Below are 234713 nucleotides of genomic sequence, written 5' to 3'. Positions count from 1 at the left end.
AAAAAAGGAGGAGAAGAAAATAATCAAGGAGAAGGAGCGAAGAGAAAAAGAGTTGCTGCTTGAACGCTACATGAACGATCCGAAACCGAAGCACCTGTGGATCAACAAGCACAACCGCAACTACAACTCCTCCTAATGCAGATCATCGTCCCTCTTCACCTTTAAACTGTGTAAATAAAAAAGTGTGCAAACTTAAAGTTGAAAGATCCATGACTTCCTGATAATTGAACAACATATGTAATATGAAGTGAATCAATTTGAACTAATTTGAGTAACTGCAGCAGCAGAAAAATTATTATTCAATGCAGTTCATAACAGTGAAGTTCACAGATCAATATATTTTCTCTGATGTGGATCTTCAATCCATCACCTCTTTTCATGTTTCTTGTCTATTGTTGTTTTTGTTCGTTTTGTGTAGCCTATGTAAAATTGTAAAAGAAAATGTTATTATTATTATTTTCATTGGAATAATACATAGCCTAAATACAGCTATCAAAATTATTAATCTTGGTTATAATATGTTTTCCTTTTCTACATTATTTTCTCCATATCCACCCAAAAAATATTTGTGTACACAATTACAAAAGAGGACAACAGATTATTATTCTGATGAACAAAAATCACAGGAATAATCAATATCTTACACTTTTGGCAGGATAGAGAGAACTTCCACTTCCATTTGCAATGCAAATAAAGTAATTGAGTCCAGACGACCCATTCTCTCAAACAACTTTTATATATCTGTATATATTTAACTATTTCTCCAATACGCTTCAAAAATGTATTTTATAATTTAAAAATTTTTTATAATTCAATATTGTAGCGTTGTTGGATTCTAATACGTCATTCGTAATGCTTCATGGGATGCGTAGTTCATGGCCTCATAAAAGACGTTAGTCTTTTACCTTTCTGTACTTTTCCGATTTTCTAACACTTTTTTGAAAAATAATGTTTGTTATGTTGAGATTAATGTCTGATCTGGTTGCTTTTGGTAATGGTTAAGGACATTTTACAGTGGATTTAAAAAAAAATCCTAATTGAAGAAAAAAAAAATGAATGGGAAAATACTTCCGGAATAAAGGAAAAGTGAGCGGTCACTGTTTCGACAAATCCCGCCTTTGACCTAATCTCTCTTTTCAATGATTGGTTGGCGCTCCTTACAGACAGCCTACAATTGGGCAGTTTAGAAGCCATTCATGCAGATGGACCAATCATCGCAAACATTGATTAGATGAAGGGCGGGACTTATCGGAAAACGGTGTGCTTCTACAGAAGCAGCAGTGTGTGTCTGCAGGTGTCAACAACAAAATATTTATACACTCCCTCATTAGCACAAAACTTTTAAGATTTGATTTTTCATAGTTCTAGCCAGAGAAAGGAGCAGAATGTTAAGACGAATATTACAGATGGTGAGTGAAATACACACAGACACTCATTCAGTTGCATGTGATTTGTAGCTCGTCGGGCCTGACACTGAATGATGGCCTTGCTCCAGATTGTTTAAAATGACTTTTCGCTTGTGGTTTCTTGACGACAGTCTCGAATCGCGACTGGATCAGATCTCTTTTGTTCTTGAGGAGCAGTGAATATTCTGATGATGTCATTCCGCGTGAATGTTGACATGGAGACTGAGCTGTTAGCCGGTTAGCGGGCTACATAGCTTTGTCGAATTGCTTATTCATAAGTCGTTTTATGATTAACGACAAGCAATGACAAGGTGTCAGCTTTGATAATTTTGTCCCAAAGACGTGTCCCGTTGAAATAGCTAGTGTGAATGTATTTTTCAGTAATCTGTCAAGCTGTGACTCGCACTAGATGATTTCCCCATTAAAAGAAATGTCTGATCTGTCATATCCTATTGCTATAACGTTAGTATAGTTATAACGTTACAACCTGATCTTTTGGCAGCAGCTGATAGTCCTTGAGTCTGTCATTTCTGCTTAATAATATTCCTGTAGTGAGGTGTATAAACACCACCTTTCAAAAGATTAAAAAAAATATTATTATTATGTGTTAATATATAAAAATGTAATATTGAATAAGCTGATTTTTCAGTCCTCAGTGTCACATGATCCTTCAGAAATCATTCCAATATGCTGATTCTGTGCTCAAGAAACATTTCTTATTATTTTCTTAACTTAGTGGTGCTGTTTAACATATCTTTTTAAACTGATAATTTTTTTAGGATCCTTTAATGAAGAAAAAGTTGCAAAGAACAGCATTTTTAAAAAATATCAATCTTTTTTTTCCACCTTTGATCTATTTAATGCATCTTTGCTAAATAAAAGTTTAATTTCATTCAACAAGTTATTATAAGTATTTATACATCTTGGTAGCATTTTCTGAACTGCCTTTATTTAAAAGTTAATTTATTTTAAATCATTGCAAAACAGTTGACTGAATTACAGTAAATGACTGCATTGCAGTAATGAGAATTGGAGGATAAAATGTTACTATTTGTCCTAAAAATAAAAAGTTTTAAGGGTCTTAATAGTAGATTCTATCAAAATAAAATTATGCAAAGTAAAGGTTCTTTTTTATTTTGATTTTGGGGTGTTACATGAACATTTCTTGACCCAATTCCCATCTCTAATACAGAGAGTCATTGAGCATTTGAAAGTCCTGTTTATTTAACAGATTTCTTGAACCAAGCCAATGTGTTACATGGTGAGGTGTCAAAGTTATTCTCTTTCAGAAGTGGAAGGGAAGCTGAAAGTAAGGTCTAATTATGACTAAGCCGTAGTTTTCGGCCACTTGTATCCCTGTTGTGACATCTTGTGATCTGACAGTAGGCACATATGAAATGTCAAGGGCGTATCAATGTTAGAGAACAGTATTGTTTGACATCATACTGGTCTCGGTTGCCAAGATCGAGGGAAATGTTAAACGACCCTCTTGCTGAGTATACCGTTTCAGCCCGATGACTGACAGCCATGCCGAGCACATCCCAAGAAGTGAACAAAGCGATCTTTGCCTTTACACCTTGTGAATGACATGAAATGATGTGCACTCATTCTTGATCAGCTGCCGAGATACCTGATCAGCTGTGCCAGACATGAATAGTGTGAAATAATGAGATGAGTTTCATCGCAGCTGACACCTGATTCAAATCCTTCCTTTCTCTACTTTCTCTGCACATATCTTTGTGGAAATAGACTCCTGGGAAAGGAGGCTCCCAGAGCTCGGAGTCTGAGCAGCCGTCTGCTGATATGAATAATGAGTCCTCGGAGGTAAGGCGAATTAAATGTATAACCCTACCATATTACTGCCAAATGCCTCATTGCCTTAATATCTTTTTCTGTCATTTGCTAAAATGATATCAGTGTTGTATTCAAGACTTTAGGGATAGTTGACGCAGAAATTAGCTACTTACTCTTATTAGGATTTTCTTTCAAAATGTTCACTCTACTCTTATGAAAGTGAAAGGTGACCAGGGTTCGTCAAGCTTCTAGGGGTGTGACAATATATCGTGTCACAATATATCGCAATACAAAAATGTAACAATGTGTATTGTGTATAGTTCATCCAAAATAAAAATTACTGTGCGAGAAAAAAAATAAAGTTTACAGAGTTTTAATGTTAGTATTAGTATTAACATTATTATTAGTATTAATGTTAGTATTAAACTATTATATATAATGTTGAATATAATGTATAATAATGAAATGGGGGAATATTTGTGGGTCCTGATAATGCTAAATGTCTTATGTTACCAGTAAAAAGTGGCCTACATTATTTTAAATAGGCCTATATGTAGTCAGTGACAGAGTGCAAGCATATTCATCTAAAATAAATCTGTATTTTTAGCTTCAGAATCATTCATATTTATTCTGGTGTCACCATTGTCCTGTGCATTGGGTTACCAGCACCAAGTCCAAGCCTATTCATTGAAACCCACCATGTAATACTAGATTTAGCATTTTAATCAACTTTGTTTTTTTTGTTAACCTTTTACCACATGTCTTGGGAGTATCGCAATAATATTGTATCGTCTGTTCAGTCTCGTGTTATGTATCGAATCGTGACATGAAGGTATCTTTTCACCCCTACAAGCTTCAGAAATGGCAAAAAAAGCACCATAAAATGAGTCCATATGACTCAACTCTGTTGAAGTCTTTTTTGTGTGTGTGTGTGGTCACACATTTACTTTCCAAGGTGCCGGTCACACAGAACATGTTTTTGCATTTCACTTTCCTGCTTTTCCATAGTTTTTCTATGTAAACATGCTAGATGATCACATTTGACCGTTGCTTTTATGTCTGGCATGTTTTGGTGTCTTGCATTTGAATCAGCATTCAAAATATGCCGCTGAAGTTAAGAGAAGTCTAGCCTCATTCACTAATAATTGCGTGGATTATTTTTTTATTTGTACGCATAGGAGAACATCGCACAAAAAATCTTCACAACACGTGCGTATACACATGAATTTAGTGAATTGATTATTCTAAATAAGCGGCCGCGTGCACGAGGTTTGGATAGGACATAAGGACTTTCCTCACAACCTTCCCTTTACAGCCTTTCGTCACTCATCAAACATATGCCGCTCTCTGCAGACACTCTCTCGCCAGATCCTCGAGCAATGCCAAGTGTGTCATTCTCAAAACCAGTTCAAACTCAATAAACACCTTTTATTCAGACGCAGATTACAGACCTCTCAGTATTCAGCTGTACATACGAGTAAATCTCGAGTAAAGCTATAACGCAGCTTTTCTTACTCTTTCACTGTATGCTATATGATGAAATATATTCAAGATGAAATTAAATTGTAATATTTATTGATATAATATAATATAGCCTAATCGTGTTTTGTTTGTGCAAAAGTTTTTTATGGACAAATTTGTGTGTACGCATGCTTAGTGAATGAGACCCAATTTTTCAGTCCCCTGTGTCTCAATTTTTTAGATGTAAATTCACATTCTGTGTTATTGGCTCCTTAGTATGGTAAATATCTTTAAGTAAGTATCTTGACTTGAACGTCCTGCCTAACATCTACTTTTGTGTTCAATGGAAGAAATAAAATCATATGGTTTTAGAAAAAAATGAGGGTTAATAAATGATGAGAGGATATAAATTCTTTCTTTAACTCTCATTTTAATAACGGATGTATGATGATATTTGCTCTTTCGAATCTCATTGTGGTGTTAATTTGTTTGTCTGCAGGGCTTCATTTGTCCCCAGTGTATGAAGTCACATAACTCTGCTGAGGAGCTCTTCAAACATTATGAGGTGTTCCATGAGCCAGGAGACCAGCCGTCCCCCTTCAGCCCTGGCAGGTGGGCTTCTGTAGTATTAAACCCGTCTTGCTCCCTTTCCTGTCAGGAAAGCTCAGTTGCTCAGTCAGATAATCTTGCCATCCTGAGATTTAGGCTGCATTTAATCTTAATGTGAAATCTGCTATGAAGTAAGGAATACAGAAAAGAAAGAAAGAAATAGTCATTTTGTTTTATTGTTGACCATGTGTATCATGTCCATCATCAAAGAAACATCATGTATTGTGACAAGTTATTCCACAGAAAACTGCATAATATGACAAATTTATTATAAAGGCATGTGTTTTTCTTGTTAAGGGAGGATCTAGTCCTTCGACAGGAAGTCCAAGATTTACAGACTTCACTGAAGGTATTCTGCCTTTGACTCGACCCTTTTTATCAGCCTTAGTATGCCTGAACTGCACACTACTCACCGCACCATTACTCAATGATGTTATTTCCCATTGGATATGTCTTATTGGGTTTGAAATTGCTGATGTGCACTTTGTGGTGTGTTTTCAGGAGGAACGCTGGTATTCTGAGGAACTGAAAAAAGAATTAGACAAAGTACAAGGACAACTAGCAACTAATAAAGTAAATGCTTGGTTTTTCACACAGAGATCAAAGATGGTTTAAGAAAGGTTTACACTTTTAATAATGTCTATTGATTACTGAAGGAATGTTTGCTGTGTTCTCTAATTGAATGGCTGGATGTGTATTGATTTTAGGTCTCACAGAGTGGTGGTACCAGTGGAGAAGAATCAGGTTAGTTGAGTAGTGTTAATTAGTTCTTTAAAGGAATGTAGCAGGTTCAATAAAAGTTAAGCTCAATCAATAAATCTGTGTGATTACATTGATTCATTGATTGCATTCTTAGCAATACCCTGTAGTCATATAATTGTTTAAAATGTGTATACACACGCACGCACACACACACACACACACACACACACACACACACATACATATATACTGTATACACACACAATACATTTTTTTTATCATTAAAAAAGCAAATCACGGTTACCAAAAATAAGAGCTTCACATTTTGGGTTTTAAACCTTTTGGCCTTATACTGTAAGTATGGTGTGGTACAGTAGCAGCAATTAAAAAAAAAAATATTGGAAATAATTTTGTCAACTGAATGTGTCTTGTATTGTATCATTTTGTGAAGCCGCAGTCAGTATTTCTATCTTCTCAGAGCTCGCGGTAAGGCTCAACGAATCTGAGACAGAGAAGTTCAACATCAAACAGATGAAAGACTTATTTGAACAGAAAGCTGCTCAGCTCGCAACTGAGATAGTTGGTAAGTTTGCTGGAAGTTCCTGCCTTTTATATTTATGCAGTTTGTACGGTGGCCGAGAGAGCTCAATGGGCTGAGGAAAACGCCTGCAAATAGAAAAAACACCAGCAAATTAAGAAAACATCATCAGTTTGACAACACATGTGCTGCAAATACTCACAACGCAATCAAATACAGAAACATCCTGCAAATATCACAGACCACATGCATTTCTGGATTTGGTTGCGTTGTGAGTATTTGCAGGCGTTTCGTATTTTGGTTGTCATACTGATGAAGATGCGCAATGAGCTCTCTCAGCCACCGTGAGTTTGTCTCTTTTAATATATATAAATATAGAAGTTAACATAAATATTACATTTCTTATAAATATTTATAAAATAAAATGGCTTTGAAATAAGTATGTGTTTCATATCTCAGACATCAAATCTCGTTATGATGAGGAGAAAAGCATGAGAGAAGTGTTGGAGCAGAGGCTGGCCAATCTAAACCAAGATCTGCAGAGAGAGAAACAGGAGAAGGAGAAACTGGCGGCAGAGCTGGTAACGTCTCCTTTATTGTCTCATGATAATTAATGAGTTCGCATCCTCTCAGCTGCTGCTGCGTATACATCATCAGTCTCTCCCAGCTTAATCCTGTCTGTCATTGGCTCTCCTCCAGCTTCAGAGGCCTGGAGTGGAAGACGTGGAGGTGTTGAAGAAAGAGTTGGTGCAGGTGCAGACGCTCATGGATAACATGACCCGAGAGAGGGAGGAGGAGTCCGAGCGTCTCAGGAGCCAATACGATCTGTTGCAGGCCAACTTCACTACCTCAGAGGTGAGCTCAAACCTGTTATGACCTTGTCTGCACTGTACTGACATAAGGACAGAGTTACCATGATGTTTGCTTTATAAACAATTGATCTCTGTGCTGTTTATTCGGAAAATGTAGGTATTGATAGAATCTGGCAAATATGTAGACTATTGCCAAAATCAATAGCTCGTGAAGGCAGGGATAATAAGAGGTCATTTTGAGACAGAGATAAGCAGCTGACCTTTGAGTGGGTGCACCAGTGACGTCACTTTGCCCTTTGAAGCAAACCGAGACTATAGCCGATTGTAGATTACTGGTAACCCTGTCTAGACAACAACTATGAAGATACACTCTCAAGGGATTTTATACTGTAGGTTACAGTCATAATGTAGAATCCGGACGTGTTTGTTAAATGTCTGAGGGTCACACTGACTGTCCTTTCTAACAGATTCCTGAGGTTAACCATTAACCCCCTGGCAGGCCTCCCACCTCGGAGTGTTTCCTGTTAACATGCCTGTAATTTCCTGCACTTTTGACCTAAATATTGCTTCTCATTATATAAGGTCCATCAAAAGCAGAATAGTCCTGGTTCATAGATCATGACACACAGGTTACTTGAGTGCACTTTTTTTCAGATATTCTGTTTTAACTTTGGTTGGTCTACTCAATTCAAAGCCTGCCATCTAGTGACTGAATAAGGATATGTTAAGGTTGCAAACCTCATTCTTCACAAAATACCTCCATAAATCCATTAGATTATAGTGTCTCTGTTCCAGACTCTTGAGAGCTGTCTAGTATAGCAATAAACTGCAACTTAATAACTGATTTGTTTCTTACATGAATCACACACCCAAAAGTTAGATTAACTATTTCATTTTGAATTTGATGTTTTTTCCCCCAATAATTTTCAGTACTAAACATATTCCAAGACTTCCTTTCAAAAGTGTCAGGAAGATTTCTAAAATATTTTTGAAAGAAGTCTCTTATGCTCAACAAGGCTGCATTTATTTGATCAAAATTACAGTAAAGACAGTAATTGTGAAATATTATTACAATTTAAAATAACTTTTCTAGTTTAATATATTTAATCCCATGATGACAAAGCAAAATTTTCAGCAGCTATTTTTCCCAGTCATCAGTCTCACCTTCAGAAATTATTATAATATGCTGTTTTGGACTTTAGAAATAGTTCTTATTATTCGAATTGTTAAAATTGTTAAATTGTTGTGCTGCTTATATTTTGTGGAAACAGTGATACAACTTTTTCAGTATTCTTAGATGAATTAGAACATTCTAAAGAACAGCATTTATTTGAAATAGAATTTTACAGTTAGGGATCAATTTAAAGGCACAATATGTAAGTTTTTTTGATGTAAATATCTAAAAAAAACACTAGAACAATGTTATATATTTTGTTGACTTGTGTACTTACATTATCCCAAATGTTTCCAACAATGTTTAAATCCAGAGAAATCCGCCATTTTAACCAGTGTAACGTCCCGTGTCATTGCGTCGCCTGTTAGTGACGTCATATCCGCCTTACCCTCGATGTCCGGTTTTACTTCGGTTGAAACCATGGAAACAACAAAGATGCTTTAATGTTTTTTGTTTTATTAGACAAGCGAGCGACAGTTTGGAACCTTTATCGATAGAAAACTAATCATTGCTATATTCCTCAACAAGTTTAATCTTATTGTTTGATTCCAATGTTTTCTTGATTTTCCGCGAATGACATGTTTGTACCATGCATCAGAGACAATGCTATTTTTATTAATATGATATTCTAAACTTGCATACTGTACCTTTAATGCATAAAAATATTAAAATCTTTTTAAAATCCTTACTAACTAAAAATTCCACCTAGGTTGGCAGTTGACTAGGATTTGAAACACAGCCAGTGTTTTGCTCCAATGTACTTGTCATAACCTGTAGGTGCAGTGTATTGGCACCTCTGTCATTGTACTGCGTGTCCTGTCTCACCTCACTGGTTTGTGTATTGAGTTTCCTTCTCCCTTGTTTTCTCTCACCCTTCACTTAACACTGCACCTGCTTTGCATTCTCTTGGAGATTCGTAAACTCGAGGGAACCATTTTCTGTCTTGAAGTAGTCCCTCTTAATATCTTATTTCTGCATCCCATGTCGCCTATTTGTACAATGCCCTAAACGTATGTACTGTTTTTGTTAAAAAAACACATACTTTTTGGATGAACTATCCCTTTAGACGTCATTCTCACATATCTGCCCCTTAGTAGTTTTGTTCTCATCGAGCCCTCGTCCAATGCACAATGGGTTGTTGTGGGCAATATTAGCCGTTAAGAGTGTACATGGATCTGCACTTTGGATTCTTACCGGAAAAAGTATACCATCCGGGTATCTTTGGATTTCAACATACTACTATTTGTGGCACACTAATTCTAATTGACCGTTCGCAAAAGCCACGCCCCCTAGTTATTGTTGCTACGCCCGTCAAACAAATGGTCAAACACGACCAGCGCCACAGATTGCCATGACGGGAAGAGGTGCGTCAGTGACCTTTTTTGGAGCAATACCTCCGCGATATCCTCCAGATCGTGGCAAAAGGGGTTACAGTATGCAGTGGAGGGATATATTCAAAATAAAAATACGCAATGAAGGAGACACGACTACTATCGAGGCTAATAATGCTCTCAAACCGGTCTCAAGCTAAATCTGAGAAACCCCATAACCTGTAACGTTAACTCAAATGCAACCAGCACAGCCTTGAAGAAGATTCTATAAGCTGTTTCAGTGGCTAATTGTTTGGAGTTAGAAATATATAACTCGCGCTGCATATTTAGTCATTTTGCCTCAGATACATTCGCTTTAACAAGCAGGTTGTTCATTACCACGGCAACCGCAACCGCTTGGGTGTAATGCTGAATGCGATTTTCGTGTTTAAAAAGTAACTATACATAATAGACGGAAAGATGCAGATAACCGTACATTATTTCTATTCGTTACGATATTGATATGAACTGATGTTGTCAAGTAAGCTTCATGCGTTCCCCGTTGCGAATGTGCACTCCTCTAGCTAACGTACTAAACTGTAGCAACTTAGTCTACAGGTGCTGCCTGCACTGCTAGTGACTGCTGCTCATTTCCCCCCGAAAATATCATGTTAACAACAACACTTTAGAAAACGTACTTCCTTTGTGGATCCTCTTGATCTGCTTTCTCCATGTGTCTTTGACTAATCTCAGTGTCTCAGTCTCACGCACGCTGCACGCGAGTTAACCATGTTCGACACATTTAACTGGGAGTGGGGCCGTCCACACACTGTTTTTATCCATTGTAGGGACAGCGCACGTTGTGTTTTCGGCTTTTGAAACGGAAAGAACACAACTCCTCCAGACAATCTCTCGGGGTATCTAGTGTCCGATTTACAAACGCCGTGGGCGCACTGCTTCACCATCTTGCTTGGAGTCAATGTTTGACGGACCTGCTCACATAGTAACGGTTGCTATGATGTGTGATTGGACAATAGCCGTTTTGGGGGAGGGGCCTGCGAACGGTCAATTCCGAATACTACCGTATTTAGGACTGATAGCATCCGAAATGTGGACGCACGCAGCATACATTCTTTAATGTTCGGCGTGTCATCAGCTTTTTTTTTACCCACATTCTCCACCATTATGCAATGCTCTTTTTAATTTCTCACTGACTTTTAAAATCCTTTTCTTGTTTTTGACACATGCAAAAATATTAAACAGCGTAGATGACATTAAAATTGATGTGAGCAAAAATGACGACGTGAGGGAAGGTAGTATAGTCTTTAAGTCCTAGGTCATGTCCAGGACATGTCCATGTCCATTCAACACTATCAATAAAGAAGGAAGTCTGTAATATGATGCTAAATTAAGATATGATGTATGAATATTAATTGAGTCATGCAGATGTTGCTTGGTATTCTGTGAGCAGGGCTGTCATCTTAGTAGAATATGTAAATAACAGCAAATAGACATATACACTCAAAAGTTTAGGATCGAAAGAAGTCTCTTTAAAAACAGTACTATTGTGGAATATTATTACAGTTTAAAATAACTATTTTCTATTTTGATCAATTTAAAATGTAATTTATTCCTGTGATGTCAAAGCTGAATTTCCAGAAGCCATTTTGTCCCGTCTTCAGTGTCACATGATCATTTAAAAAATCATTCTAATGCTGATCTGATGCTCAAAAAACATATCTTTTTATTATCAATGTTAAAACCAGGTGTGCTGCTTAATGTTTTTGTGGAAACTGTGATTTCTTTAGAATTTTTGATTGGTACAAAAATCGAAAGAAAAGCATTTATTTGAAATAGAAATCTTTTGTAACATTATAAATGTCTTGAACTTTTGATAAATTTAATGCTGTTACTGGGAAAAAAAGTAAAACAAAACAAAAAACACTTAAATATTCATTTCATCAGCTGAATGCTTGGCACCCAGTTACCCAACAGTGCACCATAACAGACTGTACTTCTGTCCCTCTCAGCTTCTATTTTGTTTGCAAATGAATTACAGGCCATACTACAGGCTAAACTTGATTTCTGTGGCGTTCTCACATTTGTTCGCTTGTTTGTAGACCACGATTGCTCAGTTGAAGGCAGAACTGGAGAAAGGTCCACAGGAGGCAGCGGTCTACACCCAACAGATCCACCAATTACAGAGCAACCTAAACAACTTCCAGCAGCAGACCCAGGTAACACTCACATACACAAACAGATGTAGATATGTTGTGTCTAGAGTTACTGGACCCCCCTAAGCAACAAGGCATGTGCTGTATGCTCACAGCAAATCCAGCTGTATATTTTAATGGCCTACTTTATGGCTTTACAGAACACACGCCAATGTCAGCTATGTTAAGACCTGCCAGCCTCTGCACACACTTCCAAATTTAAGTTTACTGTACCTCTGTTTACCAGCACTACCAGTTGGCTTTCAGGAAACGGCTTGACACATTTCTCAGGAAGCTGCTCGGGCTGCTGGCCCTGTGTATCCAGTCCAAACTGGCCCCATTGACCTGTCAGCACACTGTGTGTTTTGATTGGCCATTAAAGAGTGTTGACATATGCATCACAGATGCTGTGTAATTAAAGCAGCAGGGGATGATTCGTCTCGTGCCTGTTTTGATGGTCAGAGTGATATACGGCCGCAGGTAATGACCTACAACTCTCTAGTCCATTGTTCAAGCTGTCAGGACTGGATTAGGAGATCAGAGTCCAAAGGTCTGCTGACTTCTGAAAAACGTGGACCATGGTACTGATAGGAAGTGAAATAGGGGCGATTAAGGGGTCGTTAATAGAACCATCCCTGTGAAACGTACTGCGGGATAAATATAAACGATAATTTCAAGGTCAAAGGGAAGATACTTTCAAGGACAGGAATAAGAGAGAGAGTGAACTTAAACTTGCTACTCACTTGTTTCATCTCTATAACTTTAATGGCAGCATAACATTAGTAGCAGCATAACATCAGTTGATATTTCACTGGTTTTGGCCATCCTTCTGTTAGACTGTCTCACAAATGAATTATGTTGAATAGCTGTGAGCTGTTAAATTTAAGTACACAATTAGATAATATTAATTTAGGTCAACCAATTACCAAGCAATGCTTAATTTTGTTCAGTATGTGGTGTAAAAAGGTCGCATTAGCAATTAAAGAAAAAACACGGAAGAAAAACATGGTCAGGTCAAAGTGTCTGAATACATTTGTGTCCCAATTTTTATACATTTTACTGGTACTCCACTGTATGAAGAATTCTTGGGTATAATGCCACAGTTTACTTTATTTTGCTATCCTCACTTACATAAATGAACTATAGTCAGGGGTGCACATAAGTTTTTCCGTCAGGTTCTCATAAGAGCACCTGGAGATTCGGGTTGGTGCTCACATTGCACAAAGTGTGACCCATTAAATATAACTATAAAAATCTAATAATTAATAATAGTATTACTGCATTTTATGTAAAAAAAAAATCCCAATAAAATAAACAAAATAATGAATAAAGTGTGATAATAGTATTATATTTTAAAATTATTGAATAAAAATACAATTATTTTATAGTACACTTATAAAAAAGAAAAAAATTAAATATTAGCTTTGTATTTTTTAAGAATTCCCACAATTTTCAAACCTAAAATCAGCAAGCTTTTATTTTGGCGGGTTGACGGTTTTAGCACTGCCGAGTGAAGCGAGTCGGTGAATGTCAGTTTCGCGTTTTACTTATACATCTTATCTTATATTACAGTGTCGATCTAAAATGGTGTTTGTTCATTAACAGCTGTCAACCATGTCAGTATGCAAATTAGCGGTCTGAACTTATTTACCCAGTGCGTTTTTTATTTTGGTCGCGCATGTGCACGTGCGCACCACTTATGTGCACCCCTGACTATAGTGTCCTGCACCCACTAGTAAAAAAATATAAAAATTATATCTGGTGTCTGATTAATTTTTGGTTTGACTGTATATGTATATATTTACAGATATATACATATAAAGTATACCACTGCTCTAAAATACTGGAAAGTGTAACTGGGGAAAAAAGGAAAGTATTTCAAGTTTGAAACAAACCTCATATTGACAAATGTTTAAGTTTTGGGAGAACTATCCCTTTAAGACTCTTTCAGACACTTGGAGGACTAAATAGAAAATGGAATAATGCAGGAAGACACTGTTAACAGCAACACATGACCAAATGAGACTGCAGCCTTTAGCTTACAAAGATGTTGGATGAAAAGAGAAAGGGTATTCAGCTGCTCTCAACCTTGACATTATGTACTGAAGCAAAGCTCATGATATGATGTATTTATCATCTTCGTGTCACCTTTGTGTTAGTCACTGCGCCCTTATCCTCCTTGCCCTTTTAATAGCTGTCACAAGTAAAGGTCAGAACACAATTATCCAGCCCTGCCCTAAAAAAACTCATAAAAGAGGTCTGGGAGATATCTCAGATTTCTCAGACATTTTGTCATCATGCCGCAACACTGTTGTTTGCCATCTTATTGAATCTTGATGTTCTGTACAGTATGCATAGACTGGTCTGATGAATGCTTGTTTTACTGCGTTTTTATAGGTTGTCATTATAAGACAATAAATGTTGTATGAATGAGATGTCACTTTATGCAGTAAGTGTCTAATCTTTCTGCCACTCCTCAGCTTTTGTCAGAGAAGTTATCTCGTAAGGAGAAGGAGAATCAGGAACTTGAGGAGCGTCTGGGTCAGGAACAGACCTCTAAGAAGAGTCTTCAGGCTAGTCTGCATCAGAAAGACCTGGACCTCCAGGAGAGCCAAGCCCGGGTGTCATCGGGGGAGGCAGCTCTGAGTCGGGTCCAGACTGAATCGACCGAACGCAGGGAAGAGGTCGCACGACTCAGACAGGAACTCACTGAGCTGGAGAAGAACCACCAGGAGTTGAAGGTAGTAAGGAAACAACTCCAACAGCAGAGAGACGATAAAGAAAACCAGGGCCTGCAGCAGCAAAGTGAGATTAGCAAGGTGAGAAAGAGAATCCATCCGTCCAGTTAGAATCAAATCCATCCAACTATCCAGAATCGCATCCATCATTTTAGTTCAGAATCAAATCTATCCATTCATCCATGCAATTCTATTTTTTTTATGTACAATCATAATCAACATCAAACCCATTTATTCAGAAATAGTGCCATCCATCCATTACACATTTATACTTGTACAGTAGCAACCTACATTAAGATGATATGAAATCAAGCTGTATCATTGTAATCAGGCTCTCATATTTTCCTCCTCTTCAGCTGCATGCGAAGCTGCTGGACACCGAGCGTCAGTTGGGGGAGCTGCAGGGCCGGCTTAAAGAACAAAGACAGCTGTCAGGAGAGAAACTCAAAGATCGGGAACAGCAGGTGGCAGACCTGCAGCTTAAACTCTCCCGCGTGGATGAACAGGTAAAGACAGAAAATGGCTGATTATTAGAATTTTTTCAGGACTGGACATACAAACTGGAAGAATTGGAGCACATGAATGCAGTGATGCACACTAAGAGTAATTATTAGTTTAGTCAGATTCTTAATTTATAATGTGTGTATTTACATGCACAAGCCAGACAGAATAATTATTACTATGGTGGGCTTGAGTGTCTTGTTTTCACTTTTTTACCACTGCATGTCTCTGCAGTGCTCTCTCTCACCACTGCTCTCTCTCTCTCTCTCTCTCTCTCTCTCTCTCTCTGTATGTCTGGATATATCTGTGACCGTGTTTGTATAGTTAAAGGAGACCTCTGCCAAGTCTACTGACCTACAGCATCAGCTGGACAAATCCAAACAGCAAAACCAAGAACTACAAACCCTTCAACAGGGCACTAATGGCAAACTTAGAGAAGCACAGGTAAACATAACTGTTTCATAACATCTCATAAAGAGCCTTTTCTAGAAAGAAACATGATTTGCTCCACTGTGCATGAAATTATCTTCAGACATATGTAAGGATATTGCTATCATCACAGGCAGGGCTCAACATTAAAGATGACCCATTTCCCATTTATGATATTATAGCCACTGTGCATGAAATTATCTTCAGACATATGTAAGGATATTGCTATCATCACAGGCAGGGCTCAACATTAAAGATGACCCATTTCCCATTTATTCATTTATGATATTATAGCTATGTAATTTCAAGATGTTATTGAGATTAAAACATAATTATTTGTATTTAAAAAATATATATATATATATTAGTGCTGGGCCGTTATCGGCGTTAACGTGCTGCGTTAACGTGAGACTCTTATCGGGCGATAAAAAAAATATCGCCGTTAATCAAAGTTGGGTTGGGATCATAAATAGCTTTTTCGAATATCGTTATATTTTCGCGCAATTCTAATGTGTAACGTTAGTATGACGCCGCGCCTACTGTCACAGATCGCGCAGTAGGGTATTTTCCTGTCAGGGACACAAGGTGTACTTTTACTTTGTTACGTTGGGCGACGTTCCTCTCATTACTTTATTTTAATGCAATACGTTGTTAAATGAGTTTATTCCAAGCGCGCTGTGTCCTTTGTATGGGCATGAGCGATGCTCATTTACAAATGAATCACTCTTTTGAGTCGATTCTGTTCAAAGACTTCATCAAACAAGTTGTCAGATGATCTGTCTAAATCGGTTCGCGAATCAGTTGATCTGTTCAGTTCCTCGCGCACTGAATCGTCTGAAGCGCTTTCAATTCACACTCGGAGTCGAAACAAGAAAGATTTAAGAGCATCAAGAGCGTTGGATGAAGTGGCCGATCTACAGTCTAGTCTAGTGAATGCAAATCTGCAAATGCATCATATTTTTGCCAGCGATGAAGATCTTTATTAGTTGAACATCTTCGTAAGCTGTCTGTGAATGAATGGTTCCACAGGACGATACATTCGATTTAATTTCATTCAGGTAATACATTGTGTGTGTATTGCGCAGTGGCATAATCACACGAATAGTTTACATTGATTGAAACTAATTTGTTTAAAAATGAGGCTATTGCAGTAACAAGGCAGGTTCACATAAAATTCTTATGACATATGATGACATTATTTTTTGATCTAACGAGCATTGGCGATGCAAAAACGGACTGTCGTGCGTATTGTTTTTCTTCTTCTTCCACTTAGCCTACTATGTTAAAAAAAAGGACGAAAACATGTTACTTGTTAAATTAATAAACAGTTTGTTTGATGACAAATCGCTAAAGATGAAATTGGCCTCCCTTTCTGTCATTGCGTTTTTTTTTTTTTGTTTTTTTTTTTAACGATATTCGACTTTTGCTCCTCGATTGTCGAATGGCATTTTTGGCAGAAATGCACATCCCTACGCGAGGCAAACTATTCTCAAAGACTTACTTTTAGTCATTATTTGGGTAGCACACATATTCTGAATGCCTTCGGGAGAATTCAAATGAGCCATTTTAATCTAGATTAATCTAGATTAATTTCAATATTAATCTAGATTAATCTAGATTAAAAAAATTAATCTATGCCCACCTCTAATATATATATATATATATATATATATATATATATATATATATATTAATACCTTTTATTCTTTAGTTATATGGCTTTATCACCATGGCTGCATTTATTTTAGCAGAAATAATATAAATTGTGAAATATTGATACAATTTAAAATATAATTTATCTTTTTAAATATATTTTAAAATGTAATTTATTCCTGTAACGGTAAAACTGAATTTTCAGCATCATTACTCCAGTCTTAAAGGTTGTATCAGCGATTTCAGGCCCAAACATAAATGATCACATTCGTCTAATCTTTCCTAACAATCCGCTAGCTGCCCGCCCCATAAGCAGGCCGTCAAAAAAACGCGTCTCTGTAGGCAGCCTAGGCTCTGAGAACTGCACACAAAAACAATTAGTTTCACCAACCACTCAAAACCAAAATAAATAGTGTTCCAACCAATCACCGAGAGGGGGCGGGTGTTGTGAGGTTTTGCGCTCGTGCACGGCTGCACGCGAAGTCGGAGCTGAAGAAGAAGCCAGCGTCTATCAACGAACCCCTGTCGGTGATTGGTTGAAACACTATTTATTTTGGTTTTGAGTGGTTGGTGAAACCAATTGTTTTTGTGTGCAGATCTCAGAGCCTAGGCTGCCTACAGAGACGCGTTTTTTTGACGGCCTGCTTATGGGGCGGGCAGCTAGCGGATAGTTAGGAAAGATTAGATGAATGTGATCATTTATGTTTGGGTATCGCTGATACAACCTTCAGAAATCTACAGAAGCATTTTGTATTATTATCAACAGTTGTGCTGCTTAATATTTTTTTGGAAACCATGATACATACATGTTTCTTTGACCTTCCCATGCAGAACGACCTGGAGCAGGTGTTGCGTCAGATCGGGGACAAGGACCAGAAGATCCAGAATCTTGAAGCTCTGCTGCAGAAGAGTAAGGACAGCGTGAGCCAGCTGGAGGCCGAGAGAGAGGATCTGTGTGCTAAGATCCAGGCCGGAGAAGGAGAGGCAGCTGTGCTGAACCAACTACAGGAGAAAAATCATTCACTACAGGAACAAGTACTGGACATTGCACTAGTGTTACTAGACAATCCCACTCTATGAACAGGGCAGAATCTGACTCTAGCTTTCCACTCATGTGTTAATTTAGATTACGCAGCTTACTGACAAGCTCAAGAACCAGTCAGAGAGCCACAAACAGGCTCAGGACAACCTTCATGAGCAGGTACAGGAGCAGAAGACCCACCTGCGTTCAGCACAAGACCGGTGCCAGGGCCTAGAGACCACCATCTCTGAACTTAACACTCAGCTCACAGAGAGCAAAGAGAAGATTGTCCAGCTAGACACACAGGTACTTGTGTTGTGTTAGTTGATAAGATCTTGACCAAAAATTGATGCACCTCTTAAAGCTACAATATGTCATTTTTTTCGCCGCTAGGGGTCGCTAATCTCTTACAATAACAAAGGCGTAGATTGATGACGCAGTGATAAGCGTAAATCGTGAAACTTGTCGTCATGCCGATGGATCTAATAATGTTTATGGATGAGTGAAAACATTCATGTTTTTTAACATGACTTTGCTAATTGCTAATGAGAGACAGATATCAGCGCAACACACAAGTCCCGCAGATATAAAGGAATTTTGATATAAAATTCTTACATAGTTAGTTATTTAATGCAAAGTGACTTTAGAGTGCTTTTTATTTTTATTTATCCCAGTCTAATGATGTCTTACGTTAGATGTGTTAAAATATTGGTCATGTTTATTAATATTTAATTATTATCATTGAATAATCTAAAAAAAAACTCATGCCATTTTTTTCTTAGCTGAAAGCCAAGACAGAGATGCTATTGTCTGCTGAAGCAGCAAAAATTGCTCAGCGAGCCGACTTAGAGAACCATCTAGAGACTGCCCAGAATGCACTGCAAGACAAGCAACAAGTATGTACTATTGCTGTGACACCATTTGATCCTATTAAATTTGTAGTAGTCAAATAGAAGAGTGTCACGAGGGTTGTAAGTTCATAGAAGTGGTTTTTTTTGTGTGTTTGCGCAGGAGTTGAGTAAAGTGCAGGCTCAGCTGGAAGAGCAGGACCGCAGGCTGCAGGAGAAGCAGGAGCAGAGCTCTCAGCTGGAGACCGGTCTGAAAGACAGCAGACACAAACTGCTGACTGCAGAGCAGAGGATAGAGACACTGGAGACCCAGACCAAGGTCAGCGTCACTGCAGCACATTTCTGCTTCGTTTAGAAATGTTTCACGCCTGTTGTGTGTTAGATGTCAAACGTCAATAATCAGACAACAATGTTGACAAGAAATTGGTCTTGATTGATTTCTTTGCTGTTTGTTATTGACTTTTTTGCTGTTTGTTATTGACTATTTACTTGCGAATAATTATTTGGAATGTTTACTTGATAGAGAAATACTTTTTTTGTCTGACATAGAAAGCTGAGGTTGAGATAGTTGAGCTTCGCTCTGGAAGGGAACAAGCTCAGAAGGAGCAGCAGATGCTGAAGAAGCAGATCAGTGAGTTGGAGATGAAGACGAAGGAACTGAACCGTCTTTTAGACTCTGAAAAACAAGGGTAGGTACTTCATATTGGAAAATGTGCAATGTTAAAGACTGCAATATCTTTGTTTTGGAACAGTTTTTGTTGCTATGTTTGTGTATTTCCTATTGAAACTGGAAATTAGAGTAGGAGATATCGATGGGTTCATTCTGATTTAAAAACACACATTAACATGCATACATACATACATACATACATACAGTTTATTTAGTTTCCAGGAAGAGAAAGATTATACCTTTTATATGTGTATGTGCTTAATTTTAGGAGTATACTAGCATAACAGTTTGGGATCAGAATTTTAAAATACTTTTATTCAGCAAGGATGCGTTAAATTGATCAAAAGTGTCAGTAAAGACATTTATAATATTACAAATTTCTATTTTAAATAAATGCTGTTCTTTTGAACAGAAAAGTCTCATGGTTTTATTATAATAAATATTTAGCAGCCAACTGTTTTCAACATTGAAAATAAGAAAAAAATTGTTTCTTGAGCACCAAATCAGCATATTAAGATGATTTCTGAAGGATCATGTTACACTAATGACTGGAGTAATGGTGTTGAAAATTCAGCTTTAATGGCATAGGAATGGCTTACTTTAGTTAAATTTCACTATAGTGTATTTGATCAAATAAATGTAGCCTTGGTGATCAAAAGAGACTTCTTTCAAAAACATAAAAAAAACCACCAACCCTCAAACTTTTAATATGAGTATAGATCACAGACGTGACTTGTCAATCTCCCCTTTCCTTTCTGTTTCAGAGCTGCCACCAAGCAAGAGGAGTTGAAGAAGGAAACCTCAACCCTCTCCGAAACAAGACAACAGCTGGAGAAGGCAGAGCAGGAGCGTGTGACCCTGCAGGCCAGCCTGGATAAACTGTCTCAGGAGAGTCAGAAGCGGCAGGCAGAGTTGGACAAGAAAGTTAAGGGTCTGAGTGCAGATCTCCAGAAAGCTCAGGAGGAGAAGGAAGCTCAGACTAAAGAAATGGCAACAGTGAAAGAGGCTCTGAGCAAAGCTTCTAAAGCCCTGAAAGAGAGCCAGACTCAACTGGAGAAAGAAAAGAAGAGCAGCAAGGCCACTTTGGAAGAGAAGGTGGGTCACATGACAGTTTGTCATCAAAAAGTATTTGGAAACTTGTGTATGTATAAAAAAAAAAACTGGAAGTCATGGCATTGTACAACAAATCTCAATACATTTGGCAACAGTTTTCAAGCAAAAGAAGTTTAATTATCAGCTTTTCTCTAATTTTTAGGAGAAGATTTATCAGAAAGCACAGCAAGAACTTCAGAAAATCACAGAGACCACTTCTAAAGAGCTCAGCCATGTTAAAGGTCTGCTTGAAAAATCGATAGAGGTAAGATTGTGAAATATAACTCCTGTTAAAGGAGAACTCCGGCGCAAAATGAACCTTTGGTCTAATTACACATTGTTACCTAGTCAACCGTTATCTGAGATTTGTTTTCATGATTATCGAATGTAAATAGTTTTATCTCTAAAAACAGTTTAGCCTATAAAGCTAGTATAACGCTAGTATATTGGGCATAGTGTAATGACAAATAAAAATCGCTTGTTAATACCACTAACAAGGCTGAAAATAGCCCCACACTAGCACGGTAGCATAATGAGGGTCCCTACCTTCAAACCGATGCATTGAGAACTTTGTCAGTGTTCAGACAGTTTAATAAGAAGATATTTTTTACATACAGTCAACTTCGCGTATACAGGCAGAAGCCATCTTTGAAATACAGTCTTTACCAGTCGATCTACGAACGCCGATCCAAGTGCGCTGGTGAGAATGTGAACGAGCTATAAGTTGTGATAAGGTGAGCGCGAACAGCAGGCTTGGATCGGCGTTCGTAGATCGACTGGTAAAGACTGTATTTCAAAGATGACTTCTGCCTGTATACGCGAAGTTGACTGTATGTTTAAAATATCTTCTTATTAAACTGTCTGGACACTGACAAAGTTCTCAATGCTTCGGTTTGAAGGTAGGGACCCTCATTATGCTACCGTGTTAGTGTGGGGCTATTTTGAGCCTTGTTAGTGGTATTAACAAGCGATTTTTATTTGTCATTACACTATGCCCAATATACTAGCGTTATACTAGCTTTATAGGCTAAACTGTTTGTAGAGATAAAACTATTTACATTCGATAATCATGAAAACAAATCTCAGATAACGGTTGACTAGGTAACAATGTGTAATTAGACCAAAGGTTCATTTTGCGCCGGAGTTCTCCTTTAAGTTTCAAGGAAACATTAATCCCATGTTAGATGAATCATGATATTTCGCAATTGTTGAATTTTCTAGGCAGAAAAGGGTCTACAATCTCAGCTGACCTTACTGAACACTCAGCTGAAACAATCTCAAGATACACTGGGAGAGAAAGAAAAGAGTGCACTGCAGCTACAGGCAGAGCTGAAGACTACGCAGGGGTCCTTGAGCCAGGAAGTGAAGAAACATAAGGCGCAAGTGTCTGAGTTGCAGGCTTTCCTCGCTAAGAAGGCACGTACAGTCTTCTTACGCACTAATGTGTCATAGAGTGCAGATAAATGTACTCTTGACTCACCCAAATCAACTGGTTTTTAAAGGATAGTCCACCCAAAAGTGAAAATTATGTCATTATTTACTCACCATCATGTGTCGTTCCAAATCTGTATAACTTTCTTTCTTCTGTTGAACATGCCAGAAGATATTTTGAAGAATGCTGGGAACCAAAACTGGTTACCAACATTATTCAAGATATCTTCTTTTGTGTTCTGCAGAAGAAAGAAAGACATATGGGTTCAGAAAAACATGAGGGTGAGTAAATGATGGCAGAATAAAAATTTTTGGGTAGACTATGCCTTTTAATCTGACACGTTGTTGGACATTATGACTGAACTACTTCAAATAACATTGAATTGTGTTTCAGGCCGAAGAGGAGGCCAAGCTGAAGGAGCAGGTGACGGCGCTGTCTAAAGATTTAACCTCTGAAACGAATCGCTGTGCAGAGCTGCAGAAGACCAGCGACAGCACCAAAGAGAGTCTCGCCACCATTCAGTCGGATTACTACGGCAAAGAGTCCGAGCTCTCTGCTGTACGCCAGGACCTCAAGGTCTGTTTGTACAAGAACAAGTACAAGAACATCCTAATATGTGCTAATTATGTGCAGTATCTGATTATTATCTGTTATTTGCCATGTAGGTGTGTGAGGAGAAGCTGGTTCTAGCTCAGGAAGAGCTGGTGGCCAATAGGAACCAGCTTAGTGCTCACGAAACCCAGATCAAGGAGCTGAAGACGGGCCGCACAACACTAGAGAAAGACCTCGGCAAGAGAGACGAGAAGATCAAACAGCAGGTGGAGGCTCTACAGAAACTACAGAAACAACAGGTAACAAAATATGCTACAGGTTTTTAAGATATAACCAGTGTGCCCTCAGGCAAGGCCTTGAAACACAGGTTTTTCTGTGGTGGGAAAGTTACGGGAATAAATGCCACCGGGCTCGATTGTGTGGCGATACTCTGTTCTGTTTTATTCCAGACACAGTGAAACAACACAACCTTCTGTTCTAGCCAGGAATAGTCATCATTTTAATTTGCTTATCAACACAGACATGGAGAATGTAATTTCAGAATGTTTATGGAAATGTCGAGTTGTTCGGCTGACTGTGTGTCTTTGTGTCTTTTACAGGAACAAACGGAGGAGCAGCTAAAGAAGGAGAAAGCTCAATGCGAGGAGCTGAGAGAGTGCCAGAGTGCTCTGGAACAGGACAAAAACAAACTGTCTGCTGATCTCAAAGCTCTGGCCGAGAAGAATGAGAAGGTCAGTCTGTTGACCTCTTACCCCACTTTATATACACTTTTATGAATCAAAGCAACTTGTTTTAAGGTGCACTGTTTTTTCATTGTAAAAAAGTTACTATTATTATTAAATTTTTCCCCTAAGATAATTTAATTATGAGTCATAAAAAAGTGTGCATGTGCACGCTATCAGTGTTCTCACAGGTTCGCGTTTTTAAAGTTTGCGTAGAGAGAACTTAAGAGTTCTCTGTTAAAACGGTGTCGTGTTAGCGGCCCCTAAGTTAATAACTAATGATCGTTGCGACGGAAGAGAATCAATCAAAACTAACTTTAACTGGAAAATAACTTTATTCTAGAGCTGCCATGAAGCCATAACAATCTGTTACTTAAATTTATTATTTACCTATTATCACTGTAAAGCCGCTTTGGAACTATCTACATTGTTAAAAGCGCTATATAAATGAAGATGACTTGACTTGACTTGACATTCTTGGTTACTGAATAAATGAATCATGACAGATGGGTACTTCTATAATGGCATCTCTGGAATGGTACACTAGTGTTCAAAGCTTTGGGATTTAAAACATTTTTTGTAAATGAAATCTCTTATCAATGCTTATCAAGGCTGCTCACCAAGGCTACATTCATTTGATCAAAAAATACAGTAAAAACAATACAATTGTAAAATATTATTATTTAAGAGACCTGTTTTATATTTTAAAATGTAATTTATTCCTGCGATGGCAAAGCTGAATTTTCAGCATCATTACTCCAGTCATCAGTCTCACATGATCCTTCAGAAATCATTCTAATATGCTGATTTGGAGCTCAGGAAACTTTTTTTTATTATCAATGTTGAAAACAGTCATGCTGCTTAATATTTTTGTGGAAACCAGGACACAATTTATTAAAGGATTTATAGAAAGTTCAAAAGAATAGCATTTATTTGAAATGGAACTATTTTGTAACATTGTAAATGGCCTTACTGTCACTTTCAATTAATTGAATGTGTCCTTGCTGAATGTCCTTGCTTTTCCCAAACCTTTGAATAGTAATGTATCTATCCTGATACATTTGAGTGTAAAGTACAAGACCACCGTTGAATCAGCCCACGAAACATGCACGTAAATGCACCTTAGAATGACATACAGCATCATTGTCTATTTTTCTATCTTAAGTTTTTTTTTTTTGATGACTTTGGAATTCTTGTGCATTATATAGCATGGTTTGATGATCTGGGCTTGTAACCAAAAACAGTGCAGATTCAAATCCCACTGTTTGTTTATAACTGGTATAATGGTTTGTATGTCGCAGGAGCTGAAGGAGCTTCAGGCAGTGAAGCAGCTGTTGATCCAGCAGAAGATGGAGCAGCAGGGGAAAGTGGAAGCAGCTCAAGCATCTCTGGAGCAGGAGCAGAGAGAGCATCAGAAGACCAGAGACTCAATCAAACAAAAACAGCAGCTGCTCAAAGCTGAGACCGACAAACTACACCAGCAATTGGTACGTATTATATTATATTATATTATATTATATTATATTATATTATATTATATTATATTATATTATATTATATTATATTATATTATATTATATTATATTATATTATATTATATTTAGGGCTGTCAGTTAAACGCGCTATTAACGGCGTTAACGCAAACCCATTTTAACGGCGTTAATTTTTTTATCGCGCGATTAATGGTCTTTTGGGGCTAGCAAACTTTGTAGTTTTTTTTCACATGCTTTTGCAACAGGACGCGGCATGGACGTTTTGAAAGCGCAAGCGGATCTAGCTAGACCGGAATCAAAACAACAGGCACGCCGCACACACTTGTTTGGGCTTGCGAGCCGGATCTCTCTGCTCGAGTCGCGCGCTCTCAGATACACGCTGCTCTTGTAAGAATTTTCTCTGGGCTCGCTCAGAGAATATGCCTGCACTTAAAACGTGTTCAGTGCAATCGCGAATCTCTCCTCTTCCCCAGCTAACAATTTTAGGTTATAAGAACGTTTTCATAACGTTCCCATTAAGTTATAAAAACGTTATTTCTGAATGTTATAGGAACGTTCAAAACGTCCAGTTTTGAGTGGATGACGAGCGCGAGACACCGAAATGGATGCCAATAAGATTCTGAATGGAAAGTTTACTTTTTAAAAAGTTGCCAAATGGTTTCATTGACGAGACCAAAGTGATCTGTGTGTTTTGTCGTTGTGAACTGAGCTATCATCATCGCAGCACGTCCAGTCTGAAATACCACTTGATGATGGCCACACACACACACACACACACACACAGCTGATGCGAATTCTCCACACCCTCGTCAATATCAGGACCTCGTCAGTATTTCTTTCACCCTTTTATTGATGGACAGTGTTACATTGTGTGAGAGATTATTTGCTCCAAGTAAGAATGTTTTAGTGTGAAATTGAACACAGTATATGCCAATGTTGTTTTAAATAAAAAACATTTGCACAAAGCAAGCCGATCCACTTTTCCATGTTGATAAGAGCATTAAAATGAGAAAAAATTATGGGACAAAAAGAAATCAAGAGACATTTAGAATAGATAAAAATGTGTGATTAAATGCGATTAATCGCGAGTTAACTATGACATTAATGCGATTAATCGCGATTAAATATTTTAATCGTTTGACAGCACTAATTATATTATATTATATTATATTATATTATATTATATTATATTATCGGTATATGTTATATTATATTACCGGTATATATTATATTATATTACCGGTATATATTTTATTATATTAACACTTTACAATAAGGTTCATTAGTTAACATGAACTAAGAATGAACAATACTTCTTCAGCATTTATTAATCTTATTAATTTCAACTTTTACTAATATGTTTTAAAATCAAACGTTGTATTTGTTAACATTAGTTAATTCACTGTGAACTAACATGAACAAACAATGAACAGCTTTTTTAATTTTTATTTATTTGTATTCACTAACACAGGGTACCCGCGGGTCTTAAAAGCCTTGAAAAAGTCTTGAATTTGATCATCTCAAATTAAGGCCTTAAAAGCCTTGAATTTAGTATACAAAGTCTTGGATTTCGTTACAAAGGTCTTATATATTTATTTATTTTGCCTTTGCTAGGATTAAGTTCATACCGTAACAAAATTAACTGTTACTAATGTAGGCTAATTCAAAATGTATGCAGCGTTGAGTGCACCTCGTGCTCCACGTCATAGCAGAAAAAGCGATCGCGTGCGCACCCGTTACTATGGTTACTAGGCAAGTGAGAACATACAAGGCAAAAAGAACATATTTTCTACCCGTCTTTTCAATAGTATCTGGCAACCATGCGCGACCTCTCTCTCTACATTGCTGAAGAAGCGCGGATGATTTGAAAACACAGACAAGCTGGAGTTCAGCGATCTTTATTTAAAATGTTGTACTTAAATTAAAGTGTCATTCAGTCGGTCTGTGTTCTGTCACGAGCCGCTTGCGCTGTTTGTGCGACTAAATCTGCGATCAAAATGCAGGCTGATAGTGATATATCCACCAGTGTTCATACGAGCAAGAATGCAATGTTTCCCGAATATCCACACGATTTCAAATGTGACATTGATTTTATACAACAGTAAATAAGAAAAGAAAAAAGGGTAACATTAAGTGATGTACTAACTTATATTGAAAACAGCATTGTCAGGCTTGCTCTATTTTGCAACGAAATATGTGGCTTTGAACGAATCGTGAGATTCAATGAATGAATGACTCAAAGACTCACTCATAAAGATAGTGAGGTACTGCCACCTACTGGCGATTTTAATGTTTTTTATCTGCAAATTTAATAAAAAAATGAAATGGAAAAATGTATTAAAGGGGGCAAATCTTTTCCCTTAATGGAAAGGGTGTGACTGCAGTCTAAGTGGAAGAGAGGAGGTTCAGGGGGAAGGGCACTCTAAAAAATTGGAGAACCACAGGACTTAGGAAAAGGGATCATTATGTAGAACTGCACAAGTGCTACTGCTAAAGAGTGCAATGTCAATAATTTCTCATAAGCTTAATTGAATATGACATTTTCTGTCTAAAGACTACATATAAAATAACTACCAAAAGTAAAGTAACTGCATTTTTTGTCAACTTTTAGTCAAACTGCAAAGACTTTTCGTCAACTACAACTATAAAAAACAGGATGACTCAAATGTGATTAAGACCAATAAGCATGTTCGTCTGAAGACTAAGACTAAATAAAAAATGGCTGCCAAAATTAACACTGGCCTACACACACATGCGCGCTACAATGCTGTTGCATATTAAATATGACTGATAATTTAAGTAAAATGTTTTATTTAATTCAAGTAGCCTCCTTGTACATAATTATTTTCTAGGGTTTAAAATGTATACAGATTTGACATTTTTCCCTCATACTTCTGTCGGAATGGGTACGAAGTTGGCATTGAATTTCAGTTGAAATGGTATTAAAAAGGTCTTAAAAAGCCTTGAATTTAAGTTGGAGGATCCTGGGGGTACCCTGTAACACTAACAAAGATGATCAAATAATGTAAAAAATTTATTGCTCATTGTTAGTTAATACATAACGAATGAACCTTATTCAAAAGTGTTACCATATTATATTAAATTAATTATATTATATATTTATAATAGTTTTTATTGTTGTTAATATTAATATTTATTATAATGTACGATTAGTAAGTAACCTCTATTGCTGACTTATTTAGCAAAACTGCTTTCTAAATTTTCCACAGAAAAGTTTTAATTGCTTAATTTTAGGCATCTGAAGTGAAGGCTAAAGAGGAGGTGGAGAAGCAGAGGGAAGAGGCTGAGGTGAAGATTAAGCTGCAGGTGACGGCACTAAATGAGAATGTGGCCACGCTGAAGCGCGAGTGGCAGAGCAGCCAGAGGCGGGTGGGTGAGCTGGAGAAACAGACGGATGAGCTGAGAGGGGAGATCGCTGTGCTGGAGGCCACCGTCCAGAACAACCAGGACGAGAGACGTGCTCTGCTCGAGAGGTTTGATGGCTCTAGACATTTTTTAGGCCTAAATAAACAAACAAAGTGACCATTCAATTCATTAACCATTAAGTCCAGTCATATTTTTTCATTCACCCATTTTCATGAACTTTAATTGGTGCTCATGCTGTTGCTCCTGTTCCAGGTGTGTCCAGGGTGAGGGTGAGATTGAGAAGCTTCAGGCTAAGATGGTGGAGATGCGCAGGAAACTGGATGACACCACGGCCGCCATGCAGGAGCTTGGCCGTGAAAACCAGTCTTTACAGGTCAGACTGACCCCAACACCAGACACACTGAATTTACTGACCTTACAATGTTGTTTGGGATCCCTAGCTATGGAAACTTTAGTGTTTAGTTGTATGTGACTCCTTTTTCCTGTTCCAGATAAAACAGTCGCAGTCCCTCACACGGAAGTGGGCGGAAGATCACGAGGTGCAGAACTGTATGGCTTGTGGGAAAGGCTTCTCTCTTGCTGTCAGAAAGGTTAGCACCATGCATTCACACACACAGAATGAGATCAATACAGTGTTAATGATCAATCCCTGTGTATCTCAACCGGTGGGTCACGACCCAAAAGTGGGTCACGGAGTGTGTAGTCAATGAAACAACAACAATAAAAAACTTAATCCTAAATGTTTTTCTGATGCAAAGATTTTATTTTGAAAGACGTGCATTTTCTTAAAGGTGCTCTACGTAACTTTTAGCGGCCTCTAGTGGTGATGTTTCAGATTGCAACCAAATTTTACAAGAGCGCTCGTGCTCAAACTCATAGACAATACCGTCTATTACGCAAATATCTCGGCGAATACTTGACGGATTCGGCGAGCACCGAGCTCGTTGGGACCATCTAGTCGAGCTGAAAAGAACCATATAAGTTCCATAGTTTTTGGTGGTGTTTTCGCGGAGATATTAGCAGAAAACCATCGGGCGCGCTGCAAAATTGCGGACGCCAGTGACGTCACGATCTCAGAAGAAAATCGCTCGTATCTCTGGAACGCAAAGACCCAGAGAGCTCAAATTCGGGGGAGGAGGTCCCAGGGGAACCCTTGCCCAAACGCTAGAGTGGCGGGCCTCGGGGATGCCCCCTACCGGATCGCCGTTCGCTGGGACCCCCGATTTCGAACGGCTATAACTCGGGGAGCCGGGCGACTTGGACCTCGGGGGTGGGCTCGTTTGAAAGGCCCCGTCCAGCACTACGAACGATTAGAGTCTTGGGAATATTGATCAAAGATTGACTGAGATTTAAGCCGAAAAACGTGCGCCTTTAACCGGACGTAACTCCCTGACCGTCTAGGAGAGACGCATGCACATCACATCCGTTGGATTTCGCGGTAAATCCGACCCGGAGACTTCACATAGAAATAGGAATACTGGCCTTCAGAGGTAATAGCAAAACTCGACAAGTGGATCATTTTAATGTGTGATTACAACCCCTTCACACACAGGCAATAAAAAAAGGATTCATTTTAGTAGAAAAGTTCCATATAGCACCTTTAACTTGTTGCGAAATAAAAATTCTCTCACCTCAGAAAAACGAACTTTCCTATCTTGTCAGACCTTATTCTGTGCCTGATGGACATAAATACGGAGACGCACACTGTATAAAGAGCAAATGAAATTATTAGCATGCTACGATGCTTTTTAAAGTACCTATTAAAAATAATTAGTTACTGTAGTTTCCAAAATACCACTTTATTTTCACTTAGTTTGTTATTTTCTATATTTGATTGACTGTGGGTTATACCAACTAGCCAACTTTATTGTATTATCAAAAACTAGTTCGGGTCTAATATTTAACAGCCTTACCTTATACTGTTTATTCATCAGTGATAGTGATATTCTTACAATTTATGTGTATGTTAAAGGTGCATTGTGTAATATTTAGGAGGATCTGTTGACAGAAATGCAATATCATATACATAACTATGTTTTCAGTGGTGTATAAAGACCTTACATAATGAACCGTTATGTTTTTATTACCTTAGAATGAGCAATTTCTGTCTACATACACGGTGGGTCTCCTTGCATTGAAATAGCCATTTTGCGCCAACATATTTCTACAGTAGCCCTAAACGGACAAACGCGTTTCGTCACGATGTTGTTCTTCATGCAAAGAAGCTAGCTAAAGTCAGTAAATATAAAACACTGACACATTGATGAACAAGTAACAATAAAATTCGCAACAGCATTGTTTTACTGAATAATTAAGTAAATATAATTTCTTTATCTTTGTAAAGAAACCTCATTGCTTAACTGGCTACTCTGCTGTCTCAGACACCATCATATATATATATATATATATATATATATATATAAATACATTTTTATGAATTTGGTCAGATTTGGGTCATGGTAATAATAATTGGGAAAATATGGGTCCCATGGCCAAACCAGTTAAGGACCACTGATTTATTACGTTTATTGAATTATCTGATATAAATTTTCCTAAAATCCCATCATCAATAGTTTAATCTATGCCTTTTTACAGTTGTATAATAATAATAATAGTATAATTTATTAGAATTTATTCACATAAACACCTCACCTGCAGGATGGGGAGGTATGCTAGAAATAATGCTTTACATATAATAGAATCATTATATTATATTATATTATAAAAAAAAAAAATCAAGCATTATTTGAAGTGCGCCTCCCATCCTGTAGGTCAGACATTTATGTCCCATGTCTTACTGAATAAAATATTTCACTTTTTACAAAAAGCATTTTGTATTTTGGAAAAACAATTCACATTTTGGTGACCTGTATGGAAACCGTATAAATATATGAATTGTAACACCAAGATGCTAATAAAAGTTCCAAAATGTGCATCAGAAAGAAATATCTGAATAACTCAAATATCTCTAAATGAATCGGTACCCAAATCAGATTGTGAATAAAATCTTTTGAGTCACATAAATTCTGATACCTAGCCCTAACAATCACAGCATCTAACTTTTATCACTTCCATTCTATTAATCAGTCACGTTAAACCTAAACCTAACTTAACCACCTGACTTGAATCATGACCTCTCTCTCTCTCTATTCCCCCAGCACCACTGTCGACACTGCGGCAACATCTTCTGCGCAGAATGCTCTGCCCGCAACGTCCTGACGCCCTCCTCCAAGAAGCCCGTCCGAGTGTGTGACGGTTGCTTTGATGAGCTCCAGGGCTGATGGCCCCCCTCCCCCACACCACACAAACCCGTCCCCTGCAGCCCTCGGCGTCCCGCTCACCCTGACCTCTCCCCAGGAAAGATGAGCAACCAGGAAAGGCCACCTGAGGGCTGCAGGGACCACTGAGGAACAGCATGTTGCGGTGGTCACATGATGCTGAAAATCAGATCAAAATTAGACTGGCCAGAATGGCTGTCCTCATCTGTCCAGTGCCTTTGCCACTTACGGGGCCACTTTCAGACCCAGAGGAATTAAAAGGGAGGGACCGCTTGAGCAGATGGATTACTTGTAATATAAAGATCAGCTCCTGACAGATGTTTTATGCTGAAGTACAGCAGCTTTGGCACTCAGGATTGAGGTTTACATTGATATCGTCTTTTAGAAAGATTTAACTATAAGAGGCCGAGGGCGTACACAGAGGGGTTCTGAGTAGAACCAAAGCTGTCCGCAGGGTCCTAGTTTGATGTATCGTATTTGTAAGTAAATGTACAGACAAAAGAGGCACATGTGAATAATTCAGATATAATTGTCACTCTATGGAGACTGTAACATTTGTCATTCAGTGTGGGCATGTTAACATAAGGTATGTGGGTGTAATGTACATGCTTGCTTTGCTGCTCTTATGTCTGTTGAAATGAAACACTTGATGTTTGTTTTGCATTCATAATATCACCAGTAGAAGTTGGTGATTCTTTGAAAGATTTACACACGAAAATTTCTTTTTTGTTTCCTTTGCTTTTATCAAATTCTACACGTCAGATATACGTGCCCTGCTTTTAAGCAATAACTGTGCATTGGTGTGATTGTGTGCCTGCTAGTATATTGAAAAAGAATGACAGACCGCTGATTGTTTTTAAAATCTCAGCTGCTACATTTTTTCCTCAACCTGAGCGGGTTTTCCTCATTCATGGCATCTACGTGTGAGATGGAAGCTAACATTTTCGACTTAAAGGTATAGTTCACCTAAAATTCAGTCAAAGTTTGTCATTTCAATTGTATGACTTTAATTGTATGGACAAAACAAAAAACTGTCATTTTTTAAAATATCTTCTATTGTGTTCCTGTCATAGAGGTTTGAAACGAAATGACGAGACAATTTTAATTTTTGTAAACAATTCTTTTATTAGAAGACGTAAGTGTGGCGAGGTGGTCCGAGCGTCGTTGTACCCAGCTTATAAAAATAAGTTCAAGGAATGTTTTGCTAACTTTGCCATGTTGCTAATTATTTCTGAAGGTTTTCTAAACGTTCAAAATGTCACTTTTTGGGGGAAAAACAACTGGGTAAACGCTTCGTGTAGATCTGAGTGTGAGCGAGTGCACTGCAACGAACTGCTGTAAAGTACGCTTCACTGTAAGTGGTTTGTCCAGTAGCCACGTTCTCGCTTAATAGGTTGCACATCGACTTTCAGCATCAATGGCACTGTTTGTTGTCAGTGTGATTCTGATGTATTGATTACTTGCTTTTTGTGTCGGTAGATGGATTCAGGAGCATAATGCATAATGATTTTTATGTGTTTTAGGAAAAATCAAAAGTGTCTCAGGATGTTTTGCGCACATCACCAGCTCAGTCAAGTAACGTGACTTCAGAAAATGGAATATTATATGCCCTTTAACTTGATTTTGAATGGAATGTGTGTTGCAGTCAACAACAGTATCATATCACTCAGTGCCAACTGGTCAAAACCCTCCATATGACATCACGTCCTGTTTTTTCTAACCATTAACAATGCTGTAATTATTAGCAGTGTTTGTAGCACATTCAGAAGAAAAAACAGGTTGTGCAGCTTGCAAATAAAGCTAAGTTGTGACCGCATATGCAAAGTGCATCACTTGTATCAGCACTACACACTAACAGTATCTGTTATATGGTTGTTTATTATTACTGATTGACACATTTTAATTTGCTGAACAGCAGGGTGTTCACATTCATGTTGTGTTGGTGTAGGTGTGTGCCTTATGTCAAGCTTTGTTTGTGTCATCTTTGTGTATTTCTGAATGCAGAAAAGTCCCACCTGGCAAAAACCATCAAATATATGTTGATTCATTTTGCAGGTTTCTACATATTTGTGATTTGAAAGCAGTATCAGACATAGATGAAAAATCAATCAGAATATTATTTTAAAAAGCATAAAAATAGTGCAAAAATATCAAAATCCGAAGGTAAATTCAGGTTAACTGGGGTCATGACTCGAATGAAGAATGGGTGAATTACCCGTTTGTTGTTATTGATGTTTTCTAATTTTCCATCATGTTTAAAAGTAAATAATAAACTAGTTGTTTCTATTTTCTTTCAGTGTCATGCAGTGTTATTTTACTATTATAGTCTTTATTAATATTTTGAATGAGCTTTTATTCCTTTTTAAATTTAGTAATTTTGTCATGTGCTTTTATCAGTTTAATTTTTTTTTCTATATAGCTTTAATTGTTTTATTTTAATTTAGTAATTTTAGTAGGCTACTTAAACCCAGATAACACACTGTACGTATGTCTCGGAGACGTCTATTCGATGTGCTTGTTTACATCTTGATGTATTTTTTAGAGTGTTTGCTCATCTGCAATACGTCTATAGGACGTTTCCTGTCAGATGTCAAATAGACATTTATACAATGTCTTTAAGATGATTGTTTTATAATGTATGTAAAACCGTAGGTAATACTGGTAAATGAAATACTTTGTTCACAATGTATAAAAACAACTTGACAATATTTTATTTTTCATGGTCAAACATGGAAATGATTTCCAACACAATGTAGAGCATAATTTTTTGAAGAAAATTTTAATTTAAACAAATGTGAACAACTGCAAACTTACAAACACTGTACTACAATCTACATGGGCTCTTTATCTAAGCATTTAACTTTCCCACAATACCACATGTCCATGTGACAAAAACAAAATCATCATCTTTATTTGCGACAGGAACATGTAACATTGTTCGTTCTCCAAAAATTTTAAAAAGGGAATTGAAAAATGGTTCCTCTTGTGAAACTTCAAACTGCTCAGGGTCACCACAGTTACAGCTGTGCTGTTTATCCATTTTTAGCACACAAAAAAAGATTAAATTAATGTTGCTTTAAAATCGACCCTAATTGTCAAATATTGTTGTTCCAAACGTCTATGACTTTCTTTCTGGGATATAAAAGGAGATGTTTAGCACAATGTGAGCCATATGGAGGACTTTCATAATACTCAAAGGTGATTTCTGTCCTTTTAGAAGCTTCCCACTGTACTGTTCTGTTAAACGTCTGTTCCACAGAAGGTTCGGAACGTGAGTAAAGATGACAGAATTTTCATTTATGGGTGAATTTCTCCTTAAAGTAAATGAGATGCATTGTGCAATGCAGTGGTCTTTTGGCACTCTGGAGGAGGTTCTACAGAAAGTCTCTGTATAAATTAGATCTGTGAAGACTCCAGATAAAGAAAAGAGTTCTTGACCCGCGGCTGCTGACGGTCCTGCTTCAGCAGAGAATTGATGGCATCCTCAATCACAGACACCCACGCTTTCTGAAACATACATAACATACAGCCTGAATAAGATTTTTAGCATGATTGATAATACCATTGTTGTAAGATTTCATTGCTAATTTTAAATGTTATTGAAATGTAACCTTGACATTTTTGCTGCATTTATTTAAACAAAAACACAGTAAACAGTAATATTGTGAAATACTATTACAATTTAAAATAAAATTTGTTCTATTGTAATATATTTTAAAATTCCTGTGACGGCAAAGCTGAATTTTCAGCAGCCATTACTAGTCTTCAATATGGTTGCTGAGTAAACTAACTTATCTTAAAAGTATAGTTCACCCAAAAATGACAATTTTGTCATCATTTACTCACCCTCAAGTTGTTCCAAACCCGTATGAATTTTTTTCTTATGTTGAACACAAAAGAACCCCCCCCCCAAAAACAAACATATTTTGAAGAATGTTGGTAATCAAACAGTTGACAGTAGCCATTGACTTTTTTAGTCAATAATAAAAAAAATACCGGTACTATGGAAGTCATTGGCTACTGTCAACTGTTTGATTACCAAGATTCTTCAAAATATGTTTGACTTTCTTAGTCAATAATAATAATAAAAAATATACCGGTACTATGGAAGTCAATGGCTACCATCAACTGCGGTTATATTCAGAGATTTGATAATGTACCTTGTTTGTTTGTGTTGTTGAAGCATAATAATAGTAATTTTTTTTAAATCTTCAAAATATCTTCTTTTATGTTCAACAGAAGAAAGAAACTCATACAGGTTTGGAACAGCTTGAGGGTGAGTAAATGATGACACAATGGCAAGTGATTAAAACGGTTGTAATTTCGAAGAAAGCATCTGCATCTACATTCAATGTAATGTCATTTAAATATGACATTAATATTGAGTAACCTGATGATGTTTGGCATGTCAGCACTAGTTGATCTTGCGAATTAGGAGTGTTGGGTGGAAATCAAAGCCTGGGTCTGTTGAAATTCAACATAAAAAAGCAGAATCTTCTATTCACCTTCATTGATTCAGTCTGGGCTTGTAAAATGAAGACTCCAATGCATTGCTGGTAACGATTCTGGTGCATTATTATGAATGAATTAGGAAGACCAGAGGCTGAAACATTCAAAATACAACAGTGAACACTTTCAGTGTTTGTATCGACATCATTATCAGTGCTGATCACATGGATTCATCCTCAATGGAAATGCATGCATTGCTAAGCGATTACATAACTGCACTAAACAACTGCAACATGACCTTAATTCAGAGAACGTGTCATGGTATGTGTGTGTTTCTGTCATCAACACCTGTGGCATTGATCTGGTCTATGTTCTTTAACTGCAGGCGGTCCAGAGAGATGGGCTGGTCCAGGACAGTGAAACTACAGCCCTCCTGCAATAAGAGCTCAAGCTCTTGGCCCGCAGCCGGACGCAGGGGGTTCGACTCCACTACGCCAGACTTCTACAACATAAAACACACAAGCCTGTGATAATAGCTGTTTTGGCCATTCTCAAATAGACAAATGTTAACTTGTGCTTAAAGGCAACATAAAAATACTTGTTAATCCATTTTACTTCTGTATTGTGCTGTATTTCCAAAAAAAAGTTCACATAAATGTGGGATGGAATTGGACTTTTCTTTTTTTTTCTTTCTTTTTTTTTACTGGTAATTGGTTGGATTGTGAAAAGTGGCCTTTCCGCACCAAACCAGGAAGCTGCATTATTTAAATTAACGTTAACTGATATTACATGTAAATAAAATCATGCAAAATATATAACTATTGGTAAGATTTTAGAAAAAAACAAAATGTATTACATTTACAGTATAATGAAACTATTATTATTCATTTTATTTCAGTAAAAGCCCCAAAAAACTCCAAGGAAATGTACACTAATACTGTTCAAAAGGTTTGGGTTTGTAAGATTTTTTAAACGTTTTTGAAAGAAGTCTCTTATGCTCACCAAGACACCAAAAATACAGTAATATTGTGGAATATAATTACAATTTAAAAGAAATGTTTTCTTTATATATTTTAAAATGTAATTTATTCATGTAAAGGCAAAGCTGAATTTTCAGTTTAATGCATCATTGCTGAATAAAAATATTAATTTCTTAAAAAAAAAAAAGAATCTTACTAACCACAAACCTTTAAGCGGTAGTGTATATATGTATGATGCAAAATACGCTTTTAAGATTTTTTTTGTATCATTGTGATACATCTCATAAAAAAGATAAAATACATTTATATAAATATATTTTAATCTCAATTTACATTAGTCAGTATAATAATATGATCTGTCACAATCCATTGATCTCTATTCAACCTTAGTGTGTAAAAGGGAGTAATGGCTTGAATCAATAATCACTCCCAGACAGAATCAACAAATCTATTTTCACATTACCGTCACACGCTCGTACGCATCACCCATGCTTTGATTTATGTCAATAGAGGCATGGCTGCCAGGCATTTTACAGTAATAACACCAAACAGTCACGCTTAAGAATCATACATAACCGCACCTTTTTGCTCCGCTTGATCTTCGTGATTAGAAGGAATTCGTCAAAGAGAAGTAGGTAGACCTCATGCAACTTTGCATTTTCTATGTGCAAAAGAATAAATAATGTAAGTAAGTTCACACCACACAACCATCCTAAATGCATAAGTGGACCAATGAGAAAAACTCAGCCATCCGACCTATGAGAACGAGCTTCCCATCGTGCAGAAGACTACGGTGAGACACCAGGTTCTCCAGGGTTACAGATTTTAGCAAGTGCTTCAGATTCTGTGAAGGATCAAACATGCACAGCCGTTAAATCGCTTTGAAAGCAGGCATTATTAAAGGCACAATATGTACGATTTTTGGACTAAAATATCCAAAAACCACTAGAACAATGTTATTTTGTAAAATATATTTTGTTGACTTGAGGACTTGCATTATTCCAAATGTATCCAGCAATGTTTAAATCCAGAGAAATTAGCAATTTAAACCAGTGGAACATCCCATGTCATTGCGTCGCCTGTCAATGACGTCTTCTTGATTTACCGTGAATAACATGTTTGTCCCATACCTCAGAGACAACACTATTTTGTCAAGTGGCTAACATAGCATAATCAGAAAGAGCTTTATCTGTAGTAACATAATACAGCATTTTCTCCACCATACAATGTTTTAATATTATTTGCATGCCACAAGTCATCTACTGTAGCTTTTATTAATATGATATTCTAATATCAATCTAGCTTACTGCAATGTGCAACAAGTGTCTCATACCAGCGACCGAACGAACGCACAGAGTAATGTTATAACATAACTTTCAAAACATTCAAATGTAATTTTAGTAGGATTATTTTTACTAAGTAAAACAACGCTGCGTTACCCCACAATTTTATTTCATCAAATAAAGTGACCTGTATGAGCAATAATTCAGCACTTGTGGCTGTTGCATTAGAATTAAATACAATAATGTGAATTTAAGTGATCAAACGTAACTGTAACAAAGTTCAAATTCAGGGAAGGAGGCGGACGTTAAACGAAACTTTAATCGTAAAATATACAACGAAAGGAGCGGCAGCGACCAACTGCAGCATGTAAGCATAATAAAAACAGCAATGTAAAATTTCCCGGGCTCTCTGCCCCACCCTGCTTCATACCACAATAACGTTAATAAAACTCGAATACATTTGCTCATCCATGAACATGATTTATGCCTGAGTCCTGTCGGATTCCTTTCCATCTGCCGTGGAGGTGAAGACGACAACTCCCACGATTCCACGCTCATTCACGGCGTCATCAAACTACGCCTTTGTTATTGTTTTAAACAAGCGACCTCTAGCAGCGAAACTTACAAACTGTGCCTTTAAGTATAATGTGTGTTTATAGAGACTTTTATGAGAGAGATTTTGACACAGACCTCAGGAACATGCGCCCTCTTGTCTCGCTCCCACACAGGAAGCCACACTAGAGATTCCTTCAGCTGCTTCACCTTCTGGTAGTTGTCCAACCACTTTACTTTTCCTTCAAGATCATCTGTACAGAGACAGAAGAGAGAGATTTGGGTGGGTAACTTATTGTCTCATCAGCCCACACAAAGGTGGTTGGCTTTGAAAGATTCAGTTCATTAATCCACACCTCCCCAAACAAACATTACTGCTTTTATACAACCACAGATCCTGTTTTTGTTTGTTCAGTTGGAGATAATCGACTTTATTTGAATTCTAGATTCTTCCCATTGCGTTCCAAGTAAAGACTCTTTCATCAACAATGACGAACATTCATGTTGTTTGAACCCCACACACCCATCAGCCAACTGAAAGTCACCAGGAAGAGTTGAACACACACCCTTATATTGGTTAAACTGTGTCATTAAGTGTGTTGAAATGAGCTGCTGCCATCTTGGGACGTTGTTGTATAGAAGATTAACCTATTATTCATTTCATGCTTGTCTAGCCATAAATCAGCCCTGGAGCAGGACAACAAGTCAAATGCAATCATTACCATAACAACAAACATCGTAGAGAATATTACTGAAATCATAACAAAAAGGTAATTGCGACTTTTTAACTCACAATTCAGACTGTTTTCTCCCAATTGCGAGTTTATATTTCACAATTCTCAGAAAAGTCAGAATAGTGAGTTATAAGTCATAAAATACAAAATGCAAGATATAAACGTACAATTCTGAGAAAAAAAGTCAGAACTGTGAGATATAAACTCACAATTGCAAGAAAAAAAGTCAGAATTGTGAGATATAAACTCACAATTGCAAGAAAAAGTGAGAAAATTATGAGATAAAAAGTTGCAATTACCTTTTTTATTTTTTTATTCTGTGACAGAAACAAGCTTCCACAAATGTCACTGCATTTTTATGTTAAAAGTGAAATACATATATCATCACACATAGTTAGTTAGTGGGTTATTTGTTTCAAAATAAGAAAAGTTTTGTCTTTTAAAATGACTAAATATAGGACCAGCCTTTGTTGTGTGTCAACAGCAAAATCTTGTATCTAACACATGGTCATACCATCATAACGGCATTTTAGATTAACAAGTTTGTCTTAGTAAATTATATTTTTAAATAAATCTATTTTATAAAAACAAAAAAAACTTTTTTTTAAACTTATTAAAAAAACATTAAAATACAAATATTTTAACAGATGGAAGGGCAAACATGAATGCATGAAAACACAGAGGGTGTATTATTCATCCCATTTCCTTATCAAAACAGGGTACTTGATAAAACATAATGGATTTATGACAAGGTGTGTAATGATTCAGAAAAGATAACTGGGCATGTCAGGTTTTCATGACTAACTAAAACATGGCATACTTTCAACTGTTTTGGCTCACATCTTCCAGTCAAAAATAGCTCTGTCTTTCACAATGATTTTGCAGCTGTCACTCTGCATATATTTTCTCACAGCGGCTGTCACAACACACCACACAAACAGCTTCTCTATGAGAACAGGAAAAGTCACCTTTCACTGCTTCTAATGACTGGTTTGACAAGAGCATTTTACACAAACGAGATCAAAGCATCTGCATATGAGAAACAAAGAAAACTATTTTTTCCCCCCCCCACATAAGTATTACTCAAAAAAAGTTTTTTTATTGGTTCGGGTTGATAATGGATATTTAATAATGCATGCTCACTTCCTTTGCGGTCATTTTAAATGTTCACACATTTTTTTCCTGTAGTACATTATAATTTTGTGATTGCTACATTTTTTTATTTATTATTATCTAGTGCTTTATTTTTAATTTATTCAGACAAAATAGTATAACATTTAAATATCACTTAAAAGTACATTTTTTAAAAACACTAATTTAACAACTTCTAAAACTAATATTTATTTATTAAATCTCAAACGTAAATCGTAAATATTTCACGTAACTAAATTAACTTTTATTCACTTAATTTCAGCATTTAAAACAATTTATTTTAGTTCTAAGTGTTTTATTTTTAATTTTTTTAGACAAAATAGTATACTTTTTTAAAATATCCGCCATTTATCAGTTATCAGCCATAACACAAAAATAATTTTCAGCTTATTGGTATTGGCATGAATTTTCATATCGTGCATTCGTACTTTCGACTGTCACATTAATACCGTTGACTTACAGATGGCGCTGTCGACAAGATCCACGATGCTCTGTATGGTGTTCTCCTCGGCCTCCGAGCAACTCCTCTTCCCAATGTTCTTCAACAGAAGAGGGTACCGTGTAAACCTCTGCAGAGGAATCACCAGAAGATCCTTCAACTGCAGTCTGCGGCACTGCTCGTTACGTTCACACCACTGGAGGAGAGAGAGAGTGAAGGATGGGAAGAAAGATGTAGTATTAAAGTGCCCCTATTATGTAGTTTTTTTAAGACTCCTAATTTTGTTTTGGAGGTCTCCTACAATAAGCTTACAAGCATCCAAGGTAAAATAACACTTTATTCTTCTCATAATATACATTGCAGCATCAGGTTTTTTCTCACAGTGTCTGAAACGGGTCAATAAAGGATTCGGCCTCTCTAATGGATGTTTTTAGTGTAATAAAGAGGAACACAGATCAGTTCACGTGCCACTTGAACTGAGGCGCTACAATGATCGGTCACGTTACATTTAAGAGTGCCAGAAAGTTTAAATTTCGTAATAAAAGTGACAGAATTTGAAAGCTTAGACTTTGTTTCATATCAAAAGTAACCTGCTCTGTCTTGTCTTTCGGTGTCCTCTTTGCGTCACGATTTTTCAATGCATTAGAAAATGGATGTGTGGCGTGAGAGAGTGAGAACAGTGTCAATTGCGTGAGAGTTGGCAGCCCTGTCAGTAGATGTGGTTGTCAGGTAAACGTACATACTGTAGGTTCATGCAGGAAGTAAGACTGGAATTATTGATGACACGATTCAGGCAGATTAGAATCGATTCTTTCTTTTGGGAAAAAATGGCTGCATACGAAAACTTGGACAATGACTTCGCAGGCAGCGTTTGCGCATGAAGGTACCTTAAAGGCACACTATGCAGGAATTCCGTTTTTGTCAAACAGCGACCCCTAGAGTCGCTGTGGAGTACTTGTATTTAACGTTAACTGTCGTAAATACCACTCACGCAGAGCGTCTCTGTCATAGACTGGTCTCTGCACTCACGGCCTGATACCCCTTTGAAGCTGTTATATTAAGGTACAAATCTTGCATAGTGTGCATTTTTGCATTAAATAAGAGATATAGCGCTAAAATGTGTTTTTGAACTCAAGCTGAGCGCTCGTGTCCGCTGCTATCAGTGTCATGGATACAGTGTTCTCTGTGGCGTGCAGTCTTCACTTGGACGCGCTCTTCAATCTATCGCCGTTGCGGAGACTCTCTATTCATTCTGGTGAAATCACAAAATAAAATGCACAAAAACGTGTCCCTGCTTGATATAGACTGTAACCACTGATGAACATATTCAGTTTTGATAAAAGAGAAAAAACTTAGAACCTGTAACCTCTGACACGCTTGGCAAAAGATTTACCACTAGACCATTAAAGAACTCAAACAAAACTTGCGGATTGATGCATTTATTTACGGGTTGAGCAGAGAGGCTCATTCTCTTTTCCTAGTTTCTTCCGACCGCGTTTTCTTTGGTTTTTCCATCGTCGAGTATCACGTCTGAAATGCGCGCAAGTGTCTTCGTGCTTCATATGTTGTTGTTGATGTGTGTGACGCCGTTGCCGTAAAGCATGTTGTGATTCTCGCGAGATTTGTCGAGGGCGCTCCTCTCAAACTTGCATTGCTGTTTTTTCCAGCGGCGTCCCCCCCCAAGCTTTACTACCAGGATGATTCGCCCTACTATGAGTTTGTTTACCACCGAAATGACTTTGAAGCTGTTATATTAAGGTACAATTCTTGCATAGTGTGCCTTTAAGAAACTGATTTCAGACAGACTACTGAGGCAGCGTAAAAGTTTAATGATCTACAGCAAAATAGAGAGAGCTTTGGTGAGAACTAAACAAATATTTACATTTACATTTATTCATTTAGCTGACGCTTTTATCCAAAGCGACTTACAATTGCTATATATGTCAGAGGTCGCACGCCTCTGGAGCAACTAGGGGTTAAGTGTCTTGCTCAGGGACACATTGGTGTCTCACAGTGGATTCGAACCCAGGTCTCTCACACCAAAGGCATGTGTCTTATCCACTGCGCCATCACCACCCAATTTAATTACTACAGTAGTAATTTCTCGCTAGAAATGACATCAGAAGTGGAAACTTTGGTCAAAAACGTACATTTACACACAAACTGACCAGCAACCGCAACTTTCAGTTGCCATCTTTCTTTTTCTAGCACAACTGTCACCAAATGGAACGCATAGGATTGCGGGATATCAAAAGCAGTGAAGAATACATTTATGCTTCCCTAAAAAATCAATCAGATGAAGATATCTCAGGAGAAGTGAAGCTAACATTGGGATTCAGAAGTGCCTTGATGCCTTTCCTACCCTGGAATAGAGCATTTTTAAGTTTTCGGATGCAGCCAATAACTCTGCTTGTCGTCCACTTTGATCTTTGCAGACCTTTATCATTCTTAAACAGCTATATTAAACATTACATAAAAGGTCATATCTAAAAAAGCACAATAGGGGCACATTTTTGATAATACTGTAGCCTACTTCTTGTCATGAATATAATACTGACAAAATCAAAACTGACAAATCAGATCCCCTATGTGCAAGTGGAAAAGCAAAAAGCGACAGGCCAAAATTGATGTGGAGACAGCTGATGATGTAAGAGAGGGAAAGTAGCAGAGTCAACAGTTTTTCACCAGCGACCTGGTCACCATGTTCCTGAGTGAGAACTAAGTAACGGTCCCTGACAACCACCCTGCAGTGGCCTAAACCTCGTGTGGTAAACATTTGCCCTGTTCCCTAGATCTTGTCTGTACATTGAGACCAAGCCCTGATTTACCATATCAAATCTTGCCTGCCACGGTTACCTTCACGAAAGAGCCAAAGTCCTCCCTGAGCTTCAGGCTGTCCAGATAAAAGATGGCCGTACTGTAATTCAGGCAGTATTTCTGTAGACAATGGCAAATGCTCTCACCAAACGCCTGTAAAGTCAACATTCAATAAGGGAGAGTGATCAGAAGAGAGCAATAGAGAAAAAGTTGTTATCTTTTAGCAAACAGGGAACAAAAGATTAGCGGTGTTCAGTTTTTTTGTTTTCTAAAACAATCATTTGCTTAATGTCTAACGTAACAATACATTATGTAAGCACAACATTGCTAAGGGGTTGGATCTCATGTTTGCTTTTGGGCAGTTATACATTATGTTTAAAGGTCACTGACCGTGACTTTCCATTTCTATGAGCATTTTTTTATTTTAGATTGTATGAGTTATTTTGTATGTAAAGACTTTTACATTGTTAAAGATTTCGGTCACACTTTAGTTTAGGGTCCAATTCTCACTATTAACTAGTTGCTTATTAGCATCCATATTACTAGGATATTGGCTGTTTATTAGTACTTAAAAAGCACATATTAATGCCTTGTTCTGCATGGCCATTTCTACATCCCTTAATCCTACCCCATACCTAAACTTAACAACTACCTTACTAACCTTCAATAAGCAGTATAAGGAGTTTATTGAGGCAAATGTCATAGTTAATAGTTAGTCACTAGTGAGAATTGGACCCTAAACTAAAGTGTGACCAAGATTTCTGCTTCAAATATATGCTCTTCTTTAGAACGTTAAATTTATCAAGAAATCCACAAACATATCAGCATATTAGAATGATTTCTGAAGGATCATGTGACACTGAAAACTCAAGTAATGATGCCGAAAATTCAGTTTTGCCAACACAGGAATAAATTACATTTTATTTATTTATTTGTTTATTTGACAGGGACATTGTACAACAAATGTGTTACACAATACAGAGATAGCTTTAAGCTAATTTTCATCTGTAGTCCCTGGGCAGAGCCAAAATGACAGCAGGTGTAATATATTTATATTTGAAAAAGATATTAAATATAAAACAGTTTAAATTTCAATAATATTTCACAGTATCACTGTTTTTATTGTATTTTTGATCAAATAAATCATAAGAGACTTCTTTCAAAAAATACCCTTGAATGGTAGCACACACACACACACACACACACACACACACACTGTGCATACATACATACATACATATCAACCTATGGTAGCCTACCTTTCTAAGGAGTTCAAGAAGAGATTGAGTACTATTGCTGTCTGGACTGGCCCACATTTCCTTAATGGCACGCAAGAGACTAGTAAGGAAGCCGAAGCTAACCTGAAATATAGTAAGAAACAAAAGAGAACTAAGAACAATATTTTATATTATAAACCAAACTAGTCTCAAAACTGCAGTTGATACATTTCCTGTTACAATTTTCCACCAAACTCATTGAAGTCTTACCAGACAGAGCTCATTGAGATTCGCAAAGAGCCTCCAGGAGTCAATGTCCAGTAGACACTCTCTCATCTGCAGGTCTGTTAGTGTGGTCAGAAACACCTATATGCAGAATAAAGGCAAGCACATTTAAGCTCTATTTCTACAGAGTGACGAAATGGTTGGTTAGCACCAGACTATTTGTGTTAGCTTGTAGTTCACTAGTAAATTCCAGTTACTGTAAACATGCAATTTAAAGTATGATTAAAACTGTATTTGTCTCTTTCACTGGAGGACATGCCATTCCATAATACTGAAGGCATCATGTTCACACCTCTTTTAAAACCATAAGCTGATCAAGGAAGTAGACACATTCACTGGTGAAAAGCTCCCAAATGGCCTCCTGTTTTCGGTAGGTTTTTGGATTCTCCGCTGCTTCCAGTTCAGAGCGACCCCTCAAAAAGTCCTCCAAAGACATATCCTGAAAGAAGAGAGAGAAATTTGACTCCTTAAGGCCTTATTTTTCATGAAGAAATAAAGATATAAAGTGAGAATTGAAAGATATAAAGTAGCAATTTTGTCTTTTTTTCCACAGAATTGTGAGATATAAACTCGCACTTGCGAGTTAAAAAGTCTGAATCACAATTTTATATCCTGCAACTCTGACTTTATAACTTGCAATTGCAAGGTTATATCTCACAATTCTCAGAAAAAAGTCAGAATTGTAAGATAAAAAGTCAATATTGCCTTTATTATTTTTTTATTCCGCTGCAGAAAAAAGCCTCCATAATTTTCTGATTTATGGAGTGATAAAAAGAGAACTCATAACATTTTTACACATGGGTGTCTTGACTTAATAATAACAAAAATAGGACTTCTAGGGTGCCATGCATAAAAACGAAGGTGCTCTAAAGCTCATCTCAGGTGGTCAAAATCAACTGATTTTTTTTACCTTAAATAACTGAAAGTCTGTGTCTCTCCATTCCTGGACCCGAACGCCAGCCAGACACTTGTCAATGTCGGCTACGCTGCAAGTCTTTCCTTTTGTCTGTTGGAAAACACCACTCACATTTACTCAACATCACACTGCCCTGCCCTCAACAGGTCTCTTTGTGTTTGAGCACAAACTGTGGAGCAGATTGGATAGCAGGACATGTTCGAGCTCTGTTAGACAGGCCCGTTTTGTTGTTGTTTACTGTTAATTGAATTGATTGGGGGAAGGTGAGCATGCATTCAAATCTGATGTAGCTCAAAATGGGTCAGTGAACACTATGTGCTAGACATCATCCGAACGACACGAAGCATCTGAAAAATTACAATAGAGTATCTGCAGATGGCACCAACCACAGAACTGGCACTAGATCAAAACTTCATGGGAGAGATGTCTGCATGATGGTATTGAAACGTTAAAATACGGGAACTTACTGTGCTACGCCTTGAGAAGGGCCACTTTGATTTCTTAGTGTCTGTAAAAAATGCAATAATAAAATGCTGGTAACACTTTACAATAAGGTTCATTAGGTAACATTAGTTAAATGTATTAACTAACATGAACTAACAATGAGCAATACATTTGATACTGTATTTATTAATATTTGTTAATAAAAATACAGCTGTTCATTGTTTGTTCATGTTACTCATACTGCATTAACTAATGTAAACAAATAAACCTTTGATGTTAATAATGTATTAGTAAATTTTGAAATTAATATTAACTAAGGTTAATAAATGATGTAGAAGTATTGTTCATTCTTAGTTCCTGTTAACTAAGGTAGTTAACAAATGTTAACTAATGAACCTTATTGTAAAGTGTTACCAAAATGCTTAACTTTATACAAAGCAAAACATTCAAGTATTGCAATTTGGAGAATGTGCTATAAAGCTACTTATTCTTTCTTTAAGATTTAATTATGTGAATGTAAATATAGGTTAGTAAATGTTAGCAATTCATATCAAACCCTGAGTCATGAGATTGACTGAGGCATGATGACTAACCTGAATAGGCTGATTTATTTAAAATATCAGCAGCGCCATTGGACACAAACAAATCTCCAGGAGAAACATCCAATCCAGGAAGACTCACAACGACAGAGCTCCGCCTCCTCTCCTGCAGCCTGAGTAAAAGCCAACCAGATGAGAACAGGTGAGTATGAAGAACATTCCAGCCCCTGAGGCAGCCAGTCTTTCAAAGTATGCATGATGGATGTGTACTGAAATAATGTTGGTTAACCACAGAGCATCACATTCAACATTTATTTGCTTTGCATTTGTATAACGACACTTTCTACAAGTTCACCACAAGCTTAGAGGGTAGATTTGAATGTGAAATGTAATTCTGCCAAATTAATTTAACCTCTATCCAGTCCAGAATGCACAATAGCTCCTTAGACCTCAGAAAACAATTATTTCACTAAATGAATCTGAGAAGGTTTGATAAACCTTGGCCAATGCGCTGTAGTAATCTCTATGCAGAGCCAAGCCGTGCTAAACTTGAAATTTCAAACCAGATTTGCTTTAGCAGGAAATCAAAGAATTCCATGTTCACATTTCTAACATGCCTTGCTAGTATTAGGTGTCCGGAACTGCGTTTGCAAAGATGACTAACGAAACCATTCCATGTAACAGCTGTACCTGCAAACAATTGAATGGTGGATTTATAGGTCTGTCAACGGACAACTGAGCAGTGTGATATATCGGAAGATACAGATTATTATATTCACTGGTTAAGAACAAAGAGCAGCAGCAGGGGTGGGAAGTCAGCACCCTGATTTTTGTAATAAGTTCATTTATATGGTGGACTGCAAACAATGTAGAGAAGGACACATTTCTGCTCTTGTGCAGTTCCCTACTGTTTAATCATCATTATAGTTTATAATCACTATATTAAACATGAATATAGTTCTGTAAAGTGAATTTCTGTTTTTTTTAATGTTCTGCTTCAGTTTCCCTGTTACATTTTGACATAAAATCCTAAGGGCTTTTAGGCAGTGCTATGACTGTTTTCACACACAACTCGATAGTCTGGTTTTTGTTTGAGTCACTCTCAGCTTTGTGCCTATCCATCTGTACAGAGACTCAATGATGTGCCACTATGTGGTGTGTGTCAATAAACAGTTTACAGGGGCTTACTTAGATCTTCAAATGCAGGTATGGGGGAGCAATAAGAGCTTGGAAGTAAGAGAAAATCATACCTTCCATCCATGTAATAAATACTAATCTGTTTTACTACAACATTAAAGTAAAAAAACAAAGGTTGATCAGGGCAAACTTTGACTGTAGGCTTTACAAATCTTTAACTGAAATGTGAAGGCCTAGAAATTTGAAAGTCATATATAGTATAGGGTAGCAGACAGAGAGATATGGATGGATGGATGGATGGATGGATTCTAAAGAGGGGCATTTTAATAAATAGGTGCACTATATTACATATTCATTATATTTTTTACTTAACCTATTGTCTTCCTTATTTAATGTATATTTAAATAAATCTATCATGAAAAAATTTAGTACACCATTGTTTGGATGGATAGATGGATGGATGCCTAGATTGGTGTCAATAGCTTGAGTTTGCCAAACCAATTGAACCCCAACTGAAGAACTGAATACAATAACAACTGCAGAAACTATATCAGTCTTTCCGTGTTCATCACAGTGAATATGGGATCATATACCAATAAACACTTGACTCACTTGCTATGAGATATGAATTCTTCAGCATTATAAAGTGAACACCCATTTCCACGATACCTGGCACAATGAACCCATCAAATACTTCCTTTTTGACTTTATACTTTGTTAAAACCCCTTAAAAAAACCTATGTGTTCACTTTTTACACTTCCAACTTCTCCCTTGCAAGTGCAAACAGAAACACAGATGCCAGTACATTGAACCCTACCAGTAAAAAGTCACTCATTGCATCTCCTATTTACCGACATTAAAAACAGGTCACTGCTAATGGCTTGTTATCTAGAGGCAATCCTAGAATGAAGCAGCCCTCTATGCCGACTATCCCTGCCCCAGCATGACCACAAAGAAGGGAGCATTGTCCTCGCACCTCCACGGAATAAAGATGCCCCCTTAACATAACTGTCCCGTCCAATCGCAGTCCAGGGATGAGCACTGCAATCAGACGGTGCCATACTGTAATTAAGGCCACAATAGCTGCCTAATTATCCACCGCTGAAAAGACGACCGTGGTCCAAGCAGAGTGGGCCCGACAGGGGGAAAAGCGTCACTAATGAGAGTTTGTCTGGCCCGTACAGGGCCGAAAGATGGAACTCTAATAACTCTCCATTAAAAGTTCATGTGCAGCTAACAAAGCGGCAATACAATGAACAAAGAACTTCCCTCTATCCCAACACCCCCTGCACCAGCATGGTGGCGCTCTACTGAAAAAGTGTCCTGCTTTAGCCTCATTACCCCAAACGGTATGTTTCCACACAAACAAATTCCTGGATTAACGAAACAACTTTTCAAATGAGAGATGTTGAGCAACAAGTAGTTTAAGTGAACAAGAAAATGCTGGTTTGACACAGAACAAAGTGACCATGTACACTAAGGGCAAAATGACGGTTCACATGCAAATATGACTCGGGTGGGGACGGTTTATGCAAAACATTAGATAGAAACAGCTCACCTACCTTTTATGACAGGGATCCTTGACCTGTAATCAAAAGCAGATACAACAAAACGTGAGTGAGCAAAGTACTTTAAGAAGAAAAAACACTAGTCATTTCTACTATCAATTTCAATCATACAACTGGTGCGAGTTAAAGAACCCTAAAGTCCTCACATCTACAGATATCTCACTCCATTGTAAAAAAAAAGCTTGGATGAATATGTGAGAGGAGTGAATGGGGCTTCCCTTTTATACTTTTGATTCTTCACTGACCCTTCCATTATTTGATGATTGCTGAATGGAGCTTCATCAGAGGAGAGGTCTGAAGCTGACAATGTGAAACTACTGATTCAATTGCTGTCAAAAGCTCTTATTGTGAACTACTACCTCAGGAGGTCGAAGAAGAATGAGACAAGAGGCTTTCTGTGATAAGAGCGGACAGACTCTTGCAATTTGATTTACAGGCATGAAAAAAGACTGTTTCATCACATATCATATGAAACTTATTATCATCAATTTAGAAAAGTATAATGTACAGCCAGAAAATCAAATAAAGTCTGACAGGGTGATCAGGACCAGGGTTATTATCATTAACTAAAACTAAGAATATTAAAAACATATTGTTAATTGAAATAAATCTAAAAGTTAAATGAAAATCTAAATGATAAAAATTAGAAGTAACTGAAATAAGTTTAAGTTGATGCACTAAAACTACAAAAACTGAGATAAAAATAAATGAAATAACTTAACTAGTAATATTTTTTTTTTTACTAAAAATAAAAACTAAAATTACAATGAAAATCAAAAATATTAAATAAAAACTAATTAAAAATATTACTAAAATCTATAATCGACACCTATCTTTTTTACGCGGTTACTTAGCAAATAAATACATTTGAGATTAAATAAGTGTATAATTGATCATTTTACCTTTATATTACCTTAATGCTTTTGCTAAAAAACTAAACAAATGGCCCTAAAACACTGACTGCAACAATATTACAGTAATACCAAGCATGAAAGTAACAGTGTTTTTTATCTGAATAAGAAGTCTGATACAGAGTTGTTATGGACGATGGGATATATTAGGAAATATCAGAACACTAGCGCTATTGACCAATCAGAAGTAAGCATTCTAGAGTGCCATGTTTCAGTTAAGTCTCTCATAATTACTGTTCAGATATATGGTTAGAAATGTAAAGCCTGTAGAATCTTAAAGACATATACCTCATTGTCATCGATGAGGCTCTCATTGTCATCAGAAACAGGCTCTTTTGAATCACAAGACTCTTTGCTCTTGCAAATGACACCATTGTCAAGGGTCTTTGATCTGTGTGATCTGATTTTCCCATGAATCATTGAAGATTCAAAGTTCCCGCTCTCTCCATCCAACTGAACAGCCAGTGGAGATGACTGCCGGAAAAACTGAGAAAGGGGACTCGTCGGAGTGGGAGCCTCCTCTCCTAAAGGACTGTCCAACTTGCTTGGTTCTCGGTAGGAGATTCTCGTACTCCTCATCCTCCTCAGAGTGGGGGACGTGGAGATGCGGGCCGGGGCTTGTCTATCAAACTGGAATAAATGTGCGGGCACGCCGTCAGACTCCGTGAGGGAACCATACCTCAGTCTGGATGACGTCCTTCCTAAATCTATTCGCATTATGAAAGGACTAGCTGTTTGTATGTCTTTGTCCTCGCTTTGCACACATTGGGTTTGAGTCTGTGCATCCGTCCCTTTTACAGTTTTCCTCGCATGCCAGTCTATACAACTCCAGTCCAAAGTTTTATCCGCTTCCTTCCCGTTTTCGCTTATGAAAGCATAATTCAACTCAGTCATCTTGAGTAATCCAGCATTATATCCCACAACAGAAGACTGATTAAGAATCAGATGCAGGTTTGGCTTGAGTCATTCCCACAAAAATGTGTGCAATCCTTAAACCCATGTCTCTGGAGCTTCTGAAAAGCAAGAAAGGATTAGAAAAGCCACCCACTATGTTTATTGCAACTCTTGTAGAACTAGCCATGTACAGTGTGCCCATTTAATCCCAAAATTTTCCCAGCACAAGTGTTTGCCTCCTTAGATAACCCAATGAAACAAACTGCATGCGTTGTCTTAAAAAGTTACTCAATAAGAATTGGAATTCCAATAGAACTTAAATAAAGTAAAATATTGAATTTGAAATAAATTCAAGAAACCCTGCAGTTTCATTTGTAGTTTATAACTGTGTATAATACATCAACAACTCTTTTTTAGAACCTTCAAACTCTACAACATAATTTTTGGTCACAAATGGGATTAAATGGGTTAATCTGCATTCACCCATACTTATGAAGTTAAGCGCCCAGACATTGAAAGCCCCTATAAACATTATGCAATTTTCAAGCAAACAATTCAGAAGGATTTCTTTCTTTTTTTACCACATTCTCAACAGGCAGTCTGTAGTTTATCATATAGCATGTTTAAAGTGATATTCCTTATGTTGTAGTAGCCAACAGTCCATGTTGAAGTCCATCATGATATGATATCGTAGCCTATATACTTGTATTTATTTATATATATCCTGTATGGATTTATAACCATTATGCAAGTGCTACAACCTGGTGAAATGCATCTCTCCTTTCTAAGGTTAATGTATATTTTACATTGTCCCTGTCCAAAAATAAATAAATGAAAAATGAAATGAAATAACTTTTAACTCTTATCTTATATCTGTGATTTTATCTCTGTATTCTTCTGTGGAGCCTTCAAAACTGGGTTATTACATGAAATGGGTGCCTTTTGTGATTTTAGAAAGTATATTTAACTTATATACATTAATAAAACAACCAATTGTGCAATCAGCAACATTAAAAAACTAACAGGGTTGATAGTTTTACAGCTAATATAGTCATTACCAAATATCCATCAAATATCCAGTTTTCAATAATCAATTGTTTATACAAAAATTATGGTTTAAGGGGGTGACTATATAAGAAATCAAACAGAATATAGGATAAAGTGATAAAAAAAAGATATATAACATTTTAGTAAGGATGGGTTGTGATGGTAACCTGGACACACAACACAAAGAAATCTTTTGTTGTTGTTGTGTTAGGAAATATCATGCGTGGTCATTGTTTACATGCGAGACACAAAAAGGAACCTTTTATGAGGAATGACCCAAATACATTTCCAACATTTAATAACGCATGCGTTATCATTGTGCACTTGATGAAGAAAATTGACTTGCACCGTACATCACTGTGACAGAGTAGCGTGGGAAAAGGCACCTGATCCTGCTCTGGCAACTAGTGTAGGTTTACAGGGATGATGCTAATAATAAACACACTTTATTTATGAATAAACCACAGTAAAATGCAGGATGTTGTATAATGCACTCGTATAAAAAAACAGACAGTAAAATACCTTAGCTTAGTTCTTTGTTTCTGTAAACAAGAAACAAAGAACTAAACGTTTATTGTTGCGGACGAATCGCAAATGTATCTTTTCAGGCAATGAAAAAAAGTTAAAGGCTATTTGATAACTATAAGTGTCGATTATTTAGGTCTGTGCCACTTACCGCTTAGTTGTTCCCGGGTGATCGGGCTGCTGGGGGGGAAAAGAGTTGGACAAAATGTGCAAGTCTCTACTACAGATTCAAACCGGCTATTTGTCCTCAAAAAGATACACGCAACAACATAATCCTGCTCCGTTTAAAGTGAAATAAGCGTATGATAAAATACTGCATGCACGGGCTCTGTGGCACCGTAGGTATTGTGTGAGGGAGGTTTTCTCTGCTGCTTTGTCGCCTAAGGTCAATGGAGGTGGAGCATAGCTGTATTGTGTTGATATATATGTGTGTGTGTGTGTGTGTGTGTGTGTGTGTGTGTGTGTGTGTGTGTGTGTGTGTGGTGTAATCTCGTACTGCGTGTGTTCATGTTTCTTTAGACAGATAGGTTAGTAAATGACAGGTACCGTACCGGGCAGGCAGGTTAGATGTCGTAGTCAATCACACATGAGCTTTAACCTCATGGAAACTGTGAGCAAATGTCAAGCATCTTAGTTTTCCTTCCAGTGACCACGTGATAGAGTTGATGCTGAGATCAGCCAGGTTGTTATTCTCAACTTTTATTTATTTATTGGACCGTGTATTATTGTCATTGACAAATTAGGAATGATATTATAAATTGTAAAATCTAGTTTAAAAAAACATACCAATCTGTTAGAAATGTCCTTGTAATTCATGATGGTTTATGTTTTGATAAATCTAAAAAGTTGATTCATTAATTATTTAAATATTAATTCAGTAACCTACTTAAAAAGTTGATCGTAGAAGAGTTATTCAAGTCATTATTTGTATGAATGTCATTTTAATTTTTTTCTTGTTTTTAAGAACTTCACAGAATTCTAAGCAATGATAGAGGTAATGGAAAAAGATATTTGTCAGTAAAGAACCCAGCTATATAATTAATTAAATACAATTATTACACATATACATTTATTTGAAAATATGGGGAATTTAGTTATAATCTCATCTAGGTCACAATTCAAAGTTCCACACGTACAATTTTAACAATAGACTTTTTTTTTGTAAACGATTACATTATGTGGCTGTGGAGTTGTATTAATTAGATTATAAAACCAAAATTCAGTAAAAAACAAAGAAAACATGTGACCATGTGGCTTTATTTTGTTTATTTCATCCCAAATGACACTAGATGGCAGTGCAGGCGAGTTTAACCAAACCAGAGGTCGGACAAATTCATGTTCAAGAGATCTAGAGCGAGCATACAATGTAAGGTATGCTGTTATATAGAAACATATAATATATAAATATTTTAAAAATCTCATAATGGAAAAAGATAGAACATTTTGTCATCTATTCACTTTGTTCAACAAATTACACCTGAATAAATATTAAATAGAACCATTAGGCTAATAATAAATATTATTTTACTGAGTTACAAATGAAGACTTTGCACATGTCTGATAAGCACACAGTGGGTACTGTGATTATGCAAAGATTGCCTATAGATTATTCAAAGAAACTTTAACACTTTATCTGACACTTTATCTGACTAAGAGTGACTCCTTTAGATAGGTTACAAAGCTATCTCATTTAATATATTCAGAAGTATTTTACCAATATTCATGTGCTATATCTGGTAAGGAACTTTTCTCTTTTTTCCCCAAATAGCACGAAAAGGCGTCAAATAAACAATCAAACATCTAAAACATCTAAATTTTAATGGCAAAAACAAAATGGTTTATAAAGTAATATTATGATTTTTTTTTTGTTGCTAAATGTTGCATGCTTGCATATACATGTATAATTAAAAACAAAACAAATAATGCCTTTTCATTTATCTACCGATATTATATTAAATATAAATGCTCAAATAGGCTTTTTCGCGAATACATAAGCATTACAGAGTTATTTGAAGTTATTAATAAAATGAAAAAGTTTGAGGAGAAACTTTAATAATTTTGCACCACCTCACCGACACATAATGCATGCACGACTGCGCAAACACACAAGTTGCATTCTCAGTTTTGTTAGTGAGTTGCATAGTGCATACCACAGCAAAATACAGACAGCATCACTTCCTTGATTTCACGGGACGGAGCGTGAGTCTCCTCCCACTCGAGTGGCATATTGGTGAGAAAAAGCCTCGTTTGTTTCACAGGAAGAAGTTGAAAACATGAAGAAACGCGACAGTTAGAGGAATCAAAACTCAAAAGTCGCCTCTCTTGTCTGGGCGGCTGGATTAAAATGTGTTACTGTCAAAGCACAGGAACAAGTGGATTGAGACATTGAGTCGACTGGACACAACGCGCTGGATCAGAGTAGTAGTTAAAGTATCAGAAAATCTTCTGAAACATTTACAGATATGTCGGAACACATTTTCCTTCACATTGGGGATATTGTGTCTCTGTACGCGGAGGGAACTGTCAATGGATTTATCAGCACTTTAGGGTAAGTTGCCTCCCAATGATCATTATATATTAGTCTTAAAAATGACTAAAAATGGCAGTTATACATTTTATTCAGATATAGCCACTGGTGTGATTATTTTGCCCAAACATGCAATAGTAAAATATTAAAAACATCCAATACAATTTCAAAGATATTTCATATGTCAGATGAAGTTTGTTGAGTGGAAGTAGGAAGTGATTTGAGTACATACTGAAGGCCAGAGGTGCTGTTACAGCATTGCTTCAAAAGCAATCATGCAAATCATGAACAGGAATGCAAAGTTTGCTGTTAGTTTACACACCAATACTGATACAACTATGTTGGCCTAATTTAAAAATGTAATGCAAGTCATTTTTTAATTGAAAAATCCCATTTTACACATGGGAAAATGAACAGCACATTTGAGAGAAATATCATTGTAGTTATGCACACAACATGCATGAAGACTCCAGCCATATCTTTTTTTCTAGAAAAAGCTGTTTTATTTTACATGGAGCGGGTCACCACCTCATGGGTGCCGCCATTTTTCATACCATGTGACCTGCTTTCATGCAATTGGCCTACTAATAATCATGATTATAATAATTGTTCACTTTATCGAAACTCTTTCAGTTAGTGCTCTTTACAAAGTATAGCAAATAAAACAATATGACATCATCAAACACATTATACTGCAGACATGGCGTCTTAGTCAACATCATAGTTCAGAGTAAAGATTTTAATTAGGATGTGCGCAATTTACCCACCCAGACAGAATTAGTATACGTGATAATAGTCAATTTAAATCCCAAAACACTGGAACTCTTGGAATGAATAAGACTGAGCTAAACGCAGATAGAAACTTAGTGAGTGCACCTTTAATTATTAATGTCGTCAAATTTAATTTTACAGTTTCTGAGACTACACTGTATAAGAAGAATTTCATTCGATTTTCACGTGGTCATGTAGGAACACATCGGCTTGTGTCTTATGAAAGATTATGAATGTATAACCACATGCCGTTGAAACGCCCAGCTCCATTTCAAGTTGTGTGGAATCACTTTTGCATTGTTGTGCAATGACTCATCAAGCAATTAAGGTGCAGAGCATTGCATCAGATGGATTGCAGCAACTGTCACTTCTCTGTCACTTTTCGCAATTCATGACAGAGCTGTTTAGTTGTTTTGGAGTATCAATGTTTGTAAAACTTCACGTGTAGTTTTTCAATTTCCTGCTATGATTCAAATGAAACCACAGTGGTTTTGTTTGAGAGCATAAATTCTGAAATGCACATAGTTGTAGTAATGAGCACTTGCATTGAAAGAGTGACATGAGTGGACTTTGTGTGAAAGCAAGCTGTCAGACTGGACTGCATGTTTCCAGTGTTGTAGTGCATAGTTGACATTCCAGTTTTTGTTAGGTCTTTTGTAACACTTGCAGTATTTTTATCCTGTCTTATTGTTCCATATTTAGAGACAGACAGCGTTTGTTGAGGATAGGATATTAACATACTTACTGTCTCTGCAATTTATCTATACTGTGCACAGTACAATATGTAGAATTTGTGCATAGACCTCAGATAACCTACTACATCTGCTAAAATGTACTGTACAGAACACTGCAATAGAGTTCAACAATCGGGTTCTAGAAATAAAAAAAATCCCATTAATTTTCTCCATAAAAGGGGAGTTGATTTTTGACTTATAAACCTTTAAAGACAGACCTAGCACCCACTCCCTCCCATGAAGCACTGCGAATGATTTAGTCAGACTCAGTGTCTCTAAGCACTCAAACTGCTTAAGGGGATAGTTCACCCTAAAACGAAAAACGTCATAATTTACTCACCCTGGTGTTGTTCTAATGACGTGCCCTTCTTTCTTTTTCTGACCACAAAAGTTTTAAATTTTTTTAAAAAGGCGTGACATATACTTTCTTCTCCGAGGTTAATATAGTCTTAGTATTCTTTGCAAAAAGAAAGTTATCACGTTCACAACGTGGCACAAAAACCTAATCTGTAAACTGTTTACATGCGCGTCGGTGGCAACTTTTTACGGTTTACCTCATCAAATTGCATTTGTAGAGATGTGTGCTTGTCGCCATTCACTGCCATTATGGATGTGCGAGCGGGACATTTAACAAAAAATTCTCCTCTTGTGGTCTAAAAAAGAAAGAAATGCATTCTGGCATTAGAACTACACCAAGATGAGTAAATGATGACTTAGTTTTCATTTTAGGGTGAACTATCCCTTTAAATATTTACATGCATAATAGGTATATTTTGCAATAAACGTGAAATATTTTGTTTTTCTACATATAAGATCACCATCTTTAATTCAATAATGTCATTCACAATGCTTCATGGGATTGTAGTTCTATCCTTTATTAAAGCCATGAAGTACACAGTCTTGTACCTTTTGTCTTTTTGTCTGATTTTCAAGTACTTTTTTTGCTTCAAATCAAAGTTTGTCATGTTGTGATTCACCTCATAGCTTGTTGGTTTACTTTGGTTCATGACTTATAACTCTTAAACAAAAAGACTTTTATGAAAAGTAAAACCATATGGGAAAAATACTTTAGAAACCAAGGCCGCTGAAAATGTAGGTGGCCACTTTTGCACTCTATAGGAGTACTTCTACCCAGAATGCAATGTGTTTTACTTAACTTTATATTTCCAGTGTGTGAATGGAACGTTATTTGAGTAAAATGGATCATTATTTGATCAGACTGCCAAAAGACATGTTTTACAAATTAAGCAAACTACTGTTTTTCTCTTTGCATATCGCCTATTGTTTTTCGAACTATTTTGCAAACTTGATAGTTGTATAAACTGTGTAGTATTCAGTAGTGAATAGTTTGGCTATGTCCATGCTGAACATAGCCAAAGCCTTCGTTCTGAATCTGATCGTAAACAAGGCGATCTTGGATTATTTCCCAGGCTGTCATGGGTTTGTAGAGATATAATGGAAGTTAAATAGACTTCAATTAAGAAAGGCTTGTCTTTGTTTAGGTACCAAGGACTCGTTGTGATGTACTAGAAACCTAGAGGAAATACTGATAAGAGGCTTCATTGGTTGAAATTCTACATAATAAACATTTATGGCCATAATTTAAAAGTAGTTTGGTTAAAAGGACAATAATGTGGGTGGTTTAGTTCTGTATACTGTATCAGTTCAAGGTTGTAAAAGCAAATGTAGTTGATTTTAGTCTCAATTTCTTACATCCGAAATACACACAGCTTCTCTTTTAAGTAAAATAATAGGATTTGTTATAACATGCTTCACTTGTAGCAAGCTAAGAATGATCATTTTGCTTAGACAAAGTCTAACTCCTTCACTCATGTCATCAAGTAATGGAGCTATAATTAGAATGTTTGAACACTGCCGACCAGGCTTGCATTTGGTTCATGTTTAACTTGCTGTACTTTGTTGTGTCTTTTGAAGACTGCTGGCTGTCAAACAGTTTAAAGAGAACTAGCACTCTGTTACTCATTTATGAGCATGTAAAACTGTTTGCACCTTTCCTGTTTTCTACCCCATTTCTATAACACATCATATTAATGTACTTAATGTCTTTGTTTAATACACCTATACAGATATACAGGAAGATGAGGAAGTGTGCAGGCATAGCCAATAAAACAATTTGTCACTATAAAAATATCCATTTGCAGCACTTATTTGGCTTAGTCATCATTCGGTGGAGTGGCTCTTTCTGTGGTTGGTAGCTCTGTGTTTTTTTTAGATGTATTTAGATGTGTTTTTTAAAAATATATAATTATTAATTATAAGGAATTGTTATTAAATGCAGACATACCTAAAGGTTAATGTGAGGATAGACAGACTTTAATAAAGCATTTTTGATAAATTGCATAAAATTCCTCTGAGGTTTTTCATAATCCTTATTAGAGGTGCACTCATAAGAAAAATGGTTCTAAAACAGTACCAAATTAGGGTCCTTCGGCTTATAGCAATAGAAGAACCATAAAGAACCAGTTTCCATAAAGAACCATGCTTTAAAAGTGATATAACCTAGTGTTATAAATAACCTTTTCAATTATATTTATTTGAATTCATATTAGTATATTAGTATCTTCATATTATTAATATTATTATTTTATATATTATAAATTATTTATTAATATTGCCCCCCCCCCCCCTCCCCCCTCTATCTGCCTGGTCTTATATCTTGTTGCCTCTATTTTGGTTTTACATTTAAAAAAAAAACAGCATGTTGGTTCAATTTAAGTGCTTTTATTCTTTATTGACATTGCAAAAATTACAGTGCTCTAACAACAGAGGATAGCTGAATACATTAATATAACAATTGACATTGAACACGATATAGATGTAATTAAGACCAAGTTCCAGTGAAATATCTTCACAATCCCCTATGATGTCTTTACGTCCTTCATTATGTGTGTATTCTGAGTGCCAGTTTCTCTCTGCAGATGATGAGGTTATGATACCTGACAGCATCTGAAATACACAATTGAGTTTAGCATTGCATTGTGTCTCTTCATTATGTAAAAACAATTATGTTCGTGAAGGCCAAAATGAGCAAAAATGGACAGAATTAGCCCTTTAGCATGTTAACAGGAAAAAGTGATATAAAGTCATGGTATAGCTTTAAAGTTTCTTTTGTGAATGGTTATGTTTAGGCATAAAGTCATAATTAAAAAAAAATATATCTGTTACTACTTTGTAGCAGGGGCGTAGGGACGCTAGGGACGTGTCCCTACCAATATCCAGTGACACTGATATATCCCTAGCAATAATTTCGATCAACTTAAAATATATTTATATATTGATGTCCCCGTTCCCACCAATTTCAAAATTAAACCTACGCCACTCCATCAGCGTGATAATAGTACAAGATGAGTATCCTTAACTCAACATAGCTGCTCACACTTAAATGTTCTGTTAAACTAAAAAGAGAAAAAGACATGATTGTTAGGAAATTGTTACAATTTTTAACTCATAGACATTTTAAGAAATAAATTATTTACCTGTTGAGAGTATGTTGACAATATGTGTATAGTTGTATAGCTGAGCTCCAGAAAATCAGTAATGAGGAGGCTTTGACAGTTACGGATTTGAAACACAAAAAGGCGGGAATAAAGAACCCTAAACTCTAACACAAAAAACTTTCAGCATATAAAGGGTTCTTCAGGACGATTCGGTACTAAATAGAACTGTTACTACGTGTAAAGAACCTTTAAATAACCATCTTTTGGGTGATATACCGGTAGACATGATTAACAGGTAGAAATTTGTCGGAGATTTTGGACTATTTTCTCTAACGCGGTTACGCTCACGTGAAGTTGCCATTATGTGATGTCTTGAAAGCTTATCGTTTAAATACATTTTTATGTTTTGCGGTTTAAAAACAAGTGATTTTAAGCCATTCAAGCGCAATAAGCAGCGAAAGAGGACTCATTGTGGTATATGCACCCGCTGTCTGAGAGACTGTTTTTGAACGCACACACCTGCTCATACAGCGCGTGAGTAGTAGAACTTGGCGCCTAGAATTCTTTTTAGCGCCTTACTGGGCTTGAACTGTCAAATACACAAACTTGTATGTCAAAATGCCTGCCTTTGCGAGTATTCTCATAAACACGGGTGTTTATGTCTTAAGTGAACATACATGTTTGAGAAAGAAAGCACATGTGTATCAATATATGAGATCAGTGCATTCACTCTTAAAGTTCTATTGTAGTCTTTTATTTCTAGTGCTTAAAGTTTTTCAGGTAGGTCTATTTCATTTGTGTCTTTGTTCTATTGTAGTTTTTTTGTCCTGTTGCTTGTAATTATTTTCTTTGTTCCTATTTTATCACTGAGTTTTTACTTGTATTCAGTTTTTGTTTTTTGTATTTTACTTACATTAGTTAGGCTAGTATAAGTTTTTTAATGTGATTTTTGAAATTTTAATAAAATGTTTATATCATAACTTTATTTAAAACAAAAATAACTATCGTGATATATACTGTATATCGTTATTGTAAATTACAATTATTCATATTGTGATGTGATATTAGATTTTGGTCATATCGCCCACACCTAATTCTTATTTTAATGACCTTGAAGTAATGATGAAGCATTGTGGAAAAAAAAATATATGCTCTAAAATTCTGGGAGAAACACTTAGCTGTCAGAGAGCAACTTGCTGTTACTTGATGTTATAGACCTGAAAATCAGGTCTTTGCAACTCTCATTCAAGAGAATTTAACTTCTTACTAGAAGGAAATTCATACATTGAGTTGAATGGTCTTCTTTCTTTTTCACAATGCTAAATTGTTCAGTGCTCTTTATTCTGTCTCAAAGCACAGAAACTAATAATAATTAAATTAAGTTTTTTTTTTAATAAGTAAAGAAAACATTTCAAAACGTTTTTACGTGCATCAATGCTTTTAAAATATGAATGATGCACTCTTTGTATACCTGCGATAATTAAATAGAACAGATTTTCCCACACTTCATGGGCTTATTGTAAATATTTTACCAATATGCTGGCCTGCCACATAGTTTCACAGACAAGGCTTAAAGGGATAGTTCACCCAAAAATGAAAATTATCCCATGGTTTACTCACCCTCAAGACATCCTTGGTGTATATGATCTTCTTTCAGACGAACACAATCGGAGATGTATAAAAAAATATTGTGGCTCTTCCAAGCTTTATATTGGTAGTGAATGGGACCCAATATTTTGAATATATTTCATTCCAGCGCGTAGGACGTCGGCGAAGCGTAAGCTCCGGTGAGAAGTGATCAACACGGAAGCGCAGAGAGGAGAGAGCAAAACCAAGCGAGAAGTCCAAAATGAGGATTTTAAAGGAAAAATGTCAGAGTATTTCGATATAAGAGGAGCTTGAATTTGTTGCCCAGCCCTATTTGTTTGAACCGAGAGGCATTTAAGTTGTCATACATTGCGTCAGAAGTTACTCTTTTGGCGTAAGTTGACTTGCGTAGGCCGTCTGCTGGAAGTTATTTTAGTTAATAAAGTTATAAATATGGATATTTTTCTTACAAAAGCTCATCGCTTTGCTTCAGAAGTACTTTATTCACCCCCTGGAGTCGTATGGATAACTTTTATGATGAATGCATGCACTTTTTTTTGGCTTCAAAATATTGAGTCCCATTCAGCTTGGAAGAGCCAGGATATTTGTTAATATAACTCTGATTGTGTCCGTCTGAAAGAAGATAGTCATACACCTAGGATGGTGGAGGGTGAGTAAATCATGGGATAATTTTTATTTTCGGGTGAACTTTCCTTTTAAGCCTAGTCCCAGACTAAAATGCATGTTTGAGCTGTTTTAACTGAAAGCAACTTGCACTGACGTATCCTAAAATATGTCAGTGCCATTGTTTTGTCTCAAGATGCACACCTGTTTTTTTCCTAAGGTACGTTTATAATAGCTAATTAAATGCACTAATTGAAGCCCTCTCTGTAAAACGGGCCATATTCTTTAATATCATTATCATATCGTATCATTAACATAAATGATGAGTTTCACTTGATGATTAATACTTGTTATCAGTTTAAAGGAGCACATTTCTGATTTGTTGTTGATGAAAGGCACACAATTACACCAAGTTTGGGGAAAAACTGCTGTCGCCCAGCTCTTGGTTATAAGCTTGAGAGAGTAACCGGTGAAAAGTAATGCAACTGCTCCGATAACTAGCCTTTCTGTCATACGCTGTGTGGCACTTCCTTAAAATGTTCTGTTTTGCAGTGTATGTGTGGTATGACCTCACACTATTCATCCCTTTTTTGTGTCTTCCATTGTAAGCAAGGAAGATTAGCTTGATGTTGCTGGTTTGATTCCCTTCATGAAGCGTTTAGCATATTCATAAATTCAGATTAAACGGCAAATGAAGTCAATAAGCAACTTGATTTTACTGTGCTCAACACATGTAACCTTTAAGAGTCTATACACACCCATGTTCCTCCGGTCAGTTCAGCGCAGTGGAGTGAACTTCTACATTTTTTTAATCGCTGAAGTATTTATTTACAGATCTGTGTTCACAAGATAGCCGAGCTGAGTCAAGGGCTATCATTAAGAAAACCTTAAGCTGCCGTTGATAAGTTATTGCCTATTTTTAGTTTTAACTAACAGTGGGGGAAGCCTGGGTGTAACAGTACGTTTATCAGGCCTACTAAGAACACTGCAGCTTCCTTCTTTATCTAAAGTTGGTCCGAGCTTTCACAAAAAGCCTTTAAGGAGAGGCACGCCAGTTAAATTGCCCCTCAAAATCTCAGGCAAATTATTGATGATAAACTAAATAAAATCATATTCTGAAAGATTTCAACATTTCTGTAACCTTATTCTGTTGAGCGCCTGTGACGGAGGATGTAATTAAATTAGACTGTATGGGTTTGCATTGACAATAGAGTGGGCAAATATGCTCTGCATTCAAAGAGAGTGGAATAGTTTGTTGATTTAGGATTATAGAAGCATTTTCAATTGAGTCCTCTTGAGAGGAAACTGTTTGCTTTGATATACTACCTTTTACCTTTTAGTATACTAATTAGCCTTAGTCTAATTTTTTTATAATAAAACCTGAATTGTTGAAGTTTTGACACTTTATCAATATCAGGGGTCTTTTAAAATTCTCAAGTTGCTCATTTTGCTTCTACCATGTACTTTCTGAAGTGCTTCAGTCTTGTTGTGAATCCATTCCCCAGAGTATTTTACTAACTTCCACTCTTTGATTTGATGCATGGCAGTTGCACTCATAAGCATTGAAACATTTTTGAAAATCTCTTTTAGACCAGTCAGTGTCCACAGCGAGACTTCAGTAAATTATGCTGGACTTATTGACTTTGTTTGAAGTTTGAACCGACTTAAAGCAAATCTGACTTTGTTTTGATTCTGATCTTCAGGACTGATTTTTTCTACACTTTCATTTTTACAAGTAATGTAATCTGATCCACTTGTTTAATATCTGATGGAATTTTTGCTTCATCTCTAACATAAATTGGGGAAAGGTGCCTAAGGCTGCATTTACACTGCAGGTCTTGATGCCCAAATCCGATTTTCTGACTATATCCGATTTTTTTTGACGACCCGCTTACATCATCTTTTAAAAGTGACCCGTATCCGATTTTTGCATTTACACTGTACACTGCTGAAACTTCCAAATGTAGACAGTCTGACCCGGAAAAGGAAGTAAAACAGCACGAAATACAATGGATGCAGATGCGAATAAAATTATCCAGTGTTTTGCTTTCCACAATATTTTTAAAAGTCATTAAGCTTTTTATCTTACGGTGGCACTGTAGCCACGAGCGCTTAAAACCGTGTCTCCCCATATCTCGTGAAATGTCTTCAAACACGGATTTATTTCTGTAACAACCCTGCATTTTTGCCTGCACTGTCTCTTCGCCCCAAACACTCAAAAGACATGAAACCTCCGCATTACTCCACTGTGTGTATCCTTCGTCCTCCATCGCGCCTATAATAAGTGGCGAGTACTCTTTTTAAAAAAGAGGGAGCGAGTCTACTCAATATATACACTTCAGGCAGATCCATTGACCACAATGCAACACGGCTTGTGAAGTCACAGCAGATCGCACTTAATCTGCCCCCACCGACGCAACTTATGCTATTGGAGTTATTTTGACATGTAACTGCATAATATTTGTACTATAGCTACCTTAAGCTGACTGTTTTACTCCGTTATCTTATTGTTGTTTTCGTTTTGTGTAAATTTTTTTATATTTTCTCCAACAGCCCAAGCATACATATACAATGGTGTGTAAAACAAACTCATAAGGGAAAAAATGGTAATAAATCAACTCCATTGAGGATTACAAGTGATCAAGGGCAATGGCGTACATCCGAGTGAACGAGACTGGAAATTAGGGCTGGGCGATAAAACGATAACGATAATTATCGCGATATTATTTTTCTCGATAAAACGATATCAAGAGTTCGATAAATGTTCGATAATGTGTATGCGCCAAAAGCGGAACGAAACTCATTTGAACCGCGCGCGCCTCACGGACTGTTTATCCGCTCGGCTCAAAGTCCAAACGGCAGCGCGCGCGAGCTCACTAGACTAGCAGACGCGTTTACTCTGATCGTCTCGCTCACTAGATCCAGTGAGAAGCGCTTGAATTCAGCGAAGAACACAAACGTCTCAGTGATTTAAACCAGTTTAAAGGCAGATGAAACAGCTCTGACAAACAGGAGAAACACTGTGTCCAACGATACAGTCAGAATCTGATTTGAAATCCATTTACCATGGATTTACTGTAACGTTGGCCTAGTAATATTAACTGCACCATGAAATGTGGGATATACATATTGAATTGTATAATATTATTAATGTAGAGAATGTATTAAATGACTAATGGAATATAATTACAGTATTTAATAATGTATTTAGGCTACCGTTTTTTACAAATACCATAGAAACCATAAAGTAAAATGTTGCCATGCTAGTGAGCTGTTATAGGCTATGCCTGGTTTTATCTGTGGTTATCATGATCTAAATGCATGATATTGGATGACCAATGGTTAATTTTAACAAAACTCAAACAGTCAGAATAATACATTTTACCAAATAAAAATGGGGTCGTTACATTTTTTTAACAGATGTTACTGTTTTTGTTAACGAACATAAATTTAACATAGTAGTATTAGCTTGAGTTAGGATGCAGATTTACTATCAACTCACTGTTAAATATGCGCTTCGAGACAAAAAATGTAATATTAATATTGCAAACTGTACTGAAGATACGTGCCTTGAAACAAGATACAAGACTTGAAACAATATCCCTCATTAGCACATGCAGAAACTAAGAAATATATTTTTCTATTCAGATATTTATTTTGTTAAGGAACAATGACAAATGTTTGAATGTTCTAACGTTACCTCAGATTTGTGAGTAGTTTAAAACCACAATTAACGCTCTGGTTTCTACAACTTTCACTTAGGAGCAAAAATCTGTCTTTAAACTCGAAAGAAATAAAGATTTGACATTTATCGTGATAATTATCGATATCGACTGATATAAAAAAATTATCGTGATAATTTTTTTTGCCCATATCGCCCAGCCCTACTGGAAATTGTTGACATTGAATCATTCAATGAATGAATACTAATGAGTTGTCATATTTTTCCTCTCAGTTTGGTGGATGACAGATGTGTGGTGCAGCCTGAGGCTGGGGATCTTATAAACCCACCGAAAAAATTTAGAGGTGAGTCAGTTCGACAACAATCACACTAAATGGCCCAATGCTAACATATTAGCGCCATTATAAGCCAATGAACTGTTGTTATGGATAAATCTATCAATCATTTGTTTATTTATAAGTTAGGGTCGCTATTTTGCTTAGTTCCACTGCAGTGTATTCATAAAAGTGGCAGGCAAAAGAAATCCCAACACCAAACAATATAAATATGTAGCTGTAGCTTCCTGTGTGTGTGTGTTTCTTAACACCTGCTCAGCCACTGATTAATTACTCGGCCCTTGAGCGATAACAGCCTCCTACACACTGAATCTTTGCTCTTGCCAAGGCCACGCAGTCTGTCTGCACCCTACGTCTTCAGCTTTATAGTGAGATCTCAGTAGGGTGCCTGGCTGTTGCTTAATGACTACAATTTTAAACTGAGGTGGGTAAACAGTGTTTTTCCTCAAGTGCAATTTGGTAGACTTTACACAAATCAGAATAGCACAAACTGTAAACTCTTATTTTCCTCTTGTGCTGGAGGGCTTTGTTGAAACAAGAGGCTCAGTACAAGTCAATACAAGCATACTGTGCTTTTGAACGTAACAGCCTTGTTATAATAACTTGCGCTTTTTTTAAACTACTGATGAATTTTCTAAGTAATGGTTTAATGATAATTGAGGGTAAAATATGCTTTTAATGACTTTCATATAACAAAAATGTCAAATTTGTATTTTTAAAGAAAAATCAACCCCTCGGATATTAAAGTACCCGTAAGTTTAATTTCAGGTCTATTGTCAATAGTGTAGCGATGTGTAAAGCTCACTTTATGTGTAAGTCACATTCAAACTAAGCAGTTTTCTGGTGGTCAATGCGCTAAAACTCGTCAACCCGTTAGAAAACGTGTTGGGAAATCTTTTGCCCTTTTGCGAAATTTCTGATTGTGTGGATTCCTATTACAATGACCAACGATAAATGTGGTTTATGTGGTGATTCATCTAGTCTCAATGTCAATGAGCATGTATATAAATCCAAGTGAGAGGTCTTATTCTGTATAAATTGTTTCCGTAAGTCTTTTTAAAATCAGACTTTACCCTTTATATTTTACTTATACCTTTTTTGGAATAGACACAAATTTGGTGGCTCCCTAAATGTCTATCTGACATTCTGCACTGCTCCCTCTATAATATATGTTATTTACTCTATTAGCAAATACAGGTTGACTCTATTGGATTTACTCAGTTGTCACTTTGCCAAATAGGACATTTGACTAAGTGTATTTGAGTTTGTCTTCACTGAACTATTTTGTTTGCCTCAAAAGGAAATCATATCTGTTTGGTTTGCTGGAGTAAAATGACAGCGATACAGTCGCTTGGATTTAGTTCTACACCGAAACCAGTTTACAATTTCTCTTATTCACAGTATTATTATAAATATTAAAAAAATATAAATAGCACAATTTTAATAGTTTTTAAATATGTATATTATTTATAAAACAAATATAATATTGCGTGTTTGTCTAATGTATCAATCATTATTTTTTATACATGATATAAAGATCAAATTATTTATATTAACAATGTACACTATAATTACAAATAATCAAATGTTTTTATATACAGTATGTGTATATATATATATATATATATGTGTGTGTGTGTGTGTATAAATATAAATTAATATATATGTGTGTGTGTATACCTATATATAACTATATAAATATTATATAACTATATAAATGCCTCCATTCATTTATATATATATATATATTAGGAACTACAGGATATTTAGAGCTGGATAAACGCACTTTGGTGGTGGGTAAACGCTATTTCCGAATATTGGGAGGTGCATAAACGGCGTTTACGTGCGTTTAGCCTCCACTACATCCCTGCTCTAGAGCCTCAGAAAAAGCTTTTGCAAAAAACATGAGATTTTCAGATTATCATTATCATCTCCATGTAAACTTCAAAAACGTGAATCTGTGAAAACGGTGACGATAGGCATTACGATTCTCCAAATCTTCGATTCGATTGAATTTTCGATTCTAAGGTCACGGTTCGATTCGATTCTCGATTTTTAAAGCACAGGTTGCTATGCCATTTTTGGAATATACTTCTATATATATATATATATATATATATATATACACACACACACACTGTGTATCCAGAAATCATCAGCAGCTAGTACAATAATTGTTCTTTCTGTTGTCTAGATTGTCTCTTCAAGGTGTGTCCTATGAATAGGTACTCTGCACAGAGACAGTTCTGGAAAGCAAAACAAGGAAAACATGGGAACAACTCACATAGAGATCTATTCAAGAAATTACAGGTAGAACAGGCTGCAGACAGTAGATATGCATCTTAGTTCTTTAAAATCACTGATTGTGCAATAGAATGGCATTTTGACATTGCTAATTATAGTTTGCTGTCCTTTCTACTACATTTTGCAGCATGCTGCGGAACTGGAACAGAAACAAAATGACACTGAGAACAAGAAATTGCTGGGAGAGGTTGTCAAATACAGTCGGGTTATACAGGTACAGTCAAGCTTCTTTCTTATCAACAAATGTTTTTTTTTTTTACACTTTTGGCTGGACATCGAGAACGTTCTGTTTGTTTTCACACTGTTGCCAAGGCTGCTAGTGCACTGCTCAAGGGCCAAATATGCGCTTGACAGCGTGGGTGATATACAGATCCCGAACCAATAGAAAGAAAGGCCTGTTTGATTTGGTCACTTTAATCTAAATGTTTCTATGAGCTTTCACCAAAGTCATAGTTTCAGACATTTTACCAAACTTATTTGACCCCAAAGAGCCCCTGCTTTGAGAGGCTACTCACTGCAGAGCCATGGGTGAAGCGTGATGTCCAGCTCCCCCTTTCTGGATGTAATTTGGGGCGTAATGGGTGGTCCAACCACACCACAACCCTACCCATAACTCTATCCCTCCACCCATTAGATCCACAGAGGAGGAGCTGGACTAGGTCAGGCTCAACCCATGACATCATTTGGCTCTGCATTGAGCACCGCTTGCCTTGTTTTGACTTCCGCTGTTGCTTTCAAAGCTAATGATTTATGAAGTCATGATTATGGAGCTAAATTCATGTGCCAGTGGCCTTGTGTTTCACTTTGAGTTTATTGTCAGATTATAGTCTCACATAGCCAGAGTTCTTACTGCTGAATAATATCTGGTCTATGTTGCAGCTTATTTTAGTCTCCCACTTACATTGTTTCTACATCCATATCATGCCCACTTACACTTTCTAAATCCATACTGTATTAATTTATATGACTGTTCATAAGTGTGGGGTTGGAACATTTCAGGGTTTATTTTCATGTTTTTAAAAGTCGTTTCTTATGCTCACCAAGGCTGCATTTATTTGATCAAAAATACAAAACGGTAATATTATAAAATATTAATACGATTTAAAATAATTAAAATATTCCTGTGATGGCAAAGTTGAATTTTCAGCATCATTACTCCTGTCTTCAGTGTCACATGATCCTTCAGAAATCATTATAATTTGCTGGTTTGATGCTCAAGAAACATTTATTATTATTAGCAAAGTTGAAATCCGTTGTGCTGTTTGTGCTGACCCTAAACTTTTGAATGGTAATCTATTGCTGCGTCCCAATTCGCATACTACCCGTCCTAAATAGTATTCGAAAATGGAATTAGTACGTCCCAAATCGTGCTATGTTGAAATGAGTGTTCCAAAGAGACCCGGATGGTCTACTATATCCGGTCAGAATCCGAAGTGCAGATCGTTGCACACTCTAACGGCTGATATTGCCCACAACCCATCGCGCGTTGGACGAGGATTCGGTTAGAACTACAAACACGAGTGAAAAGTGTTAAAAAAACTACAGACATGGAGGACGCGCGAGTCCGGCGGTTATGTACAGAGGTTTAGATAAAGGGCTTTAAGTGATTAATTATCAGTATCTAACCTGACGAAAATGATTTATTCAATGTTGTCTACATTATTATATTGCATCTGCAGCAGCATTGTGAACTTTTGTAAAGATACATTTATAGCCATTAACTTTTAAATGCATCATTACATTCAAATTGCAAACACATGAGGAGAGTCTCCGCATGAAAGACCCACGACTGGCAGATGAACGTGCTACAACATTTCTCTCCGAAATGGTAAGAAATTAAATTAGATTGAATGGAGGATTTTAACTGTGACGAGATGATTGACAGGGCAGTTTACGGTGATAGGATGCACGCGACAGAGCTGTCCGTTAAAGATGACGAAGTAGTATGTCCCAAAGCTTGCCTATTCTTTTGCTACACACTCAAAAGTATGTACTTTTTCTTCACAAAAAGAGTACATACTTTTAGGGTGTAGTATAAGTAGGCGAATTGGGACGCAGCCTATGTGTTCCAGTATTTTTAATACACTATCCTTGCATTTTCAGCTGCTCCATATTAAGAGTAATAAGTACCTGACGGTGAATAAGTGTCTGCCGGCCCTGCTGGAGAAGAACGCCATGCGTGTTTCTCTGGACACTTCGGGAAATGAGGGATCCTGGTTCTACATCCATCCTTTCTGGAAGCTACGCAGTGAAGGAGACAATGTAGGCACACAAACACATCTGAAACACTCACTGTTTAGTTTCTGATGTTTATCATGTTTTTCTTTCTTTTTTAAACATTGAAATAGTGTGCAGCAGTGGTTTATGGGTATTTTACCCATTTTAAAAAGCTAATCGCCTCATCATAACATTTAACATCTTATTGTCTTAACTCATCTGGTTTCTCTTCTTGTTTTCATCTCAGCAACTGAATCATGAAGGTATATAATCTGTTTGCAGCATGCATGTATGTGAGTGTGTGTGTACACAAGTTTGCAGCATGCTAACGTGCATGTAACATGCAACCCTAACAGCCTGTTACAGAACCATGTTCGCACAAAGTTGTGGTTGATTTTTGTCTTGATTACTTTTCCTTTCAAGCCTGAATTATTAAATAGTATCCAAATACTATTAGATCTAGTTTGCAACTGGTATCCAAATCTGAAGAGAATTATTAAATAGTATTCAACAGTTTCAGATCATCACAGTGACTCTTGACATTGACAGGTTGAGGTTTGAATGACATGGTTGTCTATGATGTTATGTTGTGTATAGAGAGGAGGAGAGTGTTAAACGACCCACTTCACTCACGTTCTTTACAAATTGTGTTTACTACCAATTGCAGCATGCTATGGGTATTATATTTGTGTGTGTGTGTGTAAACAAGTTCTCTTTTCTGTTGAATATTTAGTGCTCTCATTTTACATTTACATTTACTATCTGCTCTTTAAAGACCCCACAAAATGGCTTGACAAATGTAGTTTTCTTTCCCATGTGACATAATTTATTTTCTTTCTTAATAGCCAATGTCCCTTTAGTTAGTTTGTTTTACAGCCATGAATCATTACATGGATCTTACTTATCATGTTACTGTAGATGTTGGCTAATGGTTAGGGAGAAGGATATTCTTATTCTAGAGAATTTATTGGACAACATTTTTTGGATACTTGTTCATACAGGAGTCATCAATATTATTGATCTGAGACCTAATCCTGGCTTTGAAACCAGGCCTCAGAGTATCTGATTTCAACAGTACTTGAATATTTTACTCATACTGAATGTAGGCTCAAAGATGCCCTAGTCCTCAACACCTAAGAGACATGCCAGTGAAAAACATGAAACAGTTGATTTGTGAGGAGAGCAGTCACGTGTTTATTTTCTAAAATCAAAATATTGTAATATTGCAACACCTCAATATTGTAATAAATCAAGGTCGACACAATGTCTACAAACACTCAAGTCACAGTTGAGCTCAAGTGCTCAAAAAGGGGAAAAGAAAACCAATATCCTTCAAAAAGTTATTATTAAAACAATGGATACATAAAATAATGTTAAGTAAAATGAAAAAGCCTTCTTGCAATGGACACTGGTTTCGGCCTCATCACCGGCTGCAATCATATCCTCATCTCAAATATGAATCACCTGTGATTCAGCATCTACCTGCTAATGCACTCGCATTCGTGTAAAGTAACCTTGTTGACAAATTACTGGGTAAGGGCAAAACTCACAAGATACAGTACCTTCAATGCCCTGTAGATGGTGATATTGATTCTTTATAGCAGAAATAAACTGCTGCAGAAAAAGTTAAGTGCCATGCAAAATGTAACAAGTAATTGCATTACTCATCACAAATGTATTGGATTAAAGAGTACATATACTTATTCAAAAACGTAGAGAGTAAAAGTTGCTAATATCTTCGATACTCTGTAAAACTACAAAGTAAACAAAAAGATACTTAAGTAGTAACTAATTACATTTACTCAAATACTTTACACCACTGACTGAAAGCCACAGAATTCCAGTTTAGATTCCATGGGGTTAAGAAGGTCTCTAAAACACCAATTTCCAAACTATGCATGTCACATGATGTAATGTCATTTTGTTTCCTTTATTGTTGAAATGGAGCAACAGCAGAAACCGTTGATGTGGAATGCAGTGTTACTTGAGTGTGTATGTTTGTAGGTGGTGGTTGGAGATAAAGTGGTTCTAATGCCTGTGAACGCAGGGCATCCTCTCCATGCCAGCGACATCGAACTCCTGGATAACCGTGGCTGCAAAGAGGTCAGGCACCAGATGTGTTCTCAACAGCGCTGTTAATGAAATCACATGATGAGGCACAGGTTCTGATGCGTTGAGTTAGTTACCTGGGAAACCTGAAAACATCAGGGAAGTTTAGGATTCCAGGCTTGGAAAAGTCATGGAAGTTGATAAAATGTTATACAGTATATCTTGAAAATGTCATGGGAATTTCTTATTAGAGAATATACTGATGTATATTTGAAAAAGAGTACTTGTACTAAAAAAAAAAGTCAACCGAATGTTTTTTTTTTAAGGAATGCATTTTTTTAATGTCTTGTATAGTTTTTGGTTAATTGTATGACTTTTGTTGTTTATTTTGTTCTTGCCATTAAGATAGACCTGCTGTTGACATGACTGTCACCGTCCCGTATACGGGACGCCCAACTTTACTTCGCTATATTACTATTAAATCCTAATCTAATTATGACAAACTATATATGGTTGGAAAGGTCTAAGACTCCTAAATAGATATTTGACTGCTGTGTTTTGCTACAAATTATGTAGGAAGAGTAACTGATGAATTTTTGACTAGAGTGCACGTCAAAAAAATCTGCATCATAACAGGAGTTCTGACCTTTGTCACAAAAAGTTGATGCACACACCTTTAATAATTGAAACTTTGGTTTTCATGCTAAAAGTTCATAATAAAACATATAATCTAGTATTTTTCAATAAAAAATTATAATGTAATATTATCCTCTAAATTATAATATTATCTTTTTTTATTACATCACATATTTTAGTAGTTATCATAAATTAGGTATCATTTGAAAGCTTACAAACTCAGAATTCATCCGGTGAAAACCATTTTGAAATTGAACGTTGCGTTACCATAGAAACGGTACTCTAAATTATTTTATCAGGCTCCTCCCCTTTTGGGCATCATTATATTTCATATTTTATGATCAAAACCTTTTCTAATCTTGACAAAACACATATTGTCAGAAAGGTCTAAGTCTCAAGGTTCCAAATTTTGTGACAGAATTGATATTTGGACAGAAATGTATTAATTTGTTAAGGCAGAATGTATACAACTAAATTCAATGGAATGTATGTTGCCCGGTGGCTATTTTTGGTACTACGCCTAAACAAAATCTCATGGGAACTTCAATTTTTGTGATATCAACTTCAAATTTGGAACACAACTTGGTTAGATATATGGCTGATTTTATAGTAATTTTATAGTAAAAAATATTTTGTAAAATATATATTTTATATAAAATGAAAAAAAATATAGTACAGTATATTTGATTTACTGTAAATTTAAACTTCCATAACTTTTTCATACTTTCATTTTTTGAAGGGTTTTCACTTCAGAAATAATCTGCTGAGTGTTTCCTTTAAAACAAGACCAAACTTGGGTCTATATTCCAAAGCATTCTTGAATTACAACCATTTAAGTTTGAATAGCCCATTTTAACCCCCATTCTCAAAAAGGGGGGTGAGAGCGAAGGGGTTAAAATATTTAAAACATATATTAAAAAATAATAATATATACTGTATGAAGAGTAACACTTGCTTGGAAGCCATACAAATATATGATTTATGAGTGAATTGTTCTTTTGAGTCAATGAATCAGTCATACCAGTTTACAAAATCTGAATCAATGATTTTATCCAGTAACCACAAACGAAAGGTCATGAAAAAGTAATGGAAATTCAGTAATGATGTGTGTTTTATATTCCGTTGTGACAGGTTAATGCTGTGAACTGCACCACCAGTTGGAAAATCGCTCTCTTCATGAAATTTAGTGAATACAGAGATGATGTCTTAAAAGGGGTGAGTCTGGTGTTTGCTGGTTGTTAGTTATGTGGGGATTGATTTTTAGGTTTGTTTTGTGGTTTATGATCTCTCTTTAACCATGTGGGTCTCTCATTTTGCTTCACTCAGGGGGATGTGGTGAGGTTGTTTCATGCAGAGCAAGAGAAGTTTCTTACTTGTGATGACTACAAGAAGCAGCAGTATGTCTTCTTACGGACTACTCTCCGCCAATCAGCAACCTCCGCCACCAGTTCAAAAGCACTCTGGGAAGTGGAGGTAAAGTTCTGTATGATGAAATAAAAGTATTTTCCTTGTAGTTCTTCAGTTTAGTTTTTACAAACTAAAAGTTCTCTGTATGTAATGAAGTAAAATGTATCATAATAACATTTTATGGTTTATGAATGTGGTATACGCTACCGTGGGGTCAGAAAAATGTTTTTTGAAAGAAATTCAATCTAATCCTGTCCCGTGTGCTTCAGGTTATCCACGGTGACGCCTGGAGAGGAGGAGCCGGTCAGTGGAACAGCCTGTTTCGTTTCAAACACCTCGCCACAGGAAACTACCTTGCGGCGGAGGTACACATTCCATCTTCTTTGTCTGGTCCTTCCCTGAAACTGATCCTGTTTTCCTTTTTAAAGAGCTGTGTAGTATATAGTTTGACCCGGTGTGGTTTGTGTGAATGCCTGTGGTTTACATTTATTTGCATGCTGCACATGAAGCTTGCAAAAAGAGGCAATTTAGCTGTATTTACTCCGCTGACCCTGACGTAACAGTATCTTCAGGGGGTGGTATGAGACTCATTCCAGATGAAACTAGACAAGTGTAAATGCATCTGGTTGTTGGAGCCTCATGTGTAAATTTTTCTCCTCCTAAACTGGTTTAAAAAAAATAAACGTGTGAGAGCATGTTACCCTATTACTGGGGCAACTCAATAGGCTATAGGCTACTCAAACATTTCTCATCAAATTCTCCCAAGACAAATCTGAGATATAATAATATTTAAATTAATTGTATAGCTATGTATTTTTACTGTATGTCAAAATTAGTCTCATTTGTGGCTTTTTTTTTCTGTTAAGGGATTTTGGAGTAAATACCTGAGAAACATATTAAGAACCATGCTAATTATTTGATGTGACTTTTGTTCAATTTATGTTTTAATGTTCAAAAGTTTGGTATCAGTAAGTTTTTCTGAAAAAGAACTTGTATTCAGTAAAGAATAAAAGAATAAAATCTTTTTATGAAAGATTACTTTTATTCAGTAAAGAGAAAAAGAACTTGTATTCAGTAAAGATAGAATAAACTTATCAAAAGTGGCAGTAACGACATTTATAATGTTACAAAATATTTCTATTTCAAATAAATGCCGTTCTTTTGAACTTTCTATTTACCAAGTAACCTTGGTTTCCACAAAAATATGAAGCAGCACAACTGTTTACAACATTGATAATAATAGAATACGTTTCTTGAGCATCAATTCAGATTTGTATTATTTCTGAAGGATCTTGTGGCAATGGAAATTCAGCTTTGCCATCGCAGGAATGAATTACATTTTTAAATATATTAAAATAGAAAGCAGTTTTAATCAATATTAAACAATATTACTATATTAATAATATTAATACTATAAATATTGTAGAAGAAGATACTTTTTGTGTAAATATATGAAGAACAAAATAAAATAATAATAATCTTACCAACTCAAACATTTGAACGGTAGTGTATACGTAATTGTGAACTTCATTAAATTCTCCTAATGATCTCTTAAACTATGAAGGACTAACCTCTGAGCAACAAAATGTTCTTCTGGAGGGGTGTATTAGTATATTTTATGGTTTTGAGAGTGCAGAAGATGGGCTGCAGGTGGCAGTCTTCACAATGCTATTGTCACAGTGGTATAGAACCATTCGCAGCCATCCACTGTGCACAGGCCAGACAGAGGGCTTATTGTCTGAGCTAAAAATGCTGAAAGAACCTGTCTTTGTCTCTGTGTGAATGTCGTAGGGCTTTCATAAACACTTCTGGTTCTGTTTCAGATGAATCCTGAATTTCGATCAGAAGATGAGGTAAGTCAGACCTCACATGGATGCCAGCCTACACAATAGAACTTAAATGTCATAACTAGGACTTCAAGGAGACTTCAAGAGTTCCATGGAAGTTGTGTTTCCCATTCACTAGAATTCCACACTTTTTTTCCTCACAATCACCACAGAAATGTAACACAAGTTCGCAGATTCTATCTGGGCACGTCCTGGACCTAGCAATCGAAAAAACATTAATGCAAGGCTTTAAAGTATCAAAGCTAAAACCAGCCCAAACAAATAGATAGTGTATGAAAGAATCACATTTGTTGGTTGTGTTAAACTTTAGATGAAGTTTTGCATCTGACTCGCTCTGCTTAAAGGGATAGTTCACCCAAAAATGAAAATTAGTACATGATTTACTCACCCTCAAGTCATCCTAGTTGTATATGACTTTCTTCTTTCAGATGAATATAATCGGAGTTATATTAAAAAATGTCCTGGCCTAAAAATGTCCTGGCTTTTACGGACTTAAAAAAGTCCGTAAAAGTCCATCTATCCATCATAAAAGTACTCAACACGGCTCCGGGGGGTTAATAAAGGCATTCTAAAGTCCTGTCGTTCGCGAGAGACTGGCGTTCCAGCATATGCGGTAAGTTCTGGTGACGAACGCGGAAGCGCAGAGCCTCACAGAGGCGCACATTTTGTAAAGTTTTAAATATGGATATTTTTCTTACACAAACGCTTCGCTTCAGAAGTCCTTTATTAACCCCCGGAGCCGTGTGGAGCACTTTTATGATGGATAGATGCACTTTTATGATGGATACATGCACTTTTATGATGGATACATGCACTTTTATGGACTTCAAAATAGAAACAGCCATTCACTGCCATTATAAAGCTTGGAAGAGCCAGGACATTTTTTTATATAACTCCGATTGTATTCGTCTGAAAGAAGAATGTCATGTACACCTAGGGTGACTTGAGGGTGAGTAAATCATGAGCTGATTAAATTTTTTGGGTGAACTATCCCTTTAAGTGAACAGTACCCCGTTCTGTCTCGGCTACACAGCATTGCAGCTCAGCCCAACTCTCCTGCACAACTTCACTATTACGTAATCCGTTTCTCTCCCTTCCTTCACACTGCAACAGACAGACTCGCACAACTCTCGTCCTCCTACTCTCCGGAGATGTTTTTTTTTTCTTCAGCCTGCATCACGCACTGCACCTTTCCGCTGTATTAGCATTCTGCTTCAGCAGCCTCACAGACAAACACACTCGCACACACGCAGAGGGGGCTCCTTACATAATGTCTGAATCTGGGGGTGCCCCGTGAGAGTCAGGCAGACGTGCTGTCTGTGTCTGCTTCCGTGGAGGAGTGAGTCAGAGGAGCTGCAGAGAGTCAGAGCAGAGGAGAATGTATAATGCCGCTCTCCAAATAGCCCTCCATCAAAAAAGCTCTGGTGAAAATAGTCTGTGCCACAGAGGCAGTCCTGCATAATGCCCTCACTGTAGATGACCTCTGGGTTTGTCTCTGCTCTGTATTTTTTTTGCTGGAGCTGTGTCCATTATAGTAATTCCTGGTTCAATGCTGTCAATTAATACTGAACATTATTCTCACTCATTTCCTCAGTTTTTAAAAACAAGGCAAATATTTTGCACCAGAAAAACACTAATGGAAATATACCCACAAGACATAATCATTGTACATTTTAACATGAGATTAGTGTTATCAAATTGCTTGCAATCATGTCAAGCTTTGAATCCTGTCTTGATTGAACAAAAATAAGAGTTGCACAGTTCTGTTTTTAAATGCTTAGCCACATATACTTCCATTGGAATTGCATCACTGTAAATGGATTTATTTTATTTTATTATTTTATTTGTTTTACTTTATTAATTGTTTATTTTAGTTAACTATAATAACCCTGGTTTGAGGTCCGTCACCCTGATTTTCTTTTAATGTAAAAATAATGAAAACATTGTAGAAAAGAAAAACTCAGGAGAAAAAAAAATACATATAGTTACCTATAAGTGCAGATTCAGTGAACTTGCATTGTCTTATGTGAGTCTTTATACAGCAATGTGACCTTCCCCTTTCTCTCTGTGCAAAAATCAGAACAACACAGACTCTTTTTACTCTAAAAAGAAGTGGCAGGCTGACAAGATCCCCTTCATCCTTGTTGCAGTGCCCGACTGCAATAGCATCGCCTCTATCTTTGAAATGGATGCCACCACCTTACAGCGGGAAGACTGCCTGGTTCCCAGGTTAGTTCCTCTTCACCAAAATAATTTTCATCCATGACAACCCTATTAGAATGGAAAACAGTTTTACATTTAGATTTGCAATTTATTTGTTTAGCAAACACTTTTATCCAAAATAAGGAACTGTACAAGGAATCACCCTTACAGAGGCAGTGCGAACATCCAAAATTGGATAGAAGTGCAAGCTAAGAGATGTAGGTGTGAAAAAGTAGCAGTATGGGTTTTGAAAGGGAGTATAGTGTGTTAATGATTGTAGAACAAGTGATCTCAATGCATTCAAGTGCTCACAAAGCCTTTTTAGAGCAACCTTTTGGATTTTAAAAATGTACTTACAAAACCATTTGTCCAGGTTAGTTTTTATTCAAGTGCTATCGATGGGATACTAGTCCATACTATGTCGCATATACTGTTGGATATTTCCTGTAGCTCAAACATCAGAGAATGATGCTAACAACTGCAAGTTCTTTGGTTCGATCCCTTGAAAATATGTACCTTCTTTTTTCAGGAACTCGTATGTGAGACTCAGGAACTTGTCCACAAGCACCTGGGTGACCAGTACTTACGTTCCTATTGATTATGAGGAAGAACGACCCGTTATGCTCAAGGTTGTTTATTTCAATTTTTATTTGAAGAAAAATTAGCCTTGTCAATGAAAGCTCATGTCATTTCTCTCTTTATTTGTGCAGATCGGCTCCCGCCACATAAAGGAGGACAAGGAGGCGTTCTCCATTAATTCTGTCCCCATGTCCGAGGTCAGAGACTTGGACTTTGCCAACGATGCCAACAAGGTCCTAGAGTCATTTGTGCGTATATTGGGCATGAGCAATCTCGCAGCAGTAAATGAACGCAGGTAATGTCCTACTTACTGGAGGCCTTTTAATGCGTTAAGTTGTGGTCACATTGGCCTTCATGGTGCGGTCACAATGGACCTTTTCGTTGCACTTTAGCTAAAACATGTCCATGTCAATAGCATGCACTCTTAAAAATAAAGATTCTTTATTGGAATCTATGTTTCCATGAAGAACGTTTAACATTCATGAAACCTTTCCACTGCCCTGAAGGTTCTTTTATAGTGGAAAAATATTCTTTAGATTATTAAAATGGTCTTCACACTAAGAAAAAAAATTGGTTCTTTTAAGAACTATTCACTAAAATGTTCTTTGGTGAACCCAGAATGGTTCATCTATTGCATCACAGCAAAAAACTTGTATTTTTAAAGTGGTAGAGATGTACTGTTTGTGTCTAACCAAGTAGCCTTTTCTGTTGGTCAGCACGCGAATTCAACTGACCAACGTGAACATGAGTGAAAACTGCACACGAAACTTCCAATATACACTCACCTAAAGGATTATTAGGAACACCTGTTCAATTTCTCATTAATGCAATTATCTAATCAACCAATCACATGGCAGTTGCTTCAATGCATTTAGGGGTGTAGTCCTGGTCAATACAATCTCCTGAACTCCAAACTGAATGTCAGAATGGGAAAGAAAGGTGATTTAAGCAATTTTGAGCGTGGCATGGTTGCTGGTGCCAGACGGGCCGGTCTGAGTATTTCACAATCTGCTTAGTTACTGGGATTTTCACGCACAAACATTTCTAGGGTTTACAAAGAATGGTGTGAAAAGGGAAAAACATCCAGTATGCGGCAGTCCTGTGGGCGAAAATTCCTTGTTGGTGCTGGAGGTCAGAGGAGAATGGGCCAGCTGATTCAAGCTGATAGAAGAGCAACTTTGACTGGAATAACCAATCGTTACAACCGAGGTATGCAGCAAAGCATTTGTGAAGCCACAACACGCACAACCTTGAGGCGGACGGGCTACAACAGCAGAAGACCCCACCGGGTACCACTCCTCTCCACTACAAATAGGAAAAAGAGGCTACAATTTGCAAGAGCTCACCAAAATTGGACAGTTGAAGACTGGAAAAATGTTGCCTGGTCTGATGAGTCTCGATTTCTGTTGAGACATTCAGATTGTAGAGTCAGAATTTGGCGTAAACAGAATGAGAACATGGATCCATCATGCCTTGTTACCACTGTGCAGGCTGGTGGTGGTGGTGTAATGGTGTGGGGGATGTTTTCTTGGCACACTTTAGGCCCTTTAGTGCCAATTGGGCATCGTTTAAATGCCACGGCCTACCTGAGCATTGTTTCTGACCATGTCCATCCCTTTATGGCCACCATACACCCATCCTCTGATGGCTACTTCCAGCAGAATAATGCACCATGTCACAAAGCTCGAATCATTTCAAATTGGTTTCTTGAACATGACAATGAGTTTACTGTACTAAAATGGCCCCCACAGTCACCAGATCTCAACCCAATAGAGCATCTTTGGGATGTGGTGGAACGGGAGCTTTGTGCCCTGGATGTGCATCCCACAAATCTCCATCAACTGCAAGATGCTATCCTATCAATATGGGCCAACATTTCTAAAGAATGCTTTCAGCACCTTGTTGAATCAATGCCACGTAGAATTAAGGCAGTTCTGAAGGCGAAAGGGGGTCAAACACAGTATTAGTATGGTGTTCCTAATAATCCTTTAGGTGAGTGTATATATTAGGTTACATTTCCATAAGCAAAGGATTCTTATGAAGTAGATGAGATCACTACTATACATTTATAGTTTTAAAAACATACTTGCTCTTACGTTTTTATGTTCAGGTTTACTATTAAGCTGTTGGAGGATCTGATCTTCTTTGTTTGCGAGGTGCCAAACAACGGGCAAGACGTGCTGGCTGTTGTCATCTCGAACCCCAACAGAGAGAGGCAGAAACTCATGAGAGAGCAAAACATCCTGGCACAGGTTTGCTCAAACAGTGTACTTGCAGTAAACTGATTCTTTAAAGTCCACCTGTAGTCAATAGTTTTATCCCTTAAAATTCATATTTGATCACCAAAATGACATATTGAAACTTTTTTCTCCTGTAAAAAAGTTCTTTATGCCTTAAAATAGCTTGAATTCAACTCTACACCCTTCCTTCATTTAGTATACATGGACTCATGAATATGCAAATTTGCTACGCCTTCACTCAATCACATGAGCTCAGAATACCTGATCCACTCACTCAACTTTACTGTAGTAAACGCTGCAAGTGAAAATACTGGTTTAATTCGACCATATATGTTTGAACCGGAAACTGATTCAGAAGAAGAAGTGAAAGAGCGAATTATACAGGCTTGTATACAAGTCGATTTTTTTTTTGAGACTGTCTTTGGTTCACTGCAGTTTTAAGGAGAAAATACTCAGCAATGGTGTTGACTTATGAATTTGCACATGGTTTGTCTCAAAGCATATGAAAAACACCACATAGACATATAAACAACATTGAAAACTTTTCACCAGAGGGGGACTTTAAAAACCATCGTTTCCATGGCAGATTTCTGACTGTAATTTTACGTTTGCAGATCTTTGGAATTCTTAAAGCCCCATTTTCGGAGATTAAAGACTCGCCAATGCCGAAGCTTGAAGATATTGGCGAGCAACGCAACTCTTTATTTAAGTACATGCTACAGCTGTGTTACAGAATCCTGCGCCATTCCCAACAAGACTACCGCAAGAATCAGGCAAGGAACATCTTCAATTATCAACTCCAATTAATCAATCAATGTATGAGACTAATACATGTGTCCTCTTTATCACAGGAGTACATAGCCAAGAATTTTTCCATCATGCAGGCTCAGATCGGCTATGAGATCCTGGCCGAAGACACAATCACTGCGCTTCTGCACAACAACCGCAAGCTGTTAGAGAAGCACATCACCGCACGTGAGATCGAGACCTTTGTCAAACTTCTGCGCAGGAACCGAGAGCCCAGGTCTGACCCAGAGATTTTGACATCCACTTAATTGTCTGGTACTAACCACTACTTGCAGAAAGTATGAAAGGAAATGTAATGGAATCTTTAAGGAAAACTAATTAGGATCATTTAGGATTGGTTCCAAATTATTATTTAATTACATAGGCATAAGGTTTCCTTTTTTTTTTTTTTTTTGACTGGTTGGTTGGGGTTTCTTTCTGGCCAGGTATTTGAAGATGGTCCTCACTGCAGAACATGAAATCCACGGGGAGGAGTCGGATCCAGATCCAACTCCTCCCACCTTACATATACCTAAACCTACCCATCTCCGCCCCCTGATCCCTAATCCCTAACCCCACCCCTAATCCTACCCATCTCCACCCCTTGGATCTTGATCCGACTCCTCCCCGTGGATCTCATGTACTGCATTGAGGTGCTACTGGGTATTTGCAGCGTTTTTTCTGTAGAACCATGTTTTTTGTTTGTTGTTTTTTGTTTTGTTTTTGTCGAGTTTACACTACCATTCAAAAGTCTGGTCAGTAAGATTTGTTGATGTTTTTGGAAGAAGTCTCTTATGCTCACCAAGGCTGCTTTTTTTATCAAAAAAGTAAAACAGTAATATTGTAATGTTATCACAGTTGAAAACAATTGTGATGCTTAATATTTTTGTGGAAACAATGATACATAAAAAAAAACAGTATTTATTTGAAATCTTTTGTAACAATGTAAAGGTCGTTATTGTCACTTTTATTTAATTTAATGCATCCTTGCTGAATAAAAGTATTAATTTCTTTCAAATAAAATGCTAACCCCAAACTTCTGAACAGTAGTAAACATTCAGATGTGATTCTTGCATTTGATACAAGTACCATTTTCACATTGGTTAGCAGTGGTTTCAAAGTTCTTGTGCATTTTCCCCCAGGTTTCTGGATTATTTGTCTGACCTGTGTGTCTCCAACAAAACAGCCATTCCTGTCACTCAGGAGCTCATTTGCAAATTCATGCTGAACCCCATCAACGCAGACATCCTCGTCCAGACCAAGTGAGAGCTGCTCTGTGCTGCCTCCTGAGATTATCTATATAACAAACAATGACTCAGAATAATTGGATTAATCTGTAATAACTGTATACAGCTATTGACAAGGTAATTTTGCTTTTTATGTTAAGATATATGACAATGGCTTGTGTTTCTTTAGACTGATCTTACACACAGAGACCTCTTTGGAGTCATCTTTAATCCAGGAGGATGGTGAAGACGATGAAGAAGTGTGGCTATACTGGATTGATAACGATAAAGAGCCTCATGGGAAGTCAATCCGCCACCTGGCTCAGGATGCCAAGGATAGACAAAAGATGGATGTTGACATCATTACATATTATAGGTGAGAGTTTAACCACATTTATTTTTTTTTATTCTAGGCAGGTTGCTTTTCACTTTGAATCGGAGTACTTATGATTGTTTAAACAGCTGTGTTATCAAGTGCCCTATTCATTCTCTTGCAGGTGCCAACTCAATCTCTTTGCTAAAATGTGCCTGGACCGGCAGTATCTGGCCATCAATCAGATTTCCAGTCAGCTGCCGGTGGATCTAATCCTGCGCTGCATGTTTGATGACTGCCTGCCTTACAACCTGCGTGCCTCGTTTTGTCGTCTAATGCTGCACATGCACGTGGACCGCGACCCGCAGGAGGCCGTGGTGCCCGTTCGCTATGCACGTCTGTGGACCGAGATACCCTCCAAGATCTCCGTCAATGAGTAAGATGGAAGCCACTTTTTTGCCAGTGTTGCTTCTAGCATCACATTGCTTTATTTATAGGACTGTTTTGTGTTGTTTGGTTTGTCTGAATGTATATTTGGTGCACAGGTATGACTATGAGTTCAGAGACACGTCCAGAGAGGAGATGAAGAAAAAGTTTGCCCCCACAATGCATTTTGTGGATGAATATCTCAAAGATGTTGTCAGTCAGCCTGATCCATTTGGAAACATTGAAAAGAATGAACTGACCCTTGAGGTGAGATTATGGTTGGTTCCTATAACAGTTTTCTCACAATTTTCCATAAATGTGGACCGAAAACAATGCAAAAATGCTATGACATTGTTTCCTGGTCTATTCAGCAACACCACTTCTGAATCTACAGTGCAAAACATACAGCCTGACGATTCCTGAATTAATGACTCTCTAAGTTGATTTTTTTGTTGTTGTATTGAATCATAACCATACAGTACAAACAGTGTAGTCCAATTCCTGAACTGAGCACTCTTATAAGCTGCTTTATTTAGTGATTCAGATTTAAAGGGTTAGTTCACCCAAAAAATGAAAATTCTGTCAGTAATTACTCACCCTCATGTTGTTCCAACCCTGTAAGACTTTCCTTCATCTTCGGAACACAAAGAAAGATATTTTTGATTAAATCTGAGAGCTAGATCACTCCTCCATAGGCTTCTTAAGGGATCGAAACTGACCGGCCCAAAAGTTATGAAAGACATCGTTAAAATAGTCCGAGTGACTACAGTGGCTCAATCTTAAGTTTATCAAGCGACGAGAATACTTTTTGTGCGCAAAAAAACAAACAAAAATAACGACTTTATTCAACTAATCATTTCCTTCTCTGTGGGCCGTGATACTTTTGTGCAAAGCTTCCAGGTTGCACGTCACACGTAGGCTCACTATTGGCCGACGCTGGTCATGTGTGTGAATGATGCGTGAAGTACAACCTAGAAGCTTTGCGTAGTTTCACTACGTGAAATATCACGGTTGGTTCTATTTAGTGAATCATAAGCATACAGCGTGATCAGTATAGTCCGATTCCCAAATTAATGACCCTTATGATGTTTTTTTTTTGATAATTCAAATCTGTCCATCTGTTAAAAACTCCTAAACAAATGACTCTAATGAGTTGGTTCTTTGTAGTGAATCAGAATCATACAGCACAAACAGTATAGTTCAGTTCACAAACTAATGATTCTTATAAGCTGCTTGTTTTAAGTGAATCAAATCCACCCATATAGAATGACTGGTGTAGTCCAGAGATTCCTGATCAAATAAAAAAAAAGGAGTTTGTACTATTTAGTGAATCAAAAACAAAAAGAGTGACCAGCGTAGTCCGATTCCCTAATTAATGACCTTAATGAGCTGTTTTGTTAGTAAATCAAATGTATTCGTACAGTGCAATCAGTGTAGTCCAGTTCGTAATCCAACTGATTTACGAACGTTTGACTCAAGTGAGTTGGATGTAGTGAATCAGAACCATACAGTCCAAACAGTGTCCACTTCTTGAAGTATTTACTATTATAAGCTGCTTTTGTTAGTGAATCAAATCCATTCATAGAGCATGACTGGTGTAATGACTCTAAAGAGTTGGTTTTGATTCCTAAATGAATGACCTTATGAGCAATTTTTTTTTGTAAATAAAATCTATCCGTATACAGTGGAACAATGTACATGTAGTCCAACGGATTCCCAAACAAATGACTCTGAGTTGGTTCTTGTAGAGAATCAAAAAAACACAGCATGACCATTGTAGTCCTTTTTTAGTGAATCACATCATGTTGTACTTGATGCTTGTGACATCTAAATTGGTGTAGTTAGTGACAATGTTTATATCTGTTATTTGTGTGTCAGGTCTGAGGTTTTTCCTGAGCGTATTATGTGATGTGTCCAGAGGACAGAGCAGATTGGCTGCATTAGCTCTAACAGAATACTAATGATTCACTCTCTAACACTTTGAATTTTAATGGCTTTGCATCTGTCTGTCTCTCTCACAGGTGGTCCACCTGGCACGTAACCTGGTCTACTTTGGCTTCTACAGCTTTAATGAGCTTTTGTGCCTCACACGCACCCTGCTGGCCATCCTGGACATTGTCCAACCCACGTTCACATTCATGTCCAAACTCAACAAGAGCCCTGAGGGAGGTGAGGGAGGTGAGAGATGTTTTCAAGTTGTCTGTTCTCACTCAAGTAATGCGTCTTTGTTTAACAAGATAATAGCTGCTTGTACTTGAGGCGGTGTAACACTTCAGGCTGTGTTTGTGTAGGTAATAATGTCATACGTACCATCCACGGTGTGGGTGAGATGGTGACTCAGATGGTTCTGAGCAGAGGCTTGATGATGCCCCACTGTCTCCCCGATGCTCAGCCAATCCACGGAAAGCAAATCTGTCTCCCTGACAACGATAACGTCATGGTGATGGACACCAAGCTCAGGATTATTGAGATTCTGCAGGTGATGCCCTCATAGATTGCTGTAAATCTATTGCAATAAACTAAATGCATTAGTTACACTGCACAAAGCTCAAGTCTTCCACACTATGTAAAAGAAAGGTTTTGGAAATTATATTAAAGGGTTAGTTCACCTTCGAAACAAATAAAGATATTTTTAATAAAATTTGAGAGATTTTTGTCCCTCCATTAAATTGTATTCACTCAAAATTCTGATGCTTCAAAATATTCACAAAGAGATGGAATCCATATTAATTGAACGGTTTAACATTTTGATGAACAAATTTAATTTGGGCTTTTATTCACATATAAGCATTGATCAAATAACATCAGATTTGGTAAATGGAAGCTCAAGGCTTGGATTAAAGCGTCTGAGTTTGGGTGGACTATCCCTTTAAATGTTGGCATCATTTTACATTTCATCGTTTCCTTTTATAGTTCATTCTGAATGTGCGTCTCGATTACCGCATCACCTATCTGCTGTCTATCTATAAAAAAGAGTTTGCCGAGCGGACTTTGGACACTTCTGCCTCTGTGACGGAATTTCCTGTCATGGCTGGTGAGAGACATTTCATGACATACAGTAAACATTCATTTTCAGATACCAGTTGAGGAGTTTATTCTTGTTTTAAGGGTCTGTTTGTGTATGTTTTAATATTCCCATTGAATATTCCAGAGCCAAACATTGAGGAAATTGCAGAGAAAGCAGAGAATATGTTTTCGGGAAGGTGAGGGAGTGATTATTTGCCTTGTGTTATGTTTATTTGGGTTGTGTTTGGTGCTTAAGAATGAACTATTGAAAAGCTGGATTGATATCGGTACTAATGCTGACTTTTTATTAAAATGGGTTAGTTATCAGTCAGACATAACCAAATTAAAATTGATACTGTGTATTAATTGCTGTCAAGCTTCAAAACAACCAAAAACAGACTTAAATGTACACTATTGTTTGTTTGGGGTTGGTAAGATTAAAATAATAATAATATATATATATATATATATATATATATATAAAGCTCACCAGGGCTTAATTAAAGGGTTAATTCACACAAAAAAAAAAATTCTGTCATTCATTAATCACCCTCATGTTGTTCCAAACCCGTAGAACCAAAAAAAAAAAAACCGCCCAAAATAAAGCCTTTATTCAACAATTTCTTCTCTTCCGTGTCAGTCTCTGACGCTGTTCACATTGTAAACAGTGCAGTGCTTCCAGGTTCTACGTCAGAACGCCGGCGCGTGCGTCCTCCTGGTGCTCACGTGAACCACGTTTGAGACTGGCATGGAAGTGAAGAAATTCTTAAAGTCTTAATTTTAGTTTTTTTTTTTTTTTTTCACTTCATAGCATTAAGGTTGAACCATTGTAGTCACATGGACTATTTTAACAATGCCTTTACCCCCTTTCTGGGCCTTGAAAGTGGTAATTAAATTGCTGTCAATGGAGGGACAGAAAGCCCTCGGATTTCATCAAAAATATCTTAATTTGTGTTCGGAAGATGATCGAAGGTCTTACTGGTTTGGAACGACATGAGGGTGAGTAATTAATGACATCATTTTTATTTTGGGGTGAACTAACCCTTCAATTTGATTAAAATACAGTAAAAACAGTAATGTTGTAAAATATGAGTAAATAATGAGTCTTCAGTGTCACATGATCCTTCAGATATCTTTGTAATGTGCTGATTTGCTGCTCAAGAAAGTTTTGTTTTATATTCTCAATGTTGAAAAGAGTTGTGCTGCTTAATATTTTTGTGGAAACTGTGATGCATTTTTTCCAGGATTAATAAAAAAGATCAACAGAAATATTGATCATAGAAAGATGAATAGAAAGTTCAAAAGAACAGTATTTATTTGAAATATATTTTTTGTAATAATTGATCAGTTTGATGCATCTTTGCTGAATAAAAGTATTAATTTCTTTTAATCAAATAAAGGAAATCTTAATGAAACCCAAACTTTTAAACAGCTGTAACTTTTTTCTTGTTTTCATTTTCAGGAGGATTTGTGAGGGCATATTTTTTAACCATAAAAAAACAAACAAACATGTGAACCATTTATGTCAAATACTTGAATTAATTGAAACAAACAACAAATATGAACACATATGGCTGTTAAATATAGAATCAACATCAAATATTAAGGAAATGTAAAAATAAAAATAGAAATGCTCACGATATCAAAACACAATACTCATTCTTCTACATTACATTTCAATAATTTGCAGGCCCATATGTATGTCATTTTTGCCCCATTTCTAGTTAATTTCTGACCCTGTACATTACTTTTTCCATCCTCTCAGACACTTAATTTAATTTCCCATTTCTTGCTGCTGTCTTTAAAACTTCTATTTAAGAAAAACACACTCTCTGATTGGCTTCAATTCTCAATCAGGTCTTGTGTTTTTGTGTTCACAGTTCTAAGGACAGAAGCCCAGTGGACCTCGATGATGAAGGTGGGCAGACGTTTCTGCGTGTGCTCATTCACCTCATCATGCAGGACTACCCTCCACTGGTCTCCGGCTCCCTTCAGCTCATCTTTAAACACTTCAGCCAGAGAGCCGAAGTTCTGCAGGCCTTCAAACAGGTTTCACTCTCACTCATACTCCTGTCGTCTTATCAGTGTATGGAGACTGGCAAGCTTTTAAATGGTCGGTTTTATTGATAGACCCACATATTTCCCAATTAATGTTTTTTGTTCTGCAGGTCCAGTTACTGGTTTCTGAGGAGGATGTGGAGAATTATAAGAAGATTAAGGCGAGCCTGGACCAGCTGCGTCTGACAGTGGAGAAGTCTGAGCTGTGGGTTGAGAAGAGTGGAGGTTACAGTGGTGAAGATATTGCTGAGAATCAAAACAAAGAGCAAAATTTAGAGGTGTGCACCTACTGGCATGAGAAACATATTTTGTTACAAAAATGACAAAAGCGCATAACAAAAATGACTAAAATTTCATTTTAAATTTAGTTTTTTTATTTTTAGTCATTTTGTTATTCGCTTTTGTCATTTTTGTTAGTTTTTTTATTTTTATTTTTTATTTAGCTTTGTTTTATTTCAGATTAGTTTTAGTAGATTTAATATTTCAACAAACAAAATGAGAAATCTCGCTTTGCCAACTAACTGAAATAAAATTCATTTTTTAAATTTAGTTGTATTTTTACATTGAATTAAGTTTATTTCAGTTAGTTGGCAAGGAAACATTTCTGTTTATTATTTAAGTTGAAATACTTAAACTGCTAAATATACAATATGAATAAATATATAAGATATAAAATATTAATAAAGATAAATGAAAGCTTAGAAATATAAAAAAACTAATAAAAAGTGGCAAAAGCACAAAATTACTAAAACTTAAACTAAATTTAAAATGAAAACTGAAAATATAGTTAATGAACACTAATTTAAAATATGAATAAATACTCTAGTAGTATATAAATAATACTTAAATGACACTGAAGCAGAAATAAGAGTTAAATAGTTCTGCATATCTGTTATGTGAATACAGTAACGTATGAGAATAATCTGTAACAGTATCGGTCATAGAAAATCATTATGGGCGATGTCACCTGACTGTGTGTAAATTCTGGTTTACAGGAAGCAGGTATCTTGAGCCCAGTGCAGGATGGGATCAATAAACCTCAAATAGACAGCAACAAAGCCAACAACTACAAAATTGTGAAAGAGGTGGGAACTTTTTCACTCAATGTTTCCTCCGCTCCAAAGAGTACAAGTCTTATATATTACATAACGGCAATGCTAATAGCCGCATACACAGCAGAATTCTTTCTAAAATGCCGATCAAAAGATATTTCTGTAATGCCGGTCTCATGGTTTTGTGTCTGGTGTGACATAGATCCTGCTGAGTCTCAGTAAACTCTGCTCTCCTGCTAAGAAGATTCGCGTGCAGCAGCAGAGGCTGCTGAAGAACATGGGAGCTCACACTGTGGTGCTGGACCTGCTCCAGATCCCGTATGGGAATGTGAGTGGACATTCCTTGAATCATGCGACCAGTTCAGTTTTTGATGGATTCCACAACCATGCACTAACGAAATGAATTCAGAAAGGGGTTTAACCTCATTACATGCTACAGTAAAATTACTCTATATTTGGAGATTATCATTTCGGGATCCTTATGCTGCCAAATTCTTGCTGCTCCATCTTCAGGTGGATGAAAAGATGGACGAGATCATGACTCTAGCCCACACTTTCCTTCAGTACTTCTGCAGAGACAACCCTCAGAACCAGGCACTGCTGCACAAACACCTCAACCTCTTCCTCACACCCGGGGTGCGTTCCACCAGGGAGTTATTCACCCAAAATATGAAAATTCGGTCATCATTTACTCACCCTCGAATTGTTCGAAACCTGTATGAATTTCTTTCTTCTGCTGAACACGAAAGAAGATATTTTGAAGAATGTTCACAACCAAACAGTTGTGGCGCACCATTGACTTCCATAGTATTTTTTTCCCCATACTATGGAAGTCAATGGGGACCATCAACTGTTTGGTTATCGATATTCTTCAAAATATCTTCTTTCGTGTTCTGCAGAAGAAAGGACAGGTTTGGAACAACTTGAGGGTGAGTAAATGATGACTGAATTTTCATTTTTGGGTGAACTATCCCTTTAATGAGCATTACATGTCCTTGCAATTAATAATAGATGATTTGGTGTTGAAAGGGAATTCTGAGAATATTTTATTTGATTCTGTCTTTGCTTCCCTCAGCTTCAGGAGGTCAAGACAATGTGCTACATCTTCAGGAACAACTACCACCTGTGCAATGAAATCAGCGACCGCGTGGTGAATCACTTTGTGCACTGGATTGAGATCCACGGCCGTCACGTGGAGTACCTGCGCTTCCTCCAAACCATCGTCAAAGCTGATGGCAAATACGTGAAGGAATGTCAGTGCAAAATCATGAATGAGGTGAGATGGACTTTGAATTTAATTCTCCATGGAGATAACTCAAAGCACACATTAATCATGGTCATAATACACATTAATATTAAAACAATATATTTGGTCATAATACACATTAATATTAAAACAATATATTTGGCACATATTTTTAAAGTAATAATAATTAATACTATTTTTAAAATGTTTGTATTTATAATTTTTTTATCAAATGTTTTTGTTTTTAAAAAAATTTCAGTATGTTTTGAATAACTTTTCTTAAAAAAAATATTTTGTGGTAGTTATCCATACATTTTGAGAATATTTTCATATTCATGCTTGTATTTCTCTCCACTTAATATAAAAAAAAAATGCTTCCATTCACATGAAAGTGAATTTAAATGGTGCTCTTGGTGTTAATCAGACAATGTGTTTGTTTTGGACGGTAGCTGGTGAACGGAGGAGAAGACGTGTTGGCCTTCTATAATGACCGTGCCTCTTTTCCGGCACTGCAAAAGATGATGTCTTCTGAGCGGGATGAGAACGGGCTTCTGGCGTACCACATCACTCTGGTTGAGCTGCTGGCAGCCTGCACCGAGGGCAAGAATGTTGATACCGAGCTCAAGTGCAACACACTTCTGCCACTTGATGATATTGTCAAAGTGGTCACGCATGACAGCTGCATTGCAGAGGTAACAGAACATTATCCCTATCTGAATGTTCTCTTGAAAAGTGACGGAGCTGTTGTACATGTTGTTGTTTATGCACTTTATAAATTATCTAATGATATTTGTCTAATTATGGAAACTATTACAGTCCATCTCAAATTAGCTAAAAGTTAAACACTCTTAAGAACATGTACAGTAGGAAGTTGACATTTAGAAAAAAGGCACAGTGATGGTATAAGATGGAAATACCACAATGTGTTGATATATAGAAGTAAAAAAAAAAAAAAAAAAAAACTACAGTTTACCAGTTCGGTAACACTTTACTTGAAGGGGTGTGCATAAGACTAACATGACACCTCATTATCATGACATGACACATGTTATGAATATGAAGGAAGTTTTATGCATGTTTGTGACAACTGTCATTAAGTGTCATTCGCTCAATTATGACATTTTTAATGCAAATATGACATTGTTTGAGATGTCTTTGTTATGACAACCTTGAAACCAATACATCATAACCTGTCAGTGTCTTTGTCATGACAACTTGACATTACTAAGACAACACAACCTGTCATAAACATGACATAGCAGATTAATTATCAAACTTAAGAAACCACTTAGCTTTATTGGTTAACATTACATTAAACTGTCAGGTGATTGGTTTTGACATTGGCTGTCATGAAGCCATTATAACTGTGTCATGACAAATTCAATTTGTACCACTGTAGTTGAGGTCACAAAAAATATTCATGACACAGTTATAATGGCCTTATGACAGCCAATGTCAAAACCAACCACATGACAGTTTAACTTAATTTAATGTCAAGTTGTCATGACAAAGACACTGACAGGTTATGATGTTATGGTTTATGTCAAGGTGTGATAACAAAGACATCTTAAACAATGTCATATTTGCATTCAAAATGTCATTATTGAGCGAAAGACACTTAATGACAGTTGTCATAAACATGCATAAACCCTACTTCATATTCATGACATATGTCATGTCATGGTTATGAAGGTGTCATGTCAGTCTTATGTACACCCCTTCAAGTAAAGTGTTACCAAAATGTTTTCTACTTTGTTTTCAAATAATCCACAACATTTTAAGCAGCACAACTGTTTTCAGCATTGATGATAATAATAAGAAACGTTTCATGGACACCGAATCAGCATATTAGAATGATTTCTGAAGTATCATGTGGCATGATATATTACAATAGAAAAAATACTACTGTTTTTACTTTATTTATGATCAAATGAATGCAGCTTTGGTGAACATAAGAGACTTCTTTCAAAAACATTAAAATCTTACCAACCCCAAACTTTTAAACAGCAGTGTGTGTATATTTTTGTCCACACATTTAAAATGTATGAATGCTGTTGAATAATATAAAATAACAGGCAATAAAATAATTATCAAAAATGTAGTTTAAAATGAAAAATATGTTTATTTACATTGTAATCTTTCAGTACCATGGTATCCAATGGCCCCAAAACACTTTTTCAGAGTACATATACATATACAGAGTAAGTATTCCAAGCAGTGTTTCCCCTACCATTGTTTTGGGGGGCTGGAAGCGTCATTCCTTATAAAATAGCACCCAGCGGGGCTATCATATGACAATAAAACGCGCAGCCAGGGTGAAACCTTTCAGCCTGATCTGGGTGGCCATACGTGTGTCAACACTCATGGGGCTGCAGTAAACTCAGCATCTGGGCCGCACAGCGGGGCAGATAGCACTGAATTTTAGACCGCCAAAAGCTTAGCTTGTAAGGCGGGTACCTCCAGGTTATAGTATTTTATAAATGTAGACGGCGAGGCCCAGCCCGCGGCCGTACAGATATCTTGCAGGGAAACCCCGCTAGACCATGCCCACGAAGAGGCCACGCCTCTCGTGGAGTGCGCTCTGACACCCAAGGGGCACTGCAGGCCCTTTGCAGTGTAAGCGAGCGCAATGGCATCCACTATCCATCTGGATAGGCTCTGTTTGAGGCGGCAAGTCCCTTGGAGCGCCCGCCAAACAAAACGAAAAGCTGCTCAGTCTGTCTGAAAACAGACGAGCGCGACACATAAGCTCTTAATGCCCTGACGGGGCAAAGGAGACTCGCGTCCTCCTCCTCATTGAGAACCGGAAGGGCGGACAGGGAAATTACCTGGGCCCTAAACGGTGTATTGAGGGATTTCGGCACATACCCGTGCTTAGGTTTGAGAATGACCTTCGAGTCATTAGGCCCAAACTCCATACATGACGCGCTTACTGAAAGCGCCTGCAAGTCCCCTATGCGCTTCACTGAAGCGAGAGCCATGAGAAACACTGTTTTGAACGACAGGTGTTTCATGTCCACCAGCTGGATTGGCTCGAACAGGGCGCCTTTCATGGCCTCCAGGACCGTGGAAAGGTCCCACGTCGGGACTGAAGGGGGCCTGGGAGGGTTTAGCCTCCGAGCTCCCCTAAGGAAACGCACGACTAAGTCGTTCTTCCCCAGCGACTGGCCAGACACCGGTTTTGCAAACGTTGCTATACTTTGAGCGTGGATGGGGTCCTGCCCTTATCCAGTAGCTCTTGAAGGAAGGAAAGCACTTCCGAAACCCCACATTCCACAGGTGAAAAGCTCTGGGCTTGACACCATGCAGAGAAAACAGACCATTTCGAGGAGTAGAGCCGCCTGGTAGACGGAGCTCTAGCCTGCGCGATCGTGTTTAACACTCCTTCTGGGAGGCTAGCGGGTACCCGTTGATGGCCCATGCGTGCAGGGACCACAGCTCCGGGCGAGGGTGCCAAATCGAGCCCTCCGCCTGAGAGAGGAGGTCTCTCCTCAATGGTACAGGTCATGGGGCAGTGCTGGTCAGCTGCATCAGGGCAGGGAACCACGTCTGGTTTGTCCAGAGCGGAGCTACGAGCAGCACTGGGCATCCGTTTTCCCTGATTCGTTCCAACACCTGAGGCAGGAGCGAGACAGGAGGAAAAGCATATAGGGGGCAGCGGGGCCAAACATGAGCCAGCGCGTCCTTGCTTTTCGAGAAAAACTTCGGGCAATGAGCGTTTTCGTGGGACGCGAATAGGTCCACCTGTGCTCTGCCGAACGTTTTCCACAGCAGCTGGACCGTCTGCAGGTGCAGCGACCACTCCCCTGCTGGAACATTGTTCCTGGACAGTCTGTCTGGTCCCACATTCAGGTGACCAGGCACGTGCGCTGCTCTCAGTGAGAGCAGGTTGTGCTGAGCCCAGACCAGGAGGCGTTCCGTCAGCCTGTGAAGGTTTCGTGACCTGACGCCGCCCTGGCGATTTATGTATGCCACCACTGACATGTTGTCCGACCGGACCAAGACGTGGTGGCCTGTTACCTGGGGACAAAAACGCCGTAGCGCTTTGTCGACTGCTATCATCTCCAAGCAGTTTATGTGAAGGAGCTTTTCCCGTTCTGACCACAGGCCAGCTAGCGGTCTGCCCTCGAGCAGCGCTCCCCACCCCGAGGTGGAGGCGTCCGTAGACACCACCTTCACACTCGAAGCGGTCCCCAGACTCACACCTGACTGATACCAGTCGGTTATTTTCCAAGGTTCCAGAGCTGAAACACACTGTAGGTCGACCCTGAGGCGAAACAGACCCGCTGTCCATGCCCTGGGTGGAACCCGCGCTTTCAGCCACATCTGCAGTGGGCGCATGCGAAGCAAGCCCAACTGGAGTACAGAGGCTGCTGAGGCCATCAGCCCCAGCATTTTCTGAAACCTTTTGAGCGGAACTATCGAGCCGTGGCGGAAGGATTTCGCGACGCGCTGCATATTTAGTCCGCGCTCTGGTGACAGGCGTGCCGTCATGGATAGCGAGTCTAACACTGTTCCCAGAAAGGAAATTTTCTGACTGGGAGACAGTGAGCTCTTCGCCCAATTGACTGTGAGGCCCAGCTCCTCGAGGTGCTCGAGTAATGCGGCCCTGTGTTCTATGAGCTCCGATCGTGATCGAGCTAGAATCAGCCAATCGTCCAAGTAGTTCAGGACTCGCATGCCCTGAAGTCTCAGGGGTGCGAGCGCCGCGTCCATGCACTTCGTGAATGTACGAGGTGCTAGGGACAGGCCGAACGGCAGGACTGTGTATTGATATGCCTGGCCCTCGAAAGCGAATCTCAAGAATCGCCTGTGATGGGACGCTATTTGTATTTGCAAATAGGCGTCTTTCAGATCTATTGACATAAACCAGTCCCCGTGGCGCACTTGCGCGAGGAGTTTCACAAGCGCTCTGTTCAGCTGTCGCAGATCTAAAATGGGTCTGAGACCTCCATCTTTTTTCGGTACCAGAAAATATCTGCTGTGTAGGCCCCCTTTGCTCTGAGCTTGAGATAAAGGTTCTATAGCACCTTTGCTCAGTAGTTTCGCTATCTCGGCTCGAAGTAGATGAGATACTTCGTTTTTTCACCGTCGTCTCGACGCGCGCCGTATAACGGCGGGGATGTCGAGCGAACTGTAGCGAATAGCCTCTTTTTATAGTGTTCAGCACCCATTCTGATACCCCAGGAAGCTGTGCCCACACTTTCGCGTGAATAGCTAGGGGTAGAATGAGATCTGGGCTCTGGCCGAGACATAGTGACGGCAAGGGAGCTCCGGCGTGCTGTAACGCAGACACTGTGTTTACAGTGTGTGAGCCGGGGGGTGCGCCGATCGCGGCGGGCAGCCTGGCCGCGCTCAAAACCTTTATAGCAGTTTGCTGAGGGAGAGAGAGCGGGGCGAGCCCCGTGGGGCTTAACATGTCTGTGAGTGAATGTGGGCGCAGGACAGCGGGCACATTTACTGCACTGAAAAAAACCATCGGCCTGAGCTGACTGAATGCGTGTTGGTTTCGTTTTTACAGAACCCATGGGACATGTGGTGTGTAGTGTTTGTGGACACTGAGACGTAGGCACATTCACTACATTTAGTGCACAATCGACATGAGGCGATTTTGTTTGTGCGAGCCCTGCATTTTTGCGGGCTGTGTTTGTGTGTAGAAATGAGCCCTGGGTTGTGGGCATTTTCAATACACTCATAACACCATCGGCTGTGGCCGGAATACCAGAAAATACACCGTTTATGTGATTTATCTGGGTCGCCGTGGGAACAGCATTTGTGTGCAGGCAAGCGGGCATGGTACTGGCTTGTTTACTGCAAAATACACTGGAACAGTCGCATTTTCTGGAACTGAACGAGCGAAAAGTTTCGGTGGAAGTCTGGCCGCGGCGAGACTAAATTTGTATCTGCTGCGAGAGCCGGGATCGAACACGGGTCTCTAGCGCGAAGGCTTCGGGTTCCGCCACTGGGCCACAGGGAGAACTACACTAGCGCAAGCAGATAAGAGAGCGTCATCACAGTTTTGTGTGTGTCGGCGTTTGTATGCAGGTGTGCGTGTTATACAACAGGCTCATTGCTGCAATAATGACATTTTCAGCCGCTCAAACTAGGAGTTGAGAAATGTTTGAGAAATGGAGATTAGTCCGGCCTCGGCGGGGACTAAAACACACTCTTTTCTCATTTGCCGGTGACGCACGCCCATGAGGGGCGGGGTAGATTTCTTATAACGTAAAGAAAGCTAGCCGCGGTTTTAGGGCTCGCGGTCTTGATGCTGGCCCGTTTCCCTGACGACTCGCGGACAGAAGGGGGAGGTCCATAGAGCTCGCCTGTTGCGCGGCGGTTGCGCGGGCGCCTCCCAGTCGAGGCCGATGCTTTCCACGGCCTGAGAGAGCAGACGCATCAGCTCAGTCTCAATGCCGGCTCTCTTACCAGTGGTTTGGCGGGAAACGCTAGCGGAGGGGAGGTCCACGGAGCTCGCCCAATCCTCGCTATCAGATGCCAGAAGAGAACACGCCTCGGTGGGTTCGTCGAACTCGTGGACGGACGCGGCGGCAGGTGGCGGCCGTTGTCCGTCAGTGAGCCATACGAGCGAAGCCGGCGAAGCTGGCGGGCGAACCGGCGAGCTTTGGCGGGCTGGAGAAAGCTCGGGAGCGCGCTGGGCGGGCTGTGGTGAAGGCTCGGAGAATGATGCCAGGCGAGTCCTCAGAGTCACCATAGGCAAAAGCTCGCAATGAGGGCATCCGCCGTCAGCGAGCGCGATGGCCGCGTGATCCTCACCCAGGCAGGACACACAGATGACGTGACGGTCTCCGTCGCTGAGCGGGGCGCGGCACGAGCCACAGGATGGCATCTTTAAAAAGACGCAGCTCTTTTGTGATGAGAAGTGTGAGTCGCGTCAAGTAAGCGAGCAAACACTCTCAGCAGAGTAAGGATACAAAGTGATATAAAAGGATATAGAACGCCGGAAAGCGCAGCAGGTACGGCAGTTGAAGGCGGCGAGGCCAGCGACTCCAGAGCTCGTCCCGCTGAAAAGCTTGCTTCGACGGCGCGGCTTCTCACTCCGGATCCAGCGATGCGTGTGCTTCGCTGAAGAGATGAAAATCAGCTTGTACCAGCCTAACGAGCATATTTATGGAGTGAGACCACGCCCTTTCTGGCGGGACGTGACGATTTGGGCGCGAGTTGCCCCCATTGGTCATTACGTCACGCAGAGTCTCTCTCGATAGGCTGCTGCATTTGCCGCAAGAGCAGCCAATAGGCGCGCGAGCTGTCTCGCCTGTGTCTGCTTGCTGCTGCAAAGCGTTTTACATTAATAAAAAATTAAGGATAATTTTTGGCTTCAATATCTCGTGGAAAAGAGGTTTTCCCCTAGCGTAAGCTATTACGCAGTACGAGAGATACTCTCGTAAGAGAACTCAAAAGGTCTTCACGGCAACCCGTCAAAATAAAAGTTCGGTTTAACTTGACAGAAATATATTACTGTTGTACATTAGAATTTAGATTTGTCCCAATGTAATAATACACTAACACTAATCCAAATAAATTATCATCAAAACTGAAATTTTTAAGGAATAATCCATGTTTTAATTTTAACAGTAAGTTATTTGACAAAAAGTTTATTTAATTTCATATGATTAAAATTGATGATAAATGATACAATTTGTGTTTTATGTCTTCATTTTATTACCAGAAAAAACACAACACAGAATTAGTGTGACATTTTTTTTCATATATTTAAAAAAAAAAATGTATTGTTTAATGATTCATAATACATGATTTCAATTAATTAGACATGATCCTAGGGGAAAAAAATCCTAGGGGAAACACTGCCAAGATACTTCAAAGAAAACCATGCCCCCCCCCCCCCCCCCCCCCCCCCCAATAATAAAACCACGTTTGTATGGATGATAATACTATTTAAAACCATTGTTTTGTAAGTGACATCAGCTAGCCTTTTTGAGCATTGTTTTTTCCTCTTTTGCAGGTGAAAATAGCATATGTAAATTTCGTGAACCACTGCTATGTGGACACTGAGGTGGAGATGAAGGAGATCTACACCAGCAATCACATTTGGAAACTCTTCGACAGTTTCCTTGTAGACATGGCCAGGGTAGGTTAAATGACACCAACTCTCTCTTTCTCTTTCCCTCCCTCGCAATTTGTGAGGCACGATATATTACATACTGGGTTGAAGAGCTGGTTAGATCATCTGTGACTGATTTGTGACTGCTATGTGGGTGATAAGCATCCTGAACTGTGATGATGTTGTTGTAGGTGTCTAACAGCCCCACAGACAGGAAGCATGCTGACACATACCTCGAAAAATACGTGACTGACACCATCATGGCCATCGTCAAGGGCTTCTTCGGCTCCCAGTTCTCTGTCAGCAATTCAAACCTTCAGGTAGAGCGAGAAAGTTTAATCCATGAGTTTGACCACAACATGTCTCATTCGTCTGACGCATTTCTCCTCTATGAATCAGTCATATTAATGTGGTGTTACTTATGCTGTTTGACTGGGAAATCATACTGGATCTCTTCGTCAGGCCTATCAAGCAACTTTCATTAAACTGCTGCAGTCCGCCTGCAGACTCTACAACTGCGCCTGGCTTAACTCCCTGCAGAAGACTAACATTGAGGGTTGCATTAAAACCCTTAATGATGTCGGTAAGTTTCATTTCTTTCAGACACGTGTCTTTTAACTCAAATATAAGGCCGCCATGTGACGGGTTTTTGGTTTGCCCGTAAAATGCTATTTTTAATGTACGGTCAAACCTGGTATCTTCAACATAACTAATTAATCTTTTTGACATGTTTTTAAATATTGACAATCCTTCATTAGATTTCAAAATTGCTAAAATAGGATTTAATATTTTATGGAAAAACTATTTAAAATATTAAACTTTGAGAATTTAGTAAAGATTTAGTGAAGATAAATACATAAACAAATAAATATGACATAAATCAAGGTCAATAAATTACGTCAAATAGACTTTTCACACTAACAGTTGTTAAGCCAGTTTAGTTTTAAACCCTAGGTTAAGAAATCTTGGGTTATCCTGTTCCCATTTTACTTTGCATACTTCATCTTGGGTTGAGTAGTTAATTCTGGATAGTTAAGTCTAACTATTTCACTTGCTATATTTCTAAACCTTTTCTTCACATACTCATTTTCGTACAGTATTTGTGAGGATAATAACATTTAATTTTAATTTAAAATTTCACAAAAAGCATGCAACCTGCAAAATAAATAAATAATGTATGAATAAGAAATGTATCTGTGGAAATATTGTCACAAAATTGTACTCTTGCCTTAAATAATCTAAAAACATTTTTAAACATATGTTTCCCTCAGATAATGCATAAAGGTTTTTTCATTAATTTGTAATGAGGTTACAAATGTATTGTAGTCTGGAAATGTGTACATTTGTAAACACTGTCCTCCTCCTATCCCTTCCCAGCCAAGAATCGGGCCATCCCCATTCCAGTGGACCTGGACGGTCAAGTCAACGCCCTGTCGCTGAAGACACACACCAGCATGGTGCAGCGTGCAGTGAAGGACTGGAAGCTGTCAGCTCGCGGCCGTCCCCGCAAGGAGCCCTTTGGGGCCCATGATTACAAGATCATTGAGAAACTACAGGTAACGTCACCTTCACATCAAAACCGGTCACCGGTTAAACACCCTCATCTGTAGTTTTCTAAAGGCAACTGACCAATCGGAATCATGCACCCGAATACAAGTGGCATAATTTTACAATCTGAAACGTGCTGCGATTTATATTCCAAAGCAACTTAATGTAATTAAAGAGCAAGCACGCAAAACATTCTAAGTACACACATTTGAGAAATGTATTTGTATAATGCATTTCCCAAATGCCAATAGTTTTTTTTTTTTTTGGCTTAAATAAATTAGTTTAGGCTTTGCGTTTATAATAAAGCTACATTCACATTACATTACGCTGTACACCGCAGCACCGCCTCCACTGTTTTGCTGTTTATAAAAATAAAAACCATTGTAAACTATTGTAAATGTCTACTCTGCTCGTCCAGCACGAGTTGCAGTCGCACACAGACTGTGACAGTGCAGGAATCACAGTTCACTTCACAAATCACAGGATTTGTTGTGCAACAGAGCGTCGATCTGATATATGTCTTAGGGCGGTTCACACAGAACGCGTTTTTCCATTCCAATGCGGTACTTTTCGATTATTTTTCTATGTAAACACGCGCTAGACGGATGTATAACATTGCGCTCGCGTCTTGCATCTTTTGCAGCATCTCGCGCATGACGCAGCATTCTAAAACTGGCGCTCAAGTTAAACTCAATTCCCCCATTCCACTGCCAGCGTCTCGCGTTTTACAAAGCAAAAACTAGTTCTGTGTGAATGGCCACTTATCTTGTAGAACTCGCGCGCTCAGCACCGCCACTACGGAGTATGCGCGATCACGAATTTAAAAGTGAAATTAAAACACGAGCTCCCTGGTGTCCTTAGACTGCATACAATAGCCCGTCTCCCAATATCAAACCTATCTATGGACGGTGTAGTTGTGGCTCTGGTCTCTGATTTGGTCTCTGTTTCCACTTTGAATACTGAGAGAGTTGACCTACTTTGTTTATGGTTGCACTTGCACTTAATTATTGTTTACACTAATAAGACTAAGAAAAATTCCATTAGGAGGTCGCACACAGCCTCAATCAAAAGTTCTGCAAGCTCTTAATTCATGTACAGTAAGGTTTGAAGAGACTCTTGTGAAATCATACTTGAGAGAAGCCAGTCAGTTGAGTTTGTGGTAAAACCTTTTACAGTGCTTGTATATTGTTGTATTTCAATGTATTTGATAATTCATATTAATAAAGTAGAACTGAAATGACATTCATTACAAGATGATTTAGTTAAAACATTTCAAAATGCACGTGCAGACTATTTTTCCAGTCATGAATTTTGTCATTGAGGATTTCTATAAAATATTGTGCAAAAATCTCGTCTCGTTCTTGTGAACCCAATCTCATGTCTCGTCTTGTCTCGTGAGATAAGGGTCTCGTCACACTTTAGTTTGCGGAACACATATTCACTATTAACTATGACTTTTACCTCAATAAACTCCTAATTTCCTGCGTATTAACAGTTAGTAAGGTGGTTGTTATAATGCTCAAGGTTAGGTGTGGGGTAGGGAAAAGGGATATAGAATATGGTCACTCAGAATGAGGCATTATTAAGTGCTAATAAACAACTAGTTAATAGTTAGATTTGTTCCCCAAAGTAAATCGTTATCAAATAAAAAAATAAAAAATAAGATTAAACAAGTAAATGGAATAAAATAAAACATTGAGTAAAATAAATACATTACAGTAATTTCATATTTAGGGGTCCATGGCATCCAAAAGATTGAAAACCCCTGTGCTAACCTGCTTATTATAACAGTAATAGTAGTTGTGTTAAAAGCCTTGTATTGTCTATGTGAAAAAAGAGGCTTTTGTCTTAAATTGATTACTACTTTTGATTTGATTTATGTGTTTCAGGGAGTCGTTGCATTTCTGGAGGAGCAGTTTAGTCCACTGGTACAAGCAGAGTTCTCTGTATTAGTAGACGTGCTGCACAGCCCAGAGATGCTGTTTCCAGAGCTCCGCAGTGAGGATGGAGCCTTCATGTCGAAGTGAGACACACACCCACATCAAACAAATTAAAGCTGTGCGTCATCCACAATGAATATATTAAACGGGTCCAGTGACAGTGTTAAAAATAGCCGTAGGTATAGGTATGACATTATAGGTCCATGAGAATTTCTGCTATATTTCCAAACATTATATCAGCAACATCCTAAATAACTGATTGTTTGTTGAATGTTTTGCCTGTAAAAATGGGATTAAGTATTGGAGACTAGACTAGACTAGTATTAAGTAGAATTGAAAACATTCTTATGTTTGTATATATGTGTCAGACCTGCATCTGCTGTGAATGGTATACCAGCAACATCATATATAAGCTATGAAATGTATTTGTTGTGAATGTGCCTGGGGTTCTGAGTGCCTTATATAAGCAATTATCTGCGTCTGAGCAAGATATACCTCTAAAATCACAGTAGGTCTGTGTTTGAGGTGCGCTTATATATGTCTACACGGCTAAGACATGATAAAACATATTTCCTGTTTCCTGATTTTTTTGGGCATTATATTCATTGAAATTACGTGACTTATGGAAATTTGTTGTGCACAAACAATTGAAATACTTGAATGCAGTCCCTGATGTGATAGTCACAGGTAGGTTTCTTCAAGCATCTTGGAGACGTTGCAGCAGTTCTCGTTTTTTCTGTTTCTTCATGTAATCACAGACAGATTGGATAAGATCTTTGTGTGGAGCACCGGCTGTTGTCAGACTCTTTGTGCTTACAGAAATCTCACTAGATTATTACAATTAATGGCAAAAGGAATGTTTGAAAATGTAAACTGATATTTACTACTGGCACACTACAACAAAATATATAAATAACTGGCTTAAAACTAATTTGTGCGTGCGCGTGCGGGACATTGTTTTTAATGGTGAGACTTTTGTTTTTGTAATCAGGCTCTCAAAAATTATATAATAATTTGGATTTAGATTTATTGGCCAATAAATCGATTATCGGCTTTCAAATATAAATAATTATCGGTATCGGGCAAAATTTTCATATTGGTGCATCCCTATATGCTCCTAAAGTGTTCATTGTTTTTCCTCAAATCTGGCTTGCAAATCAATTGATTTTTTTATTTGATTGATTGACAGATACCAAATATGTGGATTGATGTACACTATGTAAACTACTGTTCAAAATTAAGGGGTCTGTAAGATTTCATCATATCTTTTAAAGATATTAACATTTTATTTTCAGCAAGGATGCATTAGATTGCTAAAAAATTATAGTAAAAACTTCTACATTGTTACAAAAAAAAAAAAAAATTCCACAAAACTATCAAGCAGCACAACTGTTTTCAACATTGATAATAATAATAAAAAAGTTTCTTACATTTATTTACATTTTCTTACAATTTTTTATTTTTTATTTTTTATCAAATAAATGCTGCTTTGGTGAGAATAAGAGACTTATTTCAAAAACATTACAAAATCTTACCAACCCAAAACTTTTAAACAGTAGTGTACTTTCAGTCCATGCACATATAAATAATGTCTGACCATTATATAAAATCCAGTTTGTGATGTTTTTAGTTATTTAATGGGGCTATTACATGCCAAATTTACGAATCCTAGCCATTATTACTCCACTAAACATGAAGAATAATATGCTAGGTGTATTATTACAGTTAAATTCATAAACATTTGTAGTTGATGGTCAGGTGGGCAGTTTGGTATTCCTGATTTATTGTTAAATATGATACTATATTTTCTCGCAGGCTTATCAAACACACCAAGAAACTGATGGAGAAAGAGGAGAAGTTGTGCATTAAGATCCTGCAGACTCTGCGAGAGATGCTGGATAGGAAGGAGACACTCGAGGAGAAGGTAAGTGTGATGAGAACATTTCCATAACCTAATTTCAGCCTTTTTTATTCCCTCTTTTAGCCTACTTCATGAATGAATAAGTTATCTTAGTCTTGAACCAAAGTTACGACTCATCTTGTTCACAGATTGTATAAAATGCACACTGCCGAAGTCTAAGAAGTCTCTTATGCTCACCAAGGCATTTATTTGATGAAAAATACAGTAAAATTGGGAAATATTATTACAATTTAAAAATGACTGTTTTCTATTTTAATACATTTTAAAATGTAGTTTATTCATGTGATGGCAAAGCTGAATTTTCAGCAGTCTTCAGTGTCATATGATCCTTCAGAAAACATTCTAATATGTTGATTTACTGCTCAAGAAAGTTCTTAAAAATAAAAAATAAAAACTTTTGTTCAGCAAGGACACGTGAAAGACATTTAGAATAGACTTCTTTCAAAAATGAAAAAAACTTTTGACTAATAGTGTAGAAATGGGTTTCTAATGCAACCTAACACTAACAATAACAAGCAGCGGATCAGCTCGGGTTGTGTAGCACACATCAAATATGCACCTGCCACCTGTGATGTCATAATGCCTCTAGGGATTGTTGATGCCATACCAACAACCACCAGAAGAGGGCGCTAGTGCCAAAAACAAGAACTGTGAACCTGATGACCCCTCCCAGAGCACGAGAGAGTGTGTGTGCACGCATATGCCGGCGAGTGAAGTGAAGCACAGCTCTCGGGCCTCTGCAGTGTCGTTGGCATCTGTGGCAGGGTGAATGCTGGGAGTCCTAAAGCTCCAGACAGTAATCAGCATTCAGCGGAGAAAGAATCCCGCGCTGTTACATAAGCAAAGGCACATGAGGACACGCTCAAAGTGTTAGAGCAGGTAGCCAATTCACCCAGCATCACAAATCAATACTGCAGAGAGCTGACTTCAGCCTTGCACATGGGGAAAGAGAGAGCCAGAGAAAAATCAGGAAGAGGACAGAATAAAGGACAGGAAAAGCAGATTTATTCCCTGCTGTTGCATCATAAACATTATGAGATCACAGTTATTTGTCGAATGTCTTTAATGTAACATTTCAGCTGATTCAACTGTTTCATAAACTGAACTAAATCCGCATTGAACTGGCTTGAGCTGAATACTGACACTGTTGTCCTTTTTTGAGCTGTTTTATAGCAGATTTCTTTTCCAGGTCTTAAATATTGCCATGACATGCTGTAATCTTGCAATTAAGTTGCAGCATTTCCGACAGATTCGAGATGAACAAAGAGCTGTGTTTAACAGAACTAATCCTAACTTTGACAGTTGGCTGCAAATATGTTTTTGTTTCTCTCTACTGTCAAATATCAGTTTAGAGGCCCTGATTGTACCGTGGATGCGTAGATTAACTCCGCATAATCTGCAAAAGTCGTTTACAGCCACGTTCACTCCGGTATATTATGGAGTACTTGTACTGTCGTGAATAGCACTCACGTAGAGATGGCTCACACTCACGGCCGGATCCCCTCCCCCTGTACACCGGTTCCTGTTCAGTAGGATGGACGCTGTAACGAGTTGAAATAAGGTATGGTCCCTTTAAGAGCTGCGCGCGCTCTGTTTAACTGTCGGCAGTCTGTATTGTATGTGCCCCTCGAGCACCACATGTATACGGCGCCGGGTTATTTCTGTTTTATGCTCATTTGATCAGATCTGTTTTTTGCCGTAAAGCAATTCGTTACCTCGCGAGACCTGATATCACACGATACTTCCTATCACTGAGGCCGGCCCGCCGGCCCAAAGTTGCAAGGTGGTTTTGCGGCTCACAGGCACCAGGGGGGTGCGAGACGACCACCATTCAACACGAAATCAGTAATATAAACATTACACTGACTCTAAAACTGTTCGGTTAAGGTGAAAAAGTTACTTAGTTCACCTTTAAACTTCAGACAAGCGCCCCCTAGCGAGAGAGAAAACACTTCTCTATTATGCCATTCCAGACTCTGTCTACGAAGCAAAGTGAAGTAGCAGAGTCTGGTATTACCAGGCTACTGGAAAGCAGCTTAAAAAGACAATAGTATCATTATTCAGCTCAAGACGGTTCTGTGTTGGTTCAGTTCAGTTCAATAACTGAAAAGTTCATTAATTATGAAACAAGTTCAGTTCAGCTATAAGCAGCTCTACAGAAGACAATAGTGTCGTTATTCAGCTAGAGTTAGTTCAATGTTGCCTCAGTTCTAGGCCGCATTTCCCAAAAGTATTGTAAGCTAAGAGAACATTGGTGAGCAATGGTCTTCACATTTAACTTGGGCTCACAATGCTTTTGTGAAACAGCCCAGTTCAGTAGTTGATGTTGCAAAAATGTGTCAATTATGAAACTTTTTCGTCGCCATAAAGCAGCTCTACAGAACACAATAGTGCCGTCAACCAGCTCAACTCAAAACTTGTGACAAGCAACTCATGTTTGTTCCATCTCTCCAGCACAAAAACGATAGTGTGCATAATTCCACGTCAGTATGTGTTTGTTTATTTTGGAGCGCTCGTTCTCCACAGGCGGTTGTGCTGTTTTGCCGTGTTCTTCCCGCCCTGAGAGTGGTGCTGCAGTTTCACGCAGGCCTGCTCGGCACAGACCGCCGGCTCCCCGGGGAGAGAGAGAGTAGGAGGGTGAGCGAGGGGAAAGAAGAAGGGAGGGAGCGAGCATGTGAGAAGCCATGTGAGGGAAGAGAAAAAGCGTGGCGCAGCAGCAGGCGGAGGGATTGGAGAGGTGCGGTGTCTGCTGAGTCCATGAGGCGACAGAGTGGGGGGTGTTTACGTAACCGGCCTGCAGTGTCTGAGCCAAACTCACGTGGCTCATCATGTTCTCGCTCTTGCTCACTCCCCCTGTCTCTCCCTTCATTTACCACTTGTTTATCTCAGTGTTTTTCTTTAAGTCTTTCTTTTTTGGTTGAATTTTGCTTGTATTAGCTAGAAACCATTCTCTTTTTATCTCTTTCTATCACTCTCACCAATGACTTAGTGATTTGGTTGCTGAGCAGCAGGTCATGACTCATGAACATATAATTGGCCTTTCTTGCTCTCTCTCTCTCTCTCTCTCTCTCTCTCTCTCTCTCTCAAATGATCACTTGTCAACGTGGTGAGGTGAACGTGAACGTGAGCATGTGGCAGCACACAATGTTCAAAATGTCAAGCAGGTGCTGTTGTTTTCTGCTGTTGTTTTAGATATGTGGTAATGGCCAAACGGTCAAAGCAGAGAAGGCTGACAACAAAGCTTCAAATCGCAGTGTATCTATACTGTTTTTGACACTATAGAATGATTGTGTGTAGTTGCATTCAGACTTGTGGTTCCAGAGAGAGGGCATGGTTTCTGTGATGAATTAAAGTCCCCATGAAATCAAAAGCGAAAGTTCTTTTTTGATGGAATATTTCAGTGTTTATTTATTTTTTTCAAGTGCCCTCGTACACGTTATAAAAAACGTTAACTTACACTCCCCTCACAATGATAATTAAAGCTAGGATAGGCAATGTTTTTCATAAACACTTTTTTGATAGCAATCAATATTAGAAGTCGTCTAAGTATTAAATACAGTTCTGTATATCTTCTTTGGAAGTATTAGGGCCAAAGACATTTTATCCAATCATTACATTTGGTCCGAATGCAAAGATAGGATGTCCAACCTGCTTGTCAACATATATTTCCATACCTTCGCTCACGCAGACATCACACACCATTAGCGTGTTCCATGAGGCTGTGCAGATTTGTAGACACACAGTCACAGAGTGTTTCAAACAAACAGCTTTTACAGTTCCTCCTGAACCATAACAACAAGCTTATGTTTCATTCACGCTATGTCATAATTACCATAGTTTTGAGATGACAACCCGTGACGTTCAACTCAGAGCTGTTAATGTCCTTGGACTCAGATTTATGTTTTTCTGGCAACACTATCAACGCCGTCTATCTTGACGCTTTGCAGACTCAGCTCTGAATAAGAGTTGCACTTTTGGTGTTCAAACAAGCAAGTTCTCAAAACAAAGATAGATGTACTGTACTATGTTGCACTGGCAGGTTGTGTTCTAACAGTCAGTTACGTCAATGAAAACGCAGGCCTGTTCATAAATCCCTCTGGACGAACTCGAGCACGAGCAGCAGGACCATTTCCATGGAAAAGGCGGTAATAGAGGGACCACACAGGGTTCATGTTTTTGCAGAAATTGATAAATGTGTGAGTGTTCGTGGCTCGGGGTACATGTAAAAACCCCTCTTTAAGACATCCAGGCCAGTTATATTCTTTAGCGCATACTTTTCCCTCTTTTCCAAGACTTTGTGTCCAGCTCTTGTTACAAAACATTAACCGCGGCCTGTTCTGGAGTGTTTGTATAGAGTAATACCTCACGTCTCACGAGTCAGGCGTGCCCTTGAAGTAAACTCTCTCATGCCAGTATTTGGTGACTAACTTTGTGTGTGTGTGTACAGGTTTCTCCTGTTTGTTGACAAAGGAAAGAAAAGCCCTGTTACATAACAGCCCATGCCTCTCTCTCTCTCTCTCTCTCTCTCTCTCTCTCTCTCTCTCTCTCTCTCTCTCTCTCTCTCTCTCTCTCTCTCTCTCTCTCTCATCCTGCCTGTATCTCTCTCCAGCCAAGTTTCACACTACCGCCCGGAGGCAAAGCAGCTTTTCAGATTACCAACCTCACACGGTTAAACCCCTCACACACATGCAGATGCACACACACACACACACCACTGGACTGGGGGTGGGACACGTAGATGCTCTAAAACGCCGCTCATACACTAGGTCCGTGCTAGCAGGTCTCCCTGATGACTGCAATGAAATACGACTGTTTCAGCCCACACACAAATCCCACCAGAGCATTCAGAGCTCTTAGACCAAAGCCTACACAGACACACACACACGTTTAACCCCAGGGTCTCGCCAATGCCATATGCCAGCAGACCTGTTCTCACAGTTCTTAAAATGAAATAAAGCAGGATGCAGCGTTTCTGCTGCTACAGTTGGCATTTAAAATCTATATGGAACGTGTTCGCAACACTTTTAACTTCTGTACTGGGACCTACAGTTGGGGACATTTAAGATTGAGACCATATTGAAAGTCTGGAATTCAAAATTTGGAAATAAGCTAAACTGTTTTAGAAAAATGTAGAATAAAGAAACTTTGGTAACACTTTAGTTTAGGGTCCAATTTTCACTATAAACTATTCTCACTATAAACAATTATTAACAACATTATCTTAATCAGTGCAAGTTTACATTTTATTTGATACTTGATCTAAATTCATTTAAATAAACTAAAAGGAATAAAATAAAATAAATGTAAAAAATGTCTAGCTTACAGCGGAAACCCACCAGTAGTCATTGAATCATTCAAATCAATTCATTCAGAAACGTTGATTCATTCAGGAACGAAACATGGTGCTCGAAGACGCGCAACGTGATGTGGCTTTTGGAACTATTTTCGTTGAAGGAACAAAAACAGACTACTGTGTCTAAAATATAAGTTACTTAATAAATACTAATTGTTTGTTGAACTTTTCTATAATCTCAATATCACATTTGCAATAAATTCAGGGATATATCAGCACTCCTGCTGTTGTTTAACTATCATTATAAATGTAAAAACCAGGAACTGATTATTGGGGCATTTTTTGCCCTTATAACTTGAATTTTGGGGACATTTTTGTTCATTTTGATGCCATTTTTTGCGACAAGCCCCCATTAATTTCAGACCCTGGTGTGCGTCAATCCAGATCCAAGAGGATTCAAACCATACTATCCCGTTTCGAGAAAGAAAACAATGTAGAATTAAAACAATTTAATAAGAGGAAAGGTTTGTAGCACACTTACAATTTAAAGTTAAATTCATTACTGAAGGTATACTGATTTAAAAATGACTGATTTCTTTATAAATATTGCGTTGTGTTTATAAACCTGTGAAAATAGTTCCCGTGCCCCTGGCCAAATTAGAAGAGATCAACAAGCATTCTTTTAGCAGTTATCAAGCTAACGTTATCGATCAAATCCGTGCCAATTAAATTAGATCTGGAAAACGTACTCGGTTACTAACGTAGCCTCGGTTCTCTCTAGAGAGGGAACGAGTACTGCGTAATAGCTTTACGCTAGGGGAAAAACTCTTTTCCGCGAGATATTGAAGCCAAAAATTATCCTTAATTTTTTATTAATGTAAAACGCTTTGCAGCAGCAAGCAGACATAGGCGAAACAGCTCGCGCGCCTATTGGTTGCTCTGCAGCAAATGCAGCAGCCTATCGAGAGAGACTCTGCGTGACGTAATGACCAATGGGGGCAATTCGCGCCCATATCGTCACGTCCCGCCAGAAGGGGCGTGGTCTCACCCTATAAATATGCTCGTTAGGCTGATACAAGCTGGTTTTTATCGCTGAAGCGAACCAGAGCGTATTCCAAGCACGGCAAGATACGCAGTACTCGTTCCCTCTCTAGAGAGAACCGAGGTTACGTTAGTAACCGAGTACGTTCTCTTACGAGAGTATCTCTCGTACTGCGTAATAGCTTTACGCTAGGGGAACACAATGCAACACGCCGTGCGTACAGGGATCCAACACCAAAGTCCCGAGGGCCGAAGCCCAGGGCTCATGTAGTGCATAATCACCATAAACTCACATAGAGTGGAGGAAGAGAGGCTGGAAGCATCATTCCCTATAAAAAAGCACCCAGCGGGGCTATCATATGACAATAAAACGCGCAGCCAGGGTGAAAGCTTTCAGCCTGATCTGGGTGGCCATACGTGTGTCAACACTCATGGGGCTGCAGTAAACTCAGCATCTGGGCCGCACAGCGGGGCAGATAGCACTGAATTTTAGACCGCCAAAAGCTTAGCTTGTAAGGCGGGTACCTCCAGGTTATAGTATTTTATAAATGTAGACGGCGAGGCCCAGCCCGCGGCCGTACAGATATCTTGCAGGGAAACCCCGCTCGACCATGCCCACGAAGAGGCCACGCCTCTCGTGGAGTGCGCCCTGACACCCAAAGGGCACTGTAGGCCCTTTGCAGAGTAAGCGAGCGCAATGGCATCCACTATCCATCTGGATAGGCTCTGTTTTGAGGCGGCGAGTCCCTTGGAACGCCCGCCAAACAAAACAAAAAGCTGCTCCGTCTGTCTGAAAACAGACGAGCGTGACACATAAGCTCTCAATGCCCTGACGGGGCAAAGGAGACTCGCATCCTCCTCCTCACTGAGAACCGGAAGGGCGGACAGGGAAATTACCTGGGCCCTGAACGGTGTATTGAGGGATTTCGGGATATACCCGTGCTTTGGTTTGAGAATGACCTTCGAGTCATTAGGCCCAAACTCCATACACGACGCGCTTACTGAAAGCGCCTGCAAGTCCCCTATGCGCTTCACTGAAGCGAGAGCCATGAGAAACACTGTTTTGAACGACAGGTGTTTCATGTCCACCAGCTGGATTGGCTCGAACGGGGCGCCTTTCATGGCCTCCAGGACCGTGGAAAGGTCCCACGTCGGGACTGAAGGGGGCCTGGGAGGGTTCAGCCTCCGAGCTCCCCTAAGGAAACGCACGACTAAGTAGTTTTTCCCCAGCGACTGGCCAGACACCGGTTTTGCAAACGTTGCTATGGCCGCCACATATACTTTGAGCGTGGATGGGGTCCTGCCCTTATCCAGTAGCTCTTGAAGGAAGGAAAGTACTTCCGAAACCCCGCATTCCACAGGTGAAAAGCTCTGGGCTTGACACCATGCAGAGAAACAGACCATTTCGAGGAGTAGAGCCGCCTGGTAGACGGAGCTCTAGCCTGCGTGATCGTGTTTAACACTCCTTCTGGGAGGCTAGCGGGTACCCGTTGATGGCCCATGCGTGCAGGGACCACAACTCCGGGCGAGGGTGCCAAATCGAGCCCTCCGCCTGAGAGAGGAGGTCTCTCCTCAATGGTACAGGCCATGGGGCAGTGCTGGTCAGCTGCATCAGGGCAGGGAACCACGTCTGGTTTGTCCAGAGCGGAGCTACGAGCAGCACTGGGCATCCGTTCTCCCTGATTCGTTCCAACACCTGAGGCAGGAGCGAGACAGGAGGAAAAGCATATAGGGGGCAGCGGGGCCAAACATGAGCCAGCGCGTCCTTGCTTTTCGAGAAAAACTCCGGGCAATGAGCGTTTTCGTGGGACGCGAATAGGTCCACCTGTGCTCTGCCGAACGTTTTCCACAGCAGCTGGACCGTCTGCGGGTGCAACGACCATTCCCCTGCTGGAACATTGTTCCTGGACAGTCTGTCTGGTCCCACATTCAGGTGACCAGGCACGTGCGCTGCTCTCAGTGAGAGCAGGTTGTGCTGAGCCCAGACCAGGAGGCGTTCCGTCAGCCTGTGAAGGTTTCGTGAGCCGTAGCGCTTTGTCGACTGCTATCATCTCCAAGCAGTTTATGTGAAGGAGCTTTTCCCGTTCTGACCACAGGCCAGCTAGCGGTCTGCCCTCGAGCAGCGCTCCCCACCCCGAGGTGGAGGCGTCCGTAGACACCACCTTCACACTCGAAGCGGTCCCCAGACTCACACCTGACTGATACCAGTCGGTTATTTTCCAAGGTTCCAGAGCTGAAACACACTGAAGGTCGACCCTGAGGCGAAACAGACCCGCTGTCCATGCCCTGGGTGGAACCCGCGCTTTCAGCCACATCTGCAGTGGGCGCATGCGGAGCAAGCCCAACTGGAGTACAGAGGCTGCTGAGGCCATCAGCCCCAGCATTTTCTGAAACCTTTTGAGCGTAACTATCGCGCCGTGGCGGAAGGATTTCGCGCCGCGCTGAATATTTAGCCCGCGCTCTGGTGACAGGCGTGCTCTCATGGACAGCGAGTCCAACACGGTTCCCAGAAAGGAAATTTTCTGACTGGGAGACAGTGAGCTCTTCGCCCAATTGACTGTGAGGCCCAGCTCCTCGAGGTGCTCGAGTAATGCGGCCCTGTGTTCTATGAGCTCCGATCGTGATCGAGCTAGAATCAGCCAATCGTCCAAGTAGTTCAGGACTCGCATGCCCTGAAGTCTCAGGGGTGCGAGCGCCGCGTCCATGCACTTCGTGAATGTACGAGGTGCTAGGGACAGGCCGAACGGCAGGACTGTGTATTGATATGCCTGGCCCTCGAAGGCGAATCTCAAGAATCGCCTGTGATGGGACGCTATTTGTATTTAGAAATAGGCGTCTTTCAGATCTATCGACATAAACCAGTCCCCGTGGCGCACTTGCGCGAGGATTTTCCTGGTCGTAAGCATTCTGAACTGGCGTTTCACAAGCACTCTGTTCAGCTGTCGTAGATCTAAAATGGGTCTGAGACCCCCATCCTTTTACGGTACCAGAAAATATCTGCTGTATAGGCCCCCTTCGCTCTGAGCCTGAGATAAAGGTTCTATAGCCCCTTTGCTCAGTAGTTTCGCTATCTCGGCACGAAGTAGATGAGACACTTCGTTTTTCACCGTAGTTTCGACACGCGCCGTATAACGGCGCGGGCGTTGAGCGAATTGTAGCGAATAGCCTCTCTTTATAGTGTTCAGCACCCATTCTGATACCCCGGGAAGCTTTGACCACGCATCTGCGTGAATAGCTAGAGGCAGAATGAAATCCGGGCTCCGGCCGCAACAAAACGGCAGCTCGAGAGCCCGGGCATACTGGGAACACAACACCGTGTTTACAGCGTTCGAGGCGGGGGGCGCGCTGATCACAGCGGGCGGCCTGGCCGCGCTCAGCTTTTTTATGGCAGATTGTGCAGAAAAAGCGAGCGGGGGAGATCCCGTAGGAATCGGCGTGTCTGTGAGAAAATGTGGGCGCGGGGCTGCGGGCACATTTATTACACTGAAAACATTGTCGGTCATGGCCGACTGAATGTGTGTTGGTTTCGTTTTTACAGAAACCAAGGGACACGCAGCATGTAGTGTGAGCGGGCATGGTGACATGGGCGCGTTTACTACATTGTTTGCACAATCGACCTGAGTCGATTTTATTTGTGCTAGCCCTGCACCGTGGCGGGCTGTGTCTGGGTGTGGGAATGGGCACTGGGTGGGCATTCTTACAACACTCATAACACCATCGGCCGTGGCCGGATTGTTTGTGCGAGCCCAGCATTTTTGCGGGCTGTGTTTGTGTGTAGAAATGAGCCCTGGGTTGTAGGCATTTTCAATACACTCATAACACCATCGGCTGTGGCCGGAATACCAGAAAATACACCATTTATGTGATTTATCTGGGTCGCCGTGGGAACAGCATTTGTGTGCAGGCAAGCGGGCATGGTACTGGCTTGCTTACTGCAAAATACACTGGAACAGTCACATTTTCTGGAACTGAACGAGCGAAAATTTCAGTGGAAGTCTGGCCACGGCGAGACTGAAATACCGTCGATTTCCTAGGAGGCTAGGAAGACTTGTGTTGGTTTCGTTTTACAGAAACCGTGGTAGTGTTTGTGGGCACTGGGTTGTGGGCACATTCACTACATTTAATGCACAATTGACATGCGTCGATTTCATTTGTGCGAGCCCTGTACCGTGGCGGGCTGTGTTTGTGTGTAGAAATGAACACTGGGCTGTGAGCATTTTATTACACTTATAACACCATCGGCTGTGGCCGGAAAACCAGAAATACAATGATTACATGATTTTTCTGGGTCGCCATGGAAACGGCCTTTATGTGCAGGCAAGCGGGCCGTGGTACCAGCTTGTTTACTGCAAAATACACTGGAACAGTCGCATTTTCTGGAACTGAACGAGCGAAAAGTTTCGGTGGAAGTCTGGCCGCGGCGAGACTAAATTTTTATCTGCTGCGAGAGCCGGGATCGAACACGGGTCTCTTGCGTGAAAGCTTCAGGTTCTGCCACTGGGCCACAGGGAGAACTACACTAGCGCAAGCAGATAAGAGAGCGTCATCACAGTTTTGTGTGTGTCGGCGTTTGTATGCAGGTGTGCGTGTTATACAACAGGCTCATTGCTGCAATAATGACATTTTCAGCCGCTCAAACTAGGAGCTGAGAAATGTTTGAGAAATGGAGATTAGTCCGGCCTCGGCGGGGACTAAAACACACTCTTTTCTCATTTGCCGGTGACGCACGCCCATGGGGGGCGGGGTAGATTTCTTATAACGTAAAGAAAGCTAGCCGCGGTTTTTAGGGCTCGCGGTCTTGATGCTGGCCCGTTTCCTTGACGACTCGCGGACAGAAGGCGGAGGTCCACAGAGCTCGCCTGTTGCGCGGCGGTTGCGCGGGCGCTTCCCAATCGAGGCCGATGCTTCCCACGGCCTGAGAGAGCAGACGCATCAGCTCAGTCTCAATGCCGGCTCTCTTACCAGTGGTCTGGCGGGAAACGCTAGCGGAGGGGAGATCCACGGAGCTCGCCCAATCCTCACTATCGGATGCCAGAAGAGAACACGCCTCGGTGGGTTCGTCAAACTCGTGGATGGACGCGGCGGCAGGCGGCGGCCGTTGTCCGTCAGTGAGCGACTCGAGCGAAGCCGGCGAAGCTGGCGGGCGAACCGGCGAGCTTTGGCGGGCTGGAGAAAGCTCGGGAGCGCGCTGGGCGCGGCGCTTCTTGCGGCGCGGCACCACGGCGGGCTGCGGTGAAGGCTCGGAGAATGATGCCAGGCGAGTCCTCAGAGTCACCATGGGCAAAAACTCGCAATGAGGGCATCCGCCGTCAGCGAGCGCGAGAGCCGCGTGATCCTCACCCAGGCAGGAAACACAGATGACGTGCCGGTCTCCATCGCTGAGCGGGGCGCGGCACGAGCCACAGGAAGGCATCTTTAAAAAGACGCAGCTCTTTTGTGAGAGAAGTGTGAGTCGCGTCAAGTAAGCGAGCAAACACTCTCAACAGAGTAAATACACACAGAGTATAAAAGGATATAGAACGCCGGAAAGCGCAGCAGGTACGGCAGTTGAAGGCGGCGAGGCCAGCGACTCCAGAGCTCGTCCCGCTGAAAGGCTTGCTTCGACGGCGCGGCTTCTCACTCCGGATCCAGCGATGCGTGTGCTTCGCTGAAGAGGTAAAAATCAGCTTGTATCAGCCTAACGAGCATATTTATAGGGTGAGACCACGCCCCTTCTGGCGGGACGTGACGATATGGGCGCGAATTGCCCCCATTGGTCATTACGTCACGCAGAGTCTCTCTCGATAGGCTGCTGCATTTGGTGCAGAGCAACCAATAGGCGCACGAGCTGTTTCGCCTATGTCTGCTTGCTGCTGCAAAGCGTTTTACATTAATAAAAAATTAAGGATAATTTTTGGCTTCAATATCTCGCGGAAAAGAGTTTTTCCCCTAGCGTAAAGCTATTACGCAGTACGAGAGATACTCTCGTAAGAGAACGGGATTCGCACACTATTCATTAACACAGCGATACCTCTTTTTAGCTGCAATGTCGTATCGTCGGAATGCAAGTCGAGGATACCAAAGCGAAATGTGGAAGGCTCGTGCCCGAGTAAAAAGGGTCAATGCCCCTGCCTTAATCCTACCAAATACCTAAACTTAACGACTACCTTACTAACTATTAATAAGCAGTAATTAGGAGTTTGAGGCAAAAGCCATAGTTAATAGTTAGTCAATAGTGAGAATTGGACCCTAAACTAAAGTGTGACAATGAGTAAGAAATTACATTTTCTATTCAACTTTTCACTAACATTTAATTAGAAAAATACTAAGAATTTTAACTAGTGTTCTTCTCCCATATTTTTATATTCAGAGCTGAGTGTATCTTTAATATATTATCTCTTGTTGAACAATTTTCAATCTGTTTGCAAGTTTGTGTTCTGTATTCATGAGAATGCCCGCTTAAATAAGTCATCAAGGATGGTGCATGAGGTGTGTGGTCGCCATGGAAATAAGCCAGCACATGCTGTACAGCTCCTTTTCCTTTAAGAGTCAGAAAAACACACCTATAGATGATCCACATGGGGTCCACAGAATGCAGCAGCAGTGAGCTTCAGTGAAAGGACTAACTGTAGGAGCAGCCTGTACTCAGCAGTTTACAGTAGATCTTGTTCTTTATTGATATGTATCTATGTTAGTTTGTGCTGCATAGTCAAAAAACACCGTAGTTGTTACTCAGACGATTTTATTCAAAAATATATTCCTATAAGAAGAAATGGAAAATTTATCAGAGCAAGGCCAGTGGAATTTGCTTAGGACACAATGTCTGAACCTACTTGCCATACCATTATTACAGTATTTACCTACAGGACATTAACTGATTACTTATTAGACTACATATAGGCTGAATTTATATGATTGAAAATGTAGTAAAATATTCTGATTTAAAGGTGCAAAACGGAAGTCTCTGAGTTTTTGCAGAACTACGCCCCCTCTGGCGACAAGTGAAACTGCAACCAGAGTTTTGCACGCTCATGGACCATTCACGGGAACAATTTACTATTTTTACCGAAAAAGACAATATAGCCAATGCAACGGCGTTCTTCCTTGTTGGTCAATGACATGAACACCTTAGCATGTTAGCAATGGACACAAGGCTAACGTTACCGGTAGGCCATACACAAAAATATAGTTAGCATCTTTTATTGGATATGTTTTATGTTTCATGTACTATTCTTCCGAACACAATTCCTAGTTTATGAAACTGTTCACTAACAATGGTAGTAAAACCAATTCTGATTGTACATGTATCTAGCTTACGCTAAAGCATTACACATTTTACGCATCGTCATTTGTTGTCATACATAGATTGGCCGTATCAAACATTAGAGACTGGGCTATATCTTACCGTTTTATCAAGAAAAAAGCCAACTGAGGACCCCGTTTGAGACCAAGAGCAGACCGGAGATCTCTCCATTTGTTGAATGCCTTCCCGAGGTTGACTCTCATCTTACTCCGACGCCTGTCTGACTCCAATTTGGACCTTTTGGTGGCACTAGACAAAATGTTTATTTTCTTTACTTTACGTGGAGTTTGCGTTGGGGTTTTGAATGGACTACAAGCCGGTCTCTTTGAATCCATCTTCTACCTTTGACGCACGAGTTGTCTTCGCTGATGCGGAGAATGGCGGCGCCGGCGAATACACAAACCTGCGAGACATAGCCTGGTGAGCGTGAATGCGCATGACGTCACGCCCAGTCTCAAATTCGAGCCCGAATCCCTCTTATATATTTTACTGTACAGGATTATAGAGGCAATCTCAGTGCGCAGAGAAGGGCTCATTCAGCCCATCAGGCAGTTCTTTAAGCATGTATAGGATAGAAAAACAGGTATTTTTAACATGAAAAGTTGCGCAATGCACCTTTAAAATAACTGTTTTTTCACATTTTAAATTGTCATTTATTCCTGTGATGCAAAGCTGAATTTCCAGCATCATTACTCCAGGTTTCAGTGTCACATGATCCTTCAGAAATAATTTCTGCTCAAGAAACATTTCTTATTATTATCAATGTTAAAAACAGTTTTTTTTTTTTTTTTTTTTTTTTTTTGCTACCATGAAACATTTTTTCAGGATTTTTTTTGATGAATAGAAAGTTCAAAAGAGAAACATTTTTGGAACAGAAATCTTGTAACATTATAAATGTCTTTACTGTCACTTTAGATCAACTGAACGCAAAATCTGTACGTTTTAAAGGTCATCTGTTTGTTATCAAACTTTTGTGAATTAATGTAAATTAGAAATGAAAAAGACTACAAAAAAAGTATTTTTGAATTGATCAAAAATACTTGGGGGTTCAATCTTTATTTAGGGATTCACACCCTAGTAAAGTGCTACTGTGGTTTGTGCTCATTTGTACCCAAAACAAATTGATATCTCCATCCTACATGCTTTTATAACTGCCTGAATCTAAGGCTGTGCAACAGATGTTTTTAATGTTGGCAGTTTGTCAGTCCTTTGCTTATAAATTTGAAGTGGATTCATCATGCAGTTTAATTGTGCATGAGACTAAGCATCTGTGAATGTGAGTACTGTTTGTGTAACGTGCCGTGTTAATATGTGCGTAAAGGTTCCGAGGGTTCGGGTGTGTCCGAAAACAAGGCCCCAGCTTCCACGGGTTATTCACTGACGGCATACAGTGCGTCTCACAAACACGTCCTGTGCCCCTAATGATGTTAGCCGATCACATGCCCCACTTCCGAACGACACCAGGGTCGGTCATCTTCAGGAATGGTTGTTTACGTCCCTGCTGTTTGTCTTGGCCCTGCCTGCAAATCAACAATCTCTCCAATTGCTCTCACATGCAAGACTAATTTGTTTTGCTCCTAGTGGCACTGTTTATGAGGAGAGCCACATTGAACACTGCTGCCACTGACAGCGGGTCATAAGAGATGTCTGGACCAATCGCAGAGGGGTCAGGCCACTAGCCTGGGCGGATGCTTACAGGAACCCTGAGTTAAGAGTCTTCACTGTGAGAAGATTAAATGCAATGGGAGATTGATATTAGAGAGTAGCGTTGGGTTTTATGGCCAGAACCAAAGCCAGTTATGATCAAGATGCAGCAAGGTCTTGAAATGTTCTTAAAGTGAAACAATTGTGAACGGATCTTTCAGATCAGTTTTGTGAACCAAATAAACTCTTTCAAAGAAAAGATACGGCTCAAAAGAGTGATTCGTTCCACTCGAATGAACAGAGCTATTAAATGAATAATGACTTACATTTTGGCTTCAGAAGACTTGGTGTAATTATGTGAAATAGTGCATGAGTCATGTGGACCACTTTCATATAAGGCTCAGAAATGAACTTTTCCATTAAAGGGGCAGCATTTGCTTCCTGGAATTGATTTCTTAGGGCATTTTTTACCTTTATGATTTATATATACCTATATATATACTTATAAATATCCATCTAATTCGAGTTATACATACGTTACATTTATTGTATCTGGACTTTGTTGTTTATGATAATAGAATTTAACCAGTGAGCATGTCCACTGAACAGCGGTGACTCTGATTGGCCTTTGCATTCATAAGCTCAACAGTAACAACTGTGCACAATGATGCAAAAACACAAAAGTAAATCTGATGCAAGGTGAACAGATCTAAATGTAATGCTGCAGTCGACACTCTTCATCCATTTTCACATTTTACTTAAATAGCAGTTTTTTTTTTGTTTTTTTTTTTTTACCCCCTTATTTTGAATTTGGGGGGCTTTTTGTTCATTTTAGTGGCATTTTTGTCTCAAGCCCTTGTCAATTTCCGACCCTACTTTCATGTGCATACTTGAAAGCTTTCAAGCTTCAAAAAGGATGCAAAGGGACCATAAAACTAGTATCTTTTTCTCACTCATTCTTTCCCACTTCCCCGGTTTCTGTTATACCAGTTCTTAACTCTGAAAAGATGTAGCCATGGTGTTCATGTCTAGACTGCCCGATGAGATTTTAGGTGTATGGATTTTTCTCTCTCACTCTTTCTCTTCCATAAATCTGTTCCATCCAAAGTCATAGTCCTCCTTCCGCCCTTAATTGAGAGTGCAAGGTTTCAGTCTATTAACTTTACAGTGCCAATGAAGTTTTCTGAAGGCCTTTTGTGTTGTGGGCGATGTTTACAGAACTGCTTTAATGGTTAAAACATAAAATGACTTCCTTGGCTTAAATTAGCAGGGAATTTTTGGTTGTAATACAACTCACCTGCCACAGACTTTTATTATAACTTTAGCACCCTCTAAAAAATGTTATATTATTATACTTAAACAGCAAATTAAGCTGCATTTATTTGATCAAAAAAATTTAGTAAAAACAGTAATAATGTGAAATATACAAATATTGTTGAAAACAGTTTTCTATTTGAATATAGTATTTGAATATATTTTTACATTTTTAAATTTTCACCAGTCTTCAGTGTCACATGACCCTTAATACAACATTGTGTGTGTATACATATATATATATATAATTTAATATTTATTTATATATAATTTTGTTATCATTATTTTTTACTGTATACTGTAAAATACATTTTTTAACATGTCCAAAACTTGTAAAAGGAAGTGTGGCAGCTGTAAGTTTAGAGCAGAGCTCCATGTGTCGTAATGGGAGGTGGAATGACCCTGGGTGTGCTGTGAGGCACATAGCTCCCTTTCTCTTTCTCTCCCTCTTCCTCTCTCTCTCTCTATCTCTCGTTCTTTTGATCCCTCCATCCGAAGTTCGCAGTTACCTGCAAGACAGCAGCGGAGGGCTTTTTTTTTAAGCTTGCTGAAGCATCCCAGGCTTAGCCAAGCCAGCCGCAGTGTGGCGTGCCCGTGCACATTTAAAAAAAATTCAGCCTGTCTGTTTCTTACTCCCCACTGCTTTATCTATCCCTCCATCTTTCCCTCAGCCTCATTCTCTCTCTCTCTCTCTCTCTCTCTCTCTTTCTTTCTCTATCCCCTATCTTCCTTTTTTTCTTGCTCTCTGTCTCTCTCTCTCTCTCTCTCTCTCTCTCTCTCTCTCTCTCTCTCTCTCTTGTTCTCACTTCACCTGCGCAGGGTTTTTTTTTACATGCAGCAGCAGACGGATGAGTCAGGCTGGCACTGCTACCTTCATCTCTCACTTTCCTCCTCTGTCTTCCTATCAAGTCCTCTGCAGAAGTGCAAGAAAGACTGCAGCATCAGGAGACTCTAAACTCCCCCTTACAGCTGATTTTGTTGGAAAGAAAGCAGCTTCTAGGAAAGCATGTCCAATTACAGTGAACAGGAGCAGGACATGACACGAAGAGGCCCTGCATTGACATATATGGTTAATTATGGCTTATGTCTGAAACCTAAAGGGATGATTCACCCAGGAATTTTGTCATCGTTTACTCTCACATTGTTATCCTCACATCGTTTCCAAACCTGTATGACTTTGTTTCTTCTGTGAAACACAAAAGAAGATATTGTGAGAAATGTCTCACCAAAGTCAGTTGTCACCAAAACTGTTTGGTTACCAACATTATTTTGTGTTCTGCAGAAGAAAGTAAGTTTGAAACCAACATATGGGGTGAATATATGATGACAGAACTTTAATTTTTGGATTAACTATTGCTTAAATAGTGTGTGTGTGTGTGTGCGTGTGTTTGTGTGTGTGTGTGTATCCATCTGTGTCTTCACAAGGGAAATGGATTAATAAACATACTAAATGATGTTTTCTTGAAAATGTACAAATGCAGAAATGTACAAATGCATTTTCTGTGATGGGTATGGGGTTAGCGTTAGGGGATAGAATATACAGTTCGTACAGTATAAAAATCTTTACGCCTATGGAGAGTCCCCACAAAGATAGCGAAACCGAATGTGTGTGTGTGTGTGTGTGTGATGGTTTGTCCAGACAGTTGAAGCAGACACAGTCTGTGCTGACTGCTGATGGGTGTTTACTGAGAGAGTGGGAACAGCAACCGCACGTGCTTGTCAGAGTGAGAGAGAAAAGTGTCTTCTCTCTGTGGCAGTTTGTCAGTCTTGTGTCAGCACATGCATGGCCACACAGCCACCCTGGGTTTCATTATCCTCCTGTGCAACAGTGTAGAAGGGTGAAGTGAGTAAAATGTCATGGCTTGTCTGCCACATTACTTGTTTCTTGGTGCCCACAGGGGATTCAAGAACCATGATTTGCTGTTAGCTAGTTGGCTGCAGGTGGTGTTTGTGGGAGGGACATTGTCATTCTGGGATTTAAATCGACAAAATGTGTAGAATTTGTTCACAATATCTTTAGTAGATTATCCCGAAAAGTGAAATACTGTATGATTTAAAAGTAAACTAACATATTGATGACCTGAAATATATATATTTATTTATTTATTATTACTATTATTTATTTATATTTATATATATATATATATATAGTGTGTGTATATATATATATATATATATATATATATAATTTATTACATTTTTCATTGTTTTTGTTGTTTTATTTTACTGTTTCATTGTTTTTTTTATTGTTGAATTGTTTTATTTAATTTATATATATTTTTAATTGTTTTAGTTTTATTTAATTTGTTTTTATTTTTTATATTATTGTTTTTGTTCTTTAATATTTTTATTTCTTTTCATAATTTCATTGTTTTATTTATTTATTTATTTTATTTTATTTTTTTGGACTCCTTTCTGAAATGTCATGTAAATTATGAATTTCTGGTGTAATGAAAGTGGTCATCTTTGATATTTCATACTACTTTCATACAATTTATATTTGAGCCACTCCACTCTTACAAGCTGTCGAATGATCAGGACACACCGAGTCACACCTGTTGATAATTAAATTAATTAAACAGTGACCATGTGAACACAGTCTTTCTCTCTCCAAACTCAAAAACACAGAAAAATTGCTGCAACCATTCCCAACCAGATGTATAAAAGCGAGAGAATGAGACAGGCAGGAAGGATACAAAGAAAATAAAAAGCATTCGGCCAGGATTTAAAGGAAGGGAGAGACAATCAGTACCCACCATCCCGCTCTTTCCGCCGTGTCTTCCTCGTGATCTCTCAGCAAGCCGCCACCAGGTGTTACATAACTCTCTCTCTCTCTCTCTCTCTCTCTCTCTCTCTCTCTCTCTCTCTCTCTCTCTCTCTCTCTCTCTCTCTCTCTCTCTCTCTCTCGCTGAGTTGATCTATCTATCTCTCTCACTTGCTCTTGGTCTCTATGCCAGCCACTCTCCCCCCCACCCTCTGTCTTTTTCACACGTTCAGTTTCTCTCCCACTGGGAAACAGATTTTCAAGGCAGCCGTCTGCTCTCTACCTTCAGCACTCGCTGTCTACCCTCTGCCTCCCTGAGGTTTCGCTACACTTCTGGCATAATTACAGCAATTACAACAGTTTACACTAGTTATGTAAAAGTTCCCCCATGTGAGTGTGTGTTTTTATCCAACACAGTTGGGAGGAAAACACGTGAAAGTGTGAATGGAATCAAAACGGACAGGAAATGAAGCACTCCCTCCTTCACACTCTCAGAAAAACTGAGTTTGCTATGAATATTTGTAGTAGGTTGTCAAAAAATGTTTTTTTATTAATAAAAATACTTAAAGGAATGTTCAGGGTTCAGTACAGATTAAGATCCATTTAGTTCTATCTCTAATAAGTCTCTTATGTGCTCCACGGCTGTGTTTATTTGATCAAACCATTTTTTAAAACTTTAAATAACTGTTTTCTATTTGAATACATTTTTAAATTTAAATTCATGAATTTTCAGCATCATTTCTCCAGTTTTAAGTGTCACATGATCCTTCAGAGAGCTTTCTAATATGCTGATTTGGTGCTCAACATTTCTTATTATTAGTAAGAAATAATTCAACGGACTAGTCAATTATTTGCTTATTCTACAGTTACACCACACCTCAAGACATTGTTCAGATGATGTATTTCAAGACATTTGTCAGGTTTTTGTTCTTAAAAAGCCTTACCCTAATTTCTTACGCATCTAATCCCACACCTCCATTGCTAAATCCAAAATGTAATTTTAAAGCTAGTAACGGAAGCTTCAGCCACTGATAGCAGACTAATGCAGTTATTAATGCAATTATTAGAGAGAGAGAGAGAGAGAGAGAGAGAGAGAGAGAGAGAGAGAGAGAGAGAGAGAGAGAGAGAGAGAGAGAGAAAGGGAAAGAGAGAGAGAGATTAAGCTTGTGAATTACAATAGTGTTCGGCAGCAGCGTCTCTACTAGTAGCGAAACTGTAAGTTAATCTGCTTCAAGAACAGGTCTGTTATTTTGTGACAAAAACATGGAAATAATTTGTTGTTTTATTCTATTGTTTACTATATTTATTTGCTTGGTCAGTATCGTTGTGGGTTTTGGTTCTTTTGCTGTTGTAGGCTGCAAGGACCTTAGAAATAAATGAAATAATTTGGTGATGTGAAAGGAGCATGTAATGCGGTCAAGACCTGCCTGGAAATACTTTAGCCGTGCATTTCCTGAAAATAATAGTGTGCAACAGTTGGGTTCCGGAAGTAAAAACTCCATTCATTTTTGCCATAGGCAAATTGATTTTAAACGGTAACTTATAAACCTTTAAAGACAGACCTACTGTGAGCTACGAGGTTTTCAATCCATGGTATTTGCTTATGCCGAGGCCGTCGGCCAGCATTATTTCAGCTAATTTTTTTTAATAATAGTGTTTAACAGTTGAATTTCTGGTTAAAAACTACATTACCCATGATGCTGGACAGAAATTTACACCAGAGAGTCGAAAAAGCAACACACTCCAAAATAGTTATTAAAAGTTTTAATAATTTGATAATACAAGTTATAGAATGATACTTCTGTCTATCTATATATGGGGTTTCTTGAACATTTAGAATAATTTTCATGACTGAAAAATCTTAAGACTTGTAACATGCCAAATTTTTAGGATGACTCAACTGCCTTTCTCTGTTGTTTCCTCAGGGTACCACACTGAGGAAGAGTCTCCTTGCACACTACTTTGGCAACCAGCGGCCCCAAATCAAAGCCCTGGATTACAGCGGCGGGAGCAGTTCTTCCTCTGGAGGTCTGGTACACAGATGACCATTAGAAGAAGCACTGTCCGCTCACCGTATACATCCTGACTCAACAATGTGTTTCTGTGTGTACATGTGTGTATAGGTGGCTCACCCGGTCAGGACTCTGATAAGCCAGGCACTAGTGTAGCAGACATCCAGTGTTCACTGGATAATGTGGGAGCATCCGAGCTGGTCATTGACCTCATCGTCAGCACTAAGAATGACCGTATATTTGAGGAAAGCATTCTGCTGGGCATTGCACTGCTGAGAGGAGGGAATACACAGATTCAGGTATGTAAATATAATGTTACACATTCACAACATGGCATCCACAAGATCCAGATGATGTAATTTCCTTCATGTCTCCCTGCAGAACTCTTTCTACCTTCAACTGCACAAGCAGAAGAAGTCTGAGAAGTTCTTCAAGGTCTTCTATGACCGGATGGAGCGGGCTCAGAAAGAGATCCGCTCTAGTGTGTCAGTCAACATGTTTGAGCTCAGCTGCAGGAAGAGAGAAGAGGAAGGAGAAGGCTCTGGAATCAGATATAAGAAAGGTGTACTTCCACTTTCTTTCATTAGAAAAACCATGGAAGGTGAATATGATGAAAAGTATGAAGAAATGTTGGGTCGTATTTTACCCCAAAATCAACAGAACAGTATAATAATATTTTGCTTTAAGGAAATCAAGCAAGTTATTTATTTATACATTTTTTTTCTTTTTTTTCTTATTATATATATTTTTCTTTTTTTTCTTCTATTTTCATTTTAAGATTGACTCGGGAATGTTTATTTGTATGTTTTCAGAAGTTCATGCTTCATATTAAAATACTGTAAATGAGATCAGAGATAATACAGTATATCTAAAGATTTGCCATGGATAACAGGTTTATTTATTTCAATACAAGGTTGATAAATGGTCTGAATGAAAATTCTGGGTGCACTTGGCTGAAAACTGAAAATGGTTTTTAAAAAGGATTTATTTCTGATTTTAAATTTGCTGTATTAATATTATACTTTTTAATGATACTAAATAAAAAAAAATACACCGCACTTTTTTTGAAAGTAACACTAAAATTGGACAGAAAACATATTAATATAAAATATAATTTTCTTATTCTATATTCGGTTCTACGCAACAGAATCAGATTTAACAGATTCATTTTTTTGACCAATTATTTAAATAATCTATAGTCCTACAAAGCTATTATTATCAGAGCATGTGAGGAGATCAGTGAATGAGAGGCTAACGTCGTTTTCCCAGTGTTTCCCAGCATGGCTATACCACACCATGTTACAGCACATTAGGGCTATTGCAGCCGGAAACAATTATAGATCTACTACTTCATAGAAATTTCATAGGTGCATCCCTATTTTAAACAGCTGTGGGCTATGGACATATTTTGTATATACTCATTAAGATGCTGCATTTAAACATCAAGCTCTCTCTCTCTCGGGTTGAAGTAAAATAACTGAAAATAATTTTTTTTGCTGTTTTTCTAACTCTGGTGCCTTGATGGAAATGTATTTCCAACAAAGGAAGGCCCCAAAAGACCACAAACCAGGTGTGATGTCTAAAAGCCTAAAAATAAACCTTTAGAAATCACTTTTAGTCTCTTGCTGAAAATAGAGATGTGTCCTAATTGCAGTGTTCTGCTTTATCATGTTTAGACCTAAAAAGAATGGCCTAGACTCTCTAAATGATGTGCTATGTCTGAACTAGAAGTATGTCATTGGTCCTGTGAATAGCCTGTTTATCACAAACAAGTGTGCTTTAATGCATAGCTAATCATGTGATTGCAGTTGCAGCCTGAAGCAGCGTAAATGAAGGGACAATCAGGCATATGAATAGTATCTGTCCCCATTTCAACTGCTGTGCTCCATATCCTGTCACATGAGGTCATGTGAGGGGTAGCTGGCACTTTATCAAAGGCCTGCTGTTAAAAAGCTGGGTTTTATTTAACACTTCTCATCGAGAGAGGAAAGATGTCAAATTCGCCTAGTCAAACAGTGTAGTGCACAAGACATGATTGTTTGATAAGGAGAAATGTTGTTGACAGTTACATGGCAATTAAGTTTTGAATAATAATATTCAAATGTGCCTTAATGTATATCCAAAAACAACACAAAATTTCTTTCAAAAGGAGTACCTATGACTTACTATGGATGACTTTGAATTGGTATATCAATTCTCTAGCATGCTGAAGAGAACTTAATCAATATATTGTGCAAGAACTTGTCATTTATTGAAGATATATACAGTATTTACATTGTTGGCTGTTTCTTACCACTTAAGTCTATCAATATCGGGTTTTCAGTTTAAGCTTAAATTTAACAATTCACATTTGCACGTAAAGTTTTTACATTTAAAGATTTGCTTTTAGTTTTGGGGCTTAAAATTCATTGTTATGGACTAGGTCAACAAGAGACTGTCAACAAGAGAAGTCAATTCCTCAAACGATTTGTTTGAAAACACTGATTCACTCAGGATTGAATCACTCACAGTGATTAATTTGCTTAACCAAATTGTTCAGTTCTGCTGATTCATCAGAGTGTGTCTGGTTTTATTGAAAATATTATTGTTATACCTTTTAATATTGTCTCTAAGTTTTTGTTAAATATTCTATAACAACCTGTTTATTGAACTATATTATAAAAGTAATACCAATAAATATAAGCCTGTGGCTTTATGCTTATGACCGAATCACAGCTCTTGATTGTGTGATACTGTATATTGCTTGATATTGTGATATTAATGAATATATTTTATCAATGGATGATAGATTTTAAATTTGAATTGACTTTTGAATAATGTTTTGCAAATGTTCATTAATATTACATCTTGTACAATGTTGTTATAGTTAACTAAAACGAAATTTATTCAAAATAATTTTCAGTTATTGAAATACAGCTGAAATAAAATATAAATATTTAATGAAATACTTAACTTAAACCTAAAAAACCTAAACGAAAGTTAGAAATGTTTCCTTGGCTAATAACTGAAACAAAATAATCTACAAAAATGATTAAAAAATACAACTGAAACCAATTTAAATGGAAGCTAAATAGAAATATATTTTTAAAAATACCTAAAAGTAATAAAACTAATAAAAATCACTTAAATTTTGTTTAAAAACTACTAAAATAACACTGATTCCATAACAATTTAATAATCTGAAGTTCATTCTTTCTTGTCTTATGAAGTTCGAGACTCCTTGCACCTCAGAGAAGAGATGCGGGGTCAGCTTAAAGATGCCTCCTCGGTCACCTCAAAGGCCTACAGCATCTATCGCCGGGATTTGGACCCCGAGATGGAGTCGGGAGTGGACGGGGTGGAGGAGGTGGTGGAGGAGACCCAGATGAGCCAGGCCATCATCATCATGAAACCCATCCTTCGCTTCCTTCAGCTGCTCTGTGAGAATCATAACAGGGACTTGCAGGTAGGTGATGCAAATCTTTTATAATTTTTATTTGTCCAATTTTTCTCAGCTTTAATTTGTTTGACTGAAAACCATTCCAGTGTGCTTAGAAGTGAAAACCAGCGACGCTGCCTTCACAGTGTCAAAAATCATAGGGCTTTAAATTAGTGCTTTTCCATTGTGAGAACAAAAAGCACCTTGACGTTTGAAAAGTAACATTTTTTTGTTGTGCAGATAAACATCTCAAGGGACCCCTGACCTAGTTATGGACGAGTCTGACTGAATTGAGATACTAATTACTGCCACTCAGGACTCGACTTGAGTTATTAGTCCAAATCTTTCTGTTCTCTTGTATACAGAACTTTCTGCGAGATCAGAGCAACAAAACCAATTATAACCTGGTGTGTGAGACGTTGCAGTTTCTTGACTGTATCTGTGGCAGCACAACGGGAGGACTGGGGCTGCTCGGGCTCTACATTAATGAGAGGAACGTAGACCTGGTCATACAGACGCTTGAGACCATCACAGAGTACTGCCAGGGTCCTTGCCATGAAAACCAGGTATTGATTGAAACATCATCCTCATTGGAAAATGGAGAGAAATCCGTTTCCACATTGAGTCCAAGTGTTAGATTTGGTACCAAAATTAATTTATTTCTAGCTTTATTAAAGATGCAAAAATAAGTCTTTTCTACATGTCTAAGACTTGATAAATAATCGTTTGGTATCATAGATTGTGTATTTCCTCCTCCACAGTCATGCATAGCAAGGCATGAGTCAAACGGCATTGACATCATCATCGCGCTCATTGTGAATCCAATTGATCCGTTGGGAAAGAACCGACTTGACCTTGTACTGGAGCTGAAGGTACTTGTTTGTTTGCAGTTAATCACGTGGTTTGAATAAGGAGGCAATTGATGTATAATACAATTTTACAGATAACAAGCATTGCAAATTTTTGATTTGCCATGTAAAAACATCTGCGCTTTTAGCACCAGGAGAAAAATGTGTGAATATTCTTAACTTCACAGTAATTTATTTTAAAAAGGCTCTTTTCTTTACAATTAACAATCAGAACAATGCATCTAAACTTCTCTTGGCCATCATGGAGAGTCGTCATGACAGTGAGAATGCGGAGAAGATCCTGTACAAGATGAGACCCAATGAATTGGTGAGCGAATCAGTATCATACAATATTGCTGCTGTTGGATGAGACTGTATATCAGCATTCTTAGTACCTGAACGAACTGTTGTGCAATCAATAAATATGGTTTAGATCATCTGTTATCAGCCAAAACATGTCTGTTCTGTGCCATAAATGCAGTAATGTTCTGATGTCACATCAACAGGTTGATGTGATGAAGGAGGCTTACGTTCAAGGAGAAGAGAGTGAGATTTATCAAGAGACATCAGATCAGATCAAACCTAAAGATGTTGGCCACAACATCTTCATCCTTGCCCATCAGGTAAGATTTAGATGTTTAATGTGAGCTAACCAAGCAGGTCTGTGTTTACATCAGGGGTACTTAGAAAGACTTACATTTTGCTTTGTTAAACCTTTCAAATGGAATATTTAGCAGGCTATGATAACTAATCAGCGTTAATGGCATTGATTGGTGCAGATTAAGGGTACTTGAGCATAATGAAAAGGTTGGGAAACGCTTTCGTATGTGACACAATATAACATTTAGTGATAGAACACATTGCAATATCTGTTAAAAGCACAAACCTACTGAAACCTACTTGAGCAGGTGGGATCTTTTAAATACCTGGGTACAGAGATTGACTCCCAGTTTAAATTTGATAAGCACTCAGAAAATGTTTTTAAGAAGACGTATCAACGTCTAGGTTTATTGAGGAAATTGAGGAGTTTTAATGTTGAAAAGGACATTCTGATAGTGGTGTATAAATCACTTATCGAATCTGTGCTTACTTTCAACATTGTATCCTGGTTTAACTCTCTTTCTGTCAAAAGTAAAAATAGACTGTTAAGGATTGTAATTATGGCTGGTAAAATTATTGGTGAGAAACAAGTAACTCTGTCTGATCTTTACACTGCGGCAGTGAAAAGGAAAGCGTCTGTTATTGTGACAGACTCTACTCATCCCCTGCATAGTTCATTTAATGTACTTCCATCTGGTAGACGATATAAAGTACCTTTGGTGAAAAAGGCCAAGTATAAGAAGACTTTTATTCCGACTGCCATTGATATTTTAAATAGGAAATAGGGGAGCGGAGGGGAGGGGAGGGGAGGAGGGGGGAGGCGTGTCTTAAATAGTGTGGTTGTCTTTTGTATTGTACTGTTTGTTGAGCCCTTGTCTAAAGACAATTTTCTACCCCCCTGTGGGGATAGACAATAAAGCTTTTTTTTTTGAATTTGAAGATAACGGAGGATTAGATAGTCATATTGAAAGTTTGCGAGTAGTTCATGGCCATCAACATGCTTTTCGCCATTTAAAAAATCCCTCTGAAGAAGGGTTAAAGGGATAGTTCACTCAAAAATTCTTTCATTAATTACTCACCTTCATGTCGTTCCAATCCCGTAAGACTTTCGTTCATCTTTGGAACACAAATGAGGATCTTTTTGATGAAATCTGAGAGCTTTCTGTCCCTCCATTGACAGCTACGCAACTACCACTTATATGTGAATAAAAGCCTAAATTCAATCTGTTCATCATATAAAGGGATCGAGTCTCTTCAGAAAATTTGGACTAAACCGCTCAATTCATATGGATTAGTTTTACGATCTCTTTATGAACTTTTTGAAGTGTCAAAATGGTAGTTGCGAAGCTGCCAGTGGAGGGACAGAAAGCTCTCAGATTTTATTAAAAATACCTTAAAGAATTTTAATTTTTGGGTGAACTAACCCTTTAAGGCCTCTTGTGAGTAAATTCTCAATCAAGTTGTGCATTTCTCAGTTTCAATCTTCTCTTTCACTTCCACAGTCTCAGCCATCTGCCAGACAGTTTATATCTGTCTAACTGGCTGCTTTCATAATGACATAACTTCAGGTGTCTCTGTTTTTTCAAACACAAATCACATCACACAGGCGACTGCGAGAGAACTCCAGTGCAAGTATGCATAGTTCTTTCACTGTTAGCTTTTCTGGAATAATATATGTTATGACTCTTGCCATAGTTTTCAGTGATATTTTTGTTTAAAATTCAGGACTTTTACGCAGACCCTGTGGCTATTTTAGATGGACAATGGTTTGAGAAACACTGGCCTATGGCTATATGATCTAGTTGGGGAGATTCTGCTCCACAGAAAACAAGCAGGGCCTGAGGACATGAGAGTCGAGCAGAGAAAGAAGGAGAGGGAGTCAAAGGAAAGGAATAATCCCTTATTTTCTTATTTCACTGACACTGAGAAATAAATAAACAGAAATTACTTTAAAGGGGACCTAATATGCTACATTCACTTTTACATGGTGTTTGAACATTAATGTGTGTCGACAGTGTTTGTACACAACCACCCTATAATGGTGAAAATCCTCCTTTTTTTATATTCCCCATAAATCATAAACAGTGTATTAAAATGAGTTGTTCGCATTTTCTACACATTGTGACGTCAAGACTGGTGGCCCCAAGACTGGTGACAGAATCTAACCTATTAGCTTAGATCCTCCCCTGAGTGAGCTGTACACCATCCACCATGTTTATCTCCTCACTAGAGCAGCTAGTGGAAACACAAGAATGTCTCAACTACACGATAAATCGAAATGATCCGTTGTCGGCTGTATCAATGAACACCGAACGCGTTTTTCCATTCCACTGCCCTACTTTTCCATTGCTTTTCTATGTAAACTCACTATGTGTTTGACCATTGCGCTTGTGTCTCGAATCTTCACAGTGTCTCGTCTCTCGTGCAGGAAACAGCATTCTTAAAATGCAGCACTAAAGTTCAAAGTTTAACTTCTAAAAAGTGTGCCTCAACAATGCAAAGTCTGTATAGTGCATTTTAACATCGGAAATAATGGAAAAGCAGCTGTGTGGAAACGGCCCCGCGCTGTTTCTCCTGTTTTGTTGTTGCCGGAGTATCTGAGGCACGATTTGTAAAGGCACAGCCCTCTTCTGGAAAGGGGGGCGGGGAGAAGCAGCTCTTTTGCATTTAAAGATAGACACACGAAAACAGCATTTTTTTGATTCCATTAAAAAAGGGGTGTTTTGGGCATGCTATAATAAATGATCTTTGGGGTATTTTGAGTTGAAACTTCACATGACACATACAAACTGACACATACTGGGGATACCTGAGACTTATATTACATCTTATATTTATAGGTCTTCGGCTTAAACATTGATTAAACATGTACATTTATTAATGATTACTTACATTTATTTTTAATTAGTGGTGTTTGCTAAGGCAAGTGTCACTATTGCAATTGTTCATACTTAGAATTTACAGTTTTTTTTCTATCAAGTAACCACCCAGAAACAGCTTAACAACATGCTAAAAACCATCCATTACACCCTAGCACCTTGGACCAAGAACCGAGTCCGGGTCACAATTACTTCAGATTTTTCAAAACAATTGTTTTCATGTAGTTGCATAATGCGGATGGTTTGAAATGTCAGTTTTGGCACAATTAAATGTTCTATTTAAAAATGGAAATTTTGAAAACGTTTATTCAACAAGGCAATTGTTTGAATTGATGTGAACTTATGTTCATGAGAGAACGCTCTGTAAAAATGCTTTGACTGTCACAGAAATGTGAGTAAATTTACTTTGTACCTCAGGAAGTTAAATTGAATAGTGATACTGTAAACGGTTTTGACAAAGAACATTCCCATGTCCTTTTTTCCATTGTGGTTTCAATTTCTTTTTGTTTGCTCAGCATTGTTGGCGTGGTTTTTTGTTAGCTACAGTGCTGAAAAACAACTGCCAAATACAAGATCCTCCTTTGTTTACTGGGTACATGACAAAAGTAAATGGCATTATTTGGTGTCAGTTTAGCTCTCTATTGCGTGTCTTGCTCTCTTCCAGCTCTTATAAACAGATTCCTGATGTTACTTTGATCTGAAATGAAAAGAACACTGTAAACTTTTTTGGCTTAGACCTCAGTGAGGAGACAAAGTGTTTTCACCTTCTTAGTGTCTCAATGATGCGCACATCTTTTGTGTTCTTTCAGCGTGTACGAAAACAAGCATGTAAATCCCTCGCTCCTATTTACCGTGTTAAGGCCATTATGCGATGAAGGAAAGCTGAGGGTGTGGAATGATTGCTTGTTTGTCTCAGTGACTTGTCCTTGTTTGAGGTTACAGAGTCTTTTTTAGAAAGACTGGTTACTAAATAGAAAAGTAAGTAGTTTGATTCAATACACTGAGCAGCCTTCTTTATGTATAAACTGCCTTGTTTTTTTAAGGAGATGGTTCTTTACTTAAATGAATTGAGTGGATCTTGCAGAGCGATATTGATCGTTCGTTGCCCTTTGATCCCGTCATCTGTTGGAAATGATTTTCAGAGCGCTGTTTTTGATTAGGTTGTCTCTGGATGCTGTTGTCTCACTGAGAAATCTTGGCCACATCACTGTGGGTATTCAGTCATTGAGATAAACATCAGAGTTTCTCTGCGTGGGCTGATCTTAAAATGTTTTGATTTTGAAGTAATCCGGTTGATCAGTCCTGACCTCTTATGAATTGACTCATCCAGGGGTTGCATAGGCATTATGAAACTTCTAAATCGCTAATGTGATTTGTGTTAGCCAAATCACCAATGTGTCACTAATAGATTAATGGTGTTCCTGCAACTTCAAGCACTTTGTCTCAGAGGGTGACTTTTATTAAAACTAACAAATTGTAGCTTTTTTTCTCTTATTTTTTGTTGCTATTTTTCAAATGTGTAGATTTTGTTGATGTACCATTGTCTCAAAGTCAGACTTTAAATATTATACTAAGAAAATCCAATATAAAATTGAATTATTACATCTAAATCTAGATCTACATAAAATAAACCATTTCAATGCTAATTTTGTGAAAACTATATATATATATATTTATATATACAAATGTATAGCCCATATATATATATATATATATATATATTAATCTATATTTTATCTATATTTTAATTTGTGTTTTAAATTTATATATATATATATTTTATTTATTTTTTTACACAAATTATGACTCCCTCAGTTGTAGCATTATTTCCACCACATAAAAAAAAAGTTAAACTTTTTTAGGTAATACATTTTTATCAAAAGTTAGTGTACTTATTTACCAAGAGATATGAGAAAAAAATTAAATACGAAAATAAAGAAAAAAAGATATCACTTGAAAACACTCTTCTTCTTTTTTTTGACTGTCCATCATTTTCAATCATGTTGGAATTTTTATTTAGTTATGCAAAAAGTTTTTAAAAATATGCATTTTTTAAATCATGAAAATTACACTTAGTTAAATTCAATTAGTTGCATAATCATTATTTATAGGGCTAGTTCACCACAAAATGTTGTTATTCACAATGTTTGGATTCACAATTTTGTTTTATATGCTGGGTATCTTGCCACCGTTCTTGTCCATTTTGCTTTAACTTAATAATTGTGTATTAGCATACATAAAATTCTAGCTATGAAATTAAATTTAGCAAGACAAAATAGAGGCCATTTTATTACAAAAATGTAATTTCCACATTCGTCATTTTCATTAAACAATTTTATCAAATTTAACACATAATTTGAGGTAAGTTGAAAATGAAACTGTGGTGGAATGTTTATGTTTTTAAGCAAAAATTACAGAATTCACCTGTACAGGATGTATGTCCACTGATGGACATTATTAGTAGAATAGTCCACAGGGCCAGAAGTGACCATATTTGAAGAATCAACCTGATATGGAACTGTTGTTTCTGAATCTGTTGTGTTGACTGAAGTTTTTTTTTGTTTTTATGATCAGTTGGCACGCCACAATAAACTCCTCCAGCAGAGTTTGAAACCTAGCCTAGACCCCAGCATCGAGGGAGAGACAGCGCTCCGATACTACGCCAACCACACTGCTCAGATAGAGGTACGTCAATTTGAGAGTTCAAGATAACTGCTTAATTTAACTTAATTTCTGTAACTTTATTATGACACATTTGATGACCTATTTACATATCGTTGCTTTTATCAGAAATTTAAGTCAAAGTGTATTATTTAAACATGATTTATTACTGATCTTCCAAAAAAAAATATTTGTATACTTTTTTTTAATTACATTTTTAGATTGTTCGTCATGATCGCACAATGGAGCAGATCGTGTTTCCTGTGCCCAACATCTGTGAGTACTTAACAGAAGAATCAAAAGTGCGTGTATTCACCACCACAGAGCGAGACGACCAGGGCAGCAAGGTCAACGACTTCTTCCAGCAGTTTGATGACCTCTACAATGAGATGAGGTGGCAGAAGAAAATAAGAAGTGGGTTGTTTTTACTTTACTCAAATGTAACAATTTATCACAAGTTTGAGTCTCTGCCAGAGTTATTATACTGATGTATTGGTGTGTGTTTGCAGATAATGCACCACTTTTCTGGGTGTCAAAACATATATCTCTATGGGGTAGTATCTCCTTTAACTTGGCTGTGTTAATCAACTTGGCTGTGGCTCTTTTCTACCCATTTGGAGATGATGGAGATGAAGGTACGGCTTTGATTCTTGACATCTAAAAAGTTGCATAATTATGGCCCTATCATTTCCGTGGCACGAAACACAAACTGAATTTAGCAAAAATTGGAGGAATTAATCAAAAGTCCACATCAAATCGTATATGGACTAGTGTCTGTGAATATTAAATTTAGATATGAAGTTTGCATGTTCTGTGTGAATTAGCGGCACAGTTTCATCTGCTACACTTACTCAGGTACACACGTAGTGTTTTTGTGAAGTTTCATATAAACTTCTCTAGAGCTGCTCTGAGAGTCACTTAATCCAGCATTGCACCTTTTCATTTAATAAAAACTAAGCACGACTTTAATACAAACTGCTAAAATAAAGGTTTGCTCTAACTTGATCAAATTATGACAGAATTATATATTGTACAGTATAATGTACTTCTTAAAGTAATAATGACAATAATAATAATTAAAATAAAGTTTTTAAAACATTATTTTAAAGGTGTATCACTGTTTTTCATCCATGTTTTAAATAAACCTCTTTAATTGCAAACCTCTGTTGTGGCCACATTTCATATCGCATTCTTGTTGTTAAAATTGTAATAAATTATTCAATTATCCTTTAAACCATTAAAATGGGATCCAGAAAAATTTTAATGGAAAACACTGAAATATTTATTTTTTATTTTTACAAATTCTAAAGGTCATTACATCATAATGATATTAATTCAAGGGGTAGTTCACCCAAAAATCTTCATGCAGTTCTTTGTTTTGTCTGTTAGGTATCTTGCCTCCATTCTTGTCGGTATTGCTTTGGGTGGCAGTGGTCGTGAGCACCTTCACATTGTTTGTTCTTCCCCGGCGTGGAGGTATCCTGGCGTTCCTGGTCACTGTCATCTTCCGCTCTATTTACACACTGGGCTTAGGACCCACACTGCTGCTTCTGGGGGCCGCCAACGTAAGGCAAATTCATTACTAACCATTCACGCTTCATTTAGCCCGTCAGTATTCAGCGTCCGTGAACTGATTAAGTGTCAAAGTGTATTTTACATTTATAAACCAACCGAACTTCTATTAGAAAAGACCATCCACTAACACCTCATGTCCTCATTAATCGTTAATACCTATTAATTACAAAAAAGCCGCTCGATATCTGGCTAAATATGAAAGATGGCAGCAGAGGATCTAGCGTTGCCATTTTGCATCAGTGTCAGTTACATGTATGATGACAGAAGCGGCTGATGTGCTTGATGTGCGTTCAGATAAAAAATGAGAGTGATTTCATGCCTCCCTCTCAGCCAAATGGAGCTCCAGTCCAGCCTTCAAACTGCTGACACGTCCCTCTGTTGTGTCAGTCTGTTTGCGTCTGTTCAAGCTGGCGTCTCCTCAGCCATTATGGCACCACATGAAGGACCAACAGAGACATGTGCTGAAACAGATTCTAGAAGTCTGGGATCTGTTATACTAGATGCCACTCGCCACATCTTCTAGTAGTCGCCACAAACCATGTTTATCCTCGCTGCAAGTGCAGACGGTATATACTTTCTTTCACCTTGCTCATGGTTTTGAGTAAGTACTAGCTGACACATGAATTTGCACTAAATTCAAGGCTTACGGCCATGTCACTTCATGCATGTTTACTGATCAGATTGACTGTAGCCTATAACACGCTCAAAAATTGGGAGGAGTAACATTTATATATGTGGCTCCCAATAACCAGATGCATTTACACTTGTCCAGTTTCGTCTTTTGTCTCATACCTCCCCCTGAAGTGGTTTGAGTGATCGGATATATATTATGGGTGTATTCACACCTGCCTTTTTTGGTTCGATTGAATCGAACTCTAGTTCTTTTCCCCCCTTGGTGCGGACCTTTTGGGCAGGTGTGAATACAGCAATCGAACTCGGGTGCGGACCAAACAACCGAACCGAGACCCAGCTGAGGAGGTGGTCTCGGTACGGTTCCAAGCGAACTCTGGTACAGTTCGTTTACGGTGTGAACATGAACCGACCCAATTGCAAGAAAGCACTGCGCCTTTGAGTTAACAGGCTTCCGTAGTCGGAGATTTTGGCATAATGGTTTGTGTTATTGTTGTTCAAGTGCGAAAGAGAATTCCATTCCGGCGCGCTGTCTGGCCACACGATACTGTTGCGCGTCTTTCTGCGCATCGTGTGTGCATCAATGGAATGAATGAATGAATGAGTGTGTGCATCAGGACATTCACATATAGAGCGTTCTCTTTAGTCTAATCGCGCATAGATGCAAAAAAAGCTTTTGCAGTTCATATAATGTAACGATAGTTACAATACAAGGATGATGCTGCGTTAAACTGGACAAACTTAATCGCAAGCGTTAACATTGACAGCTTGTTAGCAGTATATACAATAAGAATATCATTATTTGAATGTGTGAACATAGCCCCTCTCTATGAATGAAAACTTTATACCTTATCCGTCTTCTGCGAAGTTTATTCATATTGCGTTTGTACAGAATAACACAAAATTAGTAAAATAACAAATATTGCAGTACAAAATATCTCCATGCTGAGCCTTTTTTGCACTTCCTGATTTCCCTACTTGAGAATCCTTGTCCAATGAATGGACGACCTTAGCACACGTGTGGTTTTGTTTACAAATTTTGGTTCACTTGCAAAAAGAGCAGTGTGAAAGCGAACCGTACAAAAAAAAAAAAAAAAAAAATTATTTGGTCCGGACCAAAGCAAGTGAACTATCGGACTTTCCTGGTGTGAATACACCCTATATCCACCTCGAAAGCGTTTCGGAGGGCATTTACAACTGGTCTCCTCACGATTTATCAGGGAAAAAAACGCATGACCAGGTATAAACAGGCCCATATTTACTTGCTTTGAAGATAACAACAAAGGATATGGAAACATTTTCCTTTCATTTAAAAGCCTATTTTTCCCCAACTATTCATGATTTATATGGTTTAGGTGCATTATATTATTTGCATTTATCGTTGTTTTTTCTTTGCTATTAGTGAAAAGTGTTTGTATTGAAGGATATTTTAATGTGATTGTAAGGATCTATTGTATTATCTTCTAATGTCTTCTCACAGCTGCTGAATAAAATCGTGTTCCTGGTTAGTTTTCTGGGGAACCAGGGCACGTTCACACGAGGGTACAAAGCAGTTATCATGGACATCTTCTTCCTTCTGCACGTCGGTTACGTCATTGTGTGCATGCTGGGTCTGTTCGTGCATGAGTTCTTCTACAGTATCCTGGTACGATTTCACACTTTTTGCAATATATATATTTTATTAAAAATATTAATGATTTAATTCTGTTTTTTGGGGGTTTTTTTTAAGTGGGGTCCAGGGATGCTTGCTTTGAGAGAAAGAAAAATCTCAATGTATTTTTATGGCTGTCAAAGTTGTTAGCTTAGGATATTATTTACCGGTAAATAGATGATACAATCATTTAACACATTTACTGATTTTTTTACTATTACAGTTTCTTTCTGGCTTCTAAAAACTGAACAGAAATTATGAGATTAGTTCGAATTAATTTTATTCTATTGACAGCGCTAGTTTTAACATTAAGAAATAAAAAACGAATGTTTTTGTGCACATATTTTTTTTATGTTTATAAATGTTTCTTATAATCACTAAGGCTGCATTTATTTTATCAAAATACAGTAAAAACAGTAACAGTGTAAAATAATAATATTTGAAATAAACGTTTTATTTTTTAATATATTTTAAAATGTAAATTATTCCTGTGATGGCAAAGCAAATGGTCAGTATCATTACTCCAGTCTTTAGTGTCACATGATCCTTCAGAAATCATTTTAATATGCTGATTTGGTGCTAATGAAATTATTATCATTATTAACAGTTGTGCTGCTTAATATTTTTGTGGAAACCGTGATACTTTTTTTTCAGGATTCTTTGATTAATAGAAAGTGCAAAAGAACAGCGTTTTAAATAATAAATTATTTTGCATTGCTACAAAATATTGTCACTTTTGATTAATTTAATGCAAATGTAATAATTTATTTTGGCTTTAGAACAATGATAATTTAAATAATTTAATGTTTTTGTAAACATCTTAGTATAATATTCCTTTTTCTTTCCTTCTTCTCTAGTTGTTTGATCTTGTACGTAGAGAGGAAACACTCCTAAACGTGATGAGGAGTGTGACAAAGAACGGCCGCTCCATCTTCCTCACAGCTGTTCTGGCTATCATCCTGGTCTACCTCTTTTCCATTGTGGCCTTCCTCTTTTTTAAAGATGACTTCCTTATGGAAGTAGACCGCCTCCCTTCTTTAAGTAAGCATGAAGTGTACATGATGTCCCCGTCACGCTCTTTGCTGTAATGGCCTCCTATCTCTCCAGCTGCACATTGCATAGAACATGTGGTTTTGGTCTTTCGTTTCATATTTCCCAAATGTTCTGCACGGATGAAGTCATTATCATGTGCTAATGTGCAACCCTGCGTATCGCATATGTAAATGACTTGGTATGAATGGCAGTAAAATGTCTCTTTTAGAGAGAGTAGCACATCTGCGATGAATTCAGTATGTACATGTGGATGCGTGACGGTGAAGACATTCCGTGTATGTGTGTTTATATGAACACATGGCCATGTAGCGTTGTTGAGATAGGAGAGGACCTGCCAGCACATGGCACCTGTTGCATAACCCAGCAGTGGCCACACTCCCTTATGTAATCACTTCCTCTGTGCACTGCAGCACTGCACAAGCACTGGGGACAGAAAGGGCACACGCATACACTGGAACACAACAAACATGATTTAATAAAGCTTTTCTATTGTGAAAAAACTAGTGCTGTCAAATCGATTTAATCGCGATTAATCACATATAACATAAATGTTTTTCTTTACATAATATATGTGTGTATATATATTTAAATATATATATATATATATATATATACACTCACCTAAAGGATTATTAGGAACACCATATTAATACTGTGTTTGACCCCCTTTCGCCTTCAGAACTGCCTTAATTCTACGTGGCATTGATTCAACAAGGTGCTGAAAGCATTCTTTAGAAATGTTGGCCCATATTGATAGGATAGCATCATGTAGTTGATGGAGATTTGTGGGATGCACATCCAGGGCACGAAGCTCCCGTTCAACCACATCCCAAAGATGCTCTATTGGGTTGAGATCTGGTGACTGTGGGGGCCATTTTAGTACAGTGAACTCGTTGTCATGTTCAAGAAACCAATTTGAAATGATTCGAGCTTTGTGACATGGTGCATTATCCTGCTGGAAGTAGCCATCAGAGGATGGGTACATGGTGGCCATAAAGGGATGGACATGGTCAGAAACAATGCTCAGGTAGGCCGTGGCATTTAAACGATGCCCAATTGGCACTAAGGGGCCTAAAGTGTGCCAAGAAAACATCCCCCACATTATTACACCACCACCACCAGCCTGCACAGTGGTAACAAGGCATGATGGATCCATGTTCTCATTCTGTTTACGCCAAATTCTGACTCTACCATCTGAATGTCTCAACAGAAATCGAGACTCATCAGACCAGGCAACATTTTTCCAGTCTTCAACTGTCCCATTTTGAAGAGCTCTTGCCAATTGTAGCCTCTTTTTCCTATTTGTAGTGGAGATGAGTGGTGGCCGGTGGGGTCTTCTGCTGTTGTAGTCCATCCGCCTCAAGGTTGTGCGTGTTGTGGCTTCACAAATGCTTTGCTGCATACCTCGGTTGTAACGAGTGGTTATTTCAGTCAAAGTTGCTCTTCTATCAGCTTGAATCAGCTGGTCCATTCTCCTCTGACCTCCAGCATCAACAAGGCATTTTCGCCCACAGGACTGCCGCATACTGGATGTTTTTCCCTTTTCACACCATTCTTTGTAAACCCTAGAAATGGTTGTGCGTGAAAATCCCAGTAACTGAGCAGATTGTGAAATACTCAGACCGGCCCGTCTGGCACCAACAACCATGCCACGCTCAAAATTGCTTAAATCACCTTTCTTTCCCATTCTGACATTCAGTTTGGAGTTCAGGAGATTGTCTTGACCAGGACTACACCCCTAAATGCATTGAAGCAACTGCCATGTGATTGGTTGATTAGATAATTGCATTAATGAGAAATTGAACAGGTGTTCCTAATAATCCTTTTGGTGAGTGTATATATATACATACATGTATACAGTATGTGTGCCTATGTATATATATACAGACACGTACACACACATAGACAGATACACTCACCGGCCACTTTATTAGGTACACCTGTCCAACTGCTCGTTAACACTTAATTTCTAAGCAGCCAATCACATGGCGGCAACTCAGTGCATTTAGGCATGTAGACATGGTCAAGACAATCTCCTGCAGTTCAAACCGAGCATCAGTATGGGGAAGAAAGTTGATTTGAGTGACTTTGAACGTGGCATGATTGTTGGTGCCAGAAGGGCTGGTCTGAGTATTTCAGAAACTGCTAATCTACTGGGATTTTCACGCACAACCATCTCTAGGGTTTACAGAGAATGGTCCGAAAAAGAAAAAACATCCAGTGAGCGGCAGTTCTGTGGGCGGAAATGCCTTGTTGATGCCAGAGGTCAGAGGAGAATGGCCAGACTGGTTCGAGCTGATAGAAGGGCAACAGTGACTGAAATAACCACTCGTTACAACCGAGGTATGCAGCAAAGCATTTGTGAAGCCACAACACGCACAACCTTGAGGCGGATGGGCTACAACAGCAGAAGACTCCACCGGGTACCACTCATCTCCACTACAAATAGGAAAAAGAGGCTACAATTTGCAAGAGCTCACCAAATTTGAACAGTTGAAGACTGGAAAAATGTTGCCTGGTCTGATGAGTCTCGATTTCTGTTGAGACATTCAGATGGTAGAGTCAGAATTTGGCGTAAACAGAATGAGAACATGGATCCATCATGCCTTGTTACCACTGTGCAGGCTGGTGGTGGTGGTGTAATGGTGTGGGGGATGTTTTCTTGGCACACTTTAGGCCCCTTAGTGCCAATTGGGCATCGTTTAAATGCCACGGCCTACCTGAGCATTGTTTCTGACCATGTCCATCCCTTTATGGCCATCATGTACCCATCCTCTGATGGCTACTTCCAGCAGGATAATGCACCATGTCACAAAGCTCGAATCATTTCAAATTGGTTTCTTGAACATGACAACGAGTTCACTGTACTAAAATGGCCCCCACAGTCACCAGATCTCAACCCAATAGAGCATCTTTGGGATGTGGTTGAACGGGAGATTCGCATCATGGATGTGCAGCCGACAAATCTGTGGCAACTGTGTGATGCCATCATGTCAATATGGACCAAACTCCCTGAGGAATGCTTCCAGCACCTTGTTGAATCTATGCCACGAAGAATTGAGGCAGTTCTGAAGGCAAAAGGGGGTCCAACCCGTTACTAGCATGGGGTACCTAATAAAGTGGCCGGTGAGTGTATATGTATAAATATATTTGTGGGTATACAGTATACACCCACAGACACATATATACAATATATATATAAATATAATATATATATATACACACACATTATGTAAACAAAAGCTTTTATGTTAGATGTGATTAATCGCGATTAAACATTATTTGACAGCACTAGAAAAAACACTTTCAACTTCTTCAACTGAAATAATTATGACAAATTAGCTAAATCAAACTTTTGAATTCACAAACGCATGCAATGAATGCAGATTTTAACAGTTTTACCAAAAAACTCAACTGATGAGTATTTGTTTGGTTTATTTTTTAGAGAGGCCAACGGTGAAGGAGTCGATGAGCTGTCTGACTGAGTCCTGTTCCAACTCTGCCTTTAGTTCTAACCACGGTAAGTCAGCTCTGTATTTGTTTTTACAGTGGCAGCACCCCTTAACTTTCTGGACAGGTAGGCCACACATAAAATGTATGAATGTCCTTGAAATAGACAGTAAAATGCCAAACCAAGTGGCATTTAGTTCAAGAAATGGCACACAAGCACACTTTTCAGGCAAAACATTTCACAAATAGAAGCTTTTAAATGATAAAACACTAATAGTGAGAAATTTAAATGTATTTGGACACTTTGTTTTTTAGATGTTCTTAGAAATATTTTTGCAGATGCCACTTGATCTGGTATATTTTTTGGCTAATGTAATGACATTCATGCATTTTTAAAAGTTATTTAGGTGTTACCTAAATGATACTTTTTAGAACCACAGTTTGCCATAGTGATGTCCCATCAAATGGGACTTCCATTGCACAGCTATGCTTGTGTATTGTTAGACTGTAAAATCCTGGACTCATGGATTTAATTGTGTAGTTTGAATGTCGCATTGAGAAAGACATCAAGAATAATTCAGCATTTACTGTGCAGCACTGCAGTTTCTCTTTTGATTTAACCTCTGTCTCACCCTTCAGCTGAATGTTCTAGCATAATCTGCGTTAGTGGTGGCATGTCGTGTGACTTGTGTGTGCGTGTGTGTTTATGGTTTTTTGAAGTGTATGTTTGTAAAAGGTTGGTCCTGTGTATTTATTATAGAGGTTAAGGTGTTGAGATGACCCGTGTGTGTGTGTTGAGATGACTCATGTGCTGCTTTGTTCTGCTTTGCCCTGGGAGTCTTTAAAGATCACCTGTGCTTCTAGATATCAACACGTGCGCACTTTCTCTCACACGCTCACCCTCTTTCTTTCTTTCTTTGACCTCTCCCTCACTGTCTCCCATCTCTCTCTCTCTGTGTCCCTAACTTATTCCTTACTTACCTTTCCATGCTCGTTTCTTCAATCTTCCTGTCTTTTTTACTTTGTTGATGTGTCTTTTCTTAGTCTCTGCTCCTGCAAAATGTCTTTTAAAAGTCTAATGGCCTTCTCAAACTGTATACACTACAGTGGGGTCCAAAAGTAGAGTACTAGTAGAGACCACTAGTAAAAATCCCTGTTATTTGCATGTGGTGGATAGATGAATAAATGTAATGATTGATTGGTGGATTATTATTTATTAATATTAATTATTCTAAAAAAATGGGATCAATTAAAAAAATTTAAATGCATAATTAAAAATGTAAATATTTCAAGAAATATATCTTAAAAATAATAAAAATTCTGGATAATTATACATCTAAATAAATAATAAAATATAGGTAAAAATATAGTTATAAAACTGAATTATATAAATAAGTAAGATCCTCAATATAAAGTAATTAATCTAAATATATAATTAGAAGTCTAAATATATAAATAAAAATGTAAGTAAAAATCCTGAATATATAGTTATAAACCTGAATAAATATTTATGAACCTGCAGAAATACTTAAAATATTAAATATATAAATAAGTAAAAATATATATATATTCTTGAATATATAATTACAAATGTGTCTGAATGTGTTACTATGTCTGTATATTTGTGTGTGTGTGTTCATCCCAGTGGAAGAAGCGGATAAAGAGCGTGTGTGTGACACCCTGCTGATGTGCATCATTACGGTTCTGAACCATGGGCTGAGAAACGGAGGAGGAATTGCAGATGTTCTGCGCAAGCTCTCCAAAGAGGTGAACAGAATATCATCAACGCAACACATTCAGACATCAGATACGCCAATAAATCCTTTGTGGCGTCTCTAATACTGTCAGTATAATCCATGTTTTAAGCAGTGGAATCTGCAGGCATCTGTACATCATGCTTTTAAAGACCCCTGCATTCATTTACACTCTCTCTGAGCATCTGTCTATATTCTTTGAAGCGTTGCAAAATCAGTCATGGCTGCTTCAAAGGATCTGTCAGGAGTCTTTTTTTTTGTGGATGATTTTTTTTTGTGGATGATTGAAAACTGCTGATCAATAATTTGATAAAAAACTGCATTTAGGTCTTATTTAGTAATGTTTCACTTTTCCATATATAAATATATAAAGTAAAATCTTCATTTATAACCCCCTCGCTGTTGCTCCTCAGGAGCCCATGTTCCCGGCACGTGTCGTGTTCGACCTCTTGTTCTTCTTCATTGTCATCATCATTGTATTGAACCTCATCTTTGGTGTGATCATTGACACCTTCGCTGACCTGAGGAGTGAGAAACAGAGAAAGGAAGAAATTCTGAAGACCACCTGCTTCATTTGTGGTATGTCTTTCTTAAAGGGAACATATTATGAAAAACAGGGTAACAGGAAACTAACAGAGGTTGGCTAATCATAAGTGTTTGTTTCTATATTTTGTAGAATTTCTGAGCTAAAATGAAAATGAATAGCAGGGTTCATGTTGTCATTAAAAACGTGAAAATGTTTGTCTTTTTATTTAATCTTTTCACAAAATCACTGAATCTTTCAGTAAAATTGATATGAATTGTTCTTTATACCTCAAAGTGGAAATCCTGGGATAAATTGAGTGCTGTGATGGAGCTTAAAGAGGACCCATTATGCTTATTTTTTTTACATTTTCAACTTTCTTTAGTGTGTAATGTTGCTGTTTGAGCATGAAAAAGGTCTACAAACCTACAAAGCACAAAGTCTAATTCAAAGGGACATCAAATCTTCCAGGAACGTATACGTTCACAGTATTCCACATTTAAATAATTCCCGCCCAAGGCATACACACAAAAAAACAAACAGGTGCGCGGCCTAGTTGAGTTGCGTTAGTAGTGTGTTGAAACTTGCAGTTATGGTAAAAGGCGTGACATTTACGAAACACACTCTAAGCAGTTGGCCAATAACAACACGCTGGTCCAGCAGACCAATCAGAGCACACTGTGCTTTTCAGAAGGAAGGTCTTTATAAGAGACCGGAACTAAACAGAGTTACTAAAAGACTGGGAAGAGGGGTGCTTCTGCAATGTAAAATATGTGACAAATGTTTTTTGAACATTCAAGCATGAAAACTTATTATAGTAGACTACAAAAACTAAATCAAGACTTTGTAAAAGGGCATAATAGGACCTCTTTAAGATTTCAGTCTATTCCACATGCATAAGTTACTTTAAAGGTACAGTTGAAAAAATTCTTAGTGAGGGCTGAAAATTGTCAAGTAAAACCTTTGTTGCCTATTTTAATGCAAAAAATAAAATGCTACAAAAGTGTAGAATATCACAGCTTTAAACGCAGGTATTTTCAACATCTGCACACCAGCGAAACATCTTCGAATGGTTCGGAACTAGCCAGTGGTGCGGCTCTAAGCAGATGTCATGCCCTGTCACATTCTGTTACTCTGACTGCCTTTGAATTTTTATATGAGGTCTGTGACAGGCCTTTTTATTTGATGGATTCAACTATGATCATGGTGACATTTACTCCACTGAAGAGGACATAAAGACCATGTTAGAGAAAAACCGATGTGGGGGAAGGTTTTATAGTGACTATAAACAGTGGAATACCATGAATAAAACAAATGATTTTGACAGACAGAATGGCTTTTCTTTGAAGAATCATTCATTCTTATTATCTGCTCATCTTTAGGACTTGAAAGAGACAAGTTTGATAACAAGACCGTGTCTTTTGAGGAGCACATCAAGTCAGAGCACTGCATGTGGCACTATTTGTACTTCCTGGTCTTGGTGAAGGTGAAGGACCCCACCGAGTACACAGGACCCGAGAGCTACGTGGCCCAAATGATTAAGGTTAGTCCTCTGGCACAGTTGGTACCATGATACAGTGACCCCTAAAATGTATTTGGACACTTTGTGTCTGTCAAACGTTATTGGATCATGTTCATAGTTAATGTGTTGAATTACACGTGCGGTTACTCTAATGGAACACCTGTGTGAACCTGACTAGATACACTAAATTTGGATAGATACCTTAGATACATTTTTTGGTCCCCTCAAGGAAAACGGCTTATAAATTAGTGATATATAAAAAGCGATGTTTTTGAAAATGTAAAAATGCATAAAGTTTTCTGTGATGGGTAGGTTTAGGGCAAGGGTTAGTGTAAGGGGATAGGAGACAGGTTGTTCAGTATAAAATCATTATGTCTATGAAAAGTCCCCATAAAACATGAAAACACCACGTGTGTGTGTGTTTATATCTCTGTCTCTGACTCCTATTGCACTGTCTTCAGTAGGCGCCAGCTAAAGGAGACCGTGAACTTTCTTAAAATAAGAGAAAGACTCCCTTGATGGCATTCCTAAAGTCTTTTGATGTGTGTGTGCTCTAATTTGTTTGGTTATATTTGTGTGTGTGACCTTCTCTTGCTCCTGGTATCTCACAGAGCATACTGAAAGTAGTGTAGTAATTAAAGCCTTCGTTAAGACCGCTTATTCTCTATGATAATTGGCTAAGTGGGACTAATGTTTATCGTGGAGGGTAGGAGAACAATCTGTGTGGTGTTATACACTCACCTAAAGGATTATTAGGAACACCTGTTCAATTTCTCATTAATGCAATTATCTAATCAACCAATCACATGGCAGTTGCTTCAATGCATTTAGTAGTGTGGTCCTGGTCAAGACAATCTCCTGAACTCCAAACTGAATGTCAGAATGGGAAAGAAAGGTGATTTAAAGGGATACTCCACCGTTTTTTCATATTAAACTATGTTATTCTCTTATCTAAGACGAGTTGATACATACCTCTCTCGTCTCAGTGCGTGCACTGAATCGCTCTGTCGGGCGGAGAACTTTGAGAGCAGTTAGCTTAGCCCCATTCATTGTATATGGGCCAAACAGAGATGAAGTTAGAAGCGACCAAACACATTGTTACACCCCGTCTAGGGGAAAAGGGGCAACATGAAAGAATCAACGAAAAGCGAGGAATTGGAACAAAAGTTATTTAATGTAAAACAACACTACGCATTGTTTTACATTAAACTACACAAAAGTATATAGTTTAAAGGGGGGGTTGGTGAAGTGGCTCTGTATCAACACGACCAGAAGTCCCGAAAAATTCGGAACAGTCCCGAAATCTAAGCTGTTGTCCCGAATCCCGAAACCGGCTGTTACGAACCTCCAGTGGAACGTCCAGGGAGGGAGGAGGTTGGCGACAATAATAAAACCATTTCGGGTTGAAGGAACAAAGGATACCAATTTATCAACAAGTATGGCGTTTATTTACAACATTAAATAACCAAAAGGTACAACAGATACAAAAAGGTAAGTATCAAAAAGGTACAACAAAAAACAACTACAAACACTAGTATTTACCACCCTCTCTCCACTGAGAGAGTAAACCCCAACACGAGGGTCAGACTTGTTACACACTACTGCACGGACTCCACTAACGCCACTGCAGTATCACCCAGCTCCGGTACGCTGTCTGTATAGAGACGTCTGTTCTCCACACACTCCTCTATCAGTCTGCCTGTTCTCTTCCCTTTGTAACAGCGCCCGCTCTCCTGCTGATTGCCAACAGGTGTGCACACTAGCTGATTGCCAATTGGAGACAGGTGTGCCCACAGGACCTGCAGAAGACAGACAAACAGCAGTACACCTGGGCAGACACACACACACACACACACACACACACACACACACACACACACACGCACACACGTAACACTCCCCCCCATAAAATCAAACTAGGGGTTTGACTAAGGATAAGGTCACAATTCACTACCACTTGAGACAGAACAAAACAAAAAACACTCCCACCTAATCTCAGACATCTCCCATCCCCCCCAGCGGATGAATAAGGAAACTTCTCACCCGCGAGACAATGCGTCGGCTATCACGTTGTCAGCTCCTTTCTTATGACGGATCTCCAAGTTGTAACCCTGCACCAACAGAGCCCACCTCATCAGGCGTTGGTTGTGGTTATACATTTGGGACAGGAAAACCAAAGGGTTATGATCTGTAAATACAACAACTGGAGAGGGGTTATAACCAACATAGACTTCAAAATGCTGCAAAGCAAGCAGCATTGCGAGGGTTTCTTTCTCTATAGTGGAGTAATTGAGCTGGTGTTTCTTGAACTTGACAGAGAAGTAGCTAACCGGATGACAGACATCTCCTTCTCCATCCTGCAACAGCACAGCACCAGCGCCGGTGGCACTCGCGTCCACCTCGAGCTTAAAGGGAAGAGAAAGGTTTGGCGCAGCCAGGACAGGGGCACAACAGAGAACAGATTTCACTGCTTCAAAAGCATGTTGACATTCGTCCGTCCACAGGAACGGGACAGTGGGACTACACAAACTAGTCAGAGGGGCGACAACTACTGAGAAGTTTTTGCAAAAACACCTGTAATACCCAGCCATACCAAGGAAACGACGGAGCTCACGTCTAGTTGTAGGGGCTGGGTAGGTTAGTACAGCAGTCACCTTGGCGTCAACAGGGCAGACCTGGCCATAGCCCACCTGCTTACCCAAGTACGTCACGGTGGCCTTTCCAAACTCGCACTTCGCTAAGTTCAGTGTCAGTGACGCTGCCGCTAACCTCTGGAACACCTCGGCCAAAATTGACATGTGACTAGTCCAATCGTCTGTGTACACTACCACGTCATCTAGGTAGACATTACAATTTGGGACAGTCCCTAATACTATATGCATCATGCGCTGAAATGTTGCAGGCGCATTTCTCAGTCCAAAAGCCATAACCGTATACTGCATGAAGTGGTCAGGGGTAACAAATGCAGAGATATCAGATGCCCGAGGGGTTAATGGCACCTGCCAGTACCCCTTCAGCAGGTCTAACTTAGTGATGTATTCCGCGGGACCAATACTATCAATGCAGTCCTCCATCCTGGGCAAAGGGAACGAATCTGGGACTGTTACTGCGTTTACCTTACGAAAGTCTGTACAGAAACGTAGCGTACCGTCAGACTTAGGGGTAAGTAAACATGGGGAACTCCATGGGCTACAGCTGGGCCTGGCTAACCCATTGCGTATTAAGTAATCAACTTCATCTTTCATAATATCTCTCTTAGCCAGCGGACAACGATAGGCATGCTGCTTTATTGGGGCAGCTGTCCCAATGTTGATATCATGATGCAGTACAGTGGTCTGGGACGGCACATCGCTAAACAGAGAGAGATGAGAAGTTATTAACAACATAACATCATCACGTTGAGCTGGGGAGAGGTAGAATAAATGTGCCTCTAGGTCGGACAAGAGCTCCGAATTGGGCAACCTACCACCCTGGTGACCTTCACCGAGTCCTGCTAAACCATCGTCAGGTTCCGCCCCGTCACAAACCAAGGAAGCAATGGTGTTGCCTGGAGCAGCAGTCTCCGGAGTTACTTCCTGCTTCACCTGAGCCGCTTCTCTGGAATGATAGGGCTTCAACATATTAACGTGACACAGGCGTTTCTTTCTTTTACGGTCAGGTGTATGAATGATGTAATCAGTTTCCGACACTTTGTTTTCCACCACATAGGGTCCTGAAAAACGAGCAGTAAGGGCAGCGCCGAGCACAGGCAGTAAAACCAATACTTGTTCACCTGGTTTAAATTGCCGTTCAACTGTTTTTCTGTCGAACCGCTGCTTCATGCCTTCTTGTGACCGAGCTAGAGCCCTCTTTGCCAGGGAGGTGGCACGGTGCAACCGCTCCCTGTTTTGGGATACAAAATCCAATACATTAACCTTCGGCAAGGAGCTAGACACCAACTGTTCCTTAAACACCTTAAGTGGTCCTCGTACGCTATGTCCAAACACAAGTTCAGTTGGACTGAACCCCAAAGACTCTTGCTTAGCATTGCGAACAGCAAAAAGCACGTACGGCACACCTTCATCCCAGTCTCTTTCTGTCTCATAGCAAAATTTCTTTAACGTGGACTTAAGCGTCTGGTGCCAACGCTCAAGTGCACCTTGTGATTCAGGATGATAAGCGCTAGACACGGAATGTGAAATTCCCAGCGCTTGCAACGTCTGACGGAAGGTCTTGGACAGGAAATTGGTACCTTGATCGGTTCGTACTACTTTTGGCAACCCAAAAGTAGTAAAGAATTTCGTTAGAGCTTTCGTGATCGTGGGAGCGGTGATGTTCCTTAATGGCACAGCCTCAGGAAAACGAGTGGACACGCACATCACAGTCAACAAAAACTGATTCCCTGACTTAGTCCTAGGCAAGGGACCAACGCAATCCACAATAACATGCTCGAATGGTTCACCAAGAGCGGGAATTGGATGCAGCGGGGCAGGAGGCACGACCTGATTTGGTTTACCAACTATTTGGCATGTACTGCAAGTTTTGCAATAGCGCGTTACATCTGCCTTAATGCCTGGCCAGAAGAAATGCTCGAGCACACGGTTGTAAGTTTTAGTGACGCCAAGATGACCCGACCACAAATGTTCATGCGCTAACCCTAGCACATGCTGGCGCCATCCCACCGGAACTACAACCTGATAAACAGTGTCACAGCCCCCATTCAGATCATCTGCCGTCCCATCCCGAGGGACCCATTTACGCATCAACACCCCATCCTCAATAAAAAAACACTGCTGACTTGAGCACCCACTAGCATCACACTCAGCTGCAGCAAAACATCTAGCCAGGGTGAGATCACTCTTTTGAGCATCGATAAGGGCTTCACGGGTTAACGGCAAGGTTTTTTTAGGAACATTGACAGAGGAGGCAACACTTACAGGACCCTTCCCGAGACCGTTCTCTGCCTCACCACTAGAGGACAACTGGTCCCCCCTAAATATAGAGGAGAATAGCGAGTCCGAGAGATCCACCCCTTGGGCCTGCTTACGAGCCTGCGCCCTAGTCAATACACTGACCGAAAAAACTTCAGGGTGCTTCTGAACCAACTCGTCAGGTTCAGTTTCAGAGATAGGAGTATCCACCACCTCGGGGTCCGGATACACTTTTCCGCCAGCAATGTCATTTCCCATGATAAAATCTACACCATCAACAGGAAAACGAGACCGAACAGCCACGGGAAAAAAACCAGATGCTAGTTTGGACTGCACATGAATGGAATGTAAAGGAGCAGGCACAAAGCTCATCCCGATACCTCGAACTACCGTGCTCACATCACAGGCAGATTGAGGGGTCAATGGTAGTACGCTAGCCAGGATGAATGAGCGTGAGCCACCTGTGTCTCTCAGCACTGTGACCGGACGCTGATCCTCAGGTTTACCTGTGAGGGATACCAGTCCCTTGGAAATAAATGGCCTGAAGCATTCATCAGGTTCCTTCAAATCCAGCTGACTACCACAGGGAGATACAGTCTTAATCAACCCGACTCCTTTTGGTGGTTTAGCCACTGGAGGCTGAGGCTTTCGTTTATACAGAGCACAATCTGCGATAAGATGGTCAGGTTTGTGACAGTAAAAACAACGCTTTTCCCCTTGTGCCCCTGAGCTAACACGAATGTTCTGAGTGTTACTAGGCTTCTTTACAGGATCATCATAAAAGGATGAGTAATGTCTGACAGACGTGTTCTTGTGTGTCAAAGCGAACTCATCAGCTAGCGTGGCAGCCTGCTGCAGCGTGGTTACCTTCTGTTCGTTGAGATAAACAACAATCTTTTCAGACACACAGTTCTTAAATGCTTCCAACAGCATCAACTCGCGTACTGAGGAGAAATCATCGGCTTTACATGCAGCACGCCACCTATCAAACAAAACCCCTTGTTCTCTGGCAAAATTAATGTAAGTCTGACCTAACCCTTTTCTGAGAGCCCTAAAACGTTGCCTGTATGCCTCTGGCACTAATTCATACACCTGCAGAATGGCACTCTTAACTTTTTCATAAGAGAGGCTGTCTTGCACAGACAACGATGAGCAAGCCTCCTGAGCTTTCCCTGATAGTTTACACTGTAACAGAATGACCCACACGTCCTTTGGCCAACTCAGGGCAACAGCAATGCGCTCAAATGCAGTGAAATAGCTCTCAATATCGGTTTCACGGAAAACAGGGACCAGAGAAATATGTTTACTTACATCAAAGTTACTAGTAGCGTTAGATCCTGATGACACTGTGCCGGCAACAGCGGCTGGGAACTGCGCTGACTGCAACTCCAACTCACGCATTCTTATGGCTGTTTCTGCCTCCAACTTCTTTAGCTCCAACAACCTGGTCGATTCAACTTCTAACTTTCTAAGCTCTAACTCCCTCCTGAACTGGTGCTCGCGTTCTCGCTCCTCCTTCTCCAACTGGAGTCGAGCTAAACGAACCTTCAGCCGCGCGTCTCCTCCAGAAATAGGAGAGGATTCCACGGACAACGGATCATACCTCGGCATCGTACACTGCTTATCCACGCCCTGCTTCACACCGGCGGGTGTAACTGCTGCCGCGGCGGGCAAATCTAATGATCTCAAAACACCGCTCTGCACTAACCCATCAGTCACAGCTGCCCGTAACTCTTCTTTAACAAGGGAACTAGACACAGGAAAAACATAATGTTTAGCGATAGCAAACAGGTCAGTTTTCTTACATCCATCAAGCTGCTCTAGCGTAGGGTTTGCTACAAACTCCTCTAAACTAAACACAGCCATCCTCACCACATTAGCTACCTGGCCAACACAAACTAACAATACAACGAACAACTGTACGCAGGCACGCAACAACAAAAACGCGTAGGTTACACAATAGAACAATCACATACCAGCTCCCTCCAAAGAATAACCACTTCCCCAGGACCTGCCTACCCAAAACTTAGCCTAAGCTGTCTTCTGGGGCTTGCCGGGCTCGAGGCGACTTTAAAGGCGAACTTCGGCGGCCGAGGCCCCGAAAGCCTACCCCCGACAGGGATCTCGTCCCCACCCAGGATTCGCCCCGAAAATAATAAAGGAAAAATAACAACCAAGTGCCCGATGGAAAGACTGCAGAACAGCCTAGCTAGACACTTCTAACTAGCTGGGGAAAGATTTTCTCTGGAAAGACTAGACAGCGAAAACCCACACGAAACAATTTTAACACCAATAGAAATGATAATTGCTTACCACTTTCTCCCATACAACCCGAAATGTTTGGGAAAACAGATCCCGGACGAGCCCCCAAATTGTTACGAACCTCCAGTGGAACGTCCAGGGAGGGAGGAGGTTGGCGACAATAATAAAACCATTTCGGGTTGAAGGAACAAAGGATACCAATTTATCAACAAGTATGGCGTTTATTTACAACATTAAATAACCAAAAGGTACAACAGATACAAAAAGGTAAGTATCAAAAAGGTACAACAAAAAACAACTACAAACACTAGTATTTACCACCCTCTCTCCACTGAGAGAGTAAACCCCAACACGAGGGTCAGACTTGTTACACACTACTGCACGGACTCCACTAACGCCACTGCAGTATCACCCAGCTCCGGTACGCTGTCTGTATAGAGACGTCTGTTCTCCACACACTCCTCTATCAGTCTGCCTGTTCTCTTCCCTTTGTAACAGCGCCCGCTCTCCTGCTGATTGCCAACAGGTGTGCACACTAGCTGATTGCCAATTGGAGACAGGTGTGCCCACAGGACCTGCAGAAGACAGACAAACAGCAGTACACCTGGGCAGACACACACACACACACACACACACACACACACACACACACACGCACACACGTAACACCGGCCTTAATAGGCTTTATGCACAGCTTCACTACTTCCTGAACTTCAGCCAGCGCTTTGTTTCCTGTCTGTCATTATTGGACAAACTGATTAATCCAGGTGTGCCTGATTATTGTTACTGAGGCCAGGCACACCTGGATTAATCAGTTTGTCCAATAATGACAGACAGGAAACACAGGGCTGGCTGACGTTCAGGAAGTAGTGAAGCTGTGGCATAAAACCAATTGTCCCGAAAATTATACTAAAGCAAATTCTTGATAAAACATTAAAAACTGTCCGTGGAAGTTGAGTCGTCCAGCCCCCCCAAGTTGCAGCAGCCGCGAGGACAGTGAATGTGCAGGCAGCCACGCTCTTGACGCGCAAATGGATTCGTAGGCTATATATAACTATACGCGGTAGGCGCGAATTTGACGCGCTATTCGCGTCTCGTGTGAACGCAGCATTAAAGGAGTGATTGATTGGTCGCGTCACTGTCTGCCAAAAAAATACTTCGGCCGGGCCTTAATGTCTGATGTCGGGTTACACTTGAAGCAAATCATCTACACAATTATTTCGTTTTCCTATTTAATGATCACAATTTAGCTGTAATAATAATTTTGGCATAAGGCTTATTAGCCTGAAAGCCTGAAAGGTCTGATTTAGCCTGTGCACTGTTACAACAGTAACGCATTTTTTTTTTTTCACAATGACATTTGAGTTTATGATTTTAATGTTTTTTATTTATTTTTTATTTTTTTGTGGCAGACTAAAGACTAATAATGACAGACTGTTATCTTTGAATAAAAATACACTCACCGGCCACTTTATTAGGTACCCCATGCTAGTAACGGGTTGGACCCCCTTTTGCCTTCAGAACTGCCTCAATTCTTCGTGACATAGATTCAACAAGGTGCTGGAAGCATTCCTCAGGGAGTTTGGTCCATATTGACATGATGGCATCACACAGTTGCCGCAGATTTGTCGGCTGCACATCCATGATAGGAATCTCCCGTTCCACCACATCCCAAAGATGCTCTATTGGGTTGAGATCTGGTGACTGTGGAGGCCATTTTAGTACAGTGAACTCATTGTCATGTTCAAGAAACCAATTTGAAATGATTAGAGCTTTGTGACATGGTGGAAGTAGCCATCAGAGGATGGGTACATGGTGGCCATAAAGGGATGGACATGGTCAGAAACAATGCTCAGGTAGGCCGTGGCATTTAAACGATGCCCAATTGGCACTAAGGGGCCTAAAGTGTGCCAGGAAAACATCCCCCACACCATTACACCACCACCACCAGCCTGCACAGTGGTAACAAGGCATGATGGTTCCATGTTCTCATTCTGTTTACGCCAAATTCTGACTCTAACATCTGAATGTCTCAACAGAAATCGAGACTCATCAGACCAGGCAACATTTTTCCAGTCTTCAACTGTTCAATTTTGGTGAGCTCTTGCAAATTGTAGCCTCTTTTTCCTATTTGTAGTGGAGATGAGTGGTACCCGGTGGAGTCTTCTGCTGTTGTAGCCCATCCGCCTCAAGGTTGTGCGTGTTGTGGCTTCACAAATGCTTTGCTGCATACCTCGGTTGTAACGAGTGGTTATTTCAGTCACTGTTGCCCTTCTATCAGCTCGAACCAGTCTGGCCATTCTCCTCTGACCTCTGGCATCAACAAGGCATTTCCGACCACAGAACTGCCGCTCACTGGATGTTTTTTCTTTTTCGGACCATTCTCTGTAAACCCTAGAGATGGTTGTGCGTGAAAATCCCAGTAGATTAGCAGTTTCTGAAATACTCAGACCAGCCCTTCTGGCACCAACAATCATGCCACGTTCAAAGTCACTCAAATCACCTTTCTTCCCCATACTGATGCTCGGTTTGAACTGCAGGAGATTGTCTTGACCATGTCTACATGCCTAAATGCACTGAGTTGCCGCCATGTGATTGGCTGCTTAGAAATTAAGTGTTAACGAGCAGTTGGACAGGTGTACCTAATAAAGTGGCCGGTGAGTGTATATGTTTGGTTCAGGTTTGAACCAAAACATATTTTGAACCAAAACCTGACATATTGAACCAAAACCGACCCCCATTGCCATTTATATTTTTTTATAATAGGCTACACAAGTGAGACAGACTAGTGCAAATATTACAAATAGGTTGTTGTCTTACCTCCAAGCCACGCTGGTGGAGCTTTTCGCCCCCGTAAAGGAACGGTCATTTTCAGACCGCAATTGAATAAATTGAGCTGTCTGCTCCTTGCTCCCTGAAACAATTATTAAACTTATATTAGCACAAGTTTTGCCTCAAACCACCTGACAAATGAAGCCACGCAATGGTGACGAATAAGTTAAGATGAATAAGAAATAAAAACTTGTGGCTTTTAACTCTGGTTTCTCTAGCTATTTGAGTAAATGAAAGCATCATACTTACATTTAAATGTGAATTTGCCGACCAACACTGAACTCTCGGCCGCCCTTTTTTTAAATAAAAATGCTGTCGTCACCAGCGCAATGACTTATGGGGTAGGATTGGCCGCTTAGGATCCATTTAAGTATCCTTTCTTTCACGGGGAAACGAAGGGTGCATTTGGCGTCGCTTTTGAATCAGGGTAGCCTTCGTCGCGGCGCGGTGACGCAACCGGCCTTCGAAGGATGCAGAATTGAATTGGGACAGCCTTCATCGCGCCGCGGTGATGCAACCGGCCTTCAAATGCAACCTTCGGAGGGTGCAGCCTTTGAATTGGGACATCCTTAGCCGCGCTGCTCTGACGCAATCAGCCTTCAAATACGGCCAATCGGCCATCAAATACGGCCAATCAGCCATCAAATACGGCCAATCAGCCATCAAATACGGCCTTCGGAGGATGCAGCCTTCACATTGGGACACAGCTCCAGTGTTGCTACAAACACAAGGGTCCTTATTAAAGCTGTGATGGGAGAGTTAAGACATGGGCAACGCATAACTAAGGGTTGTTAAGTTTTGTCAGTGTTGTTCTTTCTCATATTAGGATGGGTTAGGAAACAATGACTGAATGCAAAACACTACAGCCTGGCTTTTAAATTGTTGAGCGTGTGTTTGTAGACTCCATTCACCTGAAAACACAAGTAATGCAACTCTCTGCAAAAGCAGCACGCTCTAGCTGCTTCTCTGCTCATATTCAAAGAGAAAACCCTTCTAGAGAATGACACTTTTTGAGCACAGCACAGTTTCAACTGCAGGTTTACATTGAAGCAGGTGTGTGTGTGTGTGTGTGTGTGTGTGTGTGTGTGTGTGTGTGTGTGTGTGTGTGTGTGTGTGTGTGTGTGTGTGTGTGTGTGTGTGTGTGTGTGTGTGTGTGTGTGTGTGTGATTATCACTCACAGGCTGCTGGAGAAAGAGTGTGAGCAGGTACTGCAGCAGTCACAGCATTATGTAACCCATCTCAAGTGGCCTGCTATTAGCTCAGCCTATCCTCACACGTGCTCTCCTGTCCCACACACACACACCTGCCACGCCGCTCATTATCACACAGTGAGTCAGGCGTCTCCTTGGCAACACCGTCGTCATGCACTGTCGGCAGGAACGAGAAAAAAAAACTCTCTAGACTTGTGATCAATGCAAGTTCAAAGGTCACGCATTCTCTGTTGTATCCGTTTCTCCCAGCTGGGCGTCTCAGAATGCGTGTGTGTGTGTGTGAACAGATGACTGCAGGAGTGCGTGCGCTGCGGCTAGCCATACTAATCAAACTGATTATTGCAATCATGCTGCTATTTCCAGAGCTGAGTCGATGGCAATGCTCTGAAACTGCCTTTCCATTGCAAAACAGCATCTTTATGGTGATGAGACGAGGACACGTGATCGAACGATTATGCTGTCTGTCAGATAGGAAAAGAAGTTTAATGGCACTTTAATGACAGTCCAAACACCTTTCCCACTCACTAGTCTGCCGCAGTGTGCTTGTGCCAAAGCGTATATGTACATTTGTGAGGTGTTAGCTGCCATGTTATTAGGCGCTTTGATATTAAAATGCTTTCTTCTATATACCTTAATGATAAGCCAATGAGAAGTAATCCATTCACAGGTTGATTTGGCTTGATTTGGTTGTTTGTTTGGGGTCTGTAAGATTTGTTTTTGAAGGAAGTCTCTAATTCTCACCAAGACTGCATTTATTTGACAGTAGAAACTGTAAACTTGTGAAGTGTTCTTGTGATTTGCAATATTTTTTTTCTAATTTATTCCTGTGATGGTAAATCTGAATTTTCAGCAGCCATTTCTTCAGTCTTCAGTGTCACACGATCCTTCAGAAATCATTCTGATATGCTGATTTGCTGCTCAAGAAAAATGCCTTATTATTATCAATGTTAAAAACAGTTATCCTGCTGAATTTCTTTTCATTTTTTATTGTAAGATTGTAAATGTCTTTTTGATTAATTTAATGTACCCTTGCTGAAGAAAAGTATTCATTTCTTAAACGGGACCGATCATGCAAAATTCACTTTTAAATAGTTTCTGAACATATGTGTCTGCAGTGTGTGTACACAACCACCCTGTCGTGGTAAAAATCCATCCACTCCATTTGTTATTTTCTCCATAAATCTTAAACCGTGTCTCAAAATGAGCTGATCAGGAATGTACTCCAATGTGACTGACATCACATTGGAACAGGCCCCGCCCACAACTGGCAACAGAATCTGTCCTATTAGCTTAGCTCCTCCCCTCAATGAGCTCAGCCCGCCATGTTTATCTCCTCGCCAGAGCATTTAACAGCAGCATTCAAGTATGAAATGTATTCTTATTAAAGCTACTATAGTCATTCAATCAAGTGCTGTGCAGCCATTTTCTGTTTTCCTTTTGTTGTTTGGTTCATATTGACAGCATATATGGCTGTAGGTACTATGTATTACGCTGTTGTCACTTTAATACACAGACATAACCTTGTGTGTATTTGACAGTTTAAGTGCAATAAGACGTGATAGAGAACTTAGTTTAATACTCACGCGGAAAACCAGAATCAAGAGTTTAAACTGATATGGCTGTAAAATGCATGCAATAAAAAACTTTCATGATGACGAAGAACTCAAGTGAGCGTGGCCGCGATAGAGATGATAATAAAAACTAAACAGATGTTTATCTGACTCGGCACGAGCTGTACAGGCTCCGCCCTCTTCTGGAAAGCTGGGTGGGGAGCAGCAGCTCATTTGCATTTAAAGATGCATGCACGAAAACAGCGTGTTTTCCCTTCCACTCAAATTTGTAGTGTTACCAAAAATCTTACTGTATCCAACCTTTTGAACTGTACTGTTAATTAAAAAATGTAACATGTTAATATTTGCCTTGCACACAGTTTATGAAGCAACCGGATTGCCTTTATCATTGAATCTTCAATATTAATTAATCATAGATAATTTATGATAAGGGGCTAGTTGCATGAACATAGCCATTATGTTAAGAACTAGTACAAACAACTAGCAGTTAGTTAGGGGTATTCAGGTATTAGACTAATTACTTACTTTTCGGTATTAGACTAATCTACGTTTTTATATACCTGACTTAAAAAAAGTTATGTGCAGTTCTTAAGAAAAAGTTTGATGACTAACTTGTAAGACTAGTCTTAGCAGTTTATGCAACCGGCTCCTGGTGACTCTGACTAAACTCCATCGCTCAATGTTGTCCATCAAGGTTTCATGAGAAAGATTCTTTGTCCCTACTCTATCTTTCAGGTTTGTTTGTTTGTCCCCGCTGGCCAGTCATAACAATGTTGTTTTCATGTTTGGTTTTTCACTCCCTTTATATCCTCAGGTTGCATCTTTACTAAAAAATGGGGCATTTCATGAGACTTGACCCTCACAATCTGGTCTCTGTTCATCCGTCCTCACTTCTCCTATGTTTCCCCACTTCCTTTAATGTTTTTCATAGAGTTCATAATGCACCATTCCCTGGAACCAATTAGCTGCAATTTATGCCTAATCCTAATTTCTCCTTTTTCCTGTTTTAGATCCCAATGAAACATTCTGCAAAACATGATTGCTCTTTTCCAGAGAGATAGAGGTGCTTTGTCCCAATTTTGATCTGAAAGAGTGCTTGACCTTGTTCATGCGCCTGTTTCTCAGAAGAGCAACGGGGTTTTTCAGTGTGTTTTTCTTGGAAAGCCTTATTCCCTATTGTATAGCGGAGAAAGGAGAAAAGCACTGCGTTTGAGTATGAATGTGCGCGTGCCCGGGTGTGTCTCCTCGTGAGTGTGTGTTGTTTCATAATTGTGTAAGGGAAGGCAGTCTTTTCCCACCTCAAAACACATCCTGGAACTCTCTGTGTACCTTGCAGCTCTCCTGTCAGGCTGACTGTGAAAAGCACCTTACATAACTGCTGTGATGAGAGACTGTGCTGTTACCCCCCTCCTTATCTCACACACCCCAGACTAGATAAAATCATATACATACACATTAATCGCATACGCGCTCACACACAATTTGTAGAACACAAACAGATATCTTGTACGTGAGCTGCTGTGTGGGCACACACACTTTACAAACATAATGACTCACTGTTATTATCGAAAACAGAAAAAAGCATTTATAACTGGCTGCAGTTGATTTACGTGACTACTTCCTGTTTCTAAAGTCATCTTTGCATCCAGGCCTTTACATTGTCTAGATCTACCTCTATATGCTTTAGATTTTGGAGTTGGATTTTTAGCACACTTGCTTATATTTGGAAGCATACAATCGCTAGTAGAGAGGGGTCATGATGATTGACTCGGAAGGCACTGTTCTAGTGTAGTCAGGCTATGATTCACACCACTAAACAATTTAATATTTAAGTGTAGTCAGGGTCTCATATTCCTTTACATTGCATAAAGTAGAATTATTTTTTTTAGGATGATGTCAGACACCAAGTGATGAGTTTACATTCTTAATCAGATTTTTCGCTGTTATAACTTGGCACGATTAAATAGGTTATTGCATTTTATTACATTTTGCATTTTATTAAGTTTTAATAGCTAGGATGCATTAAATTGAACAAAAGTGATATTCGTGTGAAATCAACCAAATTTCAAAAACTTCCCCTGCTAAAATTTTTGTTTTTGTTAATATTTTTTCTAAAGAAAGTCTAGCATAAATAGTGATGAAAGCCAAAATATTAAATTTCATGGATGTATATTTACTGAGTAATCCACTATTTTGTAGAGAGGGGTCAAAAATGATTTGGAACCAGATTACAGAAGGGTAAAAATTACTTTAGAAAGATGGCATCATTATTTTATTTTTACACAGATTGGTAGGTCTATTAGTAAAATCTGTTGACTTTAGTATACAACACACTGTATACCGTCAACAGTGACGGTATAAAAATGGGAAAAGCTCTTCGTTACTAAATTTTGCATGCCTGTAACTCAAGAAGTATTTAAGATGACTTCAAATCCTTTTGCAATTTATTTTTTAACAAACTTTTCTATAGGTATGCATATTTTTAAAGACTTATATGGATCTATGTCAGATATATTAGGATCTCAATATGACTGAGTACATTAATTTGGAAAATTCAAATATAGGTCACTTTTCATATAATAGCTGGAATAGCTGAATAACAAATATTATTAAAACTACAAAAAAAAATTTATATCAAAACAATTGCATAGAACATACCTGTCAGAGTGCCATAAAAATTGTTTTTCCAAAGTTTGCATGCCTGTAACTCAAAAAGTATTATATATTTTAGTAAAGTAAGATATCGCAATATGACTTTAGATTCTGGTTCTTAACAAACTTTTCTTTTGAAGTCTTCATTTCAGCAATACATGGTTCAATCCCAATAGATATGGGAATCTCAATGCAGCTCCATGTTTAAATTGTTGAATTTTACCTATTTTCAGTCGACAAAAACCAAATGTGAGTCACTTTGCAGTTTGCACGCAGCTGATAGTTATTGCATTTAAAGGGGAATGTCTGAAGAATAAATATTGTTGAAACTAGGAATGTATCTTGTTTCCCCCTATAAAAAAAATTGCATAGAAAACACCTTACTCAGTGCCAGAAATCCACTGAAATGGTCAAGTTGAGACACATTAACTTGTTCTCAAAAGTGTATTTATAAGAATCTATATTTGAATCAGTTTCAGGGATATTTGGAAGAAGGGATTTTGTTCATTTTAACAGATTCTGAGGCTACATGTTACCGCATTGACATCTCAATATCTCTGGGATTGAACCATAGCCTTAAAAAAGATTTCAAAAGAAAAGTTTCATAGGAACAAGAATCAAAAATGATTTTCAGAATCAGATATATTTAATACTTTAAATACAAAAAGTATCAGCTGTACCACTTAAAATCTGTAAAATTTTACAATTTAGTCATGGAACCATATTGAAATCCCCATATCTCTGATATATAGACTGTAAAAAATAAAATAATGATGCTGCCTTCTTTTTAAAGTCATTTTTATTACCCCCCTGTAATTTCGCTCCAAATCTCAGGTGAAAATTGTCCTTTTGACCCCCAACCTTTAAACAGTAGTGTATATTTAGTTTGCATTGTTTCTCTCCACAACCTTATTAGAACAGACTTGCGACCCATTTTTGCGGCCCACCATTTGCCAAAGAGGCAGTTTCTGAGTGACAACATGCTGTGCTTTAGTGCACTACAGTCTTTGAGACCTTTAACATGCTACTGTTATGCAACAAAACTCTGCTGCTATACTTACACTATAGAGTGTGAGACTGTCAGCACTGCAGGGTAAAACATCCTCCAATAAGTTGTTGTTAAATTCTACAGCCATTAATCCCACTTTTGTTACACATTCACCGCATTCAGCAATGATTGTGAAGACAATTACTGTCATTCTTCAAATGACCTGTTGTGTGCAGTGTTCCTGTTATTATCTATTATCTGTAAGTCTCAGTTTTTTTGAGAACTATTATTGTTTTGTACTTATTCAGCCTATTTATTTGTTGAATACGTCTGTTAACTGTTTAAAGAGCTGCACTTAATCCATTAGTCCATATATCGCAATACAACATGTCACCTTTTTCAGCAGTCTTGGTTCTGGAAGTATTCTTCCCCATTTATTTTCTTGAAAATCAGTGGGGACAAAATAAAGGCACAAGAGTGTGTAGTTCATGTCTTTTTATGCATTGAGAATGACTTGAATATAAATCAAAACTGTTTATAAATGTATACATAATTTATTAAACATGTAAATCACAATGTTTGGGCTCAGTAAGAAGTTTTAGCATTTTTTAAAGAAATCTCTTATGCTCACCGAGGCTTCATTTATTTGATATAAAATACAGTAAAAACGGTAACAGTGAAATATTTGTATCTTTTTTTCTATTTTTAATACATTTTAAAATGTAATTTAATCCTGCGATGGCAAAGCTGAATTTTCAGCAGATATTCGTCCAGTTTTCAGTGTCATATGATCCTTCAGAAATCATTTTTATATACTGATTTGGTGTTCAAGAAACATTTCTTATTATCGTCAATGTTGAAAACAGTTGTGCTGCTTAATATTTTTGTGAAAATGTATATTTTTTGTTTTGAATTATATTATGCATAGGTTAAAACGAACCCAAAAAAATCTTGCTGACCCAAATTGTCGAATGATCGTGTAAATGTGTGAAACCGTTTTTTTGCAAAACAGTCGTTGGGAAACAACATTGACATCTATCTCTTCCCTTCAGAAGAAGAATCTGGACTGGTTTCCCCGGATGCGGGCCATGTCTCTGCTGAGCTCGGAGGGAGAGAGCGAACAGAACGAGATCCGATCGCTGCACGAGAGATTGGACGTCACTGCCTCTCTCGTGTCTCAGCTGTCTGGCCAGCTCTCTGAGCTTAAAGAACAGGTAACATACAGCACGCCATCCAATGGGACAGCCCGGTTTCACAGAGCAAAACAGTCTTTCCCCTCACAGGGCCTCTGAAGTGTTTACTATTAGGCCCTGCTGTGGAAGTGCGTCAGAGCTGGGGTGGGGCGGTGCCCCGGGGCGATGTGGATGTTCCGGCTTTGCTCCGCTGTGTCGGATCACTGCCATCACCTGCCTGGCCCACATGTGATTCCGCACAAACAGTTTAACCGATTCACATGACACGGAGAGGGAGAACTTTAGGTTTTAATGGAATGACGTTAGAAAAGAAATTGCTGCCCCATGGCTCAGTTTATTTTTTTGTGTCTGCATGTTTGTTTGACCTTAGACTGCAGAGTTGAACTGTTATGTGGAGAAACGCACAAGAACTGCACAGTCATTGAGAATCGGCACTGGTCCAAACCAGTGGGCCAGAAACATTCGAACTAGAACATTTAACCACACCGCGGTGCCCCTCACGTCCTTCTGATTCCTGACGGTCACGAGGAGCGGGCTTACTGTAATTCTCCTGGCAGTGCTAGATGTTAAATAACTTATTAAAGTGATTTCTCCTCTGACAGCCAGGCCTAATTAAACAGATCCTCCTCACCTCTCAGCTCCAGCTAGGCTGAGATCCAGCTCAGATGCAGTAGGCCAAATCCCAACTTGTCATGTGTTCAGACAAACAGCTCTCTCTGGTTTAGTGGAGCTCACTGTGTTCCACCTCCATTTTCTCGCTAGGCCTGTTTACTTAGTAGTTCACCCACGGAAAAAGGTACAGTAGTGGCCAAAAGTGATGCCCGGAGGAGATGGGTTTTTTTTAATGACCCTGCAAGTTCGATTAAACATCAATATATATATGTATATTAAATTTGAGGTAAGAGAAAAACACTAAACTTGATTATTTGGCAAAAATAAAGGCAAACTAAAGCAACAGGTTTTATACTAAGAAATAAAATCTGCAACAAAAAAAAAAAGCATAGATAAAAAGCTCACAAGAAAAAGCTTACATTTACTACATCAGTTATTAATATTTTGTTGGTTCTCTCTTGCTTTTATGCGTGTTCATAATTGCTTTGTACGACAGCCTGACCAAAAATTATGTCCACTCAATTTGGCATGTTTCTTTGTGTTATCACAAATAAAACAATTGACTTCAAGCACAACTATGCAATATGCATACAAAATCTTTCATAATATTTGAATAAAGGGTGGGGATATCAGTTTTCCTAGGCCGGACTTTACTTTTGGCCACTGCTGTACATGATTTAAACCCAGTGTGTTTGGAAATGTAAAAAAGTGACCCATGGAACAAGATATTGGTCCAAATGACACTGTTGTAAAGGAACAGTTCAGCCAAAAAATTCTGTCATCCTCAAGTTGTTCCAAACTTGTATGACTATTTTTCTTCTCTGGAACAAGACATTTTGAAGAATGTTGGTAACCAAGCAGTTTTGGTTGTTCGTTGTACTAAAAAATTTCTGAGACGTTTATCAAAAGTCAGCATGACGTTCATGAGTAAAATAAAGCCTGTGGTAAACATAACTTGACGATACTTTGACGTTTTGTTCTACAACATACGCTCCACACACTCACACCTAAAACTGTCTTATTTAGTTACTTATTAGAAACATACATTTTCAAAAATAAACAGAAATACTTCAAAATTCGCAATTTTCTGGATGGGTGTGTGCAGTTTATGTTGTAGAACATAATGTCAAAGTATAGTCAACTTATCTTTACCACAGACTTTATTTTACTCATAAAACCCATTATAAAAACACATAGGGAAATCTCGAAGGAACCAGCAGCGAATGAGTCGGTCTCATGTGAGTGACAGGTTGCCCCGCCCCCACGCCAGTAAACACGTCATCAGAGAAGAGAAGTGATGTCGTTGCAAGAGGAAGGGGATGTAATTTTGATGACTTTACTGATAAGTAAAGAACAAAGACGAAACTTGTTTCAATGAAAAAACATCAGTTGTGAGCTCTTACACAGAGAATTCTGTTTTTTCACTGTAAATTATAAGATATGTTCTTTAACACTGTAAATGAAATGTCTCATTAGATCTATTACAGTTTTTTACTGTAGAGTAAGGGAAGTTACAGTTAACCAATTAACAGGTTTTTACTGTAGTCTTGCAATATTACACGATCTATCTTTTTTTACAGTGTAAAGTTTGTTTGAGAGGTGACTCAATTGGCTTCCCTGTTTTGTGTGTGTGTGTGTTTATCCACATGTACAGATGACGGAGCAAAGGAAGAATAAACAGAGACGGGGCTTTCTTACACCATTACAACAAGTAAACCATCAAGTCCCCCCTGCACACTGAGGACGAACTTATCACCCCTCCACACACACTCACACACAGATGCTGATGTTCACACCATGAACAACACTACACTCATGGTGATATCACACTTTACATCATGACATGACAGTTGTCCAGTTAGATGAATAGAAATGACTACAGACTTGAGTGTCATTTCATAAGTGTTTCCTCGTTTAAATCTTATAGATGAAAGACGTTTGTTAATGCACAGAGTGTGTTTATTTGGAAAATCACAAACCCTGGGCTCATGAGGGAATTTCCATTTTCTCCCAGAGGATTTTGTTGTTTTTTCAAGGGTCAGGTATTAACTCCCTCTCATTTTAATTGTCCTGTCCATAACTGGAGTATTGCTGTAACTCAAAGTGGACTTTAATCTGTGCTGGAATAACTGGAGAGATAAAGTGCCTTTAGAGAGCTTCATAGTTTTTTTTTTTATAATTCACAATTACTTTAATGAAAGATAGAAGACTGGAAACATTATCTCATAATCAGACAATCATGTGACTGTTGGGAATGTGTTTGCATCACCTTCTACAAAGACCTAAACGCTAGTCGTAACTCTTAATGACTTTTATTTTGTATTTTTATGTCAGACATGTGACTAGCATGTTTGTGCTCGCCTTATATACAGTTGTACAGAAAATAATAAAGAATTTATATTTGGTATTACAATGCTTAGTTTGACTCTGGATGTTGTACAGAATGACTGTGACCCAAAATTAAACTCATGTGATTCTCTAGTCTATTCTTTAAACCTATTAGAAACTCAGATTAAAGTTTGGAGTTAATCCCGCTATTTCCCATTCATTTTATTGGCAGTCATTTATGAGTATTTCTAAGGACCATTTAACCTTTTTGACTCATGTGGGACCCCGTTGTAACATCCTACAAGGTAAAAAAAAAAAAAAAATCATGACATCTCGACTCGAAGATAGTAATAATATTCACGTTAATCAGATATTGGTTGTGTCTGAAATCGCACCTATACCCTCATATCAATATCAAATTTATTTCTAGAATACAGTTCCAGTAGCGAGATTGAATGTGAGATTGAATAAGTGCACTCAATAACGTCCACAATGGTTTCGGACACCCAAATGGCTGTTCCCTCAAATAGTGCCCTATTTAAAGTTTTTTTGGCTTTTAGTATGAATATGTTAGCCTTACTGTTATCTATTAGCTGGTGTGCTCCTAAACAATGACAAAATTCGCATTTAGAAGACCAAACCCAATGTTGAAAATGTCAGAATCGAACGTCAGATTGACGTCAATCTCCAAAATATTGTTTTGTGATTGAAAATCGGGTTGACGTCAGAATCCAGAATCAGTCTGTCCGACGTTGGATGTTGACGTCAATCTGACATCGGGTTCTGACGTCAACCAGACTTTCATTTCCAAACAAAATGCAACCAAAATCATCCCCTGACTGACGTTACTACTTTCTACTCAAGGGTCTTGACAGAAATGTAGTGGAGTAAAAAGTACGATATTTGTCTTTCAAATGTAGTGAAGTTAAAATAAAAAGTTTCCAAAAAAATAATACTCAAGTAAAGTACAGATACTCAAAAAGTGTACTTAAGTACAGTACTCAAAGTAAATGTACTTTATTACTGTCCACCTCTGCTCATGTACACAATTTATTTGTGTTCTCATAGCAAGTGGTCATAAGTGACTGAAGAGCACCAGAGGGTTAAATCTATATTAAAATAAAATAAAATTGTACCTTATTTCCTCATAAAATTATTAGTATATAATCAATACGTTTGTAAATCAAAGTCAATTTAACTGAAATGTTTAGTCAAATCAAATTCTTATATAAGTAAGTGTTGGGGAAATGCATTACAATATTCCGTTACTCCCTAAAAAAAAGTAACCAATCGCGTTACTTAATGTTACATTACTTTTGCATTACTTTCTCACCTGGACTGGGCTTGTTTGTTTGTTTTTTAATAACAACCACAAAAAAGTTATACTTTTGGTAAATGTAAATGCCTTTTCACTCCAAAGGTGAAATGGATAAGCCTCAGGCTGAAGAAAATGCAAATCACTCCTGTACAGTAGAGGGCGCATCTCAAACTAACCTTTTGCAAAAAAAAGCCAATGTTTTGTTTACCTAAAGTCATTCTTGCTTATTAATTTGGTTGAATTGGATCACCGAAGGTCAGCAGCAAAGACATTGGTTAATAAATTGAGATTAAATACATAAAGTATATTTGTGTAATTTAACATTTAATTATTACAGGTTTGCATAATCAGAATTTGCCTTTCACTGTTTTTATTCACTTTGAACAATACTGAATCTGTTTTTGTGCAAGTGAGATGAGTAAATGCATGCCAGAACTCCATCATATTTACACAGCTCCTCTGCACCTTAATCACGATTTCTCTCAGCATTGGGAGAAGAGAGGTGTCAGTCGATAAATGGGAAAACAAAGTAACTCGGATATTTTGTTGGAAATTTAAAAGCAATGCGTTACTTTACTAGTTACTTGAAAAAAGTAATCTGATTACATAATGTGTCGATAAGGATTGTTGGAGTAATTTTGCTTAAAAAAACATCCATTGATTGCTTAAGCTATAGTATTGATTTAGGGTCCAAGACTCTGCCTAGTTTCTTCAGAGTACAAAGACCCATGTCTGCTCGTGCCTTCACTCTGGCACGGGTTAAAATTAGCCCCTGACGGCTCCATTATAGCTCACAGCTGTCACTACGCAGGGGAAAGTCCAACATGTCTGGAATGCACCATCAGGGACCAGAAGACAGTAAGTTGGATAACTGCCACTCTTACTAAATGTCCCCTCTCACACTGATCGCACTTCTTTCTATCTAGAAGCAAATGTCATAGACATAGCAGTTATTCAGCGTTTTATCATTTTGTTCATCATTTGTAAATCCAGTCTCCCCTCAGAATGCATTTTAATGGTCATTGATCCCTCCAAAAAGACTTAACACACAGTCATTCTCACATTTCCGTCATTCAGGTGTGCGCAGTTGGTAAGGCAAGACAGTCTACACCATCCTGCATAAACACACTCATTAATCTAAATATAGCACCCTCCCTTCCTTCTTTCTGCATGTGACTGTGCGTGTTGTTGTCATGCTGGTTGGTCTGAGAGCAGATGAGATCTGTCACATGAGCTGGTGTCGGAGAGGCGAGAGATCACCCCTGCAGCACTCTTTTCAAAAAACACTGCATCTGCACTCAGCGTTCCTGCTTAATCGAATAGTGTACGGAGTGACTTGCTGAAGTTCTGCAGGAGAGACAAAGAGATCAAAGCCCTCAAAGAGATCTGGCCCTTTTTTTATTTTGTGAGATGAAAAAGATGTTTTTCAAATGTTCACACTACTCTAGTCCATACAATGAAAGTTAATTGTCATCAAGCTAAAACAAAATACATAAAATATAGGAGGAAAATCATGGAAAGAATGTATCAAGGTTTCTACAAAAATATTAAGCAGCACAACTGTTTTCAACATTGATAATAGTAAAGAAATGTTTCTTGAGCACCAAATCAGTATATTAGAATGATTTCTAAAGGATCATGTGACACTGACTGGAGTAATGATGCTGAAAATTCATCACAACTATATAATAGCAATTGAAAATATATTAATAAATGGCGGATGGATTATCTCGGCAAAGGAGAAGTGCTCACTTACACAGATTTAGACAGATTTGTGAACAATATTTGAGAGAAATAGGCCTTTTGTGTACATAGAAAAAGTCTTAGATCTTTGAGTTCAGCTCATGAAAAATGGGGGCAAAAACAAAAGTGTTGCGTTTATAATTTTGTTCAGTGTATTTAAACAGAGAAAAGCATTCCTGCACAATTGTTATGCAAAGTCAATATTATTACAAGAATAATGTAGTAATATAAAACAACAAGACTTATTTGTGTCAATGGCAGGGTAAACAGTGATACTTCAATTTGTGGATGTGATCCAATGATGGCATAGTTTGGCAGCATTAGAAAAACACATAAGTATGAAATTCAGTTAATCATTTTTAAAGGACATGCAATTGGATGATAAAGGAGAGAGAGTTATGTAAATGCCTTTTATTAGAAATCAGCTCAAAGGAAAGATGAGTCATACAACGCTTACATTTATGAGTGTTTTTTTCCAATGCCGAAGCATCATGTTGCATCTCTTCCCAACAGCAGACTGAAGGTCTCTTTAAAGCAACAGACTCTTTTAACACATCAAGCAGCCGTCTTCCTGTTGGCAGCGTTCAAATCACTCAGTCCTTTTCATTTGCTTACAAGTTTCAATGACAATGAGTTAATAAGTACAGACTGAGATTTTTTGGATTGATTGTCAAGTTTCGCTCAGATGTCACCTTGCCATAAATATGCAATAGATATGTAAAATAAAAAGGTTAAACAGCATGTACCCTTCCATTGAACGTACTATCTGTTTGTCTAAGTACCCCTTTAACCCCCCCAGGCTGCTGTTCACTGGCTGTATGAAGTGTGACTTCAGTCCACAAGCCTGTCCAGCCTCGTCACTTTCATTTCTGACTGCTGTGTACACTGTGTTGTTGTTTTTTACAAGTTCTCTAGACAGTTCGAGAGTTAAAGCAGTACTGTATTTATTTTGGTATGTTTGTGTTATATTTTAGAAATTTACACCTCTTCCAATATAAAACGATACTGTATATATAGTCAAAAATCTAAATTTCTAATTTCTCTGTTGCATGACTAAATCTAACTGATCGCTATAAGCTAAAAAGTTTTACTAAAATAATGCAAAGAAAATGCAAAACATATAATATGTATTTATGTATGTATATATTAGTGCTGTCAAATCGATTAAGCGCAATTAATTGCATCTAATATAAATATTTGTTTATATAATATGTCTATGATTATATTTATTTATACATGTTATATAAATGTGTGTATGTGTATGCATATATGTATATGTATATATATATATATATATATATATATATATATATTTAATATATATATTTGTGTGTGTGTATATATATATATATATATACACATACACACAAACACACACACATATATATATATATATATAATGTATGTATACTGTACATTTTTTTGCATCATAGATAAAAATACTCTCCTTGGCAGTGGTAACCAATGTAGAAAAATACAATGAGTCTAAAAATGGCATAAAACTTTCCAAAATATTGTAATATGGCAATACAAACCCAGACTCGTTCAATTGCTTTGATAAAAGGTCACATGGCAGATAACTCCCACTGGGGCAGATATTGCAGCAAACAGTTTCTTCTCTAAAGGCACAAACACTCCCACGCGCCACATGTTTACTTCTCGACAGAAATCTCTCGGTGCCCTAAACTTTCTGCCAATTCTGGGCAGAAGGAGATCCCATCTGTAGCCCAGCGAAAAACACCTGGTACCTGTGCTTCCAGATGAGGAAAGCCCCCAGCAGACAGATGATCGCTTGAGCCAGGTTCAGCAGCATCTGCAGAAGGTAATACATCGGTAGAGTGCTTACGATGGCACTGCAGTCTGTCACACCTCTGTAGGTGAAAGTGCGGGCGATGGGGTCCTCAGAGTCCAGGGAGCACAGACAGTCCTCCTCCATTTCCTTGCAGCTGTACCTGTTGGTCAGGGCGTAATGGTAGCACTGGAATGCGATGACCAGTACGGAAATGACCAGCCCCATAGTGCACAGGAAGAAGTACAGGAGCTGGGCAGAAGTCATTTGTGATGATTAAGGCAGGGAGATGGAAATAAGATTTTAATAGACTAAAATGCCTATACTTGTTCATTTAAAACCAGCTCAGTGCCTTGGTGACTCAGGAATGTTACTGGCAATATCAATGTTCCATTAAATATAAAAGATATGCCTAATTAAAGAGACAGTTCACCACGAAATGTTAATTTTGTCATTAGCACACCACACAAAATGTATTTCTTATGTGAAACACAAAAGGAGATGTAGGCATAATGTTTACCATACGATAACAATGGATTTTAAATGGCAAGCCCCATGCAAACAACAACAACAACGCACCATGCGAGTATCATAAATGTGGTCTTGTATTTTGTGGCTTTTTATTTTGTAAATAATGTTAAATCTGCAGTAGCGCCAGGTTCCAAAAGAGGGTTTAAGCAGCGATATATAGTTTCCCAGAGAATATTTCAGTGAACACTTCTTAAAATGGTGAAGAAGTTGTTTATCCACTGAAGGTTCAATGGATGTTAAAGGTTCTTCATGAAACCATCAATGCCAATAAAGAACCTTTTTTTAAAAAAAAAGAGTGAATGGCAAAGAGACGCTTGGACGTTGCACCTATCATATCCTTTGTGTTTCATGGAACTGACATGGTGGTGAGAAAAAGATCATATAATGAAATAATTTGTAATTTCTGGATAATTCATTCAGTTCAAATATGATATGTAGATTTTTTTTTTAATTCTAGACCTGTTGCTATAGCTAGAAGTATCTTGCTCTCAGAGCTAGATATACTGTAGCACCTTTGTGAGTTTTAAAGTCTATTTGAAATGTTTTTGCATAGTATGAGGGGACAATTGTAATTGTCAATCTATTCCAAAGCTGCGTTTATTTTTCACCTTTATGATAAACTGAACCGATGCTCTCTCATCAGGCACTCTGGTGATGCAGAAGAGGATGAATCCCAGCAGAGACACCACACACATCTGCAAAACACGAAAATACAGTAGAGAAATTTTAATAGACTTGTCACTCAGACCCCAAATGTACCAAAAATAATTGAGTTGGAGGGTGGGTCACCATTATCATGTGCAACTCACAGTCTGTTGCTGGAATTTTTTGTCATTGTTGCCATGAACACATACCAGTCACTGGATTGATCTAATCTTATTTGCAGTGCAGCAGAGCTCCTACGTTTCTGTGTCTGCCAGGCTTGTCATGAGCCAACCATAACCCTCATTGTAATCAGCATTGTGCAACTCAGCATTGAGCTGTCATCTGATAATATATTGACTGCTGCAGAAAATTGAATAGCTTGACCCCCCCCCCCCCCCCCCCCCCCCCCCCTTTTTCCTTTGAGCCCTCCATGATATCTTTATCTCTCACGCTTTTTATCTCTCTCTTTTCTTCTGTCTCTCTCTCTCTCTCTCTGTGTGTTTTCCCCGCTCTTTTCTCAGCGTGATTGGAGTCTTGTGACTAACGTGTGGTATCTAATTTGATTGTTTTTCCCAGGTTCTGAGGCAGAGAAGTCTTGGTGACCTCAGCGTTTTTCTCTAGGAACAGTAGCCCTCTAGTGAGGCCTAAACTTAAGATCTATGATCTATATTGCTCCAATAAAATGTGTGCGTTTTATGATTCTGAATTTGTGTATTCAACAGAGCCGTCGCTTTATGTTTTATTGCCACATTAGCTAATGTTTTACATAATAAAAGTGTTGTTAGGGGTTGTGTGGCAGAATTGAACAGAGAAAGCTTCATTTCGATTTCTTGATTTGAATTGAGGCAGCAAACAGGATGCAAAACTGCAATTTGAATTGAAATGTAACATTTTAAGTTGGTAACACTTTACCATTAGTTAACCACATTCCTCTTAATGTTAATTTCAACATATACTAATATATTATTAATTTCAAAAGTTGTTTTGAAGTTGTAATATTTTTTTTTTAAAGTTGTAATGTTATTTAATGGACCTGAGCTAACATGAACTAACAAAGAACAGTTGTACTAAAGTTGAACAAAGGGACAGTTCACCTAAAAATGAAATTTCTGTCATCATTTACTCACCTTCGTGTTGTTCCAAACCTGTCTGAGTTTCTTTCTTCTGCTAAACACAAAATACGATATTGTTAAGAATGTTGGTAACCAGAGAGTTGATGATAGATAGCCATTGACTTCCATAGTAGTTTTTTTTCCTACTATGGATGTCAATGGGTCCCATCAACTGTTTGATTACCAACATTCTTTAATATATCTTCTTTTTTGTTCAACAGAAGAAAGAAACTCAGACAGGTTTGGAACGACATGAGGGTGAGTAAATGATGGCACAATTTTTATTTTTGAGCAAACTATCCCTTTAATACTGCAACAAATGCATTACAGTTACACAAACTTAAATTAAATCATGTAATTTCTATTATATTCATCTTAAAACTGATGCATGCAAAGATATTGTCCTGTATTTCAGACCCTGTTATGTTTTCGGTCTACGTGACTGAACATGCATGTCTGCACTCAGGGATTGCTTTGAGCTGGCTTGAATCTTTTGAACAATCGTTTGCTATTTATAAGTTTGATCTTACTCTCTTGTGATTCTCAAATAAACACAACTGTAGTATTTTTTGGATTTATTTAGCTGAGGAACAACATTCAGACTGCAGGAAAAAGTGGCCCAAAGCTGATTTTTAATGTGACTCAAATCTTTTTTTTTTTTCATTACAGTGTGAACACCACAAACCACATGGCAACTGACCTTTTGATTTACCGCTAAGCCATTTCCATACACTGTAAAAAAAATCGGTTAAATTTACGGTAAAAAAACGGCAGCTGTGGTTGCCAGAAATTTTCCATAAAAAATACGATAGCAACATTTTAGGTTTTACAGATTTAACTTAAATTTAATGTAAAATACCGTAGTACATTAACTGATACAACGTTAATATACCAATCTACTGAAGTTTTTTACTGAAGTATTTTATAATTTTGTAGTATACAGACACCAAACACAGTGGTGATGAGAATCACATGAAGATTCAAAGCCTATCACAAGCAGCTTTTCAACAAGTTGAGAAAGTCAAAACTAAGATAAAGGAGGTGCACAATGTTATTCACACAAACACTAAACACCATCATGGTAACACACATGACATAATGCAATAAACATTAATTTACCAACATTAGATGTAACATAAAACCTTAAATGTACATAACTTATAGGAAAAACAAAAACTAAGAAGAAACAGTTATTCAATGAAAATGCATAAAATGTGAAGTGTCTTGCAGGGAATTCTGGGAATGTCAATTTACAGTTTTCCAAAAACTTTAACAGTATTTTACTGCAAAATTACATTAAATGTACGGTTCGATCTATTACAGTTATTCACCATGTACCGAAACTTTCTGTTAACTAATTAACTGTTCTTCACCGTAGCATTCTTTTACCGTTAAAATCACAATCAGTTTTTACAGTGTAGCCCGGACCTCAGTCTGAACAGTCATATCATGCGACTTTTATGACTTTTCCATAAGTTTTAAGGTGACAGCTTTACACAAGCAAAACTTTAGGGGTCGTATCATAAACATTGAAATATTATCTCCTCGTGCTTGTCTTTGTCCTTCTTATCGCCTGTGCATCACCTTAGAAATTAACAAATAACACTGACTTCAGTGGCCTTCCCAGTAAACGTGCTGTATATGCAGGCTTTGTTTTTGTTCTTTTGTGCATGCGAGCCAGTTCAGGATCGGGATCAATTCACACTTGAATCTGATATTTTAAACACATTTTAGAAAGACAAAAAAAGCCTTGCAGTGTGAACGTATTATTTTTGTACTTGGATGCGCGCATGCTCTCTCTAACAGCATGCTTATATGCTTATGTACAGTACAAGGCTGTGTGGTCAATGAATCTGATGTGATGGCCTCATGCATGAAAGAGTAAAACAAGGCATGCTGGGAGTTGAGGGAGAGGTTGATGAAGAGCAAAAGGAAGCTTACAATGATGCCGGCCCAATGGGGCGTCTCCCTGGCCAGCAAAGAGGGGCTAATGGCAACCATGAGGAAGGCCACCCCTGCTACTGCGATGCCCAATAGAAGCTGGAACAGAGCGACAAGCAAAGGAAAGCGGCAGCCACAACATGTTTGGACATCCTCCAGTAATGGGCCTTCAGGTTTTGCTTTTCCCTTCTTCTCATTGGCAGGGGTTGCGTTGCCTCCTCCAGGCGACCCCTTCGGACTCGTCCCCGACCCCATAATTCCTCCTGTCTCGTGCTGAGATTCTAAATCTTCCTTTGAGGCCGACTGGATGTTCTTGCTCTCGCCCTCTATCTGTTTGTCCTTCTTTTTCTTTCTCGCCTGCCGTCTCTTTTGCTCTCTTTAGCTAGACTGTTCCTTCACGCTGCCTGCCGCCCCGCTTGCCCTGCCCTGCCCTGCCCTTCCCTCCCTCCTCACTGGAGGCTTCTCTCCCTACGCGATCCCTGCTCGCTATTCGGAAGCAGAAAGGGCTCTGAACTAATATGGAAAACATTTGGAGCAGATTCCACAAGAGCCACATATAGAGCACAAGGAGAGGAGACGGAAAGGAGGGAGGGTAGGAAAGGAGAGGGGAGACATAAAGGGGGACTCCAACACACGACAACTAATAGACTCCCTAAAACTAAACAGGAAACAGGGATCTTACTGAGAGAGCAGAAACAATTCTTGTCACTGGCAAACATGTGGGCGAGTGTTTGAGTCCTGCCAACTTCCTGCAACATACTGTGTAATCTATTCATTACAGCCTGGAGTTAGTCACATGATTTTGATGAAGTTACGTGATCCGCGGGCATGTGAGAGGGTTACAGTTAATCTCTTATGAATATCATGAGAGAGAGTAGATATTTCACTTTGTGTTAATTATGGAGATTCATTAACTACATGCATGACACGTTTCTTATTGAATATGTCTGTATTCACCTAGAGCTTAAGTAAAACTTTTTTTTCTCATTTTATATTTCATGCTCTGATTTGAATGGGTTCATCAGCTGAAGTGTTCTGAAGGCTGGGTATTGACAGAATGTGGTCTATTTTCAGCCACACTATATTGAGAGCTTATTCTATGTGCTGTTGTGTAATGTCACACCTCTTCTTATATCACGTATGCATATAAGCAAAGCAATCTCAGTAGATTTTATAGATATCAATTCATGCTCAAGATGCTGCACAAAACTCTAGAAAAGTTTCCATTATAAAGTTGCAAATACCATTGCAGACAAATAGAAAAACAAATTGAAACAGGTCATTTTGTTTAAAATAAATACCTGATAATCATAACTGTCCATTTGCAAATCTTTAAAAATATGCATTTAACAGATTACTTATAAATTATACTTACTGATAAGAAGAAGAAGATTTTATTGACATCAAGCATAATTATGACCCCACCCCCCACCAAAAGAGGTATTATCGTCTTAGACAAATAGTGAGAATTATATTTGGCAAACCTGATAAACAGCCTATATGAAGGCATTTTGATAATGCATTTATTTAGCGACATAAAAAGGTGCTTTTGAATGTTTGTTTACCTTAAGGTATGAAATATTTTTGTTGATGTTGTTTTTTCTAAAATGACAAAAATTATTTTGTGTTGGTTAGACTATAATAATTTGAATTGGCTTTATATAGAAACATTTAAATGTTATTAATAATACTATATTAAGTACTGGCATTTGATATATACATGTGTAGATATTATTCCTGAGACTTAAAATGCAATTATTTTAATGCTTTGGAGCGATATGCTGAGGATTATTTTTCAGAGTCTATTCAGCAATGAACTGACAACTTTCAATCCCCATTTAATTCCCAGACTCTCGAGCTGGTGCATTTACACGTGAGTGTGCGCGCGGTTTCTGCCTGGTGGAGGCGCGCGTGCGCGGTAGTCGCCACGAGCAGACTGAGTGCTGGGCAAAGTGGCAGCTCAGGCGAGCGCACACACACTTCATCATTCAGAGGTGCTGTGCGAGACCGGACACAACGCACTGACGCTCCGCGGATACTGGATTAACCAAACCTGATTGCAAAAGAAGCGAACAAGAAAGTGGGACAAAGTTATGGATGAAAGAATACCTAGAATGCAGGGCAGACAGTTCCTGGATCACGCGGATTTCTTGGGGTAATTTTATGTTCGGTTGTTTTGTTTTTAATTTTGTTTCAAGTAACGTTACTATTTTTTTAATGTGTGTTGAGATTAAAATAGTGTTTTCTTTTTATAGGGTTGAATATTCGTCCCTCTACATGTGTAAATCCAAAAGAGGGATGAAGAGAGAGGAAGGAAAGGTAAGCAAACTGTGGACCCGTGAGGGAAACGTGATGTCCGTCAGGTTCACGTAACACCTCGTTATTAAGAATATGAGTGATAATTATTACTTTAAGAACTTTTTTCAATGGCTGCCTGCTTCCCATTCACAGGACGCGTACAAGTTACCACACAGACTGATCGAGAAAAAGAGGAGGGACCGAATAAATGAATGTATTGGGCAGCTGAAAGATTTATTACCCGAACATCTCAAACTTACGGTAAAATCACCTGAATTTTTTTTTTAGTCTCGTTAAAATGTGTTTTGTACATTTATATTTTGTAGAAAGCATGAAATTAGGGAAATCCTATAAATGTTCGTATTGTCTTACAGACTCTTGGTCACTTGGAAAAAGCAGTAGTTCTTGAGTTGACGCTGAAGCATTTGAACGCTTTGACAGCTGTCACAGAGCAACAGCACCAGAAGATCATCGCTTTGCAGAACGGTAAATTACATAATATCCAACCCACACAATACAACCTGAGAAACATCTATACCACATGAAGTAAAACAGAGTAAATGTAGCTTAAACACTAACATAACTGCACATATGAGCGCATAATTATGTGTATTTTATATTTATCTTATTTATATGAATGTCACGTGTTTTTATATATTTAAATCTTATATATTTATATCTGTTTTGCATCTATCTATCTATGATCTATCTATCTATCTATCTATCTATCTATCTATCTATCTATCTATCTATCTATCTATCTATCTATCTATCTATATCAATCAATCAATCAGTGATCTATCTAATCTATGTACAGTTTATTTCTATGTATCTGTCTGTCTATCTGTCATTTTTCTGTTGTATATGACAGGACTTTGTCTTTGTTTTATGACAGGTGAGCGATCGTTAAAGTCCTCCCTCCAGGCTGACTTAGACGCGTTCCACTCAGGCTTTCAAGCATGTGCCAAAGAAGTCCTGCAGTATCTGAACAAGGTGGAGAACTGGACGGCGCGTGAGCAGAGGTGCACGCGACTCATCAACCACTTGCACAAAGTTTCCGCGCAGTTCCAGTCGGGCGCAGGGATCCTGCAGCAGCAGTTGCCAGGCGACGACGCTCCAGAGCGGGACACGCAGAGAGACACACAAGCCAACTGCGTCCCTGTCATCCAGAGGACTCAGAACCTCGAGCTGAACGAGAACGACACAGACACTGACAGCGGATACGGAGGAGAGGCGGAGAAAGGCGATGGCAAATGCGAGAAAGGATGTGACACAGCGAAAGGAGTTAAGATCAAGCAGGAGTTCGGAGACGAACGTGTCACCAAAAAAGCCAAACTGAACTGGTCTGCGAACGGTGCATCTGATTCCGCCAATACCCGACCGGACGTGGCGCTTATGAACTCTTTAATGGGAATGACGGGTGTTGGTGGACAACAGACTCCCTTTTGCATGCCGTTTTACTTCATAAACCCGTCCGCAGCAGCATCGTACATGCCTTTGTTTGACAAAAGTCATTTGGAGAAGTTGGTGTATCCAGCGGCTGCGGCGCTGACCACACCGTTCCCGTGGCTTTACCCCGGGATTCCCACTCACGCCTCCACCGCAGCTGCGGCCGCCGCTGCCATCGGTTTCCCCGGTGTGTGTGCCGATAAAACCTCCGGATTTGATGGAGCATCCTCAAAAGATGACGAGCCGCTGTCTCCTGACGGTGACCTGTCCAGCGACGCCGACCTGGCCTCTCCTGTGTCTGGGGACCATGGCTCAGAGAATGATGCCTGTCATCAGTCCCAAAGAAATGAAAATGATGGTACATAAAGCTGGTCCTTTTGACCGTTGAGTGCACACTAGTTTGCTTGTAAAATTGCTATTTATCTGTTTATCTTAATTTAATTGTCATTGAGTATTTAGTATAGTGTTTCTATGGATTTCCAAGCAAAGGCTATTCTTTTATTGTTTTTGTTTGTATTATTATAATTATTATTAGGATTCAAAATTTCACAACAAACTGGTTTATCAGAATGGGGAGAATGGGGGACGTTGTAACAGCCAGTGCCTTTTGCACTGATTCCTTGAGATATTTGAATGAAAATCCAATTGACTGCAGCCACTTTTATGTCCTTTATGTCTCGCCATTTAATGGCATATTAGTATTGACTGAAAAAATGTGTGAAATCTCAGACTTTGCTCTGGGGTTTTTTGGGTTGTTGTCTTTTTTTATTTTTTTATGAAGAAATGTAGTTTAGTGCAATACAAATTAATCCTCTTTAAGCTAAAGAACGGCACTTATCCTAGCTGAGTTTATTTTATTTTATTTTTTTGTGAAGATTTGGAAGTCACATATTGGACTCTTGGATGTAATGTTTGATATTGACCTCAAGCAGGCTGGTGTGACTGCTGCAGTATTTGTCAGATATAACTTTCTATTATAGTATGACTGGATTCCAGTCCTATTTCGCTCTTTTCAATGTTCAGTGCTTGAAAGAGTTACCTACATACCTCAACATACCGTAGAGTTTGGGCCACGACTCATTTCTTAGAGATGCTCCTCTGGCAGGGGTGGTGACGAAATGTTTCGACCGATTTTAATTGGACAAATGGTGTGAGCAACAATCCTCTGATGTAATGTTACAGCAGCCCCCTCTCTCTTTCCCTCTCCCGAACAATTGTTCCGAATCACTTGTTGTGAAGGAAATCAGCACTCCAGATGAGAATGGCGGGACCAATCACCTGTCAATCATCACTGAGAGTGCTTTGCCAACAATCTGACATCATTGTCCTGTGTCACCTCTAGCAAAAATATACAAGGTATTATAGCACCTTATGGAACTTTGATATTGAATGTAATCTGTGTTCTTTTGGTAGATATAAAAGTTTGTACTGTATATATTCTGATAAAAGTAGTTATTTAATCCAGAGGTAAAGTGCACTTTTTCTTGCCTTCTCAGTTTCCTATAACAATCCTCACTCTTCGTTTTTAAGCCAATGCCCTTTGAACTCAAACTATGATGTATGTCTTTCTTAAGGAAATCTTCTTAAATACAAGGCAAGTGTTGGAATATATGTATGACATCATACTCTTGAGCTAGCATAAACAAACAAACAAACAAACATGTGACAGGGCTCATTTTAGTCTGTAGTAGGAGAGACAGCTGTTGAAAAGTATGTAAGGTAAGAGATATGTGATTATATCAAATGTGTTTAGCCTTTTCTGAAACATTGTCACTATTCATGACCTTGAAAAAGCTAAATGGGTGATGCTGTGTATTGTACAAATGTTTTGGAGCACTGTAACATGACATGAATAAACATGTAAACAGACCTTTTAGATTGGAAAGATCTTACAAATCAGGAGATCATGGAAGGCTCTTGAGTTTTATTGAATGTGTTTATTTTTCTAGGCCTGGGTTTATTAATGCATAGGAACAGTGATGTACCAGCTGCCATTTATTTCTGCATTGTAACACATTTCATAGGCCCTATAGTGTCTTTGCCTCAACTGTCATTTGCCTAAACAGTGGCATGTGGATGTATATAGTTTGTGAATATGCTGTATGTTTAATGTTCATGTTGTAGAAGAAATCTATGGATTTTTTTAAAGGATACACTGAGAGACTGCTGCACATTTCCTTAATGCTTTACACATTTGCTGTTTGAAATTATGCAGCTCAGTTGTCAAATAAAAATAAGCTCATGTAAACAAAATGATATCATCCCCCTCATTCATTTCAGCACTGATATGCACATCATATTCATATAGGCTTATTACACAGTATAACAGAGTGACGGAATCATTCAGACTTCATTGCAGTCAGTGTTATTTTCAATGTGAACCACCCAGAAACACCCACTTACTTACAGCTGACATCAAGAGATCTGCTAACTCTAGCTTCATTTATGCATATTTAACATAACCTTTTGCTGTTTAATAAAAGGCAACCAGGAAATGTAAAAATCAGTTTAGTCTGAAACTGGATACTTCTAAGGAGTCAACCATAACTTTTGGATCAATAAAAGCTAAATAAAAACGATCCTGTTTAGAAACTAAAATGGGCCAATTTCTTTACTGTCATACCGTCAAAAGTGTTTAATTGGCCCAACTAACAAAACCTATAAAATGACCTTTTATATATTAAATAATTGGATCCTTTTTGCTTATGTTTGGATGTTTGTGTTGAGAACCAAAGAATGAGTCAGCTTGAAAATCAGCTGACATGAGATTCATAATGTTGGAATGTTGAACAACCAAAGTTAACATGTGATATGAATCTGTAAAACAAGGAAGCTAACCACAGACATACAGTACATTACATTCTTAGACAGAAAAATCTGCAAATCATAGCTTTGTGTAAAATAAAAAGGATAAACCAACAGCAAGAGCTCGTCTACTACATGCTTATATAAACATGTAGCTATAGATGTCTGGAAGTATTATGTAATAGAGATGTGATAAATGGTGTTATTTCAGTGGTTGCACTGAAATGAAAACGAGTTATTTACTTCTTCAGGACACCCATGTTGGAGATGTGTGAAGTGATAAGAGCGCATTCGGTTTTACATTTCCAGATTCTGTTATGCTGAACAAGTTCAAGAACAAAAACTTTGTTGCAAATGTGTGGAATCTGCTGTCAGTGTCCAGACGGAACTTTACCACGTTCTCAAACTGGAGCGAGAACATTATCGAGCTCACACTGACCTCTAGTGGTAAAACTGTGAAGACACATGTAGTTTATAGCTTATACAGTTTCAAGCTTATACAGTTTATACAGTTTCAAATAGTGGTGTATTCAGGTTAACTGGGACATATTTTGCTTTTGAGATGACTGGGAAAGGTGTCCCAATAAACCTGAATTCACCCCGTGTGTCGTCTTGTTGAAAAAAAAAAGGGAAAAGGTAAACTGTGATAAAGCACACACGTTTTAGGGATGTACGAGGAAACGAAGGAAGGCTATATTATTCTCCACAATCCTGTGTGTAGCCTGCATTTGTTAATTAGAAGGGAAAAAAAAACCCAAATGTAAGTTTGTGACTAAACTAAAATATCTTAGTTTATATCTGTGAGGATTTTATTTCAAAATGTAGGCTAATTGAGATTTATTAATTATAATAATTCAAGCATTAGAATAGAAATCAATAAATCTCTTTTAAATGGACAAATTAATAGACATTTAAAACTATTTATTTAACTCATGTTTTAAAATGAAGTTAAATAAAATAATATTTTAATAATTTATTTTGAATTGAAGAATACATTGTCATTTAAAGAGGTTTATTTACTTCATGTTTTAAAATGTAGTTCAATGAAATAATGAAATAGTAAACACATTTTACATCATTGTAAATTCCAGTAAAATAACACTAAATAAACAGCTTTTTATGTCTATCTGTCAATATGTCAAATTGTCCATTTTAAAAGTGATGTACAGCTTGAAGTGTAAAGCTTGTTCTCATACCTATTTATGAATTAAATTGTCTTATGTCTTTTTTCTGATCCTGTCGCCCCCTCTAGTGGACAGCATCAAGTATTACGGCCTTCATTGCTCAGATATCGCTTTTTTGGGAAAGTTACCAGTTAGAAAAGATATAAGCGAGTCAGACTAGTCTGAAGGTCTGAGCTGAGTCTGGTGAAGCATAAGTTCTAGGTGGAGTCTGTCAATTACTCTCACAATAATAAATAATAATAATGTTTAAATATATGCTGGCTTTCTCAAGCCAACATAGGCTAATAAAAAAGCCTCAGAGAAACATCAACCAATTGTAGACTGAGAGTTTGGAAAAAGAGACTACAACCGGGCCCATGCGAAAACAAGGATAAATAGTAGGGAGGTTAAGCCCAAAAAATAGGCCTTTGACTTCAAGTCATGATGCAAAGGTCTCCTTTGGTATGGAAGTACCTTAGGGTCATACAAATAAATTTATCCCAAGACACAAGTGAGATCACACTTTGTATCAGAAATAAACATGTTTTTTCAAAAATGCCCGCCAATGCGCCGAAAATACTCTAGAGCCCATATCTTTGCTTCTGTTATCGCTATAATGACAAATTTGGTGTCAAAGTGTACATTTTTGGGGTCAAGGAATCCAATAAAATTGGTTTCAAGTTTAAAAAAATAATAATTTTCCCCATACCATGACAATTGGGGGTAAATATGCACATTTCACATAAAAATTGTCATCAGAGTGACTTTACTTATCTTTTCGTTCAAAAACTTTAATTTTGTATTTAAGCAGTGCAGCTACTTCTGTACAATACATTTGTCCTAAGTAGCATGAGATTTCGACCAGTCAGGAGTAGCCTATAGCATATCAGTTCCTGCAACAACACATCCCATCTGCACCAGGAGCTGTGACAGCTGTTGAAGGTCAGAGGTGACAGGTTAACACTTTGAGGTTCGTATGACTTTCTCATTAAATAGAAAAATGTTTTTAATGTTAGATAACTAATAAATAGCTAGCTAGTTGACTATGGAAAAAAAACCTTAGAGGGAAAACCTCTTTTCTCGAGAATACTGAAGCCAAAAATTATCCTTATAATTTGTATTAATTTAAAACACACTTGCTGCAGCTAGCAGACCTAGGCGAGGCAGCTCGCGCGCCTATTGGATGCTATGCGGCAACTGCTGCAACCTATCGAGGCACTGCTCGTGACATAAGCACCAATGAGTGGGCCTGTGGGCGTGGCTTATGCCTATATAAGCCAGAGCTCGATAAGATGCTCCTTGGTTTTCATCGACTGAAGCGAAACCAGATGGTAGCACAAGCACGGCAGGGTTACGCAACACTCATTCCCTCTTCTAGAGAGAACCGAGGTTACGTTAGTAACCGTGACGTTCTCTTACGAGAGTACTCTCGTGTTGCGTAAGCTAGCTTACGCTACGGGAATCCAATTTAAAACGCTGTGCGTGCTAAATCTACCACAACACTGACCCAAGGGCGAGCGCCCTGAGTTCATATGATATGGGGATATAAAAAGCCGACATTGGGAATGGATGTATAAGCCAGTGAGATAGCGTCCACTATCCACCTGGAAAGGCTATGTTTCGAGGCAGCTAGACCTTTAGATCGGCCACCAAACGAAACAAATAGCTGTCCTGACCGTCTGAAAGCAGCCGAACGTTCCACGTAAATTCTAAGGGCCCTAACCAGGCAAAGGAGATTCACGTCAGACTCACTGTCAGATCCGAAGAGAGAATGTCAGATTGAAGAGGCGGTGGTACCAGTACCAGTCGGTCGTCTTCCAAGGTTTCAGAGCTGCGACGCATTTCTGATTGACCCTGAGGCGAAACAGATCGGAGGCCCAAGCTTGAGCCACCACTGCAGTGGGCGCATGCGCAGCAGACCCAGCTGGAGTACTGATGATGATGAGGCCATAAGGCCCAGCATTTTCTGAAATCTCTTGAGCGGGACTATAGTGCCGCAATGTTCAGTATGCGCTCTGGCGATAGTCGCGCTGTCATTGACAGCGAGTTCAGCTCTGTGCCCAGAAAGGATATTTCCTGGCTGGGGGACATCGAGCTCTTCGCCCAATTGACTGTGAGACCAAGATTCTCGAGGTGTTCGAGTAATATGGTCCTGTGTTCTATGAGCTCTGAATGAGATCGAGCTAGAATCAGCCGATCGTCCAAATAGTTCAAAGCTCGCATGCCCTGAAGTTTCAGGGGCGCGAGAGCCGCGTCCATGCACATCATAATATACAGGATGCCAGGGACAGGCCGAACGGTAGGACTGTGTATTGATATGCCTGGCCCTCGAAGGCGAATCTCAAAAATCGCCTGTGACGAGAGAATGTCAGACTCGCTGTCAGATCCACAGAGACTTGTGCTCTGAAAGGAATGGCAAGTACTTTGGGGACATAATCATGTCTTGGTTTGAGGATGACCTTGGAGTCATTAGGCCCAAACTCAAGGCACGACGCGCAAACAGAAAGTGCGTGTAAGTCACCCACCCGCTTGACTGAGGCGATAGCCACCAGAAAGGCGGTTTTCAATGAGAGATACTTAAGGTCCACAGACTGTAGAGGTTCGAAAGGGGCACCCTTCATGGCCTCCAGGACCAAGGAAAGGTCTGAGGGGGGGCGAGGAGGGTTCATCCTTCTAGCTCCCCTGAGGAAGCGGACTACAAGGTCGTTCCTACCCAGTGACTGGCCATGCGAATGTTTGACAAACGCAGCAATAGCCGCCACATATACCTTGAGCATGGATGGGGATCTACCCTTATCCAAGAGCTCCTGTAGGAAGGAGAGAACCTCCAACACCCCACAATCTTGTGGATCCAGGTTGCGAGCTGAGCACCAACCTGAGAACACTGACCACTTGGAAGCATAAGGCCGTCTAGTAGAGGGCGCTCTAGCTTGCGTAATCGTGTTTAACACTCCGTCGGGGAGACTGACGGGTACCCGTTGATGGCCCACACATGCAGAGCCCAAAGCTCGGGTCGTGGGTGCCAAATCGTACCCCCGGCCTGTGAGAGGAGATCTCTCCTCAACGGGACAGGCCACGGAGGCAAGCTCTGAAGCGGCATCAGCTCCGGAAACCAAACTTGGTTCGGCCAGAACGGAGCTACTAGAAGTACACCGGAACCGTTCTCCCTTATAGGCTTGATTACCTGTGGTAACAGCATGATCGGAGGGAAAGCATAGAGAGGGCGGCTGGGCCAGTGATGGGCGGCCCAGCCGCCAGTGATGGGCTGGGCCAGTGATGGGCGCTGAACCCATACAAGGATGCGTTCTGCCAGTGCATGAAGGTTCCGTGATCTCAGACTGCCCTGGCGATTTATGTAGGAAACCACTGACATGTTGTCCGTGCGGACAAGGACATGGTGGCCCTTTAGAAGGGGAAGGAAGAACCGCAAGGCGTTCTCGACCGCCTTCATCTCTAGACAGTTTATGTGCAAGCTCTTTTCTTGGCTTGACCACAGGCCAAAAGTCGGTCTGCCCTCATAGAGGGCGCCCCAGCCCGAATTGGAGGCGTCTGTCGAAACCACTATCAGTTTAGAGATTACTCCCAGGTTTACACCTGTCTGATACCAGTCGACCGCCTTCCAGGGCTCCAGAGCTGTGACACAGTTCTTAGTTACCTTGAGACGTAAACGACCGGATGCCCATGCTCGACGCAGGACCCACGTCTTCAGCCAGTGCTGTAAAGGGCGCATGCGAAGCAGACCTAAACGAAGAAATTATTAAGTTGTGAATGGACTGTGTGTTTGGCATGCGTTTTTTAATAAAAAAATTGCATACTTCACCTCCAATTGTCATGTTAAGGACAACATTATTGTTGTTTAGTCTTGGAACCTATTTTATTGGACTCCTTGACCACAAAAATGTACCCGTTGATACCAAATGTGTCATTATAGCTATAACAGAAGCAAAGATATGGGCCTCTCAAGTATGGTCGGTGGCCATTTTTAAAAAATGTGCGTATATAAGATACAAAATGTGATCTCACTTGTGTCTTAGGATAAATTTATTTCTATGGCCCTAAGGTACTTCCATACCAAAGGGGACCTTTGCATCATGACTTGAAGTCAAAAGTCACTTAACCTCCCTACTATAAATATCTGAAGGGCTTTAAATGTAGTCGCGCAATGCTGATGTTGTTAACATGAACAATTTGAGAACAAAGTATAATTTACACGGTTTGACGTGATAAGCGATCCTTAGACTTAATCATCGCGATTTACTGCAATCGTTTTTTTTCCCTCAGTCAGAAGAACAAAAGTGGATGTTACTTACTTGTTCAGATGACACTTTAGGGTGAAAATTATTATGTTGGTCAAACTTCCAAAAAGTATAATCTGTGATTCTTAATGACAGGATCCCGATCCACACAGGTGTTGTGCCGAATTTAGACTCCCTGCCAAATTATTACCCCCCTCATTGAAGTCAGTCATTTGCCGTGAAAATCACACAAAACACATCTAAAACGGGAAAGAGCTTTGCGATTGACTGTACAACTAGATTTGACCAGAAATCTGAAGTACTGTATATTTTTACAGACTGCAAAAAGCTACAGAACAGACCATATTCTGCATAATTGGATGTTTTTAAATAAACACTGACAAAAAACTATACAAGTTTTAGGGCTGGACGATATGATGATATACAGTATAACATTAATGTAAGTGATCACTCGGATTTAGACCTATCTATATTGTATTTATATAAAACGTTTACAGGCAAATTTTCTTCATTTATTTCCCCGGCGTCGAAATCAGGCACATATAAATGTCAGGAAACACGATTCCTGGCTGCATGTCAATATCCATGGATCACTGGATCTTTGATAAGTTGTAAGGAACACTATATCGAGTCCAACTTTTAGTTTACTGATTATAGTTTGTTTTACTCGCGTTAACGCAGTTTCCCCTATTAAAGGGGCATTATGCAGAAATCCCGTTTTTGTCAAACAGCGACCCCTAGAGTTACTGTGGAGTGCTTGAATTTAACGTTACTGTCGTAAATACCACTCACTCAGAGCGTGACATGGCCTGTTACATAGATAGTATACAATAGTACATTGTGTTTAATTTGTCGTTTAATGAGATATAATATATGTTGTTAGTGGTGAGAATTTTCACGTGATTAAATACATCGACGACGCCACAGTAAACAGGAAATGGGGTTGAAAACAAAACTCATGCGCTATATCCATGGCTATATCGCGCTGAAAGCGCATGCATCGTATTTGCGTTAAGTGGTACAGTAATGACGTCGACGCGTCTTCAAAACGCATACGCAAATTTGAAATAATACTTTAATAAAATGAAAACCAAACTCATACCAGTGACAACTTTTATTTCAAAACAAGAATAATTGTGTAGAGATATGCACAGGCGCGTCGTTAGACATGGGCATTCGGGGCTTCAGCCCCGGATGTTTTTTTTTTAGCCCCGGATCTCAAAAAAAATTAATTTATTGATAATTATTATTATTTTTTAATAATTTTGTATTTATATAAAAAAAATGACCGGGTCTTTTAATCTATCCTTCGGAATCATGTATTAAAGACGATTAAAATGTGTTCAAGCAGATCAAAGTTACTATGGTTATTTACAGCACGCTTGCATTTAGAGTGCGCACCAGAGGAGAGAGAGAGCCTGAAAGAGGTGGCTTCTGGTGGTGGTCTATTATGGACATTAGAGGGGGAAGGTATACTATATACTATATGAAAACTATAGTATATAATGTGAGATAGAAATACAAATTTAAGTCGTTAAATTCAAGATCACGTAAACGTTTCCCTCCGCTGCGGCTGTCAGTCATTCTCCATTCAGAATCAAACAGCGCGTCGCGTTTGGTTACGACAGTCAACGATGAAACTCTCCAAGATGATTCAATGTTACTATTATTATACTTTATCGGACGGTAGATAAAGCTATATGGTTTCGCATAAAATGACATATCTTGCTTGCTGGACTGTATTGCTTAATATTCGTTTCTACCGTGATCACACTGGAGAGCACTATAATTGTTCTTCACGCGCACATTAACTGAAATTTAAAACTGTTAAAAGAAAAGGCTCAATAAACTATTGCATAGATAGATACATACTGTTACTGTATAATACACTATGCAGTATGCATCGATATGCCTTTCCTTTGTGCTTTGAACTTTTCTGCGCGCTGTGACTCTGTGTTGCTTCAAGCGCATCATTCTGCGCTCGAGATGCGCATAAGCGCTGTGTGCCGCACATGAGTCTTTCATAATTATATCATAATACTTTTGCGCAATGAAAGATTATTAATAGCTTTTTTTGTTCTGTTCTGTCCTATCTATCATATGTTGCTGCCTCATTAAACAGCTGTGCTATACATTTAAAAATGTCTTAATTTTATAGTATAGACTATATAGCCTATAATAATTGATCTTTCTGATTTTTATCTTGTTTTTCATGAATGTATTTTACAACAATACAAAGAGCAATGTGTAACGTTTTACCTGATTTAGTGCTACACTTATTGTCTCTTTGTTCCCCACTAAATAATGTTTTTTTCACTAAATGTTCAGATTTAATACAATTATTGTTTTTCTAGACTAAATTTTACTGAGTTATCCACTAATCTAGTTTATAATATAATTTTTGTCATAGGTTATGATCTTTTTTTTTTATTATTTGTTGTTTTTATTTATAATGAAGTTGTCTGTATTAAGTAGATTGTGTTTAACACACAAAAGAGTGATTATCAGTTCAACACACAGAGTTATAGAAATTCTACTTGATTTAAAAAAAACTGCGCTGGTATTGGACCGGTATCGGTTGATACTCCGAATTTTTGGTATCGGATTGGATCGGTTCAGAAAAAATGATATCGGGACATCCCTAATATTTTCTGGTAGGCTATATCTAAGTTACCCAGGAGCTCTGTTGACATAGGCTTAGCTTGATGAATTGAGTCGTTGAACACAGCAGGAGAGAACGCAACGTTAGCCAGCTAGGCTAGCTAAAGCTCCGGTGGAAAAGTATTAGCTAACGCTACGGAGGCCATAATATTTTTGACTCATGGCTGAAGTTAAGTTTCTCCAGCTCTCCAGGTTGGCAAAAAATGCATCTCAAAATGCATCAGATTGATGCTTTAAAATATGGAATATTTAAAATTTTCTTACGGGGGAGCATGCCCCCGGACCACCCTAGAGGGGTAATATCCTTCTCAACTTTTTCACCCCTGACCCCTTTTCATGCCTGCTCCTTTTCCAGACTTATACAAGCACACTGTTGGAGTGATTTATGTGTGTGTGTGTGTATAGATAGTTAAATAGATATAGATAAATATCCAACACAGTCTCATGAAAGTGCGTATATACCACGAATGTCATTTCTCGTGCCATTTACACGCCAAAAATGGTTTTTGCGTGCATATGCTACGCACCGAAAACCCCTTGGGTAGGTTTAGGGGGGAGGGGGGTGGGGAGTGCGTGCGTATTACACGCCATAAAGTGCGTATCATATGCACGCGAAAACTGCGTATCATATAGACGCAAAAAACATTTTTGGCGTATAAATGGCACGAGAAATGACCTTCGTGGTATAGATACGCACTTTCACACAGAATAGCCTATATATATATATATATATATATAGTTTTATATTCATTTTTTTATATATTTAATATTCATGTATTATTTATTTGTGTTTCTGTGAATAGCTGTTGCAGTTCTACAAATAAAGCATTCTATCTTTTTACCTATCAATTAAATTAGCTACAAAAAATGCACCTGAATGCAGGAAATTAAGTGTTTAATGCCCAATGTTTCCTGGGGGAGGTCCCCCAGACCCCCCATTTATATTATTATTGCTTATTATTATGTGCCTCTGAGTAGAAGTAGTAGTTACTAAAAGCGGGGGTGGGTGGGTGGTGGGGTCTGGGCTAAGCCCCCAATGTATCAAGACCCTAGCAACGCCCCTGGATATGCACACATACAGATAATCACGTACACACATATACATGCGCACGCACACACGTACACTCTCACACACGTGCACACTCACACACGTGTACACTCACACACGTAAACTCACACACACACGTACTCTCTCTCTCTCACACACACACTCTCACTCACACACACACTCTCACACGTACACTCACACACACACGTACACTCTCTCACACACACTCTCACACGTACACTCTCACACACGTACACTCTCACACACGTACACTCTCACACACGCACACTCTCACACACGCACACTCTCACACACGCACACTCTCACACACACGTACTACACTCACACACACACACACTCTCTCACGCACACACGTACACTCTCTCACACACACACACACTCTCAAACACACACACAGTCTCACACGTACACTCACACACACGTACACTCTCACACACACTCTCACACACACGTACACTCTCACACACACGTACACTCTCACTCTCACACACGTCCACTCTCACTCTCACACACGTACACTCTCACACACACACACTCTCACACACGTACACTCACACTCTCACACACACACACACACGTACACTCTCACATACACGTACACTCTCACACAATCTACTCAGCCTGAAATTCCCCTCCATCATTGAAAAAACAATCAACCGAGCAATAGCCCTCAACCCCCTTGTTGGAAAAAAATGCACACAGGACTCCACTTCTGCCATCACCCACACACCCAGGTGGGCAGTCCTTGTGTTTTTCAACGAGTAGGGCACCCCTTCCTTCTTGCCTATATTGTCTGGAATGCACTCCTGTTCACAACACCTAATTTAGATAAAATACAGAACAAGCAATATTGAATCATTTTGAAGAAAGGCATTAACAGTACAGAGTCATACAAGGAATTTATTTTTTTATACATTTTAAACATATTATAGGAAAATGTTAGACAAGATATACTTGAGTGTTATTGGCTTTGTCTGTAAAGAACCTAAGAGACTTACGTTGTTTATGAACAATATAAACTAGTTAAAAAAATTTTGTCAAGACAAACTTTAATTTGGCTTGAGAAAGCCTATCCTAAAAGTTTTGAAGGCAATACAGTTTTGAAGGCACAGACAGACGGATGGATATGACAGATAGCTAGAGATAGATAGGCAGACAGAGATAGAAGGATAGATAGATTAGGATAGGATAGGAAATGATTTTTGATGTGGTAATACATCAGCTGTGGTATACTGGTGTACTGGCAGAATGGGCACCTACTACTGCAGTCTTTTAAATACTGCTCATACGCCCCCTTGCTTAACACAGTTGTGTGCATTTTTGCAGGGGGGAATGGCTCTTAAAAGAACCTTTGAGTTATAAAGTAAACAACAACAAAAAAATAGGTGAGAGAGATGGAGGACTAGAGTAAGAGTTAGAGAATAATTAACACAGCAAAACAAAACATATATATAAAGTAAAATAGCAAAAGTGGTACCCAGGGAATATAAATGGGGATGACAATGCCAATTTTTTTATGTTCAATTAAATAAATGTATACTTATTAATAACAATAATATCAAAATAGTTTACATTTAATCAATTTATTTATAGAAAAATGTCCTACAATATAACTTTGTATATTGTTACTATTAACTCTTAAATCCTATTTTTCTTCTCCTGGTTCAGTTTTGCCACTGTATTTCTTTTTAAGGGCCTTGTTTTAACACTATATCCTAATCCCACCAAAACCACACTATACATATATACACACACACAGGCCTACAATGCTTTTTGGAAACCCTGCCCTAGTTATTTGTGTGATATGTTGAGTAAAGTTACACGATCTTATTTTTACACCACGTCATTTAATCATCACACTAAACGCCACTTCAGAATTAAAAATTGTAAATAAAATTAGAAGAAAAAAGAAGAAGAGTAGCTTGCCTGTATTTACCTTGCAGCGATGAACAGCGGAAATGAAAGCATGCTAGAAATCGACGTCATGGCGCAGCCCCACCTCGATCGACGTCATCACTTTGCCACTAACCAATGAGAAGCATTGTGGGCGGGGCTGCATAAACACAAACTCGGGATTTTACACAAATTATGATAATTCCCTGTATTTCAGTAAAACAAAGGATAAATCCGAAAGTGTGTTTTATTTTATTTTAAAGCAAAACCACGGTGACAAATAAGACAGGCTACCAAATAGCAAGCCCTGGCCATTGGGTTATGTGCGTACAATGGGAATAAAATCCGTGCAGTGCTGCAATGTGAAAATAAAATTGAAAAAAAAAATGTTTTTTTGTGTGTGTGTTTTTTTACTAAAACAGATGTTATGTTGATCTATAGCAAATATTATAATGTAGGCTATGTGCTCAAGAACGCATTTAAGCAATTGGCCTACATGTTCATATCACTTCTCTGCTGGGTGTTTTATTTATTTTATTAGAGCCTATTATAATTGCACAGATTTATAGCAGTGTTTTTTTTTATGGTTATGCAGCTAGCCTATATGTGAGTGTTAATATTTGTAACCATTTTTATCCAGTAGCCTATGAACATGAACACTGATGGTGGATGAATAAACAATTGGATTTTTAATATACCTGATGTCACAGTCACAGATAGACAGTCGTAGGCTACATAACCGGTTGACACTTGAAAACATGAATCTTTAAAAAATACAACATAGGGCTTTACAGAACCAATAGGCCCTCATATTGTATGAACAGGTAATCAACCAGGAAACGTGTTAGCCATTAAACATTTTATTTGCACTTTGTACCACATAATGCAAGCATTGGACAATCTCGTTAAAAAAATGACAACAAAAAACGGTCATGCTTTAGAATTTAAAATCAGCTGCTTACATTCTTATTTCTTACAGTCAATTATCATAATTTGCGTAAAATCCCGAGTTTGTGCTGATCCACCGATCCTGATAGAAATATGAAGAAGCCAAGTGAATGACGCACTAATCTAATGTAAAACATCTCCCTGAAGTACAAGTAACGTCACCAAGCGTTTGTTTTTAAACAATAACTTAATCTACCTACTGTGTCTTAAGTATAATAAAGTATTAGCCAATAGATATTAACAAAAATGACCATGGTAAACTGATAATAAGATACGATTAAAGTTAGCATTTAATATTTCTTTGATACGGCCAAATCATTCCCAAAATCGTACATAAAGGAATGCGCATGCTCAGACCCGCCTAAAAGTGTCGCCCCGCCCCATCATCCAGACTGCACCCCCCCCCCCCCCCCCCCCCCCCCCCCCCCCAGGTGCACCCCCGCCCGAGTAGCCCCAGAGTGCAGTCTGGACGATGGGGCGAGGGGACACTTTTGGGCGGGGCGACACGTGTCGCTCCGCCCACACCTGATTTTATTGCCTTATAATACAGCACTCTTATTGGCGTAGATGCTTAAGGCATGAGCATGCGCATTCCATTATGTACGAGTCTATGGTAGGAGTTTATGGATGATCTACGACGCTGTTTGGCCATAGCTACTACAGAAATATTAAGTTATAACCATGGCGATTTCCTATTTCAGTAACGATCAATTGGATAATGTTTTGATGAATTTACGAATCAAGTTAGATGAAGTTCCTGTCAAAATGTATTCGTATAGCGCTCAATTCACATCGTTTCAAAGCAGCTTTACAAAAAGTAATATTGTAAGCTTTATAGGCTATAATATTGAGCAGTTTTAGGGCTAGGCGATATCACGAAATAGCCTATGTTGCTGATGATACACTGTTTGAGATTTAGCCTATTGTATTTATTAATTTACCCTGGAGATAAAGTCAGTGCCACTTTTAGTGAGCAATGATCATGACGGCATGAAAATTAATTACTGACATAGAAGGAGAGATAATTTCTATAGGCTGATGATTTAGGCTAGACAATATTTTTCCGCATTTCATGCAGGGCTCCGGAATATCATTCGTAAATGCTTCTTCGTTTTTCCATTAGGATCAGTGAATAAACACAAACTCGGGATTTTACACAAATCATGATAACTGTATTTCAGTAAAACATTGTATAAATCCAAAAGTGTGTTTTATTTTATTTTAAAGCAAAACCACGGTGACAAATAAGACAATGATAGGCTACCAAATAGCATACAAGCCCTGGCCATTGGGGTTTGTGCGTAGGCTACAAAGGGAATAAAAACCGTGCACTGCTGAAATGTGAAACAAAATATATATATATTTATTTACTAAAACAGATTTATTATGTCGATCTAGGCTATAGCAAATATTATTATTTATGTGCTCAAGAGTGTATTTAAGCAATATGCCTACATGTTCATATCACTTCTCTGCTGGGTATTTTATTTATTTTATTATAGGCCTTATAATTGCACAGATTTACAGCAGTGTTTTTTTTATGGTTATGCAGCTAGCCTATATGTGAGTGTTAATATTTAAAACCATTTTTATCCCGTAGCCTATACTACGCAGATTAAAACATGGACACGTAATGCGGGGGTGGATAAATAAATTATAGGATTTTTATAATGTCGCAGTCACAGATGGTTGTAGCTAGCCTACATGTTAACCAGTTGACACTTATTAGAAAACATGAATCTTTTAAAACTATAACATAGGGCTTTACAGAACCATATATAGGCCCTCATTTTATTAACAGGTAAACAACAATGAAACATGAGTTTGCCATTAAACATTTTATTTTGCACTTTGTAGCCTACCAAATAATGCACGCATTGGACAACATCTCGTTAAAAAATGAAACAAAAACGGTCGTGCTTTAAAAATTAAAATCAGCTGCTATTAGGCTACATTCTTATAGTGAATTATCATCCTTTGCGTAAAATCCCGAGTTTGTGCTGATCCACCGATCCTGATAGAAGTATAAAGAAGCCAAGTGAATGACGCGCTATAATGTAAAACATCTCAATGAAGTAGGCCTACAGGTGCTGTGTCACCAAGCGTTCGTTTTTAAACAATAACTTAATCAATTCTGTGTCTTAAGTACAATAAAACAGCAATAGATCTTAACTAAAATTACCATGGTAAACCGATAAGATAGCCATACGATTAAAGTATTTATTAGTTCTTTAATACGGCCAAATCATTCATAAAATCGTACTTAAAGGAATGCGCATGCTCAGACCTGAATCGTCTACACCAATAAGATTGCGGTATTATAAACCAATAAAATTGGGGGTGGGCGGAGCGACACGTGTCGCCCTGCCCAAAAGTGTCGCCCCGCCCCATCGTCCAGACTGCACTCTGGGGTACTACCCCAAATCTGCAGGCTGCAGCCAGGTGCTTCTCGCGCGGTGACTGACAGATGCACATTCTCCTGTTCATCAGCGCTGTGCCAACGCATTCTCATGATCCCAAGGCGTCATATACTGACGCTTTTGCCAAAGCGTCTACATTCGACGCACATGGCACCCTTTAGCGTCAATATAACACGCTTCGGTTATGGGTAGGTTTAGGTCTGTGGTAGTGTTAGGGTTAGACCACTAGGAGGCGCCATATATCTACGAGAATTCCGCGAATGACTGCAAATGCAGATTTAAATCAGAGATGGCGACAAAGAGGAAAAACTGCGGACTGCAGCTTTAAGTTTATAATACAGTTTCATAATAAAACTAATACAATTTTAAAGCATGCATGCCGTGCTCTTCAAAGGGATTTTAATTACCCACAATCCTGCTAATTTTTGTCAGTATTAATGTACGTTCACTGATTCTAGCTTCTCTCTTTTCTGTCTCTTTCTTTTCATGTGAACTGGCTATGCGTGTTACATTCATAAATATAAACTTTATTACTATTCAATTTTCTAAATTATTAATACACGTGTCACACACGCCTACCTGCCTTTTGATGTAAATACAAGACGAGAGTGGTAAATGTTCGGACATGGGTACAGTTAAGCCTTTTTATTGATTTTTATTTCCACTTCACTTTTATCCAAAGAGACGGAACTATTTGTACTGTATTTATCAATGGGAAATACATCATACAATGCTAAAATAATCTGTCAGTAAAGGGGTCGCTTGCGAGTCGCATGCAGCACGAATGATGTGACCAGCAACATATTTCTGCTTCAAATATTATGCGCAGTTAACAGTAAATGGTGGTTTCAGACATTATTTTATTAAATTGCATTAGTTCCACACTCGTAGGCTATATGTGAAGGGTACTGTGTGATGATGTGGGGCTATTTTAATTCCAAAGGCCAAGGGAACTTTATCAGGATGCATAGTATCCTGGATCCATGAAATAGCTGGCCTTTAAAAATAAAAATCTGCCTGCCTCTATGCTATGGGAATTTAACATAGGGGTGTCCTGATTTAAATGCCCCATGTATTTTAAGGAAGAACATTTATTTATCTACGATGCATTATTCATTCACAAAGAAAATTGGTGTCCTTAAAGGTTGGATTTTTCCCTCATTTTTTTTTAATTAAGGCATTAAGATCAATCTACAAAAGATGATTTTTTATTCCTCTTTTAGTCAACTTTGGCATGGCATGGGTGTGTTCACTTATGCTAAGCAATATAGGTAAATATATTTAACATATTCGACCAAATTAAAATGTGATTAATTTGATTTAATTACATTTATTCCGATCAAAGAGTCGCCAGATTAATTCTAATTGCGCAGAATCAAGCGCAGCCTTGACGTTCTTCAACGCATCATCACATGACGGTGAGCAAAACTTGCTCGGCAGTACCATCACGTCAGCTGACTGCAGCCGTTTGTCTTATATCAGATCACACAACAACACACTCTCAACAGACAGATACTAACTTACTCCTCAGATGCGTTAACAGATCCCGAGGACTCGCCAACATGAGAATCGCCTGTGTGCTGCTAGCTGCTGCCTTTTTGTGGACGTCCGACGCGATTGTTCGGTAAGGTCGAACAAACAAACTTAACAATAACAACACAATCCGATCATTATCGTACAGTGTGCCTTGTAAACATCGAGTGTGATCATTGTAGTTCATTCACGTTAGTTGCGCTTACTAGTTTCTTTTAATAATATTTTATCCAGTTAATTAAAAAGATTATAGTTGCCTCTTAAGTGCCTCTAACTTAAATAATTTTGAACGTGTGAAAATGCTGTCTAGGTAGGGTGCTCACTAGGTTTTAAGACACAGTCCTTTGTGAAAACGATCACAAAGACCCAGAGGTCGTTACGGGTCTCCCACTAGACAACGAAGCTGGTCGCTTGTGATTCAGCAGAAACTAGGAGCTGTTTACAGGTCAATATGAAGGGCCCTTTAAAGTTCAAACCTTTAGTAATCCCGTTTAATGCACTGAAGTGGATGAATCTCACCCAAATGACTCAAAAACACGTGAGTGAATAATGTTTATACCACGTGGTCATCAATGATTTTGTTTTAGTCCTTATGGTGGAAGGTCTTTGTTTTGTTTTTGTATTTGACTTGAATGTTATAAATTGACCCAATTTATCTGTCAGTGACACACATACTGAGGTTTAGTTTGACTCACCGCCTTATCAAAGTCAAAAACACTGCTGCTTTTATATTGTTATACACTAACACATTTAAAGTGAAAATTATATTTGTTAGCCTTAACTGACGCAACTAATTCATTTTTAATGTACTTATTTAACTTTATTGATTGTGTGTAGTGAGCCATTGGTAAGGTTCTTGTCCAACTTAAAAGTTCTAACTTGTGTTCATCATGATAAAGTGGGTAGTAAATCCAAATGTGTCTGTTTCTCTCCAGGATTCCTCTAAAGAAGTTCCGTTCCATCAGACGGACACTGAGTGACTCTGGCAGAGCTGTGGAGGAGCTTGTGGCTGGTTCTGTGCCCCTGAAATACAACCTGGGCTTCCCAGCTAGTAATGGTCCTACTCCAGAAACCCTCAAGAACTACCTGGATGTGAGTATTGCTTGTTTGCATAATTTCCTGTGTAGGGCAACTGTGGTTTGCGCTGTTTTGCTAATGCACATTAATCCGTTGGCTCTACTTAATGTAAATACAATTTACCAAACATCTCAATTTGTAACATCTGTTGTTTTTTCGGAATATCACTAATTAATTAATTTGACATCAAAGGGATGTGAATGTCTCGTTTTAACTGCAGAGGTTGCACAAAGCTGTACATCCAGGAAGTAGCAAATGCGAAAGGACAAGCAGTTGTTATAGTTTAACTAAATCAAGTAAGGGTACTGTTGGCGGTGGAAACGCAAGCCGGATCAGGGTTTACCTTCCCGAATCGTACTGTACTGTACCGTACCGTACCGCTCGGTGGAAACGAGCCATTACAGTCCTTTTGCAGAGTCATGTCATATGATTAGTAAATACCACTATGTCGGCATGGTGGAACGTGACTAACAGTAGGAAAAAGTGAACTTGAAACTTGTTCTGTCATCTTTATTCACCAAAATGTGCTAGTCTGTTTCCTGTCATAAGCTGTAATGGACAGCATGATGGTGTGATTAACTGACAACTGGTCATGAGTTTGTTTGTCATGCTTCTGTTACAATGCCTTTACCACAACAATAGGCCACAACAATCCTCTTTGGCAATGAACAGCTGATATTATTGCTGAAACAGGCTTAAGTAATTGATGCAAGATCCTAAGGGTTAAAAGATTAGTTTTTGAGTGACATATGGGAAATGTACATTGATTAGAAAAAATGTTTTGTCCTAAAAATGTTTTCTTTTCTTTTCTTTTTTTTTTGTAATCCATAACACAACGTTGGTTGGCATTTGTAGATTTTTTTTATTTAAGGTAATAATACATTAGAATATCAGTTAATCAGTAACAATTAAAAATGTACATTTATTGTGACATTTATTGCATTTTTCTTATTCAATTCTGAGGTTTTCAATTCACAGTGGAACTGAAATCTTCAATATTTGCATGAATAAGTTTCAGTTTTTTTCGGAGGACCTACTAATTGTAAACAAATTGTAAATTGTATTTTTTTTAGGTCTACAGACTGTTGTGGTGCTGAATTTTGAATGATTTTTTTTGTTTACAGGCTCAGTACTATGGAGAGATCGGCCTTGGCACTCCTGTCCAGACCTTCACTGTAGTGTTTGACACAGGATCCTCCAACCTGTGGGTGCCCTCGGTCCACTGTTCTCTGACTGATATCGCCTGCTGTAAGTCCACGCGGAGCCTTGGATTTTTATCTCAAACAATATATTGTCATATCAGTGTTGTCCTTAAATGATTAACAATAAATCTAGATGAATTCTTCAAGAAACAAGAAGTTATTTCACTGTGGCCAAATGTTGCTCAAGCTTGTCAGTGAGATCTTTTTAGTGGTAGCAAGTTTATTCCTTTAATCTGAACAAGAACTTTTTGGAGATTGTATCACTACATTTCAACATAGTTAGGTTAAGTCTTGCAGATCAGCCTCAGTGACAACTTTACTTGGTGTGAATGTTTGGGTGTTTTAAAATGTGAGCAAAGTTCTGTATCTTTAGTAAAATTTGTATATACAATAAGAGATAAGGGCACATAATGAAATCAAAATTGACTTCATATTTTATAGAATATTGCAGTATTTATTATGAATGATTTATCTGTGCACATCATTAACTTGCTCTTTTAGTCTTTAATCAAAACGACTTCCCTTCCCTCTTGCAACGACATCTCTTTTCTTCTCTGATGACATGTTTAGGGTGGGACAACCTGTCACTCACATGATATCACAGCAATAGAGACAGAGCGACACGCGTCATAATCTGAAAACCATGCCCACCGGGGGGGGGGGTGGGGGGAACAATCCAACCGTCTCCATTGACTTTGCATTGAGAGAAGCTGCATCCTTGTCATTTCTGACTTCTAACAAAAAACAAAACGATGTCTAAAAGCTGCTATGTGACTAGGTGTACAGCAAACAAGCTAAAAACCCAGAAATACGTTTTTATAAGCCGTTGACCCCCAAAAAATGAGTGTTTAAGGACACAAAAGTGGGTCCAGGCTGGAATGAACGGCTTATTTGTGGGATCCTGACACTCAGTATGCACTGAAAAATACACTTACCAGTGACAAAATGTTTACTGCAGTGCACACTTAGTCAAATATCCAAATATCAGTTTTAGATATTATATTTCTGTAAGCTAAGCTGTCCCTGTCGCCGATTACGTTCCCTTCCAGTGGACCTAGTTCTCCGAGTAATATGACACCTTGTGCTCTGTTTCAATTGCCTGTATCCACTTTTGTGTCCTTAAATGCTCGTTTTTTGGGGTCGACAGATTATAAAAAACTTATTTCTGGGTTTATAAAACTATTCATTTAAAAATGTTGATTATAGACAAGACATTAAGTTTATTGCAAAATATGCATAAATATGCTAGCATTTAAGTATTTTGAGAGCGTTGGGAGACCGACTCGATTATGTCATTAGCAGTGTGTTTTGCTTGTTTCAACTCTCTGATTGGTGGAACTTTCCGTACAGCATCATGGGTAATGTAGTTTTTAAACCACGAATTCCGCTGATGAACAATTATTTTACCTAGAAATAATGCGGCTGACGGCTTCAACAGAAGCAAGTGCTATCGATGAACAACCTCGTAGCTCACAGTAAGGCTGTCTTTAAAGGTTTATAGGTTATTGTTAAAAATCAATTTTCCTAATGAGTTTTTACTTCTGGAACCCCACTGTTGCACTCTCTAGCAAACCACAACCATCCAACGAGCCAATCAATTCCTGATGAATAAAATCAAGTCCCACCCTACTGTTTTTCTTGTTCGAGAAGCCATTTCACTCGGATATGTCACAATAGAGAAGAAGACTATTGCAACTTCAGTATTTCTTTTTTTAAACCTGTAGTGCTTCATCACAAGTACAACGGGGGCAAGTCAAGCACCTATGTGAAGAACGGGACAGAATTTGCCATACAGTATGGATCCGGAAGCTTGTCTGGGTATCTCAGCCAGGACACATGCACGGTAGGAATCAACAAGTAACAAGTCTGAACTTTTTTTTTTTGTCACCAGAAATGGTGAAGGCAAGAAACCGATCTGTTACTTCTCTTTCAGGTTGGGGATATTGCGGTTGAGAAGCAGATATTTGGAGAGGCTATCAAACAGCCTGGAGTGGCCTTCATCGCAGCCAAGTTCGATGGTATTCTCGGCATGGCCTACCCTCGCATTTCCGTAGATGGGGTTCCTCCTGTGTTTGACATGATGATGAGCCAGAAGAAAGTGGAGAAAAATATTTTCTCTTTCTACCTAAACAGGTAAATGAATTTATTAAGGCCATCCTGGTTTATTCCAGATATTTATAAAATAAGCAAATAGTTACATGTCAGTCTGTCATAAACGTGTATTAGATGCAGTTGAATCATTTGGGCCTGATTGTTTTGGATGTCCCTGTTTTATTTGTGCGACAGAAACCCTGACACCCAACCTGGTGGTGAGTTGCTCCTTGGAGGCACAGACTCCAAATATTACACTGGAGACTTTAACTATGTGGACATCAGCAGACAAGCCTATTGGCAGATTCACATGGATGGGTGAGAGATTTTTGGCTTCTGTGTTATGCAGTGGTCATCTAAACATTTAGTTGATTTACTATACAAATCTATGTTTAGAAATCAAGAGTTTATTTTTAGGCAAGATAGTATCTCATTGCAAACTGTCAATCAATTGTGGCTGTTTAAGCCTTTCCATCATGCATTGCTCTGTGTGGGAATCACATTTTAAGTGCACAAACTGTCCACTGTTAAAGGGTCACTTCACCCATTTCAACATTAATCTTTATTGAAAGTGGGTCATATATGTAGTCGAAATGTAAAAGAAATTTTGAATTTGATGCCCTCTTGACCGAGAAAAGACAGAAAATAACTTTAGTGCGCATTTGTATGCAAGACAACAACTCCCACAATGCACCACATTGCACAGCTCCGCAAGCCACTCCCACTAATCCAGAACAGCGCAAACATCAGAGAAATCACTTTTCCGTCTACAAGGCTAACGTTAGCTGCCACCAGAGTTAGAAATTCATTTCACACAAAATTTCTAGTTAGTTGGCTGTGGCGAGCAGGACGAGGGCGAGGGATGTGATAGGACAGCGCGAGGCCGGTGGCGCGAGTGATAATGAACGACAGCTGTGAGACGCACCGGTCTCTCTCGCGTCTCTCACCGAGGAGCGGACGCATAAAACGAGGAGCGACGACAGGGCAGATCGAGAGAGGAACAGGCCTGATTTTATGTTGTGTTTTGTTTCTGTTGTGTGTGGCCAGCAGTGAGGGGCTGCTCGCTTATATTTTTGTTTTGTATTTGTTTATTTTACTATTAAAATGTTTAAATGTTTGCCGGTTCCCGCCTCATTCTTCCCACAACAACGAACCCCGTTACATTGGCAAACTCATTAGTGAATTACTCCTCGTTTGTATTTCTTTCTATTAGGGCTGTAGCGATACACTAATCTCACGATACGATACACGATATTCGGCTGACGATACGATATATATCACGATATTCAGCCAACGATACGATTCGATATAATTCGATACACTTACATCATTTTCTGAAAGATTTAAAGGGGACAGAGTGATTTTGGTGACATCTTGTGAGTCTTCCATTTACTTGGATTGAATTAATTGAACTGAAAACTGAAAACATCATTACACAATATATGTCTCTGACTGGGCAGAGAGTACAGCTTGCAAATGCTGGACAAAATGAATCAAATATGTGTAGAGAAAATTAGTTCTATTTATTGAAAGACAACAGTGCAAACTGTAGCTTATAAGCCTTTGTTAATTGCAATACTGCACTTTATTTACTTTTCAATGGAGAGTTAAAAGGTGCAGCAAGTGGCCTGTTGTGAACAGTTTCTTTGCACTGCCTTTTCTTTGACAGCTTTTTTAGCTTGACACTGAACATGTGACGTGCTTCAGTTGTGCGCGAGGTCAAGCCGTCGCACGTCAGGGAAACTCTCTCCGCGCTGGCCAGGGAGGCTTTGACGTGTGCTCTTGCCTGAGTGTACAGCCTGGGAATGCAAACCTTGATGAGGTGTTCGCGGGTTGGAATAGGATAGCGGGGCTCCATCGCGTTCACCATGCGCCTAAAGCCGGCGTTTTCCACCACCGAATACGATTTTTTTTACATTTTTTTTTTTTTTTTACTAAGCCTATTTAAAATCGTATTTGATTGCAGAGCGCCGCAGCGCATTCACGCAGCACTACCTCGCTCTCGCTCTCTCTCTCTCTCTCTCTCTCTCACACACACACACACACACTCATCCGTACCTCGCGCACTTTCTCACTCACGGAACACCGCTGCACAAATCTGTCCAACACAGCGCTGTCAATTTCGGAGACCCAGCTTTAAAAAAAGCTACTAGCCAGCATGCAAGGAGCCTAGCCAACAAGGAGAGCTAAGTTGTTGTTTGAATACAGCTGGATTTTCGTCAATATCGATGCACGCGCGCAGCTGGCCACTAGCGGCTGGCTGACCAAATCACTCTTCATGCAACGCGAACGGGTTTAACACGGGGGATTTGAATGGGACTTATGTATCGATACTCGCGGCCTAAAAATCGATACTTTCTTGGGAGAAAAAATATCGATTTATATCGCAGAATCGATAAAATCGCTCAGCCCTACTTTCTATATGGTGAATTATTGCATGATGATGATAAAGTTACCTGGATGTTCAGTCAGAACATATGCGGTGCGAAACTTGGATGGATCACAACACAAACGTCCGTGTGCTCGTCTGATTCAGAGGTTTCGTCCAGGTGATATTGCGATCGTTGAAATTCTCTGCAGCAGACGGACTCTATCTGTGTCCGTAGCGCACAGCGAGAGCCGAGAGCACGACATGTAGGCACCAGCAGTCCGCCCAGCTCGAGCCAGTCCGGGCTTCTCGTCTGCGCCGGGCTGGTCTCCTGCGGCGGCCGCTGCCGCAGCCGACGCCGCCGCCTCTTGTTCCTCCATCAGCCTCAGCTGCTCTTCGCTATATTGTGGCTCGTATAAATAGCCACGAACATCAGTTTCGAGCAAAAGATTTTCAAAATCCTCGTCTTCCATATCGTGTGTCGTAAATTCAGGCATTATGGTAAATCTAACTCCTTGAGCGCTTGTTAGCTTAGCTTGCTGTCTTCCAAGCAAGATGGCGGATTAATAGTTTAGTTTCTTCAGGTTTAGTCCCACCCACTGATCTGTAATAGGCCGGTGGGGTGAGTGGGTCCCACGCCCTTGAATAATAATGAGCTAAAGGCTGTAGTTTTCTTAATATGCAATGAAATTTATCTTCCGTCCTATCGTGACGCAAAATGACGATATTTACGTCACGATAGGACGGAAGTAAAACACTTAAATCCTTTTTTCTCCCATCTCAGAAAAAAAACAAGCAAAATTCCACCATCATTATAATATATGACTGGGTTTCTAACAATACAAACCTTAATGCAAATGGGTGAAGTGACCCTTTAAGTAGTCTTTTATTCTTCCACTCAAATCAGCTTGAAAATTTTAGGTTATAGATAGAGCTTTAAATATGGTCATTTCTTCCCTTTATCATAAAATATGAAAACTGGCATGCATGCATATGTAATATACTGGTCTGTCATGTGATAGGCAGGAATTCTACCACTGAACCACCAATGCAGAAGATCACTATAACAATAATGCTGTGTTAACAGTTCTCTGTTTATGTGTGTAGCATGAGCATTGGCAGCGAGCTGACTCTGTGTAAAGGAGGATGTGAAGCCATCGTGGACACTGGGACGTCCCTGATCACCGGCCCCGCCGCTGAGGTCAAAGCCCTGCAGAAAGCTATAGGAGCAATCCCTCTGATCCAAGGAGAGGTGCTGCAACTTGAAATATTGATATATTATACATAAAAGAAGCTTTGTGACACAATTAACTATCTATTAAGACATATTTTATTTTAACTTATTTAAACCTAATACAAATACAGACTACTGTTCAAAAAGATTGGGGTCAGTAAGAATTCTCTTATGCTCACTAAGGCTGTATTTATTTGAGCAAAAATACAGTAAGAACAGTGTTATTGTGAAATATTACAATTTAAAATAATTGTTTTCTATTTTAAAAATCTGAATTTAGATTTTCTTCATTACTCCAGTAATCTTCAGGGTCACATGATCCTTCAGAAAACATAATATGCTGATTTGGTACTTAGGAAACATTTCCTATTATCAATGTGCTGCTTAATATTTTTGTGGGAAAAAATATATTTTTTTGATCAATAGAAAGAAAGAAAAAAACATTTATTTGAATGGAAATCTTCTGTAATTGTATACATTTCTTTACTGTAACTTGACCAATTTAATGCTTCCCTTCTGAATAAAAGTATTAATTTCTTTTTAATCATACTGACCCCAAACTTGTGAACTACATTTTTTGATAGATTTTTTATTTATTAATATTTATGTATTTTAAAAAGACCATTGTTAACAAAGCATGCATGCTTGGTGTGTGTTTTTTTTTATAGTGTTGGAAAATATAACATTTTGATAACGTTCTCTTATTAAACACGTTTCCTCTGTAGTACATGGTTGACTGTAAGAAAGTGCCCACACTCCCCACCGTCTCATTCGTCCTGGGTGGAAAGACTTACTCTCTGACTGGAGAACAGTACATACTCAAGGTTAGTCTTGTTTTGTCACCTCAGTGCTGTTGTTTTGATGTGGTACTTTGCATTAGCAGAACTGTAAATTAGCATTAACAGAAAACGAGGTGTTGTTTGAGGAAAAAGTCGTGCCTGAGTCAGAATAAAATCATGTGCCTGGTGTTTCTTTTAAATCACATGCAGCTAGTAGCCAGTGAAAGCAAAACACTGAAGTAATTCTTAGGTATGATGACAAAGACATTCTAAAGATTCTCTGTGTGTGTGTTTACAGGAAAGCCAGGGTGGAAAGGACATCTGTCTGAGTGGATTCATGGGTCTGGATATCCCACCCCCCGCTGGACCACTGTGGATTCTGGGTGATGTGTTCATAGGGCAGTACTACACAGTGTTTGATCGAGAGAGTAACCGAGTGGGCTTTGCTAAGGCCGCCCAATTGTAGACCTTAGCACTTAAGATGTGTCATGAAAGTAATAAGAAATCTAGGAATCTGTCAATATCATCTCTGCGTAAATGACAGAGTTGTGGTATGATTGATGTGTTTGCACTGCTCTTAGCTTTCAGATGTTTTCGTTTTAAAGAGGCATGTGGAGATGAAATGATTCAGGGAAAAGTCAAAAAGATGACAATTTACACTCATTTGCTTTTTAGTCGAGGCTTATTTGAATCCTTATGTGATTGTAACACCAGGTTTTAACATTTATTTTATAATTGTTATGTCTTTGATTTTAAACACTACTGGTTTTGAGATTTTTATTGGTGAACATGACCTTTCAATAACAGAACAAATCAAAATGGACAATAAAGATGTTTTAAATCCACCTATGTTGTTAAGCCTTTTCATTTAAACAACGGCCCAGGTTTAAGGATGCATTTTTTTTTAAAGATGTATAATACAAATTAATATTTATAAGTTGTGTATTAATGCATAATGGCCAACACTGGAATGTTTATTTATATATATATATATATATATATATATATATCAGGCAGAATTTTAATATTGGTGCATCCTTAATATTTGTCCATGTACAGTTTTGACCATGGTCATGTTGTTGTGAAGTGCAACAAAGTAGTAAAGCACAAAAGTGTGTCTGAATCCTTTATCTTTTAATCTCAATACTGAGAAATAAAATACTGCGTCGTTGAGCAAATTCATGAAAAATATATACAGGAAGAGGGAGGAGTATCAAGACTCCATACAATGATAGCACGTCAGCAAACATACAAACAAACAAAAAAAAAAGTCAGCGTACTGGATTTTTAAGCACTTCTTACCAAAAAACATGATCTGTATTCCAAACTATATTAGAATAAATGTATTCATAATATATTTACAGAATACCTTAAATGTACAACATTCACTCCTTGTATTATATTAACATTTTTAGGATTGATTAGGCACACATTTTTTTCGAACAATGAGTTAGGGTTGTATTAAATGCAATCCATACACAATGATTTAATTACATCCAAAATAAACGTATTGCATGGTTTCCACGGTTTACGCATACATTTACATTCTAGTCTTTTCAACAGCTGCTAAGCTGCTTCTAATCTCTTTTTTTTTGTGGACAGTAACTGCCCTGCCTTGCAACATTATCTGTTTTTACAAATAGCCATTCTACAGCAGAGCATAAACCAGGGGTCTACAGGCCCCTAGTGAGTCGGGTAAGTGCGCGTAAGCAGTTGGGGCAATGGGTCGGGATAGGGGAAGGGGTGCGTTAGTGCTAGCTACACATATAATACAATTACCCCCGGTTTCACAGACAAGGCTTAAGGTAGACACAGCCAGACTAAAATGCGTGTTTGAGCTGTTTTAACTGAAAGCAACTTGCACTGACATATCTAAAAATATGTCAGTCCCAGAGTTTTGTCTCAAGATGCACACCTGTAATGTTTTTTGTCTAGGGCGCGTTTATAAAAGCTACTTAAATGTCCTAATTGAGCTAAGGCCTAATCCTGGCTTAATCTAAGCCCTGTCTGTGTAACCAGGCTTTAGAAATGTGCTGGACCAGTGTGGATGGAAGAGAGCTGTTCGAAGCAAAGAGAATAAGAGAATGCTGTCTGTTAGCATTCATGTTCATCTCAATGAGAGGGAGATTGATTGTGATCACTCAGGTGATTGACATCTGAAGTGCTGGAACTTGAAGAGGTTCTTACAGGTTAAATGAACTGACTCTGGTCCTCACAGTTACAGATGACACTGGACAGGTCCTCACAAATCAGATTCGGGCATGTCCGGAATGTCTGTGATATTGGGCATTGTGTATCCAGTGCCGCAGCTACCGTTGAGCGTGACGTCTGCACTTGAAGCAGGGCCGTTCTGCTTACGGTAGTTGGCCGGCATGGGCGATGGGGCTTCGCTCGGCGTCTTTGCGTTGAGAAGACTTGCGTCATCTTCATCCTCTTCTCTGCTCCTACAAGCGGTGTCTTTTATAATGCGGCCCTTCTTGTAGGAGACGGTGGACAGGCCTCCTGCGTTCTCGTCGATGATGTTCAGACAGCGCAGAATGAAAACCACAGGCACGGGGAGGATGGCGGTGACCACCAGTGAGATGCAGACAGCCAGGCCCCAGGGCGGATAGCTGAGAGTCTGTTCTTGAGCCTGAGAACAGACACAGCAATTGGATTATTCCGGAAAAGGAATAATTCCACTTTAATCCTGTGGTAAAACTGTGCATCGGTAAGCCTTAGAATGACCTGGGCTTAAAGAAACACAGCTTTTCTTTTCAGTCAATTTTTCTGAAAAGCAATGGCATTAACTTATCTCAATAGTCACGTATAGATCAATGCTCATAATTGCACTAGTCACACCAATAAATGTCCTTACCCTAAGCTTTCTTTTTAAAACTGACAATTACTGTAATAAGATGCACAATTCACTTTATCATTGTTACAGGTTTGCTATAGTTATTGTATTATATAATCAGCAGTGTATTAGAATGATTTGTGAAGGATCATGTGACACTGAAGACTGGAGTAATGGCTCCTAAAAATACAGCTTTGCCATCACAGGAAAAAATTACATTTTAAAATAGAAAACAGTTATTTTAAATTGTAATAACTTTTCACAATATAATTGTTTTTACTGTTTTTTTTTTGTTTGTTTTTTTAATGAAATACATGCAGCCTTGGTGGGCATGAGTCATTTGCCCCCCCCCCCCCCCCCCCCCCCAAAACCATTAAAATCAAAAATTTTGGATTTATTTATTTTATGGTGAATGCAAGATGTACATTTTATTTTTTACATGCATTTGCAGGTGCTATGCTCCCACATTTATTATCCCTCATTTTGATTTATTGACTGTAAGATTGTGCTGTTGTAAACATTTGTAAATGCTTAATATTTTCCCAGAAAACTACTTTAAAGTGATTTTTAAAGGACAATAAAACTGACTTTGATTTTGACATGATCGCTGTGATGTGTAAAGGCGGCTATAGAGTGCTGCAGGGATGACATTTTTGTAGGCCATTTTAGCACTTCCAATTCCATTTATTCTGAAGTAAATGGTTGTTTCCGAAATCTCATACTTCCCTACTGTATAGTAAGTGAAAAACAGTATGTGACGAGTTCTGTCAGGACCACTATCGTCAAATACGATTGACAATTAGCATACAGTTTGGATTGGCGGTATGGTTCTGTTCTGGGCAAGAACTCCATGCGCATCCATGCAGCCTAGCATAGATAAGAGCAGCGAGAGCAGCAATAACCCCCCTTAGGGTGAACAGAACAGAACCAACATGAATGTATTGCAGATATCATTAATTCAAGATTTTAAAGTACAACATAATTCTAGAATTTATTCTGATTCAAGGGGAATCAGAATGCCAAATCCTGACTGGGCGAGAGGAGGAGCTGGGGATGGAGGAGGGAAATTAGCTCCTGAGAAACGCGATAGCTGCTGATAATACTGAAGGAGCTTATATATGTATACAGTGATAGGCGTCATATTCCTATAGGTAGATGTGGATAAGCTGCGTGACCTGTCAGAACTGACGCTACGCTTGATTAGAATGACTGAATTCATAGGACTCAAAAAAGTGGGTAAAGGGCCTTTCCAAATACCCACACTTGCGGTCTTTGCACTTGACCACTTGTCTACTAGCATGACGTTTTCCTGTATTTGGCCCAAGTGTTCAAGTAGGCGTGAAGACTGCAAATGTGAGTAGAACTTTTGATTACCCGATAGGACACACTTATCTGTTTACAGAGCTTTATTTTGATTTTCAATACTTTGCATTTTAAAATAAACTTCTAAATGTCTGGTCAGTAGTCCCTATGTAACAGAAGACACAATGTAAAATTGTGGTGCTTCTAATTAAGTGAATTAAGGGCACTGAGCTTTGGCATTTTTTTTAGACAAGGGACAGTCTTGCGCACTCACTTCCTGTTGCGTGCCACGTGTTCTCAAGTGTCCAAGACCACAAGTGTGGGTATTTGAAAAGGCCCAAAAAGTACCCGGATAACCTACTTCCAGCGGGATTCTGAAGTTAAATACGATGGACACTTTACTATCCCATGAGGCCACGGGAGAGGATGACACTGGAAGGTCACATGATGTTGACAACATCACATGACACATTGAATGTAGTATATCCGTATTACATTCATACTACACACATACTATATAGAACATACTTTTTAGCGGTCGCAAAGTAAGTACTTATTTAAAATAAGTACCTACTCAAGAGAAAATGTGATTTCAGACACTGCTAATGATTTTTTCAATAAATGCCTGAAAAAGTGTCTGTGGTTAACACAAGCTCAAGATATGTTTATTCTATAGCATAAAATACATCAATACACCCTTGTGATTTTTTGAAGTTTTTACTTTTCTTTATCAAGAAAAAATAGAACACTTATAGGTGAAATAATCAGTATGGAATCTGTACCTCTCTGAATAAAAAGTGTCTGAATAAAATGATGACCAAGTTCAAAACATTTTTATTAAGTTCAAGTTCAAAACATTATTGTATCTTAAGTATTAAAGTGTACCCACCAGTTGCTGGTTCCATGCGCTGTAACTAGGTGGCGACAGTCCCAGCTGAATGAGACTTGCGGCCAGAAGACCCAGCAGCAGGACTGGTGTGACAAACTTCCACATATAGTAATAGAAGCGGTATGGAGTGAAACCAAGCATGTCCTTCAGATCCTCAAAGAACCTGAATAAAACCAGAGAAGAGAGAGGCATCAATGCCACAATCACGGCAAATTAGCTTAGAGTTGCTGCTAAACTAACTGCAGTTTGCATTTTTTGCAAAATAATTTTGTCAGATAAAACCTAGTTTAGTGTTTCGATCTTCCCTCATTTTTAAAATATTTAAAAATATAACACATTTTCCTTATAATTTGATGGTTTAATCAAACTAAAATAAATCCCCATGCCAATTCTCTCCATACATAACTTTTGGCCACTACTGTATGAAATTTAATTATAATTACAATATAATTATAACTATATTTATTTTTCATTGGTTAGTTTGTAACCGTAACAAACTTTAATTTCAATAAATATATATAAAGATGACAACAAATACTTGTCACATCAATATACAGCTCAGTATTCAGTATCTTAAATGTCTTAAATCAATTAGTTATTTTTAAAATTTAGTCTTAAATATTTTAAATAGTTCTAATAAAAAAAGTAAAATGAACAAAACAAAAGCAAAGTATGAATAGTCTGTATGTATGTTCTCTGAGCAAAACCACAAATACATGTCCATATTTTAAACTCAAAACATTTATCAAATATCTTAAAATATCTTTTTCAGATATCTTAGACTTTCAAATTGCGTACGGGCCTTTTTTCAGTCAATTCCACAATCAATTGAAGGTAGTAGTTTATGTAATTTAATTTGGTTGTGAAAGCAATCTATTATTTTATGATTACATGATTATAATTACATTCTTAAGGTAGTATAAGACCGTAACAAACTTGAATTTTAATAAATGTAGTTGATAAATTCTCTTGATATAAATACGTCGCTCATCATGCCACCAGAAGGCGCTGTAAGCTCTCTAATAGAGGCTGAGTTCGTAACATACTTGTCGGTGCCGTAGACCCAGGCCACAGCAATGTTCTCCAGAAGAACAACAATGAGCAGTGGTAGAGTGGCAGAATAATCGTCAAACATGGCCACAAAGTAGTTCCCAGATCGCTGGACAAATATTAAACCAATAAAGAAGGCAAGTACACAGCAACCAACTGTAAAGAAAGCAGAGAGCAACAATGTGTATTAGAAATCAAAAGGATAAGTTAACCTGGTAATGGGAAGGGGGTACGATGTTATCCTCTCAGTAGTTTATGAAAGCTCATAAGAGTTATTATGGTCATAAATGTAACGCGTTTTTCTGCGTCTGTGGGTGGGCATTGCATTGTTGACTTTTGTGAGTAGCGGAAGTAGCAGCTACATGTGGAAATGCGTCTTCTTTTTGTCAGCCCGATGAGTTTTCCGAACATAAATCGTTACTTTATCATATCCATCAACAGAAACCTTTACGTGGATACATTTAAGTGAAATTATTTAGGTTTAATCTGATTAAATGTCAATTAAAGCCATGCAGTATAAAGTAAAAGTTTGGGGTCAGTAGAATTAAAAATAAAAGATTATGGATGCATTAAATTGATCAAAAGTGACAGTAAAGACATTTATAATGTTACAAAATATTTATATTTTAAAGATTAAGGGAAAAATATATCACGATTTCCACAAACATATTAAGCAGGACAACTTTTTTCAACATTGATAATGTTTGTTGTGATTAAAGGAATAGTTCAGCTAAAAATGCAAATCTATCATATGGTTTCAGAGACAGCTAGATCAAATAATGATCCATTATATTCTTGAAACTATGAAGTAAAAATGTTTCCTTCTCTCTATATTGCAGAGTCATGTTTTTGTTTGGCATTGGCTGACCTGTGAGGTATTCCTTCCGTACTTTGAAGGTGTCCACAATGGGGGTAAGGATGCCCTGGATAGTGCCAAACATGCTGCCCAGTCCCAGATTGACCAACATAAGGAAGAACATCACAGACCAAAAAGGTGAGGCTGGGAAATGGGTCATGGCTTCAGTGAAAGCGATGAAGGCCAAGCCTGTGCCCTGCACCGCCTGTGAGAGAAAAGGTAAAGGTAGGATTCTAGCATGCCTTCAAAAACATGAACATAAATAAATAAATAAAAAGACAAGTGTAAGAATAGGCTTGACTTATATCATGGCAGCGTATTTTGCACAGGCAAACATAACTTATATTTTCCTCAGAAAAAGTAAAATATACTTGATCATATTTTAAAAAATTTTAATGTCAAGATGTACACCTGTTTATTCTGTACTGTTAAAATGCTGTATTCTGCATGATTAATTCAACATGTTTTAGTGTGAGGGTTTACATCGAAGCAAGCAGAAACTTACAAAAATAGATTTGGGTAAAACGAAACACATCAAAAGATGCAGGAGGAAATGTGACTGTGTAAAGAAAGAGCCTCATATTCTAGGCGGTCTATGACGGTTCTTAGAGGTGTGTATGTGGTTTAATCTGATAACGCCAACACGTACCGCATTTATTTCCTTTTGTTTCATCATGCAGTGCCTCTTGATCTCGTTCAAACTGAAGGCCACTAAAGTTTCCTTTTATTTTGGTTCCTTTTATTTTATTTATATAAATAATTGATATAATTGATGTGTCGATTACAAATAAGGATTTCTGAGAAAAAATCTAGTTTAAATAAATTTAATTTTAGAAAACATTTATATAATTTTCAAGGAATTATATTCTACAATGTATTTTAAATATATATTTAATAATTATATTAAATATTTCACAGCTGAAAGGTTTGTTTGAACTGCGTCCTCTACACAGAATAAAAGATAAAAAAGGTAATTGCGACTTTTTATCTCACAATTCTGCCTTATATTCTCAGGAAAAAAAAGTCAGAATCGCGAGATGTTAACTCGCAATTGTGAGAGAGAAAAAATCGCAATTATCTTTTAAAAATGTTTTATTCTGTGGTGGAAAAAAGCTTCCACATAAAGGGCCTTTACATTTGCTAACCAATGTTTTTTTCTTTTCTTTTTTTGTTGTTGTAAAAAACAAACAAGCAGGCCTAGCCCAGGTGAGAAAAAGTAAAGCATAAGTAACAACATATTAATTTCCATAAAAAGTAACTTAGTAGTTACTTTTTTAGGGAGTAACACAATATTGTAACACATTACTTTAAAAAGTAATTTTCCCCAACACTACTCATCATTGACCCCTATCTATTTTGTTTGTTTGTCTGATTTTCTAATAGCTGTGAAGTATGGGTTATGGGCTTTAAAATGACTTTTGATAGTGAGTGCTCTCTAGTGTTGTATTAACTTTCAAAACATGACTGGAGAGAGAGCCTAACCACCAGGGTTAAATTCCATGGAAAGTTTGTGTATATCAGTTGTCTCTAAGGTTTCCCCGTGTGTCTCTAAGGTTTCCCCGTGGTGTATCAGTTCTCTTGAAGCTCCTCCTCACCTTGTTCAGCTCCTCTTTGATGTCGCAGTTGTCTAAGCCTAGGCGTGGGTAATCGTTTTCCATCACGCCCTGGATAATGCTGGTCATTTGCTGGTAGTCCTCTGGGCTAACATTACTGAAGTTAATATGGTGTGGGATCAAGCTTGGATTGATCTCTTTGCCAAGGAAATCAATGATCTTCTTTGTGTTCCTAAGATACATTAAAACAAGAAATTAAACTACCGGTCATTGCAGTTTGATGACATTTATGGACTGTATATTTATTTTCAATAATATGTGGAACTTGCTACTAAACTGCTTCTCATGGTTAATTGGTTTTGAACTTACATTTCCACACATTTGTCAATCATGATGTTGGCTTTGAAGCCCAGCACAGCGAACACTACTAGAGTGGCCAACACTGAGGTGAAGAAGTTAATGAAGGAGACCAGCACAGCATCGAAGTGGCAGTTGTTGTCTCGCTTGTTGTAGCTGGAGAATGCGATAACACCACCGAAACCAAGACCCAGGGCAAAAAAGACCTGCGTGGCAGCCTCACGCCACACTTTGGGCTCCAGCATGATTTCCAGCTGTAACAAGATAGTGTGGTTTATTATTTGTCACATGCTAAATCATCCACAGTGATATGCTTTTTATTTAGAATATCTGAAAACATCAGAAAATATATCAATTTGCCTATGGTTAAAGTAAACTGAGAAGCCAATAATCTCAAAATGGACAAATATTTCTTTTTTTAACCACCGCAAGCTGATATATAGACCGATTGCTTCTTTAAACATTGGGCTACATCACATATTTTAACATATGATCATATTAAATAATTATCTTGAGTCATATACACACACACACACACAGTAACACTCTTAAAGGGAAATTCTTTCATCATTTACTCACTTTTGTATCGTTCCAAAGCTGTATGACTTATGAGGGTTATTATCATTATAACTAAAACTATCAAAAAACATTGTTGTTAATTGAAATAAAGCAAAAATAAATGAATATTAGATGGACAACTTAAATTGAATGAAAATTAGAAAATGTTAAATATTGCCTCAGCAACTACCTGAAATAAGTTTAAGTTGAAGCACTAAAATTACTGAAAAAAACTGTAAATAAAAAGCTTAAAACTGAACTAAAACTAAAACTGATATAAAAATAAATGAAACCTTTATAGTAATATTTAAAAAGAACAAAACCTAATAAAAGTGACAAAATCACATAACAAAATTACTAAAAAATATTAAAATATATTTTTTTTATATATATATAATAATATATAAATAATACCAAAATAACACTGTGACTTATTTTTCTTTTGTGGAACATAAAAGAAGATATTTTGAGAGAATTTTTTTTTTTTTTTTGCCATATAATGGATGTCAAAACTGTTTGGTTACCAACATTTTTCAAAACATCTTTTTTTGTGTATTGCAATAAGAATAAGAAATGCATCTATGCAAGGTTTGAAGTAAAATACAACAGGAGAGTAAATTATGACAGAATATACATTTCTAGGGTGAACTGTATCCCTTTAAATATTAATAGAATCATACTTAATCAGCCTTTTTAGCTACTGAACTGCACCCTTGATAACATAGATGTAAAAACAGCTCTAAAAAGCTTGTTAAATATAGGATTTTATATAAAAAAGAAAAATTACAATCCCCCCCCCCCCCCCCCCCCCATTTGAGCAGCGCAGTGATTGTAATGGCTATGTATGTACTAATTACCATTGTGTGTGAAACAGAAGCAGTACAAATCTAAAGCTTTGGCTACGTACTATCATTTAATTGTGTGTTACACAAACCACCCTCTGATAAGACTCTGAAGCGACATATAACTCAACAAGGGACACATTGACAGCCCTTTGCACTGAGGAGAAAATGTGACCACATCTTGTGTCTGTGTTGGATGGATATTATGTAAAATAGCTGGCACAATTAGACAGTCTGCTGCATTTCAGTGTGTGCTGATGGAAGATTTAATTCACTTCTGCCGAGTCACATCACAAATGCATGCTGGGAAATCTGGCTAGGGTATTGTTTCCATAGATACATCTACTGGTCTTCACCGAACTGAGACGAGTGATACACATGGGAATTAGTTATGGATGATTACGGTAATTCTCAACAAATTGGATTAATTGCTGCAGTGTGAACCAGAGCATGTAGAGTAAATTGGTCTAACCATTGTGGTAATGTGTCATCTTCTTACATGGTCTTACCTTCGGGGTGAACATGTGGATGATGCCGTCTATAGAACCTTTGAGTAGGAAAGCACGAACCAGGAAACAAATAAGCACCACATAGGGGAACAGAGAGCTGAAGTACATCACCTGCAGTCAGACATAACCAAACGGATTATCAAATAATGTCAATGTAAAATTGAATGCTAGTGTTTCTTAAGCTGTAAGATCATTTTCTGCACATAAGGGGCAGAAAAATGTGCCCTCACTTGCTGACTTTGCTGACAAACTATGAATCGACTGTAAGGCTTTTTTTTTATATAGTGCAGCCAATTCTGGTTTGTTTTCCAAACCTTTAAAGTCCCCCTGAGTGTGAGTGAGTGGAGGCGGGGCTAATTTGCATATTCATTGAACCGTGTATACTAAATGAGGCAATGGTGAAGAGTTACATTCAAGTTATTTAATGTTTAAATATGCTTAAGTATGTAATTTTGGTGATCACAGATGAGTTTTAAGGGATAAAATAATTGACTACAGGGGGACTTTTAGTTACGTTTTCAAACCTAGACAGTCAGTCATTTTACAAAAGAAGAAATCAGATGCATTTGTTCAAGCATTACAGTGAAAGAATTATTTTATTACAATACACAGCTCATTTTGAATGAGCGTTAATGAAGATAGATGGTTTCTTTAAGCCAGATGGTGTAGTTAAGGCATCTATAGCAGGCCTGAATGTAACATGTGACTGTAAATGTGTGAATTGACACACAGCTGCAGACACTTTGTGTGTGATGTTAAATGCCAGCCTGCATGGCCGGTCCGATCAGACTGAAGCATATTTCCAGAAATCTGACATATGGATTTTGTTTTGATCTAGTTTGTAATATCTGGGTTTCATTTTGCCGTTCAGAATACAACTAAACACATTTGAGTCAGAACTATTTTTTCTGACTGTCTGAACAAAGCCTAGTCTTAAGTGTCTACTGCTTATCCTGCATGACAATACATTTATAGTCTTCTACAGAACTGAGATGATGATACTGATTGCGGTTTGTCGAGAGATGTTGTAACCAAAGGCTTTGCTCTAAACATGTACATCAGAAAAGATAGAACTGTTGAGTTTTATATCTTCCATTTTTGCCAACAATGAGATCAAGTGTGACTCAGTGTTGTTATTGTTAACTAAAACTAAATCAAAAGTGATTACAAATAGTTTTCGAAAACTGAAACAAAGCTAAAAAATATAAATATAAGATGAAACATTTTAACTTAAAATTCAGAATGTTTCCTTGGCAACTAGCTGATATAAATAAGATTACATTGAAGTATTAAAGTTACTAAAACTAAATGTAATAAATATATATATATTTTTTTTAAATATAAAAAAAAAAATATTAAATATTATAATAGTATATAGATTATATAAAAACTACTACAATAACACTGGTGTGACTCAAAACCTTGTGGCAATGGGAACAGTTGGTTCTCTTTATGAGTTCAGTACAGTCATAAAGTCACACCCCAAACATAATTTTCATCATTTTCTATTTTACAATGATTAATACTTAACTTAATCCTTAAAGCATATACATAATTTATTTTATGGACACGTTTTAATTTGGTTCGTATTATTCATTTTTAATGTGTATTTTAGGAACTTGCCTTGCATTGAGGTTATACATTTTAACAGTTCATGCTGTTGAAATCCAGATTCAAATCCATGACCGTGGCATTACTAGCACCATGCTCTGACATGAAAATGTGTGCAGTCATATATTAATTTAAATTACTTTTTGAAGTAAACAAAACGGCCTTTGTTGATGGCATTAGTGAATTACTGTACATACTGTATGACCAAAATGCTCAAAAGGCTATACTGACTCATCTCTGATTCATCAAGGGCGGACCAGTCTTATAGTGTAAAGTCTTAACTTTAACTATCCCACAACTTAGAAGATTAAAAGACATTTCTTTATGGTTCCCCAAAAGTGAAGCATCAAAAAGGTTATATGAAGATCCTTCAAATAAATATATCCTTCCTCCTGCAGACACAACTCTAATTCTACAGTACAGTATCCTCAAACACCAATAATTGTAGTTGAGTAAGGTTACTGGGTACAGTGCCACAGAACTGTGAATAGGGATGGTGCACATAAAACCATGGCAACCAGCATTGCCATGCTTTTGTGCACACAAAATGACAAAGAAGAAGAAAAAAATCACTAGGATTTTTTTTTTTTTTGTGAAATACGCTTTTGTGGGAATGTTGAATGAGAGATTGGTATTCTTTTGTGAGGTAAATCCTAGATTAGGCTTCAAAGAATGTCTTTATCCCCTTCAGAGTATAGCATATATATCCCATACTATAATATCCTTACTGACTGAGGGGCCACACTTACACAGTAGAAGGGATTGCAGTCCCTTTAACTGGCAATATATTGAAGTCACCATGAAACCAAAATGAACATTTCCTCTTATTTAATATTGCTGGAATATTGCTGTATTTACTAATTCTAAATGATTTATCCGTTCACATCATTATTATTAGTATTATTTAATTCATGTACCCTTTTAATCTTTAACTTCCCTTCTTCTCTTCTCTGATGGCGTGTGGGCGGGAAAACCTGTGAGATCACAGCAATAGCAAACCACAACCATCCAACGAGCCAATCAATTGCTGATGGACAATATCAAAGTCCTTTTAGGCAAGTCATGCCACTCGGCCGCCATCTTGGCAACGCCTCCGGGCAGCTATTTCGGACTAACAAGACCAGGCTCCTATCTAAATGAATGGGCAGAGAGTCAGAACTGCACTTTCACTGGTCACCAGGACATAAAAACTGCTTGTATAGAAACAGCAGTAAAATATGATAAAAATCGCTGAAAAAGTTTGATGACTTTGCCCCAAAATAAGGTTTAAAAGGCCTTTTTCCCCACAGGTTATACGTTTACTACGCATGCGGAAGGGTTCTCGTCTCCGCTGTCGCAAACCTCAACTGTGCGCATGCGTCAGTGGAACCAGACGATAGGCTTACATGTTTCCCGGCTTGACTGTTAAAAGCAGACGATTGGCTTTCCAGCGGGAGGGGCGGGGCATGTGCATACAACCGCCATCTTTGGCGTTACGGATTTTCCCTATATAGTTGTATTGAGGATTGAGGAAGTGGCATGTCTCTATATAAATTGTCTTTGACAATATCAAGTCTAGAGACGCTGCTGCCAAACACTGTTGAGAGACGCATAGACTCTTCACATACGATCTCTCTCTCTCTCTCTCTCTCTCTCTCTCTCTCTCTCTCTCTCTCTCTCTCTCTCTCTCTCTCTCTCTAACTGCATTAATAACTGCATTAGTTTGCTATCAGTGGCTGAAGCCTCTTCCAGCTCTAAAGTGACATTTTGGAATTAGCAACTGAGTTTTAGGATTAGATGCTTAAGAAATTAGTCCTACACATAAGAGCGATTTAAGGACAAAAACCTGACAAATGTCTTGAAATACATCATCTGAACAATGTTTTGAGGTGTGGTAACTTTAGTCTAAGCAGAATAATTGACTCCGGGTCGGTGAATTATTGAAAAATAATACACACCCGAGGCATTACCACCTCGGGTGTGCATTATTTTCCTAATAATTCAACAGCCTGTCGTCAATTATTCCTTACCTATGTATAATTATATGTATTCTTTTTACATATCCACTATGATAATGGATGCCTTTAAAAAATTAAAATCCCTCAATATGTTGTTTTAACTTCTTTAGGGGGTTTTAATACCCACATGACTTGAAAATCAGCTGTCAAAAGGGAACCGGGTCAAAAGTTCACTGATGTCAGAGAACCACATTTGGTTTTATCCATATGGACGCTGCATCACGTTTCACAAAGTTGTGCAGGCATGGATCACATGAGAGGCCGATGGTTCTCATTGTTATAGGAAAGATCAGTCTGAGGGTCAGTGTTTCTCTCTGTGCTACTTTTAAGACATCCCTTGAGGTCTTGGCTGACTTTATTCTGTACCTAAAGGCAGACTTTCCTAGAACAAAATACAAAACACTTTTCTTACCTTTCCAGAAGACTGGATACCCTTCATCATAGCAAGACACACCATGGTCCAAGCAACCAACAGGCACAAAGTCATCTTCCAGTTAAGTCCTCCACTCTCAGAGATGGAATCGGAGATATCCAGGGCCACACGATACCAGTAGAACGTAGTAGCTGAACTTTTCTCACACTCTGGTTCAATATCTACAAAATAACATGAAACTTATAATCTTGTACAGCATTATAAGATTCATTCGAAAAGTTATTCAGTATATTAAAATCTATTGTTTTCTGCCTACATACAGTATGTCATATATGGAATGTATTTTGAAAAATAAAAAGCGTCATTTCATGGTCTTCTTACATGTATTCGTTTTGTTTTTGACCAGGGGACACTCGTGCCAAGGAAGAGGATGCTGGAAGGACTGCGAGAAGTAGAAGAGACTCCAGCCGATGATGACATTGTAGTAGAGCGCCACAAAAAAGCACACCTGCAATTAGAGAGAATGCAGTTAAATGTATTAACTACACCCTCTACTCCATCTCGCCATGTCTTTAAAAGGTTTAATTAGTTACCTCTCCCCTGAGCAAAGACAGTGTCCGTCTTTGGTTATTTTTATACAGTGCACTTAAAATAACGTGCGTCTACATGAAAGCTCTGATATTCACCAAACAGCTGGCGAAGCCGATGCCACCCAGGCGTGGACTGATGAAGTTCCACACCCCGATACTCCCCCGTCGGATGCGCTGGCCCACTGCTAGCTCCAGGAAGAAGAGGGGAATTCCTATCACCACCAGCAGAATGAAGTAGGGAACCAGATACGCTCCTACAAAGAGGAGAACTGGTTATGGCCCTATTTATTTTGGAACCAAACTTCCACACTGTTATACACAGGACTTGGGATATACAGTATGCCAGATACGGTATGTCACAAGTGACAGTATGTAAATGTAATTAAAGCAATTACCCATTGTAATCCAACATTCTTCAAGGTCAATGTTTGATAATTCTTAAACTGTCATTATTGGTGTCATCTAAATGACACCAATGTTACTGTTTTTAATGTTACTGTGTATTTTTCACTTTTCCTGGTTTTATGTCGATTTATTAATCTATTCATTTATTAGTTTCTTGATTTATGGTTATTTATCATGCTAATCATGTAATTTTTTTGTGTCTAATCCAATGTTGTTTTGGTATTTTTTGTACAGTATTTATTAATATTTTGAATTAGCTTTTATTTTTTATATTTCAGTTAGTTGCCAAGGCAACATTTTAAATATTTATTTTTTTCATCAATTTATTTTCATTTTGTTTAATTTCAGCTTTATTTTAAGACATTTTTTCAATGTTTAATCGTTTTTGTTTTGTAACAACACTGGTACAATCTAACATTTGTTATCAAATATGAAAGAACTGGTTAACCCACTGTTATTATCTGCTAATATTTTCTCTCTTGAAATAAACTCTCATTACAGAGAGCCAAAGAAGGACGAGACTGACATTTCAAAACTGTTCAAGCATTGCCAATGGCACAGGATGGAACATTCCTTCCCAGTGCCTTATGGGGAACAACTTCAATACAATGGCATTGCTTTGAGAGTCCTGCAGGTCTGCTGCTCTTCCAACATGTTGCAGTCATGTGCTTTAACACACAGAAACCTACTGAGATTCACAGATAAGTATGATTTTAGACACCACCATCTGGTATATTTAGAGATTGGAAAACATAAACTAAAGAGTAATTTACACAAATGAAATGAGACTGTAATTACTGCATGTTCTGTAAACTGCAGTATATTTTATCTCATACCAGCTTGGTTTGTAAGGTCTTCAACCTGTCTATTTTGTTAAGTGGCAACTATACAGTACAGGCTTTGGGATATCATGAAGTGTCATTAACAATTTTGAGCCATTTTGCATTGATTCCCTTTGTCAAACGTAATCCAATTTCTGGAGCACCTGACCCAGGCAATGAAAAAGGTGAGCTCCACCACTGATTTTAATGTTTTATCATTCAATTTATTTAGCAGCCTTATTGTAGCCAACAATAGGGGTATTTAGATCTTGTGTTGTGCCCAATTAACTTTAAAATAGTAGAATCTCACCAAAATTGTCATGTTTTTGCATTTTGTTTAAGGTTTAATGTAGGTCAGATTGGTGCGCTGTGAGATGCTTGTTTAAAAATGTATGACTCCATGGGTTGTGCGTAAGATGACATCTGGCAGACTGGGGCAGCAAAACGTCATAGGTGTGTTTCTTTGAGGACAAAATATGCTGTCATTGATGCCACATACTGTAAATGATGCGGTGTTGTGGTTGCTCTGCCCTGGCAAAGACAGAGACAGCCCACACACAGTGCCCTATTTAATCTAATTACAGTTCTGCACAGCAGGGTGGTCACACTCACTTATTATAACCTGGAGTAAGTAGTAAGACACGGCAGGGTTGTGGTCAAATTATCATGCAGTTAGACAGAAAATTGGTCAAACTGTACAAGTGTATGCAAACACAATAGTTTCCTACTACCGGATATGAAAACTAAAATGTAAGACAGTAGAATTCCTTGTAAAAAAAATGATAGCTATTGCATATGTTTCTTTCTTGTCTGTCTTTCTTTCTGATACAGAAATCATCGACTAACTCTGAAAGTGTCTTTTGCAAATGACATAAGGAGAACAAAGAGAGAGACATGAGTAATCTTATCTACTGTATGTCATTGCTCTCAGGGAGACTAGGGTAAGAAGCTGTAATCTGCTTTCTCTTGACATTAAACAGCTTTGTATAATCACAGATGGGTAATATAACCTGTGATTATCCTGTAACATGCAAAACGTTTCATTTCAATGCCATGCCTGACTGTTGTGAGAACATAGATCTCTCACTCAAACAACTATTTCTAATTCGTTTTTATTGATTGTTATAGACTATATAAACAAAAGTATTGGGACACCTGACCATTACACCAACAGGGACTGTAATGACATTGCATTCTAAATACATAGACATTAATATTGAGTTGGTCCCCCCAACCCTTTGGTAGCTTGTTTAATGCTGCAGCTTGTTGGATAGTAAGTTACCCACTACAACTAACATGGCGATATGTGTGATCTGATATGAGGCTAATATTTTAGATCTACCGTTGTGTTGGGTTTTGCTCAATATGCGAAGTGGCAGATCAGCGGGCTTGCTGAATATTAAAGTAAGAGACGTCCTCTGTCCCAGACGAAACCTAAAATACTATGTGGAGGATGCCAGATCATTTAGTAATTATAATATGACCACGTGGTGAACCTATGAACCTAACTCGTATTTAAACAACTATATGTCCCTCCCAACTGCTGATGAAATTTACACCCATGACAAGAAGTGATGGCTCGCAATCTCTGTTCCATTTCAGCCCAAAGTTGTTCAACGGATATTATGTCTCAAAATGCCATTCATTTCTTTTAATCGTGTGTATTTTCAGAGAAAGACCTCTGGCACCGAGACTCGTGTTTCCTGCAGACATGTGCAGGAAATGCATAATGAGAACTTACAAATGAGGTGTCAGATATGTCTGACTTTAGGTTGTCAAGTTTTTGAAATGAGGTTTGTTCAAGCATTATAAAAACAATGGTTTATTTAATTCCATTTATATACATTTTGAGGGGAACCACAATTTATTTATCACAATTAAAAAAATATTCTGCAATATTCTGTAATTGCTAGAAGTGTTACTGTGTTACTGAACTGAAAAAGTTCAGTTTCAGATTCAATTCTCGGTCCACAGACTCTCAAGAGACTCAAGAGTGTGTGTGTGTGTTATGAGGACAGAAATTTGTATAATGACATGGATATTACACTGGTATTACAACATGAATGTGATTTATGTGGACATTTCCTGAGTCCTTGTATTTCAAATGGCTTAAAAAAACATACTAAACTGTTTTATTAAAAATGTAAAAATGCATAAAGTTTTCTGTGATGGGTAGGGTTAGTGTAGGGGGATAGAATATACAGTTTGGACAGTATAAAAACCATTACGCCTATGAAATGTCCTCACAAGTACAGCAAAACAAACCTGTGTGTGTGCGTAAATGTATCTTTCCTAACTATGAGTAGAGGTACTGCAATTCAGTATGATGGTGTACTGATAGGATATTCATTTTAAATAAAAAAGGAAAATATAGGATATCTTTGTAAGCTCTAAAATAATGCTGATCATATATCCATATCATATGTATTAAATTGATAATTGTCATTTTGAGACATTTAATTGGATTTACACTCTTTTTATAAAAAATATATTTTGCTTAACCTACCACCACCGTTTTTCTGGCACAAATATGGGAACCTCCAGACGTTGCCCAGGCCCACTGAGAAGCCCACTTGGGCGAGGATGTACTGGAGCTTGCTGCTCCAGGCGGGTCTCTCCTCCTCTTCCTCCTCCTCTTCCTCTGAGCCCTCTTCAACATCCAGCTCCTTATTCTGAGGAACATCTCCTACCATTAGAGAGCTCTTTTTGAAAGAGTCCTCACAGCTATCTTCATTGGAGAGCAAATCTTTGACAGATTCCGTAACATCGTCATCGTCAATCTCTCTCTTGACGGTTTTGCTGTTTTTGGGCATTTGAAAATGTCTTTTTTGTTGATGGGGAGGGAGAGATTCTAGGAAATCCTTTTCGACAGGGTAGGTTTCGTTCAAAAGGGCAGATGTAGGTCAAAGAGAGGGATTTAGTCAACAGAAAGAAAAGTGTGGGTTGATGAAATGTTTATCTCATTTTCACGGTACAGGCTTCCTGTTAGATACAAAAACAAAGAACAGAAACTAGACAGCTTAATTCCCCGCCTAACATGATGCAATATGACACTTACTTGCATGTTAAATGTCCTTAAAAAAATATGACTTGCAAATTAAATATTTTTGTAGCAATAACCTATTGTTTGACATCAGGCAAATCACACAAATCTTTATTTTTCTTCACCGACTGCATATCACAGAAACAGGTGTAATTCCCAGAATATATCATTATAAGTTGGGACAGTTTATGAATTGCGTTTAGGGAAAAAAATAGATAGAGAACATAGAGAGTAGGCTAATTTCGCATTCATTCTAGTAACAGCAAATTTGCTAATGTATGCTACAAACGTAAAGCACAATACAGTGTTTTCAATAGCAGGAGGCTGTGAACCATGACTCGCATCACAGCTTCCATCTGATATCAAATGTCATTTAAACCAACCGAATCGTTTGGAACACGATCATATTTCCCATCTAAATAATTTAAGCCCCACTTCATAGCACGAGGTCGGTTCATTTGCATAAGAACCCAAACAGACATGAGCGCGCCTTCTGTGATCACGTGGCCGCATCGCCCCAGAAAAAGGTTTGAAGAGCGGATTTGCAATAGATGGACAGCAAAATGTAAAATAATAGTAATCACGCAATTAAATCAATCTTTTGTGGATCAAAACCTCTGGTTTTGTACATTGTATACTAAACCACGAGTGTAGGCAACAATGTGAATGATACTGCCGGGCCGCTCTCGGTCGAAGCTCATGATTAACAGATTTCTTTCAAGGCTGCACCTTTTTATAAATCAGCCTCCAGCAGAACACATTTTGGCCTCTTCGTTATTGAATTTACAGTAAAATCTCTTAAAAATTACGCCTATATTCTCTAAAATCTTTTAAAAATTAGCTCATTAAAAAAAAGCATCGTTAAAATAAGGTCATGAAATCTATATGCGCATATAGGGTGTCAACAATAGGCTAAAGTAAATAATGTGTCATTAGCAAAGGCCAGTGTGTCAACATGTGTAGATCCAATTTAAATTCCGCTTATTTTAGGAAAAATACTGACTGAAAATAGACAATTACGCTCATGCGAATATCACTTATTATTTACGAATGAAATACAATATATTTGTAAAGAACTTCATTTTTACCCCCCGCCCGAATTTACTGTCACCCATGTGCGAGGTTTCATCATACACACTGGATGTGGTTACGCAGCCGTTCTCTCATCTGTATTTCAAATAAGCACAATCGAATAGACAAATAAAACAATCTTACCTTATAACGAATCAAAAGGAAATGAGCTAAGGTTTTGAAAAGAGCTGTTTCGACCTAAAGACGGGTTATATTCGATGGTTTGGACATCTCATATACAATCTGATGTAAATGTGATGCAGGAGGCGCAGATGCTCTGTATCAGTGTCGTCCGTCCCACACGAGATTGGGGAGGAAAATGATTTGTGTTCCCCGAAGAACTAAAATAGGCGTGTCTTATGTAGGCTATTAACATAATTTCTTTAAACAGATCAAATAATATGACAACACTTAATTTTGGTTTAAAGTGTGTTTTTTTATGTTTGAAAATCATTTTAAATCGGACCCCCACCCCCACCCCATTACATAAAACAGTGGTACAACCCACTACAGCGCCCACAAGCTGATTTTTTGGGGTGTACCGGTATAACCTCGTGCTTGGGAATCTTACATCAGCTTTACAATAAAATGGCTGAAATCATAGATAGCCTATTGACACGGATTTATTCAAAGGGCCACGACATGTTGGAAACGCAGCTGTTTTGTCTAATTATTATATTAATATTATTATTTTTGTCTTAGAACGGATGTACGGATCTGTAAATGCAGAAACTTGAAATTTGGACTGTCTGAAACGCGCGTCCCTGCTCAGGGAATAAATGAAGAAATCATAGACTGTATAAAACAGGGAGAAATGCGCATAAATTACACTGTTGGGGGCGCTATAGAGAAAACAAAATTAATAAATTGTGACTTTTTGGTTATAATTCATGAACAATTTATAATAACAGTAGGCCCTAAGTGTTTTATATTCACTTGGCTCATGCTCTTCATATCACACGTAGCTCCATTTATTTCCAGTCAAGAATTTTTGAAAAACGTAGGCTAGGCTAATTTTGCCGACTAGTCCTACACTGTTAGACTTTGCCGTAATTTTACAGTTACTTACCGCAAAAAAGCCCAGTAAAATACCATTTATATTATTTACGGTTAACTACTGTAATATGCACTGCATTGTGGGTATTTTTAATGAAATTTACAGTAACTTACTGTATATGGGTATTTGCAGTACTTTACTGTTTATGCAAAAGCAGTAGTGCTACTGTAAATGCATCTCTGCATTATATATGAATGGGCATATAAGCACTGTACAATTAAGGTGTAATCATTGCCTTATAATTCATGGGATGACTGCACTTTTGTTCATTGTGTACACAACTTGTATTACTTATAGGGCTATATGCATATTGTATTTATGTTTTAGGCATATTAAAATGTCATTTGATAATGTTTTATAGTTTTTTCCCCCCATCTTGTTCTGCAGATGAAAATCATGAATCTGCATTCTCATTTATAAGCTATATGCACACGCTGAAAGTTAAATAAAAAAAATAAAAAAAACACATGAATGGAAAGATTTCAAATGAGTTCTTAGTGAGAGACCAGAGTAATTTTTATATTAGCATTTTCTCCAATAAATATATATATTTTTTAAATCCACAACTGGTTCCCATCTATGGTTCCCATACAGGCAATCATTTTTTTATTTTTTTTATTTTTTTATTTATGCCAGGTAAAACAGCACACGTGTGGTGATATAAATGTATTTTTTCATTATTTTAAATTATATATATATATATAAACTTTGCTTACACCTCACAAAATTTAAATTGTTGCCCTCGTGCAAAGCCCGCGACAACCTGGCAGAATGTAAACTGAGGTTTGTTGTGTGACGTCACGTGTCGAGAGTGCGCGCTCATAACGGACGTCCCTGCTGAGAGTGGATCGCATCGCTAGAAGCCAGCTGTGAGTTTTTCGGAGGTAAGTACTTTTTACTGAACAAATTCTTTTATACATTACTTTTACAAAGTAAACCATTACCAATATCAATTAAATATAGCTAAATGTATGAAGTATGGCTATTACAGGAGAATCTGAAGGAACTTTCCTCAAAAACCGCCATTTTCATATCACATTAACTGAAATGTCATAGAATTGACTGACTGCCTTTTCCAGTAACGTTAGATGGACCCAATCTAGTATTTACACAAACAATGGTTTCCCGTCTTTTTTACGACCAGATATGGCATATTTTACTCGTCAGTTAAATGTGTGTGGTGTTTAGGACCTAACGTTAACGTTAGGCCTTGCGCGTTTTCTCAAAGGCACTCTCTCGCGCTCTCTCATAACAAAGTGTACACGATGTAAGAGATGTGACGGCTACATAAGTTACATATACATTCTGGATTCACTCTGCACATAACAGAAATATGACATGTTAAAATAGTAACGAATTTAAAGCAATGTAATGGCAGACTAATAGATTAATAAAAAAATATTCATTGCAACATATTTTAGAAATTCTATGTCAATTATTGGTAAAACTGTAATCTGATTGACTGTGTAAGTGATCAATCTAGCAGTCATCCTAGATCTGTGATTTATCATGTTCATAACATATAGTCATATTAGCCAATAATCATAATGAAAAATAATGTTTCTTCTTTTTCTCTCTTTTCCCTGTGTCAACAGGAGCTAACTACAGCTCAAAGGCTCTTTTAAGAGCCACAGCACTGAGCATCTTTGGCTTTGTAAGTATATGTTTT

At 38.5% G+C, this 234713-nt stretch overlaps 7 protein-coding genes across 9 annotated transcripts; 4 read left to right on the top strand and 3 right to left on the bottom strand.

Annotated features, from left to right (window-relative positions):
• The first annotated feature begins 1241 nt into the window (after positions 1-1241).
• Positions 1242-32702, top strand: eea1 (early endosome antigen 1). 2 transcript variants are annotated; one of them, XM_056261210.1, is made up of 29 exons: positions 1243-1409; positions 3156-3230; positions 5161-5273; positions 5568-5619; positions 5772-5843; positions 5978-6014; positions 6451-6555; positions 6970-7091; positions 7210-7365; positions 11927-12043; positions 14500-14838; positions 15114-15263; positions 15583-15702; positions 18172-18375; positions 18467-18667; positions 19144-19257; positions 19373-19528; positions 19759-19898; positions 20644-20974; positions 21135-21236; positions 22193-22387; positions 22797-22979; positions 23069-23254; positions 23555-23686; positions 24979-25164; positions 28426-28664; positions 28810-28930; positions 29049-29147; positions 31716-32702. In XM_056261210.1, exons 1-29 carry the CDS (start codon positions 1386-1388, stop codon positions 31836-31838), a joined length of 4194 nt encoding a protein of 1397 aa, XP_056117185.1. In that variant the 5' UTR covers positions 1243-1385; the 3' UTR covers positions 31839-32702. The 2 variants fall into 2 exon arrangements, with proteins under 2 accessions (XP_056117186.1, XP_056117185.1); XM_056261211.1 differs by lacking the exons at positions 28810-28930; positions 29049-29147; positions 31716-32702 and having other exon boundaries at positions 1242-1409; positions 28401-28528.
• A 2440-nt stretch (positions 32703-35142) lies between these two features.
• On the bottom strand, positions 35143-54114 carry plekhg7 (pleckstrin homology domain containing, family G (with RhoGef domain) member 7). Its single transcript, XM_056261213.1, has 17 exons — positions 53877-54114; positions 51548-52272; positions 50343-50365; positions 47697-47815; positions 47127-47167; positions 46654-46749; positions 46036-46182; positions 45729-45824; positions 45501-45602; positions 44281-44394; positions 41446-41620; positions 39238-39353; positions 38021-38108; positions 37846-37925; positions 36633-36786; positions 36341-36438; positions 35143-35342 (listed from the first exon to the last, which is right to left on the bottom strand). Exons 2-17 carry the CDS (start codon positions 52151-52153, stop codon positions 35232-35234), a joined length of 2166 nt encoding a protein of 721 aa, XP_056117188.1. The 5' UTR covers positions 52154-52272; positions 53877-54114; the 3' UTR covers positions 35143-35231.
• Positions 54115-55915: 1801 nt separating this feature from the next.
• On the top strand, positions 55916-170697 carry itpr2 (inositol 1,4,5-trisphosphate receptor, type 2). Of its 2 annotated transcripts, XM_056261208.1 has the most exons (57): positions 55916-56273; positions 67382-67452; positions 69638-69753; positions 69875-69961; positions 71851-72009; positions 73969-74067; positions 75781-75864; positions 75976-76122; positions 76326-76421; positions 77880-77909; positions 79984-80132; positions 80635-80734; positions 80816-80979; positions 82795-82936; positions 83539-83697; positions 83776-83948; positions 84853-84972; positions 85127-85312; positions 85434-85685; positions 85795-85942; positions 87697-87844; positions 87967-88154; positions 88589-88709; positions 88827-88878; positions 90562-90730; positions 90850-91017; positions 91735-91824; positions 91994-92119; positions 92305-92427; positions 92867-93067; positions 93487-93729; positions 101019-101144; positions 101309-101437; positions 101580-101700; positions 102495-102673; positions 104555-104688; positions 106421-106529; positions 127790-127892; positions 127988-128175; positions 128258-128438; positions 131086-131321; positions 131660-131860; positions 132056-132166; positions 132375-132470; positions 132649-132765; positions 138196-138306; positions 138504-138696; positions 138792-138917; positions 139672-139847; positions 141968-142132; positions 142996-143179; positions 146637-146711; positions 148287-148408; positions 148809-148974; positions 150301-150461; positions 167919-168080; positions 170326-170697. In XM_056261208.1, exons 1-57 carry the CDS (start codon positions 56188-56190, stop codon positions 170410-170412), a joined length of 7956 nt encoding a protein of 2651 aa, XP_056117183.1. In that variant the 5' UTR covers positions 55916-56187; the 3' UTR covers positions 170413-170697. The 2 variants fall into 2 exon arrangements, with proteins under 2 accessions (XP_056117183.1, XP_056117184.1); XM_056261209.1 differs by lacking the exons at positions 55916-56273; positions 67382-67452; positions 69638-69753; positions 69875-69961 and adding an exon at positions 72212-72227 and having other exon boundaries at positions 71898-72009.
• Positions 170698-175554: 4857 nt separating this feature from the next.
• Positions 175555-180604, bottom strand: sspn (sarcospan (Kras oncogene-associated gene)). Its single transcript, XM_056261219.1, has 3 exons — positions 180079-180604; positions 176989-177075; positions 175555-176101 (listed from the first exon to the last, which is right to left on the bottom strand). Exons 1-3 carry the CDS (start codon positions 180331-180333, stop codon positions 175742-175744), a joined length of 702 nt encoding a protein of 233 aa, XP_056117194.1. The 5' UTR covers positions 180334-180604; the 3' UTR covers positions 175555-175741.
• Positions 180605-181989: 1385 nt separating this feature from the next.
• On the top strand, positions 181990-184495 carry bhlhe41 (basic helix-loop-helix family, member e41). The gene is made up of 5 exons (XM_056261217.1): positions 181990-182233; positions 182334-182397; positions 182530-182637; positions 182751-182862; positions 183272-184495. The coding sequence occupies exons 1-5, from the start codon at positions 182172-182174 to the stop codon at positions 184189-184191; spliced, it is 1266 nt and encodes a 421-aa protein (XP_056117192.1). The 5' UTR covers positions 181990-182171; the 3' UTR covers positions 184192-184495.
• An 18029-nt stretch (positions 184496-202524) lies between these two features.
• Positions 202525-212169, top strand: ctsd (cathepsin D). Its single transcript, XM_056261216.1, has 9 exons — positions 202525-202664; positions 203509-203665; positions 204775-204898; positions 206577-206695; positions 206786-206985; positions 207139-207261; positions 210419-210563; positions 211271-211369; positions 211623-212169. Exons 1-9 carry the CDS (start codon positions 202603-202605, stop codon positions 211788-211790), a joined length of 1197 nt encoding a protein of 398 aa, XP_056117191.1. The 5' UTR covers positions 202525-202602; the 3' UTR covers positions 211791-212169.
• Positions 212170-213542: 1373 nt separating this feature from the next.
• Positions 213543-232287, bottom strand: slc6a15 (solute carrier family 6 member 15). The gene is made up of 12 exons (XM_056261212.1): positions 232132-232287; positions 230380-230855; positions 226744-226901; positions 226439-226565; positions 226097-226278; positions 222077-222187; positions 220180-220421; positions 219853-220042; positions 218270-218462; positions 217398-217557; positions 216352-216514; positions 213543-213956 (listed from the first exon to the last, which is right to left on the bottom strand). Exons 2-12 carry the CDS (start codon positions 230684-230686, stop codon positions 213567-213569), a joined length of 2223 nt encoding a protein of 740 aa, XP_056117187.1. The 5' UTR covers positions 230687-230855; positions 232132-232287; the 3' UTR covers positions 213543-213566.
• Positions 232288-234713: the final 2426 nt, after the last annotated feature.

Source organism: Rhinichthys klamathensis, unplaced genomic scaffold, assembly GCF_029890125.1.
Source record: "Rhinichthys klamathensis goyatoka isolate OS25496 unplaced genomic scaffold, OSU_Roscu_1.1 h1tg000181l_1, whole genome shotgun sequence".
Taxonomy (NCBI): domain Eukaryota; kingdom Metazoa; phylum Chordata; class Actinopteri; order Cypriniformes; family Leuciscidae; genus Rhinichthys; species Rhinichthys klamathensis.
Note: the sequence above shows the minus strand (reverse complement) of the source record. Positions and strands in the feature narration are given on the sequence as shown.

What these genes read in the sequence shown, in the direction of transcription:
- eea1 (XM_056261210.1), top strand. Translation starts at nt 1,386, where the DNA reads ATGTTAAGACGAATATTACAGATG. An exon ending in TGCTTGAAAAATCGATAGAG is followed by an intron (nt 21,237 to 22,192) that starts GTAAGATTGTGA and finishes TGAATTTTCTAG; the next exon opens with GCAGAAAAGGGTCTACAATC. An exon ending in AGAAACTACAGAAACAACAG is followed by an intron (nt 23,255 to 23,554) that starts GTAACAAAATAT and finishes TGTCTTTTACAG; the next exon opens with GAACAAACGGAGGAGCAGCT.
- plekhg7 (XM_056261213.1), bottom strand. Translation starts at nt 52,153, where the DNA reads ATGACTGAGTTGAATTATGCTTTCATAAGCGAAAACGGGAAGGAAGCG. An exon ending in AGCTTATGGTTTTAAAAGAG is followed by an intron (nt 45,825 to 46,035) that starts GTGTGAACATGA and finishes TTCTGCATATAG; the next exon opens with GTGTTTCTGACCACACTAAC. An exon ending in ACTTTGGCTCTTTCGTGAAG is followed by an intron (nt 41,621 to 44,280) that starts GTAACCGTGGCA and finishes TCTCTCCTCCAG; the next exon opens with TGGTGTGAACGTAACGAGCA.
- itpr2 (XM_056261208.1), top strand. Translation starts at nt 56,188, where the DNA reads ATGTCGGAACACATTTTCCTTCACATTGGGGATATTGTGTCTCTGTAC. An exon ending in TTCTGCAGGCCTTCAAACAG is followed by an intron (nt 90,731 to 90,849) that starts GTTTCACTCTCA and finishes TTTGTTCTGCAG; the next exon opens with GTCCAGTTACTGGTTTCTGA. An exon ending in TGGAATCAGATATAAGAAAG is followed by an intron (nt 128,439 to 131,085) that starts GTGTACTTCCAC and finishes TGTCTTATGAAG; the next exon opens with TTCGAGACTCCTTGCACCTC.
- sspn (XM_056261219.1), bottom strand. Translation starts at nt 180,333, where the DNA reads ATGGGGTCGGGGACGAGTCCGAAGGGGTCGCCTGGAGGAGGCAACGCA. An exon ending in CCCATTGGGCCGGCATCATT is followed by an intron (nt 177,076 to 180,078) that starts GTAAGCTTCCTT and finishes CGTGTTTTGCAG; the next exon opens with ATGTGTGTGGTGTCTCTGCT. An exon ending in CGGTTCAGTTTATCATAAAG is followed by an intron (nt 176,102 to 176,988) that starts GTGAAAAATAAA and finishes ACTTCTGCCCAG; the next exon opens with CTCCTGTACTTCTTCCTGTG.
- bhlhe41 (XM_056261217.1), top strand. Translation starts at nt 182,172, where the DNA reads ATGGATGAAAGAATACCTAGAATGCAGGGCAGACAGTTCCTGGATCAC. An exon ending in CCGAACATCTCAAACTTACG is followed by an intron (nt 182,638 to 182,750) that starts GTAAAATCACCT and finishes ATTGTCTTACAG; the next exon opens with ACTCTTGGTCACTTGGAAAA. An exon ending in GATCATCGCTTTGCAGAACG is followed by an intron (nt 182,863 to 183,271) that starts GTAAATTACATA and finishes GTTTTATGACAG; the next exon opens with GTGAGCGATCGTTAAAGTCC.
- ctsd (XM_056261216.1), top strand. Translation starts at nt 202,603, where the DNA reads ATGAGAATCGCCTGTGTGCTGCTAGCTGCTGCCTTTTTGTGGACGTCC. An exon ending in TCAGCCAGGACACATGCACG is followed by an intron (nt 206,696 to 206,785) that starts GTAGGAATCAAC and finishes CTTCTCTTTCAG; the next exon opens with GTTGGGGATATTGCGGTTGA. An exon ending in TGGCAGATTCACATGGATGG is followed by an intron (nt 207,262 to 210,418) that starts GTGAGAGATTTT and finishes TTATGTGTGTAG; the next exon opens with CATGAGCATTGGCAGCGAGC.
- slc6a15 (XM_056261212.1), bottom strand. Translation starts at nt 230,686, where the DNA reads ATGCCCAAAAACAGCAAAACCGTCAAGAGAGAGATTGACGATGACGAT. An exon ending in GTGCCAGAAAAACGGTGGTG is followed by an intron (nt 226,902 to 230,379) that starts GTAGGTTAAGCA and finishes TCCTCTTTGTAG; the next exon opens with GAGCGTATCTGGTTCCCTAC. An exon ending in TCGGCTTCGCCAGCTGTTTG is followed by an intron (nt 226,566 to 226,743) that starts GTGAATATCAGA and finishes CTCTAATTGCAG; the next exon opens with GTGTGCTTTTTTGTGGCGCT.